Raw genomic sequence first — 288,358 nt, forward strand, 5'->3', positions numbered from 1 at the left:
GGGTAGGCTGGGGTAGGTGCGATCGCGTGGTGCTGCTGACTGGGAGAGCAGCCTGAGGCAGAAGCCTCCAGCTGGCATGATATTCTGGGCAGGACTGAATCTCCATTAGATGAAATTTAAAGAAGAGAATGACCTGGAGTCATTCCCATTTTTGTCCAGGCGCCCCTAACTGACCTTACCGAGGCCAGCCAGGAGCACCCATGTCTGCCCAGGCGCCCCCGACCAACCTAACTGAGATTGGCCAGAAGCACCCATGGGACAACAACAAGGGCTAGCAGTCATATTGCTCCATCTGCCATCTGCAAGGCGAGGCAAGGGGATGCTGCTGTGAAGCACTGCAGTACCGCGTCTGCCAGCAGCACCCAGGAGACATACGGTGACAGTGAGATGAGCGGGCTCCATGCTTGCTGTGGTATGTCATCTGCACAGGTAACCCAGGGAAAAAGGCGAGAAACAATTTTTTGCCGTTGCTTTCATGGACGGAGGGAGGGAGGGAGTGGGGGCCTGACGACAAGTACCCAGAACAACCCATGACAATGTTTTTGCCCCATCAGGCATTGGGAGCTCAACCCAGAATTCCAATGGGCGGAGACTGTGGGAACTGTGGGATAGCTACCCACAATGCAACACTCTGAAAGTCAACGCTAGCCTCCTTACTGTGGACACTTAATGTGCTTAGTGGGGACACATACAATCAACTGTATCAAATCAATTTCTAAAAATCGACTTCTATTAAATTGACCTAATTTCATAGTGTAGACATACCCTAAATTTATTCCCCCTTGTTTGTGCTATTCATAGGCACCAACTTCCCCTCTGGCCAGGGGAGCTAAACCCCCTCAGCCCCTGCCCCTGCTCTGCCCTCACCCCACTCCCATTCCACTCCTTCCCCAAAGTCCCCGCCCCCTCTCCCTTTTGTGCTGGTGGAGAGCAATGCATATTTGCCTTAAAGGAGGGGATATTCAGGCCCTTGGTCTTCAGATGCATATAAGTAACAATGGGAGTTGCCCATGCCTATCTGAGGGCTAGTCTACACTTACCGTCCAGGTCGATGCGGTGAGTTCGACTTCTCTGAGTTCGAACTATCGCGTCTGATCTAGACGCGCTAGTTCGAACTCCGAAAGCGCCGCGGTCGACTCTGGTACTCCACCACTGCAAAAGGCGGTGGCGGAGTCGACCTTGGAGCCGCAGACTTCGATCCCGCGGTGTCTGGACGGGTAAGTAGTTCGAACTAGGGTACTTCGAGTTTAGCTACGCTATTCACGTAGCTGAACTTGCGTACCCTAGTTCGACCCCCGCCCTTAGTGTAGACCTGCCCTGAGGAAATAAGTAGGCCCATAGATTAGAGAGTACACGCCTTAGGGTATAGGCCAAATAAAGAACAGTATTGCACATTGTAAATTAATTGTAATATTCCTGCATATAAAAGGCAAATGAAATTGGACTTGGAAAAGATGTACAATAGCAGCCTTCTAAAAAAGGATTAGCAGGCTAGTAAATACTAGATGAAAATGTTTTCTATTATCCTATGTAGTGTCAAATGCATCCATGATCTATGTTACAACTTACTCAGCTTTTTCCACCATTATACCTCTTTCTAGCACTATGCGCCCTTTCCACCATCACATCCTCCTGGTAGTCTTCGGCATCGGTATTGAAGTAAGTTCTTACTGTAAACACCCATCCTGAATCTCTATAAGCAATTCAGTATGGATCAAGTAACCAGACACAGTGGTACCTGTAGCTACATTTTTAGCACAAATCCATAGCAGGAAGCAGTTCTCTGTGTTCTTACTTTACTTTTTTTAGAAATCATAGCTCATGTGAAGAAAATGTGAGCTCATTAGAGCAATTACAGTATGAATAATGAGGCATCTTGTGCTGGCCAATATAGATCTCAAATGTGAGATCTCACAAGATTAAAGCCGAAAGCATACGTGGGCTCCGATTCCCGTGTGAAGGAGTACTGGGGCCAGACAAAGATCACTTCTTTATGCTGTATCACTTAATCATATTCATCCTTTCATGTATCCTAGTTAGAAAAATGGGACATTTAGGCTTCAAGGCCAGCAGGCTTGTATAGATTTGTTCCGTCCTTTGAGTTAGCAAAGATATCCTGCATTTCCCCCTGAAGTTATTTCCTTTTTAAAACCAGTTTAAAATTGTCCCTGTTTGTTTCACTGATCCTATTGCTGCCCTTGCTACTTGTAATCATTATTGTGTGAAGCAACTCCACCTTCTTTTGTGCCCACTTTTCCTTAGCTTAAGTTGCTGCCCTCTCCCTTTCTTGTAAGTGAGAAGAGTGGGAGAGAATCCTGTCAAGAACCCTAAAGTGATCAAAACATGTCTAGGGATTGTGTGGAAATTGAAAAGACCTAACAAAAGAGTCACCCTTATAAAAGTAATGCACAGAACTTAGAGCAAAAATGCTGAGGACACTTTCTCTGAAATATGCTGAAAGTACAATACATTCAAATTGTTATGAGAAGTGGAAAGAGGCTTCAGACTCTTTTGAATAGCCATCAGAGGGGCACAAAGGACTGTTGTTCACAGTTATCTCACTTTAAATCTACCACAAGAATGTTTAGCTTTCTAGTTACATATGCAGGTATGCTCACTAACTACATTTGTAGTTTTGATTTTATTTAGATGAATGGACTCTTATTTAAATCCCATTGTTCTGTATATGCCATGAGATCAGTCTGGAGCAAACCTCTTAAGCTGTAATACTATTAAAATGCAGATAACTAAATTCACTGGGTGAAATCCTGGCTTCATATAAGTCAATGGGAGTTTTACCACTGACTGTAATGGAGTCAGGATTTCTGTCACTGTACTGCATGATGGAGAGAAAGTGAAATAAAGGGCGGGGAAGGGTGGGGGGAAGAGAAGAGGGAAAAAGTACCCTTACTTAGTGCCTGCCATCTGATTGTGTCAAAATAGTTTACCAACATTAATAAAGCCTCAGAACACCCCACGAGTTATACGCATTTTATAGATGGGGAAACTATGACACAATTAGATCAATTGACTTGCCATGGGTCACCTAGTGAGCAGTGGCCCCACTGAAAAGGGAATCCAGGAGTCTGGGCAGGCAGTTCCCGAGGCTAACCACTGACTAAATCAAAGAAGGAGAGGACAAGGAAGAAGTTGATGACTAGCTAATCTACTTCTGATTTCACAATCTCATCAGCAAGTAGTGTCTATTCAGAGGGCGGCAGTAGAGACAGGCAAAGGGGAGAGAAGAGAAAGTAGGAGGAAGAAAGTATAATTGCCTGTTGTTCTAGATTTTTACAATGTAGGACAGTGTGTATATGCCATGCCTCCTTTCCTCAGTTATAAATTACAGTATATTCTTTTACTCTGTGATTTTTAAGACAAGAGATCCCATCTCTGCATGGTACAGAGGTATAGGTAAAGAACTGGATTATTTGTACTCCAAATAATTTTTACTAATCCTTAAAATAAATTGTTTAGTCTTCAGCAAAGCAAAATGTTTAATTCCTGGAAGGATTCCAGTTTCCTCCAGCTCCATTTAAACCAAAATCATCTACAAAACTATATACAAAACTTTCCTAAATGATGAAGTGAGAAGACAGGTCTTTAGAAATACTTGAATGGGAACATGTTAGAAAGAGTTTTATTAATTAATTATATGGCAAGGCAGTTACAGTTAGACTAATTGTAATGCACACACCTTTTGGATGTGGTGTTCTGTCCCATCTAGTGGCACTGAGACCACTTAAAAAGAGAGATAAAATGAGTCTGCTTAATAGCCAGCTGGCTTTTAGCTCATGGAGTAGAGACTCATGCACTAAGTTCCAGAGGTCCCAGGTTCGATCCCATCCATTGACAACTGGGGTTTATCAGCATTACACAGTAACTCCTCACTTAAAGTTGTCCCAGTTAATGTTGTTATGTTGCTGATCAATTAGGGAAAATGTTCATTTAAAGTTGTGCAATGCTCCCTTATAACGTTGTTTGGCAGTTGCCTGCTTTGTCCACTGTATGAAGGAAGAGCAGACCATTGCAGCTAGCTGGTGGAGGCTTGGCTCCAGGGTGGACCGGCAGTCCCCCATCAGCTCCCCACTTTCCTAAGTTCCCTGTGCTGCAGCCATCCAGCAGGCTATCAATTGCCAGCAGTTCAGCTGTCCCTTCCCCCACTGTCATGTGCTGCTCCTACCCTCTGCCTTGGAGGGGGCTAATGTCAGGGTGTCCCCCTGCTCCTGCACCCCGCTTACCCCTTCTCCATATAGAGCAGGGAGTGGACATGGATGGAGAGAGACAGAGAGAGCTTGGGGCAGCAGCTGCTGTCTCAATTTCCTGATCCACTTAAAAAGACAATGCACTTAAGAGTGGGTCAGCTTACTTAAAGGGGCAGTGTGCAGCTTGCTCTCTCCCACACACAAAGTGTATGTCTGTTTCTGTCTGCTATGCTGTCTCCCCTCCCTCGTGTTTGTGCTGCCTTGATGAGAGGCTACATTAACAACAGTGTGTTAACCCTGAAGGGCTCAGCCAAGTGCTAGTTCATCATTTAGCAGCAAGGCATTCCCTGGGAAATATCCCTCCCTCTTCCACCCTCTAACTTCACCACCTCAACCAAGCTTCACAATCATCATAGCTGTGAACAGTATTACATTGTTTGTTTAAAACATATACTGTGTGTATATCTATGTAATATATAGTTTTTTGTCTGGTGAAATTTCCCTGGAACCTAACCCCACCCCCATTTACATTAATTCTTATGGGGAAATTGGATTCACTTAACATCGTTTCATTTAAAGTCCCATTTTTCAGGAACATAACTACAATGTTAAGCGAGGAGTTACTGTATAATTACTTTAGTTAGCCCATAAACCCTGAAAATGCAAAAGTGCTCTTGTTAGAGTTTCTCTACTTTATATTTATTAGAACATAATAGGGGCACTTTAGTACCAACTGTGCTTTAGCTAGAAAATTTCTTCACAAGCACAGCCTACTGGTTTTGAAGAGAAACTGTCATAATCATTGCTTGTTAAAACAAATTTAAGGCCTGATCCAAAGACCACTGAAGTCAATGGCATGTTTGGATCAGGAGAGACCTAGAATATATATATGAATTCATTGGCCTTTTTCCTTCCTTTCTGTGTTTTTGCATATTTCCCTTCAATAACTTGTATTTATTTTACAATTTTAATAAACCTTAGCATATAGAAAGTAATCCAGAAATTAGTGTCATTACCTCTGGCATATTTGAGGTGTTTGGTTATGACTTTGATAAGGTACAAATCCAGGAAGAAGACATTATGGAAGTGGAACGTCTCTGAAATAATGTACAAATGCTATATGTTTACTGAATGAATATATTGGTTTAGTTCAATAGGGTGCAGCTAGAAAAAAACAAGCAAGAAGGGCAAAGAATAGCTTGAGATAACAACCTTCAAGCATTTGCTGAAAGGTACGTTAAGGGACAATACCCCAACCTCTTAGCTTTGAGCATTTTACCTTCTCTCCAGCCAACGTGCATAACTAGTTTTGTCCAGAAGGGCCAAAGCTCCAGAACACAGAAGAATAAAATACTCCTGGACATTTAAGGAGGATCTCCTCCTTAAGAGAGCGGGGGTGAGTTGTTCAGGGGAACAAGACAAACACTCTGGAGTATCTGAAGAAGTTAAGCCCACCTAGTTTACCACAAGAGGATCGTAAGCCTAATCGATATGCCAACAGCATTGTATATCATTCCTCATAGACTCCTGAAGGGAAGAAACGCAGGTGTCCAAACTCAGTTGGACCTGCAGGATAAGCACGGTTGATACACAGGATACAGTAGCCAAAAGCCTGGTGTAAGAGTGTGAGAATTGGAAATCTACCTTGACCATAGGTAAAGTCACTGGGGGAGGGTGAGAAGAGGACAGTGCACTAGAGAGAGCAGAAAGAGAACACAGGTGCAGGTAACCCTGAGCCAGGACAGAGGGGAGTCGAGAAAAAATGGTGGACAAAATGACAAAAGGAGAAGGGCTAAAGGGGGAGATGGCAGAATAATATCAATACCCCACATTTGGGGATGGGTTATACCTAATAAAACCCAGATTTATAAAACAAGGAAATAGGAAGCAAAAAGTTTGTGTGTGGTGTCAAAGTTTAACATGGCTGCATGGACTAACTTTTCAAACTATCAACACAGAGAGGTTTCACCCAGCTCTTCATCATGTGGCCCTGAATTCTATGTCTCATTAAAAATATGATTTAAAAAAAAAAGGAAAAATGACTTACTATTTAAACAATGGCAACAAACGGGAGAATCACTCACCAACCCCCCTGTAAACATGGAGTTAAAATTGCTGCCATACAGCAGTGTGTTGCCTCCCCCTGCACTTCCTGAATGGGAGAGATTAATTCCTCAAATTTAAACATTCAAAAAACCAGGAAACACAGAGTCACATCTTTTACACAAGAATTACAGTATAAGCAACCCAACTGACAAACCCCTTTACAAGAGCATTGCAGCTACATTAAAAAAGAAACCTCAGATAAGAAAAATGCAAAGTTAAGACATTTCTCTGACTAATCAGCCACACTGATACCTGAGGGCTCTTCAATCTAATAGATTGAAGGTCAAGATCTACTGACTGGAAGTTGAACTCAGCAATGTTGAAATTGGAAGTAAGCTGCTGTTTTAACAGGAAGGGAAATTAACCATTGGAACAAATGATCAAGAGATGTAAATCAAGACTGGATACATCTGTAAAAAATAATAAAATAAAATAAAATTGAACCACAAGTTGTTGGACTAGATGCAGAAAGTACTGGATGAAATCCATGGCTTGTGTTAATCAGGAGGTGAGACAAGAGGATCATAATGATTCCCTCCTAGCCTTTAAATCTATGACTATGAGTAGAGTCATTTGCTCTTTACATTCCAAATGTAATATGAAGGAAGCACACAGGCACAAGGGGGTCCAAATAACTCTGTTTATTAAACATGTATAATATTCCAGGCCTATACACACTGCTGCTCTGGTGGGTGTCTGGTGGCTTCTGAATCACAGAGTGGGCGCTCACAAGCTATTTGAAGGAATACTACCCAATTCTTACACAGCATAGTGTGTTGGAATTGGGTAGTAAATCTGGATTATAGAGAGATTTGAAAACTGGCTTTAAACTCTATTGCAACCTTACTACAGAGTTGCTATCACTTATCCGTAATTCTCAGTTTGGGGCTTTTCAACTGTGTAGCTCCGTTTAGTATTAAGGAGTATTGCCTATTTAAATCTCTACCTTGAGCGGATAACATCCATCTACAATGGACAATCAAGAAGTTTTAGTAATGGCTTCTGAAGAGGATGTTTCCCTTCATGATTATTTGCTTGGAGGTAGAGGCTAATAATCAAATTTAATTCCTGAGGATTCTTTTTCCATTAGTCACACTCCATGCTAGGGGAGGGTGTTCTATCCTTCCCATTAAGCAACTGGGGATCAGTACTGTTATGTAAAAAGAGCTCTCTTGGTAGCTCCTCTCTCTCTCTCACACACACACTTTTCTCCATGCACCTTTTAAAGAGAACTAATCTTTTGATCCATTTAAGAAATTTAACTGCATAAGAACAAATTAAGTAAAAACAGTTTAAATATAATTGGTTACTAATGATACATTAGTAGAACATTATGATGATAGCTATTTCACTGTCATAGAACTCCAGGATTTCTTATTATCACCTGCAATTTCTTCTCTATTTAAAGTAGCACAATATTTTTGCTAGTGTTAAAACTATACCAAATTACTTCTTCATTTAGGGCCTGATCTTGCACCAGTGAAGTCACTTGGAGCAAGAACAAGAGCTTTGTGATCTACATTTTCTAAAACATGCATATCTAAAGAAATTCTGTGCTCATTTACATTGGTGTAGATCTGGAGTAACTTCCCTGAAGCCAATAATTATTCTGAATGTATGCCAGTATAACAGAGCAGAGTTTGGCACCTGATATTCACTGACAAGGGCTTCAACTTGTTGCCGGCACAAAGGCCTGAGGCAACAGCAACAGTGGTTCGTTGCCCGGTGTGCCTCGCTCCAATAGACACACCAAGGTGGAGAAGCAAACAAAGGTTTATTTGAGATCTCAAAGCCCGGTGCTCGGAGGCAGATAAGTCTCAAATCGAGCACACTCCATACAAGCAGCTCTCTTTCTTTATACATGATTTTAGCTAAGCATCTCTATTACCCCCCACTACCTACCCCTCCCTCTACTCACCCCCCCTCCTCCCCCTCGCGTTCCCATACTGCAAGCACATTATAAAGTAACAATTACACTAAACAGGTTAAATCATACTTGGCAGAAAACATATTATCTCGTTAGTAACTTTTTCTTGACCGGTTATTTTGTTTCACTCCCTTCAGCCAGGTGCAAGCAGGCTTTATAATTGCCTCCTGGTATCAGTGTTGCACTGATAACTAGTTGCCACACATTCCATTCTCGGTTACTGGCTTGTGAGGTCGATTACAGTTTAAACATGGCAGCGGTTCGGGCAAGCAGAGGCCTGATACAGGGATCCTTCATTGGCACTGTTGTTTTCCACCCTTCTGTTAATACTGGGCCATGCCTGGTGCCACCAACAAACTTAATAATTCTATTACAGTTAAAGTTTCCAGTTAACAATTACAGTATGAGCATCTGTTGGTGTTTCTGTGATAAACTCTTATATTCAGGGACTTATAACATGGCAGTACATATTAAATCTATTCTAAAAATCTGGGGGAAAAAAGAGACCCTTTTGTTTCAAAGTGTAATTTTAACAATTGTTTTGCTCATCTAAGTGATAGGAAGCAACAAATTAAAAGTGAAATGAATACAAACATGTATTTCTGTACTCACAGCCTAAAATAACTAAAAAAAAGTTGGGTTTTACATCCATAAACGGACCCCACCATTTTAATATAATTAAAAATATGAGTGAAGGAGAGGTTCATATACTAAACCCAAGTGATTTGCTGAGGGTGAGAGTCTTACCCCAGCTCCTTTATGCTGGAGGTAAGGACCAGAGCAGTGTAAATGGGCTCTAAAAAGTCCTGGATCCAGTCAGGGGACAATTCCCAGGGTGCAGGGACCGAGGAGTCATCTACTGTTGACATCCTTGCAAGCACTGGCCCAGGGCATTGGCTGTGGGCAGGAGGACATCTTAGGTGTGGAAACATGGTTTTGTGGAGATTCTGAGTAGTGCTGCTACCCACAGCCAGGAAGGAACAGGATGTCATCACTTAGCCCAGTGGGGCAGTGTAAATTATGCCAGTGGGCACTCAATCCCATGGAATAGCCTGGAACTGGGAAGGCGCTAACTTGACTTAATGCCTCCTTCTCCTGAGCGGTGAGTTTTTCTCTGTGCCTTAAAGAAAGAATTAACTGATGTAAACGCACTGTTGTAGGAGTAATGTAAAAAGCTAGAAAACAAAAGAAATGCACATACTACTGACCCACCAGTAATCTATTAAAATACCCAAAACTATATCTCCAATATAATGAGTAACAGCCACATGGTTAATTTTAACCCTCTAGAGAATTTGCTGTGAGTCCCTTATGCTGAGCAATTTGTCCCACTTTGTATTTAGCTTGAACACTCTAGTTACCTTCTTCAGACCCTGAGGAAGAGCTCTGTGAAGCTTGTCCCTTCTGCCAACAGGAGTTGGACCAATAAAAGATATTACCTCACCCGCCTTGTCTCTCACAAAACTGAAAGGAGTAAGTTAATCATAGGCCTCTACCTAAGACAAAAGGTTTATGTGAACCCACACAGGAGTTTTGGACTGTGGACAAAAAAGGACTTTTGCAAAATATTGTTTTGGGATGGGGGAGAGGAGAGGAGAAGAGCGGAGCGAGAGAATAGCCAAAACAAAGGACCAGACAATGACATAGACAGACAGGAAGAGTGGCTGAAAACATGTTGTCTGAACCTGGAAGAAATCTGCAGAGAGATTTTTGGGTCGGGGTGCAGGCTGAAAAAAAGATTGCTTGTGGCACTGTGAGCAAGCAAAGCTTTGTCATGCTATTTAATTCCTTCTGTATTCAGAAGCCTAGGACTTTGTACACTCTTTGTGAAGAAAGCAATCTGCATCAAAGGCATACCTGACTATCACAATTTCTGTGCTCAACTGGAACATTCCCATGGCCCCAAACTTCCACTAGCCAAGAGGTTGAAAAGGGGCTCCACTTTTGCAGTAAATTAGTGGGCAAGCCAGTGAATAGTTTATGGCTATGTCTTCACTGCAAGAAAAATGTGTATTGTGATAAACTCAGGACAGACAGCTGCAAGGGAAGGATAGGAATCAGTCCCAGAGGGTTAAAAGGCCCTCCTTCTTATCAACTGGGAGGCAACTACAGGTCAATCAGGTTCAGCTGAGAAAGGGTTACCAAGGTAGCAATTAGAATCAGCTGAGGGGGAGCTACCTGAGGTTAATTAGGATCAGCTGATTCCAACTTAGGGCTGCCTGAGACCTTTTTAAACCGTTCCCTGGGAGGAAGGAGGGGGCAGAGCAGAGAGAGAAGGAGCCTTGCTGCTAGGAGTGTTAGAGCAGCAAGACAGCGAGCCTCACCAGGAGGTGAGGCAATACTCTCTCCCACAAGGGAGTAAAAATACTCTAAACAGGACTGGTGAAGATACAGGGAGTAGTAGTCCCCCTTGAGACACAGGGGAAGTCATTACCCAAGCCTGTCTCACCAGGGCTAAAAGCAGCAGAGGCTGGGGAGACTGAGAAGGTGCCTTGCCACAGTATTTACAGAAAGTTAGCCATTTTGATGTAAAATTCTAGCCGCAACAAGGCTCTGTAGCTTTTACTTTGATACAGTTTGATGAGGCCAGCCCCAACTGGGGGAAATGGGGGACATTGTGTTGACTTTAACTAGCCACATCAAAGTAGTAATCACATGTGCCTGTCTCAGCTAGGTTTTTGTATCAAGATAGCTAATTCAAGTTAGTTATCTTGATATAAAGCCCCTTTTTATTGCACTTTGTAGCCTAAAAGCATCAGGGAAGCTATCCTCAACTTTGAGGATTATAAATAATGACAAAACAAGGAAGTGGGTGAAGTTGGTCATGGATTCATTGATTTATGAAAAGCAACAATGAGTCCTGTGGCACCTTAAAGACTAACAGATGTATTGGAGCATAAGCTTTCATGGGTGAATATACATCTCCAATACATCTGTTAGTCTTTAAGGTGCCACAGGACTCATTGTTGCTTTTTACAGATCCAGACTAACACAGCTACCCCTCTGATACAGATTTGAGTCATCAGGCTAACCAAATCCAAGAATGATGCAAGGAGAGATGACAGACCCGACCAGAAAAAGCCTGCAGCACGGGCAACCACTGTTATGGAGACAAGAATGGCAAAAAGAGCCTAACAGCCCAGCAGACCACCACATTACTGTCTACCATGATATCCTGTCTGGAAGGAAGAAAGGCAAAAGTAGACTTTGACATACTCATGCCCATAAACATGTTCCTAGAAATATTTAAAACTCACACCTACCAGCAGCTCTTATTCAGCTAAGAGCTACAATATGAACTCTGAAACTGCTGCAACTTGATTCCTGCTTGTGAGAGTAGTCTCAGTGCAGGTTGATGTTAGTATTAAGATACTCTGTACCCATAAAAGGCAGTTTTTTTCCTAAAATTAAGACTAATATATTTTTTTATGTCTTGTTTTCTGTAACTGTATTTTACTATATTTTTATCTAATCACTTATACTGTCTTTTTAAACATTTAAGAAATGCGTTACTGCTTGGGTGGTTGTCTCAGGATGTAGTATATGAGTTTTCTAGCCAGAGAACACAAAAGAGACTATATTTTTGCTTTTTGCTACTTAGTTGCTAGCAATACATTGGAACCTGGTTTTTATCTTCATATAGAGTCTGGTGTCCTTTTCCTTGAAAGAATAGGGGTAGTGAAGTGATGGTTTTCTAAGGTCTTATTTAATTTGATTTTAAACAGCCTTTGCAGTACAGCCCTCTCCCATTTTGACTTTTCTCCAGTCTCATGATGGGGAGGGGGGCCTCATCACAACACCACCTAGTACCCAGTCTGGCTTCAGGCTAGCTCCTACCTCAGCTTCCCCTCACTCAGGTTGGATCTCCCAACCTTCTAGCATGATTTGGTTGCTGCAGTGACTTGGTCCTCTGGGTAAGTCATTAAAGAAGGAAGTCCACACCTGTAGGCTATCCAAGTCCAAAACAAACACAAAAACAGTCTTCCACGCTCACCCCCAGTCTTAAACTGGACCTACTCCCTCCTAAGGGATTGTCTTGTCTCCTCAGCCCCTCTTGGGCACCTTAATGTCTCTCCCAAGCTCTAAACCTCACGCCATCTTCCCTGAATATCACTTTGACTCTCCCCATGCTTCTCTCTTATCTCCACCCCAGAAGGCCTGATTTGGTTACATAACCTTCCTGTCCATATGTCTTGCCTCATTTTCCCCACCTGGGGAAGTGAGTTAAGCATGTTACAGATGGGGCTGTACCCAGCTCTCCTTAAAGGGCCAGTCAGCCTGTGACAAATCTATATCATAAATTCAGCGTAGTTAAGTGGAAGTCATCATGATTCTAGGGAGTCAGTTGGAAACCTTACCTCCCAGTTCCCTGCTTGCTGTTTTTCTTCTTAGGGGAGGAGGAAGCTTGACCGATGGCAGGGTCATGGCAGAAGCAGCTGCCACCATGGAAGGAGTCTTCTGGGAGGACTCTTGTCCTTTTTCCTACCCTGGTCCTTTTTGCTGATTGAGGGGGGCTCCCTTGGTAGTGGTAGGACTTTTAGCAGTGGGATCCCTGCTGCTGCCATTGTCCCAGTGTTGGTGGTGGTAGCCACAGGGGTGGATAGGAGAGAAAACCAAGATGGGGCAACAGTGGTGACCAGGGAACCTCCCCCCTGAGTCTCCTCCCTCTCTGTCCCCCATGGAGGAAACCATCAGAGCAGAAGCCTCACATGTGGCAGAGTTGGGATCCATCATTGAGGACAGGTGATGGGAACAACCACAGAAGTGGCGGTTGGGGATAAAAATTATAGGGGGAGGGAGGGAAAATGGATGCTAACTATTCCGCCTCACTAGGCTATGAGTGATGGCAGGATGGTGCAAACAGAAAATGGTGGTGAGGGGAATTAAAACAAACCAACAAAGAAGTTGGGGGTCACAGCAGGCAGTTTTGGGTAAACTAGCTGCACTGGGAGCAGTGGGCAGATGTAGGTGTGAAGGGTGCAGTGGATGGGGAGAGGGTGAAAACAAAATGGGGGTGGAGAATCACAAGCACTGGGAATGCGCAGGTGCATAGGACAGGTGAGAATAGTGAAGGCAGAGAACATACAGTAAGGGGGGGGAGGAGCTTGGACAGGACAGGCAACAAAGTAATAAGAGGAGGGAAACTGGGCAGGATGGGAGAGGTAGATAACAAACAATAAAGGGGAAACAGAGGTGGAGTGGTGGGCAGGGGAGGCTGGTAACAAATTGGAAGGCAGTGAACTGTGAGGTGAGGGGGACCATGCAAGATACGGGGGAGCAAACTGCAAGGGGGGAGGCCACTGGGGGACCAGGTGACATGGGGGAAGCAGCAAACTGCAAAGGGGGGAAAGGATGGCATGGGAGGGATCTGGGGGGAGGCAAGGTGAGCATAAGGGGTGGCCCATCAGCCCAATGGTAACTGACAGAAACAGGGTGGGGAGGGGGAAGTCCAAGAGGTCAAGTGATCTCTCTGTGTCCTGCTGTTGTGGTTGCCCAGGATGGCTCCAGACTCTCCTGAGTCCTGCTGCCACTGGTAAGCTGGAAAGCTTGGGCGCAGCCTTGTCATACAGATGGCTGTGGGAGTGAGGATCCAAAGGACAGTTTATTTTTCACTCCAAGTAAAACTGGAGTGAGTAAAGAATGTGGTCTATCTTCTTGGCACCTGCTCAGGCGGTGGGGGACAGTGCCTGAAGTTTCATTGTCTGAGGAGGAATTAAGACTCAGTGAATTCCTTCTCACTGAGCTGATGCCTGTGCCTTCCACAGCTGCAGTATAACAACAATGTATCATATCTATTTATTCAACAGCCTCCGCTCAGATATATCCCAGCATTCAAATAGCAAGATACCAAGAGAGGCTGAATAGCACCTTGTTTAGTTTTGGGGGCCAAGTGCTATGGCAACCATTTTTGATGCTATTTGGTATTTATACATACTAACAGAAAGCTGCTTTAGGCTATTCTGCTTTGAAGGACTCATTACTGCTTATTGGCAGACTAGCTTTCTGCAAGTCATTGAGTCTGAGCGTGAAAAATACCCCAGCAGTCCTCTGCTTCCTTAGACTGACTTACTCGGACTCACACCCACTTACCAGCATGTAACTTAATTGCATCACCCCCTTTCACAACACCTCTGTATTTAGGCCATTTGAGTCTGAGGGCTTGTCTACACTTAAAATGCTACAGCTGCACTGCTGTAGTGCTTCAGTGTAGATACTAATCCATCTCAAGAGCAGCGGTGCTGGGGCAATTTTTATAGTGGGAATGCTGAAGGCGGAAGCCATGTATTTGCGTTGTTGTTACTACTTCAAGCCAGGAGGCATGGCATCGCCTCCAGCACCTCTAGTTCCAGTACCTATGCTCAAGAGGCACTAGCTTGCTCGATGGAAGAATTCTTCTGTTGACCTAGTGCTGGCTACACGTTGACTTAACAATGCCACTCAAAGGTGTGGACTTTTCATACTCCTGACTGATGTAGTTAAACTGACCTAATTTTCTAGTGTAGACCAGGCCTGAGTTGATACTGGGGACCATACAGAAGTGTACCAAGAAAACCAACTAACAGGAAGATGTAAGAATGCATAAGTTCAAGTAGGACTTCTCCCCTATTTTTACTCACACTTCCTTTCTTTACAGTGTGTAAATTATACCATTTTAGAGTCACTTACGCTTTAGGCAGGAATGTACTACAGCATGAGTATAAGGAGGTCTAACTTCTACATCACCTTTGAAACTGGGTGTGAATGTTACCAATATGGTGTAACATTTCCAACTTTTCCCTCTACAAACACTAACAATTAGTTTGTTGAAAAAATGATTTTTAAGAGGGGGGGTTATATAGTGCCTGCAATTTTTCAGCAGAACTTCCCACTGATTTCAAAAACTAGGGAGTTCTGCCTGAAAACTGATGGTATAAAGCAGCCCATTGAAATTTAAAAAGGAGAAACAGTTTAATACAGAGAAGCAGATGACTGAAATAACTTTCCTTTTTATGAATCAAGCTGAAAACAAAATGCCGAAAACCTTTGACAATTCCTCCACACCCAACAAACATGATTTTTTGCCTTATTACTGTAAGCTGTTTAACCATGGTCCATATTTGGTCCCTCCAATGCAAAGCTCAGTTTCAAAATTCTGTTCTTAGTTTCCCACTGTATGAATTCAATGCAACTCTATTGTAGTCAGTAGACTTGTTCTGCAGTTACACCAGTTTAATTGTAAGCAGAATCTGGCCATAAAATCTAATCACATTATCCTAGCTATGGTTTCTATCTTCTTTCTCACTGTTTAAAAAAAAATTATTAAATATTTTGTAACAAGAATGTCCTACTTGACAACTGCACTGTTCTTTTTGCTGGTATATGAATGACATCCTAATCTTAACTGCATGACCCTGAAATAAAACTCCGTGGGTCCAGCTTTCATAGGGGCAGCCATAGTGTTTTGCCTTTTCTTCTTTTTTAAGCTCAGACAATGCAAGGAGATAATTCTTCAAAAATCTGAAAAAAAAAACCATTGAATCAAAATGGAAAATACACGAAAGGTAGTGGGTGGAAATTTAATTGAGATATCATTCCGGTGCTCATGAGAGAACCTAAGGAGATTAAACTCTTTTTCCACAATAACTGAATATGGTCCTTCAACATGCACAGTAACTGGATCTTTTTTATATTAGTATATAAGAGCTCAGTTGTTCAAGTAGGGTTGTATTGTTGCTATGATCCTGATCCTGTGGTTCAGGCTTTATTCAGCAGACTGGTCACATTCCTTTAAATTGTTGCATAATAGAAAGCAGCTGCTGATTGCGCTGTTGAACGTTTTGCTGTTCTTCTTTTAGCCTCTCCTGGTCATGAAGAATCTCTTCCTACAAAAGGCAGGAGACCACGCTTTAGATGAAACCTCCAGTCCTGGCAACTAATATAAAAAATGAGTTAAAATATACCACCCTCTGCCCACCCTCCACCCTCCAATCCAAAAAACCCATAAGTGCTAGAGATCCACAGCTATGACCAGACTCTCTCTTTCAGTCAAGTAAAATTCAAAAACCAAAACAAACAAAATCCAACTAGCTCACTGCCAAGTGGAAAAATAATTTAGGGCCAGATCAAACTGAAAATTCAAGGGCTTGCCATATAGATTGCAGGAATTTGTCCCCTCTCATGGCAAGTGTTTGGGGCTTGCAGTGGGCAGGGAGTGAAGCCTCCCTACTTAATAAATCCAATGAATCCACAGGAAAAATACTTCCAGATCCCCAGTGGCAAAAAAAGCCCAGATGGAGGGCTGCTTCCTGTGTTTCTCTATTATCCCTTCCCCTTCAGTAACAAAGCTCCAGCAGCCTGAGTTCTCCTGAGGCTACTTAGTAGAAACCAGTCAGAGGGGACCCAGCAAGAATTATTATGTTTCTAACAGCATTACCTCCAACTCTAGTTTCTGCATGGAAATCTATGGGCTGAGTGGAGGATGATTCCACAAAGAGCATCTAGTTCCCATGAAAGTTATTGAGTCCTTCTCTTTACCTACCAACTAACTCCCTCTCGTGCCTAATCAGCAGGGCCAAAATTCAGAAACTTTCAGCCAAATGCTCTATACTTTCTGAGCATAGTGGGCCTTGCTCAGGCATGTTGTACAGCAGAATTTATAACTATCATCTATTATTCCTTAATCAAACCCCAACTCCAGTGAGGGTTCTGTCTGAGTAGGGGCTCAGAACCATGTTCTTCTCAAACTGTTTTTTTATTTCAATAGCAGGAGGAATCTCCAAGTTTCAGCTGTGCAGTTCCCCTAGGGTGACCAGGTGTCCTGATTTTATACAGACGGTCCCGATTTTGGGGTCTTTTTCTTATATAGGCTCCTATTACCCCCCACCCCATCCTGATTTTTCACACTTGCTGTCTGGTTGCCCTAAGTTCCCCCCTCACTGTAACTTCAGAAGGCTGGGCTTGCTCTCCCCTTGTGTAATGGTTGGAGTGAGGGTTTGGTCTCCTGACTTCCTGAGATTTCTAAAAGCCCAGGGTCTCATGCAGCCAATGCACAGGGCTCCCCTCTCCGTGCCAGTTTCTTATTCAGGATCCATTCTACTGCTGACTGACACCCCCTGCAGCTTCACAGGAATAGCCATGAAGGAGAGCCCCTAGTTATTAATGTTAACACCTGATTGGATAGATAATCCATGGATTCAGCATGGCAGCACACTCCAGACTGCACCTGCTCCCTAGTTCTATCCCTGGCCCTACCTCCAAATACCTCAGAGGCCTGACTTGGCACAGTCTAGGGAAAAGGCTTCTGCAGTTTCCCTAATTGGGGGAGGAGAGGAGAACATACTGCAGAGCTGGTGCTGTCACGTTCTGTGGCCCTGACTCAGTTATAATCTGCTTGCACTCCTCTCTACTCAAAGCACAGGGGAGAATCTGGCTCTGAGTGGGGATGGCAGGACTGGGCCACTGAGGAGGATGATAAAAAGAATGTTTGCATGCAGTAAAAACAAACAAAGCTACATTAATAAGGAAAATCATTGTGATGATAATTATTAAAACTGGCTCTATATGGACAAAAATGTATTTTAAGTTTTTAGAATAAACAAGTATAGGGCAGGGGGGTTTATTAACTGTTTTAAAAGTAGACTTTTTTTGTTCAGTTCTTACCACAGGAATTCTTAAAGGTAAATCAGAACTAAAACAGAGCAATAGTGAAACAAAACATGTTTATCATTCATGCAAAAATTGATTGTTTGGTTGCTGGAAACATGTTTATGTATTTTAGCTACCGTAACTAAAAAGCTGAAGGAGAAAACAATTAAATTATTTGAAAGCAATTAAAAATTGTGATCCAGAACTAGTAGTCGGTGATTCATTTAAAATTTCCTTCTAGAATACTTTGATAACAGTGGTTTTGTTGTTGTTGTATCATCTTCATATGTGGTGTTCAAGAAAAAAAACACATTTTGCTTATTTCACTATTGCTATAAGAATTGTGCCCACCACGCATATAGAAAGGATCCAAATGGACTCTCCAATTATGCACACAGTTGTATGTTACTTTGGAAAAAGTTTACCCTCAGTTTACATATTTCTTTCCTTTCCTTGTCATTTTCCTCTGCTCTGGCTTTGAGCCAGGCTTCATTTTGGGCCTTGTGCTTATCTAGCATCTCCTGCAGCTCCTGGTTTAAAAACAAACAAAAATTAAAAGATGTGCTAAGTGGTACTGGCTTTAAAGTTGTCCATGTTCAATTACAGACATTAAAAGACAAGCCAGTATCTAGTCCAGTGCATCTTTCAGGAAATAGCTGTCAAAGGCATACTCACATCCTAGGACTCTTCCAAATTTCAGGACATGTTTAAATTTCTTCAGTCTCCCTAAGCTATATTTTGTTCAGTTTTCCAGTTTAACCAGTGATAATAAAAAACATTGTTTTCTTTGACAAATGTAGTAAGTTATTATTTCTGCAGATGTTTCCTCATCTAAATAAGTCTCGCTAATATGAATAATAATACGTAGCAGGCCTATGCTTGCACCTGAATGGTGCTACTTGTGAATTAAATCCAATATCCCCTTTTGTAGACTTTGGCCCACACTGTGTGGGGCTAGCTTGGAGACCTCTTCTACATCACAGAAGGGAAGGACAGGATGGCCTGTCACGTCACTTACAGGGGACACCCAGTACAGACACTGTTCAAGGCTTAGATGGTCCAAGTAAGGACTACTTGTGTGAACTGGCTTCTGCACTCCAGCTTTGAAAAGTGCCTATACAAAATGGCACCTTCTTACTTAATGGACCGGATTCCAGGGGATATTTAGTGTCATAGCAACTGAATTTACTGACTAAGATAAATCTGTACAACTTCTTACTCCTGTTAGCCCTGCAGAGCTAACAAAACTGAGAGAACAAGCTGATTTTATTCTGGCTCATGCATCAACAGAGTTGTTAAATAAGTTCCAATTATAGGATCTCTGCGGCTGGTGATGTCTTAGCCAATATGAACTCAATTTTATTTTCAGGTTAAAGGCTGAGTTTGCAGACTTGGCAATTAGAACATATTTTTCTATTTGTAAATTGAGCAAATTTGTTGTGCAACAATTGAAATGCAATAAATATGAAGGCCCATGATCAAATACAAAGTCAACTTCCAGTGTAGCGCAACAATTTAAAGACAGAGCTGAATTTGGCTTGGTTTCCACTGAAATCAATAGAGTTGTGCCAGCTTATGCCAATGGAGATGCGAGAAGTGGGGGCTGAAAGCTCTGAAAAAGAAAATAAATGGGGCTGGGAGATCTGATGTTTGTTGCCCCTTCTCCAGGAAAGGTGGGACTTTTGTTACAGCCTGGGAATTGCTGGTTTTCTAGGGGAAAGAAGAGTGGAAGAGAAGCTCATAAAAACGTATTGGGGAACCGGGTAGTTGGCTGAGCACAGGTGTGTCTGACTGAGGCGCAGGGGGTCAGAAGGAAGGAAGGAAAACTGCTTTTCAGTTTTTCACAAATATTAGTGAAAAATACTTTGTACAACACATCTGGATTCGATCCTGACTCAGGGTTTTACTTCTGCACTTTAAACTTTCACATTAAGAAAATCTACATTTCTTGGGATGATTTGCTCTTCAATAGTTGGTCCCACCTGTTACCTAAAACAGTCTGTGATTTAGGAAAACAAAGAGACTACTGTGCTGCTTGCTAATTAGCTAATCTTGTAAAAGGTTAAAAGGTGGATATTTTGTCTTTGTGTTCAAATAGACTCAAGTAATGGTTATCTGATATCTATCAAGTATCCAAGTATAACACCCTTCTCTGCTTCGGAGACAGGAATTTCTATATCAGATGATGCTTTGTCCAGTTTCTTCCATATCTCTCCTGTTACATCTTTTTTCTCCTTCTTCCTTCCTTCTTTTTTCCTCCTCTATTTTTCTTTGCTTTGTATAGTTGCTGAGGGATAGCACAGTCTAATAAAGTGAGCACTGCACTTTATCCCGCTGGCAATGAGATTTGAGCTCATTCTTTGCTCCTCCATTAATGAGTTCCAAAGCTTTGGGCCTGTTGCTAAGAAATCCTTCACTCTCACAAGCCTCACAGAGAGTGGCAGAGAAATGTAGTAGTTGAGGGAGATCATGAAGAGAAAGGTGTTCTTTGAGGTACAATATCTTGTACTGTTTCACTGGAGAGTTGTGATGGACTGAACATGTCGAAGTAATATTTATAATCTGGGGAGGGGGGAGTTTCAGTTTTAGAAAGACTCTTCCTAGAAAGAAAGACTCAGCCAGACCTTATTCAGTGAACAATTTGTATTGCCCATCAGAAGCCACTTTACTTGATGGGCAGACTGCTCTGTGAAATATAGTCTTTCAAATGGGTAGTTAAACTTTTGAAAGGTGATGATTAAAGGCCATTGGATTCTCAATAGGACATCTCTTGGGTATTAGCTCAACAAAACCTTAGAGAAAACAGCAAGTCCAAAACCTATTGGGTAAAAAACTAAATAAGTACCTAAAAAGTTCTTAGGGGAAGACCTGAAGAAGAGCTCTGTGTAGTTTGAAAGCTTTGTCTCTCTCACCCAAGAGAAGTTGGAACTTGGTCATAAAAGAGATATTACCTCACCTATCATGTCTCGCCCATTATCTAGGGTGGCTATCCCCAGTCTCCAAACAAGTCTTCCCCTGATAACTTTTTAGGTATTTAGTTTTTTTTTTTTTTTTACACAATAGGTTTTGGACTTGCTGTTTTGTTGAGCTAATGCCTGAGAGATGTCCTTTCGAGATTCCAATATCCGTTAATTATCACCTTTCAAAAGTTTAACTACCCATTTGAAAGACTGTATTTCACAGAGCAGTCTGCCCATCAAGTAAAGTGGTTTTTGATGGGCAATACAAATTGGAAGTATGAAGTTGCCACCCTCTAGAATGGAGTCTTCTTTCAGGTCTTGAAGAAGAGCTCTGTTGAGGCTCCAAAGCTTGTGTCTCACCCCACCAGAAGCTGATTCAATAAAAGATATTACCTCACCCACCCTGTTCCTGGGACTGACATGGCTACAACATTAGGCAATGGGAGGCATCTCTAGACAGGCAAGCTGCAGGGCAGGGAAAAGAGAGGTGTCTGAACAAAGGGAAAGGAGACTCTCTTTCACCTTGGAACAGGGTGGGAGTGGAATTCTGACTCTGGGCTCTGAGCCACACAGTGCTTTTTGGAACATGATACAGAGAGCATCTTACTTGATTTATCTTATGCAAAGCGTATGTCTAGGTATGTAACCCAAACAATTTCTTTTTTGCTCTTACTCCACTTTCTGTGTTTTTAATCAGTCTTGTCCTCATTAAGAAATTTGTTGCTGTGTGTGGGGAAGGTTCACCCAGTCTGTCCTGGTCCTGGACATGAAAAAGCATGCTGCAAACTACAGCGAGGGATATGGAAGGAAAAAAGCGTTCTGGAACCTAGCCGCCCCACTATCACCTCAGACAACAAGGCACGGGCAAGGCTTTCCACTCCTGTGTTGTGTTGCAAAAGGCAGTGGCAGGCAAGTACTTGGGGATTAGCTAACATGACCAAGAAACAGAAAAGTGGCACTGGTGTAAGGTAATAAAGGTCTTAAAAGTTCCCACATTCTCTGTGAGCCAATATAGTGCGCCGAGCACCGCTCTCATGCTGAAGAAGAGGGATACTGCATTCTGGACTAACTGAAGCTGTTTTAATATTGGAGTAGTGAGTTGGAATAGTCCATCGTGGAGGTGACAAAGGCATGGATTCTATATTAGGTAAAATGGGATGCAGTCTTATTGCTAGTTTTAGATGGATAAAGACATTTTTGTGGGTATCACTATCTCTGTGTCCAGCACTAGTGAGGAGAGCAGGAGGAGTGCCTAAGACTGCAGACCAATTTAACAATCTGGGGTCAGGCCATAGGGGTTTCTTTCTAGGTCTTCAAAGTTTCCCCTTTTCCCACCAGCATTCCCTTATCTTGCCCAGGTTCAGCTTCACCCAGCTGCCTTTCATTTCTCTCAGCCAGACAGCACCATTTCCCAAATATCCTATGTACATTTAAATAAAGACGACATGGAGCTGAGTACCATGTACACCTTGCTGGCATTTGAGGCCATGACTATCTTTGGGCTCTATGGCAAGTGAGAGACCAGGAGCTGGTCTACACTGAAAATGTACGTTGGAATAGCTCCGCCTCTCCACATCCCTGAGAGACATAGCTCTGCCAATCTAATCCCGGGTGTAGAGAGTGCTAGGACCATGGAAGAATTCTTCCATTAACCTAGCTACTGCCTCTTGGGGATGTGGATTAACTACAGAAAAGCAGACCCTCTCCCGTCATTGTAATGAGTGTCTACACTGAAGTGCTACAGTGCTACAGTGCCGCAGCTCTGCTGCATTGGTGCTGCTGTAATGTTTTAACTGTAGACACACCCTTTGACAGTGAGCTCTTTGGAGCAAGAGCTGTCCTTTCTGAATGTTTGGAAAATGACCAGTATATAGTAGGCACTAAACTATCAGAAATAAAGAATAAGGGCTAGTCTACACTGGCAACATTAAAGTATTGCCACGGCAGCACTTTAACGTGCCTTGTGTGGTAGTGCAGTGCTGGGAGAGAGCTCTCCCGTAGCATTGTGCAGGAGGTCAGACTAGATGATCATAATGGTCCCTTCTGACCTTAAAGTCTATGAGTAGCACAGCGCTGAGCACTCTAAATAAACCACCTCCACGAGGGATGTAGCTACCAGTGCTGGGAGCACGGCTCCCAGCGCTGGGTCACTGTCTACACTGGGGCTTTACAGCGCTGAAACTTGCTGTGCTCAGGAGGATGTTTTTTCACACCCCAGAGTGAGAAAGTTGCAGCGCTGTAAAGTGCCAGTGTAGTCAAGCCCTAAGACATGAAAGGAGCACAAAATGGGAAGGAGGGACTTACAGATGTAGTGTGGTGTGGGTAGGGGTACTGTGGAGACTGGGTGCTGGGGACCAATGATATGAGTCTCCTTCAGTTCCAGTCTTAGAGGAATGGGCACTGGGCAAAGGAAAGACACAGATCAGTTTTAACGGCTTGCAAGATTTGTGGAGAAGGCAAATATTATAGATCAGGAGGTCAGTTCAGGCTTCCCACTAGCAGGCAACAGCTCAGAACTTCTCCCTTCAAGGAAAGCAAATGCCTTGACAGACCTTACAGGACTAGAGGGAGGAAGCAGCTGAATACACTTTAAATAACTTGCTTTTCAAGGCAACCCTGCCTGTCAAGCTTCTCCCAAAATTTTAAGTCATCTCCATGTGGGATAAACCTAGGTGAAATAATCTGTTGCAACCAGGCTGGAGGCAAGAGCAGGGGCGGCTCTACATATTCGGCCGCCCCAAGCAGTCAGGCGCGGGAGACGCCCCGGAGCCCCGGGAGCAGCAGACCTCCCGTGGGCATGACTGTGGAGGGTCCGCTGGTCGTGCGGCTCGGCTGGACCTCCCGCAGCTGCGGACGGTTGGCTGGTCCGGCGGCTCCCAGTGGAGCTTCCGCAGTCATGCCTGCGGGAGGTCCAGCCGAGCCGCGGGACCAGCGAACCGTCCGCAGTCATGCCTGCGGGAGGTCCAGCCGAGCCGCGGGACCAGCGAACCGTCTGCAGTCATGCCTGCGGGAGGTCCACTGGAGCCGCGGGAGGAGCGCCCCCTCCGCAGTCATGCCTGCGGCAGGTCCGGTTGTCCTGGGGCTCCGGTGGACCTCCCGCAGGCATGACTGCGGCAGGTCCACCGGCCCAGCCCGCCGCCCCTGCTGGCAAATGCCGCCCCACGCGCGTGCTTGCCGCGCTGGGGTCTGGAGCCAGCCCTGGGCAAGAGATTCTGAGCACGACTTCATCATATATATGGGTGAGATTCTTGGATAGATTTGTGCCTGGATTGCCATAAAGCACATGAAGTTGTTGCTGCCTGCAGTACTGTTCTGAAAAGGATTGGATGTGGAGAGCCTTGATTAGCATCTCTAGGTTAGCAGAAAGAGCAGGCAAAGGAAAGAAAATGCTGTGAATTACCAGGAATTAGGAACCAGGGAGAGAGCAGTAGGGTCAAGATCTAGAGACACCCTACACTTTAAATGTCCAAAACCAGGCACTTAAACTCTAAGTGGTGGGTGAAAGCATCCTTTATAGTAAGCTATCAACATGAAAGATTTCATCTAATAACAAATATATGTAGATGCTGCTACATGACAGAGAGGAATCTGAATCCTACAAAACAGGAGAAGCAGAGTAGAATGTTACAGGAAAAACAGACTATTAATCTTTCAGAAGAACGGCAGGATGTCTTGGAATTTGGTAGCCAAGGGACATAACAGCTGGCTAAGTTTTGTAGAGACATATTACAATGACTGTGTAGATCTAACACTTTCCCACAGAGTGTAATTTGATGGTTACTACGTTTTCTGTCTTATCTCTTGCACACTTACAGTAGGGACAGATTCACTCTTTTGGGGATGGGGTAGGGGTGCAAAACAGGTGCCCACATGTCATGGTGATAAAAACAAAAATAGAAAAGCTCATCCCTTACACCTGCAAAAGCAGCAACAATGGAGGGGGGATTTGCTCTGGAAAGGCAGGCAGCAGTGCAACTGCTATCCTCAACAGTTCTTCCAGAGAACAACAGCTTTAAATTGGGGGCAGTACAGGAGCTCCTCTGCAGGAAACTGCTTAGGAGAGACACTGAATCCTTGCAACTCTCAGCTGATCAGTCCTTGCTCTCTTCTATGGTGGCCATTTCCACTTTTGGGGCAATGTTAGTTTCTGAGAGATGCTGTGCCCCAGCTCCAAGTGGACTTTCTATTTCCAGGGGCCTGCAGCCTGGTGAATCTGGTCCAAGATGTTTGTGAACTTGCCTGTTTCCATTCTTGAAAGTAAAAGAAATGATGCAATCTCCATTTCTGATTTATTGCCAGCTAAGATTTTTATAGCTGGGAAAATGAAGTAGGGGAGAGGGCAGCTCTGCAGGCTAATCCCCATTCCCTTTTTTTATCCTGAAACTAGCCATTTAAAAAAAGATGAGGTTGTTCCCCATGTAGATACTTCCTTGACTGTAATCAAATCACCTCTTAACCTTCTCCTTGTTAAACTAAATAGATTGAGCTCTTTGAGTCTATCAGTATAAGACGTTTTCTAATCCTTTAATCATTCCTGGGGCTCTCTTCTGAACCCTCTCTAATTTATCAACACTTGAGTTGTGCAAGTTGAGCCTAGTTAGCATCAAGAGATGTTTTAACTTTTGTGTCCCCATACTTTGCTAATATGTAATTGCTGAAGAAATAAATTCCATCTATGAACACACAGCCACTTTTTCACCACATCTTTTATAAATACAGAAACCCACCTGCTGTTGATATCTGAATTGTTTGTTGTAAGCCTCCTTTTCTTGTTGAAAAGCAATTGTGGCCTGAACTAATTCAGCTTTCTCACTGTAAAGTAAATTGGGGGAGAGGAGGGAATATGTTTAGTAAAAACAAACAAGTCATGAAATTACCAAATTAAAAAGGCCTGTTTTCCAAGGATGTTGGTGGCTTCAGTTGTTTTAAAAACACAATACGCCATTTTAAATATAGATTGTAAATGTAGTTAGAATTATTTCATCAGGTCTGTGCTGGAATACCAGGTGTTAGTCTGTGGTTTAGGAGGGCACACTTCTTGAGAAGTCCCTAAACACGCCCAGTTTCCCTCCTAACCACACAAATTTCCAAGTGGAAATCTGCCCGGGAATTAATGTTGCTCCAAACTTCCTTCCTTCACTCCTTTTATCCCCTGGGGTGGAGATACATGGGGAGACTGCAGACTCTGGGGAGGAGAAGCAATAGCAAAATAACAGCTCCTTAAGGAATTATACCGCACAGAGTTGAGGATCCAGGATACTCCAGGGAGGGTCTAGTTTTCCATGCTACAACACAGGATCCACAGGGTTGCAGCCTGTTTTCCCCAAGGAACCCTACTAATTATATAAACTGTTGCTCAGCTCCTGCCTGAGGACCTGAGCCCTGGACTCACTATTGCTGCCAACCACACATCGGGCATGTTCGCCTCTACTGCTGCCACGGCGAAAGACTCCCACGGCCAGGCTAATTCCCCATCAACAACTGGAAGGAAATACCGAGGTGGTGTGGTCCCCCGCCGCCCTGGAGAGGGACAAGCCCTGGCCAAACCCCTCTACAAGGTGGCTCCTCATTAAAATCAATGAAGCTCCTCACACAGGCAAGGGTCCATCCACAAAGTCAATTGCAGGATCAAAGCCAGAGGCTTGAACTATAGCAGTCCTTTATAGATGCTGTGACAGTTACAAATACACCTAAATTGTTGATTAAAGTAGAATCTATGCTTTTATAGTCCCTTGCTTGAACTCCCTACAAAACAAAGCAAAATATAAAATAATAATAATCTTTTTAGTGGTCTCTTTTGTGTGCAGTAACAACATAAGTGTAGTGGCTACACACAGCCTATCCACACTCTTGACATATAGTGAGAAAGATTTAAATTTTTGCAAGAAGAGAGTAATCTTTATATATTTCTAACTATCTGATGAAAGCTTACTAGCCTAGTTCTGAGAAACTCTGCATTCCAAAATGAAGGCTCTTAACTCCAAAATGAACCAAGAAAACACCCTCTCTCTCAGCTCCAGTACTTTTTCTGTCCTATTTTTTATTTTTCCGAAAAAGATATTTTGAGAATATTAAAATAGTTATGAAGAAGTGTAAACCAATTTTAATGGCACAGCATTTTTTAAAAACAGATTTGTAGTTTTTAAACACATTTTTAAAGTTAGTTTTAAGAATATTTTTATTTCTTTCTGTGACCTTGTTTAGAGAATGGGATAAACATTATTAAGATAGCTTTTCTGTAACAATGAATATATCATAGAATCTTGTAAGGGATATATAGAACAGATATCCCTTGAATGATCAATACTTTCTGATTCCTTCTGGCCTACAGAAATTTAAAAAAGCTATCCGCCTCTGTTTATCCCAAAATAGGATCCACCTAAGAAGTAAAGACTCTAAGAAAATGGTTCACATCATTTGAGACACTTTATCTAAGTACCCACAGATCAGCCTAGGACAGGAATTCCTCTTGTCAAGAATAGAAACTAAAATGGCTAAATGAGAGTATTGTCTAGGTGATTAACAAGAATCTTTCATACTTAGCATATAAATAAAACCTCTTTCTCCCACCCAACCTAGTACAAAAGAACATCAAGGGCTTGCAGAGCTGCAACTTTCTTGCTCAGGGATGTGGAAAAACACCTCCCTGAGCGCAGAAAGTTACAGCGCTGTAAAGTGCCAGTACAGACAGGGCACCACTCCCAGTGCTGGTAGCTACTCCCCTCGTGGTGAGTGGGTTGTTTTTTGTTTTTTTGAGCGCTGAGAGAGCACTCTCCCAGCACTCTGCCGTGACTACACAAGCCACATTAAAGTGCTGCCGCAGCAGCGCTTTAGTGTAGACTAGCCCTAAGTTACCAAGTTGTATGCAGTGTTGTTGTAGTTGTGTTGGACCATATCCCTGAGTGGCATTGTTAAGCAGACCTAACCTATAGTGCAGACAGCGCTAGGTCGACCGAAGAATTTGTCTGTTGAGCTAGCTACCATCTCTCAGGGAGATGGATTACCTATGCCACTTCTTCAGCTGCATGGAGTGAAAATTACAGATGCAGGCATTCTATAATGACACATGAAGAGAAGGGATTTACCTCAAAAGTGGAGAACCAGTGTTGACAGGGCCAATTCGATCAGGGTGGATGTAGTCCACTCCCAATAATGGATGAGGAGGTCAATTCCAGGAGAGGCAAAGCTGCTTTTGTAATGAGCCAGCCACTCCCAGTCCCTATTCAAGGCCAAATTAATGGTGTTAAATTTGCAAATGAATTTTAGTTCTGCTCTTTCTCTTTCTGAAGTTTTTTGGTTCAAGTATAGCTACTTTTAAATCTGTTATAGAATGTCCAGCGAGATTGAAATGTTCTCCTACTGTCTTTTGTATGTTACCATTCCTGATGTTCGATTTGTGTCCATTTATTCTTTTACGTAGGGACTGTCTGGTTTGGCCAATGTACATGGCAGAGGGGGCATTGCTGGCACATGATGGCATATATAACGTTAGTAGAGATGCAGGTGAATGAACCCTTGATGGTGTGGCTGATGTGGTTGGGTCCTCTGATGGTGTCGCTAGAGTAGATATGGGGACACAGTAGGCAATGAAGTTTGCTACAGGGTTTGGTTTCTGGGTTAGCGTTTCTGTGGTGTGGTGTGTAGTTGCTGCTGAGTATTTGCTTCAGGTTGGGGGGCTGTCTGTAAGCAAGGACTGGCCTGCCTCCCAAGGTCTGTGAGAGTGAAGGATCATTTTCCAGGATAGGTTGTAGATCATTGATAATGTGCTGGAGAGGTTTTAGCTGGGGACTGTACATGATGGCCAGTGGTGGTCTGTTATTTTCCTTGTTGGGCCTGTCATATAGTAGGTGACTTCTGGGTACCCATCTCTTTCTGTCAATCTGTTTCCTCACTTCCCCAGGTAGGTATTGTAGTTTTAAGAATGCTTGATAAAGATCTTGTAGATGTTTGTCTCTGTCTGAGGGACTGGAGCAAATTCGGTTATATCTTAGGGGTTGGCTGTAGACAATGGCTTGTGCGATGTGTCCTGGATCGAAGCTGGAGGCATGTAGGTAAGTATAGCGGTCTGTAGGTTTCCGGTATAGGGTGGCGTTTATGTGACCATCACTTATTTGCATTATAGTGTCCAAGAAGTGGATCTCTTGTGTGGACTGGTCCCAGCTGAGGTTGATGGTGGGGTGGAAATTGTTTAAATCCAGGTGGAATTCTTCAAGGGCCTCCTTTCCATGGGTCCATCTGATGAAGATGTCATCAATGTAGTGCAAGTAGAGGAGGGGTGCTAGGGGATGAGAGCTGAGGAAGCGTTGTTCTAAGTCAGCCATAAAAATGTTGGCACACTGTGGGGCCATGCAGTTACCCATAGCAGTGCCACTGACTTGAACGTATAAGTTGTCCCCAAATCTGAAATGGTTGTGGGTGAGGACAAAGTCACAAAGCTCAGCCACCAGGTGTGCTGTGGACTCATCAGGGATACTGTTCTTGACAGCTCGTAGTCCATCCTCATGTGGAATATTGGTATAAAGAGCTTCTACATCCATGGTGGTGAGGATGGTGTTTTCAGGAAGATCACCAATGCATTGTAGTTTCCTCAGGAACTTGGTGGTGTTTCGAAGATAGCTAGGAGTGCTGGTAGTGTAGAGTCTGAGGAGAGAGTCCAAATAGCCAGATAATCCCGCTGTAAGAGTGCCAATGCCTGAGATGATGGGGCATCCAGGGTTTCCAGGTTTATGGATCTTGGGTAGCAGATAGAATATCCCTGGTCGGGGCTCTGGGCGTGTGTCCTTGTAGCTATACTTGAAGAAAAGAATTTCAAGAAATAGATTTCAAAGAGAAACAGCAGAACTAAAATTCATTTGCAAATTTAACACCATTAATTTGAGTTTGAATAGGACTGGGAGTGGCTGGCTCATTACAAAAGCAGCTTTGCCTCTCCTGGAATTGACACCTCCTCATCTATTATTGGGAGTGGACTACATCCACCCTGATCCAATTGGCCCTGTCAGCACTGGTTCTCCACTTGTGAGGTAACTCCCTTTTCTTCATGTGTCATTATATAATGCCTGCATCTGTAATTTTCACTGCATCTGAAGAAGTGAGGTTTTTTACGCACGAAAGCTTATGTCCAAATAAAGCTGTCAGTCTTGAAGGTGCCACCGGATTCTTTGTTGTATATGTGGAAAAAATCTCTTGTTCTATTGTAAGTCATAAATAATGTGAAATGCTAATGTATAATCATAGAATGTATGCAGTGTCCCCTTCAGATTTAGAAGATTATGGGATTTTGTTGGTTTTCATTGTAAATAATTGTTGCATTCTCAAAATAATAGCAATTGTCTGGCACAAGAAGGAAGGAATATTAAAATATGTAAACAAAGGGATACCTTTGAAATATTAAGAGAAATTCATAGGTTCTAAGGCCAGAAGGAACTAGTCTGACCTCTTGTATCGCACGGGCCACATAACTTTGCTAAAATAATTCCTAGAGCATATATTTTAGAAAGATATCCAATCTTGATTTGAAAATTGCCAGTGATGGACACTCCACTGGAACCCTTGGTAAATTGTTCCAATGGTTAACTACTCTCACTGGTAAAAATACATGCCTTATTTCCAGTCTGAATTTGTCTAGCTTCAACTTCCAGCCATTGGATCATGTTAGACCTTTCTCTTCTACACTGAAAAGTCCATTAATAAATAGTTGTTCCCTATGCAGGTACTTAAAGGCTGTAATCAAGTCACCCCTTAACCTTCTCTTTGTTAAGCTAAAAAGATCAAATTCTTTGAGTCTATCACTATAAAGCATGTTTTCCAATTCTTTAGTCATTCTTGTGACTCTTCTCTGAACCTTCTCCAATTTATCAACATCCTTCCTGAACTATGGAAACCATAACTGGACACTATTATATCAGTAGTCTCACAAGTGCCAAAAACAGCAGTAAAATAAACTCTCTAGTCTCTTTACTCGAGATTCCCCTCTTTATGTATCCCAGGATTGCATTAACTCTTTTGGACACAGTGTTACCCTGAGAGCTCATATTTAGCTGATTATCTATCATGACCCCCAAATCTTTTTCAGAGTCACTGTTTCCCAGGATAGAGTTTCCCATACGGTAACTATGGCCAATATTCTTTGTTTCCAGGTACATTCATTTACATTTAGCTGTATTAAGACACATATTATTTGCTTGTGCCCAGTTTACCAAGTGATCTAGATAGCTCTGTATCAGTGACCTTTCCTCTCCATTATTAACCACCTCACCAATTTTTGTGTCATCTGCAAACTTTTATATTTTCTTCCTGGTCATTGATAAAAATGTTAAATAGCATAGAGCCAAGAACTAATCCCTGCAGGACCACACTGGAAACAGGCCGGCTCAATGATGATTCCCCACTTATAGTTACATTTTGAAATCTATCTGTTAGCCAGTTTTTAATCCATTTAATGTATACCATGATAATTTTATATCGTTCTAATTTTTTAATAAAAAATATTATGTGGTACCAAGTCACACTCCTTACAGAAATCTAAGTACATTACGTCAACACTATGACCTGTATCAACCAAACTTGTAATCTCATCAAAAAGATATAAAATTAGTTTCACGGGAGCTATTTCCCATAAACCTACGTTGATTTGCATTAATTACATTACCTTCCTCTAATTATTTATTAATCCAGTCCCATATCATCACTCCATTATCTTGCCTGGGATTGACATCAGGCTGACAGGCCCATAGTTACCTGAGTCACCCTGTTTATCCTTTTTAAAAATTGGCCCATTAGTTTTTTTCCATTCTTCTAGAACTTCCCCAGTGCTCAAAGACTTATTGAAAAAGCAATATTTAAAAGTCCAATGAGCTCCTCAGCCAACTCTTTTAAAACTCTTGGATGCAATTTCTCTGGACCTGCTGATTTTAAAATGTCTGACTTTGGAGGCTTCTCTTTAACATCCTCTAGAGATACTAGTGGAATGGAAACAGTGTTAAGACCATATAATGAGACTGCATCATCCTTTTTCCCTTCAAATACAGAACAAAAATACTTATTGAACACTTTTCCTTTTTTTTAATTTTTATGCATTATTATTGACAGTTCTTTCATTTCTAGCTAATAATGAACCAATACCATTGTCAGGATTCTTTTTATTCCTAATGTATTTTTAAAACTCCTTATTGTCCTTGTCTGTTGACCATATATTTCTCCTTGAGTCTCTTAGCTTTCCTTATCAATTTTCTATAATTCCTAACTTCTGACTATCAACTCCCCCTTTCTTCCATTCATTATATATTATTATTTTATTATTTTTATAGCTGCCTTCACTCCCCTTTTAAACCAGCTTTTTTTTTTTTAAATCAGCACAGCCTTCTTCCTCAGTTATGGGATTGTGGCTTTTTGGGCATCTAGTAAGGCATTCTTAAAGGATGTGCATTATCATGCACATTTTTCTGATTAAATTCTACCAGCTGAGTCAGCTTAGGCCTATTAAACCACCATATATATATAGAGTCCAGACCATAAATAAATAAAAACACACCTAAATAAATAAATATATATGTGTGTGTTTGTTTATTTATTTCTGGTCTGGACTCTATATATATGGTGGTTTAATAGGGCTAAGCTGACTCAGCTGGTGTGTATATATATTTCTGGTCTGGACTTTATTCTGTTTGCACATTATAAATATGATCAACTAATGGTCACCTGCACACTAAGCTACCAATAACTTTTAGTTCTGTGGTCTTTTCCTCTTTATGTTAGGACAAGGATGAATATAGAATTCCCCCATGTTGGCTATAACACTTTTTGAGTTAGGAAACTGTCATCTATAATGTTCAGAAATTCCAAGGATTACTTAAGAGGAATGGGGAGAAGGAGAAGGGATCCCAATTAATCATAGGGGCTAATAATGAAGAACAATCCTTGAAATGAATCAAACTTAAAAAGCCTCCGGTAAGAAAAGGATTAAAAAAATATGTTATACACCAGTGCCATCTACTGGATACTAATGAAAGCATCAGAGAAAATAAGAGCTGAAATCTAAGCAGCTACTTGGCATGTATCAGGAATTCGAGGGTGGCCCCTTCCAATTAGTCCTGAAACTAGGGTATATAAACTGAGGTCACCATGTGCTCAAGAGAGTTGACTGAATCCAACAAGAAGCTTTGGAATCCTAAAAATGTGACCTATGTCTAGACCAGACCAGCCTTGTGGAAACAACCCTCCCCCATTCCAGGGCTCAAGGGATAAAAAGTGGTGAGGGGATTTCAATTCAGAGATTGTATTACTCCTATTTCTTTAACACAAAGAACTGTATATTATTTTGCTGAGCCCACACTGTCTAGTGGTTTCTCTCAAGCAACCATATTTTTAATTGTAATTCCTCTATAAACCAAGTGAGACTGAAAACAATAACTTTAAGCAATTGCTTTTAATATTCTAAACTTGTCCTTTTTGGACCAATCCATTTGGACCATATTACCCACACTCTTCAAAGTGCCTTAAAGACAAGTGTATCAAGTGGTAATTAGTACAAAGGGTCAATGTTGGGATATTGTTAGCCTTTTCCAGAGGGTCTGGCTAGAGAGCCTTGCCCACATGCTCGGCGTTCAGCTGATCGCCATATTTGGGGTCGGGAAGGAATTTTCCTCCAGGGTAGATTGGCAGTGGCCCTGGAGGTTTTTCGCCTTCCTCCGAAGCATGGGGCAGGGGTCGCTTGCTGGTGGATTATCTGCTACTTGAAGTCTTTAAATCATGATTTGGAGCATTCAACAGCAGAGTCAAGGGAGAGAATTAGTTCAGGAGTGGGTGGATCGGCTTATGTGGCCTGCATCTTGCAGGAGGTCAGACTAGATGATCATAATGGTCCCTTCTGATCTTGAATTCTATGATTCTATGATTCTATGAAGTGTGATAAATGTGTTAGGTACTAAATAACTGATAAGTAAATGTAATAAGAAATCTTGGTAATTTGCACTGTTCCCCAACAGAACTGCTGAGCCTCAACTCTACTCTGTGATAATTTTGTTGCAAGACTGTATTATGTGCGTAGTACACACCTAGAATATTGGTTGTGTCTACATTTGAGTGGTGAACTGTTGATTGTATACTAATAAGGTTCTGGGTGAATAAACAAACTGTTGGTTGGCTAAGAATAAGCAAGTGTGAAGTGTCCTGATTTAAGGAATACTGTTCAAGTTAAAAATTGACCTGGAAAGAACCCAGCATTAAAACTGGTAAGCTAACACTCCGTAGATTCAATAAAAATAACTTACCCAACTGGCAAACCTAGTTTGTTAGATTTCAGCTTTAAAATCTAATTGGCACCCTGGCAAATTCATAAAAAAATGACCCCTTTTCATGCTTACAATCTAGACATGTCAGAGAAAATAGAGACAGAAAAGATCTAATTATTACATTATCTCTAGTCCAGCTCCTTGTTTGTGCAGGATTGCTTCCTATTGTCCACTCTAGAAATTATATTAAATGTGCCAAACAAACAACTTTCCGCCACTTAAGTTGTGTTTATACTAGAATACTTTTGCTAAAATGTCCTCACTGTTTCAGCTCCACTGTGTGGCCCACAGAGCTACCCTAGCCTTTATTCTAAATTGTAATGCAAGATACCTACAGGTCTGTATACAGTCAGATATTAGCTTAAGCAGGTTAATTTAAGTATAGTCAAATATAGTAGTCCTGTGACCCTTGGCATAGATAAATGGCCTGATAGTTACCCTTAGATTTTGGGGAATTAGGAATAGTTTGCTCAATAGCAGAAGTTGAAACCTAATGGTACCCAGTAACCGTAGGGACATAGAAGTGATACTGAGCTGGGATATTTTAGGATACAATCATTGGCAGATGTCTAAACACAAATTTGCTTGAGCAAGAGGTGATGTATAAAATAATGATTCAAAATGGTATGAATATGTATTAATATATTAACCTATAGCAGGGGTAGGCAACCTATGGCACGCGTGCCGAAGGCAGCACGCGAGCTGAATTTCAGCGGCACTCACACTGCCCAGGTCCTAGCCACTGGTCCGGGGGGCTCTTCATTTTAATTTAATTTTAAAAGAAGCTTCTTAAACATTTAAAAAAACTTATTTACTTTACATACAACAACAGTTTAGTTATATATTATAGACTAGAGAAAGAGACCTTCTAAAAACGTTAAAATGTATTACTGGCACGCGAAACCTTAAATTAGAGTGAATAAATGAAGACTCGGTACAGCACTTCTGAAAGGTTACCGACCCCTGACCTATAGGATAAGTGCACCCCAATACTTTGAGGGTGAGGAAATTAGAATTGGACATGGAAGGCTGAGCATTAGCATGAATATTCATACTAATGCTCAGGCCCTATCATTAGAGCCTTGCGCAGATACAAATTCATACCCGTGGATGCAGATATCTGCAGATATAAATCGGTATCCATGGAACCACAGGGATCTCCTGGGAACCGCAGCGGCGAAAGGAGCAGAACATAGGGCTGCCACTCCCAGGAGCCAGTGCCCTGCACCAGCAACTCCTCCAGCGTGGCTGTACTGCCCCCAGCGCCGCCCACTGGGGTGGCCACTGGGCTCACCGGCAGCTGTCCCTGGTCATGCTCTTGTGTTCAAACAGTGTGCATACCCCCAGACAGGAGACGCAGACAGCTGCATGGAAGGAACGGGGGTAGTACAGCCATGCAGGAGGAGCTGCTGGAGTGAGGTGCTGGTTCCTGGGAGTGGCGGCCCCACGTTCTGCTCCTTTCGCTGCTGTGGTTCTCAGGAGAGCCCTGCAGTTCCACAGATACTGATTTATATCCATGGATATCCGCATCCAAGGGTATAAACTTGTATCCGCGCAGGGATCTACCTATCATAGGGCAAACCACTATGTGGAGCGGGCTAGCTTTCCATCATTTGACCCTTCATCAATCTTGGGCATTGAGGAACCTGGACCACTGGACTCGTTTGGCATGCCATAGACAAGGCTGGTCCTTTGTCTCTTAACATCAGTACCTCAAGGAAGGGTATAAGTATACAAATCTAAGAGCATATGCAAAGAATGGTACCACAGATATCCCCAACACTGTATTATTCCTATCTGTTTATGTGGTTCACAGCTTTTCTGGCTTTATTATTGATCCTGATAAAAATCTCTAAGGCTTTACTTTGCCCTCAGTGTGAGTTCCTTGCCAGACACCTCGAGGTTCCCTACAAGATATCGAATTGGTTGGTTTAGGTCTGTGTTGCCTGATTGATTCTGGGACAAGAGCCCTATTACCCTCAGCTCATTAATCAGATCAACTGGCAACCAATCCAAGCATTATTAATCATTGAAAAGGATCAGACAACAACTGGTGTTAGTAATAGTGGCAACACGAGTGTAGACAGAGCATGATATAGGCATCAGCATTTTAAGCACATGTTGTCTACAGAACTAAATGACATATAGTTTAAAATGAGATCTGGTCAGAAATTTTCTGGAACATTTTCTGTCCAAAGAAAATGCCAATTTGCCAAAAGTGAAACATTTGTGTAGATTTCAACAAAATTTCACTTAAAAAAGCAGAATGGGGCATTCCAATAAATTTCCAGTTTTTCATTTTGAAAAGATGTTATTGTTTCAAGTTTTTTTTAATATAAGTGAAAATTAGAACAAAACATTTCAAATGACCTGAAAATGAACTTTTCAAAATGTTATTTCCTGGGAGATTTCAAATTTTTTTATTATTCTATTTCAAAACAGAAAAGTTTTAAAATTTCAGAATTTCCCATGAAAGAGGAAGTCTGGTTCCTACCCAACTTTACTTAAAATACTGGAAATTGAGGGCAGCTTTGCCTACATTGTCGCCTCCCCAGTGGAGCTCAAACACAAGGAACAACAACAAGATGTTTTAGCAAAAGTTTCCTATTGTAAGACCTTGGTCAGTGGAATAATCTCAAGGTAACGAATTTCACTGGAACTGATCCAGTCTAGACTGGGAACTGTGGGCTTCAGAGTGCAGTGCTGCAACAGGGCTTCTGGAAGCACTTTGTCTTAAACAGATACTGTCCAGGAAACCAAATTTTAGTTCTGCATAAAATTTTGTATTTAAAAAAATATTTTTCATCCCAAATGGGAATGAAAACCAACTAATCAAAAGTTTTCACAGAACTGAAATCCCACAGAATTTCATTTTATAAATGGAGCTATGGAGGGTGGAAGCCACTCACTGAAACTGACACGATCCTTGTCAGTTTCATACTAGTCACTGCTGAATTGCAACAGTGAAATAGACCAGACTTATTGTCAAGTGAACATGAGACTGGTTGCTTTTACACCTGCTATTCAGTGGTAAGCAGCAGTGAGACTGACAAGAATCAAGTCCCTTGTTTCAAGCTCAAGCTCTCTCACAACTCCCCAGTTCCTTCTCTGCCTGGGGACTCTGTTGGTTACTCTTCAGCCTGTGGGCCCCTCTAGTAAGAAACACCCCACCAGGTCTTTTCCTGGCACCAGTCCCTGGACTCAAACTTCTCTTTCCTTTGGGATAAGGTCACCATAGCCCTCCTTCTTGGGGCTGTGCCTGAACTGTCAGGCTTCCCAAACCCATCATCATGTAGTCCTACCACAAGACAACCTCTTTAGGCTCCTCCTAACTGATCTAACAGCACTACTTTTTAATCCTCATCAGATGATCACATGCCTCAGGCACAGTATCCTATTCCTAGTTTGGTCTCATAATCCTCTCCAAAATACCTTTTCTTAAAGGGGCCATGCCATGGAACAGAGTTGGCTGGCCCCAGGTCCCCATTGACCTTCAAAGGAACAGACACCTCTCTACCTGTCCTCTCTCCCTTCTTGTGCATTCCTACACAATCAAGCCTTACTTTACACAGGGCTGTTATATGAAATCCCTGTTTGTATTACATTAACAAGGAATTAGCAGATGGGTCAGAGTTAAGGTTTCCAAATTTAACCCTGCATTTCCTCTCTTCTGGAGGTCCGATTTCCCAGTTTCAGCAATGCATTTACGCTAGTTTTGTGTGTACAATTTCCTTGTGGTTTTACTTTGAAAGAAAAAAATAAAATATTGGCAATGGGATATGTAGTATGATCTTGAACTATTTGGCTTGATGTCTACTGAACCTAGCTGCACTTGAACAAGGCCTCTCAAATCCAGCAGGGAGCTGCTGAACCTCAGCAACCAGTACCTGCCCAGACACACACTACTCACAGCAATAGCAGCTCATTCACAGAACTCCAGCAGCTGTGTTATAAATCCAATGGCAATTTGAGCACTAGAACTCAGAGGGAAGGAGAAGCAAGTTAGCCTCCCCCCGGGCCCTTTCCCAACACAATTATCACTCATCTCTGTAAAGTGTACATTATGATTCTGGCTAGGACAGCAGGAACTGGAAAACCATGGGAAAGACTTTTTGTGTGATATTTCTAGCCAGGCTAAAGCTGTAGTAAATACTGGAAATCCTGCCAGAGCTTGATCTTTCAAGGTTTTCAGACAAAAAAGATTTTAGAAAAGCTTAATGATCAGCATTACACTTTGCGCTGTTGATCTGAACCTGCAAACTTTGTGTGGTTCACCCATTGCTACAGAAGGCTCTAACAGGAAATTAAACATCCAAAAGAAATAAGCCCTAAACAACACTGAAAACAAAACCAAAAAGTAGGTAACAAGAAAATTAGTGCAAAGTTAAAAGGCCCTTCAACTAATTATCTCTGTGTAGGATGGTACATCCCCTAAGAACTGAGGGTGGTTATCCCACCTCTCAGGAAGAAGGAGGGGAGAATTGGGTAATATTCCCCTCATCTTTACCACATGAAAGGCATTTTGTAGGCACAGGGCTGGAGAAAGGAACAGAGAATAGGTGGATCTGGGTGGATCCCCCTCCCCAGTATAGCCCTGAAAAGATACAAATTGGGGCTGTATTATCTTTTTCCCAGGGGTAACTGCAGGCAAGTCCCTGATAACACCAGGTGGTGGTGTGCTGCCAGGGATGGAGCACAGGATTCCACTGGGGGCTCAAGCAACTGTGGAAGTACAGGTTATCCACATGGATGACTCTGATCCGATCCCCAGGAATCCTTCAGATTTGTGGGTGGCTCCTGCAACCTGTACCACAGGGGATAAGCTCACTCCCCTAGTGAAGCAACCAGAGGGAAGGATCTCTGCAAGAGGATCCTTAAGGAAATTTCCTTCATCTGAGTCCCTTTTTGTATTGTTTTTCTGCCAGAAGGGGCAATCGGTCTCTGAGAACTAGAACTAAGCCTAATAGTAACTCTTTCATGTTTCTCTGTAAGTTGCTTAAAATACTTTGACATTCATGATATAATAACTAACATCCAAATTTTAAAATTCATACTGTATATTAAACTTTAAACAAATTGTGAGCAAACAGTAGAGCAATTATGCCCTTTGCAGGTTTCTGAATATCATATTATCTTTTTGGCAGCAGCCACAGCCATATGATGCATACTGCTCCATGGAGGGGAAAACAGTTTAATGATAATGAAGCTTGCAACCCTTTATTTAAAAAGCTGAATCATTGTGCTGAACTTTTACATTTGTAGACATTTCTATCTTATTTTTTGCTTGTAAAATATTGGTTCCCATAATAATCCTTATCCTTACCCCCTTTAAGAGATTTTTACCCCCCGTCTCCCACAAAACACATAAAGAAAATTTCTAGAGACTCTAAATAATACATACGTGTCTAGCTTTTGAAACTCCAAGTCCAGAAAGGCAAAGGCCCTTGTGATCATGTCCATTGCTTGGTTACGTACAGAAATGAAATCTCTGAGTTGAGCTGCCTATGTAGAAAGTCATAAGTTAACACAGCTTGAGAATCACAGAAGAAGAGAAGGCATTTAATGATTATTAGCATCTCCCCTTAAACCTACAATGGACTAAGTCATCTATGAGTTTTCCCATCAAGACCTACTGTTCTATCTACCAGTTTTTCCCTTGGTGATGATAAGAGACGATAGATTTCACTACAACACAGACCCATGTTGATCATTATTTCATAGTGGGATGCCAGCTGTGATTTTTGGTTTACTCTAGTTATTTATTCGCACATTTTTCCACCTTGTTTCTGCTCAGCAGTGATTTTTACCTTTTCTGTTCTAAACAATAAATTTGTTTTGCTATGAATTTTCCTCATTTAATCCTGTTGACAGCATTAGTTATTCAGTCTCTCTAGGAGAGTGGCCTGCACATATTGGCTTTTACCACTGGTCTCAGAGACAGGGCTGAAATTCTTCTGAAGGCTGATCTCAAATCATCTGCAGGGGGGATGGAATCCTACACTGAAATTATTGATAGTAATAAAATAATGCATCCATTTAGCAAATACTCTGTAGTATAATGTTTAGTAATGGAAATTAATTCATTTACTGAACAATGTATTTATCTTGGCAATTAAATCAATAATTAAATATTTTACTACATAAATTAAGAACCCAGTAATTTATTTGCTAAATAATGGTGTTATTGGGTAATCTGGGAAATCTTTATATGCAAGTGATTCAAGGAACATGTGAGCCATTTAAATTGTCCCCTACAGCAAATAGTTTATATAGTAATTGTATTGTAGCAATAATTTTAAATTATATCCCCCAAAGCAGGTTGTGCATGGGGCTGGCATGCTCAATTTTTTCATGTGATACCATAAGAAATACATAAAATTGACCTGAATGGCTTGTGCCAAATTAAGAGAGTCTATTAGCCCATAATTTGAAAATAACTGCTAAAATTACTATGCAAGGTACAGTGATAATAGAAGGAGCAATTTATGCCCCAATTCAGCCATCCAGCCCTATTCATCAAAGTATTTAAGCATGTATTTAAAAGCTTTACTGAACTGGGACCTTAAAGAGCCTCCCTCCCTCCTGTCCCCGGCCAAAAAAATACCTCCAAACCAAAACCTTAGCACCAAAAGAGATGACTCAGAGTGGAGCCATTAACATGATACTCCTGTCAGGCGGGAAAGATGAAATACATTATGTCCCCCCTCAGAGCTTTCTCTCCAGTTTATTTATTTAACTAATTAATCATAAAGTATCAGGGTTGGAAGGGACCTCAGGAGATCATCTAGTCCAACCCCCTGCTCAAAGCAGGACCAATTCCCAGACAGATTTTTGCCCCAGATCCTTAAATGGTCCCCTCAAGGAATGAGCTCACAACCCTGGGTTTAGCAGGCCAGTGCTCAAACCACTGAGCTCTTTCTCTCTTCCACTCCTCCTGGAGATACTCAAACACTTTAGCAGCTTCCCCCCAAAAAGAATATGTTCCGTGTTTAACCCCCATTTCTGCTAAGTCAAAGGAGAAAGGAAGAGAAACCTCTTTCAGAATAAACAAAATGATTAAAATAGGTTCTGGTTCTGTAGATCCCTTTTTCTTACTTTCATGCTTAGTATAAACAAAGCAAGGCAGGAATCCTTGACCTTGCTGCACAGAAGAGGGAGTACAGAGGCTCCATGGGTTATGCAAACCCAACTTACACAAATCCGCATTTATGGAAAAAGTTCTGTAAATTCCGTAAGCTAGAAAGTGTTTTGTTTGTTTGTTTTTTGCGTAATGGTCGGGTATATGTTCCCGACTTACACAAAAATCGAGTTACGTAAGGCGTTCCGGAATGGAATGCTTGCGTAAGTTGGGGAGTGTCCGTACTTCCTCTGTCACTCCATCCCCCGCTCCTTACTGAATGTGGATGCTTCTTAGGGTTGCCATCCATCCAGGATTGCCCGGGAATCTCCAGGAATTAAAGATTAATCTTTAATTAAAGATCATGTCATGAGATGAAACCTCCAGGAATACAGTCAAACAAATTGACAACCCTAATGCTTCTCTGCTGGAGCTCTGCATCATGGATAGAATGCTGCTGAGTTCATGGTACAAGACCAAAAAGCAGAAGAGGGGAAGTGTTGCTTTCTGAGGCACTGCAAACTGCCTTGCAGACAGCTAGGTGGAAGCACTACAGTTGAGAGCTATATTGCTCCCTCTGAGTCACCTCTGCAGCAGCTATTGAGCTGCCACAGGGGGAGCTCAGCCAGTAACTGCAGAAATTATGTTGCCCGGGAGTGGTAGGAGAAGCAGCCAATGCAGCAATCACCCCCGTAAGACAATTCCTGTTCTCCGTACAGACATTCCTCTCCACAAATCCTTAAGGGCTGGTTCAAGAAAATCTCTGCCAGGATCACCTCATGGAGTTCGCCTCCCTTTTGGGCATCCAGTCAGGGTGTGTGTGAGAGAGAGATCTGGCCCTTAAAATGGTTATTTCTTTGACTTTTTCCCCTCCATATATAAAATCCACACTAAAAAACCAACCAACTAAACCCCCAAGCAAACAGGAATATTTTTTCTTTCATGAAGCCATTTTGTAATTAGCCAGAGGCACAATAAGGTGCAACATCAGGCCCAAGAGATTCAGGACGCTTGCTTTAGCTTTGTTCCTCACAAGGCACCTGCGGGGTAATGTTGTGTAGCATAAAGCATATCCTGTCACGTCTTACTGCTTAGCTTTCAGGTGAATGCACATTTCTTAAGTGTTCTGGACAAAACCACAGCTCCAATGTTACACAAAGAAACAATCCTCCTTAGATCTAGTGAAACTGAGGTGAGATACTTACCGGGATTGCAGGTGGGGACTCCATTCTGGCAGGAAAAGGTGATGCCATTAATTCATATTTCACTTTGGGTATTTTGGTGGGAGTAAACCTACACACACACACATAGACAAAATCATGGTATTAATAAAGATCCTGAAACTAAACACTTTTCTAAACAAATAAAAATGGCTGCAAAGGAAGTGAATTCTCTTTTTCTCTTGGTTGTTCTGGAAGTTATTTGAGGTCAGGTATTAGAATATTGATTTAGTTCAAGGGGACACAGTTGTTAAGCACAGAGCTATATGCTACAGTTGGGTGAAATAAATAATACATTTGCAAAACAGCAGCAATATTTGAGAACTCAGTCTTTCAGCATTAGTGTAATCTTTGACTCTTCTATTTTTCCTCTCCCCGTATCCAGTATCTTTCTACTTGATATCCTCAATCTACTATTTCAGGTGTTCCCTCCTTAAGTCTTCAGGAGGTGAATGAATATCACCGGCATCCTTGCTGAGAAGACAGATGAGTGTCTTTGCCCACATGGACGCCAGGGTGGCAAGAGATGTTCTCTGAGCGTATGTCTACATTTCTGGCTTTCTGTGTGTCAAATCGCTAGTCATTGCCTCCTACATTCCTGTCATTCACACTCAAATCCCTGAGATGTGTGTTCAAAGGTGTGTAGAAATGGAGTTGGCAAACCTGTCTGGGAGCCTGGGTAAGGCTGCACGTTGACCCATGACCCACCTTGCTACCTGGTCACTGTGTGGTGTGGTCATAGCGATGATGTGGTCACCTGTCCTTGAGTCTACTTACTCTTCCATTGTCATGCACACAATTCCCTGTTCTGCTGTGGAGAAGGATGTTATGTTCTGGGAACAGGTTTGTTTATCCTGGATGGAGGACACTACACAAGAAACTCTCATAGTGTCACAATAAAATGCCTCCCCTTCCTCCCCATGGGGTCCCCTGTGTAAGCACCAGCATTGTATATTGCTAACACCTCTATATGCATTGGGAAGTATCTTGGGAAGGGTTAAAAGTGTGAGTGTGGAATGGAAGATTCCTTTGCAGGTTACAAGGGGCCGAAGGGGGAGGAAAGGAGAAAGGAACGGGTAACTTGATGATCCAAAGATAAGGAACGAAGATAAGGAACGAAACTGCAGCCTAAGGCCAGTGCACACAAACAAGCTCTCTGCTGCTAAACAGCCAGAAGCCTGTATCACAAACCCAGCCAGCCGTGAGAAAGGAGAACTGAGCCAGATAGAACTGAAGGGGTTGCAAAACTAATAAGATTGCAAAGGCCAGTGAGTGGGAACACAACAGTATCACGACCCTGAAACCGGTGTGTTTTGGGGAAGCGAAGGGAGGCGTGGAAGGCCGGTTCGGACTGGTACAGAGAGCACGGGGGACGGGGGTCCCTGGACGAAATGCCCCCAGAAGAACCCAGGGCTTAAAACCCTCCTGAGAGCTGAAGCAAGACAGAGATTTACAGCGGACCCTAGATGACCTGTGCACAGGGCAGAACTCTCATCTACCCTTTCCCCCACTTCTTCTTACATTACACCCAGGCTTGGCTAGCCTTGGATTGTGTGTGTGTAAGTATGAAAGTGGGTTAGGGCTTGGGCACTCACGCTTTCTTCCTCCCTCTGAGTGATGTGGGGTGTGCCCAGCACTCACCACTGTTATTTGTTTAATAAAGCTTTAAACTTAGTCACTTCATGTGCCCCTTCATCTCCTCCTCTAAAGATCCTGTGGCCTCAGCCTGATCACCTGAAGCCCCAGGCAGATTGGTAACATAAATAGGTCACCTTCCCTCTCTCCAGACGCCACCACCATCATGTGGTATCCAAGATGGATGCCAAGCTGAGAAAAGTTTATTTTTAAACACTCTGTTATTGTTTATCCTGGGCAGAGGGAGGTACATAGGAGACTCCCAGAGGGCATCCACCCTGTCCTCAGACTTCTGTCCTCCCCAGGCTGACACCACGTGGTATCCAAGATGGATGCATGTGGTCCTACCACACTATGATAGTTGTCCTGCACCAGTATGCCGATCTATACATGGGAAATAAGGACCAATTGTGACATTCATTAGCTGTGTCCAGTCTGCTGTGAATGAACCCTCCTCCAAGTTCAGCTGCTTTCTTTGTCTCAGAAAGCGCTCCTGAAATGCCATCCAGTGTCTTGCTGAACATCTGCTCTGCTATATAAACCATTCATTTGCAAACAGCAGGAGCTGATCAGTTGGTTCCAGGCTCTTCCTGGGATGGAATGGATAGAAGTGAACAGCATTCACAACTTGCAAGTGCCTCACAAAAAAACCAGCATTTAAAATGTGGCAGGCTGAAAGCACTTCTGCACAGGGGTCTGAGAAGAACAGACAAGTTCTCCCACAAACCAATACTAGGGCTTCTCCAGATGGTGGGGACACTCAGGACTATGAAATCTCATGTAGCTACACTGTCAGTATGTACATGGCTACATGGGGTATGGTATCTGTGCAGCTTTGCAGTGTGGACTCTGGTGGGCTTAGCTAATATGGAGATGCATGCATATGAGCCAGGCCTTGGGTACAGGCCCAGTGTAGACATAGCCTCAGATAAACCAGAGAAGAAGAGGAATAAAGGCAGACAATCTTTGTATTAAGGGTCCAGAATAATAGGACCCACATCTGAATATCAGCCTATTCCTTTATCCCTATGAAATGCTGTTCTCTGAGTAGCAAGGGAATTGATTTATGTAGCTGGGCCATTGTATTTGTCACTGAAATGTGGGCAATTATTAGTGATGAGATGGATTAAAAAATCAACTAATCACATATTTATACACAGAAAATACTTTGTACTGCATGGAGAGGCCAGTTCATTCAAAGGCAGAGCCAATATGAAAAAAATCACAAATATTCAATCTTCCCTGCCTTTTCCCATAGAAGGAAAGAAAGCAAAGAAACAAAAATATAAAGAATACCTGCTGCTTACTCCCTGGATTCCAAATTCTGAGAGAATCTCCTTCATTACTGAAATTAAGACATCAATTTGCCATTAGTCTATTAACACATTTTATGAACAAGGAGTGATAGATCAGAACCGTTATGGGATCTTTCTACTATTTTTATAATATATTTTTGGCTGAGACCATATGATTACAATAACATGTATAGCTTTTTTAACTGCTATGAATGTTCATCCGCAAGACAAGTTTTGAAGTGATAAAATGTTAGCATAGCAAAAATCACACACTCAAGATCATTTGAAGCTTCAATTGATACACAATGTGGCTGCCAGCTTGCCACGTTGGGAATAGGTATGCTGCCTGGAACACATTATACAAGCCCTCCAAAGACTATCCCTATTCACTTTCAGGTGCAGCTTAAGTTATTGATATTGAACTTTTCAGGACATGGACTGTGTTCACATCTTGGTTTATATAAGGCCTCACATAATAGGACCCTGATCCTGTTTGGGGCTTTTGGGTACTATTGTAATATAAATATTGAAGAAGAGTAAACCCCTATATTACTTGTATTCTAGCTACATCAGGAATTGCCTCTCTGTACCAGCATGATGGACTGAGATCAGCTGAGATAGGCTCTTGTTTCTCTCTCTCTCTCTCTCTCTCTCTCCCCAACTCTTCATTTTCTTTTCTCGCATTTCATTACACAACACTTGGAAACATCTGTACCTCTGCATACATGCAAGATGGGCCTTGGTGAACATGCACATGTCCCAGACCCCCAAGGCACTTGTTATAATCCTTGAGCCTTTTAAAACTGTGAGCTGCAGTGGCAGGGCACATGACTAGTACCAAATATGTGACCTACGGTAAGGCAGATATAATGCTTCCTGCTTTTTGGGGTATGTCTACAGTGCAATTAGATACCTGTGGCTGGCCCATGCCAGTTGACTGGGGCACCCTGGGCTTGGGCTGTGGGGCTGCTTCTTTGCAGTGTAGACTTCCATGATCGGATTGGAACCTGGTCTCTAGGACCTGTAAGGTGGGAGGTTCCCAGAGCTTGGGCTGCAGCCTGAGCCAGGAAGTCTGCACAGCAATGAAACAGCCCTTCAGCCTGAGTCAGCGGGCATGGGCCAGCTGCAGGTTTTTATTTGCAGCGTGGACATACTCTTAGACAAGGACAGCAGACAGATTTGAAAATAAAGCCAATCCTGAAGATGGGTCTTGGCCTAAATAGTTGTTGGGAGCTTAATTGTACCCTCCCCAGCCAGAGAATATGCCTGGGGCTTGCAACCTTATTTGTTGCAGCTTTCTTCCACTTCCTGACACTGCCAGGCTTTACTACTAACTTGAGTCCCAGAATGCAGCAAGCATGAGATTTCAATTGTTCTCTGACTTGAGAAGCACACATTGTGCATTCTGGGGTGAAAGCCAAAGACAATTCCATAGTCTCATGAAGTATGAAGAGAAATGCATCACTTAGACCTCAGGGTCTTGCCACCCAGCTACTGCCTCCAGTGGGAAGATAGAGGTCCTCACCTCAAATTAGAGGTTTGCACATCAACCTCCTCCCCAGAAATGACATGCCACTGGAAGAGATCAGCCAGACAGGCCACAGAGGACCTTCCTCACCAAGAGGGCCTGCTACCAATGTGGGAGAGAAGAGTCCTTTTTCACACCATTGAAGAGCCTGCTGCTAGCTGAGGGGAGATGGGGCTTGTTGGAGGAGGAATTGTGTTGCAGGGAAGCTGACCCAATTGGGGACTGTCCAAGGGATACTGGAAAAGCTTCAGAGCTTTGAATGAAAACAAAAATTTGTAATGTTGAACTAAACCCTGTCCCTGCTGAGAATTACCTATTGCTAATTATAAAGAGGGATAGTGAGGATGTATGCAGCTGAAAAGGTCACCAGTCACACAGTGTACAAGTGACGCTGGAGTACATTACTAGGCTGACACCCACAAAGAGGGTTAGTGTGATGACATCTTGTGGTAATTGTGAAAACAACACTACTCACTCCATAATATGCTGTCTAGTCTGGAAATATGGTAGACACATATTACTGGGATGCTGGTAATTAAGACTCCTAATTCACAAAATGAGAATTGTAGGCATTAACGATTCACACCACCTTTTATAGGTAAAAATAATGCATTCTCTCAGATATTTTTAAACAGCTTTTAGTAATGTCATGAATTAAAATCAATTCAGCATTATTACAGGTTTCAGAATGGTAGCCATGTTAGTATCAGCAAAAAGAACGAGGAGTACTTGTGGCACCTTAGAGACTAACAAATATACTTGAGCATAAGCTTTCAAGGGCTAAAACCCACTTCATCGGATGCATGCAGTGGAAAATACAGTAGGAAGATATATATACACAGAGGACATGAAAAAATGGGTGTTGCCATACTAACTTTGACGAGAGTAATCAGTTAAGGTGGGCTATTATCAGCAGGAGAAAAAAATACTTTTGTAGTCCTTGTAACCATTATAATCAAGCGCTTATATTAACTGTTAGACAAAGTCTGTTACGCTTGGCAACATTTTATGCAATAGGCCAAGGTTGGTTGAAAGGCCATTTTAGAGTCTTTTCTAGAACTTCCCCTGATTGACTTGGGGCTTTTGTGCAAGAAGAAAAATCCTACCTGTAAGTGACAACAAGATCGTGTGGTAGGATTACCTTAGGGTTAGTGCCAGTGCTCCTTTTGTTATGAGCTACTGTGCTCATTTTACTCAGACATTTAATAAGAAAACACATTTCAGATGAACTATTACTTACTGTGACAGAGTGATGAGAACCAGCAGCTGAACCAGTACTCTAGTCAATTTAAGTCCAAATAGTTTCCCCAAAGAAAACCTGACTGATGGAAGCCATGGAGGATAGGTCCATCAGTGGCTATTAGCCAGGATGGACAGGGATGGTGTCCCTAGCCTCTGTTTGTCAGAACCTGGGAATGGGTGACAGGGGATGGATCACTTGGTGATTACCTGTTCTGTTCATTCCCTCTGGGGCACCTGGTATTGGCCACTGTCAGAAGACAGGATACTGGGCTACTTTGGTCTGACCCAGTATGGCCATTCTTATGTTCTTGTGAAGCTGGGGCTAATTAGTAGATCAGTTTGAGCTGGGGGCGCTAACAAGCTAGTTAACCCACTAACTGAAAGAGTAGAATGGCACACAGGAAGGAAGTGCAAAGGGAAGGGGCAATGAGAATGGCATAAGGGATAGGAATAGGGCTAGGTAAAAGGGAGATATCTGTGTGGAGAGATCTCTACCCTCTCTTCTTGCTGGCAAAAGGGGCATGAGGTTTGTATGTCACTGTAAACGAAATTGCTGCATGGACTGTAAAAGAGGTGGTGGTTGAGATAACCCAAATAAGCTATATGTGAGTGTTTACAAACCAGAGTTGTTACAGTCATTTGAACAAGAACACAGAAGTGAGCAGAGGGCCGCACCCTGTTACACATACAATATTTTAGTTGGATCTATGACTACAACTAGCTGATATTACCATTATTCTTATTTTAAAAAGGCTAAAAGTAAGAGTTTAAAGTTATACCATGTGTGAAGTGACATTAGTAATAAACCAATAGGTGGAAAACCAATCCTATGGTATTAAGGGACTAAGCACATTTTAGTGTACTATTTTACAGTGTAAAATAAGGTAATACCTGAGCATGTGATCCTACCAGGTGATGAGAGCTCTTAACTCCCACTAAAGTTAACTGAAAGTTATTTTCTTCAGAAAACATGCACACTGCTATTTGATCTTCAAGTCAATGAATGTCAAAGGAGTTGAGTTCCTCGCAGGTGGCACTCAGCACCTCAGAGGACTGGGCCCTATAAGACCAGATAGAGTGTATGTTTTCCAGAGATCATGACTGTCAGTTTAGGTGATATATTAAACAGCATTTTAAGGAGTGAACAGCAGCTCTGGAAGCCTATGTTAAGCAAACATAATAGTACTGTCTTTCTGTAGACATATTATCACGGAATTTGGCATAAGATGGGAGTGGAAAAGGACAGAGACATGAAGAATTGGTTTCAAGTTAACAATAAGTTTAGAATTTACCAAATTCATAGTAAACTTACTAGGTTGTCTGTCTGATGGGTTTATCAATTTCATCCCCATTATATCATTGAGTTCTTCTTCCTCATTCATGCCACCAAAGATATAGAGCTGGGAACAATGAAAAAGCAAGTGACATCAATAGCAAACCAAAATAATGACAGGGTTGCATAATCACATTAATGTATCAGTTAATGTTTGCAGAGGCCCCTTTAGTATAGTACATTCTGTATTTATGGTTCCTGGTGCTCACTTCAATCGAATACAGTAAAACTCTTCTTGAAAAAACTGTATAATTCCATTACATGGAAAATGCCTGACTGTGTCACTGCCTGGGATCCCCACATAGAAGACTCTGACATAATCTGCCTGCCCTGCCCCAGAGGAGGAGAGGAACTGCTCAGCCTGGTCTATGCAGGACCTTACAGAAGTTGCTCCCTAATTTCCTCTAGAGAAGATGTTTCCAATCTCCCTAACCCTCGAAAGAAGAGGAGCAGCTCATCCCAGAGAGTGACTTTATGCTCATTTTGAGACTTCCAGTAGTTCAGAAGAGAGCCTCCTTAGCTGTTCCCACAGTTCTTGTGTTGGCAAGGGAAGAAGACCCACTACCATCTAATCTCATGGAGGAATAGTCCTGAGTAATTTCTGTTGCTCACTCCAATGCATTGGCAACACTATTGGGTGGAGAGTGTTTAATAAATAAAATAAAATACACACGAAAAACCTTTTTAGTTTATATTTACTGCCTGAAAAAGAAAGTTTAGAGCCCACACTATAGAGCTGCCTAGTTAGCAGCTTCAACAGGGGAGCGCTGCTGGCCTGCAATCAGTGTCTTCTACCGCAGTCTCTCGTGTGGAGGGTCCCTCCTTACCTGAGGAGCTGGAGCTCAGAACAACTGACTTCAAGGACTAAGGGCCTGATCCTGCACCACTGGAGTCAATGTGAGCTTTGTCATTGATCTCACTGCAAGATCAGGCTCCTAGACCTCTCGAGTGCATTCAGGAACCGATACTTAGTGGAACCCCACAATGCTAGAGGTGACTGTGTGGGCCACTTTGAAGAAAAGGCTACAATGGACGTGTCATAGGGCAGGTCTACACTAAGGGCGGGGGTCGAACTAGGGTACGCAAGTTCAGCTACGTGAATAGCGTAGCTGAACTCGAAGTACCCTAGTTCGAACTACTTACCCGTCCAGATGCCGCGGGATCGAAGTCTGCGGCTCCAAGGTCGACTCCGCCACCGCCGTTTGCAGTGGTGGAGTACCGGAGTCGACCGGAGCGCGCGGGGAGTTCGAACTATCGCGTCCAGATTAGACGCGATAGTTCGAACTCCGAGAAGTCGAACTCACCGCGTCGACCCGGCAGGTAAGTGTAGACTAGCCCTTAGAGAAGGTTGGTTTGTACCAACACAGCACCAATGCTGAGTCCTAGTGCTCAGGGGTCTTGGCCAACTCAGTTTTATGCCTTGAGGGTTTAGCCTGTGATGTGACACACCTTGACAGCCTTGTTTTGGACTTACAGGAGTACCCCAGGGGTTTATCAAAGAGTGCTTGGAGTCATTCTGAACATTTCTTAAGTTCTTTGGGTAATATTTGCAAGCATATCTGTCACCCATGCACGTTGTGGCTGACTCCAAGACAGATGGCACAAAGATTATCAGTCATCACAGACATCGGTTGTGTTTCATTCACATGAATTGCTACTGAGCAACCTTCCTTCCGTGTTAGAAGTTACTTCCTATGAAAAGGAAAAGGGTACAGGCTCCTCCAGGGAAGCAGCCACCATACCTAATAGACAAACTGCTACATTAAGTAGTGTCCCAGAGGTGTGGAATAGTGAAGCAAATGCTAAATGCCAAGATGGAAGCCAAGCCGAAATGCAAAGTTTGGTGTTAAACCACTGAGAAACATGGGTGGTGAGGTACTACAGTAGCACTGAGTCACTAGAAGCACAGGCACTGAGGTACAAAGAAAAAAATGCAGCTGCACCAAAACAGGTGTTGAGGTGCAGAGACAATGTCAAGCACAAGAAACCGGGAGTGCCTGAGCTTCAAGCAGGTGCCAGATTCAGCCACCAGAGCACTGAAAAAACAACAGCTGATGAACAGCTTCAAAAATGTATTGAAATGCTCAAGGCAAAGACCTTTGAAATTTAATCACTGAAAAACAAGAGAGAATCTGAGAAAAAGATATCCAGAGATATTGCTGGGATGTGAAGAAGAGCTGGAGCAACAGACTTTGTGGTGTAGCTCCTGTGGCGAACTCTTTCACTAATGACAGTCAAAAAGATGCTGAGCGGAATACTTGGAAGTCTGCATTTATACTTGAAACAGTGTGGTGAGCGACAACAATCCATAAGAAGCCTTGCTCGTACTTCACTCTGCTCCTACCACTGCCCTTAAGGGTGGAAAAATACCTTGATTTATTGGACTTTCTGTACATTGTTTCATGTATTAATAAACTGTTTTTATTTTGTGAAATGCAACTATTTAATTATTGTAAATTGTGTTTTGAAAAGAATGATTAAAATCAACATGGGACTTAACAGAAAATAGAAAACTAAAATGTAGGTCTATACGGTGACTACATATACATTTAAGAACTGAAGAAACAGCCGAGCTGTATGTTACCTAAATAAATACAGATTGCAGGTAGGCTCTTTAAATCAGTAAGAATGAAACACAGTTAGTAAAGTTTAGGGCTGGCAGAATTCTGCTTTAACATTACAGTCACTTACATGGCAATGAAGAATAAATGCTACATGGTTGTATCTGCAAGCGGGGGGGATCCCTACATAAAGTGGCATCTTCCATTTCATCTTTGCTGTAAAATACAAAAGACAGAAATCAAAAATAGAACATATCTACTGTCAATGCATTGACAGACATATCTTTGCAGTAAATTAGGCCCTAGATAGTCTCAGTATTACACATGAAGCACTTGCAAGCCTAAGACATTTGTATAATTATAGGACCTGCCAAGTAAAGAACAGCAGTAGTGAAAGCCACAGGGAAAATGCAAAACAAAGAATTCTGGGTAATCCTCTAATGACAAAAAGAAAGGCCCTTTCAGACAGGTATCTTTCAGTCTTCCAAAGACTAATGACTGACCTCAGAACGATCAAAATCACTAAAGCCAAACACATTCCAAAAAGAAATGTATACCCAAGTTAATGTCTTAAAATAGATTTACTCAAAATAAGCAGCTAAGAAAAACATTCTAAGGATGGGAGATGATAGGAAAGTCTATTTGTAATGTCCAGGAGGATAATAATGTTAATGCAGTAAATCTGTTACATTTATATAATGGGTTTTAATCTCAAGTGATCCCAAAGTGTTTTCCCACTTCCATATACAGGGATCTCTGCCCATCAGTGAAATGCAGCCATCTATGGAGTGAAGATGGCATCTGTTTAGCTGCACACTGTGAACTCAAATCATGCCATTGTGACAAAGAGGATAGCTCTGCCACAGAGAGACACACTCCAAGTGTTTGATAGCTTTAAACTTTCATAATTGCTATCTGGCTCTGGACCTCAAGGCAGAGCATGAGTTACAGGTGTTTTGCATCTCAATCCCACTTCCAGGTAGACTTCCTGCCACTAAAGGCTTTGTTCACTGGAATAAGCTGATAGAAGTAAAAAATATCTCAGGGTTGATTCAAGACCAGCAACTCTAAACAATAATTTAGGGCACAAAGGGACAGCCATAACAAAAAGTGATGATATGTATTGTCAAGCAAAAAAGATATGTGATTGGTGTGATGATATGTGACAAAGGACACAAAGAACACACAGTGTAGAAGTTGCATTCTGTGGCACTATTTGTGTTGTTACTTTGGTAGATCCAATAGAAAATTATGTATAAAGATTTCACAATACGGGGTTATGCATGCGCCATAAAGCACAGCGAGTGAGCCCTGTCTGATCATGCCCTTTGCCATACTTCATGATAGCCAAGAAGGTAGAACTTCTAATAATATTAACTCAGCACCAGCAGATCAGAGTTCAGGCCTGCTGTACTTAATCCATTCCATCATGTGGGTTTTGGAAGGAACTTCCTCCAGCAACTTTGTTAAAATTCATGTGGATGAATTTTCATACAAAAGTGGCTTTTCAAGTTTTTGCAGGCTTCCATGCAAATAGTTTTCAGTCACCTGAAATTCTGGGGTGTGAAATCATGGGAAAACAACAACAACAACAACAACAAAACCCCTGGTTAAAAAAAGTTGCATGAATTTTCTTGAAAATATTTCCAATAGTTCCCTGCTCCCTCTAATTCCCACCAACAGTGTGGCTCTATAATAAATTACATTCATAAAGTTCCTTTTTACTTAGTGTCCTGCAGTGATTCACCTTGAAAGAAGACACAGAAAAGTGATCCAATGTATTGTCAGATTTAACTTTTTAAAGATGTAATTGAAACTATTTAATTTTAAATATACTTTTTTATTTTAAACCAGAAAAATTGGTTAAAAAAGCTTCTCTGCACAAAAACATGGAAAAACTAAATGACAATGAATTTATAAACAGGTGTAACATTTTTCTTCTCTGTTTAAGGAAAACAGTTAGAAAACATTTGCTAAGCAGTCAGTAACTGCAGCCCAACATGAGTATTGTACAACTCCCTGGTATGTCCATTCTTTTTACGTGTCCATTGTTTAGAACAACAGGTGAAATCGTATTTGAAATCTGACTGTCCTAAAGAATGGCTTTTTGCAGCCTGCCCAAATCACTGTAGGTCACATTGTGAACCTCCTGCTCCTGCTCTTGAGCAGTTACTTGCCTATTTAGTCTCAAGGACTTCTATAGAACCACTTGGGTGAGTAACTGCTCACCAAGGGAAGGAAGGGAGAGGTTCAGAGGTTTGTATGATCAAAAAGATAACAAAGGCAGCATTTCCTGCAATCTCTTGGGCAACAAAAAGTGTTGAATTAAAGTGGTTTACAGAGCTTGTCTAGAGAAACATTGCAGCCTAACGTAAGCCATAAAATGCTGCGCAACCTTACATTACAGATTCAAGGAAAAACTGGAAGGCGTGATAACATCTTTAAGGGGATAGAGAGTGGTGTTAGATTTGGAGCATATATGTGTGTATATAAATTATACAACTTTTAATTAAATCTTACAAATTTTCAGTAAATTGTTAAATGATTGATCATATATTGACTACAGAGATGCATTTGTGCATTTGGATGTATTTTTATGTAGCTCCACACATATTTAAAGATGTACTCAGGTTCATTTTATTACAAGACTATGTCCTTGTGCAGCCATTTAGCTTTAGGATACTTCTGGATAGTATCTTGCTCTATTCAGTGATTAAAAAATTGAGTTGACAACCCTCTTTTTGCATTTTTACTCACCTAGGCTTAATTTCATTACATCATTCTTTGGTGTTTTATTACCATCTTTAGACTCATATATTCCTCCAAACAAATAGATATCCTGTTGGCAAGAACTGCAACTGTAATACAATATATATGACTCTGTACTCAAAGTATTATCTTATGGAAAGTCTCTTTCCCTGCAATTTAACTGTATGTATCTAGAAAAACAACATGAAAACTCCCCTCTCCTCTCAACACACAGAGATCACTTGTCCCACCACACACACACACACACACACACACACAAACAAACAAACAAACAAACAAACAAACATAAGAGAAGTGTGTGTGTAGGGGGAGCCTAATTGTTTATTAACTCTTATTACTAAGGAAGGAGAAGAGTAGACAATGTAATGAAATCCACTGGGCTCTCTCTATGTGGAACTAATTTACCTGGATTTACTGCTTGGTTATTACACTAATGAGGCTATAGAAAACCTTAAAATAGACAGATTCTTGGGCATTGTCCATATATTAGTGAATGCAAAAATACTGCAGCATTTGCAAGAAAGAGGTGTTTTAGACTGCAGGGAAAAGGAAGAGAATCAGTACTGTCGCTCCACATCCAGGTTGTTGGATTCCCAGAAGGTGGCGCATATAGCATGGTTAGACTTTAGAAGAAAAAGATATGGCATTCAGCACCCTTTCAGCAACCTGCGCAGTGTGGCAACAGAGGAAACTATGAGACATAAGCAAGTCATGCAGGAAGTAATGATATTTTTAAAAGTGAGCATAGTGTTTGCATGAAACTTATTTTCTATGCTTGACAGTATTGCAAACTGAACTCCTTCATTTATGCACTACTAAAAAGCACTGGCTGTGCTAGGAATCCCCATTGCTCTGCCACTGATCCTGAGCTCTGTGCTGGAAAAAATGCTGCAAGGATTGTGAGGTTTGTTCAGCCTCCATGCCCATTCAGTCTAGAGCAGTGGTGGGTGACCTGCGGCCCACGGGCCACCTGTGGCCCATCAGGGTAGTCTGATTGCGGGCTGCGAGACATTTTGCTGACGTTGACTGTCTGCAGGCACAGGCCCCCGCAGCTCCCAGCAGGGCCGGCTCCAGGCACCAGCTCAGCAAGCAGGTGCTTGGGGTGGCCAACGGAGACGGGTGGCATGTCCGGCTCTTCGGTGGCAATTCAGCGGCGGGTCCCTCATTCCCTCTTGGAGTGAAGGACCTGCGGCTGAATTGCCGCCGAAGAATGAAGCGGTGGCAGTAGAGCTGCCACCGAAGTGCCGCAGATCGCGATCGTGGCTTTTTTTTTTTTTTTTTGCTGCTTGGGGTGGCAAAAACCCTAGAGCCAGCCCTGGCTCCCAGTGGCCGCAGTTCTCTGTTCCAGGCCACTGGGAGCTGGGGGAGGGGGGGGGCTGTGCCTGTGGATGGGAGGAGCTGTGGGGGGGCTGTGCTGTCTCATGGCCCACAATCAGATTACCCTGATGGGCCGCATGTGGCCCATGGGCCACAGGTTGTCCATCACTGATCTAGAGTCTCTCTGATGAGATTGCCAACTGTAGTGATGTTGATTGATGTGGGCACCTGTCCACTGGGAACTGGACCAGGGACATTCACTCATTCACACAGACCAAAAAGCTAGAGAGCAATAACATTCAATCGCTAGTAATCTGGGCTAAATTTGAACAAGTGACCTATACAACAAATGGATCACATTGTGCCAGTGATATTTATGAGGAAATCCCAACTGAAAACTTAGCACTTGCATATGGCTTTACATTTGAAGAACAAATATACTCCACTTTCAAATATTAATGAATATATTCTGACAGCACCTGTGTGGAGAAGTAAGTATTATTATCCCTGTTTCTCAGATGGGAAACTGGGGAAGAGATATTAAGATCAACTTTTTCTAAAGTGGCCGTTTCTATCGGATGCCTCAGTTGTTTGGTGTTCATCTTGAGACACTTTCAGAAGCACTGAGCACCCAAAATTCCTTATGAAGTCAATGGGATCTGTGGTTGCTTAGCACCTTTGAAAATGAGGCCTCAAATTGAGTAGACAAAAATTAAAGGGCACTATAAGCTCATACAGTGCCAGAGCCAGAATTCAAACTCAGGAGTTCCTGACTCCTACTCCTGTACTAGACTTCTTGATCATACTGCTGCTCAGAAAAACGTAGAGGTGAAATCCCATTACACCTTCTTTAAGAGCATATATCTAAGAAGTGTTGAGAAGGAGACATTCCTGCATCTTCCTTCCATATTGGAATTACAGAAAAAGTGAACCAGGACAGAAAAATGACATTTGGTCTATACCTTGTCATGGTGTGCTGTAAAAGTGTGATGTGTCCTTCCACTGGGTATCTCTCCCTTGACTTCACAATGCTGCCAGCTTAACAAACCTGTTGGAAAAGAGTCTCACATAATTATATATTTTCCATTGATTTCCCTTGCTATCTGAAAATCATAAAATTTACATACTACAGCCTTTTAAAGTGCAGCTATAATCCAAATGCTGGTTGCAAAAATGGACTTGTTGGGGATTCAAATTTATTTTCTCCCAATTTGTTCAGTTCACCAGCAGAAAACTTGGTGGGACAGCACAGTAAATTGTTGCAAGAAGTATTACTTGAAAGGCTAATAGATCAAAGGAAGTTACAGTTATAGTTCATGGGTTAACAAAATAGAGTGGTGCAAAACCACCAACTCTCACTGCTGAAGAAACAATGTGGGGGGAAAATATATTTTGCAGGTCAGCTGGAGTGAAACATTTTGAGCTAGATTGTGGCTTTTCAGCCACTGTCCTGAAGAGAAGGCCATTCAAGTAGCAATGCCTCAGAAGGAGCACTTGGGAGGTTGGCACAATCTTTCCAGTGATGCTCCTTGCACATAAGAGGTGAGCATTCTGCTACCTTTATGTGCTGGCTCCACTCCACAAACTGATGCAGAAGGGGAGTGGGATCACAGCCCTGACTCCTCCCTCCTCCCTTTGCAGAGTCCTGCTTCCTGCCGGGGGAGTGGAAGGGGTGACCAAGGCTAGGCTGTCTTTGTGCTCTCCAAAGTGCAGGGAGCACAGGGACTGGTCTGTGTGTAACCTTTGCCCAGCTGCAGAGAGGGGTAGATTGTCTTGTTCACCCCTCTGGCCCCATGTAGTTGTGCAGGGGCCACACCTGGACCCATGCAACCAAACTGAGGCCACACCCAATTTGCCCCCATGCAGGTTTACCTCAAACCTCTGATAAAAATAAAGCCGATTTTGCAGGTGGAAAACTCCCTTTACAGTGAAAAAGCCAAGGTCTCTGCAAAAATGGCCTATTTCCATCTGGACATATTACAATTCAAGTTTGAGTTGGGAAAGGGAAATTTCAATTAACTTATCCTAGAAGACAAACAGTTCACAAGAGGGGCTTGAGATATTAGCTTGTTTCTAATGTCTTTTTTCCTGACTCAGTATAGGTGAAAGAAGCAGTTGTCTCCAGACAAATAATTTAATGACTGGCCCCTCCTAATAATTTGGGTTGTCCCTGAATCTGGTCTGCAGCTGTAAATACACTAGGTGTATTTTCATGAGGCAATATCCAAATGCATGACAAGGCAATACAATTATTTCATATCAGTTAGCTCATATCCAACCTAGGAAAGAAGATATTTGAAATGAACCAATGAGAAGTTTCCAGGAAGTACCTCAATTTACCCTGTGTGGTTCCTCTGAAAACAGTAAATGTGGTGGGTGAGGACGGATTTAAGTGGGAAGGGTAGAAAAAGGGGTAAATTTTCATCTACACTCCAGCAGTGTGTGCCTGTTTCTGTGATGCTTTTAGGATTTCTATTTTGCAGGCCTATCAGATTTACAAATAAAGCAAATGTAATTAAATAAACTATGCAACTCTTTCAATATACTTTGGCTGGCTTTAATTTTCTGTTGTGAATTCACCTTTTCAGTACTATATTTACAAGCTTATATTTAAGACTATATTCTTGGCGCATCTCTCAAAAACCGGTAACAAAAATGATACTTCACACAAAGGTCAAAATTTTCTCCCCTCCTCTGTAGGTGCCCACTAACAGAGATGAACCTCGGTAGTTCTGCAGCACAAGGGCCAGGAAGAAACAATCCAAGAGCTCACAAAGTAGGTGCAGGCTCTTCTGCACTGTGTGGAGTCCAGTACAGAAGAAGCTCTTGCACAGCTACATGCAGCAGCTCTTTGGGGGTCTGACTGAAGTACCTACTGTTGTGCAGATTCTCCACTCCTTCTATCAATGGAAGAGGCCTAGTCCTGTCCTCCGAATGGAGTATTGGCTGCAGAGCAATTCTGCACCAATTCTGGATCCTGCTGGGAGGTTAGAAATAGTACCACGGGATCTGTAAGACAGGTCTGTGATACTCCTCTTCTCTTATCACACTTTATATATCTATAAAATGTACTAAGAAGGAAATCATCTGCAATTCCAAAAGATACCTGTATCCAATGCGTGCACATCAGTGCAGTAAATATTTTCACCCGAACAACCGCCAAACATGTATATTACTTGTCCAACTGTTGCAAAAGCATGGCCTGACCTGAAAAGAATAAAATAACATTTGAAGCCAACAGTTTTTCTAACATTCACTAAGTAAGCAAAATTACTGAAACCAGAAGAAGCCAGACTTCTATTCATTACAGGTCAGAAAAACACAGGGGAAAATATATCCTGTTTGTTGCACTCCTAGCAGTGTAGTGTTACAGCATCTGTGCTTTCCTCTCCTTCTCTGAAGAAGCATTAGCTCTTGTTTCCATATAGTAGCTGCACATGTGCATGTGTGCATTACATCTATAAACAACTCAACCACTTTTCCTTCTCATTCCAGAGAGCTTCCCTCATCCACCTTTCAATATCTTGGTCTAAATCCCCAGCTCTCCAGGTGCACTAAAGTGGGGCTCAGTACATGGAGGTGGGGTGGGTGACTTAGGTGGTTTCCCCACCTTTCCAACCCCCTGAACCTGAGGGATGGCAGGGAGTGTGCTGGCACAGGGATGGACTAATCAGCCCTACATGAGCTCCTCTTGCCCCATCCTATGTAAGGGACATTTTGGGAGCAGAGAGGAAAGGGATGTCAAGGGTGGGGCAGGGCATGAGGTTCTCAAGTGATCCTTGGGGACTGTTATATGTCAGTACAGTTAAATGCAGATATAAGAAGGCTACAACAAATCCATTGTACAAAAGAAATCATCTGGTTAAAAAAGAAAAAAAACCTTATGTTTTCTAATTAAAGCATAATTAACAAAGACGAGACAGCTGTACATCCGAGAAATCATTTCTCCATAGTAACTCAGATACAACAATTCCCTGTCTTAAACTGGTATTATAGAATGAAAATTCCTACACTAAATTATATCCTAAAGGAGAAAGAGAAGCCTTAAAATCATTGTGATAGAAGAGAGTGCTGGATCTTTTAACAAATGCTCCTTTAATTCCAAATGTTAATTTGTCATTGGAATTAAATAGGTGTTACTAAAACACCCCCCAAAAGGGTTTTAAACAGTCTAACTAAATCCCTACCCCACAATTGCACTCTTTTGGGTGTTGTGATGTCACCATTTCACTAGTTCTCCAGGCATTGTAAAGTCTTTCAGCCCAGGCAAGACTTGGATTGCTAATACAAAGAACAGACATATAATTTTACAAGACTTTCAAGCCTTTTTTATACAGCATAAAGAAAGATACAAACTGGATATAGTTTCCTATGCAGGTCACCAGTGATACACCTAAATCCCCGATTTATTAATTTTTAAGGTCTCAGGGAAGATCACAAAACCTTTATAAAACTGGGATTTTGTAACTACTAATTTTGATAAAAATTATGGATATGGGATTGACGAGAGCACAAATTTTGAGTAACAAGGATATTTGGGGGTTGGAGAATTAGGCCCTGATCTTTCAATTGCTAGCATGTAAGCATCTGCTGCACCTATTGTAGGGCCCAACCAATTGCAGAATCGGGACCTATGAGGGAGCAAAGAAACTACCATCTGGCACAGTGGGGATTAAAGAACACCTTTGGGTTCAGCAAGCCCCACCCTGCTATACCTGCAGCCAATACCAGGTCTGGAGGGGGTAGAAAAGAAGGGAGGCTGGCTCATTTGGGAGCTGACTGGTGAGAAGGCAGGAGCTATCTGCTGGTTGAGATGGATCAGTAACCTGCCAGCCAGCACAGCCACTTGAGGCAAGTAAATGTTCCCCTGCCAAGGGGAGTATGCAAATAAGCCCTAGCTGTTGGGCATCTGGACTAGTGGGGCCATGCCCCAAACTAAAGAGACTTGTGGGAAGTAACCCACGGAACACACACTGGGAGGCAGACCCAACTCTCTTGTTTAGGGGTAGACCTACATAGGGCCCTGGGCTGGGACCTGGTGGAGAGGGAGGGCCTGAGTCCCCCTACCATCCTCTCTGGCCTTACAGATTGAAAGACCAGCTACTCGGCCACCTGGCCATGGAAAACCCTATACCAATATAGTTAAAGCTGTAACAACTTTTGTGTGTAGACAAAACCATTGCTAAAGAATTCCAATGACCTTAATTGAGTCTCCATGCAGGTGTGAAGGTCCATGGAGCTTAGTGCAGAACTGGAACTCAAAGTTTCTGTGGTATTAATGAAAGTGACACTGATGGCAGGGAAGAGACACTTAGTGAACAGTCACGTAGCCCTGCCAATGCATCTCAATCATAACGTGCAACATTTTGGCTGAGAGGAAAAATAAGCTATTTTAAAGGTACCCTAATCTATTTACTTTGGCCAGCTTCTTGTTGGTTCATAGTAAACAGCAGGAGCAGGATGTGGACAGCTGTAAAGGAAGTTCTGAATTGTGGAGCACTGCTTCATGGAGTCTTGATCTGCTGCAATTGGAGGGCGGTGTGTGTTTGTGTGGGTACGTCTATACTTACCGTCTGGGTCGGCGGCTAGCGTTCGACTTCTTGGAGTTCGATATATCGCGTCTAATCTAGACGTGATATATCGAACTCCGAACGCGCTCCCGTCGACTCCGGAACTCCACCACCGCAAACGGCGGTGGCGGAGTTGACGGGGGAGCCGCGGACTTCGATCCCGCGGCGTCTGGATGGGTGAGTAGTTCGAACTAAGGTAGTTCGAGTTCAGCTACGCGAATAGCGTAGCTGAACTTGCGTACCTTAGTTCGACCCCCCCCCTTAGTGTAGACCAGGCCTGTGTGAGACACGTTCCTAAGTAGGACGCTGCACTCCAAGGACTTGCAGAACTCCTCTGTGGGAAGCCTATTTAATCAAGCCTTGCCCAGGTGCAAAGATTTAAGCTTATTTACTAATTCCTCACCCCCTTGTTTCCTTTGCAATGAGTAATTCCATGTCATTGAAATATAGATACAGAGCCAGGGTCAGAATAAATTCTATTTAACAACCAATTCTTTGTGCATCTGATATATAAAGCAGAACTTGTGATTTTTAGAGTAAAGCTTTTTTCATGGTAAATGCAAATGTATGAGAAATATTTTATTTCCATGACAATTACTGGTTTTAAAGTACTTTGAACGATTGCTTAAAATCACATGGCTATATTAGAAATCCCTTAATTTAAAAATATACCTGTGACTTGAAGCACCTCTGTAATCACAGCCTACACACTATTGTAGTAATCTTTGTACAAAATATGCCTTCTGAGGTATCATTTGAAAACTAATAATCACTTATCATTAATATTTTTGTGTGATGTATGTATGTGGTGGGTATTAAGAGTTATGATATGTGCCAGAATTATATTCTTAAAATGTGTTTCACAAGCAGTGCATAAGCACAGTCTGCCTTAAACAAAAGAATATGGGCAATTTACATATATGTTGTAAACAGGGCCATCAAATTAAGAAGGTGGTGAGAGGGGGAGACTGAAGGAAACAGAACAATTTGCATTTTAGCAAACAGCAGGAGGGGAAGAAAAAACATGGAGCTTCCTTCACCATTAGACTTCATGTCGCCTTCCTCACAGCTTAGATAAACTTTACTTTCCGGGGTAACCTTTAGGAGAATCCATTTCAAAGGTTTACTAGTCTATAAAAATTGAGGGGCTGTAGACAGGCTGCTGGGGTCAGGGTTGCTGAACCAGGGCTGGCTGCATAACACAGAGACACTCAGAGTGTGACCTGCGTGCTTGTTGCTAACGGAGCTACAGTAGCAAGCATTGAGACACTCTGTAGTACCGGGTATGAGGTGGCACAGCTCCTCAGCGGTCTGGATTGCACCCAAGAAGGTGACAGTGTAATAGTCAAAACAAGGTTTACACACAGCTTGCTATTTTAACTGAGAATTACACTTTAAGCACTGGTGTAACAATTTTAAGTGATTCTCAAGTGTGAAGGCTGGGAACAGTAAAAGAAAGGTTATAGTTTTATTATTTTTTGTTTGTTTATTTTGGGTAAGGGAAATAGAACAAATGTAAAGATGAAAACAGGAATGTCAGCAACTACAAAGATAGGGTTTGTATACACTAGTCGGTATAATGTATGTCACTCAGGGGTGTGAATAGCCACCCCCTGCCCTTCCTTCCGAGTGATGTGGACAGTGCTATGTCAGTGGGAGGGCTTCTTCCGCCAACATAGCTACAACCTCTCATGGAGGTGGTTTTATTATGCCAACGGGAGAGCTCTCTCCCATCTGCATAAAGCGTCTTCACCAAATGTATGACAGTGGCACAGCTGCATCAGTGCAGCTGTGCTGCCGTAGCGCTTCTAGTATAGACTAATCCTTATTGCAGGCCAGGTTGGAGAATGACAAAATGGGAGAGGTGTGTGAACACCAAAAATGATTAGATGAACAGAAAGACAGAGTGTGAACACCAAAAGTGGGAAGCAGATATGAGAGCCAAGGAGAGTGAGGCAGAAAGGCAGCAGCAAGAAGAAGCAAGCTGGTGGGTCCTGGAAGCAGAAATAGCTGCTCACCAACATGCCATGGAGCTGAAAGAGAAGGAAAAGCTGCATGCCCAGAGCATAATGTACAAGCAGTGGAAGATCCCAGAGTTCCCAAGTGCTCCCTCAATCCAAGGTACACCTACCTGGGAGAAACTCTGCCCTTCACATAAAGAAGCAGACTGTATAAGAATACCACTTTTGAAAGGTTATGTGAGAACCCTACTGTAGTTTCAGAACACAAGAACGTCCCCACACTGATTGCAAGGTTGTCTGATAAAACCTTAAATGTATTTAATGAAATGCCAATTGAACAAACTTTGAAATATCCCGAATTAAAAAAGCTGTCTTGCAAAGGTTTCAAATTACCACTGAGGTGTAAAGGTTGAAATTCAGAAATCTCAGGAAAAGTGCTGGCATGAGTCATAGCAAGTGTGTCTATATAATGTGTGATCGAATGAGAATAGGCAAAGGGACAAGGGGCTGAGAACTATGTCCAGCTGTTTGATCTCTTTGCTCAAACGTTCTGGGGAAGTCAGACACACAGTATGGGATAAATCTTTACATTCTGCACAGCAAGTTGACATCCTGATTCCTTTGTGCAAGCCCAAAAGTCTGATGAGTGCAAGACAGAGAAAGACGGACAGAAGCTTGGTATAAAGTGGGGGCCTTCTTTTATCCCTGGGAAGGTGGAGGGCAGTGAGGATCCCAGGCACTCACCTTCCCAGAATTGTTCCCCTCCTAGAAATCCCCATCACAGACCTCCTGTGCAGGAGAATGGTCAAAGAGGGGCTATCAGTGTAACTCTACTGAGCATAATTGCTCTAAGCTAAAAAAAATCCCCAAAACACTTAGCCTCCACCCAGGTTAATACTGTGATTATTAACACACTGTTAGAACTTGGTACTATGGGGTACCTGGGACATTGAAACCCCCACATCACCACAGGAGGTTTAGGCTGGGCTCTGGCAGGAGGACTCTGTGAGGCTGGACTCTGCAGGAAGTAACACCAGCAGGACCTAAGTGGCAGTTCCTCACCGCCCATTGATTGGCTGGCACCAGTACTTAAGCCAGACTTGGAGGATGTGGGCTCCATGGCGACCTTCTGGGAATTCTGGCTGGCCTGGAGAGGGCAGAGACGCGCCTTTCCCTCAGCATGGTGGTGGTGGGATTTGGGGAAGGTGTGCGCCTGGCTCTTCTGCTGTGACTACACCTGGGGCGCCAGCTGACGGAGGCATGCAGCGATAGAGCAGTTGGAAAGGGAGGTCTTAGAGCTGGAGAGGTGTCTGTCCGCCAGCCCCGAGGATCCATTGATCTGTGGAGCGTGCCAGGAGCAGGGGCGGCTCTAGGATTTGAGGCGCCCCAAGCAGGGCGGCATGCCGCGGGGGGCGCTCTGGCGGTCGCCGGTCCTGCGGCCCCGGTGGACCTCCCGCAGGCACGCCTGCGGATGCTCCACCGGAGCCGCGGGACCAGCGGACCCTCCGCATGCACGTCTGCGGGAGGTCCACCGGGGCCGCAGGACCAGCGGACCCTCCGCAGGCATGCCTGCGGGAGGTCCACCGGAGCCGCCTGCCGCCCTCCCGCGGGACACCGCCCCAAGCGCGCGCTTGGCACGCTGGGGTCTGGAGCCGGCCCTGGCCAGGAGAAGTGGGAGGAGCTCCGGGCCCTCGCGGACCATCGAGCCCGGGGTGCTTTTGTCCAATCCTGCATCCGCCTCCTTCGGGAGATGGATCGCAGCTCCCGCTTCTTCTACACCCTGGAGAAAAGTAGGGGGACCAAGAAGCACGTCACCTGCCTCCTGGCAGAGGACGGCACCCCCCTCACAGATCTGGAGGAGACGTGTGGGAGGGCCAGGGAATTCTATGCAGGCCTTTTCTCCTCGGATCCGACCGATCCTGATGCTTGCAGAGTGCTCTGGGACGGACTCCCAACAGTCAGTGTGGGAGACTGAGACCAGCTATAGCTGCCTCTCACTCTGGCCGAGTTCTCGGAAGTGCTCTGCCGCATGCCCACCAATAAATCGGCTTCAGACCTGTGTGCAAGAGACCCCAGACTGGTTTCCAAATCTGCCCGTCTCCTGATGCCTGGGTCTTGTTCTGCCCTCTGGCCAGTCCTGGATTTTGGCCCTCTGGTACCTGACCAGGCCTGACCCCTGCTCTGACCGCTAGGTTTTACTGCCCACATCCTGATTATGACACACAGAGGTTAGTCCCTGATTAATTTTGTGAGGTCTGACACTGAGGAGGTGGACCTGGAGTTTATCCAGGTTGCTGAAGTAAATGGCAGGGAATTCAAAGCCCAGAGAGACAATGGTGGTGCACAAATATCTCTGGTCAGGGGAAGCATGGTCAGAAAAACTAACATGTTACCTGGTGAGGATGTAGAGCTCCTGGCATTGGAGAAATATAAAATCTCTGTAACTCTGGTTAAAATGCATTTGGATTGGGAAGGCTCAAAAGTTACCTTGAAGGCTGGGGTAGTTAGACAGCATTCCCATAGCAATGCTGGTGGGAAATGATATTCTTAATATATGCAAGATTGTTAAAATTGTAACTCATAGTAAAAAGGAATAATTGTCCCATGATCTCAAGAGAATTGTGCAGATAAAGAAACAGCTGTCCGGGATAGGGACAGCCCTAGCTCAGCAGGAATAAGCAATGTGCTTTCAAGTGTGGGAGGTGCCGAGGCCAGCTCTTGCAAAGCAAAGAAAAGTAGTGTGTTCGTAGAGCTGGAGAATGGGAAGAATTAACCCGTTACTGAATAATCTGCCCAGCTGCCAGTGTTTTGCAGATGAACGAAGGGCAGACCCTACTCTAGGGTGCATAAAGGGATATGTCCTGAAGGGATCCCTCACTGAAGGGAAATGGGGAAATGTTTTTTGAAAAGGAAGGGAGACTATGCAGGGAATTTCCCATGGGGGGAAAGCCTTGGAAAACCTTACAAGCAGCTGGTTGTACCTGCCCAGCACCATGACGTCCTTTTGCTGGTCATTTAGGGGCCCAGAGAACCCATGAGAGGTTAAAGAAATATATCTACTGGTCAGGGACACAGAATGAGGTGGGAGATCATTGCAGGTCTTGTGAATTATCTCAAAAAAGAAAAAAGACCTGCAGGACCCTAGAAAGTTTGTCTCCACTTCTTGCCTGTAATACAAGAGGCATTTTATAGTTTCACAATGGACACTGTGGTCCCTATCCCACGTCCTACCCAAAGCGGGAAGAAATATATTCTGCCACAGTTTTTGGGTTCAGGGAACTTTGAACTGATGCCTGTGGAGTAGGCAGTGGCTAAATCCTATTGCATCATTGCCGGGGGTATTGATGCTCAAGTGATAAGCAATTGAATCACTTGTGTACTACATTACTGTATTATAAAAGTGTATAGAGTGAGGTCTTCTCTGAAAGTTAATGACACACTGGTGATTAATGTCACTGACATGTATGTAGTAATACTATATGAAGAAATAGAGATACTTAATGACATTTTGCTTTAAATCCTGTGACTAAACCAGGAGACAAAGATTCCCTGTCAGACAGGAGAGATGGTAGCTATCTACCAGTCTCCTATGAACAAAGACCAGAGCCCAGTCTAGAGTGCATAAGGCAGCTACCTATCTGTCTCCTATGTAAATTAAGCACAGTGGAATCAAAGCAATGAAAGCCCTATTTACATACAGGGAAACCCACAGGAAGGGAAAATCAGCATGAAGATCATTAAACTTTTGAAGATAAAAGCAAGGATAGAAGCCAGCTTGGGCATCCATCACTAGACAGACTCAAGGGAACAGAGCTCTTGCAAGCTTAGAAAGATGGGTCCTTCAATCAAGGAGGGGAAGTCACTGGAAACTGAATATAGGTAAGAAACCTGCTTAGACTTAATCATTTAATCCCTTATTCTCTATGAAGGTAGTCTTAGAAAATCACTAACCTGGCACCAGGTGCTGAACCAGTGGTTTTGACTGGGGTCCAGTTGAGAGATACTGAAACATAATATAGAATTTTAAATGACAGGATATAGTAACAGCAATGCAAACAAGTCATTTCTAATATGCTGAACTAACAGTAATACATAAAACCCAATTGATTTAACATATAATTGTTTTTTCTGCACTGCAGTCATGAGTCCTGCTTAAAAATTGCTGGCATAGTATGGCCGCACAGTTTTCAGAGCACAGTAATTCACATGAATAGAATGTGAGGTGTAAGAGAGATTTTGTAGTTTTGTAGTCCGCTATAGGAACGTAGTATGTATTTTACTTGCAATATGGCCAACGTTTAAAAAAAAAAATTAAGTGCCCAAGTTGAAAAATGTTGGCTTATATGCTCACTGTTGGGTCTCACCTCCTGTGTATAATATGAAATACAACAAGCAACTTACTGATGATTAAGAAATTGTTCTATGTTCATATGGCATATGCAAAAATAAATAAATAAAAAATGAAAGGACCTGATTTTGAGGCTGGTGTCCATTTTTGAAGGCACAAATTTAGGTTCACAAAAATTGTACCTGCAATTAATTGTGGGTGCAGATGCTATCATTTAGACGTTTATGTACCTGCATGAGCCCAGAGAAATGAAGGCTAAGTTGAAGCCTTTTTTGGAAATCTTAGTACGAGGAATGAATGTAAGTCTTCAAACTAATTTGTAAACTGTCTTTAGCTAGTCAAGTTTATGACATATAGAACCCACTGTCCTTATTCTGGTAAAATGTTTAGATTTTTAATGCAGGAATTTTTCATTGGTCTGGAAGCTGCATCGTTCTGTGCAAAAAATATTCTATCTGTGATTTTGCAAGAGTGGGACTCAAAGATATTTTCCTAGAATCTGAGTGATGATTCTTTATAACAGAGTAGATTTACTTACCAGTACTGAACATATACAGGTCATCAACAGCTTTTCCATAATGAACTCCACCATAGACATAGATATTTTCCCCTATTACTGCTGAACTGTGTCTGAGGGTCTGAGGTGCAATGCCATTGGTTTTTACCTTCTGCCATGTTAAAGAACCTAAAACAACAAACCAAAATTTTAGAGAATCTTCCTCTACTTTCACCAGGTAGAAAGGGAAAAAACATTTTCCATTTTAGTTTCTACACACGATACAAATTCTCCTCAGCACAGCAGCTCTATGACAAAAACCATCAGCTCTGTCAACATTTTTCACATGTGAGGGCTACAGAGCAGATATGCTCCTTGAGTCTCTGCAGGACTATGATGATTTCTAGCTCTTTTTTAAACATACGTTTTTTTTGGATTTTTTCCTATTCCACTCCCTGGATCTGGTGACTTGTATGTGTGTCAATAGCCTAATTCCTCTAGGAACAAAACCTCTGCTTCCCAAAGAATGGAATATTTTGAATTTTTTATCCACTTTCTCCATGCTGGCTCAGCATCACTGACTGGCACATTGGTGGGTAGCTAATGCTCTGTTCACTTTCTGTGCACCTGCTTTGGAGACAGACTAGCAGCTGTGTAGTGCACACTCATTCCTGCATGGCTGGTACCAAGGTTTGTGAAGACTGTGCAGGTGTGTGTGTGTACATATAGTAGGGTGTGCGTCTTGCTCTCTATAATCAAGCACGTAGTGAATTATTGTTTCAAACTCTAAAATAGGTAAATATTCAGATGATATATCTGCCTTATAAAATATGGCAAGATTATGTTTTGGCAAAGAGGCTATTTGTGGAGGTATATGTCTAGTCCTAAAACTAGGGAAGAAACAGAACTTTACTTCTACAAAAATCAGCAGGAGGGGAAGAGATATTTGAGGATTCTGAGACGAACACTTGTCCTGATCCTGCATCAGAATTCATGCAGGTGAAGGGAGACTCTGCTCAGGTGCTGGGGTCCAGCCACGTGGATCTGATTGCAGGATCAGGAAGAAACAAGTGACACTCACAGACTGGAGGAGCGGCGGGGAGAAGGAGACAGATAATATATTTAAGTTCTCTGACTATATTTACATCTCATTAGGGGATGAATCGCAGAACATAAAATTTCCACCTTTCAGCCAACCTATTCCTAATTCAAAATACAGTACTGAGCAGATTATATGGGAGACTAGCAAACTACAGATAGAAAACTACACAGATTGTACAGTCTGCTGGAGGTTTGACCATTTTCCTGTTTCATTGACACACAGACCAGTGGAAAGTCTATAGTCATACTAAGATGAGGAGAGTGTGTGTTGAAGATAAAAGGAGAAAAAAACCAGACTGACCTGATGGTAGAGGTCCTATTACAGATCACAAAATCACTAGGAGGAGGTGAATGAGGCATTTTTAGAATAAATAACAGAAATAGCAAAAAACATAAGACCTGGTAGTAATTGGGGACTTTAACTAACCAGGCATCTGTTGGAAAAGTAATTCAGCAAAATGCAAAATGTCCAATAAATTACTGGAATATGTTGGAGAAAACTTCTTGTTTCAGAAGGTGGAGGAATTACTGAGGGAGGACAGCCATTTTAGATTGATTCTGACTATTGGAGGAATTGGTTGTGAATCTGGAGGCAATGTGGGTGAAAGTGATTGTGAAATGATATATTTCATGATTCTAAGGAAAGGAAGGAGCAGCAGAATAAGGCTTCAAAAAGGAGACTTTTGCAAGCTTAGAGAACTAAAAAAAATCTGCTGGAAAAAAAGAAGTTCAGGAAAAATGACAATTTCTCAGAGACAATATTTAAGACACAACAGCCAACAATCCTGATGCAAAGGAAGGAGAGAAAAATTAGAGGCCAAGATAGCTGTATCAAGAGCTCTTTAATTATTGGAAAATTAAAAAAAAATCTATAAAAAGTGGAAACATGGACAAACTGCTAAGGATGAGCACAAAAGAGGTGCACAAGCATGTGGGGATAAAATCAGAAAGGCTAAGACAAAATGAGTTTCATCTAGCAAGGAACATAAAAGGCAATAAGAAGAGGTTCTATAAATACATTAGGAGCAAGAGAAAGATGAAATCAAGTGTAAGTCCACTACGGGAAAGGAGAGCTAATAATGGATGACATCAAGAAGGCTGAAGGGTTTAAGGCCTGTTTTGCTTTAGTCTTCCCTAAATAGGTTAATGGTGACACACAATTCATATTAACAACAAAGAGGAAGGAATATAAGCCAAAGTAGGGAAAGAACAGGTTAAAGAATATGAGTTAAATGGATTCAAGTCAGCAAGGCTGGATGAATTTCATTTTAGGGTACTAAAGGAACTAACAGAATTAATTTTGGAGCCATTAGAGATTATCTTTGAAAATTCATGGAGAACAGGTGAGATCCCAGAAGACTGGAGAAAGGTATTATGTTTGCCTATCTTTAAAAAGGAGAACAAAGAGGACCTGGGGAATTATAAACCAGTCAGTCTAACTTTGATACCTAGAGAGATACTGGGATAAATTATTAAACAGTTAATCTGTTAGCACCTAGAGAATAATAGGGTGATGACAAATCCATGTTGGCTATTACTTAAGAACAAATCATGCCAAACAAAACTAATTTGCTTCTTTGGCAGGGTTACTGGCCTAGTGGATGGGGGAAGCAGTAGACATGATATATAGTATCTTGATTTTTAGTAAAGCTTTTGACACAGTCCCACTGTGGGATGAAGAAGGGGTCTGCTGTAGGTCTGGTATTATTCAATATTTTCATAAATTACTTGGATAAGGTAGTGGTGAGTATTCTTATACAATTTGCAGGACGAGTTACAAGTACTTTGAAGGACAGGATTAGAATTCAAAATGAGCTTGATAAATTGGGGAATTGCTCTGAAATCAACAAGATGAAATTTGATAAAGACAAATGCAAAGTAGTTCACTTAGGAAGGAAAAATCAATGCACGGCTATGAGATGGGGAATATCTAGTTGGGCAGTAATACTGAAGAAAAGGATCTGGGGATTATAACAGATCACAGATTGCATATAATGTGATGCAGTTGCAAAAAAGGCTAATATAATTCTGGGGTGTACTAACAGAAGTGTTCTATGGAAGACATGAGAGGTAATTGTCCCACTCTACTTAGCACTCGGCCAAAGCTGGAACGTCCAGTTTTGGGCATCACACTTTAAGAGAGATGTGGATAAATTGGAGAGAGTCCAGAGGAAAGCAACAAAAATGATAAAAGATTTAGAAAACCTGACCTATGAGGAAAGGTTAAAAAACTAGGCATGGTTAGTCAAGGGAACAGAAGAGTGAGAAGGGAATTGATTAGTTTTAAACTATGTTAAGGTTGTTATCAAGAGTACAGTGTTCAATTGTTCTCCATGTTCACTGAAGGTAGGACAAGCAGTAATGGGCTTAATCTGCACCAAGGGAGAGTTCGGTTAAATATTAGGAAAAAATTTCTAACTATAAAAATAATTAAATATTGGAATAGGCTTCCAAGAGATGTGGTAGAATCTCTGTCTTTGGAGGTTTTTAAGAACAGGTTAGACAAACTTCTGTCAGGGATGGTTTAGGTTTATTTAATCCTGCCTTAGCGCAAAGGGATGAACTCAGTAACCTCTCCAGGTGCCTTCCAGCCCTATATTTATATGATTCTTTGCCAAAAATTCCCTGACCTGGACAAACTTCTGCATAAGCTCTAAATTCCACCAGCTCTACTCCACATTGTTGTCTTCTTGGCATTGGTGAGCACAGTGCCATGTTACTGTATCTGAAAAATGTGTTCTCACACCTCTTACTTTATATGCCATAATCAGCTGTAGCTACTGGAAAGATTTTAATGCTACTTACTCTCACACAGTAGAAAACAGAACCTGCATCTTTAATCCTAATGATAAGGAGAAGCAACCTAGACTTATTCTCCCTATCCTGGAAGATACTTGAAAGACATCCTTGCTCCAGGAAAGCCTTCTGTGGGCGAGTGGCCTTTCTTCCCTAAGGAAACCAAGCAACTCCAACTCCAAAATAAAACATACCAAAGCATTCTCTATAGGAGTTACCCTTATCCCAGTCTCAAAGTTCCCAGACTCCAGATGAGTAGTACAGCCCATCATACCCAACTTTGAAATACATCATGTAACTAGGGTGACCATATTTCCCAAAGAGAAAATGGGATACCCCTCGATGCTGTTGCCCATCACTGGAACCCTGCCCTCCCCCCTCTGCCCCAAGGCTGTTGTCAAGTCACTGGAACTATGCGGGTGGCCCCCTCAGCAGGCTGTTGCCTGGTTGCTGGAACCTTGTGCTCCCCACCCCGCTGCATGCTGGAACATGCTGAAACTCCCCCAGCCCTGTCTCCCCGCTACAATGGGGCTGGCATCTCCGCTTGCCGCATCTGCACCATACCCCACTTTTGACAAAAGTGGGCATTTGTCCTGTTTGCTCTTGCCAACTGATCAAGTCAGCAAGAGAAAACGGGACAAATGCCTCCCTTTGGAAGGGATCGCCAGGACAGGGCTTAAAAAAGGGACTGTCCTAGCCAAAACAGGACGTATGGTCACCCTACACATAACAGCTCCTCCTGTCCATTAGCATCTCTCTTGTTATTCTATCCTCACAATTGTTTTAATGCAAAATATTCCATTACCATATCTCTCTGTGGCTTCCCCCAAATACACTATACCCTCCCCACCCAACACACACTCACTTTACTTTTATTTCTCAAGGCATCAATCCAAAGCCCACTGCAGTCATTGGAAAGAATCCCATTGACTTCAGTGGGATTTATATCAGGCCTTTAACTCACATATTAAACATTAGCACAAAATGTACTTATATGCTAAACTCATCTTTTCAAATAATGATAAACTGTCTGATTGAGACTGAACTTTTTATTTTCATTGTTTTGTAAATTTACATCATGAATTTGGTTTGTACGCACCTTGTCCATTATCTGTTCCTTTATTTCCATTGCTACTTACTTGAAAAAAATAATAAATAAAGCTTATTTATCAAAAAAATCCAAAGACTTTTAATAATGTGTTATTTTTGCAGAATAGCAAAACAAAGAAAAATAAATAATGAGAGGGGTTGGTAAAGGTTTATATCATTTACACATCAGAAGCCATATAAAATGTCTGCAGTGTTAAATCATTTTTATAGAGAGTACATATATCATAGGTTACATCTCCGTTACCAGCAACTTTATATAGTATTACCAAACAATCTTAAACAGGTTTATTGTAATAATGCTTTTATAGACCAAATCAATAATATATTTTTGTAATTACTGACTTCTGCTCTTGATTTTGAGCGAAATTACATAGTAATCACCTTCAGAAAGCTTTCCGAAATCTTGTGCAAATCCCCTAATGTGTGTAGGCAAATTAGGGGTCACATACAAAGCAAACTGTGTGAGTTACCCTAATGCATATTCTGAAGTCAGGGGTATCAGCATATCTAGGTGAGGTGCTTGTGCACGTTTGTGCATAATATTTTGAAAATTTGACCCTTACTGTTGAATTTTGATTACTATTTAATGTTTTTTTACTTTTCAAAATAAATAAATCCAATGATCACACAGTGATATAGATAGTGTTATAGATAGTGATATAGATAGTGTTTATATTAATGGCCTCTGCCTAAGGAATGTGAATATAAACTGAAAACGTGCATTAATCTTTGGGGAAAAAAACCCACTTCCCCCCAAGCCAAATATATAATGTACATTATACAACATGTCTGGCAAAGTGACTTGTACATTAACTTTTCAAAATGTAGCCATTAAAGTTTTATTTGTTTTATGTATGAATGCTTAAAATTATAACTTTTAGAGGGTCTTGCCCAGGTCTATCTCAGTGCCTAAAAGTATGTTCCTTTGTGTAACTAGTTAGTCTGACTTGAAATGCGGTGCATCATGAACTGACATTTGGTACAGAATTAACCTTTCACTTGGAAAGTTTACAGCAGGGAATCTCAACCACTAATCACATTGCCTCAGGGACTGAAGTAAGAAGACATACCTCAAAGACCTGAAGAAGAGTTCTGTGTAAACTCATCTCTCTTACCCACCTTGCCTCTCTAATACTTCAAAGAGGCACTCTTAAATGAACTGTATTCCTTTCATTTCTCTACGGGTCATGGGAAAGTAAGCTCTAGAATTAGAGTAACAGCTACATAGCAAAAACAAAGTAAATCCATTGACAACCATCTTTATTTAGTTAACTGACTATTAAACAACATCTACACAGAATTAGCTCAATTTTTTTGTGGGATTAAGTCTAATAAATATTTCTGCCAATAAAAAAACAAACAGATGCACTATAAATGCAGATTCTAAAGCAGATTTTGTTTAGGTTTCATCTTCTAAAACCTCTCATTCTAAGATAATTACAGCTCTCAATCTGCAAGAGCGCAGTCTTTCCCATACAAAAGATAAGGATGCCATTTCTGGAGGAGGGTAGCGGTGTTAGGAGTCATATGTGGGGCTGTCTTGATTATTAATACATTAAAATAATCATTGCAAGTTTTCATAATGAAAGCAGCATATTGCTTTAATTTGAATGATGGTCCCTTAGACTTGTCATTACCTTAGTGAACTATAAATAGCACAAAATGTAATCTTATATTTCTACTCACTAAGGTCAAAGCTGTAGACTCCTGGAAGACATTCTTTAGCATCCGGGGTTGAACACCCTCCAAATAAATATATCTTCCCTCTTACTACACTGTAATGAAATATAATGATTTTACAATTGGTTCATAAAACATATCCTGAATTATTAGAAGTGATTATATAGAAACCCATTACATTTTTTGATTAATTCCTGTTAGCAATGCACATATATAAACTGTATTTTGTATCCAGCTGCAATAAAATTTTATCTGGATTCCGATTAAAGTTTTTACCTCCCCACTAATTGTGCCTATGCTGTTTGTTTAGATTTACTAAAAGGTACAATGTCAAGTTGTTTAGGTCCACAGACTTTAAAACTATTGTAGAAAAAGATGTCCTCTGATTCCAAGAATCTACTAATAAATTCTCCCCACTCCATCACTGAGTAACTAAAATATTCAGTGTTGTTTTGGCCTCATGATACATCTAAAAACGAATTGGATAGTATTTTTTTAACTGGGGAAATTAGTTGGCAGTACCCTTTTACCCAAAAATGGAAACATGTCTATGTATTTAAAGCAAATTCATCTATAAATGAAAAACCTAGAAAGCAAAAGCACATTGATGCAATAATTTGAAATTTAATTCATCATCACTGTTAAAATGGTACTACGTGGCTCTTTCTCAAATTTGCCTAATATGAGCGTTTGTATTCCAGCCACAATTTCCTTCTATTTTTTTACATTGTATTAATATTAATGGAGAATATGAAAGTGGCAGCAAACAAATATCATATATCATCTTATTGACACCAGTGCTTCATAGTTAATGTTTTGAAAGTGCTTTTGAGATATAATGCTCTGATAAAAGATGCTAATAAAGTGCAAATTATTTCTTTTTAGTCAGTGGTTATTTCTACAGAATTGGTTTTGCTAAAGAAGGATTTTGTGCTGCACTTTTATCTACCTATTGCATACTCCCAACTGTTCTATATAGGTTGTTCCAACTAAACAGCACTTTTGGTAGACATGCATGTCACTTATTGGCTTAAAGTATGGCTACAACCTTGTTATAATGCTTCATTATCATTCTTGGAAAACAAGGTAGTATTTAACATCCAATGCATTCCAGTATCCCTAACAAATTTCACATACGTGAAAATGAATTAATGGATGTTATTATGAAAATCTAGATTTCTTGAGCCAAGAATCTTGATAATTACAGTATTTCAGAACAGCAGGTTTAATTAACTTAAGCCAAATCACAAGTCTTTTGTATCTTGGATATCAGTGTTTATTTACCTTGCAAGATCAGGCAAACTTAGAGTCCACTTTTATGGCCCACATGGGGCCATGTTATGGAAGTTAGAGATTATAAATGTAAGCCTCAAGTAGAGACCATTTTAAAATACAATGAAGTCAGTTATTTTCTTCACAGCCAGACTTCCACTTGTCTTTTACCACTGAGGACTCCCTGCCATACAATTGTTTGTCTCTCAGGTATTCTGTCTGTTTGTAGTATGTACGTATCACACTGAGTTCCAAACCAACAAAATAAAACATTTCTGAAAAGGCAAATTGTACTTATTTACTACAAACTCCTAAATTGCAAGTATATTGTGATGACAAATAAATAAATACACGCAGACTGAAAGAATAAAGGAGGGAATGTGGTCCAAAAGAAGGTGCTCAAAGGCAAGTCTCCTAAGCCCTATTCCTGACTCAGTCAGAGATTTGTCAAATCACTTAACAAGAGTGAGGCACTGTAAAAAGGGGGATAATACTAACCTACTCCATAAAGATGCTGTGAGTTTTAATTAACTGATGTTGTAAAGAGCTTTGAAATTCTCAGAAGGGCAGAGTGTCCTGAATTATTATTTTTTATAGGATAAAACTTCCATTTTTCTCTGACAATGATTTTTTTTCTGTGGTGAATTAATATGGTCTCTATATGGGCAAGGTACGTTATAGCCTAGTCTAAAGGCAATGACATAAGTCAGGCTAATGTTAAAGATCCTTACAAGTGATTCCAAAATGATTAACAAATGTGATCAGATAGAGTTTTGCTGTGGGATGTCTTATATGGCAAGTTTCTATTTCTTAGATACCAAATTTTTATTTCAATGAGATTGTTTTCTGTACTAAAGTGTAGTTTGCTCTACTGATGCACATTTCCTTAAGTGTCAGGCATTGAGATTAGGACCCTATCTACATCAGAGAATTTGCACTGGTGAAAATTCTATTTCATATCTGTGCAGCATGTTTACTTTAGGGACTTGCACCAGTGTACACTGATGTAGTTATACCAGTGCAAATTTGTTTAAAGTAAACAGGGCCAGGGATCTCTCCCACCACACTCTTGATGTGATTCCCCTACAGGATGTACTGATGAGCTCCAAACAGAAGAAAGAAAATATTGTTAGCAGCTGGTATGGGGTTCCTCTCCTGGGGAAAAAACACAGGATAGGAAAAATAACTAAAAAAAATCCATGGGCCACATCCTCCACTGTTGTAAAATGGCACTGACATTAATGATGGAGATATGCCAGTTAAGACTCTGGTCTCATGAGTTAGAACTTGGAGTTAGTGCCTTGTGCTTCTCTCAGGGAGGAGGGGTTTGTGGCTTTGGGGAGGGATGTGGGGTGCAGCCTGCAAATCTCACCCAGCTGCAAGGAACTCAGGGTCCAATCCCATAAATCCTTGTGGTGGCATCCAGGAGGCATATCACTGAGCTCCTCTTGGACTGGTTGTAGATATGCACACTACAGCAGTGAGGGAAGGGGTTAATTTCCTACAGGGAAAGGGGAACCCCTCACACAACCTGTTTTGCCTGCCAAGGAAGCAGGGGCGGCTCCAGGCCCCAGCACGCCAAGTGCGTGCTTGGGGCGGCAAGCCGCAGGGGGCGCTCTGCCGGCACCACGAGGGCAGCAGGCAGGTTGCCTTCGGCGGCTTGCCTGCGGAGGGTCCGCTGGTCCCGTGGCTTCGGCGGACCTCCTGCAGGTGTGCCTGCGGAGGGTCCGCTGGTCCCGCAGCTTCGGTCCTCCGAAGCTGCGGGACCAGCGGACCCTCCGCAGGCAAGCCGCCGAAGGCAACCTGCTTGCTGTGCTTGGGGCGGCAAAATGCCTAGAGCCACCCCTGCAAGGAAGAGAGAGAATCTCCACCTGGATTCAGTAAGGCAGCTATTTAAATAGCCTAGGGAGGAAAAGAATCAGAGCTACTGCTATTTGGACAGCAGACTGCTCTATCACTACTTGGAAAACAGCAGATAAGACTGTTTGATATTTTTATCTCCTTATAAGGCCTCGAAGGAGCCTGCTAGGGTCTTTGCAGTGGAATCTTTCCAAACATCCCACAGCTGATAGAAGCCTGGATTTCCTTCTCCAGAAACAGGCAAGCTCCTTTAGGGAGAACATTTCTAATTGGAGTTTGGACCCTTAAAATGACAGTTTAAAATATATTTATGGCATTTTTTCCTTTGTTTTCTGAGTCTGCTACCACAGACCCAGGCCAGCCTTGAACACCCCTGGACACTGAGCCAGACTGTGTTTGTGATGACCCATCCTCTCTCAGTATCAAGGTTACCATTGGCGCACCCCACCTGTTTGCTTTACCTATTCTTTGAGGGGCCTAGAAGGCCCAGGAGAGAGTTAATATTGGTCTGTCCAGTATTTAAGTACCCTGTGAATTTTCACATGGGAATCTGCCAGTAATTAAGGGGAACATGCTATGCAAAGTAGCTGATCTCCCTTTCTGCCCCATGTCATCCCCAAATATGTATGTGGGTATGAGCTTCATGGAGGGTTTTCTGATTACTCAGAGGGACAGAAGAATGTCACTGGGCCGCCACTCCCTTTTTCTTTGAGGCTGTTTTGTTCCTTTAATCCCCTCAGATACCAAAAAAAAAAAAAATTAAAAAATTAAAAATAAAAAAAAAGTTTTCTCACTATCTTAAAACAAATTATAAAGGAATACATAAGAGAGCCAAATAATCACACAACAGGGAATCCAAGAATGACAAAGTGAAAATCCAGCTGTGAGGGAAATAGCTGGTATCTATTGACCGGACACACAAAGTCTGGTTATTGAGGTCGGGGGAGGTAGGGATGCACCAAGTTATCACCTGTGCCATCCCCTACTCAGTTGGGGCTGCCTCCTACCTGCATTGGGTGTCTGCAGCTCCCAGCCCTGGCTCCACAGGCAAGTACCTTATGACACGGGCCGGGGGGGCGGGGGAGAGCAGCAAGTGATGGGTGGGGGGAAGAGGAGCGAATGGGGGACAAGGCCTCGGGGAAGAGGCAGGGTGGGGGCGGAGGGAAGAGGAGAGGAGGAGGAGGTTCCGGCACTCCTGCTGAAGTGTCCATTTTTTAAACATTACGAAGTTGGCAACCCTAGTCAGGGATGGTCAACGTATACTTGGTCTTGCCTCAAAGCAGAGGACTAGACTAGATGAACTCTCAAGGTCCCTTTAACCCTTCTTTTCTATGCTCAATATGATTCTTGATATTGAAATACTGAGTGATCCCTCATGTCCTCATTCTTAAATAACTTAGCCAAATGGTATGTGGGTCTCTGGGTGCTAGCTATCATTTAAATTAATCAATAAAAACATTGTTCATGATATCTGGCACTTATTTTACAGAGACTCATAGACTCATAGACTTTAAGGTCAGAAGGGACCATTATGATCATCTAGTCTGACCTCCTGCACAATGCAAGCCACAGAATCTCGTCCATGCACTTCAATAACAAACCCCTAACCTATGTCTGAGTTACCTAATCTATGTCTGAGTTACTGAAGTCCTCAAATTGTGGTTTGAAGATCTCAAGCTGCAGAGAATCCTCCAGCAAGTGACCCATTCCCCATGCTGCAGAGGAAGGTGAAAAACCGCCAGGGCCTCTGCCAATCTGCCCTGGAGGAAAATTCCTTCCCGACCCCAAATATGGCGATCAGTTAAACCCTGAGCATGTGGGCAAGACTCACCAGCCAGCACCCAGGAAAGAATTCTCTGTAGTACCTCAGATCCCATCCCATCTAACATCCAGGTTGAATTAGGAGCCACCTACCTTTCTCAAGAGAGACTGTGTCCAAAATTTTTAAACTTGGTGCCTAAATTTAGGCTAAAAACAAAGGCCTTATCTTGAGACTTGCTGAGCACCTACAGCTTCTACTAAAGTCAAGGGAAGTACAGGTCACTGAACAAACATTTTTTCTTGGGAACACAAGTGATGTCAATGGGAACTGAAGTTGCTCAGCACCTCTGAAAATCAGGCCACTCTTATCTAGGAGTCTACCTTTAGGCATTCAGGTTTGAAAATGTTTGCCTCTGTGTTAATTATTAAAAAAAATATGGAATTCATAGTGTTTTGGTCACTGCTTGCACTGAATGAGTTCTCCTGTTGGGTGACTGGAGTATACAACTAGAAATAATGCTGCTCCCAGCAACATTAACTCAACCTCTTTAGTTCATTCTATGTATTGAAAGATGGAATTGCCGTACAGAGTGGTTTCCTAAAATGGTCATGCAGTGGCTGCTGCTGGTTACCCTGTAGGGGAAAATGCTACTATGCAATTGCCTTTCCCATAGCTCCCTTCTCAACCACATGAGATTTCTGCAGTTTTGCTCCCATTCGCACCAAATAGCAGAGGAATACACTGGAACCCAAGTGATTGTTACCATTTACTATGTAGGCTGTGTCTACACTTGTGGCAGTGTGTAGCCACATGCCACAGTGAAAAGATGGATGTGTCCACATTGTGGTGTATAGCTACATGCAGTGAGGAAAGGCTCTTGCAGGAAGGAAGCATAATTACTATCTAATTTGATAGTTATCAAATAAAAATGTGAAACACACATTTCTAAAGTTGACCTCTTTACTTTCTTATAGGTGAATCTTGTGCAAAACCACAAACTTTTGAATTATCAAGTAATTTTTCGATGAACCACTCTTATGGCTGAAGAAAACCTACAGTCCAATCAAGGTGAAATTTGCCACAACAACTGCTAATCAAGAGTGGGAAATCTTCCATATCCTGCAGCTGTGGAATGCAGAATTAAGCAAACTTTCCTCTAAATAGGCTGGCCTATGAAAGTTGCAGTACACAACTTTTAGGCACTTGAACAATCCAGAATGTTACCGATATATTTACTCATGAGTAAATTCTTCTATTGACACTACTAGCTTTTGTTATTTATTTTAATTTCTTTAATGGTGTATCCTTATTTAATTCTTCATGATTTTGTGTGTTGCTTAATGCTATATCCAGTTTTGAACTCTGGGAGCTTTGTCTATAGAAAAAGACAGCTGTCTATAACAACCCGTTTAGTTTTTTTTTTCTAATAATTGTTGAACATGATCTCCAATTTTTAAGTTACCACCAGAATTGCTTCTTAGCAATTCTCTTGAAATGGAAAGATTTGATTTTTCCTTATGTGATTTAATTTTTCAAAAGTTGCTGATTAGCATGTGGAGTAATACTACAAGGATTCATTACTTAAGTGAACATTGTTGTTTGGACAACATTTTGAGGAAGTGTGAGAGAATGACCTAAAGATTTATCAAACTGATGGCAGGGAAAGTTCTGAATTCTTTGCTTACCAAAGGGTATGACCTTCTCTGGCACAAGGAATATGTCCATCATGAGGTATCCTTTCCCAAGTCAAATCAGTAAGAGTAACTGTTGATAAATAAGGATATGTTCGATTATTAAAATAATTATTATTCTATAAAATGTAATTAGATAAACACACTGAAAAGTAAGTTTGAAAAAGAGTGTTATGCTTCAAATTCTCAATAATATTCTCTCATAATGCACATTTACCACTAGTACACTTTTAAAAATAGACTTGCCTTATTCTCCCTGCAATCTTTTTATTTGTGTTTGAGAAAAAGATTGTGCTGCTTCCTGTAAACTGATGCCCATAATGAGCCATGGAGTGTCCACCAGCTGCAAGAAGAAAACATTGAGCTACCGGTCCCTTGCCCTTCCTCTTTGTCCTTCCAAGACAAACTCATTTCCTTTGCAATATGTCTGGCTGCAAGAAGTACAAGTCTCAAGTTGATAAACTTCACTCATGAATTTGGGCATTCTGTGTGCTAGTAATTTGGCAGCAGCAAATTATACTAATATCACTGCTCCAAAAATATAAAGAAATATATCTAAACAAGCTCTCTAAGTAACACTCTAAGTGAGGAGATGTTGGTTGATGATACTAAGTACATTCAAATCCATGAAGAATTATCATTATGCAGCTTTTGTTTCAGTACATCTATTCAAACCTAGCAGAACAGGAAGAAAACCTGAAATAATTTTTAAACTATTGTTAAGCAATTTTAGTCTTGATCTCACTGCTTTTTGCAGTAACCCTTCACTATTTCTATGGTAATAACAGATTATATGTATCACAAATAATCATCCTATCACAGTGAAATATGTGCAACTCCAAAAAGAGGAATAAACCTATGAGTATTTTGCCTGCCACAAAAGATGAAAAATATCTCACTTGTCAACATGTAGAAGTCATTGAAATATGTTCGCTGATCATCCTAGGGGAGAGAGACAGAGAAAGAAATTGAAGTTGATATATTTATTTTCAGGACATTAATAATGCCACCAAAGTAGGGAAAACTCTTTTAATTGAACAGTGACTGGTACAAGAAATAATACACAGATTGTTACCAGGGAGCAGTGGGTGTAGTACTGAAATACATCACCGCACACAATACATGGAATGCTTCTGCAACGATTCTTAAGTAAACATTTCTGAACTCAGAACAACAAACAGTAAAACTAGATTTAAAATAAAAAGCACTAAATGATGTAATTGAATACAGTTCTACCACAAATTGCTCAGTGTTAACAGTTCAGTAAATTATGGCAATGATATCCAGCTACACTTACAAAGGTATTATAAACGGAACAGCCTCCAAATACAAATACTATGTTGCCTGCCATTGTCAGTGCATGTCCATGCCTAAAAATGAAACAAAACAATGGTGAATAATCTGAGTTGTTGACATGACTGTGCAATATTTTTTTCTTTTATCAGGGCTGTTCATTATGATTATTTGCCATTTATATTGTGGTAACAACAAGAGATCTCAGCCAGGTCAGGGATTGATTGTGCTAGATGCTGTACAAGAATCAGTGTCCCAAAGAGTTTATTGCCTAAATTACATACATGACAGGAAAGGGAGGAGGAAGAGGATGGGATATCAAATATTAGGATGTCGGTACAGACAAGCATAGGGCACAATTCATAGCCAATCAGTAGCAGGAATCACTGCTTGCCACCTGCCTAGCCATTATCCAATGCTAGTTTTCTGTATGCATAGCAGCAGAGGTGATTTTAAGGAGGAATCTGAAGGTGGAGATTTTTCCAACACACAAGTAACAGTAAGGGAGAGAGCCTGAAATTGAATCTGGGAGCTGCGAACTACTGAGGCTGTCCCCATCGGCAGAGTGAGGGCAGGGGTTCAATCTCACAACAAGATAATAGGATGGATAGGTAAGGACAAAAGCCCTTCTCACTCAGAAGCAGTGTGTCTCCCACCCCCCTCTCTATCTCCACTTTGGGGAAGCTTTGGTGTTCAATCTACCTCTTCCTTTTCTCCCCCATTACAGATAATACTAGTGGTTGGCCTAGCACTTCCAGAAGTATCTCCACAGGGCTTTGATAGTGACACTAGAAGCTCTTTGTAATTTTTTCAGTCTTATTTATTCACACCTAGATATAGCTTGCTCTTAGGACTGTTTTATTCCATGGGCTCTCTAATGTCAAGGAAGAACTGAAAATAATACAAGCAAAGTTTCTCTAGTATTAAGCAATCCAGGAGAGAACACTGTAAACAGAGAACATGATTGTCATAAATAGAAGAAAGCACATTCTGCAGCGTGACTGGAATATTGGATCTCAAACACATGAAGCAGCATTGTCCACTGTTGCAGATGAGAGGAGGAAATCAAAAAAATCCTTTAGATTATTATCACCAGTGTGTCCTTTTAGTTGCCAAGCCCAGGGACATAGTTGTTTTCCAGAGATGAATTGTTCAAATATAAAGAAGGTCCCAGCACAGCTTCAACTGTTATTAAGTATCCAAGTACAAAGGTTATAAAATTAATGACCAAACAAAAATATTCACAGAATTTCAGTAGATTAAACAAAAAAATCACCAAGTGCCTGTGTGGTTTTTTTTATTAAATCAATAAATAAGGTGATGGACCATTAGCGTCAAGAAAATAATTAATTTTATACATTCTGTCCATAAACTCTTTCCCCCTGTCATTGAAGAAGCTCCTTTTTACAACTCTCCTACTCATCTCCTGGTTTTATCTAGAATTGATATGTCCCATTAATATTTTTCAAACAAATTAATGATTGGTAGGGAGTGGTTCAGGGATAGAATGATTCCCTCCTCAGTTTCTGCTGGAATATTACTTGCCACTTTGAAAACTATAGGCCTAATCCAGTAAACACATTTGCACACACGGACCCTATCTTCAACATAGAGTCCTATTGGAATTTTGAGCTGAAGTAAGGGTTTGCATGCACAGTCCATTAGTGATATTAGACCTCTATAGCCCCAATCTAATAAAACACTTAAGCATTTGAGTAGCTTAATGAGACTATTCACCCACTCAACTCTAAGCACAGGTGCAATTTTTTGCAGAACTGAGCCTTAGACTATAAACTGTTTTGGTCAGTGATTGTCTATTGTGTTTATACAGTGTCCAGCACCATAAACAAAAAGACAGCGTAGCTTTTTCCTATGTGTTTTAATTAGCAGAGAGGAAAGAAAAAATGAGTAAGGTGCATATGGATATTTATACTACTACAATATATGCAAATTTTTAAATATATTAAGCTCATCTGCTTAACGCCATTAACTTTTTTAAGTGTTAGGAGGTAAATAAAGTGCTCTGATATCTAATAGCTAAAAAGAAATTGAGAGTTTTCTTCAGTGAGTGATGGATAGCTAAGGTACTCTGTTATAATGAGTGAAGTGAAATAATAATAATCATTATCATAATTACCTTGCATATATAGCCCTTATCTGGCAGGATCCCAAAGCACTTTACAAACCATTTGTATAATACTGACTGGCGGGTGAATGATTTGTGTGTATATCTATATATCTTTTAAATGCAGTCCTTCTGCAGAGGAGGGAAGTGTGTAATATGGTAGCTATTCTGTACCAGTAATACCACATATTTTCGAAGTAAACATTTTGGAAATAAAACATAATTACCCAAACTGGAATTTGACCAAAATAGCCAGGCTAAAATCCTTAACTGTGCAAAAATTGTATTATGGGATCTTATGTAATCACAAGTGATCAGAATCTCAGTTTTATATTTCATCTGAAAGATATGTGATTTTTAATTAATGTTAAGCTGCAAGAGCAGATAGACAATGTAAAACACTGTTTGAATAGCAGCAGTTTTTCTTATTCATAGGCCAAATTAGGTGCAGCATCATGAACTAAATCCAACTCACACTTTTACTGTATAAAAGTGAAACAGAAAACATGGTATTCGAAGGAGTCTGATAGACAATAGTAAGTTTTTACCATTATAACATACCTAGGGCTTGGGGAGTCTCCAATTACCTCTTTTCTAATCCAATGTCCACTTGCTAATGCCATCTTTGAGCTATTCAGAAAAATATATATAGTCAGCAAGAAAATTCCATAATGTCTGAATGTTCTTGATTTTGTACAGGTATTTAAAAAGAATAGATTTAAAAGAAAACCGATAGCCAGTATTTCTTTATTAATCAGTTGTATGTAATATTTGTTTTTCATATACTGCATAGTAGTTCTGATAAGTTTTCCAAGCTAAAAAACTCTACTTGGCATGAGAAAAAGTTTAAATACTGACAATGAATGAGTTAGAAGTATACTCCTCTTTCGTTATTCTTCTACTTATCAGCAACCCCATATTTCACTCACCTGTTGTGCGTGTTCTTGCACTCGTGTAGGAGATAATGACTGTTTCTGTAGGTTCAGTATGCTGCCAGAAATTAATCTCTGGTCTAATTTATCCAGCTCCAGTTCATTCTTTACCTACATTGGTGGCAGTTGCTATGACACAAAGATACACAGAGAGACATGCATACCTTACGTTATCTCTCTGATGCAGCATTATTTCCGGGTTACTGAAATACATGGCAGGTTAAACAGATACTTTACAGATGCTGCATTCATCCTGTTGCACATGTTGTACTGCACTGTGATGAACCATCAGAGTTGTAGTCAGCAGCTGATTTTTTTTATACAGTATTTGGTTAATTTAATGGAGATTATGCTCTTTGTTTATAATGAGAGTAGTTAGTGTGAGGTACCATATAAAACAGTAGAAACCTGTCATAGTGAAATAAGTCTACCACCAAATCTTGAGCTCTTGCGTAAAATAGAAAAGATCTGGACCTGCATACAGAGTTTCAGTATAAATGAAATTGTAATACGTTGAAACGTTAGGACTTTCATTTTACTAAATTAGAAGCAGTTTCACTCAGTCCATGTTCACTGAAAATGAATTGCACTGTACATTGGTTGCTGTTTTGATATGTGATTATGATTTTCACTGAAGTCATTCCACCACAAAATTAAAAATAAAATCCTATTTGTTTCATTGTTTCAGTAGAATTAATTAATTCAGTAGAACTAATTCTCCAATATACACAACCATTCTATTGCTTTTCTATATGAAGGAAATTGGCAATTTGGGAGTTCTGTGATTAATTGTTAAGCATGTTAGATAAATAACCATAATGATAAAGAGACCTCCAAGCTATGATAGGTGTATTTAGAGATCAGGAAATGCAAGTACTGTAATTTGCATTGTTAGCTCCCTTTGGTGGACAGTCAGCCAGCCAGTTAGCTGTAAAATCCCTCTTGGTAGCTGTTCTTTACTTGCTTTACCTGTAAAGGGTTAAAAAGTTCCCCAGGTAAAGAAAAAAAAAGTGGGCTCCTGACCAAAAGAGCCAATGGGAAGGCTAGAACTTTTTAAAATGGGGAAAGAAACTTTCTCTTTATCTGTTGTTCTCTGGGCTGGAGAGACAGAACAGCCATGCTATAAGCAGCTTAAGCCAAGTATGATCATAAATCATTAGATCATGTCTAGAGCTACTTATCTGAACTCCAAATGTGTAAGTAGATCAGAATGTTTAGCTAGACGCGATCAGGTTTATTTTCTTTATTTTGGCTTGTGGATCTTCTCTGCGCTGACCCCTCATGCTTTTGTTTGCTTGTAACCTTTAAGCTGAACCCCCAAGAAAGCTATTTTGGGTGCTTAATTTTTTAAATTGTTTCTTTTAAGATCTAGCAAAAAGCCTAAGATCCAGATGTATTTTTTTTCCTTTTTGTTTTTAATAAAATTTACCTTTTTTAAGAACAGGATTGGATTTTGAGTGTCCTAAGAGGTTTGTGCGTGTTGTTTGATTAGCTGATAGCCACAGCTAATTGCCTTTGTTTTCTTTCTCAGCTCTTCCCTGGAGGGGGTGAAAGGGCTTGAGGGTACCTCACAAGGAGGAATTCCCAAGTGCTCCTTCCTGGATTCAAAAGGGTTTTTTTGCATTTGGGTGGTGGCAGCATTTACCAAGCCACAGTCAGAGAGAAGCTGTAACCTTGGGACTTTAATACAAGCCTGGAGTGGCAAGTATTATTTTTTAAAATCCTTGTGGGCTCCCACTTCTGCACTTGGAGTGACAGAGTGGGGATTCAGCCTTGACAGGTGGTATTAAATAAAATTATTTCCTTTTCCAGTGGGTCTTATTATTGGTAAAAATCACTACATTATAATCTCTTAGTGGGTTAGTTTTAATTCTCATGCATTTTTTTAACCTGTATACAGTTCTCTGTGTGAAAGATAAGACTTTCACTTGTTTTCTTTTTTAAATAAGTAAACAGACTAGTGATTTACCCCCAACTTAATTTAATTTTACTAAATTTAGGTGAGATAATGAACCTATTTTTTCCTTATTCTTAAACAAACACAAAAAAGAAACAAGGAAATTACATTATTTATTATTTAGACGGCAGTAGCAGCCACAGTGGGCTCAGCATTTAAATATCAAAAACAACCTCCCTTATGTTCACATAATATTAAGGTTTTCATTTTAAATAATCACAAGTTAGGAAATACAAAAGTAAATTTTCTCATAACAAACTTAATGCACCTACAATAGTTTTTTTGCTTATCTTACATTTCTATTTTATACTGTTAGATGTTTATCTAAATTTCATCAACTAACATCCAGGCCATGCTCCAGTGAGATGCTTCTGAAACTCAACCAGCAGAGGAGGCCAAAGAACATACATTTATTCCTATTATTATTACTTGTATGTGGTAGCCCCGATCATGGATCAGAATGTGTTAGGCGCTATATATACATACAATCACTACTGGCTATTTAATTGGTCATTTTTGCTGTATGAGCACCTTCATCAGCGTTGGGAGAAAGAAAGAAATATTTCTTGCCCTGTGGAAGCAACCAAGATCACAGACTTCATGTGTTATATACTCAGATTACATAAATTTTGTTAAGACCTAGGTGAGCAGATATACATGAGCGTAGCATACATGTTTTCCTTGTTGAAGAGAAGATGTATCCATTTCTTATGTTCCCCTTGCTCTTTTTCTTGCAAGGTGGAAGAGAAAAGATGGATCTCTAATTCCAACTTCATTTTGCCAGGAGACTTTGTCCATTCCTTTTGAGTGAGGAGCGGGCCACAACAATCCACATGTTCATCAGGTCCAGGCTGGAGTATTGTAACTTGAAGCTGAGTACATCACTGCTTTGTTTCACTTCCTCTATGGATTCTCAATCTGTGTTTTTTGCCAGTTCAGTGAATCAATGATATCATCTCCACCCATGGCCTGCCAAGACAGCTGTGCTCTAAGGCTGAACTGGGGGAAAATGGTCCTAATGCTGTCCCAAGCGTGACCCACTTGGGACATTAAACCAAGACATAACTTGCAGAAGATTGTATAGATTGTCTTAATACTATTTTTTGCTTTTCTTGTGCACTTTGATAAGCAACAATAGTTAACGATGCAGACATGTAAATTATCATCTTAGATTATAGCGTTAATATGGCATTGAAATGAACGAGTAGCCATCACACCTCCCTGTCTGCAAACTTAGCCAGCTATCACAGAATTGGTTTATATTTTAAAGGTTATCTTCACAACCATAAAGATTAGAGACTTTAAAAATAATTATTATTCTGCAGTACAAGATGACAGTCTGCAAAAAAAGTGCAGATTTGTAAGGCCAACAAAAATCAGCCAAAAATCCACCATGTGCTGTAGTCCTCTAGAATAATGCAGTTAATAAACCCAGAACAAAGTGTATGGAAGCTAGAGACAAAATATTCTTGGAGGAAGGAGCTCAACTAGGGAATGAGCTACCAGAAGACGATTAGACCAATCTAGAGTCCAACCACTTTTTAGAACACACTGCAAGTCCCTCCTTTGGGATAAAGCTTTTCCACTGTAACCAGAATGATAATTTTATATTTTCTAAATAGAACTTCCTGGAAAACTTTGGAAGAGATAAGCAAAGAGCAGAGTACTTCATGAAGTCCACTACAAACTTCATCACAATACAGATCTAACTTACTTGTGCAGTGCTTAGATACTACAGTTACAAGCACTATAGAAAACTTTAAATTTACATATATAAACAGGTAGGACTCAATCCTGCAAGGTACTCAGTTCTTTCACCCTGATCTAGAAAAGCTCTTAAGCACATGCTTAGCATGTGCTTTAGTGCTGTGCTACATTTAGAACTAGCTGGTGAAGTCCTGGCCCCATGGAAGTCAATGGCAAAATATCCATTGATTAAATGGGGCAGGATTTCATGCAGAATGCTGAGCTCCTAGCAGGATGGAGCCATAGACTGTAATTGGTCAGGAAAACACACCAAAATCTCTGATACCAAAATCATTTTGACATGGAAAAAGTCTTACAACTTCAAATTCCAGACTGAGTGCAGAGAATGGCCTGTACCATTGTTCTGAAATTAATGTAATTGCTTAGGACGTGTTTTCATAGGGGCTGATCAAATACTCAAGGTAGCCAATGGGAATCTTTCCATTGATTTCAGTTCGTATATGATCATGTCCATAGTGAGCTATGATACTACTGAAAATTTTGAAGTACACTGATGACTTCAAGTAATACAAATTATAAACCTGAAATGGAAGGCAGAGACATCTGTGGCCAAAGTTTTCTAAACAGAGTGCCTAAAGTTAAACTCATAATTTCAAAAGTTTCAAAAGTGATGAGTGCTCTGAAGTTCTTGTGCTAATAAACATGAGGGGTGAAATCCTGGCACCACTGAAATCAATAGCAAACATCCAATTGACTTCAAGTGGGTCAGGAGATTGCTTAAACTGCGTTTATGATTAAAAGAGAAGAAGTTAGTAGAGATGAGCTGGATCTGTCATTTTTGATGTTGTTCAGATCAGATTAAAGTCTGATCCCATTACTTAGAATACAACAAAATGAACACACACAAAACGAGGCAGGAGTGGCGGAAACCCTCTAAAAGTGTGTGTGTGGAGGCACTGGCACCCAAACCATGGCCCTGCCCACCCCATGCTGCCTCTTGTCTCCGAGGCTCTGTCCCCATGCCACCCCTTCCCTGAGGCCCCACCCTCGCACTGCCTCTTCCCCCCAAGACCCTGCCCCCCATTCGCTTCTCTTCGCCCCCTCCCCACTGTCATTCACTTGTATGTAAAAAGTCGGAGGGCATAGCCATGGCAGTAGTAAGAACTTCTTAGAATGCATTTAATGCTTTCCTAATTACTCAACTTACATTCTTAGCCTATAAGACAAACATTCACTAGTTTCTTGGCAGTAATTTATTTCTTCCTTTTTTTATATGTTGGTTTTTTAAAGTTGCTCAGCAAAATGGATAAGCGTAAGAGAAGCAGTCAGATAAGCATGATCAGGTTCATGGCCCTCACCTTCTCTTGAAGAGACAGGGTGGTCTTGAAACAGGACAGAAGGAAGGTAGGAAAAATTTGTGAGAAAAGGTCCATTTCTCTCTCTCACCCACCTCAGGGCACACTCTCTTACAGGTTCGTGAAAGGAAAAGAAAGGAAGAGATGCTGTGGATTCTAAGGGAAGAGAGAGATCTGAAACACAGGTGGACAGAGAAAGCCATTAGGGGACCCAGAAGGCATGGTGCACAGAGTCTGTTAAGTATTTTCTTAGGAGACCAGTAATGGAAAGTTACAACATCAAAGCAGCATTAACTTGATTGCCCTACAGGTCTGACACAACCTGGGGAGTCCGGAAGGATGTGTGGCGTTGTACAGCAGCTCTCACACTGTCACTTGTTCACATCATGGGCCACATTTGAATTAGGGCACCATCCCATTACGATTTGCCAGGATTTTCCCCGAATCAGGCTCTATCTTCTGGAGGCTACTGAAGACAAACCAGAAGATTGTAGGTGCTAAATGTTTGGCGACGCAGCAGGGCTAAAGCAGGCTTCCTCCCGGAAGCACCGACTCTACAGCTCCCATTGGCCGGGAACTACGGCCAATGGAAGTTGCCGGGGTGATGCTTACAGCCAGGGGCAGTGTATGGCGCCCCCTGCTCCCCACCCCAGGGGCCACTGGGATGTGCGGCTGCTTCCATGAGCAGTGTGGGGCCAGGGCAGGTAGGGAGCCTGCCTTAGCCCCACTGTGCTGCCAACCAAGAGCTGCCTGAGGCAGGGCCGGCTCCAGAGCCCAGTGCGCCAAGCGCGCGCTTGGGGCGGCATTCTGCGGGAGGGTGGCAGACGGCTCCGGTAGACCTCCTGCAGGCATGCCTGCGGAGAGTCCACTGGTCCCGTGGCTCCGGTAGACCTCCCGCAGACGTGCCTGCGGAGGGTCCGCTGGTCCCCGCGGCTTCAGTGGAGCATCCGCAGGCATGCCTGCGGGAGGTCCGCCGGAGCCGCGGGACCGGCGACCGCCAGAGCGCCCCCCGTGGCATGCCGCCCTGCTTGGGGCGGCGGAAATCCTAGAGCCGCCCCTGGCCCGAGGTAAGTGCCAACCGCTCGAAGTCAGTACCACACACTCCCTCTGCACCCCAACCCCCTACCCCAGGCTCAGCCTGGAGCCCCCTCCCACACTCCAAACCCCTCGGCCCCAGCCCAGATCCCGCACTCCTCCCCGCACCCCAACTCGCTGCCCCAGCCTGGTGAAAGTGAGGGCGAGCGAGTGACAGAGGGAGGGGGATAGAGTGGAACGGAGCCTTGGAAAAGGGACGGGGGATGGTGCATGGGAAGGGTGTTTGGGTTTGTGTGATTTGACAGTTGGCAACCTTATGTCCCACGAACGTTTGTCTTCTCAGTGCAGGGCCACCCAGAAGATTCAGGGGGCCTGGGCAAAGCAATTTTGGGGGCCCCTTCCATAAAAAAAAGTTGCAGTACTATAGACTATATTCTTGTGGGGGCCCCTGCAGAACCTGGGGCAAATCGCCCCACTTGCCCCCCCCACCACCAGCCCTGGGCGGCCCTGTCTCAGTGGCCATCCCAAAGGCCACCCTGCTCTGCCGAGTCACAGCCCGGGGCGCAATGCAACAGTCGCCCAGAGGGACGGGTGACGTCAGGTCTAAGGGGTCCTGGGCGTGCACTGGGCTGGGACTCAGGGGACCTGGGTCCTATTCCCGGTCCCCCACTGGCCTGCTGGCTGGGTGACCTTGGGCAATGGATGCTCCCCACCCCCAGGTGGCGCTGCGAGCAGGCTGCCTGGCGCGGACCTGACTGGGCGCCCAGCACTACGGCAACGCGAGGGTTAAACACTAACCATACGGCAGGGGTGGGGCGGGAAGAGGGAAAGGCGCCGGCATCACGTGACCGGGCGGCTCTCTCGCGCTGGGGGTGGGTCGGTGCTAGGACCCACCCACACGACCCGTTCCGCTGCTCCGGCCCCGCCCTCCTCTGCCGCAGGCCGGAAGCGCTGCGGAGCGGGTCAGTGACGTAGTTTCCGGTGGGGGCTTGGAGCGAAGCGGTGGTAATCACGTGGGGGCGGCGGTCGCTGTGGCCGGGGAGCGCTGCCCCTCCCCCTCCGCGGCTGCAGATGAAGGTGCCGGCGGGAGGGCGCCCCGAGCCACCGACCCCGCCGCTCTGCCGTCCCGGCTGCACCGGGGGGATGGGAGCGAAATGAGCCCCGAGCCGGAGCCGCCGCCAGCCCCGGCCGGGGAGGCGGAGGCGCCAGCAGCAGCAGCAGCAGCAGCAGCAGGGGAGGGCGGCGAGAAGCGGGGCATCTGCGTCATGCTGGTGAAGAGAATCGGCCTGAAACCGGGCGGCGGCGGCGGCAGCGCGGTGAGTGCGGGGCGGGGGCGCCCGTGGTCGGGGCAGGTGTGTGAGATCCTGCCCGCCGCCTCCCCGGCGGGTGCTGCCCTGCCCGGCGGCGGGTCAGGTTCTCAAACGCGGGTGAGGGCTGGTGCCGCTGGCCGGGGGCTCGCACCGCATCTCCCGCGCCCGGGGACGCCGCCCTGGCTGCGGTGACACTGGGCTAGGGCGGCGGGACCGCGGGGCTCCTTGTGCCGATCCGTTCTCCCCCTGTGCAGGGCAGCCCTGTAGCGCGGAGGTCTCCAGCCTAGCAGCCTTACTTTGTTCAGTGTTTCCATTGTCTGCAGCCTGGGGGGAGTAAATGGCCGGTCCCTACTTAGAGCCAGGGCAGTAGCCTCCTTGTTTCCTCGTCATAACAACAGCAAATTGTCAGGCGGGGCCACTTTCTATGTCTCTTACTCTGAAAAGTTGACTTTGAGGGATACAAAGGCGCTAACCGGAAATAATTTGAATTTACTTTCTAGGACATAGGCACAGAAATTATCTTTGGTAGTAGAATTGGTTAATGGCTCACCGCATGCATAATTAAGTAACCCTCCGACGCCCCGCGCATGGGGAAAATCCAGTTTGTATTTAGGATGTATTGCATAAACTCTTCTGAAGTTGGGAGTGTCTTTAACAGCGTCTTTTATAGTAGTTTCACTTCACTGTGAATGAACTTCCACATACCAAATGTAGGGTAAAATGTTCAGTTGGTTGGAGTAAAAACTCTGCTTAACTTGCTATTAACTTGCAGTGGGTTTTGCAGCTCCTTTTGTCAAGTGGACCATAATGTTGTAAATAGTTGGTGCTGAGTGACTTTGGTGTCAAACCCAATCTGTTGTACTGGCTGAAAAGTTGAACAGAAGGCTTCTGCAGTTGTCCTGCTGCTCTCCCCTAACTAACCTCAAGTTGCGGAACTTTGGTCTGAGTTTCTATTACTGTGTTTCAGAAAAAGGAAGTTGCAGTTTGTGAGAGCCCTGGGTAGATGGTATATAAAGAATATTTAATCTCTTCCTGTATTTATCCTTCTATTCTTGGCATTTCTAATTTGTGTGAATGTGGTAACTTCTCTTTGCCTCTTCTAGCAAGCTTGAAGCCATAGAGCTATTATCTATTTTAAAGGATACTGTCAACTTGACATCCAGTCTATTTAAAAGTAGCTTCAGGTAATAGATCTGCTCCTGAATCTCCCAGCCCATTTTTGTTTCAGCGCTTTCTAGTTGTCTTTCTTTCCCTGTTTCTTTGTGAACCTGATGCAGCCTATTGGCTATGTCTACAGAGGCACATCTGTAGTGTAGACAGTTATTACAGGGATGGAAATGTTCTTCTGTTGATGTAATAGCTACCACCTCTTTGAGAAGTGGATTTAAGTCATAGAAGAGTACTTCCGTTGATCTAGTGGTGTCTGATCTGGTGCTTAGCCCAATTTAACTACATACATTGTACAGGGGGTGAAATTTTTCCACACAGCTCATTTGGAATGGGAAGTACACAATCAGGCAGCCACAGAAACAAAAATAAAGCAAGTATAGTACTGTGTTAAGTGTAAACTACTAAAAAAGGAAAGCTTTAAAAAAATGACAAAGTAAGGAAACAGTTTCTGTGCTTGTTTCATTTAAATTAAGGTGCTTAAAAGCATTAAGTTAATGTTCATTTGTAAACTTTGAAAGAAAAACCAAAACGTTTTGTTCAGAGTTACGAACATTTCAGAGTTACGAGCAACCTCTGTTCCAGAGGCATTCATAACTCTGAGATTCTACGGTATTTTATGTCATGTCAGTTTAAGGGCTTGGCTACACTTACAAATTTGCAGCGCTGCAGCAGGGTGTGAAAACACACCCTCTGCAGCGCTGCAAATTGCGGCGCTACAAAGCGCCAGTGTAGTCAAAGCCCCAGCGCTGGGAGCCGCGCTCCCAGCGCTGTCCGTTATTCCCCACAGGGAAGTGGAGTACGGACAGCGCTGGGAGAGTTTTCTCCCAGCGCTGGTGCTTTGATTACACTTAGCGCTTCAAAGCGCTGCCGCGGCAGCGCTTTGAAATGCAAGTGTAGCCAAAGCCTAAGTCATCTCAGCTGAAAACCATGTGATTGTCATATTGCTAGACTTCTGTATGGTGAGCATTTATTGAATGGGGTTATTCAAGATAAAATAATAAGGACCAAGTCTTGTCTTTATGGGTGTGTGCTTGCAAAGCTCTCTTTGAGGTTAGGAAGATTGCGGTGTTGTGATCTGAAGTCAGAAATTTGCCTTTTGGCATTTTATAAATGAAGAAATACTATGAAATGAATTTTTGGTCAGCTACTTGATCTGGTTTTTCAGTAGATGCTATGTTTGGCAGGACAGAAGAATTATGACAATGGATTTTAAATTGATTTGTTTTGCCAAAGTGGAAGAGTACTTGGAAGTACGTCTGTCTTGTTGTGCAAGTTTCTTCATCTTTTCAGTTTTGGAAAAAGGTTTTTCATGTCAGGAATTAATTTCCCTATTTAAGTCTTGCTTTGTTGAAGTTTGTTTTAATTGTTCTCTTATATTGTAGAAATAAGACACACAAACTTTTCGGTGAATGTGACCTTTTCAAAATCAGTTGTTTTCCCTGAAACTAGTATCAGAAGTCTGTAGTCATTTAAGTGAATTCTAATGGTATTAAATACATTTATGCTGGCACTATAAACTTCATTATTTTAGCTTTAATTTAATTCTAAAATTAAATTGACACTTTGGCTGGACATTGGGTTGGTTTCTACACAAGTGCCTGCTGGCAGTACTATACCTTCTGATGGTACGGTGTTAAAATCAATACCATGGTAAATTAATTTAAGTTTTGCAACCATGGAGGAGGTTCATATAATAAACATTTTACAACTAAGGAAGTTTTTTTAGGAACACCGATAGCAAAATAACTATTATTCAATACTAACTTATTGTGGTCTATTCTGCAACAAGGTTTTTCCTTTTACAGATTTAAGTGCAGAGGAGGAAATATGCCTCTAACTTTTTCTGAATTAGTAGTAATTCAGACATTTGTTTTCTAACACTGAAATTCTACAGCTTCCACATAAACTAGTTTCTTATGACAACTATAAATGTATTATCCATTTTCACCTACAGATTATTCTTGTAGTATCACTAATAATATTCCCATTCTATTGAGGTACAATAGCAGAGTACAAGAATTTGGCTCTACAGGTGTGTGACGGGGTTCAATTCACCACTGCAGTGCCTCCTGCTCGCCGTCCTGGGAATTAGCTCGAGGTTAGCAGTGTGCACTCCTTACCCATCGTCACTCCTGTCCCCGCATCTAAAACCTGCATCGCTCCCCGGACCCCGTCTTCCTCTTCTGTGCCCCACTCGGTTCTTTCCCCCCTTCTGGGGAATCGCCAGTCTTCATTCCAACCACTTGCCTCAGTTGCAATCTGCAGTCCAGGTTCTAGCCACTCATCTCAGTGGCAGACAGCAGTCTATGCATTGGCCTCTCCCCTCAGTGGCAGGGTCTGGGGGAGAGCCTGGGCCCACCTGCTACTCCGGCCACTGACCCAGGGACCCTGTAGCCGGCAGCCATGTACTGCCTCCCCTCCAACTCCGCTATCTTCTTCCCTGGGCCATCTCCCCGCAACCCCAACACCTCCTCTGCCCTTGTATCAGGATTTCAATTTGTCCGCCGTCAGTTTGGAGCTTGCTCAGACTCTGCTGACCCTGGCTAGCGCTGCTCTGTCCATGGTGCTCCAGCCCTTTAAGCAATCAAGCCTCCTCCCTCGATCTCCAGGAAGTAACTGCCTTTGCTTTGCTCAGCAGCCCCTTCTTATATGGGCCTGATTGGCTCCTCCAATAAATCTTCCCCTAATTGGCTGGCACTACAAGCCTTTTCCTTATTGGCTGCCTCCAGTGCAGCCTCCCCAGAGTAGCTTTAACCCCTTACATACCAGTGAGGAGCAGCTGCTCCATCACAAGGTGAGACATTTTTGAATGCCATCATCAAAACACAGCCATAATGATAAATTAAGTCCTTGTTCCGGGCTTTCCAACTGCTCTTTATCCTTGGCTTTGTTCAGAAGCTCTGTTTCTTTCAATGAGTAATTTTTTTTTTTTTGCTATTAAAAAGCTGAGACTTTCATGATAAAGAGATTGCACTACAATACTTGTGTTAGGTGAATTGAAATATACCGTTTCTTTTGTTTTTTACAGTGCAAATATTGTAATAAAAATAAAGTGAGCACTGTACACTTTGTGTTCTGTGTTAATTGAAATAAATATATTTTAAAATGTAGAAAACATCCAAAATATTTAAATGTTATTCTATTATTGTTTAACAGTGCAATTAATCACTTGACATTCCTAATAATTATAGATTGACCTCCAGAGTTGCAATGATGTTTGATGTAATCCTTGAATGTATATATGGTAGGAGTAGGAGTATACATCTATATGCAGCGTTGATGAGATCTTTACAGGAATACTGTGTCCACACTTCAACAAGAAAGTTGAAAAATCTGGTTTGGATTCAGAGAAGAGCTACAAGAATGTCTTGAAGCTTGAGGTTTTGGTCTACAGCAGGATGGTATACATGAGTATAAAGCCATCAGACTTTAGGAAATGACAGCTGGTATAGAAAGTTGCATTGCATCTTCACAGCAACACAAGCTAGTATGAGCCTGTTAAACCTGTCTTCCATTTTCTGCACTGGCTTCCCATAGACTATCAAGTCAAGTTCAAGGTCTCAGTCCTTATCTTCAACGGTGCAGTCAGGATGCATTAATTTAAATCAGGTATTTAAATAAGGGATTTTAATGATTTAAAGCAGAAAGCAGGAAACCTTGATTTAAAATGATTTTAATTTTGTTTTGCTTTTTCACTTCTTGGTTGCTATCCTAAAGAGAGGAAGTGCATTCTCATTGGTTGGTATAACCAGTAAAACTTGTTAACTTGCAGCCAAATACGGATTTTAAACTAAATTTGATACTAATATTTGCTAACCAGGACAATACATTCTCTCTCTCTGCGCATTTATTTAAGCAGTGTTATAACTGAACACATACTTATTCACACTTGTAATTTTTTACATTATTTCTGTTAGAAAACAGTGAATGGTGTGTTTCTTACTAGATAATTTTTTACTCATGATTTATATCAAGGTGCATGTGGATGGAAATTGAATTCCTGTTAAAAATGCACAAAACTAACCTTTTAAGATGCTTATTAGTTAAATAAAACTACCTTAAATGTGCTGGATGCATAAGAGTTTTAACAAAATGTCTTTTGCATTTAAAATTGATTTATTAAACAAAGGAAGTATTAAATGCAGTTAGTGAATTGATTGTTTCTGGTCACCATGGGCTGCATTTTCAAAGGTAGTTAGGTGCCTAAAGATGCAGATATGCCTAGTGGGATTTTCAAAAGTGCCTAATCAAGTTAGGTGCCTAATTCCCATTGTCATTCATGCTTTCTCATGTGTAGATCTCATCCTCTCCCACCTGGTTTTTATTCATAGACTTCAAGAGGAAAACAAACTTTCTGGCTTTTTCAACAGCTAATTGCTTTCTCAGCTTTGAATGAACTGGTCCAAATTAAGAGAACTTTCTGTACAATTGCTAGCTAAAGTGAACCAAAAGCAAATGAGGCAAAAGCTATCTGCACAACACAAACTGAAAGTACTTACATCAGGGGAAAGAAAAGAGAAGACTGAAAATAATATAGATACTTAATGTGACACTGTGACATACTTGTCAAGCTTGAGTTGACCTCAAAAGTAATATTCCCCCTCCCCCTGATTGTATGTACAGTTAAAAAAGCAGAACTCATTAAAATTTACGGGCTCCTTGGTGCAGTATGTTTTCATTCATTTAAATGATTTTAGTGAATTATAATAAGTTTAGGCCTTAACATAAGTTGTCATAATTTCAAATTTAATTTTAAAAAAGGTTCTTTTTAAAAAGAAACTTATTTAAAGAAACTAATTTAAATAAAAAATAACCTTTACTTTTAAAAAATTCAATTTTCCTCTACTCTGCACTCCAGGGCCTGACCTAGGGTAGATCAGATTGTTGTCATCCCTGCATTTCAAGCAATGACTGACAACTCCACATATTGGGCCTTGTCTACACTTACAGCAGATCCACGCTGTGATCGATGGAGCAGGGGTCAGTTTAGCAGGTCTAGTGAAGACCCACTAAATCGACCGCAGAGCGCTTTCTGGTTGACTTTGGTATTCCACCGAAATGAGAAAATTAAGGTAAGTCGACAAGAAAGCGTCTCTCGTCAATGTAGCACAGTGAAGACAGCAGTAAGTCAACCTAAGCTATGTGGACTCCAGCTATGTTATAAAGATGCTCCCCACTCATCCGGAGCCCTGCCGCCGCACGCCCAGCATTCTGAGAGGATCGGGGCTGCATGCACGTGCGACAGCAAGGCTCCGGATGAGTGGGGAGCCTCATGGTAAGGGGCTCCTGCACCCCCACTCACATTCCCACCTGCACCCCTCACACCAAATGAGAGCTTCCCTGGTAAGTGGCCCCCACACCCAAACCTCCTGCCCCAACCCTGAGCCTCCTCCCTCATTCTAGCTCTTGGCCAGACCCTTCACCCCCAGCCCTGTGTTCAGTCCACTCCCACCCTCAGCTCAGTGCAGAGAGAGGAAGAGAATGGGCCAGAACCAGGGAGAAGGTAGGTGCCCACTGTATGTGGGCAGGGCTGGGACCCCAGACCGGCAGCAGGCTGAGCGGGTCCGGCAGCCGGGATCCCGGCTGGCAGGAGCCAGCGGATGGAACCCCTGAGCGGCAGTGGGCTGAACCACTCAGCCCACTGCTGGTCTGGGGTCCCGGCTGCTGGCCCCGCACAGCCCGCTGCTTGTCTGGGGTTCTGGCTGCCGGACCCTTCCCAGCTGGAGTCCCGGCCGCAGGCCCCACTCAGCCCACTGCTGGCCTAGGTGAACAGAACCCCAGACCAGCAGCGGGCTGAGCGGGACAGCGGCGTAAGATCAACATTTTAATTTAATTTTAAATGAAGCTTCTTAAACATTTTGAAAACCTTGTTTATTTTACAATACAACACTACTTTAGTTATGTAATATATAGACTTGCAGAGAGAGACCTTCTAAAAAACATTAAAATGTGTTCCCGGCATGCGAAACCTTAAATTAGAGTGAGGAATCTGTTTTTAATGAGTTGTGAATGTTCAGTGGCAGACCTGAGCGTAGGCAATTTTTATTAAACATTTTGCATTTCAGAAGTGTCAAATGGTAGGACATGAACAAACTTTTCCTAAGATATTGTCCCTTCCTTAAAAAGTTTATAATCTAAAAAGTGAAGTGTTCTACAAAGAATGGGGAAGAGAAATGCAGTTAATATATATTGAAATAGTTATACAGTAACTCCTCACTTAAAGACAGGTTTCAGAGTAGCAGCCGTATTAGTCTGTATCCGCAAAAAGAACAGGAGTACTTGTGGCACCTTAGAGACTAACAAATTTATTTGAGCATAAGCTTTCGTAGGCTACAGCCCACTTCATTGGATGCATGTAGTGTAAAATACAGTAGGAAGATGGATATATAATATACAGTGTGTTACCATACACACTATAAGGAGAGTGATCAGTTAAGGTGAGCTATTATCAGCAGGAGAGAAAAAAAAACTGTAGTGGTAATGAAAATGACCCATTTCCAGCATTGACAAGGAGATGTGAGGAACTGTAGGGGGAGGGAGGGAAATAAGCATGGGGAAATAGTTTTACTTTGTGTAATGGCACATCCACTCCCAGTCTTTATTCAAGCCTAATTTGATGGTGTCCAATTTGCAAATTAAATCCAATTCAGCAGTCTCTCGTTGGAGTCTGTTTTTGACTTTTTTTGTTGTAATATTGCGACTTTTAGGTCTGTAATTGAGTGGCCAGGGAGATCGAAGTGTTCTCCAACTGGTTTTTGAATGTTATAATTCTTGACGTCTGATTTGTGTCCATTTATTCTTTTGCGTAGCGACTGTCTGGTTTGGCCAGTGTACATGGCAGAGGGGCATTGCTGGCACATGATGGCATATATCACATTGGTAGATGTGCAGGTGAATGAGCCCCTGGCTGGCGTGGCTGATGTGATTAGGTCCTATGATGGTATCCCCTGAATAGATATGTGGGCAGAGTTGGCAGCGGGCTTTGTTGCAAGGATAGGTTCTTGGGTTAGTGTTTTTGTTGTGTGGTTGCTGGCGAGTATTTGCTTCAGGTTTGGGGGCTGTCTGTAAGCAAGGACTGGCCTGTCTCCCAAGATCTGTGAGAGTGATGGACAATCCCCCATTTACATTAATTCTTACAGGGAAATTGGATTCGCTTAACATCATTTCACTTAAAGTAGCATTTTTCAGGAACTAAACTACAATGTTAAGTGAGGAGTTACTGTATATTTTTTCTTTTAATCAGATTAAATTATTACTAGCCATCCCCATTCCCCTTCTTCTTAGCTGTGGATAATTGGCTGAATCCTTATACGCATTTTAGTAGAAATGGGCCTTCATCTCGATTTAAGTTAGGATATGATAGGGTATGGCTACACTTACGGTTTGCAGCGCTGGTAGTTTGCAGCGCTGGTCATCCAGCTGTGCAGGGCCAGCGCTGGTGTGTGGCCACACTCACAGCTACCAGCGCTGGTGTGTGGCCACATTTGCAGCATTTACAGCGCTGTTGGGAGTGATGCATTATGGGCAGCTATCCCAGCGTTCAAGTGGCCGCAACGTGCTTTTCAAAAGAGGGGGGTGGAGTGGGGTCTAGTGTGACAGGGAGCGGGGGGGAAAGAGAGAGGGGATTTTTGGAGTCAACACTGTGTGTTTAGCTTCCTGCATTGAAAAATCAGAACATGTTTCCGACCCCTTAGTCTTAACTCTTAATTGCAAACAGCCTGCAGCCAACACGACTCCCCGCTGTTTCACTCCCTCCCTGCCTCTCATTTGATTGTTTACAGCCAGGTACAGATGATCACAGCAAACAGGAGCTCTGTTTGTTTTTTAGATAAGCAACGGAGCTCCTCAGAGCTCTCGTTCATAACAAAACAAAGAGAGGCTGCATAACAAAACAAAGAGAGTAATTTATAAAAGCATTCTGGGATACACCTTATACCCTGGAGGCCAATCACAGCACTGGTGTGTGGCCACACTTGATGACCAGCGCTGCAGCACCAGCGCTGGAATCCTTATTCCCCATGCTGAGTGAGGTGTACGGCCAGCGCTGCAGCCAGGGAGTTGCAGCGCTGGAAGTGCCCTGCAGGTGTGGCCACTTACTAATTGCAGCGCTGGTGGAGGCTTTCCAGCGCTGCAACTCGCCAGTGTAGCCATACCCTTAGTTTCTTTGTGGAACACCATCCCTTTTCTGATCCACATATAAGGGCACAGTGGAATAAGATAAAATTCTAGTAAGCTGAATGACTCAGCTTAGAGAGCAGCAAAGAGAGATGCATTCGTTGGTAATTAACTTCACAGCTATTTGGTTAGCTGAATCCACAAGTTCATCTGTTGAAACAGGAAGAAATTGTAAACTGAAGAGACATAATAGCCATGGAGCAAGGGATGCTGGGGTTCGAAAGTGCAGCCAAACTGCTTGGCTACAGGCTTAAGGAGCTTTTGGCAATTTTGCAGATGCCTAGACTCCACTGGAGAAGTCTACAGAGGGTTGTAAAGAGTACTGGATATTTACTTTATTAAAATAAACTAAAACAAAGGGAATTTCAAGGTGATCCCCCTCCCCCTTGTTTGTTTCTTGTTAGGGATGCAAAACTAAATATTCAAGAAGTTTTCTCCTGTAGTACATTTCTAGCTTGTCTGTGTATATCTTCTGTTTTGTTAAATGTAAACTAATGTTGTGTATGCTATGAAACAGGAAGTGTAACATGGCAGTTAGTGTGGGAGAGCTTGACTTCAGGAATTTTGGTAATATTGCATTAATTCTAGTTTCTGTTTTGTTTAAAGCAACTGCATATACAGCTGTTGGTTCTGTACCAAAATAGGTACAGGGAAGTGTTAATAAAGCTTAGTTAACTGAATACATTGGATAAAGGCACATAAAATTAAAGTCTTTTTAAAATGGTAAGATTTAGTGACACAAGCACAAGCTGGGGCGTTTTGATTTGTTTAAAAAAAAAAATGAAAGCATCTTGAAACTAAAAATACAGAGTACGTGATTAGAGTATTTGAAGCAGTGCTGTGAATTGTTACCGATGATTATGGCAGTATGGATACAGGAGAGGTGAGAGATAATCCATAAAGGTAAAAAGCTACACCTTAAAAAATCCCTTAACTGTCAAATTCCTCACTTTATTTTCTTAACAGCACATTATCAGTTCACTTAATATAGGCAATGTGTTCTTTTGAAAGACATAACAAATAGTGCATGAATACAATGTCTACATCAGTGGAAATATATAACCACTCTTAGCTGGTACCAAATGTTATATTATTGTCTGGGAAAGAATTCCCAGGAGAGGGAGGAAAAAAACTAAAGTTCCTGCAAATGTCAATTAAGATTCATAGACTAAACTCAGTTAATGTTTTTTTATCATTTAGTAGATGCCCACATTTGAGTGACCAGCGTGATGAAAATAAAATGGTTCTGGTTGAACTAAAAGCATCTTATCAAATGATGCCATACATGGGGAAGGTGCACTGAAGGGGTACAGCACTTAGTACTCTGGGGCCCTGATCCTGATGGAATCCTTTGGCACTAACATAATACAAATGAAATAACTTTGGAAAGGGACACTTAAGGCTTTTGGCATGGGAAACGTGAGAGGCAGTTCTTTTTTTATGGAATAAGCACATTAGCTAGACAATTCAATTAAGATAAGTAAAATGGTTAACAATATTGATACTTAAATTTGCATTATTATATTGCTAAGTTCAATTTTAATGTGTGAAAATTGGTTGGAAAAGAGTTAATGTGTAAATGGTTGCGATGAGGCTGTCTAAGGGACAAATGCTGCCAAAACGGGAGCCTGACACCAGTCTGTAACTTTGATCAGAGGAGTTAAAGAAAGTGAAGCAGGTTATCAAACTTACCCTGCTATAGTACTTTTTCAGAGAAATACTAAAAACATAACCCTCAAAAAGGCTAAAAGTATGGTATTTGAACCACTAATAAATAGAGCTTTCTCTTTCTTCTCCTACCTGTTCTTGAAATTACAAATTATGCTCTTCCTCTTATATTGTAGAAGTCTTAACAAGCTAGATTTATCCTCTATAAGAGTTCATTGGGAGTCTAGGGAACAGGTTTGTTCATGTTGAACAGCTATGTTCTGGTTGAAAATATTTTTGATGGCATTCTTGGAATGCGGTACTCAGGTCACAGGCAACACATTACAATGAATATTTTGTGAATTTACTATCCTCTTTCACAGAGAAATTTAACTTTGGGGAGGAGAGGGGAAACGGAACATAGAGAGGAAGAGAAGTGTGGTGGAATGGAGCTTTGCTTTTGTTTCTGATATTTTAAACATCTTTGATAGGTTAGGATTTCTTAATTTTGGCCAACAGTGCTGACTGACAACTTTGGTAATTGGTTCGTTGTTAGATATTAATGAGAGAGGGGGATTTTGTGTGATGTACATGTACTTTTCATCTTCACTGATTTTGCAGCTGTGTGTTTTGACTAATGCAGTTTGTTGAAAGATGGTTTATCTTTATCATAGCACTTGCCGTAAACTTTCTCTGCATAAATTCCAATAACTTATATAAGAAATAGTATTTTCCTGCCATATCACGATTCCTATATCTGAAATTTCTTCATGTCACTAGGAACATTAAACTTTTAACATGTTAACTCTTTAAAATGTTGTGATGGAGACAAGGAAAATCTACTCTATGGTTCAGGTGATTATCCAGATCACTGATTGTTCCCGTGCCACACTTAAGTTCATGTGTTCTTCCTCATCTGCTGCTATAACACAATGTTCTGGTTTTCCTTTAAGATTTGGAGATGAGAAGCCTGTCCTTTATCTTCCAGTTTCAAGAATCCTGAAGCTCTGTTATATTTTGAAGCGCATAACCATTTGTCTTACTTACATCTGTCTCCGCCTACTTCTCATTTTTTAAACTGGGTTACACAAATTGTCTCATTCTGTTACAACATACTAGAGCTATATGTTTCACTATTTTGAGTACTACTACGGTGCGTCTCTTTTCTGGGGAAATTCTCCTTTTAGAGGTCTTGTTAAACTCAATGTTCGGGGAGGGGGAGTTCGTCTGAACTATTGCAATTTTGAGTCCTGTAGGGAATTTGCAAGACACACGGCTTGGAAGTACCTTGACTGTGGCAAGAAAGAGATGAAAACTTTCTCCCTTTGTGTAATGGAAATGCTTTGTGAGGTGTCATATTCATTTTACCACACTTAAAATATTTAACTTAATGCAGACAACTACTGTGTACATTTTCAGTATAACCACTTGAAGACCCTGTCCTCCAAACACTTAGGCACATCTTAACTGTTCTACCATGAGTAGTCCCACTGATTTAAATGGAAATGCTCATGGTGGTAAAGTTAATCATATGCAGCAGTGATTGCAGGATTGGCATTTAAGAGACTGTGGCTGCGGGAAGTCTGAGTATAAAGTTGTGGATTATGTATATAATTTATCAGTGTACCTTATTTCAGAGCTAGATGTCTGATTTTTGCCTGCATTAACCTGTTTTGACAGATACAGCACTTAATTTGTTGTGTATGTGTGCTTTTGGGAGAAGAGGTATGCAGCAGCAAACAAAAATAATTTAATAACATCTGATGGTCAGGTTAGCAATTACTGTAGATTTATATACTTAGTGTCTACTCTAGGGAATTCTTTTAAAATCCCACCCATGACATGGTTCATCTGAATAGAATGTTAAAGTGAACTAACATGGTAATAAAAAAGCCTTGTTATAGGCCCTGATTAAAGCACATTTACAATCACGGTTCCCCTGGTATATCAAAGCCATTGAGCCGAGGAGGAACAGTAAGTCCATAACTATCTTATGTGTTTTCATCATAAGTGCTCTATAAACATGAGTTAATGAAGCCTTAAAACACCCCCTCTGTGGTAGGTACTTGAACTGTTTTACAGATGTTGTAGTTAAGGCAGAGGGACCACAGGGGGGAAGGAGTCTGTATCAGAGCCAGTAGAGCAACGAGTTCCTGGGTCTCCAATCCTTTGAGACTGTAGTTCTCTTTACAGTTTTAAACCTTTTTATGACCATATGATTAAAATTGGAGAAAGTCTTCTTTGGAGCTTGTTTAAAGATATGAGGTAAATTGTTCCAAGTTGAAAAATATATCGAAATAGTGAGCCAGAAAAAAACTCAAATTACATGTTCAAATTTGTGGAGATTGAGAACTTCAATGCATTTATTCAACATGGAATATAGTAATCTTTCTAATATGTAGCAAAGCGCAGGTTGTAATTTAGTGCCTTTAATACCATGGAGCTAAATATATCAAAAGGAAAACTATATGAGAGAAATTTAAAGGTCTACATATAGCATGTCATGTTGCTGTTTATGATGAAATCAGCTGATAAAGATCAATGTTGGTCATTTCTATGAACATATGCAGGACTCGAAAAATCACCTACGTGGATGGACAGCTCTGCCTGTTTAGGGTGCCGAAGCCGTCAACTTCTGGCAGAACTTAAGCTTGCATTTATTTTTGTCATTTTTCTATCCATTAGGCATGTGATGCTCTGCAGTGTTGCCTTTCTGATTCTGAAGATAGACTACTGTAGTGCCTCAGCTGCTCAAACTTTCCTAAATAGCTTGTAAAGAATGATTAGTTTCACTTGGGCAAAACAAAAACCTCTGGACAGTGGTGAAACTGAAGGGAGAAATTAATTTTGCTGCTGCTTAGTAACCTACAAGAAGAGATGGGAGCTGGAGTTATTCACAGGGAAAGACCCTCCAAAAAAGGAGACTGGAGGTGGGATAGAGTAGTAGAAACTTTTCTCTTGACTCAGAGGAAGGTTAAGAGTGGGGAGATGTTTCTCCAAATCAGCTGGAGATTGGGGAAGCAGGTCTTCAGATATGCAAGAGTAACTTTTGAGGAAGGTTCATGGGCAGTACTCTTAGACCAGTGGTTCTCAAACTATTTACCACGCGGCCCACAATGTGTTATGTGGGCCGCATCCAATACTACCCCATGGCCCTGAAGATGTCACATGGGCTGCAGCCATGCCAACTGGACCGCAGGTTGAGAACCACTGTCTTAGACAAATCTAAGAAGCTTTTCCCCTTCTCTGAGGGCGGGAGCTTGGCTTCTTCCTAGGGCATTGCCCCTAGACCTCATTGTTGGATCTGCTCACTCCCCTCCACAAATCATTCATACTGCCTATAGCTGTTAGGTTTGGAAAGCTAAAACAACATATCAAATGGGGAATGGCTGGTGGCTTGAGTGGTTGGGAGGGAAGGTTTTTTATGTTGATGTGATCAATTTCTCTTACCCTGGTTACTTGGCTCATTCAGATCACCTTTAAAGTGTTTGGGTTTTTTAAATTGTAGATCACCTTGAAAGCTTATTACTGTTTCAATGTTATGTAAATTGAGAAGTCACTTCAAATGATATCCATTATTCATATTTAAATACCCCTTTATTTTTAGCAACAAGGTATCGGTCGACCAAGTGTGTACCATGCTGTCGTGGTCATATTCCTGGAATTCTTTGCCTGGGGACTATTGACAACTCCCATGCTAAAAGTAAGTATTGCCAATCTGTTTCTCTTTCCCTATGATAATATCACAGCTCAGTTTGTTTACTTTGGAGATTCTGTTCATACTGTCTGGGGGGGCTCTGGTTTTAAATGAGTTTTATTTTATTCCCCGGTGTCTTAATAAAGCAGTTTGAGGTCTCTGACTCTGTTTGCTTATATCAAGCCATCATGATTTGTACAGTTGGTATTCTGCTAAATGGGACCACAGCTGGACTGTCAGAGGAACTGCAAGTTTGATCTGAAATTCATTGGTAGAGCACCTACAGTGCTGCATCTTAAGTCAGTGTTGTCAGAGCCTCATTTTTTATAAGAACAAAAAGTATTTAAAAGAAAAAATTAACTGCAGAGGTTTTGTTTTATAATATAAAGACTTGAGTGTATGCTTTATTTGCCAATTATAACCATTTAATTATGGACAGGGAAGATTATAACTTTTACTGCAATGTGGGCTGTTTGTTATATCAACATAAAATTTGCAGTAAAATTTATTAAAGATCTTCATGTTAGAAATAGATTTCACAGCTGCTTAAACCCTTATAGAAGGCAGCTACTCTCCAGATGGCTAGATCATTTAAAGGATTGGCAATAGGATATGGAGTCTTTTATCTTCAGGTTAGAGATGTAAATTCTTTCCATATCAAGACCGCCTAAGGGCTGGTCTACACTGAGGACTTATATTGGCATAACTACTATCTCTGAGGGGGTCTGAAAAATCCACATGCTGAGGTATGTGGTGTGGCTATTGTGACTTAACCCCTGCTGTAGACAGTGCTATGTTAATAGAACATTTCTTCCTGTGACCTAGCTACTGCCTGTCCGGGAGGTGGATTAACTACAGTGATGGGAGAACCCTTTTGTGACTGTAGTGCAGGAGTTCTCAAACTGGGGGTTGGGACCTGTCAGGGGGTTGCGAGATTATTACATGAGGGGTTGCGAGCTGCCAGCCTCCACCTCAAACCCCACTTTGCCTCCAGCATTTATAATGGTGTTAAATATATAAAGTGTTTTTAATTTATATGGGGGGGGGTCGCACTCAGAGGCTTGCTATGTGAAAGGGGTCACCAGTACAAAAACTTGAGAACCCCTGCTGTAGTGAGTGTCTACGCTAAAGTGCTACAGCAATGCAGCTGCAGCTCTGTTGCTGTAGTGTTTTACGTGTAGACATGCTCTGAGTTATCAAATGGCCTCTTAGTGACAAAGATATGCTGGTATCTCGGTCTTGTTTCTCACTGAAGTGTCCATATAACATCTTGGTCATCTTTCAACAGATTCAAGATTCAAAGAGGCATGAGAACCAATATTACTTTGTTCCCTAGGAGGGTCCCCCTCAGAATGGTGGTGGTGTATATTGTCATGACAGTGAAATGAAGCTTTTTATTTGATAACTTTTGCTATATTGGCTCTTTAGATAGAGGGCTTAGGTTTCCAGTCCTGGTACTCTCAATGTAACTAAATTAACTTTTAACGATATTAACAAAAAGCTACCTATGTCTGGATGGGACATCAAGTCCAGCCCCCTGTGCTGAGGCAGGACCAAGTAAACCTAGACCAGGGGTTCTCAAACTGGGGGATCGGGACCCCTCAGGGGGTGGTGAGGTTATTACATGGGGGGGTCGCGAGCTGTCAGCCTCCACCTCAAACCCCACTTTTTCTCCAGGATTTATAATGGTGTTAAATATATTAAAAAGTGTGTTTAATTTATTAGGGGGGTCACACTCAGAGGCTTGCTGTGTGAAAGGGGTTGCCAGTAAAAAAAAGTTTGAGACCCACTGACCTAGACCATCCCTGACATATGTTTCCTGTCAGTTTTTAAAAACCTCCAATGGTGGGGATTCCACAGCCTCCCTTGGAAGCCTATTCCAGAGTTTAACTCCCTTTATAGTTAGTTTTTCCTAATAGCTAACCTAAAATTCCCTTGCTGTAAATAAAGCCCATTACTTCTTGTCCTACCTTCAGTTCACATGGATAATAATTGATCAGTCCTCTTTATAACAGCTCTTAACATATTTAAAGCCTGTTATTGCCCTCCCTCAGTTTTCTTTTCTCAAGGCTAAACAGCCCCCCCCCCTTTTTTTAAACTTCTCCTCATGTTCAGGTTTTCTAATTTTTTTTCTCATGTTTGTTGTTCTCCACTGGACTCACTCCAGTTTGTTCACATCTTTCCTAAAGTGTGGTGCCCAAAACTGGACTCCAGCTGAGGCCTGATTGAGGCTAAGTAGAGTGGGACATTTACCTCCCATGTTTTACAATGCTCCTATTAATACATCCAAGAATATTATTCGTTTCCCAACTGCATTGTTGACTCATATTGTGATCCACTATAACCCCCAGATCCTTTTTAGCAGTACTACTAACTGGCAATCCCCCCATTTTGTAGCTGTGCATTTGACGTTTCTTTCTGAGTTGTAGTGCTTGCATTTGTCTGTATTGAATTTCATTTTGTTAAAGTCAGACCAATTCTCCAATTCCTCAAGGTCAGTTTGAATTCTAATCCTGTACTCCAAAGTGCTTGCAACCCCTCCCAGTTTGGAGTCATCTGCAGATTTTATAAGAATACTCTTTACTCCATTATTCAAGTCATTTATGAAAATATTGAAAGTTGCAGACCCCTACTGGATGCTATTAGGTATCCCCTCCCTATGTTGCAGCAAACCATGATAACTGCTTGTTGAGTGTGGTCTTTCAACTAGTTGTGCACCCACCTTTTAGTAATTCCATGTAGATTGCGTTTCCCTAGTTTGCTTTCTAGAATGTCATGTGGGACTGTCAGAAGCCTTACTAGAATGAAGATAAATCATGTCTACAGCCTCCCCAGTAGGCCAATAATTCTGTCAGTGTAAGAGATTGGTTTGGCATGATTTCTTCCTGACAAATCTATGCTGTCTATTCTTTATAATCTACTTATCCTCTAGATACTTATGAATTGATTGTTTAATAATTTGTTCTAGTATCTTTTCAGATATCAAATTTAGGCTGACTGGTTATAATTCTCTGGGTTCTCCCCCCCCCCCCTTTTTTTTTTATATTAAGATAGCTACTTTGTACCTCCAGTCCTCTCAGGCATCAACCGTCCTCCATGAGTTATGTTAGAAAGAATCCCATAGATTTAGTAAAATCAAAGTGTTTTTTAAACATCTAATTTACTTTCTACAGTTTTCTACCAAAAACAACTAAATATAAGAAAAGTAGTTGATACAGAAGTCTGGGACTTCCATCAGAGTGGTGATGGCTTCATAGGAAAAAAGCTGAGATACTCTGTTTAAAGTCAATTATTTGATTTCTACTTTTGCTGGGCTTCTTCCTTTATTTTTATGACAAGAGAGACTTGCAAGAAGTTAGGATCTTTTTAAAAGCTGATCTGCTGTCCCTCTTCTCCACCTGGAGTCCTAATTTTCTGTTTTGTGAATTAAAAGCAGAAGCTGATGAAAAGTTGATTTAAATAGCCATGGTAATAAAAGAGGAGACACATGAAAAACAAAATCCTATCAGCAAAATTATCTCTAGAAAGAAAGCTATTAATGTTGCATAAACTGTGGCATAATGCTTTTTTTGGTGTGTCATGTTTCTTCATATCAGTAGTTTTCAATATACATATAAATAACTTTTATGGATGTTGCCAACCCTGGTGTAGAAATATACGGATGCATTTTATTTGAGATTTTGTGAAGATTTTGGAAAATTATGCTGGTTTAAACAAGTAACATCCAGTTCTATTCCTAACACTAATCCATAAAACTTTTATATGCACTTGTCTCCTTCTAATAGACAAAGCTAAGTTACAGCAATTGATAAAATGCCTCACGGGTAATATTCTAGCAAGTTTCTTCACATCTAATTAGAGTTTACTGGACTAGTTCAAGAGCAGGCATGTGATTGTTAATGTGCTTTAATCAGGGACTATAACAAAAATCCACTTGGTATGTAAAGAATGATTGGTTTATGCATAATTATACTAGTAACCTTAGATTTTCCCCCCCCCCCGAAGCAACAGCTTCTATCTGCATAACTGTTAGAGACCCAACAGGCTCTGTACTCATTGCAGGATAGTTAGCTATACAATTGTAGATCTTTTTCTCACTAAGTTACTAATTTTTCAACATCCTTTCAAATAGTTTGTCATCCTGCCAATAAGAATAATTATAATCAAATTAGACTGAAAATCGTGTTCACCCAATATAGTAGTGCTTTGGCCAGTTATTCGGGTATAATTGTACTACAGTATTTTGGTGTAATTATACTGGTATACTAGTATGAAACCCTATTTGGGCACATTTATTCCAGGATAAGAGTGGCATTTTTCCCCCGGTGTAGTTTAAATCCCTTCCCATACAACATGAGCTAAATAGAAGAAAAACACTTTTATCCTTGAATTAGGTGACAGCTCAAGGATTATATGAGTATAAATATATTAGCTTAAACTCATATCTTATTTTACACCAATTTACTCCTGTAGACAAGTCCTAAGAGTTCTTTTATGAGTCTGATAGATAAACTTTTAACAAGGCTTGGTGAAGTTGTATTTGTCCCTCCTTGTTAGTGAGAGAGGATTACGTTTTTGTCATCATTTTTCTTTTCCCTTCTTTTGTTTCTTAATTCACACACAACCTACATTTTAACATGTTCTTTCTCTTTAGGTCTTACATGAAACATTTCCTCAGCATACATTTCTAATGAATGGTCTTATTCAGGGTGTTAAGGTAAGACTCTGAAATAGACAGTTGAACATAATCTTTTTGTGCTTCTGAGTTACGAAGATGTCCATGTTTCAGTCACCTTTTTCATTTCATTTTTTATTGTAACGTCTAGAATGCTTGGAATTGAAATAGATGTCTAAACCGGTTTTTTTCCTCATCCGTAAATATTTTTTACAAGTTTATGCATCAGTTCGAAGGTGTTTATGTTTTTAATTAACATTTGAAGCATTTTCTGGAAACTTAAACAGCTTTATTTTGCAAACAGAGGTGGTATGTTGAACAACCTTGACTAGAACCATTTTCATAATATTTACAGTCTTAGTATCTATGCCCTTATTTTTCAAATCTTGAATTAATAAACAGTGCTAGCATATGACAGATTCACATTTCTCCCCCCTACTACTTCCTCTGCCTCAGGTAAACCAGCATCTCATATATTTTTTTAAAGAAATGTACACAAGAATGGCCATACTGGGTCAGACCAATGATCCATCTAACCAATATCCTGTCTTCTGACAGTGGCCAGTGCCAGATGATTCAGAAGGAATGAAGAGAACAGGGCAATTATTGAGTGATCTGTCCCTTCTTGTATACTCTCAGTTTCTGGCAGTCAGAGGCTTAAGGATACCCAAAGCTTGGGGTTGAGTCCCTGGTCATCTTGGCTAATAGCCAGGGCCCTACCAAATTCATGGTCCATTTTGGTCAATTTCACAGTCATAGGATTTTTAAAATTGTAAATTTCATGATTTCAGATATTTAGATCTGAAATGTCAGTATTGTAACTGTAGGGCTCCTGACCCAAAAAGAGGCTGTGTGTGGGGAGGGGTGGGGGGGTCGCAAGGCTATTGTGGTACCGTCACCCTTACTTCTGCGCTGCTGCTGGCAGTGGCACTGCCTTCAGAGCTGGGTAGCCCCCCACCACACACACATACACAAAAACCCTTTTTGGGTTGGGACCCCCAGTTTGAGAAACTCTGCCCCCCCCCATAAAATCTGTATAGTATAGTGTAAACGTACACAAAAGACCAAATTTCATGGTCCATGATGTGTTTTTTCACGCCCATGAATTTGGTAGGGCCCTACTAATAGCCATTGAGAGACTTACCTTCCATGAATGAATCTAATTCTTGGTGTAGAAGGCGGCTACAGGATTTTCTGTCTCTAGATTTGAGCATACAATTTTTCGCTTGTTCTTTTAGAAGGCTGAAATGTTTAGTTTTTCCATTTGCAAACACTAACTTCTCACATGCCCATAACTCCATTACATGTTTTTGAATTGTAGACTTTCTAAAGTATTGTCAGAGTGCATTCGGTTTTCCGCCATTAAGATATAATTAATTGAATCATGCTTGGGCCTAAAAGCACTGACAGGCTACCCTTTGTTTAAAAAAGACCCAGAAAAACACAAAACAATTCACAAAGAAAAAGGAATACAAATACAAAACATCATTCTGTTAACATATTCTACTACAGAAAACATCAAGTAGCAAAATACAAATTGGCCATGTTTCAAAAAGTAAACCCACCACTTCTGTCCTGTGACATCTCAAAGAAACCAAAAGAGGAAATTAGTCCTATGTGGTTTTTATAGTGAAATTAAACTGTTTTGAATAAGAACTAAACGAAAACTGGTGTTCTTAGTTGTTGTGCTTTCTCCCTACTCCAGGATATTTCCCCCAAATTAAATAACATTAGAAGAAGAAAATGAATCATTTTAAGTACTGTAGATTTTTTCTGTATCAAGGGTTTATTGATAGTTGCAAAGGTGCTAATCCTGTGTTTGTATATCTGAAGCCTTTGTCAAGTATTTGATATTTTACCCAATTGTGTGTAAAGTGAAGGAATCCTAGCTAGAATATCAGTTAGTCTGAAATAGCTGAGGGGTTTAAGCACCTAGCAAATAATAAAGGTTGGTACAAAGCCAGGGGAAAGGTTGTTCTGTTGCGTAACCAGTTCCAAGCGCTAGACCAACCTTGTTATAGTGGCACAAAGAATTGAATAATTGAGTTGAGAAGAGTTAGTGGAAGAATATAGTTTTATAAGTGTCTGTAGCTGCAATAAGCTTTATTTTTATGTAGGTTTTGTTGAAGGTTTATATCCCTGTCTTATAAATTAAATAAAACCTAAAACACTTGATCATTAGCTGTGAAGTTTCCTACAACAGCTATGAATCAAAGCACAAATTCAATCAGTTCCATTTTAAATTGTAGTTTAAAAAAAAACCTTTTTATGCCTCAAAATGCATTTACAAATCACCTTTTCTTTTCTCTTACAGGGTTTTTTATCCTTTATGAGTGCTCCATTAATAGGTGCTCTCTCTGATGTGTGGGGAAGAAAGTCTTTTCTTCTTGTTACAGTTTTCTTCACTTGTGTCCCAATTCCATTAATGAGGATAAGTCCATGGTAAGTGGTACAGCAGGGGGCTGTGGTGAACTCAATTGCAGGCAGATTGGTGTTTGGAAAAGAAGGATAATTAGTCAAGAAGAAAATGATTTACTTCTCAAGATGTGATTAAATCATCCTGGCACTTCTTTGTTCATGTTCTAAACATTGATTTTGTGTATAGGGGTGTTAAAGAAGCAATGTTTCCTGTAAACTGATTTAGTGACTATGTTCACACACTCTGTCTCACTCACACACACGTCTAGCAGTAATTGCTAAAAATGCTTAGAATGCATTACATAACTGTACTACACAATTTTCAACACTAAGCTCTACTACATTTTTTCTTTCTGAGACTTCTATGGGGATGCACTAATAACCAATATACTAAATATACTTTACAAGCCAAATAAATGTCTCATGGTAGCAGTTCTAAATGGGTCAATAATAGTGAAGTATAAAATGCAGAACATTTTTTGCATCTGATTATAGAGCTCTGACATTTTAACTGTATTGCCTTGTTTTCCCTTTCCCTTTAGTTATTTCCCTTTCCCTTTATTTGCTGTATTTTGGGGAAGCAAAGATTTTAAGAGAACTTTCTACACCCGCTGACTGTCTTAAAGCCTGTAATCATGCTCTTGATTTTGAAAGCGTCTGTAACTTGGGGATTAACTACCACTAACTCACTGAAAGGTGACTCCAGAGTGAGAGAAATAGAAGGTGATAGCATTAAAAAAAAACCAAAAACTTGTTTTCAGAAAAACTTTTCCACTTTAGAGCAACTGTGGATTAAGTTTATACAGTTCTACTTCACAACTGAAATTCATCATAGCCTATATTGCTCTTTTCCTTGACAGTTTGATAATTTTATGGGAATCATTATCCTTCATTAGAGGTCAGTCAGAAATTGGGAGTTTCTTTTCATAATTCTCTAGAAAAAGAAAATGCTTCTGTTTTCATTTAGATCAATATATTTTGATGTTTGACAGCTTCATTGGCACTTATTTTACAATATACGTTGTTAATCTACAGACTGATTAATGTTATGGATACCTGTATTTTAAATTATATATAAAGTTGTTCTAGACTAAATATTAACAAATATTTTCATGGCATAAACAGCGTGTTTTTGTAGTAGAAGATAAATAGGGGGTATTTTCTAATTGTCTTTTTTACTTTTTAGGTGGTACTTTGCTATGATTTCAGTATCTGGAGTCTTTTCTGTTACCTTCTCTGTAATATTTGCGTATGTAGCAGACATAACACAAGAACATGAGAGAAGTACTGCCTATGGACTGGTAAGATGTATATAAAAATTTTAAATTCTCGTACACTAAAGCATTATCAGTAGAGCTGTTTAGGGCACTGATTTCTAACCTGTGGCCCTTGAGAGAGATTGTATCAAGAAGAAAACTAGTGTTTAATTATATGTAGAAAATGTGTTTCTTGATCCATACCTTGTGACGTTAAAATTGAAATATTTGAATCAGCCCTTTCACTACAGAGAGGTGGTACAGTGGTTAGACTAGCATAGACTTGGAAGATCTCTGTTCAGGTCCTGCAACTTCCTCAGTGACTTTGGGCAAGTCAATTAGCCTCTTTGCCCCTTGTGTAAAAAGAAGATAATACTCATCTCAACAGGGGTGTTGTGGGGATGAATCTATTAAAGGTTGTGAGGCACTCAGATACTACAGTATAAGGGAGTATGTATGTATATGACTTATAAGTTGATAGGAAGCACTGCTTCTCCTAGGAGTATCTCTAAATAATTGTCCCTTCTCTAAGGCTTTGGCTACACTTACACTTCAAAGCGCTGCCGCGGCAGCGCTTTGAAGCGCTAAGTGTAGTCAAAGCGCCAGCGCTGGGAGAGAGCTCTCCCAGCACTGTCCGTACTCCACCTCCCTGTGGGGAATAACGGACAGCGCTGGGAGCCGCACTTCCAGCGCTGGAGCTTTGACCACACTGGCGCTTTGCAGCGCCGCAATTTGCAGCGCTGGAGAGGGTGTGTTTTCACACCCTGCTGCAGCGCTGCAAATTTGTAAGTGTAGCCAAGCCCTCATGCTCAGCAACTCACCTACTAAGTTAATGCTTGAAAGGTTAACATTGACTCTGAATTTCTTGGCAATTGTTTTTACTAAGTACAACATTCTTAGAAGGATTTTTACCCTTTAATTACTGATGTGACTGCTCAATCTTAACTTTGCCTTCATGAAGCTTTTTATGGGAACTGTACAAAAAGAATTTAATGCATGAACTTACTGTGTAAAAACTATCTAAGCCACATGTCTGCAGTGAACTTTGCAGGCTAACATAACCGTGGGGTGTCTGTATTAATTCTATAAAACAAGTTGATTTTTCTTTGTTTCTGTAAACTTAATTCTTACTGTTTGCATCATGCAGTGACATAATTGTCTTTTCTATTTTTTAACGTGGACTAACCATGTTTATCCTCTTCCCTGGTGTAAAGGGAGCTTTGGCATCCAAGTGTAGGCTTCCTCTTATGCATTTAGGCACGTGCCTATGCCAAGAATCTTCAGCCTGATCCAGCTTTCAGTGGGCCCATTCCTAGTGGCTTGGGCAGGAGCGTGACCAATTTCTTCCCCTCCATTTCTTTGTGATGCTGCCAGCGTCTTTCACTGAGATGCCTAATAAGTATCTTGCTCAGGATAACATCATGTGCCACTTGAGCCAATGGGTGAGTTTTGCCTTTTTGGGAAGGAAGGAAAGGTGCTTTGATTCAGTCTCCCTTGTGAAATGAGACTGCTTATTTTGGAGTTGGACAAGAGTGTAGCTCAAGAGCTTAATGACATGACACTGCTATAGCTGTAGTCAATGGATGGACTCAAGCCAAATGGCCTTTGTTTTTTGTTTTTTTTGAGAGAGAGAGAGTGCGGACCAGGTGATCTTTCTGAGGGTCCTTGAATTCTGGAACTTGCTTCTGCCTTGGTCTTAAATAGCCTGAATTTGATTACTTTCTTAGAATGCTGTAAAAGCCACTTGTTTGAGGTTTTGTTGGAGGATGGGTGGCTCTTCTAGAGTATTTCCATTTTTGTCTGCTGGTTGAGGTAAATTGTTGCTTCTGTTTGATTTAGTGTTGCTGTCTGGCAAAGCCACAGATCTATCAGAAATAGATAATTTCTAATTTCAGCTGTTAGCAGAACCTTAATGATTAAATGAAGAAAATTGCCCTGCCCTCCTCACATTTGTTCAGGAAAAACTGCATGTATTTAAAAAAAAAAGTTCAGGAATGGAGGTGGTGTATGGTAAGTTCAGAGTCTTTTTTGACTAATTGAACTGGCATGGAATTCAAGAGTATAAGTAGCTACAGAAATGCTACTTCCATAAACTGCATTATTCCTCTCCCCTCCCCCCCCCCCCAATCAATTAGCTGCTTTGAGCTATTGAGTCTGTTTTTGGAGGCAACATTGGCCTTTCTTCCAGACAATGCTAGTATGGTGATCAATCCATGTTCATGTGGTGCAGCACCTTGTAACATGTTTGTCTGTGTTTGTGACCCAATGGAATGGTCTGACTGGGAAACTTCCATTGCAGCTTATTTTGGGTGATAAAATGTATGTTTCCTTAATCTTTTTAAATGAATCATTTTCCTGTTCTTTCTTTTAATAGGGAACCTCTTCTGAGGGCACATCATCAAACAATCCCTCTCTTGTCTGGTTAATAGTGTGTAACTCTTTTAAAATTGAAAGTGAACATTAGCTGCTGCTTAATTCTTTGGCAACAGTAACTCATTGGAGCAAAGATGTACAGGGGCTAAGCACCTATTTCCTGTTACTTTATTAATGCATTTGCATTAGGAAATCCTTGAATAATAATAGTATACTTCTGCTTCTGAAAAACAGTAACTTCCTTAAAAATGTCACACAGTTATCTTCTCAGTACTTTGGCATAAAGTTCGAAGAAAGTAGGAATCATAGCAAAAGAAGTTCTGTTCGGTAGTTTGGACATTGGGTAAGAGTGAATGGCTTGAGCAAGAAATTCAGCTGTATAGATAAATTGTGTTAGTTTACTGAATTGAATGCAAACAGTTTGGAGCTTGATATATTTGGCAGGTAGACAACTCTTTTCAATTATTTGCATCTCTGCATCATGATATATGCTTTAAAGATGGGTTTAGGTCGTGTAGCTGTTGGCCACAAGTGTTGTTATCTTTCTCAAATAACAAGAAGCCTTCTAGTACTTCATTTGCAATAGCCAACTATAATTTAAATTATTTTAGCTACTTGGAAGCAGCTACTCTCTACCAGTTGAATCTGAGTAGAGAAAATTTGTCTGATTTCCTTCAAAGCTACCAATGTAGGTAGATATTTGCATAGCTCAAGATTGGAGGTGAGTAGTAATGGGTCTTCAAACTGAATCATTTCTCCCTTCATTCCTACACTAAAAGGGTCTGTTTCAAGGTTAATATTAGTTCAGGACTCTAGTCCCTGGCATGTTGTACCATATTCTCTTACTTTTCAGCTGTTAAAAGATCAGCTAGAAAGACCAAACGGGAAGTCCCAGGAATAAAAATGCTCAAGTGTCCACCTGGCAGTGATGGGAAGAGGAGACTTAGCTGTAAAGTCAGCACAGGCATAATGAAAGAGAGAAAATAATAGATTAAAAAGTTGATGGTTCTGTCCTGGCTCATTTTATTAATCGTAGTTGAAAAGGACTACTACTATTAAATTGCGGAAATATATGTGATATAGCTATAAGTCAGGGATCATTTCCCTTTCTTAGGCCTTCAAAAAAATAAAATAAAACCCTCTTAGAATTCCTCAATACAATTTTCTAGAAAGGAATAGAATCTAAGATGAGATAAATTGTTCCAGTAAGGATAATGCATTTTTCTAATCAATCTTATTACTGTACATAAGTGTGGTAAGTTCTGGTTTTTATGGTTCTGTGGCCTCCAGAATATGTAAAATTAAGTTTCTAGCCCTCATGGTTATAACTGTAACAATTCTAAATATAATTACTATGCATTGTCTTCCTAAGTGCCCAGCTCTCAAAACTTCCAGGTCTTCATCTTCCCTCTCCACCAACTTCTACAGTTATGTTAAATTCAGTTATACAATGCCTCATTTTCAGTATGCTCTAGAATTTGTATTAACACAACACAAGGTATTAGTTGTATTCATTTTCATATTTTATTGAAGGAAAATTTCAATTTTTGAGCATTCTTGTGCCTGCCAAAGAACTACCAGTTCGCCACAGAAATAAAAGGGTTTTGTTGTGGGTTCAGCTTGCCACAGAGTAAGCAGCATGGTGTTAAATATCATAACTGGTAACTTTTAATCAGAAGAAATCCCTTAATTGGCATAAGAAAAACACTACTTTTACTGTAAACATACTGTAAGCCTAAAATCATGAACTTTGTTAATTTAGGATTTGAATCAGATATATAAACTACTGCGTTTATAAGTTAGGGTGTGCCTGCACTAGAGAAATTGGTACCCATCTTTTAGCGCTGGTGCATGTGCACCATTAAGTGCTATCAGCCATTAACAGATTTTCATAAAACGATGAAAGTACCTGAGCCCTGTTTGTCTAGTGCTTACAGTGATGCAGTTGTAGTCCTGCTGTACAAAGAGCACAAGTTCTGAGTGTAGACAAGGCCTGACATAACACATTCTGATATCACAATTATCCCAAAATGTGGATGCTTGATTTAAAAAAGTTTAAAGCAGTTTAAGTTGTGCATATTGACTAGGGCTGGCTCAATTTTTTTCTATTGTGTTTTCAGTTAAATTAGAACTCCTGTGTAAAGTGTCTACCTTCCTTGAAAACTTTTGATTTTTTTTCCATTTGAAAACTGAATTTTTAGATGAAAATCAAAGTTTTTCAACTGGAAACTTTCCAGGTTTTGGTTGTAGAAAATGGAGGTTTTCATTCTTTTTTTCCTACCCATTTTCTGGCCAGCTGTAATTTTTTTTAAATGAAGTACCTGTATTTTCAAAACCATTGAAAATTCCTTTATTAATCTTAATTGTATGCTGTAGTAGTGAAATCAATTTAACTTATAAAATTGTTTTTATGCTTAGGTTTCTGCCACCTTTGCAGCAAGTTTGGTAACTAGTCCTGCCATTGGCGCATACCTGTCTGCCAGCAAAGGAGATAACCTTGTAGTACTAGTGGCCACAGTGGTGGCTGTCCTGGATATCTGTTTCATCCTATTAGCTGTACCAGAATCTCTACCTGAAAAAATGAGACCTGCTTCATGGGGAGCCCCTATATCCTGGGAACAAGCAGATCCCTTTGCAGTAAGATACATATTTTTAAAATAGTTATTACATCTTTTTAATCAACAGGAATAATTTAATTGTATTGCTAAATTAGTCATTAACCTAATACACATTAATCTTTATACCTCTTTTGCAAAAGAGGTGTAAACTATAATGAAAATAATCATGTTGGATATTCATGCATTTGGAAGCTGTTACATATACTGGTAGTATGGTGGAGGTAGAAAATCTTAAGGAAACACTCCACCCTCTGGACTCATTTAACACATTGTTATGGAAAGGAAAGTGTTTGAATTCTTATGTTGCTGTGTACTCACTTTAAAAAATAAATTGACGCAACCTTTTTACACTAATTGTATGCTTTTTGCTTTCATAAGGATGCTGATTTCTATAGGTGAATTCATACACTGATGTTTTAAAAAGTGAATTGTTCTCAATGAAATCACCCTGCTGGAGTTGCTCTAAAGAAACTGCATTATAAATGTTGAGAGATGAGTGATATGCTTGGAAAAACTGCAGCAAGGGGACTTGGTTTCCACAATTTATTAATAGTTTTTCAAAATATGATACAGTATTATCAGAAATGAGCAAGTATAAGAAAGATACAAGAAATAAGAGTACTTTTGTGATATGGCAAGTTGAACCTACAGAATAGTAAGTAGTATCTGTGCTGATCACTAGCAGTAGTCCCTTTAATAGGGTTCACGTGGTAAATGCTTAAACTTCGAGTAATTCATAAAGGTAGTAATAATGTGTATGTATGATTAACTAGCTTTAAGGTTTGATAGTCTGACTCTGTGTTGAAATTTAATGGACAACATGGATGGATAAGACCCAAAATTTATATTAGGCTATATGAAAAACTAATAATGGGAATATTTTCATAATATTTTAATTTAAGGAAAATCTTTTTAATTTACATTAACTATTTCTTTGCCAGTCCCTTCCCTTAGCAATTGCAATATTATACTAGTGCAGGATGACAAAGTGACTCTAACTAGCCTGTTCCTGTTGTCCTGTTATACCAATAAAAACCAGCTGGATCTTATTAAGAGGGATAAGGCAAAGATGCCACATTTATTGTAAATACCATAACAAAACAAAAGACAACAGTAAACCACATTGTTTTACTACTTATTTCTATTACTACTTATTCCTTACACACACATTCATTCATTCATTCATTCATTCATTCATTCATTCATTCAGGTTCTGTATAGGTGTCATAGTTACCAGCCTAGACGTTGCTCATGCCAAGTTACTGGCCAGGTATCTTGGTCATGAGGATGGAGCCGAGTCTGTGTCAGATGCATCTGATGCTCCTGAGGGTTGGCAGCAGAACCATAGGGCTTGGCTACACTTACAAATTTGCAGCGCTGCAGCAGGGTGTGAAAACACACCCTCTGCAGCGCTGCAAATTGCGGCGCTACAAAGCGCCAGTGTAGTCAAAGCCCCAGCGCTGGGAGCCGCGCTCCCAGCGCTGTCCGTTATTCCCCACAGGGAAGTGGAGTACGGACAGCGCTGGGAGAGTTTTCTCCCAGCGCTGGTGCTTTGATTACACTTAGCGCTTCAAAGCGCTGCCGCGGCAGAGCTTTGAAATGCAAGTGTAGCCAAAGCCATAGACTCAAAGTCCTCAGTCTTTAGAGTCCAGTTTTATAGGAATTTATTCCTGTCAGTCCATGAGAGTTGCTTCATTCTGCTGTTGCTAAATCAATCAGCAGGTAGCTGGCTCCATTCTGTCAGATGCTTGTTTTTCCTTCCTTTGAGGTGGTGGGGGTCATCTGGTTGATCCCACTTGACACCTTCTTCAGCCGACACTGAATTCTTCAGGCTGGTAACTCCCTAACCATTCATTCATTGTTTAAACTAGGCACGGCATTCACATACATTCTCTATCTTAATCACATCTATTTCACTGTCTTTTTACCTTTTGGGGTGTTACCAATTTAGAGAACAGGCACTTAGAGTCAATTGATGTTTAACAAGTTTTACACATTTTTCTGAGCTTAACAAGTTTTATACCAAGTGTCTTTTTGAGCAGGCTTCACACAGACACAGCTGGTGGCTTGCAGGTTAGAGGCTAAATGTTGGGAATCACAAATTTACTTCTAACATAAACCTTAAGTTATAAAGTATTAATTAACAATAAATCAATAAATCATTTCTCATATAAACCATGTTTAATATAAACCTTCTTTAATATCCCTACAGTCCGTGGTGAATAAAGTGTAAAGTAAGCAAACAAATGATGAGAATCAAGTTAAAATTCTTTCGTGATATGTTAGACAAGTAACAAAACCTGCTTTTAAATAACTTTTACTGTAATAGTGACCCTTTAACTGTTCCATAGAATTTCATTCACTTGGGATTAGTAATGGAAAATTTAAGGGAACTACTGTTTTTATCCCTTTGTACAAAGAGTTTTCAGACTAGTTCAGTTTGGCTCATGTTTCCTTCTCTTCTCTTTGTGATAGTCCTTGAAGAAAGTTGGGAAAGATTCCACAGTCCTCCTGATCTGTATCACAGTATTTCTGTCCTACCTGCCCGAGGCTGGCCAGTATTCTAGCTTTTTTCTCTATTTGCGACAGGTGAGTAACTGAAGAATGCATGTCATGTTTTCAGAATCTGTCAAGATACACTTCAATCAGGATTGCCAGAGTTCTGTTTCTAGATTTATATTCCATTTGGGGAACTATGTCTTTAAAGCACCATATGTACATAAACTATGAAACCATTGTACTTCGTATACAACAATTACAAGATTTCCTTGAGGGAATGTATTCTTGCTATTATTGTAAAACTATTGCTAAAACTTTTTGTAGGTTTCAGTGATCTAAAGACTTTTTTCCTAAACTTCTCAAGTGCATGGCCTAATTCTGAAGTAGTGCTGGAAAGGTCTTACTGAAGTTTAGTTTTAATTTAATATTGGACCAGTGCTTACTGTATTTGCTTCTAGAATAGCACTGTTTTTAATGAAAAGAAGCTAAATTTGTGTTAGAATTGCTCCTCCTTTGTTGCTTTTCCCCTACTCTTTGAGTAATAAAATATCCTATTCTTAAAGTGCATTTATGTTCCTAGTGTTGTGCATAGCTGCTTGGGGATGGCTGAATATTCTAGCCTGCCTCTCAGTATAAGTTTACTTTTCAGTAGGGAAACAGCAAGAATAGAGATTTTCTTTTAAAGCTGAAAGCACTGAAAATATGAGAACATAGTCAATTGGACTAGGTGAGTCAGGGAAATGATTATTAATCTTTACATAGCACAATGACTTTTTATAGTGCATTAGATAAAAGTTCACAACTCAATTATACACTTAAGAATCATCAGTCTGTTTCTTTCAAGTGTGCTTTTTTCCACAAATCTGAAATCTTAAACATGCAACATCAATTCCGTGGGTTTTCCTAATCGTGTCCATTTAACATGAATGCCAAGCACCCTTTCTGTAAAGTGAATGTAATCGTGTGCATTTATAAGCAGTTTGTCAAATGTTCTTGCATTTGATAGACAACAAAGTAGAGAAATTATGGGTGATATTACTCACTTTGTTTTTATGTTCTATTATAATACTTTTATGTTGAGTGGAGGAGTAAATGGCATAGAAGTGGTGGTCAGTGATGAAAAGTGAGGTAAAATTAAATTTTAAGTCACAGAGGTGTGTGAGAGTGAGTGTAATGCATAGGAAGAAAGATGTTGGAAGTGTAAGGAGTGGTATTAAATGGAGATGACAAAGGGAGTAATAAAGTGAGAATGGTGGGCAGATGATGGGTAAGGCTGCGATTTAGTCACGGAAGTCACAGAATCTGCAGCTCCCCCGCTGCTCCCGGCCACCATGGGTGGTGGGGGGATCCGCTGTTCCCCACCGCCGTGGGTGGCAGGGGGGACCCTGCAGCAGAGGGAATTCCTGCTGCTCCCCACTCCCGCTGGCAGAAAGGGGGATCCCCACCGCCGTGTGCGAACCTGGCAGCAGGGGGAATCCCCACTATCGTGAGCGTCGGGGGGAGACCAATGTCACTCCCCACCGCTCTGGGCGACGGGGACCCGGCGGTAGGAGGGAATCCCCCATTGTTCAAGGCTGCCTCGGGTGGCAGGGGACCCTGCAGCAGAGGGAATCCCTGCTGCTCATGGCTGCCCCAGGCAGCGGGCAGGATCCCCACTGCTCCTCCCATGCACCACAGGCGGCAGGGGGGTTCACAGAACTCCCAGCCCCTGCGGGTGACAAGAGGGGGCCCCCGCTGCTCCCAGCTACCGCTGGCGGTGGAGGGGATCCCCGCCACCGCGAGCAGCAAGAGGGACCCTTGGAGCTCCCAGATGCTGTGGGTGGCAGGGGGACCTGGCAGCTTGTAGCTGCAGCGGTGGGACCCCGGAGCTCCCAGCTCCCCCTCATCTACCCAGTCTACCCATCTTGTCTTGGGTATTTTTAGTAAAAGTCAGGGACAGATCAGTTTCCATGAATTTTTCATTACCCGTGACCTGTCTCTGACTTTTACTAAAAATGTCCATGACAAAAACTTAATTATGTTGCAAGGTGTGGAGGCAACACAAAATGCCCCAGAGGACAGAACTGTGCAGAGGCGGAGGAAGCAGCAAAAGGATCCATTCGGGGTAACAGAGGAGCAGTCAGCAAAGTAGGAAGAGAATCCAGTCACAGAAATGCATGGAAAAGATAGTCTCAAGAAGTGCTTCGCTGATTAAATTAAATGAATGAAGGAGAATCAGTGTAAAGTGATTCTTGAAATTTGGATAAGTCATTGTTGCCTTTTAGTGCGGGATCTGCCATGGTGGGAAGGATAAAGCCAGATTTGATTGAGGACAGAGCTGGAGGAGAAATTGGTAAGGAACAGGGAATAGTCTGCTCAGGAGCTTGGATATAGAGGGAAGGGAAAGGGAGATGAGATAGAAGTGGGGTCAAGTGAGGATTTCTTTAAGATAATAGGAAACAGGAGTACTTGGAGGCAGAGGGGAAGCAGACTGAGGACCGTGAATAACTGTCAAAGGTGGTAAGGATTTTAGGAGGCAGGATGGATGGAGTTGAGTTGGTAATAGGTTTCTGCCACAGGTTTAAAATTCACCCAGGATTGTGGAGACCAGATTCTAAAGGTGAAATTACTTTGACCTGTGTGAGATGAGTTAGTGGTCTGAGTCAATTTGCTAGTAGACAAGTGCCTATGCCATAAAAACCATCACAAATGGCATTAATTGGCAGTCTCATTAGAAAGATAACTCAATTGTGTGTCTCAGCCCATAGAGGTGATCTCTAGTTGTGAGGAGCTCAAGCTGCGACATGTGGCTAGAGCTTTGTTTCCAGAGTTATCAATACCTCTTATGAGAATAAATTCACACACAACCAAATCATAACATTTTACTGTCCTTTGTTTTGTGTTGATTATATGGCTATACTGTACTAAAATTAAGGAAAATGTTTAACCATTGTATCTTTACAAATATCTGTGAATTACCTTATATAATGGTTCATACGCAGAATATTTTTGGTAAAAAAAAGTGACTCATCAAAGAGCAGGGGTCGGCTTATAAACGGGTCTACACCAAAATTTGAAGATTTTAAACTCTATGGAATCATTGAATTGAAAATCTAATACATTGTCGTTTTGTTTACCTGGAGTGTCTGCAGACCTGGCACCCCTCAGCTTCCTGTAGCCTCGATTCGCCGTTCCCAGCCAGTGGGAGCTGTGGGCGCGCCATTTCCTGCAGCTCCCATTGGCTGGGAACAGTGAACTGCGGCCACAGAGAGCTGAGGGGCTCCAGGCCTGCAGACGCTCCAGGTAAACAAAACATCCCACCAGTGGCTTACCCTGGCAGGCCAGGAGCCAAAGTTTTCTGACCTATTTATTGATGTCAATACTGCAGCCTTTTAAAGTTGCAAAGGCTTTGGTTAGTGGATTGACTTTAGATTGGCTTGAAATGGACCTCATAAGTCTCGAGCCAATATGAAAATATAACGTTCAGAATCGATGGAATCTCTAATAAAATTGAAATAGCCTGTTATCCCTACAGACATGCCAATCTACAGGTCTGCTTTGAAATAAACCAAGAACAATAATAATTTGACAGTGATAAAGCAGGTGACATTCCCATATAAAGTCCTACAAAATCTATAACTATAATAATAATAATCTATTTTCATACTAGTATTTAAAATGAAGAATGAAATCAAAAGAAAAGTCTTATGCAGCATTCAAACTTAAAGTTGTTGAATATGCAGAAGCAAACAATAATCGCGCTGCTGCTCGTGAATTCTGTATCAATGAGAAGCAAATAAGAGAATGACGAAAAAATAAAACACCACTAAAAGACATGCCAAGAAGCAAGAAAAAAATGTCCGAAGTGCACTTCATTTCCTGAGATAAAGATCTCAATAATTGGGTTGTTGAGTGTCGACAAAATGGGTACATTGTCACTAGAACTGGAATTCATCTGCGTGCTCTGCAAATGTCGGACGACGACAAATACAAGTCAGTAAAGCCGTCAATGTTTGTCGCATCAGTGATTGGTATACTCGCTTCATGAAGCGTCGTGGTCTGTCTTTGTCAGCGAACAAAGATAGCGCAAAAGCTGCCTAGAAATCTGGAATTAAAAATCCAATCTTTCCAAAGGTTTATTATAAAATATTGAAAGGAATATGCATTTGAACTGTCACAAATAGGAAATATAGACGAAACACCAATCACATTCGATCTCCCGAGCAACAGAATGGTAACCGGTGTTGGTGAAAAAACAGTTTTAATTAAAACCACTGGCCATGAAAAAATCCATTTTACGGTGGTTTTACCATGTTTAGCAAATGGATCAAAACTCCCTCCTATTGTTATTTTTAAAAGAAAAACTTTGCCTAAAAACAAGAAATTTCCTGCTGGTGTCATCGTATGTGCACATGAAAAGGGATGGATGGATGAAAGTGGGACTATTGAATGGCTGGAAAAAATGTGGAATAAGAGACCAGGAGCACTTTTCAAGAAACAGGCTATGCTCGTTTGGGACATGTTCAGGGCACACAAGACGGATGAGGTGAAAAATGTGGCCAAAAATATGAAAACTGCTTTGGTTGTAATACCTGGAGGCTTAACTTCAGTTCTACAACTGCTTGATGCCTGCCTGAACAAACCCTTTAAAGACAGGCTATGCAAAATGTGGTCTGAATGGATGTGTTCAGGCATAGCGAAGTTGACAAAAGGCGGGAATCTTACGAAGCCCAAAATCAATCTGGTCACCCAGTGGATCAAGGACGCATGGGTGTCCATTCTCAGAAATGGTAGAAAAATCATTTAGGAAATGCTGTATCAGCAGTGCACTCGACGGGTCAGAATATGATGCCATATTTGATGACACAACAGAGGCTGATGATGAGAAGGAATCTGACTCTGAAGACGACACTCCCGACATCTACTATGACAATGCAGGTGCAGCTGTGACTGAAGTCAAGTTTAATAAACTGGTGAATCAGAGACTGTTTCAGACTTTGAAAGATTTTAAGACTTTTTAAAGTCTTATATTATTCTAAGTTACTTGTTTTAAATATCCATTTACTGATTTTAAATATTGACTGTCATTTCGAAGGCAAATACATATTCAGTTATTATTGTAACAGATTTTTTGTTAGATTACATTAAAATAATTCTAGCAAAACTTTTGAGTGTTTCTTGTGATGCCAGCTTTTAAAATATAGCAGGGATCGGCAGACTTTGGCTCCCGGCCTGTCAGGGTAAGCCACTGGCGGGTCAGGACGTTTTGTTTACTTGGAGCGTCTGCAGGCACTTTCTGCAGCTCCCATTGGCTGGGAATGGCAAACCACGGACACTGGGAGCTGAGGGGCTCTGTGCCTGCAGTCGCCCCAAGTAAACAAAACGTCCCGACCTGCCAGCGGCTTATCCTGATGTGCTGGGAGCCAAAGTTTTCCAACCCCTGAAATATAGGGTCGGCTTATGAAAGGGTCATGCAGTTTTTGCTATTTTTACCTAACCGTTTTTTGGGGCGGGTCATCTTATAAATGAACGCGCTAATGAACGAGTACATACGGTAGTTCTTACTGAAATAGTTGTGTTCCAATGTTTATAAATGCCATCTTTATATGGAACTGTTTTAACTAATTATCTGTAACTAGCATTTGTCTTACTATATTTATAAATTTATATTATTTTCTTTCAGATTATAGGTTTTGGTCCTGCTACCATAGCAGCATTCATAGCTGTAGTAGGAATTCTGTCTATAATAGCTCAGGTAAGTGTTATCCTAATAGCTTTTTTAGAAATTCTGTTGACTCTTTGGATAAACAAAGAAGAAAAATTAAGGGATTTCAGTGTGCATATATAATCACATCTGTTAGAGTTGCGATAATGAAACTCCTCTACAAAACATATTAAATGAGTTCAACCTAATACAGTACATTTCTTGAACATATTTCCCCAAAGTCGTAGGAGTATAACCAATCAGATGAATGTTACCGATGTGTCATTTTTGACATGTTGCAATTATGTATAGGTAAGCTCCTTTCCACCCTTTAAAGCCTCAGAATAGATTTTGTTCAGTAAAGGAACATCTGTTCATTCAGATTCCTCCTGAGAGGTTGCCTCTCTCAATGACCTCCGGTAACAACTGTGTGCCTCAGGAGCAATGGAACGTAGTTTCAGAAGTGTGAGATGTGCAAGCTTATTAAAATGGGATTCTTTCAACAGCTGGACCAAGATTTTGGCCCTTATTTCAGCAGGAGATTAAAATGGCAACTAACTTAACTGCTTTGAAAACACAATACAAAACTTATTTCTTGACTGCTTTCCCACAATTTAACAAAAAAAATTGTTTTTCAAATAATGAGGGGGATATAGAAATGGATTCCTTTAACTTTTATATTTGTAAAATGCACATCAGCTCAATCAATATAAATGGGTAAATTTAGCCCCTTAAAATGTTGAGACCCTGCACGCACAAAGATTACTCACATGGCATATGATTTAGTTCTAACTTTGCTACTGAAATATTTTCATGGTGTCTACCAGTACAGTTAAATATGGGGACAGTGAATAAAAATAAAGACCAATAGCAGAATGATATAATAAGGTAAGAAGTGTGGTGTATTACAGAAATACAGATATGATTTGCTTCCCTCCTACTGTGGTGGGGGAGTTGTATGTAAGATGGGTCTCCAGCAGTGTCTTGGATATTTTCTGCTCTCAGGCACAATGCACTGTTGGCAGTACCTGCCTTGCAGAGAGCTCCATTGGGAAGTACCTGTCTCCTGGTTTGGATTAGTGGGCTTCCCTTCCCACAGGGATCACCACTGGGCCTTCACTGGCTGAGGCTCCTGTGCCCCCACAGTTGACTCCTGCTCCATAGGGTGTCCCTTACAGTGGAAGTGAGGAAGTGTGTGTGACTGAGAGGTAGGACAGGAGAAGGCACAGAGTGAAATGCAGTCCTTCATTCTGCATACAGGAGAAAAAATGGGATTTAACACTGGATTTCAGTGAGCAAAGCAGCCATCTTTGATTCTTGAAAACCATCTAGAAATAAACGTCTGCTCCAAGGTCAACTTGTTCTCAAATTTCCTGGGATGGCTGACTAATCCTTTTGTAAAAGCAACAAAGAATCCTGTGGCACCTTATAGACTAACAGACGTTTTGCAGCATGAGCTTTCGTGGGTGAATACCCACTTCTTCAGATGCAAGTCTGAAGAAGTGGGTATTCACCCACGAAAGCTCATGCTGCAAAACGTCTGTTAGTCTATAAGGTGCCACAGGATTCTTTGTTGCTTTTACAGATCCAGACTAACACGGCTACCCCTCTGATACTTAATCCTTTTGTGAGACTTACTAAAACTGAACTCTAGTTTGAGGAAATGACAGGAAAAACCTCTGCATGCTAGATATCAGCGTATTCCAGAAAACCAAAGAATCACTGTTCTGCGTTTCAATACTTAACATTTTAAATTTTGTAATAAACTCAGTTACTAACACGAAGGGAAATCTCTACCTTTTTTGAAAAGATATTTAAAAATGTTTCTGGTTATGCTTTTAGTACTAGCTATGCATCAAATTGTGGATCAAATCAGGTGTCTGTTTGGGTTGTTAAATACAAAAATGTCATAACAGTCAGAGTTCAGTTAATTGAATGTAAACAGCAATAGTGGAGCTTCTCTTGGATTGTTTCCTGTAAAAGTGGAAGCTGTATTAAAGGTCTCAAGTTTAAAATGCTTCTCACTGAGTTCATTCCTTATTTTTACAGACAGTGTTCCTCAGTATCCTGATGAGGTCAATAGGGAACAAGAATACAGTCCTCCTTGGCCTTGGCTTCCAAATGCTCCAACTGACCTGGTATGGTTTTGGATCTCAACCTTGGTAAGCACATGTCTCCTGAGCTGCACAAATTTCATGGGGCTTTAAAGTATTTTTTTCCAAAATCTCCCACTACTTTGAACATTAACATTATTTTCTTTCAGAACATGATACACTTGTCCTTCAAATATATTACATTGATTTGTTGTATAACTTGACTCCTAATTTTTAAGTTGCACTTGACTTTTTCCTAGAGTTATGGCTTACCGTGCTTTAAAACGAGCACCTTTTTTTCTGAGGCTAGCTGTATTGCTTAAGAGTTAAGGCAAAAAAGCAAATGCATCTAAAAGAGTGCAAAAAAAAAGTTTTTGGTGATAATATTTTTTATTCATTCTGAAATTAGTCTTTAGAGTAGCTTTCATAACCTGTGTCTCAAAGCAAGCAACAAGAGATAACAGATGATTAGTCTTAGATGAGCAATCAGTGTACTTATTCCTTTAAGCATTGTTTCAGATGCTTGTAGCAATTAGTCATGTACAGCAAGGACTTGAATTTATTAATCCTTTTGATTATTTATTTGCCTCTTACTCTTCCACAAACATCCAGGATGTGCTAGTCATCCTAATAGTTAGTTTTCTTACCATATCAGCCCATTTAAGGTGTTCTTATAATTTAGTCCTTCGATTCCTGTTAACAGTTCTGGACGTTTGCAGATGTAGGCTGCCAGCTTGATCTCTGCCCATCTTTCCCTTTTATAGAAAGTATTGAGCATTTTTGGAGTATCATTTCAGGAAAAGTTTGGTCTTTTTTACTTGCTGTTGAAGTTGGATACCAGCAAGACTGTTCAGTCTGGCTTGCCCAACTAATCTGTTTCAGCACACACACTTACTATGGAGCACAGGCTGCTTGCTATTCTCATTAGGTTGCTTTTGTCTACCAGTTATTGGCCGTCTCCTACCCTGTCAGATGCATGCAGTGACAGGTTTTGGGGGGGGGGGGGGGTTTAAAGCTTTAGGTGCTGTGTTAGAGCCCCTTCATAACTTATTTCCAAACAGCTCTACCAGTGAGGGCCACTGAGGCAAAAGCTCTTTCCTTTTTGGAGTAGCAACGCCTTCTGTGCTATAGTGAAGAACCTCACCAACTTTTTCACCATAGCTCTTCGTAGCAAGTGAGATGAGCTAGAGAGCGGCTTTACCTAGAGTAGTAGCAGCTAAACAGAGATTTTTAGGCTCTGTGCAGAAACATGGGGTGAATTCTGGAACTGGATTTGATGGTGAAGTAGAACAGGAAGACAAGCTGTTCAAAAGCCACACTAGAAAATGCATATTCTCCTATTAATATGTGCTCTGCCCTGTATAGTGAATATCACCTCAGACCCTATTCAGTTAACTTGGGGGATATTAAATAAAATCAGTCAGGATGGGATTAAATAAAACCTAGCTATTTCGAAGGAGCCTGGCAGAACCTGGCATGCACCTATCCATGCAGTAGATTTACTGAATTTGCTCCTTGGTATGACCTTTTACTAACAGAGGACAAGGCCGCATCAGTAATATTGTGTTCACCTCATCTTAGCTTGGGTTGAATCAAATCAATTAATTTCAATGAGCTCAGTGTAACTCAGAAAAACATAAATAGGAGAGACTCTGAGGTTTGACAAATTGTAAGAGAAGAAAATAACTAAATTGTAACTGCATAGCCATTACAAAAATTACATCTTTGGGTACTTAATGGTGAATGATTTAGTGACAGTTTTAAGAACAGACCCTAATTGAGGAATCTGAAAATGTTTTGTTTGTATTCTTGCTTATTTGGGGAAATGCTTTTGTACCTAAAAGTATTGCTGCTTTATATTTTGAACAAAATATGTATTTCAATCAACACAGGATGATGTGGGCAGCAGGAGCTGTAGCAGCCATGTCAAGTATTACGTTTCCAGCAATCAGTGCTCTGGTTTCGCGAAATGCAGAGCCAGATCAACAAGGTAAGTTCAGTAAATTCATCTTGGTGCGCCTGAAAAATTCTCTTCCTTGGACCAATTTTCTTTCTTAAAAACCATAATACCTATCTAGCTGTGCTCTTCAAATAAGATGACATGGGAGGTAATTAGTTTTTGTCAGGAGGAATGAAAGTTTGTCTCTGGGTATTGTGGAGAGAGATGGATGCACATCAGGCATACTTGCCTTTCATTATTTCCTGAAAAGCATTGCTCTGATCAGTGCAGTCATCTCTTTACATAATTGCCTTTAAAGATGCTAGAAAATAAAAGTAAGTTGCTACAGTAACTTCTATGGTTTTTCCTCTCCACGTTTTAAAAAGCATTCTATGACTCTGAACAACCATCTTTCTCTTAACATCTGAGTCCCCATTTTCCTATTGTCTGATTATTACCTTATGTATATAAGAAACATTTTCTTTTTGTTCCTTGCTAGGGAAAGAGGGTGGCCCAATTTGCTCTAAGCGTCTTTCAAAAATATAAAAGACAAATTTCATAACCTCTCTCTCTAGGGAAGCCGGAATAATGAAGACATGGTAGAAGGGGGGTGGGTTGTGTGTATGCATGTTTATTCCAAAGTTGTTGAAAGAGGTAAAACCTACACTTGCTTTAAAGTGAAAAAGTCAGCAGTTAATACTGGTAAAATGAGCTATATTCTATAGTGCCATAGTGCTTTAAAGGCAAATGTAACAATCAAATCCCTGCCCTGATGGGTTTACAGTCTAAAGTTAGAACAAACAAATGAGGACTGCACGATAGAATGGGCAAGACAGAAAGTAAAGAAAGGATACAGCCTAGGAGGCAGTCTTCTGTTGGGAAAGGTGGTATTTGTACACGTTTGATGGTAGTTTTCTGTAGGCTTAACACAGTTTACAGTGATTACATTCTAAGAGTGAACTAAGTGTCAAATGAGGCATTGTCCTTGTTGGTTTGTTGTATTGTGGAAGGAATAGTTTTTTCAAGCAGTAAACAGTTAAAAGTAGCAGGGAAGAATTCCGTAGGGTGACCAGACAGCAAGTGTGAAAAATCAGGATGGGGTTGGGGGGTAATAGGAGCCTATATAAGAAAAAGATCCAAAAATCAGGACTGTCCCTATAAAATTGGGACATCTGGTCACCCTAGAGTTGCGTGGAAGTTAGGGGAAAATAAAGCTGTGCACTGTTCATTCAAAGCCACCTAGAAAGCTGTACATGAAAGGATTTATAGAATTCCAGCGTGAAGTTATGCCATCTAGTGGAGAGGAAACAGCCATTGTAATGACACTTAGTTTTCTTCAGTTTGGGTGGAGCTAAGTGACTTCCACTCACTAAAGCCAAAAGGATTCTTCCCTACTTTCTTTTTGTTCCAGCAGATCCTGGGGATCACTCTTTCCCTGATTTTATACTACCTATGTCAGTAAAAATGGTCTCCACGTAATTTAAAAGTAGTTCACACCAATCAAGATCTGTTTTGTTCATGTCTGTCTCTTTAGTTTGTAAGCTCGTCAAGACAGAGTGGCTTCTTTTGTCTTATACAGCATCACCTCGTACACAGGCAGTGCTTAATAATTGCACTTGTTAAAGTAATAATACATAAATTAGTATCCGTCAGAAACTGCTACAAATGTGGGCAGACCTTTATTTATTCAGTACTTTGAACTTCAGTTGGAGCAGGAATAAGATTTATCTGAGGAGGATCAGACAAGAGCAGGATGTTACTGATGGAAAACAAAATGTTAGTCCATAGCTTGACGGAGTATTTTGCAGGTAGAAATTTACTTGTTTGTTTATAACCAAGGCTATCTATCTTTTAGCTAAGGCAAATATCTTAAGCCTCTTGTTCAGAATAAGTGTGGAGAGAAGTTGAGTTAGGGAGAGCATGGAGGCTGAGCTCACCCATTATAGCGGGGAAATTTTGATAACTTATAATTCAGACCCCTCAGTTTCAAAATTGAAAATGTTGCTAGCAGCACATTAATATATTGAGCGAACTGTGCCCACGTGGAAGCTAACTAAAATCCAGCTAATCTTCCTTGAAGGCATTTATTAAAACCCTCTCATGTGGAAGGTAAGGTTAATCTATTACATGATAGAATTAAACAGTAATTAGAGAAGTTTTGGGCTGTTGTACCATACATAAAAATAAGGGATGGCTAATGAAAAGGCTGCCGCCTTCACTATTGTTACTTTTTCCTTTCACAGGTGTTGTCCAGGGAATAATAACTGGAATCAGAGGTCTATGTAACGGCCTTGGACCAGCTCTCTATGGCTTTATATTCTTTCTCTTCCATGTGGAGCTCAATGAATTGGCACCTGTCCAGAGTTCTGATGATAACACCATGCAGGATCCTAGTGATGAGGTAAATCCATGGCCACCTTCCATTGTTTTTCCAGTCACAAATATCAAATTTGCATGACTAAAATATCTTTGTCTTGAACTCCTGGTATTTGTTCCTATGCTTGAGTTTTATTCTTAATTACATAAGAGACACTTTAAAGAGAGAAGGAAATAACAGATGTTAGAGCCAAAGCAATAGCTTTGGTTTTTAGTTATTACAGTGGAGCTAATACACTTCTTTTGACATAAGAATAACTTTATGTGCAGCTGTGATTTTCAATGCAATAATATGCCTGATTTATTGTTGATGGGGAGGTTAAAAGAATTCAGTTTAATTACAGCCAATTTCCTCATGAACATGACAGTACAGGTCTGATTAGGCAAATATGAAAAGGCTTTGGCATATAGTTTTTATAGTGATCATAACAAGAGAAGCATACTCTACACAACCATTTTTTAAATGTAGACATACTAGAAAAATATGCTTCAATAGACTTGCCCCTACTCTTTGACATTTTGCATGAATACCTTGTGACCCCTTTTTGATTCCCTCCAGTAATGCTAAGTAGTTGCTTTTGAAATGCCTTTGCTGTCTTTCCCCTTGTCCATCTTGTAAAGTTTAAGCTTTTTGTTCTTGCCTATGTCCCCGCTTACCTCATCATTTTATTGCCCCTTCACTCTTTTATCAAAGCTTTGTTTAGCTCTCACTTGTCTTTTACTGCTCTCTTGGCTGTCTATGCTATCTTTTACCGGGACCCATTCAGCCCTCACTCTTCCTTTCAAGTCTTTCCTGAAAACCCTGTTTTTCCAAGAGGCCTAATGATCTCTGTGCACTTGAAATCAAATATTTAACAGTAGATTGATGTATTAAGATCTTACATTAGTAAGAATTCATTTCCTTTATAGAAGATTCCACATTGCATTCATTAGTATATCATACATAAAGCTACACTTGCCAGAATAAATTTTAAAAGTGCACTTTGTTGCAGAATTGTCAATATTTTAAAATCATGTTTGCTTCCAATCATTAGTGATGATGAGCTTCTTTCATTCTGAAGATTTCACAAAGCAGAATATACTTTTAGGATCCTGCATATGTGCCACTGGTCTCAGTGACCATTTCCCCTGATTGTACTGAGAAACCTGTAACACTTTTCTATGTGTAAAAAGGATTTTATGTGGTGTCTAATTCCAGTAAAAAATTGCCTTTTCAGTAACAATCAAAAAGATTTGTGGTTGCTTTCTCTGCTGGGACCCAAATACACTCTTTCTGTGACAAATTTGGTTTTCCAATATCATTTCTGTCTTCCCATCCAAGACAGAGTTGCTCTTGTGTTAAAATACTGCTTTCCCAGTGCTTGAACTTTTCTTTACCACCTGTTTTTTTGTGGTATGACGCTTAGCCCTATCAAATCTTCTGTCCAGGTTATTAATCCTAGAAGTTAGATTTTCTTTCCAGGGAAGTCAGCTGAAGCCTGTGAACAGTCTTATTGTGCAAATATAAGCTTCTCCTTAAAAATTTATCTGCAACTCTTTGGAGGCCTTGGAAACGTGCAAAGATGGTGCCAGCCTGAGAGAACCCACTTAAACTTGGTTCACAGCAGTGGTTCTTAGCCTCCCACCTTACAGATAAAGAATAGAAAGAAGATAATTTGGCTCAATATATCCCCACAGTAGTGAATGTCTCTTCAGTTTGCACTGCTGATAGGGTTAATTGTGGCAAAAATGTGTGCCTGCTTGTGACGGGGTTGGGACTCATCACGGTGGCGCCTCCCGCTGGCTGCTCTGGGAATTAGCTCAGTCCTTGGTGGGGCACCTGCTGCTGGTGGTGTCCCGTCCGTCCTTTGCTCCTTTGTTGTTGTCTGGACCCACGTTGCTTCCTGCTCGGTGGCGTCCTCTTCAGGACACTGCCCTTCCGGGGGTCTGGTGTTATCAGCAGTCTTTCTTTGCGCCCCAGCCACCATGGTCAACCACACCCTAAAGTCTAACCCCAGTGTCAGGAGTCTGGTGCAGTCCACTATCACCACCACATCCATTGGCTGGGTGTTTGTGCAAGGGGGAAGGGGCGGGGGGGGGCAGGCCCACCCTCTGCACCGGGTCCCGACCCAGGGACCCTTTGGTGGCAGCCTTCCTGCCCTCCTTCTGTCCCCTTTTGCGCCTCTCTCCCTGGGCTGCTTCCTCTTTTTGTCGGCCCTTTTGCACCTGCTAGGCCCTTCCCTCAGGGCCTGCAGCCTGTCAGGTAGTGGGCTGGAGTTCCCTTCTGCTCCCCCGAGTCTGCCCAGCACTGCGCTGTCCCAGGTACTGGTCTCCTCACTCAGGAGACAGACCTTCCCCTCTGAAGGTCTGGGAGAGACTGCTTGCTCCTCTCCTAGGCAGCTTTTATATAGGGCCAAGCTGATCCCTGATTGGCTGTCTCCAATCTCGGACTTGATTGGCTCTCAGTAAGCCCTTTCCTGATTGGCTGTGCAGCTGCTCTGGCCTACTCTAGCCCCCCTCTCACGTGGGCGTGGGGCAGTCGCCTCACCACACTGCAATTCAAATTCGTATTCAATTCTTAAAACTGATTTATGATGTGAAACTTGGTGCTCTTCATTCTTTATCCTTCCCCTTAAAATTGTTAGTTGCACTGAAATAGATTTGGAACCCTAAGAGGACCTTCCCCAAGGGGCAGATACAGACAGCTGAACATGGCAATGCCTGAACCGGGTAGATGAAAGAATTAACGTGATCAAATGGGGCTACTCAAATGACATGAATACATGCGAGCACGGTGAAGTGCAGACCGTGCAGCACATGCTCGTTGCTGACTCTTTGGTCGACAAGACAGAGTAGTTTGAAGATTTTTCCTTTGTAGTTTTTTTAAGGGTAAACTAAGAGAGAAAACCAAAAATGTGCCCTCTTGAATTCTATATGGTGTTTTTTTCCTTCTTTACTTGAGCTTAAAATCACATCCTCATTTCCCTCTTTGCTGGAAGACCTGCTCAGGATCTTTGGAGGGCCCTCTTTGCTGGAGGCGAGTGAGCTGAAGCTCAGGTGACGTTTTAACGTGACACTGTTCAGGTTAAGAGAGAGATCTGACACTTCTGATAATTAGAAAAATAAAAAAGAAAGGTGGGCTTAATATAGTATTTTTACAATAGCTTTAGCATCTTTATATATCATAAAGAAACAAAATAAAAAACATTTTTAATCTTGTTTTTAGTTCAACTGCTTCAGGGGAATGCTTTCAGTCATAGCTATCTGGTGAACTTGACATGAATTCACAAATAGTTTTCAGTTGAATGAAACTTTTTATTCAGGGAGTGAAATGTCCACTGAATTTTAGCCAGCTCTAGTTGTAATGCACATACAAATTGAGCATGCAGTTTGATATATGTTTACTAAACAGCTTTTTTAAATTGTCCTGTTACCTCCTGATGCAGTGATTGAAATATCTACTTGATTAAAATATTACAATTTCATATTTTTCTGATTTGCCTGTTTTGTTGCAGAGAGCTATCATCCCTGGCCCACCTTTCCTGTTTGGAGCATGTGCAGTTCTTCTAGCTTTTCTGGTTGCCTTATTCATTCCTGAGCACAGTAAAGCCAGCTGTACCAGGAAGCACAGCATCAGCAGTGCCCAGAGCAACAACCCAGATCGTGGCAGTGATGAGGACATTGAACCATTGCTGCAAGACAGCAGTGTCTGAGGGCTAGCTTTGAAAAAGGAGGCTGCAAATCAAAATTCATGCACTGATCTGTGAACCCAGAAAACAGGACAGAATGCAGTGAGCTTCTGGTCTCTTAAGGGAGGATGGAGCCATGTGCAAGTGAAGATCACATGTTGTTGTGGATATTGGTGTCCACTTTGGGTTCATACTGTCAAACATTTTCTGTGGTATTTTGTTTTGTGTACTAGGGCAAGGTAAGGTTCAAATCCTTTTTTCCCCTGTACCTGATATGTAACTGCAAATGCCATCTCAAGCCCTGATGTTGGATTGAAAACCTAAATGCACAGACCTTGCAGAGAATAAACTTTAATACAATATTTTGAACATTCAGTTCCCTATAGTCACTATAAACAAAATAAGCAGGTTTGAGGCAGACTACAGTTCCTGCCAAAATAGTTAAAGGTTAAGTTTTGCATTTTAAGCCTTTTCTTTGGATGTATGGCCCTGTGTAACCCCCCTAGGTTTGGGAGGGACCAATCTACATAGTTTTAGTATCTGAAATATTGTAGATGATTAAAGGTCATATTAAAATTCCTGAACTCATATTCTCAAATGTTTATGTATCATACTAATAAAAAATCCAGTAGACTCCTTAGGGCGTTGATAAAACTAAACAATTACTTTTTACAGATGAGGGAATCTGTAAAACTTGCCTATGAGTAAAGGACATATTCAAGTCTTAAATCCACATTCCAGAACAGTGTCTGACCTGAAGTGGCTAAAAAGAAAATCCAGTTGGCACCTGTGAGCATTGATAGCGTCAGTGCTCTGCTAGTAGAAAATGATTTTAATGATTGACTGTATAGCTCCACAAATGTAGACATTCTTCGTTTGTGTAGGGGCTAGTTAACTGGATGCTGAGGCAACTTACATCAAGACTTGTGTGTATTTATTGCATTTTGTCACTGATCTGCCGTATAAAATAACTCTTCCCACTAATTTCACCCCTGCCTTAACTGCTACTTAGTGTGCATTTATTCTCATCTAGCCTTCATATCAATGTGTCTCACCTGCTGAATCTCAAGGAAATATGCATATTAAGTTCTTTTCTAAAAGATGGTTTAAAGAAGTTCAGTGTCTACAAAGTGTTATGCTAATTTTTAGACATTTTATGAAAAATTATACAGATTTATATGTATTTTGTTGCAGTGTAAATGAACCATTAAACAAAACCTGACTTTAACAAAGTACTCCTATGAATGTTTTGTACGTATGAAATATATGTAGATATTTGTAAGGAGTTTTAATTTTTTCCAGATGGAGGTGCTGTGTAAATCTTGTATTTATAAATGCAATGAGGGTACTGACAGATATACAGTTTTTATAAAGGATTGTGTATTGACTGAACAAATTTTAAAAAATTATATATTTTGAAACTTGTTCCACCTTGAGCAGAGATAACAGACCTTTTGTACTATGCAGTTTGGTTTTTAAGTTAAGCTTCCATAATAAATCTGCAACTTATACTTTCTAGGTTTCATGTGTTAAGTGTGTGTTCTTGCAGTTATTTATTATTTCCATTTCATTTTCCCTACTTCAGATTGAAGATTTACCATTCAAAATTATATAAAGTTTCAGCGCCCCATAGTGTTGTCTTTGTACATACAAGTAATAAGACACTCTGTGTATCAGAAAGCTCACAATATAGGTTTGACAAGGTGTGATTGGGTGCAGCAGAGATATGGGAAGAGTAGGTAGGGGAAGACGGATAACAGTGAAATATTAATCTCATGGGTTTGAGTTGTCAAATACTCAGGACTGATTTATTTTTTTAGTTGGATACTAAATTCTTCTATACCTTAAGTCTTCAAATTTTCGACGGGGATAACTGTTCCATTTCATTTTTATGCCCTCATAGTTTACTCGACATTTTAGCTTGAGTGTTTAATTTCTACACTGGGTGTCTTTGAATTCCAAACTTGTATTTTGAGAGGAAGCTTGATTGCAGTGGTTGGATGCAGTCTGACTACATGTCCCAATGTTGCATGAAGTATATGTAGATCTAATCCTTTTGTTTTGCCAGTATCTTCTGAGAGTTTGGGGATCCTATTCAGCAAGCTTGTGTTAGGTTATGGATTTAAAGGCTTTCTGTGAGGTACTCAGTTATTACAGTAATGAGCACCAAGCTGGGAAGTGTATACCCCATTTATATAGGCTGAAGACCTATATAAACATTTGGCCAACTTCACATGTGGAGCTTGATGGACCAAGAAATAGAAATTAGGTCTCCTGATGACGAATGCTAAAGCTTGTATCACAGAATTGTCATTCCTTTTCATAGGTTATGACTGGCCTGGAAGCTATGGGAGATCATTCTTGCAACACCTGGGACTTCTATCCCATATTAGTATTTGCTGGATTGCAATGAAAGGCAGCTAATTGAACTAAATTATATGGGCATCTTCATGTCCTACATACTATTAATATGAAACACAAGACTAAACAGATTTGGACTGTGATTACATTGGCAATTCAAACACATGTTGTGGTCTGTAGGTATGATCTGCAACTGTCTCCATTCTCTTGCACTGTAACAACATCCTGACTGCAGAGATTATGCTGCTCCCCTTTGGTCCTTTTGAGCTATGTTTCCCCTGTTAAGTGTTGCCTCAGAGGGTTGTTTTTTCTTTTCTTATTAAGACTTTTTTTCCCATGAAAAATTCTGTCAAGGGCATGCTCAAAAATCATGAATAAAAAGGCACTGTGGGCAGATGGAATGTTTCTTGCACCTGTTCGTTTTTTATTCATGTATCTGAACACTTTAAGTTGGGGAATACCAACATTTTCTCTTTATTTTAGAGCATTGTAAATAGTTAATAGCATTATAATACTCTATGCAGATATGTGAAATTGCCTTCTGACAAGAATATGGAGTTTAACAAAGTCTGACAATCTTGATAAGGAAATTCACATGACATGATTTCCCTGTTGTGATCCTTGGATACTCCACAAGATTAAGTCTACTACTACTTAACATAAGGATAGAAGTATCTGTACTGAGCAAGACCCACTCAGGTTCCTTACAATAAGGTCGAGATCCACAGACACTTAGGTGCCAATGCCATCCTCAATCACCTAGGTCAGCTTAATTCTAACCCTGTGGGGCTTAAACTCACTTGTTCCCTAAATTTTTGCTTTCAAAGGCCCCTAGGCACCTTTGTTTCTGCCTCTTGGCATATGCATGGCTGCCTCCAGATGCCTCTCACCTCTAAGCTTCAGGCTCAAATAAGGTAGAGATTGGCATTCTTACTGAATTAGGTGCTAATTTCACACAAAACAGCCACAGAGGGGGGGAGAATTTCCATGCAACTTTTAGTCCAATGGTTAGAGAACTCACCCAGAAGCAGGGAGATATGTGGGGCTAAAGCTGGGAGCTGTGGGTCTGAATTCTGGAGCCCCAAGCCCTGGCCTTACCCAGAGTGGGACAATCTTGGGGGAAACTCTACATCCTCTCCCCACCTGGCCAGGTTTGAGGTGGGAAGCTGGAGCCAGGCAATGGGAGGGGGCGGCTGCTGCTCTGGCTGGTGCCATGGTCTGGACTGTCATGGAGCCCCCCTGTCTCCTGCTGCTGGTGCCCAGGATTATGGCTGCTCCTCAGCTCCCAGCCCCCTTTGACTGCTCAGGCAGCCGTAAGACCTGCCTGGGCAGGGGGACCTGGCTCCTGGGTGGCAGAGACCCTGGGGAGCAGTGACCATAGGATGGAGGGGCCCGCCTGGGCTCCTGGTCCACAGGCTCTAGCTATCCCTCTACCTGCAGTGTGAGCTACCCCCCTTGCCTGCACTCAGTCGCATGGCTCACTGCACACAGCTCTGAGCTACCCCCTCCCTGAGCCCCAGGCCCTACCCTCATTCCATCCCTTTCCCCAAGACCCCTACCTCTGCCCCACTTCTTCCCATCCCCATTCTGCCTCTTCCCACCCAGTTCCACTTCTTCCCCCGAGCATGCCCCATCCCCGCTCCTCTCTTTCCCCCGCAGCGCCTCCTACAGCAGAACAGATGATCGCGGCAGGCAGGAGGTGCTGGGGGGAAAGGGGGAAGAGTTGGCTCCTAGAGGGTGCTAAGCACCCACTAATTTTTTTCAGTGGGTGGTCCAGTCCTAAAGCACCCATGGAGTCAGTGCCTATGCCCCAAGCTACTTCCCCTGTCTGCGCCCTAAGCAGTTTTCAAACTTTTTGAGCTGAGCCCCTCACTTTATAATTTTCAGTTGCATTCCATCCCACAACGCAGACAGGCTGGGTGGTGAGGTGGGGCTTCCCACATCCTGGGCTAAAAGTTATAAGGGAGTCTGCTGCCTCTCGCCTGCGTTCCCTCCCCCAATGGAATTAAGTGTGTGCTGCTGCTGCTGTTCTAAGTCCTTCTTGCGAGGTGCCTAAGACTACTGACTCTAGAAGAGGATTCCTGGCTGTGGATCCCAAGTAGGAATAGGCACTTTCTTCTAGTCCAGACTTAAGCTCCTAATTCCCTAAGTGGGTCAGGGCTTAGTCCACAGCACTTCAGCAGTATCTGCTATGGCATAGCTTAAGTGGCTCCCTGTCTAGTATGTTGGCTTTCACAGATCTCATTCTCAAGTGCGTAACTCTCCCCATGCATTGTATGAGGAATTTAGCTACTTAATGCAGGCTTTGTGGATTCTGGTGATTTTTTTCAAGGCAACTGAAAAACATTGCAACAACTAAATCCTTTTGTGGATCTGGGCTTAAAGTACTTCACAATGTGAGCAAGAATAGCCAAATCAGGTCCTTAATATTTATTTGAATTGGGATAAAACTTTTAGAAATAGCCTTTGATTTTTGTGCCTGTAACGAACTGTGGGGAAAAATCTTTTCATGCACGTTAAATATGTACAGGTGAGTCTCACCTTGCGTGCATTTAACATGCATGAATTCAGCTTTGTGCGGTCGGCAAAAACAAAGAAAGAAAAATAATTTAAATACTGTACCTGTAGTGCGGCCAATTCCGCCCACCATTACACTCAATGTAATACGATTTTTGCTTTATGTATTGACAGTGGAACGTAACCCCAGCATAAGATGAGACTTGCCTGTACAGCACTTTAAGTGCAACTTAATTTGTACCTATTCTTAGACTACAGTGTATCAGAACCACTCATGAGAAACAATGGGCTAATAACCTGGATTGGATCTTTCAGGAGTAAAATTTTATCTAAGTATAAAATGTGAGAAGTGACAGATTTGCAATAGAGCAATTATATGAAACAAACCAGTCTATGAATCACTATCTATGTTCCTTGTTGTCAAAGAAAAATAATTTTTCTTCTTAACCATATGTATTTGTTTTACATACATTCATTGTGTTCATCTTTATCATTTTCTAATTTACAGAAACGTATTTTGTAATGATCATACTTACCTTTAAATTCACCAATATGTACTTTTAAAAATCTTTATATTTAATATAGTAAAGCTTATGGCTAAATTCAGCCCCTATTCTTGAAACACACTTATGTATGTACGTGATTAATTATACTACTATGCCTTCAGCAGGACTCCTCATGGTAGTAAAGCTAAGGATGTGTGTAAGTGTATGCAGGATAGAGGCCTAAAATAAGTCACCTCATTCATTTCTACAATTGTTTGGTGGTCAACAGAAAAATGTAAAACAAACTGAAATACTGTGGTTGAATGATGAAAAATATTTACTATGGTAAACAACCCAAGTGCAACTTCTGTATGAGGATTCTTACCTGATTAATGTTTTTTGGCCTCTTTGAAGCCAATGTTGTTAGTGAAGCCACTACTATCAGAACTGGTGCTAATTTGCAGTCTTGATAGAATAGGCAAGGATTTAATTGGCATTGAGCCTGAATTTCCCTTTTTTCTCCAGCAGTGATCTTTCCCAATGAATGTATACAAGTGTTGCATCATGAGGAAGCTTTCATTGCTCCAATCCACTGTCAAGTCTGTACCTAAATGGAAGACTTCAGTTTCTGGTGTTGACAATAAGCACTAAACTATATATATATGTACATATAGCAGTTCAACACAATTATAGTCAGATTTCAAGGAAGGTGAGGAAAGAAGAACGGGTGTCTATGGTAATGGATCAAGCCAAGCCTTGCAGAGAATGTCAGTAAGCAGATCAATGAAAAGATTGTCACAGGCAGGATAAAGTGCTCACCGAAGAATTAAACTAATTGGTGCCACCCTGACAACAAGTGAAGGTAATAAAACAACCCCTTTTGCCTTGTTTATCCCATTGCTAGTGGAAATAAGTCAAACTCCCTTGTACTGATGTTATCAAAAAGTGCTGTAGGTGTTGGCTGAGGTCTTGTTCTTTCATTTAAGTAAGAAATTCACAAAGATTAAAAACTCAATCTCTGAGCTACATGGAAGGAGTTGTGAAGGCTAAAAAGTACCTAACTCAAAGAGCTCTAAATTTTCTTGCTTTTATTCAGTTTGGACTGTAGTTCTACCTTTAAAGGGTTGTAAAAATGGCCTTGTGGAGTACTATGTCTTTCTGGCTCTAGATCAAAGGCAAATTTTTGAAGTAAAAAGATTTTTTTTTTCCCCCTAATGGCTAACTCAACCTGAGGTTTGCAAGTCATTCTTGCGTTCTATTTTGAGCTTACATGTAATTATCAGAAGCGCTGATCCACCTGGGGTATAGTAGGTGCATTTGAGGTATACGCAGGGTTACTTGAGAGATCAGGCAAGAGCACCTCTTGACTTTCCTATCCCATCATGAGTTTTCAGGATTGGAAAAGAAAAAGCTGAGCAAATTTCATCTAGAAGTTTCTGAGAGACAAGCTGGTTGCAAAGTGGTGGTTTTCTTTGTTTTTCAGACTCTCTGAAAAGTAACTTTTAAAAATAGCGTCCTGATGGTTTGCAGAGTTGAACTACATGTTGAGCTTGATTCTCCATTGCCCTGCTGCCTGTATAGTCATTTACATTAGTGCAAAGCAGTTTAAATGTTCTGAACAGGTAGCATTTTACTCTTATTTGGGACTGGCATAAATGCCTACACAAGTTGCAGAACACTGGAAAATCACACCTTTTAAATGCAAACTCATTTCTAGAGGAAGAGGATTTATTATTCACCAGATTAATTTACACACACACAGTTTACTTTTAAAGAATACAGGCACTTTCGGCAGATATTTGGAGTACAATGAAGCAGTGGTAAACTTCAACTAAGCCCAAAACATGTCTAGATGTGTTATTATAGTAACATATCAAAAGAAAATAATGTAACTATTCCAAACACACCAAGATGCAGCTTTGAAAACCTTCCATCCCATATCTTAACTCTCAAAAAAGAGGGAATCCAGCCCCTTCGTCCACAGCGACTTTTCCTGTAATTGGTTGCTTTCCACTGACCTTTCTAATTTCGATTCACCCTCTTACAGGAACCTTTTGCAGCATATTCTTTGGTAGCTGATTCTTTAAATCTAGGAAAGCCAACCTACTGCAGTCCTAGTGTGGCCATTTTGCATCTGACTGTTGCAGGATGCACCTTCCTTCCTTCCATCTGGGGTAAAGTTTTTATTTATTAGTCTGGCTCTTGATATATTTTCCCCTAGGTTTCCTTTTTGCTTATTCCTGAGAAGGTGGCACATTCTTGGTGAGGTTTTGACAAGAACTCTAGGGTGCATATAATGTTCATCTCCCCAAATGAGAGTAAGTTCTGTTTGGTACTGCCAAAATTTTGCCATCTATTTAGTCAGGTAAGCAAGTTCAATGGTATTTGCTTATTGTCATAGGGACATTGATATAATGCTTTCCATGTTTCTTCATGCCATATAAAAAGAGCTAAATATCTGGGGAAAACACTATACAGTTACAATATTTAAAGCAGCGTGTAAAAACGCTGTTGATATTTCAACCTCGACTGGCCTTTTTGACTAGTCAAGGTTCAGGTGATCAGTCCCCTTGACAGCAGCCCTGTAGAAAACCTGCATTAGCAGTTAAAATAATAGGAAATCCTGACTTCTGCTACCATAGCATTAAACCTGCACAGCAGTCTCAGGAATACTTCAAGGCATCAGTATCTCTCTAAAAAGATTGTAGCACTCATTACTAAGCACAATTGGTCAGAGGAGAAAATCCTAGCAGAGGAATTGGTACATCCATCTGCAAAACCTAGTTTGCCAATTTGGTTGGACCCATTCCTGGAGGTTTCATCACATGACATAATCTTTAATTAAAGATTAATCTTTTAATTCCTGGAGACTCCAGGACAATCCTGGAAGGCTGGCAACCCTAACAAAACCCAGTATGTTATTGGAGTTAGACCAGGGATTCTCAAACTTCATTGTGCTGCAACTCCCTTCTGACCACAAAAATTACTACACAACCCCAGGTGGGGAGACCGAAGCCTCAGCCTGCCCTAGCCCAGTGGCCCAGGATGGGGGGGCCAAAGTCCCACTTCCCTGTGGTGTTGTGGGGGTGGGGGTTGGCACCAGGTGGATAGGCTCAGGCTTTAGCTTCAGCCCATGGCCCCAGCAAGTCTAAGCCAGCCCTGGCAACCCCTCTAAAATGGGGTCGTGACCCACTTTGGGGTCCCAACCCACAGTTTGAAAACCACCGAGTTAGACTATCCCTTGAGGCACTGACCTTCAAATCTCATTAGAAAGTCACACACATTTGTTTGGACATTAAAGGCTAGAATTTTCTTCCTTTTTCTGTGAGGAGGGACTATGCCCTTATTGTGCTACAATGCTGTAAATGTCCTTTGTCTCAATAATCATATTCTGCGCTTGTGCGTGCACACACATACACACGTTGAAAGGCAGCCTTCAAGAGAGGGAGCTTTAGGGAGCAATAATGGTGCATTTATGTTTAAGTCTTTGAAGGTTCTAGTTGCAAAATCTGAAATGAGTTAGTTTCATTAAATCATGCATCCAGTCAAAGGAAACGATTAGCTCAGTAGGGCCCACAGAGTGCAATAAATTCTATATCATCAGTATCTCTCACCTAATAGCCTTATTAAGCTTGTATTGTTTCCTATCTGCATGAGCATGGGTGAAATTTACATTTCATTGAACAAAACAAAATCCTCTTTTTAAATGATGGTTGTGTTTGCAGTATGAATATATTTTCCATGGAAGATTATAATCCATGGAAGACTAGCACAGAATGTCTTTCTTTTTATAATAAGAAAGAGCCACCCACTTTAACAGAGTAACACTTGTAGGGCTACGTCTATACTACATGGTAGGAGTGTGATTCCCAGCTTGCACAAACACACTTGTGTTAGCTCTCATGCAACACACTTAAAACAGTGTAGTCACTGTAGCATGAGCAGCGGCAGCATGTGTGAGCAGCCCTCAGTGTGTACCAACAGGGTTTGCATGGGTTTGTACTCAGGGCGGCTAGCCCATGCTGCTGCTGCAGTTGCCCTTCCGACTACACTCAGGAGCAGCTCCAGGCACCAGCAATCCAAACGCGTGCCTGGGGCTGCAAGCCATGGTGGGGTGCCCTGCCGGTCGCTGTGAGGGTGGCAGTCAGGCAGCCTTTGGCGGCGCTTCTGCAGGAGGTCCGCCGGTCCCACGACTTCAGTGGTGAGTACGCCGAAGGCGTGGGACCGGCAGATCACCCACAGAACCACCACTGAATCCGCGTGATCAGCAGACCTCCCGCTGAAATGCCGCTGAAGGCTGCCTGACTGCCATGCTTGGGGCGGCAAAAAACATAGAGCCGCCCCTGGCTACACTGCTGTTTTTAGCACACTAGCCCAGATAAGAGTTAGCATGAATGTCTATGTGAGCTGGGAATGACACCCCTGGACTCTACCTCTTATAGAGTATAGAGGTAGCCTAGGTGTAAATTGGAATTTGCCCTTAAAAAACCTCCTATGACCAAGTTAGGACTTCTGTCACATGATAGGCAAGCTTTTTCTAAATTTTGTGTGGATTGTAGGTTGGTCTCTGATTATTTGCTTTCTTTATATTAATTTTGTAGCAGGTGGCACATCCTGCCGTACAATATTTAGGCCCTGAACTGGCAAACACTGATGAAGGTGCTTAACTTTACTGTAGCAAGAAGTCCCATTGTAATCAATAGGGCTACTCTCAGTAGTAAAGTTAAGCATGTGTATAAGCATTTGTAGGATCTGAGCATTCGCTTGTAATGAATTCTTTGGAAACTCTTCTGTGCCTCCCCCACTCCCTAACACCCATCTGTACTGTATACTATTCAGTGTTGATATACTTACTTACCCCATTTGATAAAACAGTGTTTACACACACAGCTAGGAGGAAAGAATTATCTGTCTTTACTACTTTCTGAAGTGAGTATTTTCATTCTTCTCCCAGTTCCTTTTAGTATCCTTTCCACATTTGTGTTACGTTGCGGAGTTTGGAATGTGTTCACTGAAGTTAATTTTTTCATAGCATTCAATATTTTTCCAGTACTTATAGTCATAAAAATACATATTAAAATCACATGAGTAAGAATTTATGGCCCAGTAATGGGACCGGTAGTGAAATAATTAATCTTAATCAAACAATAACAAATGTTGATGCATTCTATAAATTTGATGGGTTTATGTTTTTGAAATACACCAGTGTTCTTGAATTGGAAAACTTAAAAAGAAGTGCAAAGTTCAGGATAACAAACTATTGTAACATTTAATGGATATGTTGTTACACTATATAGATTTTAGCTCATGGTAAATATGCTGCAGAATGATGCTTATAATTTCTTTTACTGTCATCAACTTAAATGACAAAGTCAAAGCTTTTATTACATTTCAAAAATATTGAAACTGCTAGATTTGAGTTGTGTTTTGAAGTCAACTGACCACTAGCTGGCAATGTTATACAGGTCTTTTTGTTACAGATTCATTGCATAATATATAATGGTTTGACTCAAGACCTTTAATTTTAAAAATAGAAAAAAATTAGATTTCTGTGGGGCTGGGCACTTTTGAATATTTCACTGCTAAGGCTCTTGTGCAGCTTAACAAGTAAATTAAAGTGCTGTGAATAGAAATACAGCATTCCAAAACAACACTTGTTTATGGTATTATTTTTATGGTTTTCTTTTTTTTCTGTGCTTGGTTTTTAACATATGTTTTATGTATAGTCTACTTACATTACCACCCTCTAATCCATTCAAAATGAAGCTGCTATAGCTATAAACATTTTACTTGCCTGTCATCTCGATCATATCAAGCACCTTTTTGGAATCCTTGCTCTAGTTTCTCCCTCTCCACTGCATCAACTTCAAGTTTCTTGTCTTCATCTTCAAGGCTTTTAACAACTGCCCCTTCCTCCCTATCCATTATAGTTTATGACTTCCAATTGCATACTTTCTCATTTCTTTTTGCTTGCAATCGGATAACAGCTAAGGGGATGGAGAGTGTGGATTTCTGACATTTGATTCTTTTAAAAATGAAATGGTTTTGTGCTGAGTATTGGAAATATGCACAAGCTATGATCATATACTGTCGCTCTTATCCTCCAGATACTCTTCACCTCCCATTGTTTATAGTCTTCTCTTGTTACATGTTGTCTGAAATCAGGCTCCCATCTTGTGAGTGCGTGGAATCTGTGTCTGTATGAGCTTCAATGAACTGATTAGACTATATTATTTTTAACTATGGAGAAAAGTGTTTAAGTTGCATGAGAATGAAAAATCAACCTAAACATTTTGAACTAAAATGTTGCCTGTGTTGTCAAAATCCCAATATTTCAGAAAGTCAGGTTTATGTGAAAACAAAAGGTTTTAATAATAACTGTTCTACAACATTAAAGATTCCTATAACTTTTTAAAAAAAAAGTATTTTCCCATTTATTTATATCGCACCTTTGACAGCACTTTGTGTTTAGTCAGTTTCACTATTTCCCTTCTCCTCTTTAGACAAGGATCTTTCACACAATAATATTACAAGAAAAACAGGAAAACGTGATTGTAAAACCAACAACATTTTCCAGGGCCAAGTACAATACCTGATGCTACTTTTCACTCATTTTTAAATTGATTATGTTTCAAGTTAACAGTGACCCTTTAATTATAACAAGTTCTGGGAGGCACTTATCATATTGTACTTGTATGCATGTCCTCAGCAATGTCAGGAGGAACTAAAAGCAGCTGTGGATATGGCTAAAGCAAGCTGTTCCTCTGTGGATGAATCTCTAGTTGAAAATATTGCCATGTGTTGAAGTGAATGGGTATGTGAATACCCACAACTTTTGTTTAGCTGTCTCATGCTTTTATCTAGCAAAAAATAAAAATAGCATCCAGTCAACGGTTTACTTACAGGAGTTGGGCCATTAGTCCAAGGCTAACATAATGTGGAGTGTTGGAAAGTAAATTGGATAAATGTATACCACAGTTAGGGCGACCAGACAGCAAATGTGAAAAATCGGGACAAGGGGTAGGGAGTAATAGGAGCCTATATAAGAAAAAGACCCCAAAACTGGGACTGTCCCTACAAAATCGGGACATCTGGTCACCCGAACCACAGTCCCTAATAGGTTTTCTGTGATATTACTATATGCTTGCTAGTCTTAAATATGAGAGATCTCTTGATTATGTGGTATGTTTTGAGATTAATTTTGATGTTTCTGTTCTTTTATCTGAAACATACTTTTTCCTGGGTGAGTTGCATTATTTGTTTTTAGAAAGATTAATATGTTGCAGGATATTGTTTTGTGTATCTGTGTGCTGGATCAATTTCTAGCCAATGACCATGATAAACAAAGAGGACAAGCTGGAACTCGAGATGTGTGGAAGCCCGTGTGTGTCTGTAGTTGTTTTCTTTAACAAAAGCCTTCTGTTTAAGATGGTCTGAGTCCATATGCTGAAGTAGAAAAGCATGTTTGTTGAGGAAATGTGTGTGCAGAAATGGACTTAATCATTGTAACTGCAAGACATTATTCTGACAATATATCCAGCTCATTGGAATAGTACTGAAGTAAAGAAAAGCCATATATGTCTAACAGTTGTATCCTGACGTCCGTGGAGGTCTTATCAGCATTTCAAGGGCAGGGGCGACTTTACGAATTCCGCCGGCCTAAGCAGACGTGCGCTGGTCCTGTGGCTCCGGTGGAGCATCCGCAGGCATGCCTGCGGGAGGTCCATACGAGCCGCGGGACCAGCGCACCCGCCGCAGTCATGCCTGCGGGAGGTCCGGTCATCCCGCGGCTCCGTTGGACCTCCCGCAGGCATGACTGCGGAAGGTCCGCCGGACCCGCCTGCCACCCTCTAGTTAAAATGCCGCCCCACGCGCGCGCTTGGCGCGCTGGGGTCTGGAGCCGGCCCTGTTCAAGGGAAATAATACTGTAGTAAAGATCAAAACCTAAGGATTTTCCCCCTGAACACGAATAACTTATTTCATTGTCCCCCAAAAAATTAAATGTAAAATACTCTTTTGCTGAAGGTGAGAAAAGCTCAGATTTCCATCCTGATGAACACAGATCAAGCCAAACAGTGTTGTGGCAGCTTATTTCTCAAAGTGCTGAGCTGGGTGAAGCAGGAGACAAAATTTATATAACTAGAAAATGGCAGGTTTATCCCTCTTCTGATTGCCACATTGTAATTTATGGCTTCAAATTGACTCAATTTCTAGCCACTGCCACTGGCAATGAAGATAATTGAGTCATAAACTATAGCAGATAAGATTTTGACCACTTCCATATCCCAAAGGTCCCTCTTTCACTGATATGGTGGCTTGTAGGACTAAGAGGGGAAGGGTTTCCTAAGAATCCCTGTGCTTTGACATATTGCTATTGGAATGAACTGCTCATGCAATGGATTTTAGTAGGATCTACATGATCACCTTTGGCCAAAAGCTGGGCCAAATGACCCAATAGAAATGATGAAGTTGTGATGATGAGTCAGAGCTACTGTTTTGGCACCTGGCAACATGTTATATACCGGAATAAAAAATAGCTTTTTATGCAGCTGTGGCAGTATTATTTGGGCAGAGTGGAATTTCTTCAGTTTTCCAATAATATGATGAGCATTGTTCTTCTGAAGGAGTATCAAAATCAAAAGAAACCTTAATATCTCCCACTCTCAAAGGAGCCCTTAACATTAGCCTGCTTGTACTTTCACAGTCTCTTCTGTCTCCAGCACTATACTTGTAATCATTTGTACTAATCAAGTTTGTTAAAGGTGTGTTGATTATTTCTGTCCAGAAACCCTTCAAAACTCCAGAATTTGTAATTGTTTTTAAATATTATAAAGTCTTCCAATCTACAGAAAATGCAGTTGCTTCTTTAGAGTAAAAAAGGACAATTGGTGTGTATACAAACACACACGCACAGATGGAGAAGTTTACACAGATGTGAGAGGAACACTAAAATCCAGCATCCAAGCACCTTCAGTGCTGTGTTCCTCTAGAAATGATAGAAGGAATATTTCATAAATATTAGCTGTGGCACTTCTATGTTTGCTATGTACAGATGTAGAGTGGAGGACTAGTCATGTGTGCTATTCAGGTGGTCTTGTCAATCCTGTATTATGCCTGACTGCATTTGATCAAGCTGCTGGGTTTTTTCTTTTTCTTCTTTCTTTCTTTCTTTCTTTCTTTCTTAAATCCTGGCTGGACTTAAAACATATTTACATATGGCAAAAGGGAAAAGAGTCTTCTTTTAATTTCCTGTTCTGAATCTGAAAATGCAATCCTTGGAATTGGAAAATATAATTCTCTTGGCCTCAGGTTAGCAACCTACCAGCTACTAAATTATTGAATTTTTTTATTACTTTTCTTCAAATCTGCCTGGTATGTAATTTTATTTTATTTTTACAGCATCCCAAAAGCTGTGCATTATTTCTTTAGTTTGTATTCCTGGGTACTGTACATTGCTTTCTGGATCACACCTGCAGTTTAACATTCCAAGCAGCAAGACTAATTCTTTTTTCTTCACTCTTCATACAGTGCATCAGATTATAGGTCAAGGATTGCATAATATTAATGACAGAGGTGTTTTGAGTATAGCTGATTCATTCTGTTCTTAGTAAGTGTGTTGGCACAAACCCTCGTTTCCTAAATGCTACGCCTATTTAACCCTTTTTTGTCTTATTTCGTTATTAGCTCTGAGACTTGAAACTGAACAAATTATTAGATGGTTATAGTGTAAAACACTATTTTAATAGAAATAGAGTCATAGACTTTAAGGTCAGAAGGGACCAATATGATTGTCTAGTCTAACCTCCTGCACAATGCAGGCTGCAGAATCTTAGCCACCCACTCCCACAACAAACCCCTAACCTATGTCTGAGCCATTGAAGTCCTCAGATCGTGGTTTAAAGACTTCAAGGTGCAGAGAATCCTCCAGCAAGTGACCCGTGCTCCATGCTGCAGAGGAAGGCAAAACCCCCCCAGGGCCTCTGCCAATCTGCCTTGGAGGAAAATTCCTCCCGACCCCAAATATGGTGACCAGGTAAACCCTGAGCTTGTGGGCAAGACTCACCAGCCAGACACCCAGGAAAGAATTCTATGTAGTAACTCAGATCCCATCCCATCTAACATCCCATCACAGGCCATTGGGCATATTTACCACTAATAGTCAAAGATCAGTTAATTGCTGCGGAGGAAGGCGAAAAACCTCCAGGGCCACTGCCAATCTACCCTGGAGGAAAAATTCCTTCCCGACCCCAAATATGGCGATCAGCTGAACCCCGAGCATGCGGGCAAGACTCTCCAGCCAGACACTTGGGAAAAAGACTTTCAATATCCCAACATTGACCCTCGGTACTAATTACCAGTGGCGGCACGTTATTGACCTATTGACTAAATAGTGTTATCCTATCATACCATCCCCTCCATAAACTTATCAAGCTTAATCTTAAAGCCAGATATGTCTTTTTCCCCACTGCTCCCCTTGGAAGGCTGTTCCAGAACTTCACTCCTCTGATGGTTAGAAACCTTTGTCTAATTTCAAGTCTAAACTTCCTGATAGCCAGTTTATATCCATTTGTTCTTGTGTCCACATTGGTACTGAGCTTAAATAATTCCTCTTCCTCCCTGGTATTTATCCCTCTGATATATTTGTAGAGAGTAATCATATCTCCCCTCAGCCTTCTTTTGGTTAGGCTAAACAAGCCAAGCTCTTTGAGTCTCCTTTCATAAGACAGGTTTTCCATTCCTCGGATCATCCTATTAGCCCTTCTCTGTACTTGTTCCAGTTTGAATTCATCCTTAAACATGGGAAACCAGAACTGCACACAGTATTCCAGATGAGGTTTCACCAGTGCCTTGTGAACGGTACTAACACCTCCTTATCTCTACTGGAAATACCTCGCCTGATGCATCCCAAGACCACGTTAGCTTTTTTCATGGCCATATCACATTGGTGGCTCATAGCCATCCTGTGATCAACTAATACTCCGAGGTCCTTCTCCTCCTCTGTTACTTCCAACTGATGAGTCCCCAGCTTAAAACAAAAATTCTTGTTATTAATCCCTAAATGCATGACCTTGCATTTTTCACTATTAAATTTCATCTTATTACTATTACTCCCATTTACAAGGTCATCCAGATCTTCCTGTATGATATCCCAATCCTTCTCTGTATTGGCAGTACCAATTAAATCTAGTTCATTTTGATGCTGCATCAAAGTTATATTTAGACCTTCAAACTATATTTCCCTAATTCATCTAGACTAAAAATTGAGTGTATTGAGGAATATCAAGTATGTCCTGGGGTAGGATCTTGAAAGGGCAGGGGTCAGGGACTTTTCTACCGAGAGCTTGCATCTTTGGGACTGCGATACATTCTGTGCTGTAGCACATCCATGGCATCCCTTGGGACAAGACGGGAGACCTTGCTGTTATGTTGCTTTCACTATCTTTTTAGTGTTGTTTATTTTAATTGGATTAAAATAGCCAATGAACTTTAGAATTGTGGTTTTAAAAAAATATGCTATTATTATTATTTATTATTGTTATCGTCTTTAAAACCATTTAAAGCTTGCTTCTGAGCACAGTGAGGCAAATTGTCCTTGGCTGATACCTTGTGTCACCGTTGTGCTGTTAGTCTGCTGTGAATGTGAGACATTCACTACAATTACTTAAAGGCTGTTGCTAGTGTAAGTGAGATTTTCAAAGTGCTCAGCTTGTGCCTTACTCTGCTCCCATTGAAGTAAATGGTAAAATGACCATTAACTTTGGCCAATCCTCTGTGCTTCTGAAAATCCCGCTGTTTGTGTTTGTACGCATGTGATTTTTGTCTTTAAGCCTGAAACACTTCATGGCTAATTTTTTCAAAAGTTGGGTCTTAAATTGGCCTGGGATAGATGCAGGCATATATTCATTGATAACTATGCACAGAAGAGCCACATCAATTATTCAGATTACTTCACACAAACGTAAGTTTGGTGTGAACAATTATGTTGGTGGGTGTGATTTGGTAACTGTGGTTTCAAAATATGGTCCTATTTGTATAGAAGATTATAATAATAATACTACTTAGCACTTACATCTTTTTTTTTTTCATCCAAGGATCTCAAGTGCTGTAGAAAGGAAGGAAAATATCAACATCTCTATTTGAGAGCTCAAGAAAATGAAACACAGGGAGGTGAAATGACTTGCCAAGGTCACACAGCAGGTCAGTGACAGAGCCAGGAATAGAACCTAGGTGGCTTGACTCCCAGTTGAGTGACCTTTTCATTGAACCATACTGCTACCCAGGCTGGAGTGTAAACAAAGGTAGTGTCTTGCTACGAAGATAATCAGTGTTGATGGTAGTGTTGGGAAAACTTTTTCCTCATGTTAATGGACCTCAGGTTTCCAGAGTTATTTCTTGGTGTGGGAATTATGAGCATTTTAGAACATTTGCCCCACAAGATGTATCTTTCTTTATCTCATGCACATGTGGACCACACAATGAACTCATTACTGCTAGCAAAGTATTAAAAGGGAACAAGGTAACTTCAGCTTGAAATACAGCTGTAAGTAGCTTTGCTGATTTCTCTGTATGTAGCATTTTGTTTCTGGAATACAAGAAATTTAATCTTCTGCATTTTGTATTTTGTTTTAATAGTAACTGCTTATTGTGCATCCAGCAGTTATTCTTTTGATCTTGTCATAGGAATTTTTGATAGTTTGGGGCAAAATGAATCCTTTGCAGTATTGTCACATCTATTTGTGCCAGTTTGGAATGAAGATGACTACAAAACAAAGCCCTGTATAGAGATCAGATTCATCCCTTGTATCACTTCACTGAAGTCAGGGATGAATTTGTCTCACTGTACTGGAAAGTTTTAAAGGTAAGCACACTCGTAAAAGCGTGTCTCTTTTCCTTAGTGATTTGATGTTGTGACCTTTATGTAGTGAAAGGGGTATTCAAGACATCTTCAGTAAAGAAAGATCTTTTGTCAGTATTTCCAAGAAGTGCAATGCTGCTTCTGCAAAGTGGATTTTGTGCTAGCATTGGCATGGTATTGCTGAAGGAATACCAACCTTTAGGAACAGAGATGCTTTGAGAACTTGGTTTGTCTACATTTAGGTAAACTCTATTAAACCAGGGTATCATAAAAGTTTTGGAAAAGCAGTTATTCCTAGAGGTTTTTGTTCTGTCTGGGATCCCTGCAGGAACCCAAGGTAAGTCTGACTGAAGTAACAATGCATCAGAAGAAAAAAATTTCAGTTTTCTAATAGCAAAAGTAAAGTAAAATTGTATTGAGCATTATGAGGGAGATATCTACCAAATGTTCTTGGGCTGAATTTTAATACAATGAGCCACTGAAATTTGCAGAAGGTATTTGCCTCCTTCAGGCTGCCAGACTAGAATTTTCTATTAAGTTATTCTTTGAACCATCACAGATACAGGCTATAGAATATCAGGAAGTAGAAAGAGCTAGTTTTATTTCCTTCATGTATCAGAGAAAATGATATTTTGGTATCTAGATTGACAGCAAGACAGTTGGGTTTGTCAGGTACAATGTGAGTCATCTGTAAAGGCATCAACTGTGTTTCACTCTTTCTTATTCCTGAACAATATAATAATATATATATATATATATATATATATATATATATAAACACTAAATCTTACACTGAACCGCCAATCTGCTCTGTCCGTACCATCTTCCAGAATTGCAGTGTATTTCTTCTTGATCATTTTTGTCTGACTTCTACTCTGGCTTACAGTAGCTAACACACACACCAAAAGCAGTGCAGGAAAATATGTTGCTTTGGATGGCTGTGATGTCTTTAGTTCATGCAGGGGACCATAGAAATCTAAGGTGAGATTCATTGGTTGGCTCTGGGCAGGGGCGGCTCTAGGTATTTTGCCGCCCCAAGCACGGCAGGCAGGTTGCCTTCGGCAGCTTGCCTGCGGGAGGTCCCCGGTCTCGCGGATTCGGCGGCATGCCTGCGGGAGGTCCGCCGAAGCCATGGGACCAGCGGACCCTCTGCAGGCATGCCACCGAAGGCAACCTGCCTGCCGCCCTCGCGGCAACCGGCAGAGCCCCCCCCGTGGCTTGCCGCCCCAGGCACGTGCTTGGCGTGCTGGTGCCTGGAGCCGCCCCTGGCTCTGGGGGCACAAAGTAGTCAGAAACACAGTTTAACTGGAATGTACTGGTGAATCTTGTCCATAAATTTATATCCTTGAAGGTAAATCAGAGCACTATCCTGTGAAGTGTTTAACACACTTAATTCCTTTGGAAGTGCTGCTTTTACTGAAGTCAATGAAAATTTTGCAATTGACATGAAGAGGAGTGAGACAAGCCCAGAAGTCTTTGGGAGTTAATAACTCTGAACAGAATGTCATATTGAGTCCATATTTATTACTTTGGAAATCTTGCAGGTTTATTAGTAATAATAAAGCCAGTTAGATATGTAATTTTAGGGCCATGCAACATTTTTACATATTTTCTTTCAACTAAGGCTAGGGAATGCTTCTGTATTACAGATGGGTGATTTTTTCCCCACCACAGCAAATAGTTTATTCCCCACCTAAAGTGCATTTTTTTGGTTGAATGAAACTATTTGTGTAGTAAGGTCAAGGGAGGGGGGTGGCAAATAGTTTTGGCTGGAAAAAAAAAAGATCTCACATCACTCTCATTGATGAGGGTAGTAACCAGGCCAAAACTTTAGAGGAGGGGAAGAAGAGCAATCATTCCACTGCAACGAATACTGAAAATATGAAAGCAAACATACATGCAGGGGTTTCATTTTCTTTCTGTAATTAGACACATCCTATCTGACATCCTGGCAGCACACCACCCTTGAATTTGACCAAACTACAACATATGACACAATGAAAAATATATTATTTACCATTTGCTTTCAATTTGATCTATATTTTATCATTACTCCTTTCCTTTTCCTTTTTTGGAAAGATCAGACGTCTTATGGACATGAATGTCTCTCAGCTGAAATAACCTTCCTAAGATATAAGTTGAACACAAATTTCCTGAAAAGACTATCTGGCCTGAAAAATAAACACCACTCCTTTGAATTTGATCTTGCAAATAAAGATGCAAAAAGTTTCCTTGCAGTTTTTCTGGAGTGCTTTTTTGAATACTGTCTGCTACATATTAATGGAATGAGTTCTTGGATCTTTATTATACAAATTTCAGTAGAATAACATAATTTTCTAGCCAATGGACTGTTTGTTCTGACACCTGCTAAAGTTCCCCCTCTATTTTTCAAAACTTATAAGAACTTTTCAATTAATTTATTTTTAACTGAATTTAGTGCTTTGTGTAAATTACCGAATTAGGAGCTCTGAAGAGTAAAGTCCTCACTCCACAGAGCAAGAATGAGTGATGGCACAAGAGGAGAACATTTTTCATGAAGTTACTCATATTTTAGGGGGTTTGATAAGAGATTTAGGTATAGAATCATAGAACTGGAAGGGACCTCGAGAGGTCATCTAGTCCAGTCCCCTGCACTCAAGGCAGGACTAACTATTATCGAGACCATCCCTGACAGGCGTTTGTCCAACCTGCTCTTAAAAATTCCCAATGAGGGAGATTCCACAACCTCCCTAGGCAATTTATTCCAGTGCTTAACTACTCTGACAGTTAGGAAGTTTTTCCTAATGTCCAACCTAAACTGCCCTTGCTACAATTTAAGCCCATTGCTTCTTGTCCTATCCTCAGAGGTTAAGAAGAACAATTTTCCTCCCTCCTCCTTGTAACAACCTTTTACGTACTTGAAAACTGTTATCATGTCCCTGCTCAATCGTCCCTCATAGGTCATGTTTTCTAGACCTTTAATCATTTTAGTTGCTCTTCTCTGGACTTTCTCCAGTTTGTCCAAATCTTTCCTGAAATGTGGTGCCCAGAATTGGACACAATACTCCAGTTGAGGCCTAATCAGTGTGGAGTAGAACGGAAGAATTACTAAAGGAACTGGAGGAATCAATTTTTGAGATTGTCTCAAAATTAATGGAGGACAGGTGAGATCCCAGAGGACTGGACAAAGGTACTATGTTTGTTCTCCTTTTTAAAGATAGGCAAAGAGGATCTCAGGAATTAAAAACCAGTCAGTCTAACTTTGATACCTAGAAAGATACTGAGATAAATGATTAAATAGTTAATTTGTAAGCACCTAGAGAATAATAGGGTGATGACAAATCCATGTTGGCTATGACTTAAGAACAAATCATGCCAAACAAAACTAATTTGCTTCTTTGGCAGCGTTACTGGCCTAGTGGATGGGGGAAGCAGTAGACATGATATATAGTATCTTGATTTTTAGTAAGGCTTTTGACACCGTCCCACTGTGGGGTGAAGCAGGGGTCTGTCTTGGGCATTAATGACCAGATGAGGGGAACCTTTGTTTTTTGGAGTGACTGGAAAGTTGTACCCCTGCCCTCCTCCAATTCAATAGACACTCTGAAACTTTCTGCCTATCAGTTTATCCTATTTTACAGGACAAACAAAAAGATAATTGAGAGAACCCAATATCTTGAAATACATGCAATACCTGGGGTGAGTTATTGTGTGATGGTATCAATGCTGAGCTTTCTCAATGCAATGGGTTATACTATGATGACCACACTAGTGTTGCTTACAGTCGCTTTTCATGCTGCTTTTTTGTCTTCACTGAAAAGTACATATGAAAAAACCTACAAGACGACAGATACAGATGATGTCCATTTTTTTTCAGCAGTTTGGGTGTGAAATGTCTGGTCTTCCTTCCTTTGACAGATTGTGTGAATATTCAAACCCCTTCTACATGTCTTGTTTGATGCATGAATGTGAATGCTCTTCAGTTTGTATCTCATTTTGTGACTTCAGTCTTAGTCTGACAGACTTCCAGGATATTCCAGATTCCCAGCCAAGTCTTTTATGCACCAAATTACACTTCCCACATATGTTATATTATAATACATAGGATGATCGCTACACGGCTGACAGTTATAGCTCTCAAATCTCATCTCAGTAAATCCAGTTATCACACCTGGAGTTCTCTAGCTCCACTTTGATTTCTTCTGCTCTGTTGACACTTTAGCAGAAATGTGCACTGCAGAATATGTTGCCACAGTCCACCACAAAGGCAATTTTTCTATGCTTGTGATTTTCTTCATATACAGTACTCATGAATTGAGATAGCAACTTATCATTTTCCCTGTAAAGCACTGTTTATGGCCAAAGCTCACAATAACTATTACTGGCAGATGAGATTAGAAGTACTTCTGGTATGTATCCTATTCTTTTCTTACCTGTGGAACTGTGATAGCATAAGGGCGTACAAAAGCAAGTTTCCTTTCTCTTCATCCACATGACATACTCAAGAGGGGGATGCACATATATGGTAAGAAGCTATAGTATTAAACATGGGCTGATTCAACTTTTCACACTAGCTCAAACTTTCAGAATTGTGCACAATTAGTGTAATCATATCCTCCTCAATTGTGCTAAATGCACACACAAATTATGTATGCATTTTTGCTAGGGCTATCGATTAATCGCAGTTAGCTCACACGATTAAGTAAAACAAATTAAATGTGATTAAAAAATTAATCATGATTAATTGCACTGTTAAACAATAGAATATCAATTGAAATTTATTAAATATTTTTGGATGTTTTTTCTACATTTTCAAAGATATTGATTTCTATTACAACACAGAATACAAAGTGTACAGTGCTCACTTTATATTATTATTTTTGACTACAAATATTTGCACTGTAAAAATCATAAACAAGAAATAGTATTATTCAATTCACCTCATATAAGTACTGTGGAGGAAAACAAAGTCCTCACTCTGAGTTTGAAGCAACAAGCCAGAGGCAACTTTATTTCGAGCAAGTGCAATATGCACAGGAGAGTACACACGGGCAGGTCTCCCCCTCCCGAGGCAGGTCTCTGTTAGATAAACAATTAGGGCAAGCATTTATACCTTTTGTTACAGGCACTTGTTTATACATATTCCTTCTGATATCTTACTTTTCTCAGCAGTTCCTGCTACAGTCTATTCCATTCTTATCTAACACAAGGTCGAAAAACAGTATCTCTTACCATTTTTTTCCACTCACTTTCCACTTGCCCAGGCCATGCCTTGAAATCTCGTGTTATTAGAGCTAGTTTTAGCCTGACTCTTGCTCTATTCCTAGAAACTAAGATATCTGCGTTCAAATTCTCTTTATCCTTTTCTCTACTTCCACACTCCCAGCTTTTGTGCTTCCAGCACAACTATCAATCTTAAACCTCCATGTTCATCAAACCTTGTATTTCTGATTCTAGATCAAATGGTTCAGCCTCATGGGTTTTGGTTGGATGCAACGACAATGCATGGTTAGTATGAACATAGAAGGTGTTGTTGTTATTACATCCTTTACAACTGTCGCAATCCGATTCATAGTTATGGCTATGTATGGCCACTTGTCGGTCAGAGACTCATTTTCCTGCTCTTTTTTGGACCCAGTCATCTAAGGGTCAGGTTTGTTTACTCGTCAACTCCAGGGTGGCAACAGCTCGAAACCTGAAGGGAGGAGGGACCAGGGAGCCAATCAGATGTGACACGAGGGAGTGAGACCCTTCTATAAAACTAGGTTTCCCCCCAAAATTTGTGTGGAGCATCCGCGTGTTAGCTGAAGGACCTGATCACTCGTTCGGCCAGGGTCTCCTCCAATATCTACTCAGGATATCAGGATTGTATTAGTGAGCTCAGAATTGCACAATTGCTTAGCTAGCTTGTATAATAGTTCTAGCTGTTATTAAATTGTTAATTGCCAACTGCTTTATGTGTTTGAATCACTGCTCTGTCTGTGTCCAGTGTGTGTGTGTGTTTAACTTGGGAGCTGCCTCTACTTAGAGGGTAGCTGACCAAGGGGGTCCAGTCCCCGCGGTCTGAGTGAGTGGAATCTGCCCAGCTGCAGCCGCACCACACTCTGGGTTTACCCTCTGTGTGAAAGCAAGGGTGGCTGAGGCAGTGGCCCGTGGGTCTCCTATCTGTGTGATTGGTGTGTCTGCCTATTTGGTGTGGTGTGGTGAGCAGTATAAAGTGTATTATTACTGTGTTTTGGGGTGTGTTTGTACTTTTGATACCATCCCAGCCAAAGTTGCCTACTCCCCCAGCCCAAGTTGTAATTATCCCCTAAATAAACGCAGCCACTTGGCTTTTTAGTGTTACCCTGGTCCTGCCTGTCTTTTCCTCACTCAATACCAAGCTTGACGAACCCCCAGCTAATTCAGACAAACAACAATAACCTAACTCTAAACTAAACAACAACAATAAAACATTAACATTCCTATTATAATATGATGGGGTTGTTATATAACCTTAGTCATAAAACACAATACATCATACATGAAGTAGACACTCTATAGGCTGTATGGAAAACATACTTTTCAATTTGAGATATATTTTATAGCATATGAATTTGCCCTTGTAATTCAGAGATTTTCTGGACCTCTGGTAGGAGTAAAAGCAAATTTTGGAATCGATCAGGTGCTAAGGCAGTCCAATTAAAGAGTATCTGGAACCTAAGGGCTGATTGTAAAATTCTATCCGCCGGCCAATAAATAATATAATTGCCTGCAGCAGCGGTGAAATTAAAATGTATGTCTTGCAAAGTGGTGGCCTTAACGTACACAGCTGTCATTAGCTTGGAAAAGCAGGTGTCCTGTCAGAGTAGTTCCTTGTCCCCTATCCTCCCAACAAACATTGTCTTAAACAGTGACAACTTCCCCGGGCTTCAGTTTATGTACACACTGAAGATGTGGGGGTTCTAATGGCCAAAGTGTCCATTTGACTCCCTATCCCTATCCAAATGTCGGGTGTTACTCCAGGAGCACTGACTATAAATCAGTTAGGCATACCGGGTAGTTTAATTTCCCAAATATCATGGTGAATTATCCAATCACACATGCATCCTCCCCATGGACCCGACAGGATTCACTATGTGGCAGCCCACACCCCTCCAACCAGCCTGTAGGCTTGGAAAGAGCACTGTGAGCGTCTGCACTTCCAGCCTGAAAATCTCCAAGTATGTCTCCATGGCCACAGATCAGATGGTATTCCTGAAGCACTAATAAGGGCAGTGGGCCAAGCCTGATGCTCAAGATCACTCCGAATGGCCATGAGCTGGTCATTCAGAAAATCCTGAATTTCTGAACATGCCAGATCCCACTGCAATTCCTTTCCTGACACAGTGATATTCAATACCATCTCTGTCAACAGCTTCTGGGTCATTGAACTAAGGGCAGACATAACACATAATTCATGAACGCCAGCCTGCACCTGGGTTAACTGTGCTCCAGTAATAAGGCCTGTGGTCTTTTCCAGTTGGCCTAATTTCTCTTTATGCTGTTGGCTTTTATAAATATTCCAAATCCCAACTGCACTATTGGCACCATCCCATAAGTGTCTGGCCACATCCCTCTTCTTTCTAGAGGAAACTCAGGCCCTTTGCTGTGCTACCCTAATTGCTCAAGAGGGGCTGCCATTAGGTTGTGTGGAGGTGACTTGGAAGCTGGATAAGGGCAGTGTGAATTTTATAGTTCCTAGAGTGGTATTAATCAAAGTCCATCGATATCCTAACACATCTCTTTGGTGAAATACTATACCACATCTGTTGGCTAAATGTGGCATTAGCATTAATAGCATAGGAAGGGCTATATTGCAATATGGTGCAGGTTAAATTATTAGTTACTAGAATTATTTCAGTACAGGTAAAATTTCCAGTGGCGGAACAAACTCTTTGAGTATATGTTTGATTATTCACTAAGTGGGTGACCAAATAACAATAAGGGCCTCTTTCATCTAACATACTGCAAATTCCAGGAACGACCATCATATCTATCCCATCATAGAACCCATCAATCTCAATTTCTGATTCCTGGGGCTCATTTGTAGCGATATCATATGTTTCTATTTCCACCGACCCATTTGTTCTCCCCTCAATTGTTCGCTCATATGAACTATTCTTAACTTTGAAAAATCAATTTTATGGACAAAATTTTAGTAAATCACTAAGATGTGAAGGTCTGGGCCATTGAGTTTCATTAGAATATACAGTATTATCTGTACCTGGGTAAATTTCAGGGTGGTGGGAAAGGTGGAGGGGATGGTGGGGGTAATGTTTGTGGTAGCAAAGTGTTTTTGGTATTTATCCTCCGGAAGCCAATTAGGGAGGACAGTGCATCCTAATGGTACTTGTTCGTAAACACAGAGCCTTTCCCCTGGAAGAAGTCCAAACCACCATTCAACCCCACATTCCCAAGCGTGGTCCCTGCAAGTCCTTCCCTGCCAATTTACAATACTCTGTCTTCTCCATCAGGGCCAATTCTTAATGTCTTTTGTAGTCAGGAACTTCTGGACCTTGGTGGTTTTGGCAGAGCGAGTGTTCCTTCTTCTCTCTTGGAACAATCATTGTTTAGCATTATTCAGGGGAGAGGTTACTAGCATTTCACCTTGTCCTTTTCTCATGCTGTCCAGAAGGAACAGCAGCACCAGAAGGAGAGAGAGCCCACTCATCAGTCGGAGAGCCATCTCGCGGTGGAGGGGTCTTTTTGCAGTGTGAAGCATGGGTCCAGGCAGTCAGTCTTCGGCACTTCACAGCGGTGTTGGTAGTTAACAGGACTTGGTATGGGCCTTTCCAATGCGGGGCCAGGGCGGTCTTTCGCTGATGGGACCTTTATGTAGACCCAGTCTCCTGGTTCCAGTGAATGGCAGGGTTGCTCAGGATCCTTGGGTAGTGCTTCTTTCACCTGTATATAAAGACATTTTGTTAGTGTCTGGCAATAATTAAGCATTGTGTCATCCATTAAGTGAATGTCCATCTGGGCAAGGGTCAGCGGAGGTGCCGCTGGGAGCCACATCAGGCGTCCTGTCAGAATCTCATGAGTGCTGAGTCCAGTCTTTTGAATAGGAGTGGCCCTCATATTCATCAATGCTAATGGGAGGGCATCTGGCTACTTTAAGTTCGTCTCAGCACAAATCTTGGCCAGTTTATTTTTCAAAATCCCATTTTGATGTTCCACTGTCTCGGCAGACTGTATTATGTCTTGTGTAAGCACTGTACACTTTGTATTCTGTGTTGTAATTAAAATCAATATATTTGGAAATGTAAAAAAAAATCCAAAAATATTTAAGTAAATGGTATTCTATTGTTTAACAATGCGATTAATCACGATTAATTTTTTTAATCGCTTGACAGCCCTAATTTTTGCACATGCAGTTCTCTATACCCAGTTCAGAACATCTGGGCGTGTCTAATATATGCAATGATTTTTGCCTTAAATAAAGCAGATTTTAGATGAGCATGTTTCATTAATTTTATTTCCAGAGAATGAACAATTTTATAGTTCCCTGTGAGATTTGCAAACTTGAAAAGGAGTGTAAAAACGTTCTATTAAAATCTATTCATGGGACAAAGCAGCAAAAGGCATTCACTCATCAGTGTGGAAGAAACTCAATCCAATACATACCAAGGATCTTCTATCCAGTACAAAACAATAAAGAAAAATGCTCCAAACCTCTCCTAGACACTGTGTGCCCACACACTGCTCTACACTTAGTTTACCATCTTCAGATACATTTAACTGCCATGCTTTAATCCCCTCTTCAGCAAAGTGCTTAAACGTGTACATAACCTTAAGCATGTTAGAACAGCCAGTGGGATGCCTTTAAAGTTACCAAAATAAATATCCTGTTGAATTGGGCCTTGCTTACAAATGTTCTAAAATATGAGGAAGTAATTTGCTGAGTTGGCATAGTGAGGTGGCAACTGTTATTTGTCAACATCACATGTTTAGGGCTTTGGTTTTAGTATTTTCATGGGGGCGTGTCTGTCAAGGGGTGAACAGATAAGGAGAGTAGGGTTGTCCAATTATCAGTCTGTCAGACAAAGGCTAAATTTGCTGGACGTACATCCCATACCAGTTTGTGGTTGTTCATGACCACGGACTGCAGTAAATGAGTTTTTAAAAAAGGACTTTAAAAAGGTGGAGAGGGTAGATTTTGGACTGTTTTGGTTGTTTGTCTGTACTGATGGTTCTTCTGAAGTGAATGATGAGAATCCAAATTGAAAGAAGCATTTGTGATGGCCAACATGGTGGTGTTTTGAGGTAACACTGTGTAAAAACAATGTGTGCTGGGCTGGGTCACATTGACTAACAGGAGGTGACACAGAAAATTGCCATACATGGAAGAATATTAGCAAATTGGCTGCTATCAATATTACAGCAATGAAGTCAAGTTTAATTGTTAATTGGGACAAATCATCTCGACAAGTTGGCATGATTGTATCAGCTTTGGATAATTTGTCAAAGAAGGACTTTGAGTGGTGTATGGTCCAAATTAAGCCTTGGTGTAAGCAGGCACAACACCAAAGGAGCACTGACTGCTTATGCTAGGCTTGACTTCGACCGTCCATCTATAACTCAAAAGTATCTATTTATATATTTTAAGTTTAATACAGAGAAAACAGATTTTGAGTTAAACGTACTGTAGATAAAATCTATGTAAAATATCTTGTTATATAAAAAGACATCATGCTGGAGATAAGAATGAAAAACTTCTCTTTGTGATGCAAAACAGTATAGTGAAGACAGAAAATTTTTGTTCTCATTTTTGTTTGGCAAAATTGCTGCCTTTCTCTGTTGATTTGACCTCATCAGATATGAAGAACAATCAAGTGCAACCCTCCCCTGCTGCTGTATGAGATCCTTTCTATAGAGAGATGTCTTCTGCTTATTTAAGACAGGCAGGATTTGTGAAATGGAGGAAAACTAAGTACAAAAGAAAGATGTGAAAAAGTAAAGAGCAGTTCTACTCTGAAAAGAGACTGTAAAAGTGACATGTTGGGGCCCCATATTTAACGTCTTAGTGATTTTTTCCATATCAAATACTCTCAATTTACAAATATAAAGATTTCCGCCCCCCCCAACTCCTAGCCCTGAACATTCATCCTGGGTTCTGAGAGACAAGCTTGTTTCTTTCTGCCTTGCACATTGTCACCATTAATATACGTTCTCCCTACACTCTTCAGACCCCAAGGACATCTGAGCAACCCTCTGGTCTTTAATGGGGTGTACAGGTGTAATTAATTGGATTTGGTGAACACATCTATTGATGGTGCTTCAAAAATTTTAAGAACCTAGCTCTCTTGCAGTTAAGTTTGACTCTAACAGGAGTAAAGTGTCACCAAAGTCAGTAGGTGTGACTATATAACCACAGGGTCAGATCCAATGAGGTGTCATTTATTTATTTTATTTTTTACACAGGCACTTTTTGAAGTAAATGTTTGACATGGGGATTTTTTTTTTTTACATAGGCACCTCTTTGAGTTGTCTGAAATGTAGATCAGATCTGTTCTGGGAGATTTGATTTGCAAGAACAGTGTTACAGTTTAAATCATTTTCACATTCAAATTAGTTTTGTTACTAACAAGCCCTGGAAGGCTTACACCCACAGTTAGTTTGCATATCAAAGTGTGTCTGTCTGTATGGAGCTTGTTACTGTGTGGCGGTGTAGCTTTTACAGTGGGTGCCATTTCTCTACTTCCTCATTTCCATGTACAGCTGATGCTGCTATCATGCTAGTGCATTGATGTCTGGACTCTTTTTTCCTTAAATAGAGGAACAAAGTCCAACAGCTGAACTTCTACTACAGTGTTCTTGTTTGACTGTCTTGCATTTGTGATGGATAGAAATCGAACAGAGTCATTTAAACTGCTTGCATGTTTTTTCTTGTTTTTGTCTTTAAATTTCCTCTCTCCCCAAATTCCCTCCTCAGTAAATGCTTTTTGAACTCTCCAATACCATGCCTCATTTCTGATCCCCAATACTCACACTCAAATGCTCAACTCTCTGAGGGTCTAGGCCCAAACTCATCTCCAATTTGCTCCTTCGTACCACCAGTTTCCTGTCTACAACCAAGAAAAATGGCATAGGCCAAAAATTTCATGTACTTCAAATTTCCATCTGGCCACTGATCCCTGATGGTACTACAGATTTCTCTGAGAGCATGTTGCACGACATGTCTTCTGTGTTTTATTCTTCAATTTCTTTTTGTTTTTATTGATTATTCCTGTTAGTGAACAGATCCTAAGTTTTTACGCATCTCCTTACAGCACTTCCTGGTTTGTTCATTGATTAGAACCAAATGCACTAAAAAACCATGAGGCACAGTATGTATGCATGGGGCAAATCCTGGAAATTAGAGCTAGCTGGGAATTTTTAGAAGAATCCTCTATGTCATTGAAACTGAAACTGTTTCCAAAACAGGGTTGGGTTTGATGAATTCCCAGACTCAAAAAATGTTGTTAGAAAAAATTTCAACATTTTCAAGATGAAAAATATCAGGTTTTTTATTGAAAACAACCCTGTTTAAAAAATTAAGCTAATTAGACTGAAACAAAGTTTCAAAAATGGTCAAAATTGACATGAAATATTTTGATAGACCCAAAGTGGGGGAGAAATTAATTTTTTGGTTTGCAAATATTTTCAAGCTTTCTCTTTTGTTCCAGTCTGAAATGGGAAAATATTTTGAACTCTCGAATATTCACAGAACAGAAAAAACATTTCCCACTCAGCTCTACTGGAAATCTTTTGAGAGTGTCTAACCTTGTGAAATTTCTGTTCATGTTTTGGAAGCTCAATTGCTCATCTGTCCATGGTAGCGTGAACTGTACTTCTAACCCATATTTGATTTGTCCATCTTTACCTCTAATGCATTATAGTCTAAAATGACGTGTACTTCTGCTCTAGATGTTGCTGAATAAATCAGATTCTAAATGTCTTGAATCCTGAAGGATTCTTAATCACTATTGTTGCACAATATTTTGCATATGAACTGTTAAATAACTGAAATGATCTCTTTTATGAAATTTGGATTAGTGGTTAATTAATGCTAATTTAGGGAGATACTGAATGTAATTGCCTGATCTGGGCAGGACTGTAATGAAATAAATATCTGCAGTTAAATTTACTCTTTGTTGCTTGGATTCTAGCTCGAGTTCTCATGTTCTGTAGTAAAACTCACTTGATATACATATTTCTTCTAAGAAGAATAGTTTGTGATATGTACTAGGCATGAACTGAATTATCTGAGAAATTAAAACAGTGACATAGAAGGCCTTAAACTTGTACTCTCCATATATAGGCATAACTCAGATTTTCCGAAGTACCCTCAGTGACTTTCAATGGACTTGTGCTCCAAAGTGAGTTAGGACTTTTGAAAATCCCACCCTGGGTCTTTTATGTCAACATTTTCAGGAAATGATGGTTTAAAGTCAATGGGAGTTTTCTGTGTGGGGGGCCAGATTCTATCTAAGGGTTGGAAGGTTCTTTGAATATGGTAAAATACTCCACTCTTTAAATCTCTTCCCCTTGAACACCCTTTCTCAGCCTTGTGCTTCAAGTTCAAACTGCTTGGCCTCCCCTTTGATGCCCTGTTCCTATATCTGCTTCCTCTCATTCCTTCTAAACTTCTATCCTAATCACTATTTTTATATCCTTCTCTGAATCCAGTCATCAGTCTTCTTCCAGGTGTCTTTTATCCATTAACAATATGCCTCTTTTAATGTGCCGAATGTCCACCCTCACCAACTTTAAATCCTTTCTTAAAATCCGCTTCTGCATAGTATTTCAGCAACAATCTCTGCAAGGTTCACATGTCCCTCAATCTTCTTCCAGCACCTGATGTACTTACTATGGGCTGAATTTAGCAAAGCACATAAGTATGTTCTTAACTTTACCACGTAATCCCATCTCTTTTCAGGAAAGCATTTCAACACATGCAGAGCAAAGTGTGAAGGGGGCTAAAAATCCCTACAGTCATTATTATCTGATGTTCATTATTATCTGATATTCATGAAGGGCAGACAAAACCTTGAATTTTAGGGTATCATCTGAAATACATTTCCACAGTCAGCTACATTTATTACAATATTTCCTTTTATTGCCCTTCTCAAGGGATTTCAGCAAAAAGGCTACTATGAAGCTATATAAGAAATTTTACCTGAGATACAGTATCTCAGGGCCAGATTTTTAAATGTATTTAGGGTGCTTAAAGATATAGATTTAAATGATTTTGCTTATAAAAATCCCACTGGGTGTCTATCTGCATCTTTAGGTGCCTAACTATCTTTAAAAATCTGTCCCTCAATCTTTAGGTATGGTTAAATAATGAAATATGTGCTGCTTCAGATTCACATTTACTTCCTTTCCTACCTCAAACAGATCTTGTGTTTTAACACCCTTTATTATTATGAATTCTGTGCACTGAAAGTGTTGCATCATTTTGCACAGTGGGGCCTTGATCTTGTTTGGGATCACTAGTGTTACAATTTGTAATACAAATAAATAATAATAAAAATAACCTACAAATATTTATTTGCAGTTCAACAATGTTTTGCAGTTCAACCATGTTTTGTACTTGGTTTTTTTCTGACATTTTAGTATGAAAGGGGTGAAAACCCATGGTATATTCATTTCTTGGTCTACAGTACATTGTTTCTTGTTTTCTGTTGCCCTGAGCTGAGTGTTTTAATAACCGCCCTGAAACAGACAATATTTCTGTATCTCTCTACATTGCTCCTGAAGGTGAAAGATCCTGACAAGTTGAAATTACAATTTTGTATCAATATTTCCTGTGTTGATTCAAAATATCCAACTGACAGGAGAGTAAAGTAAGTAGATTTGCAGGTAGAATGAGTTAGTTCTTTGGTAGGCTTTAAAATGAGATGTTTAACTCTCTGATTACCACTGTTGATATTGCACTTCATGGTATTTAAACTACCTGTAAAGGCTGGAGGATATTTGAAGCTACAATGATTTTCTGGATTCTTTCTCAGCCATTTCCTCTTTTGCTGATCTGGCCTGCTGCTTCCCAGGATTGAATGGCATTTGAGTAAAATGCTAAAGCGAAAGCTTTTACAGGCACTGGACACCGTGATCCCTTGTTACAGAATGGCGGTTGCTGCATAGTCTTTCCTCTTGATTATCATCACAGACGTGTCAAGCCATCCAGAGATAATTTAGATGGCTGGCAATCTCTTCTCTTCTGTATTCAAACAATGCAGAGAACAGAGCTTAGTCTTTGCATCCCAGCTTCTGAAAATTTAAAATAAATGCTGACTTGTATGCATCTGCTCTTCTACCTTTTAGCAGCTGTAGAGGTCAATACATTATTTCACACTGGAAATGATAGATTAGTCTCTTGATGTAACTCCACAGAACATCATGGCCCCCAAAGTAAAGAGCACCACTCTTTCATTTAGAGATTTGAAGCTGGCACTGACCTAGACTGTGCACGTGCCAAGATTGTTTGATGTTGGTTGGTCATAGAGTCATAGAATCTCAGGGTTGGAAGGGACCTCAGGAGGTCATCTAGTCCAACCCCCTGCTCAAAGCAGGACCAAACCCAACTAAATCATCCCAGCCAGGGCTTTGTCAAGCCTGACCTTAAAAACCTCTAAGGAAGGAGATTCCACCACCTCCCTAGGTAACCCATTCCAGTTCTTCACCACCCTACTAGTGAAAAAGTTTTTCCTAATGTCCAACCTAAACCTCCCCCTCTGCAACTTGAGACCATTACTCCTTGTTCTGTCTCTAGAAAGCAGGTTTTAGCGTGGTAGCCGTGTTAGTCTGTATAAGCAAAAATAATGAGGCGTCCTTGTGGCACCTTAGAGACTAACAAATTTATTTGAGCATAAGCTTTCATGGGCTAGAACCCACTTCATCAAATGCATGGAGTGGAAAATACAGGAGCAGGTATAAATACATGAAAAGATGTGATTTGCTTTACCAAGTGTGAGGTCAGTCTAACAAGACAATTCAATTGACAGCAGGATACCAAGGGAGGAAAAATAACTTTTGAAGTAGTAATGAGAGTGGCCCATTTCAGACAGTTGACAAGAAGGTGTGAGTAACAGTAGGGGGAAATTAGTATTGGGGAAATTAGGTTTAGGTTTTGTAATGACCCAACCACTGCCAGTCTTTATTCAAGCATCTACAACCTATCCTGAAGGACGATCCCTCACTCTCACAGACCTTGGGGGAAAGGCCAATCCTCTCTTACAGACAGACAGCCAACAAAAACACCAACCCAGGAACCAAATCCTGCAACAAACCCTGATGCCAACTCTGTCCACATATCTATTCAAGGCCACCATCAGAGGACCTAACCACATCAGCCACACCATCAGGGGCTCGTTCACTTGCACATTTACTAAGGTGAAATATGGCATCATGTGCCAGCAATGCCCCTCTGCCATGTACATTTGCCAAATCAGACAGTCTCTACGCAAAAGAATAAATGGACACACATCTGACATCAGGAATCATAACATTCAAAAACCAGTAGGAGAACACTTCAATTTCCCTGGTCACTCAATAACAGACCTGAAAGTGGCAATTCTTCAACAACAAAAACTTCAAAAACAGACTCCAATGTGAAACTGCAGAACTGGAATTAATTTGCAAAGTGGACGCCATCAGATTAGGCCTGAATAAAGACTGGGAGTGGTTCGGTCATTACAAAACCTAAACCTAATTTCCCCAATACTAATTTTTCCATACTGTTATTCACACTTTCTTGTCAACTGTCTGAAATGGGCCACTCTCATTACCTCTTCAAAAGTTATTTTTCCTCCTGCTGTATCCTGCTGTCAATTGAATTGTCTCGTTAGACTGACCTCACACTTGGTAAGGCAAATCACATCTTTTCATGTATTTATACCTGCTTTGTATTTTCCACACCATGCATTTGATGAAGTGGGTTCTAGCCCACAAAAGCTTATGCTCAAATAAATTTTAGTCTCTAAGGTGCCACAAGGATGCCTCATTCTTTCTAGAAAGCAGGTAGTTTTTGATATGTGAGCAGTGACTTTAGGTGCTTTGCTCTATTAAGTGCACATCTCTATTTATCGCGTCAGTACTCTTATCTATATATGTTCAAGATTGGTTTCTATACAAAGAGAGAAAACAATGTGTTGGGTACAAAGTTCACAGCATAGATATATATTTAAAAGGGCTGAAAGTTGGCAGAATGATAGCACTTTGCAGGTCTTTGTTTTAAAAGACCTGAGGGACCATTTCCTGCTTGCACTCCAGTGCAATGGAATATATTACCTGTGAATCTGAAACCAGCCTTAAACTTAATTTTGTCTCAAGTAAACAGTAGAAATATCAGAAGAAAAATGATGGCCACCTTTTGATATCTCTCTATAACAAATCTACTCTTTGAGTGAGTAATACAGGAATAGTTCACTCATTTAATTGGCAACAAATATTATAAAACATACATTTCATTGGGTCTTGTCTGAGCAAGGTGATGTATGCATATTGTCTGCTGCTACAGATTCTATCAGTAGAGGGTGCTAAAGATTTTCACAGATGACTCTTCTGCTTATGTAAATACTGATATATTAAATACAGACATTTGCACTGGAAAACAGCAACCCACAAGGGAGTGTTTGTCCAGCTTCAATCAACAAACAGATCCACAAGTAAATGTTGGGGTGAGCTTGTCATTTGGTTCTTATCTCGCTCTCTCCACTTGGGCAGACATCTCAATGTAGCGTGCACTACATAGCATGAGATTTTCATAAGGCTTAGATGAGCAATTTACTTTGACTGAATGTGCAATCTGGGAAATTGCACATTCAAATATCCAGAATTGGTTATCTTTATATGTAATTTCATGTGACAATTAGGAGTGGTATTGTATATACATTTTGCATGCTCAATTGCAGGCTTAATACTTTTCAAAAACTGGCCTTATGTGTACTGCAATCCTAATTTTATTATACATCAAGCAAAACTTTGTAAAACATACACAAAACCCAAAAACTAGAGAGGACCCCAAATCTATTTAACATCCTCACAACTATTTACAGTTTTTCTTTTGCTTATCTTCTTTTGTCTCTCTTTGTAATTCCTGACTTGTTACTACAGGAGAAAAGCTAGAAAGAGTGTGACAGATGAGCAACTGTTTAAGTGCAGGTGATCATACCACTACAAAAAAAGGTTACTCAGAAGTACATAATGTTTGCTCAAGTTCATCCAAGGATACATGTAGGACAAATCTCGGGAACTACCATCCTATCCCTCACCATCACTGAGCTTCTGATAATATTTATGTGTAGAAGGAAGTTTAAGGAGTAGAAGGAAGATTCTGCATCTCAGTTGACTTCACTGATGACACTTACAAAGGAAGGCTGGCTCAGTGGTTCACCTGGGAGTTTTGGAGACCCACGTTCACTCCCCTGTTCTGTCACAGACTTCCTGTGTGTCCTTTGATCTCTCCGTGCTTCAGGGTCCCATCTGTGAAATGGGGATAACAAGACTTCCCTACCTCACAGGAGTGTTGTGAGGATACATACACTGAAGATTGAGAGATGCTCAGATACCACCATAATGGGAGTGGGGAGGGCATATAAATACTTTAGATAAAATAGATATTCCGTATTTAAACTAGTATAAATGAGATTAGAATCTGGCTATTGAGCTCTGCTGGTGGAGACAGCTTTTAGAATTAAGAGGCAGGTACGTATTATGGGCACTGGGATGGGTGCCCGGACCCACTTTTTCAACTGAGGGGGGAGGAATAACTGAGCCCAGCTGACAAATGATTAACAACAAATGAGAAAATGGAAAGGAGTGAGGGTCACAAGGCCAAAAGAATGGATCCAGGGGAGATTAAGAGGCATGTAGTGGTCAGATGCATGGTTCTTCTATAGAACCCTACTTTCTTGGCTCCCATGCTCATGGATTGGGTTAAATATTTCTACCCTGTCCTCAGGGATTAGATACCATGGTGAAGATGAGAAATAATTCTGTCATCCATTCCCAAATGCACAGACAAAACAGCATCCTGAGCCTGTTCTGTGTGAGGACAGAAGGAGACAGTTATTAAAAGAAAGAGAACTTCAGTAAGGAAGTGGACAGGAGCCCACCTTTTTATAGGGCCTCTCAGCATAAAAATAATACAAGATCCTTATATTGTACAGTAGGTCATGTGTGTTGTTTCAAAAATTTAAAGACAATTAAAAAAAATAGTTGGCAGCCAATCCAGCATGCAGTGTTCATCTGGTTACTCAATACTTGTGAATTTTCTATGCTAATGTCTTAGATGTGCTAGATTTAATTAGCTGCTTCTTTTGTGGTTTGTTTTTTGTGCTGCCACTTAAGTGTAGTACCGTATGCTTTAACTTGCAGAATCTGGACTGATATTCAATGCTGACTGACGTGCTAGGATGCTGGCCAAAAATTAAGAGAAGCAAATGGAACTGTTTCCCTCCTCCACCTCTGTGAGGGACCCCTGGTGCTGCTGAGGTTATTTTCTAGTATCATGGCTGCCAGGAGGGTCTAGATACAGTTTAACTCTCTCCTGGCTTTTTGTTTTTGCTAGAACTTTGTAGGATGTACCACATCTGCATACCAGCCAAAGGCTACTGAATGCTTCATGCTGTCTTGGTAGCACACCTACTACAGAGCAACACTTGGAATAGATTGCAGGATGACTTCTTTCAAAACTCCTGATGGCCGCTATGACAACAATTAGCAAATTTAGGAAAACCAGAGCTTAAACTGAGGATTTTGGCTATCGTTTAAAAAAAATGCTGAGCATTTAATTAAGCTTCTAAATCCTTATTTAGGTGCCTAAGGATGGATTTGAAAACTGAATTTTGGGCACCCATTTTTGAAAATCTTAGCCTACATTTCCTAATAGGCATTATTGGTACAAGAATATAGCAACATCCCATAAAGCCACTTCAGTAGCAAAGTGAACTATTTCTACTAAACCCCATTTTAGGCATTGCATCCGAAAGTAAATTAAGATATAGATACTCAATTTGCATAATCCAGGAAGCAGATTAGGGCTTTGCACATATACTTGTGCACAGAAATAAAAAAAATTTCTGAGTGTTCCTGATCATTTGCACTTTGGATCCAAGAAGAAGTCTCATAGTTTCTTCAAATGAACATAGTTTTTTAGTAGGAGATGGCAAAACTCTCCTCCCACTGAGGCAAAATGGTATATTTTTTATATGTTTTCACAGAGAAATGGCACCCATTTTTACAGCAAAAAAGATTTTGCAAAAAAATGGAAATTTTCTTCCTTGCTAACTGGCTCTTAGATATGCAAAATAATCACAGGTGAGGAGGATAAATTGCACTTTATTGTTGCCTCAAAATACAATTTATTTTTTACTACTCATGCTGGTGAAAAGTTAATGGTTTTTGTTTGTTTTGTTTTGTTTTTTAAAACATAGCATTAAGTTTAGTGCTTATTTTTCATTTCAGCTGCATTTGTTTGCTGTTCCGACATTATAACCTGTCCTGGGCCATGTGATGGGATGGACTAGGCCCAGAGGCCACCAGCTGGAGGCCTCACAGTACTGCCACACCTATCTCGGGAAAGGAGCAATACAGAGGTCCTCCAAGTGGGCTAGAATGGCTGAAGGGAGCAGCCAATCAGGGCCCAGCAGGCCCTATAAAAGGAGCTGCAGGGCTAGCATGAGATCAATCTGCTGTCAGAGACTGGGGTAGCAAGAGGTGCTCTTGTGTGTCTGCAGGGACTGCCAGGGCAAAAGCAGGTAGTTACTGGCAGGGACTGGAGGCGTGAGGAAGGAGCTTCTGACTGGCTGCTGGGACTCAATAAGATGGGCTATGGAGAAGTGGCCCAGGGAAACATAAGCAGCAATTAGTAAAGGGATGCAGCACAAGGTTGCTATACTTCAAGGATCTCCGGATTGGGACCTGTGGCAGTGGGTGGGACCAGGGACCCATCTCCTCCATCCCCCCACCAGCCACTGGGGGGATGTGACCATGCCCTAAGGAAAGGCATTAGAACTGTGGCACCCCAGGGAAGGGGCTGCACTGAGACTGACTCAGTGGGCAGCTATAGTCTGCAAACTCAGTCCAAGAGGGGTGACTCAGCAGGAAGTCTGGGATCACTGAGGACTCAAGTAGAGGCAAGGAGTTTCCAGGGAAGAAGCCCTTGGGGTGTTGCTCAGTTGCAGAGCAGGAGCCTTGCAACCTAGCCAGACCAAGAGAGGGGACAAAATAGGCCAAGTTGGTCTGGTTAAAGACTGATCCCAGGGAGGGCTGCAGGACATTGGGAACATTTAGGATTGTGTACGCTGGAAGGGAATTGTTTGTTTTTCACATGGACAGAGTGTGACGTGGCCGGAGGGCTGAGTCACCAAAGACCTGCCTGATAAGCACAGCAGCTGATGGGACACTGTGAGTGGAGGAAGTTGAGAAAAAACTGCAGGTATGCACACACTTGACCAGGGGGTGCTCATGAATCTGAGTAAACTCCATTACAGGGCAATTTTTCTATCTTTATTAATAAATGTTAATAAGTTATACTGTAAAGAATATTTACTAGACTCTATTAAGGAGCTAGTCTCTGCCTCTGTTGCAGAGAGGTGCTGATAGTTAACCCCCTCACCTGCCACTGTTGCTTGCTTTGGGGCAGCAGTGGCCTATCCTTTGCCATAAAAACTTCCCCACCCGGTGGACTTTCCACTGGTGTGACCATGCTCCAGGATATGTACTTGTGGAACTAGACTCTGTACTAAACCTGGTCCCACGTCTCTGAAGAAGTCATTCTGGATTACATTTACAAATGTGCATTTGTAAAATTGTCTCAAGGGTATTTATCCAAGATGTTGGTTTCAGGTGATGTTAGAGATCATATTGGTTCCATGAACATTTGTTGTCATATATTTCTCATGTACTCGTATAGTAATAATCAAATCACTTCTTCAATGTTATCAATTGCGGTAGCTAAATTCATTAAAAAAAGCATCAGAAAAGATTGTTCCTAACATACATAATGCAGCACTTAGAGGCTACTCGTTTATGGCCCTAGGATATATTTAAATAGATTCATGATAACATGAAAGCTAACGTGTAAATGTTTATGCAGGTGTATGTATACGTTTGTGTATAATATTTGTTTATATGGTTTCTGGTTTTAGATTTAATCTGCTAAAATTCAGGATAACTATATGGAAGCAAAATATTGAGACTAGATTTTTAAAAAAACCTGTAAATACCAAATACCAGAAATTTAACATTTTGGCCATGTTGAAAATTGTTTGCAGGAATAGTGGACCCTAAAGTTCTCCTAAATTCTCACTTATCCCAGAAGGGTGAAACGTAAGAGGGAAGGCAGTCTATTTAAAGGAAAACAATATTTTAAGCACTGATAACAATTTTGACTTGAAGTATATTCCTTGACCAAGGTTTTCAAAAATAGATGTCTATACTTATGCTCTTAAATTCATATTTAGGCACCTAAATAAAGTAGCCTGATTTTTCAAATATTCTGAACTCCTTGAAGCTCCTATTAATTTCAGTGTGAGTTGTTGGTAGTCAGAAAATAAGCCCACATACTGGATTCCAGTCACCAATGTATTGAGAATAATCAGAATAATATATAGTTTAAAGCAGTGGTCTCAAACTTTGACCCGTGGCCCACTTGCTGATGGTCCATATAGATCTTGATGCTGGATCTCCTCTTTGCTTCCATTTGCTAAATCTCATCAGAAGCTAAAAATACATGAAATGTTCCTGATATTACATTTCCATGTAAGCACTTGCTGTAGTTGCTCCAGAGATGTTGATTGCTAATGAAAGAGAAAATGGTACAGTCAGTAGTGAATGGTAGAGGAGGTGGTCCCTGGAACACTATATTAAGATAGGTTCCACACCAGGGCTCGGCAACCTTTGGCATGTGGCCAGGTCAGTTTGTTTACCTGCCGCGTCCGCAGGTTTGGCCGATGGTGGCTCCCACTGGCAGTGCTTTGCTGCTCCAGGCCAATGCGCACTGCAGCAAGCGGTGCGGGCTGAGGAATGTGCTGGCCACCGCTTTCTGCAGTCCCCATTGGCCTGGAGCAGCGAACCACGGCCAGTGGGAGCCACAATTGGCCGAACCTGCGGATGCGGCAGGTAAACAAACTGGCCTGGCCTGCCAGGGTGCTTACCCTGGTGGGCCATGTGCTGATCCCTGTTCCACACCATGAAATGTTTGAGAGAATCAACTAAACACGGAGCCATACATAAATTCTGGTGAAAGGAAAATTAAGGGCTCCACATTCCTCTATATATCCTAGGCAGAAGGCAGTCTGTACCCATGGGAGGGAGATGGAGTTCCATCTCTGTGGCTTGCCCCTCTTTTACCCTAACCCCTTCATAGGAGCTCTATGGAGTTCTAGCTTCAAAAACCTGGAGGTTGCAGGCTGGGCAACTTGGCTGGATTTCTCTAGCTTCTTTGTTTTCCCAGACTGTGGAGCGATGTTAATAAAGTCGAAATGCTCCCTCTTCTTTGCTGTGGAATGTCCTTTTAGGGATTGCAGGACCAGCTATTCTGGTGAAGCCTCTGGCAGCATGGCTTCTCCAGGAGTTTTACTTATAAAGTTGGGCAGGAACCAATGGGTCTGGACTGCAGTGTGGAGGCAAACAATATCCATGCTAATACTCCTTGACTCCTATGGATCCTGGGAGATCCACAAGTTAAGGAGCAGGGTTGGGGCAAAGAAGTTATTACCATATTAGTGCATACAAGGTCCTGAGTGCTTTCTCCACAGTTCCAAGATAATCCTCAGTCAGCTTCCTCTAAACTAAACGTTTCTACTCTGTGAGCAAATCCTTTCTTGAACCCTGTCAGGGTCTGATTTAAACAAGGGGCATTTGGCATTAGCAATTGTGGGACATCTTATAACATTTCCCTTTTGGAGACAAACCTATTGAGAGCTGCAGGTGCTCCTCACATCCCAGGATCAGGACCAAACCTACCTAAATATAAAATGGATAAATTACAAGATGCCAAAACATGTTTGCAAGCAGAGCCTTAAACCAACATGGAATAAGCACTAGAGCTTTTACCTGTTAATATTAGTAAAGGTTATTACACCAAACAAATTTATCTTTGCTATAAAGGATTGTACCTCACAGTAGGGTAGTTATCACCAAAAATATGAATCTTCTGATTGCAAATGTTACCTTTCTTTATCCTGTAGTGTGGTTGTTGAACAATCTTAACCAGGTAGGAAATATGCCATGGAGGACAATGATGTAAATTAAAATAACCTGACAGAAAACATGTAAAATGAAAACAACTGCAGAATTGACATCTAAAAGGAAACAGACCTCTCTTTGTATTGTTCTTGCCACACATAGTATTCAACATATAAAGATATAATTACTACTTGAAGTTATAAGGATCTTATATGCACTGAGTATGTTCAATGCAAAACTAAAGAACATTACAGGCTAGGGTTATGTTATTACAGGTCTCCAGTTCCATTTCCCAGATGCACACGTTGCAATGTAAAATCAGAATAATGCTAAAACTTTCAGTTTCAGGGTTTTTGGCCACAACTCGTGCAAGGATGGTGCATAGCTACCCCACTCCAGTACAAGCATAGGAGAAATTGTGACTCTGTTTGCCACAACCCCTACTTGGTATAACATTCCTCCCCCTCTTTGTGCCAGTTCACCATGGGGGGATGAGGCAGTGGAACCAGGCTCAGTCTACTTCCTTCTCCTCTCAGCCAGGATCCTGTTCTCCCCCCATGCCTGAAGTGTGGAGAGAGGTGCTCCCAGATGATGTAAAAGGCAGGGAGAAGGCAGCCCAGAGCCTAGCTCCACCACACCAACTCTCACTACCTCTGCTTGAGCTTGCTCACTAAAGATAGCAGTGTTGCCACTGGGGCATGGGTGGTGGCTTGGGTTAGCCACTGAACTCAGACCCAGGATAGGGGAAATTAGACCCAGGTGGCTACCCTTAGCTGCTGCCCATGCTGCAGTGTCCACACTATTGGTTTTAGTACTCTGACTTGAGCAGAGCTAGCATGTGTCTGTCTACGCTGCAAGCCTTGCAGCCAGAGGTGAAAGTAAGCTGGTATGCCCCAGTACGGCGTACTGGCAAGGGGTGGCCTGGATTCCCCAGGCAGCAATTTAAAGGGTCTGGGCCTCCCAACAGCAGCTGGAGCCCCAGGCCTTTTAAACTGCTACCAGAGCCCTGCTGCCGGAGCTCTGGAGTAGTGGTGGGGTTCTGGGGGTTATTTAAAGGACTGGGGCTCCCGCTGCTTCTACTGCCCTGGGCCCTTTAAATAGCTGCAGGAGCCCCACCGCCGCTACCCTAGGGCTCCAGGGGCTATTTAAAGGGCTGGGTCAGTAGAAGCAGGGGAGTCCTGGTCCCTTTAAATAGCCCTCGGAGCCCTGCTGCCAGAGCCCAGGAGTAGCAGCAGCAGCCAGGGGCTCTGACAGCGGTTTAAAGGGCCCAGGGCAGTAGCGGTGACTGGGCCCTTTAAACTGCTGCTGGAGCCCCCGGCTGCTGCTGCTACCCCGGCGGGGGGAGGGGAAAGCACTTATCGGTACAGGGCGGGCCGGGGCTGGCTCTGAACCCCCCCATCCCCGCCCCTTCTGCCCGAGGCCCCGCCCCTTCCAGGGGCCAGAGCTGGCCCCAACCCAGCTGCATACCGGTAAGTCCCTATTTCTACTTTCACCCCTGCTCGCAGCTCAGGTAGACATATCCACAATAGCATCAACTTCATAATCCGCTTCAACAATGGGACCCTACAAACAACAATATACAGAAACCCATGGCTTACCATACCTATCTTCAGAGATCCAGTAACCACCCCAAACACACCAAGAAATCAGTATCTACAGCCATCCACTCGGATACCATAGAATATGCTCTGAGGAGAAAGTCTGGGATATACGCCTTAACACACTGAAAACCGCCTTCACCAAACAAGGACACTCTACCAAAAAAGACCGCCTCTTATACTTCCTGTTCTGCCCTTCTGCTTCTTGCACGGTGGGTGAGCTTAGCCTGGCTTCACCCTCCGGGAGTGGAGAGTGGTTCCTCCCTGTCAGCATTGGAGGAAGGCCACTCCAACTCACTACAGTAAATATCCAAATGAAATTTTTTGACCTGATCTGATTTTTTTTTTCAGATTATCAGTCTGTGAAAACTTTGAAGATTTCAACTTTTTGTCCAAGTTCAGGACATGAAAAAAGTTCAGAATCTCGCACAGAGCAGGGAAAATGTTTCCTGCACCCAGTTCTTCTTGTTAGTTCCTATACAGTCTATACATTAGCAAGCAGTACACAGAAGACAAGCCTTTCAATGGGAATAAAGCCAATAAGATACCTGTGTAGCAATGCTTTGTTAACATGTGTGCTGAGCAATTCTTGGGGAAGGATTTTCTCTTTTTCTTGATCATTGATTCCAACTGTGTATTTTTTTTTTAAATGTAATTCAAAGTCAGTACCATGAAGTAGTTGTGCCCTGTCCTCCTGTCTCTTCTTTGTAACCCTGTCCTTGATTCTATTTTTTTGTTTGTTCCCAGAAAAATGTGGACTCTTACCTCATATATTACTGCAATTATAACTGCCTCCTGGTTCAGAAGAGTTCCTTCTCAGTTCAATAGGGCAGCAATTATTCCTTTGCTAAAAATTCTTCCCTTTATACATGAAGTCTATTAATCATTGGCCTCTGTCTAATCTCCCCTTCTTGGCAAAAGTGTGTTAAAAGATCATGGCTGAAGAGCTGTAATTTTATTTTTCAAAAATAAAACCTCTTGTGTGAGAAATTTCAGTCAAGCCTTAGGCTGAGTCACAATCCTTAAGATGGCAGTGGTTGAATCTTGACTGGGATCTATTTTAGTTTGGATAGAGTGGATGGTGCTTTTGACTGGGTGTGTGTGGGAGTGGTTACTCTAACCCACCTACAACTTTAAGTAGTCTCTGGCACTGCATCATCCTTGCTTTTCATCCTATTAATTAAATCTCATTTCATGGGCTCTGGATTCTTTTAGGGTGGAGGAGGAAGGATGGAAAGAAAATATTTTTCTCCATGTGGCCTCTCCAACTAGAGCAGGGTATTGGGGTTCTTGCAGGTTAGCCTAACCCACTCAGGAGCATACATTAGGGTTCAGGCAGCAAAGCTTTGGCATTAGTTTCATAAAGTTGCATCTATTCCTTCTTTACTCTCTTCACCCCAATCTCAGAGATGATCACTTCTCACTGCCTTGGTGTGATAGGGTGTATTACTCATTTGGGTCCTGTGAGAACCCTGGATGGCTGAGGCTTGAAAACACCAGAGTGGCTCCAGCCCAACCCTCTCTATCTATCTTGGCTCTTCAGGGGTATAGAAACAAACAAGGAAGGGTGTGGAAGCACATGTAGCTGGTCTCAATAATCTATTATCCTCAGCTGTTGGGTGTAAAAGGAAAAGGGAGCAAGAAGTGGTAAGCTGGTACCCCAGGCTCAAGGTAAGGTTCTTTAATTCCAGAAGGGGAGAAATTTTCTTTTGAGAGCTGTGGATAAACCCATCAGAGGGCAGGGTAGTTATTGGAACTGTTAATGCATTGTGGGAAGGAGAAGGACGTGTGTGCATGCCTGCTTTTATACCTTCCGAGGAGAAAGACTTTATTTGATTATTGGGTGTGGGCTATTCACACTATTGGGGTAGGATGTTCCCCAATATGACACAAGATAATGTTGACTGGAACAGCTTGGGCTAATGGAAGAAACCTATCTGCACCACTTCCAGACTAAGACCTATGTCCTTGGAGCCCATCCCAACAAATATAGAATATTTCCATTCACTAGTGAACACAAAAATCCATGGACATGACTGTAGTTCAATGTTTCCCCCAGAATGTCCAGAAGTGGACACATCACTCTGGCCAGCCACTTTAAATGGTCCTGTGAAAAGGGCAGAGGCTTCCTTAAGGTGGTGTGTGTAGAGAAAGTTGGACATTCAAGTCTGAAAATGGGGGTGTGAAGTACTGGGAGAAGGGAAGAGAGCTGTCTTGAAGCATAGGGAAGGAATTGTGGAGTTCCAAATATGAACAACTCCTCTGGCAGACAAAGGAATTTTAGTGGGGCCAAGGATTTAGCCACTGGTCTTTCGTAGCCAAGCCCATTCAGGGCTTTGAAACTAATCTGAGAGATTAACCTTTACTGTGATTCGCTTTGTGGCAGTTACATTGAAGTTTGAAATTCAGTGGTGTCAGGGTATCTTCAAAGGAGGGACCCGACGGTGGAATTTACAACTAATGCTTGAGGCAAGTTAATCTCAATTCTTACCTCTTTTAGGACACAGCAAGAGGAGTTGAGAAATGGCCTTGGCTGCATGCTGTAGGAAATAAACTGGCTAGATCTGATTCTCTTTTAAAGTAAACTGATTTAATCTATATATGTAAGAAGGGAGAGAGATTGATCCTCTTCACTATACTCCTACATTTATATAATGAACCAGAAGCTACAGCAGTGGTCCCCAAACTTTTGAGGGTTGTACCCCCTCTACCCCATCTGTGCACTGCCCTCTCCCACTCTTGGAGCTGGGAGCAGGGCCATAGCTTTGGGGCGGGGTGGGGGGAGAGCTGCAGACAGAGGTAAGGGGGTCAAGGCTGGGACCACAGCTGGGGCTGGGAGTGGTTGTGGAGCTGCAGCTGGGCTGCATTGGGGGCCAGCAGCTGGAACCATGGCCAAGTGCAGCTCCACTCCTGGCCCCGCCCCCAGCCTTGGCCCCAGGCGGGGAACAGAGCCACAGCCAAGGCTGGGGCCGGGGCCGGGAGCAGAGCCACAGAGAGGCTGGGGATGCGGCCAGGTGTGAGGTTGGCGATGCAGCTGCTGGTGGGAGCAGAGCTGGGGTGGGGAGGTATTGGGTGGTGCTCCCTTCCCACCCCCGTGGGGGCTGTCCTGGTCCCCACTGTGCCCCTGAAGGTTCCTCAGCATCCCTTTAGGGGGGCATGCCTCACAGTTTGGGGATCACTGTGCTACAGGAGTTGGCATTTCAGAAATATGTATAATGGTAATAATAATGAAAATGCTGCTACACTTATCTCTTCTACTTGTTAAAACATGTTATCTGCAGTGTCAAAATAATTGTACATCATAATTCTTCACACCTAACAACCAAAACCTACCACTTTCTAGCTGGTTTTAATGAGTCTAAAGTGAAGACAGAAACTCTTTGCTTATTTATCAAGTTCTGTCAGTAAGTTTCTGGGCATCAAGGGATATGCACTCATCTTTCATGTGACTCTCTAGCTGAAAAGATAATAGAAGGATTTTCATTTAATTGTGTTTTACATCCACAATCCAGAAGGACCTTACAGCTTAATGCTAGGGTTCATAAATTCTGATTAAAGTTAATACTGAGACCCCAGATGCCCATGCTAAAAATAATAATGGAGATAACTTTTTGATAATTCTCTTAAGCGGAAGGAGTATCAGCCTTCAAGAGCCAGTTTAGAACAAAATCAATATCACAAAAGGCATTAGACCTGGTTGTTACTATTTTAATCAAAGGAATAACTTTTAGATTTTGCATTTAGATTCTCCAGATTTTGGTAATGTAACAAGTTATCTCTTAACTTTCAGCTCTTATAACTGTTCATAACCAACTACTATGGTTACCTCATTAGTCAGGGACAGTATAATGAATGCTTCTGGTCTCTAGAAGGAATGTTGAAATGTGTTGTTTGTTTGTTTGTTTTTAATCAATATCTTCAGGGACTTTGAAAATGTTTCCAAGAGTCTTTGCTAAAAGTTATAAGAGGAATTTCTGAAGTTAAAATATCCTGTCAAGAACAATTTACTATTAAAATTCTACTTAGCAAGATAGTTTAAAATGTTTCCAACAAAATGTTTTTCTATTGGAAATTGTCAATTAATCAAAATTGAAATGTTCCACAGTAAAGTGTTGATTTCAACATTTTGTTGAGGAAAAACTTGAAATGAAGCATTTTGCTGACATGTTTTGACCTTACTGGAACAGAATTTTTCATTTTGAAATGGCTGTGAAATTTTATTATATTTTATATTATACCAATTACTCTACCGATTACGAATTAGAATACCAAGTACCAATTATGAAATTAATTACCAGTTAGAATACCAATTTTAATGATTATTATTACAAACGACTGGCTAGAGTACCAATGCCCTAGATAACAGAATGTATTTGCTTCTCTGACCAGCCTGGTTGTCAGACAGATACAGTAAAAGTCAATATACACATAAGGTACATAAAGCTATCAAGCGGGGGAGAAGACAGCATGGCATCTACACCCCAGCAGGAGATAGAAACTTTATCTGGGCTATAAAGACTGGGGGTCTGTGCCTCAAATGATAAGTAATATAATATTGTATACAGTTGATTTAATGATAGACTTTTCTAACACAATTGATGCCTTTTCTGTAAGCTGATGACACTAGTGATTATTATCATTGTGAAAAATGTGTTTACACTATATGAAGAAATAGGGATACTTAATGATATTATGCTTTAAAGTCTGTGACCAAACACAGAGAGAAACAGGTTCCCTCACAGACAGGAGGAAAGGCAGTTACCTACCTGTCTCCAATGAAGTTAAGCAAGGTGTGATGAAAATCAATGGAAACTCCATTTACATACAAATCAGCAGGGGGATGGGAAGTCCCCAGGAAGGAAAGGACAGAATGAGGTCATCCTGAGTCTGGGGCCAAAACAGTAGTTTTGGGAAAATATAAGGAAAGAAGAGACGCTTTCATGGTATCCATCACTGGACAGACACAGTGGACTAGAGTTCTTGCAAGCTGGGAAAGATGGATACTTCAATCAAAGTCTCTGGGAATGGAAGGTTGGTAAGGAACCTACAATGAACAAAAACTGTGCTTGTTAAATTAGGTCTTAGCCATTGGCAAGTATATTTTACCTTTGACATCCAGCCGACGAAGTGGGTATTCACCCACGAAAGCTCATGCTCCAACACGTCTGTTAGTCTATAAGGTGCCACAGGACTCTTTGCTGCTTTTACCTTTGTTGGTAACTCTTTCTAACTTTTTAATCCATATTTTTATTTTTATTTTATAAATTAAATTAATATTTACTTACAGGGCACATACTTTGTTGCTTCTGCAGGGCAAGCTCAGTGTACACACCAGGGGCCCCTTGATTTTTTTTCCCCCTTGCCCCGCACTCCCACAAGCTCCTTATATGGCACCCTCCCATCTCCGTCTATTCAGAGACTCCCTGCACCCCCTAACACCCTCCCTTGGATGCAGTATTGAAAAGTTATCCTGTTACTTCGGAACAAACAAAGAAATGCCATCAAGTTGAGGGTAGGACCTTGCTTTGCTTGGCTAACTAATTATTGCAACCCCTGCCCCTCAAAACTAAGTAGTAAAAGGGAATAATAAATAGATATGACCAGTGAGGGGGGAAAATAATCTGTTTAGAATAAGGTACAATCAACCCCATCTGTGTAATCTGAAAACTAATGTCAATGTCCACTTTCTAACTGAAGTCACTGGCTGAATCTGATTTGCCCTCTGCACTGTTGTTTTGCCAGGATTCTCACTGAAACAAGACAGCTATATCTCATTGAGATTTTCTTGGCTGATTGTTATACGTGAATAATAAAGAAAAGGAAGACTTTCTTCCTCTCAGTTTTCCTATTCACTATTGATTTTGCAGAATTCAGAATATGCTGAGAGTTGTCACCGAAATTCCACCTAAGGAGGTTAACCCAGATCGAATGGCGTACCCAAAAATGTGAGCTAAAGATATTAGGTATTTTCTTTAATAAAAGAAGAATCTGAAATCTATTCCTACCTGAAAGTTATAAAGTGATCTATGTGAAAGGAGTCTCAGTTCAATTACTAATGGAAATGTGTCCCCAACACACAAGTCATCCCCACAAGTTGTACTAATTTGTTGCACTTTTAACATAGGCCAAGAATTGAATGGGGATGAAATTTAAACCATTATTTTAGTCATGGAAGTAGTTCTTTTAGGTCTGAGCTGAGGTAATGTGGCTAAACTTGGTTGGTGTCTATTTTGTGAATTGGTACAGGAATTCAATCTTTCACATTTCAGGGGTACACAATATTCACTTGAACCAATTTTTAAGCAGAAAAAAAGTAAGTTTCTAACCGTTTGAGAGGGAATTTGTAATTTGGCTGCTTAGCTCTTGTATTGGACCCCAAATCACCCAACTATTTCTGTATTGAGGAATTGGAGGCTCTAACTATGTCAAGGTTGGGGGAAAAAAGGCATGGGGTGCATTTAAAACTGACTTTATTATAACCAGTGAACTGTGAACTAGTTAAAACCTTCCTAGATTCAGAAGCACCGTACTTGTGTTGGGGTTTAACTGACCCCATGTTTATACAATGAAAATAGATCGCCACAGCAACAATATAAAATGCACAAAAACAGCAAAGTGTCAGTAAATGGTCTACTACTGTGAAGAAATGGAGCAAATAGGTGACATGTTCTGAACGTACTAAGTTTTTACACTTCACACATTTTTGATGGTTTTTTTTTCCTGTCTTGTTCTCTGGAGCAGATGTAACATCTTTCCTGTTTCTTAGGCTTTGGATAAGTACCCAGCACACTAGTTGCTGCTTCCCTAGAAGCCTGAGACAAGGCTGCAATATTTCTTTTCTGTGCCAGTGGTTTCACCATTTCTGTACCTAGGTCCCTGAGAAACACCTGTCTCTTACGCAAAGATTTATTATGCCTTGTACAGTTCAACAAAAGCCAAACAGTGTATGACTTCAGACATGCAATGTGCATGTTCAATGCAACAGTGAGTCTTTGCCACAGCAACAGCATCTGTCAAAAATGCATTTGTCAGTTTTGTGTTGTCCAGAATCTCTTCCTACCAAGTGTAGGCTTCCCAGCAAATCAGTTTGACAGTGTTATCTACAAGGACACTGAATTTGCTGGACAATTGTGATGATACATGAGGCAAATGTTATTTGGGGTCTCAAAGGACCCTCCCCCTCTCCCAGGCCTATTTTGTGCATTTTTTTAAAAACAAAATCCACTGAAACTATGATGCTAGAAACAATGCTGAAAGATTAATATAATCATATATTTGTCTCAAAATAAAAACAATCTGATGCTGGAATACCTGCATAATTGTTTTGGGGTCTAACTGACCCCATTACCTTTAGAGTGACTTTTTTTTTTTTTTGCTATACAAAAGCCACAAGTAGTATGATAAAACAATGTGGAAAGAATGACCTTGTCCTAGTCTGCGAATACTTAATGTATGAAGAGGCGTGTATTTGGCATGAAAATTTTTGACATTTTTGTGTGCATTGGGGTGAGTTAGATCCCAAAACATTACGAGAATTAGGAAACAGTGATTGTATCCTGGCCATACAAGTCACAAGTTGTAGGAAAAGTTTGGATTTTTATGTATACTTTGAGTTTTTAAAATATTTTTTTAAGGAAAAATGCACAAGGGAATGGGAAACAGTAGCACAGATTCATTACCACTATTATTCTCTTTATTGGATCGCTGTACAATATAGCTGTAATACAAAAGATTACTCATGTCATATATGGTTGAAATTGTAATGATGACTCACATATACAAATATAACTTTAAAAAGTTTACCCTTAGCACAAGAAATGGTTGAGTTAGATATAGTATGTTAGGATAACCTCTTTTGAACTACAACTGCAAGCGGCTTTTAGGATTGTGTTCTGAACCATTAGGCAGAAACAGCTGGATTTGTTTCAGGCTTGGCAAATCTATTTCAAACAGAGATAAGGGGCTAATATAAATCTGAGTGGCCGTTGGAACTACAACAGACAGTTTGACCTGAATTTTAATTTTAATTGACATTGGATGCTTATGTCAAAGTTTTGATAAGCTTCCTTAGTTTTATAGGCAATCCTGTGTAAAGAAAACTCTGAATTTTGCAGATAGTCATTTCAGGGTAAGGTACTGACTATTTGTGAACCCGATTTTTATTTTAACATTTACACATTAAATCTAGCCTGGACTTGGCAATAAATGCATCAGAACAAGCAGAAAGGTTAGAAACTGTAGGATTGTCTGATATGTTCTTAAGGCAGCTATTATTTTTGGTTAACACAGGGTGCGAATGTATGTATGTGATGGATATGGGGAGAGGAGGAGAGAGAGTATGTGTGTGTGATGGGAGGCAGGAAAGCATAAAAAGTCTGTGTGTGAGAGAGAGAGAGAACATGACTGGATTGGATGGAGATAGAGAGATCCTGAACTGAACTCTCTTTGAATGCATTCATAGTTTAAGACTGGGATTTTTCAAAAGTGCTTGGTATTGGCCTAACTCTGCACTCACTGGAGTCAACAGTAAAACTCACACTTTCTTCATGGGGAGCAGAGTTAGAGCAATGCTGGGTGCTTTTGAAAATACCATTTTAAATGTTCCAAAAGTACCCCCCCACCCCCTTTCTTCATGTCAATCAGGAACCTTAAATCTGTTATGTTTCCACATGAATATATATTCATACATGAGGGAGATAGCTTAGACTTTCCTTTGCTTGTGCCATAGCAACAGACCCTCTTTAATATCACACATTTTCCTGGAGAATACTATTACACCCATAAGGATCAGAATCTGCAGTAGACCATGCTCCCGTTTGCTGTAAAGAATCTAAAGGAACTTCAATTTTCTCTAGTTTGCACTTCAGTTGGTTGAGAGTCAGATTCCTTTCTGTTTTTACAAAATTATTTACCAAGTTCTTTTTAAACTAGATTTAAAATGAATTGTTTAGGCAAAGTTCAACTGGTATTAAGACTATAGAGTTAATAACTTTGGTGCATAGTATAAGGTTACATCACGTAACAATAGTTTCTTCAGTTATTTGTAGGATTTTTTCCCCTGGTAGTTTAGTCTATTTCCAATCATATTGAGTATTACTGATAGTGAGGTCTTGAGTCAGCTACTTAATAGTACTTATCTGAAAGAAAGAATTTTTGATGACCTCTTATGCTTAAATGCATGAAAAACGCTGTTCAGAAACTCTACAATTCTTTCCTTTAATTACACTAATATTCTTGTTTCTTTGTCAGTTCCCATGCATGACTCATCTGCCCAGCACTTCAACATTTCTGGGAGATTGGATGAATAATATGGATGTCTTCATGAGACCAGGGTGAATTACTGGAACAAGTACAATATATAGTTTATAAGAAAACTTTCTACTTCTCTAGTGTTCTTCACTAGAGGACTTACTAAGGAAGGGCAAACAAGACAGATCAAATTAGATTGCTGTCATAAATATAAAGGGAAGGGTAACAACCTTCCTGTATACAGTACTATAAAATCCCTCCTGGCCAGAGGCACAAAATCCTTTTACCTGTAAAGGGTTAAGAAGCTCAGGTAACCTAGCTGGCACCTGACCAAAAGGACCAATAAGGGGGTAGAGGGGAGGCTTTGTTTTGTCTGTTCTGTGTGCTTGCCGGAGACAGATCAAGAAAGCAAGCAATCCAACTCAATTAGAATTAGTAAGTACTAGCGAAGAAATGCATTAGCTTACTTTTATTTTGGCTTGTGATTTCCTTTGTCTAAGAGCGGGGGTTATACCTGGTTTTGTAACTTTAAGGTTTTGCGTAGAGGGGAGATCCTCTGTGTTTTTGAGTCTTTTGTTATCTGTAAAGTACTTACCATCCCGATTTTACAGAGCTAATTCTTTTACCTTTTCTTTAATTAAAATTATTCTTTTAAGAACCTGATAGATTTTTCATTGTTTTAAGATCCAAGGGTTTGGGTCTGTGTTCACCTGTACCAATTGGTGTGGATAGTATTCTCAAGCCTGCCCAGGAAAAGGGGTGTAGGGACTTGGGGGGATATTTGGGGAAGGTAGGGCTCCAAGTGGCCCTCCTTAAATGTTTGTTTAAATCACTTGGTGGTGGCAGCATTACCTAATCCAAGGTACAAGGAAGGATTTGTGGCTTGGGGAGTTTTTAACCTAAGCTGGTAGAAATAAGTTTAGGGGGTCTTCATGTGAGTTCAGAGTGGGGAGGGAACCCTGACAATTGCCAAGATTAAAAACAAATGAATCACTTGTATGAATAAGAATGGCATCTGCAGTTATGCTCATTAGGGTAAAATAGGAACTATCCATTCTTTTACCATTGATTTGTTACTATGGGGTGGAAATAATTTCTCTCTCATTTATAACTTTGCAAAATTAGTTGCAATGTTGGTGTTTTTACATTCCTATAACTATCTGGCACTGGCTGTGGATGCAGACAGGATACTGGACTAAATGAATGAGGAAAACATTCTTAGGCCAAGACTTTCATAAATGGGTGCCCAAAGTTAAGCTTAAATCCATGTTTAGATACCTAAATGAATGGCCTGATTTTCAAAGGTATTGAATATCCTGCAACTCTCTCAGACTTCATGTTTCAGTTGGAATTGCTGGACGATCAGCACTCTAGAAAATCAGGCTACATCTTTAGGTATGTAAACATACATTCAGGTAGCAAATGGGAAAGAACTGGAGCTTTCTTAGTTTTGGATAAGCCTATGAATTTTTAGATGCAAATTCCAAATGAACCTGCAATCCACTCTTTAGAAGCTTGCCCATCTCCAGAAAGCCTCTTAGGGTGGGGTGGCTATGAATGAAAAGAGAAGAGTTAGAGAGAATGCTGGCTCATTAATATACAAAGAGAGTAGACAAAGTATCTGGTGAGACTAAAATATCTGAGCTACAGAATTGCTCTTTTAAAATCTGTTTTAACGAGGAATAAAGGAGAAGTGTGTGGCTGATTAGGAAGCAATGAAGACCTTGTCAATGTATTGATAAAATGCTGGTAAGGGAATACTTGTAAAAATTACATTTATATAAATCAGCAGGACTGAAATGATGTATGTCCTAGGGAGGGAGTTAGGTAATGATCTTACTGAGCCACTGGCAATTATTTTTGAAAAGTCATGGAGATTGGAGAGGTATCAAAGGTCTGGAAAAACAGCACATATAGTATTGATCTTTAAGGGGGGAAAAAAGGTGCTCCTGGCAGTTATCAACTGACAAATCTAACTTCTGTGCCTAGTAACATTCAACAAATAATAAAGGATAACAGATTCATTAACAATAAAGAGCATTGATTTTTTTGAAGATCAAATTAAGCCAGATAAACTTGATTTTTTAAAAATCAAATTGTAGAAATAGTGGATGAGATAAATGAAGTAAATGTAAGATGTTTAACTTTAGTAAAGCATTTGATTCAATGTCTGTCTTATTTGAATCATTAATTCCAATTGGCTTGGAAAGGAGCACTGTCATATGGACTGAAAATCAGTGGAAGAACTGCAGAAAAAGCAAGATGTATACTGAACATGGCTAGAAGTATATATGTCTGGTACTGTGCTGCAGAGATTGGTGTTAAGTGTGGTTTTAGTCAACATACCATATCTTGTGGGAAGGGGTGGGTAAAGAACACACTAAATATGCTCATGACACTAAACTGACAGGTGTGACTCAGCAGCATAAATCTAACAAGTCCCCATAAGTTTGTAACAAAGATTTCACAACCTGGGGTTCACCCCACCCTCAGCATCTAGAACCCTGCCTTCTTACAGCCAATCTCTTGTAACTCTTCCCCTGAGCAAGCAGAAGGGATATTGAAACTGGAGATAACCCTTGTGCACTGGGGACATGGCAGTACCCCTGCACCCTATCATAGTTGCATCTTTGAAGACAGGAAAATAATTGAAAGAGGCCAACCCTCTGTTTTGCTGGCCTAAGGAATGAGTTGAGGGACTATGGTTTGGTCAATGGCAGCCTTTTCATTCGCTCAGATAGGTGTTGTATCAGGCCCTTGATAATGGTGGTCATCTTGATTTTAAGGATGATGTCAACAATCATAATTTGTATTAATGGGTCTTCATGTGACTCCATAGACAAATTCAGGAAGAACTAGGTTTACTGCTCTGGCCACAGAGCCATTTGCCTATTTGTGTTGATTGAGCTGCACGTTGTTTTTATGCCTGGCACTGTGCTTCCAGCTATACTATGTGATTCTTCTCAAAGTCGTGGTGCTGACCCTTATGGCATTGTAGCATGGAATCACTCAAAGTCTGAGTCCCAAATGTTCATTTTGTGCTGATTTTGTTTGAGTGTCTTAAAGTGTTTCATCTGCCCTCCATGCTTACGATTACTGAGCTTAATACAGAATATAAGACTTGTCTTGATAGATGAGTCTCAGTCATTTGAATTACATGGCCAGTCCATCTGAGCTGGGCGTAGATCAAATGAGCCTCAAAGCTGACCAAATTAGCTTCACCAGGACTTGAGTGCTGATAATCCTGTTCTACCATCTGATGCCCAGCAATTGTCATAGGTGTCATGAATGGAAATAGTCAAGCACATCAGGCCTTTAGCTGCATCCTGGACTATGTAGTTTTTATAAATGGTTCTATCGCATTTGGGCCTTTTCTACACTGGCTAGCCAAATAACATATGAAACCATTTAAACTATCTAACCATGTTTAAGCACTGTTAATTAACCTGACTTCCGTATCAGTTAGGTAAAGTCAAGGAGAGATTAGAGATCAGTGATGGGCTGAGATGTATGCTTTGAATGAGCACCCAAAAGTTTGCATGGTTATTCAGTGTTATATGAACATCCCAAGTCTTTGGAATATCAAAACTGGGTTAGAATATATGTGAAGAAAGAGGAAGTGGGAAAATGATGTGGCAATACAAAGTCCTAGAACTCTTCTGCACCCAAAGATTTTTTCTTTCATGTTTGGAGGTGAATATTTGGATTGGTTCTTGTTATCTCACTTACTTGAATTAGAGATATGTGCAAGAAACAAAACTGGGTGGGACATAGATTTCCTGTTCTGTGAAAATTTTTGATTTCTCAAAAACTTTTCTTATTCTCTATTGGGCTAAAACTGACAACTTCCACTTTTTTTGGATGTGGGGAGAGAGAGACTGCTTTTCCCTCACAAAAGCCAGCCAATAGTCTGATGATTAGGACACTTCCCGGAGGGGTGAGATCCAGGTTCAAGTTCCTGTTCTGCCTGGTTTGGACCATGGACTTGAACCTGGGTCTCCCACATCTCAGATGAAGGCCCTAACTACCGCACTGTTGGCTATTCCAGGGTAGGTCTTTCTCAATGTCTTTTGCTGACATTTTTCCACTTTCTATAGATAATTAAGTATTGTGTGGGAAAGAGACAGACTGACTCTATAGCTCAGTAGCTAGGTCACTCACACAGGAGGTAGGAAACTCAGGTCCAAGTCCTTGCTCCAATTCACAATTATGCGTATAAAGTTGAACATTTCCCACAGGAGAGGCTGAGAGGAATGCACACTGTCTGGTTTTGTGGTGGGGGTCATGAGTAAGCCTTCCTCTCACTGTGCAACACACATATAGGTTGTTCAGACTTGCAGCTCTTGAGCTTTAAGTGCATGGCTGCTTCCAATGTGCTGCCAATGAGGAATATGGCACCCCAAAAGAATAAGGAATGGTTGCTGTAACATCTCGCACTTTCACCAGCTCTCCACTGGGGTGGGGGTCGAGGACCTACTGTGCTGGTAGATTTGCCCACCTTAGGGAAATCCTGAAATTGATGTTTAAGCCAGCCTTACAGTCCCTTTGTGCCTCATCAAAGTGGAGCAAAGGGTACAGGATCTAGCCTTTCATTATGGATCTCTTCTCCTAACTTTTATGATTTGGTAATATCAGGAAGTTTTGTTAATCAAAGGAAAGAAAGACAAAGCCAAGGTAGAGAAGCAAAGAAGTGAAGAGCAACATAAAAGAAAAAGTCTCAAGGTAGGTAGAAAAGAAGCTGATTAGGGAAATGAGCCTGGAAAATAAAGCCAGCAAGAAACATAAATGACAGAGAGAACACAAGGAAAAAAAGTGGATTCTTAAAAAGGAACTGAGGACAAAGATCATGGGAAAAGAAGAAAAGATTAAACAACTGCTGAGGAATAAAATTAGAAATAATAGCAGACTCAAATGAATTTAATGTTCCAGACACAAGTATACATGTGCTTAAATAAAAAAAAAAGGAAAGACATTCTACAAAATAACGAAAATCTTTTGAAGAAGCTAAATTGTTCAGAGTTTTTAACTAGAAAATTATAAGCAATAAATTCTACCTATCAATGAGTTTAACAAACAGAGTCAGAGCACACATAGTTACAAAATCATATTTGGTAACATACATGTTATTGTATTTCATATACATGCAAGCAAGAAGAACTCATTTCAAAATGCATGCAGTCCCAGAGAGATGTTTGAGTTTTTTATATCCAAGGGCAGAGTCTATCTACATAACCCAAATATATCCCAAACAATTTGCTGTGTACAGTATTAAATTGTTTAAAACTTATTGTGTGTGTATATGTGTGTATGTATATTGAATATAATATATAAAAAATAGTTTTTTGTCTGGTGAAAAAAAATTCCCTGGAACCTACCCCCCCTCCATTTACATTAATTCTTATGGGGAAATTGGATTCGCTTAACATGGTTTTGCTTAAAGTCGCATTTTTCAGGAATATAACTACAGTGTTAAGCGAGGAGTTACTGTATTCTTATAGCTGTTATCAGTTCACAGGTGTCTAAAAAGAATGCTTCATGACTGGTTAATTAAAACTTCATGCTACCTATGCATTCTCTTTAACTACATGTTGCCTTTGTGTTAACTAGACAACTAACCGACCCACTGTAGCAGTTCTTTGTTAGGTGTAATAAATCAGCAACTATTGAAAAGTGCTGCCAAGTTCATGGCAGAAACTGTAAATTATTCAAGTCTTCCCAATAGCAGCTTAAAATGAGAATATCCTAATAACCCAGAGATCAATCATCATGTAGAAAAACTGCCTCACTCTGCCAAAGGAAATTAGGTGAGACAAAGTCTCACAGCCTTGTCAAATGCCTTTCTCAAAGGCAATACCAGAGAAGAGAATTTACATAGAAACTCCTACATGCAGGGCACTGTGTTTGTGTCTGCTTTTTTTAATGGAACCTATCAGTTTATCACCTTGTCTTTCTATCCAGCATAGTAAATTACCCTAAATAACATTGTCAGAACACTTAGTGTTTGATACTGACTGCAATAATCTTTTGCTCAATATCAAATTAATATCAAAAAGTGCTATCATTTTGGTGGATGTATCTGGGTCAGTTCCTAGTTTAAAAATATCCTGTGCTAGTTCCCAATCTTACTATGTTCACTGCATGGGGATTACACTCATTCAGGTGAAAGCTGGGGGAACAAAAAAAACCCCAAACCAAACAAAAAAGCCCAGTATGGAATAGTGTCTGTTTTTGTGTGAATGTGTTTTTTTTCTTTAAAACAAAACAAACTTTATGAAAAGAAATTTTTGCACAGTAACAGACAATTGAGAAACCATCAAAAACAAAGGAAAAACAGCTTACCTCATACTTAAACTTTCCCCAAGAGTGCAATGAATGATATCTATGCTCAAGTCAAGCCCAAAGAGGTATCAGCAGTGGTTTTCTCACCTTAGCACTTGGTGGACCATTTTTTAAGAGATTTTTCCCATAGTCCCACCCACTTCCAAATTCAAACCCATCATTTGTTTGCTTTCAAAATGTTTCACTCTTTGCAGCGCCAGAAAGGACTTCACAGACCACTGAAGGTCAACAGATCATAGATTGACAAACACTGTTCTAGGGAAAGCAGTGACCACACCATAGAAATCTCTCTCTCTCTCTTTCTCTCTCACCTATGGCATCCACAGAGCAACATCCTATAGAGGCAAATGTAGGTGCATAATCTATTTGTGGATATCATCCGTTTCACCTTTGAATCTATAGTTGGGGCACTGGGTTATGATGTGTTAGATGGTCTGGATGTTCTCACCAGTGTCACACAAAGGGGGAATCTTTGATTTTTTCCACTTTTGTATCAAGTCGCTTAATCTTCCACGGTTTGTTCAAACATGGTTCAGTGTGATCCAAAGTCTGTATGGTAGGTTGAAACTGCGAGGGCAGCTTGTTGGATCAATGATAATGTGCTTGTTTGGAATGGTAGATGAAGTCCAGACACTTTGCCATTCCCTGGATGGATCCAAAGACATGAGGTGATCGCATGTAGTCCATGGTGGTTTTCGTGATTTCAGGCATTGTTGGGGTATGTTGCCCATAGGCTGCCAGATGGGAAGTTCTGGATAGTCATTCGTGAGTTTAAGTTCTTGTGCTTGACAGATAGCAAACATTGAACCTCCAGCTAATACAGAGAGCCATGGTAGAGGCATTGATTTTGAAGTTGTTGTGATGATTTGTATGGTCTTATTCAGTTGCCTATCCACAAGTTGGATATGGAAACTTCTTGTCCATACCAGTGTACAACGGTACACCAGGGTCAAGGACTAGGTCTGTAGCAGCAGGGCATTTGATCCCTCAGCTAACTTTTGGATAAGTTGATGTGAGTCTTTGCTTTACTGAATACTTTCTTGCGATGGTCATGAAAGGTAAGTGTGTGGTCAAGAATGACATCAAGATATGTTGGCTTGGGGGATGCAAAGTTTCATTAAAAAACTCAATGGTTAAAGTGTTTTGTGCAATTTTGTTGTCAAGGTGGAAAGTAGAGACTACCAGTTTGCTTGGATTTGGTCTCAGCTGCTACATTAGGAAGTACTCTTCCACGATCTTAAGGTGAGATGTAAGGGTTCCTTTGAGAAGTTTAAAGCTATGGGCCTGAGTTGACAGTGCCAAATCATCAGCATATGCAAACTTCGTTTCAGACATATTGCTCATTTATACATTAAAGTGTGTTGGAGTGAGTACAGATCCTTGTGGCAGTCCATTATTCAAAGTGCGTGGTTTGTTCGTTTGATCTCCAAGGTGTGCGTGCATCCTTTGGTAACTAAGCATGGTGTTTAGTAGCCAGAGAATCTGCATGAAAGGGATCACTTTGGCCAATATCAGTAGCAGTCCATCCTTCATACCACTGGCAAATTGATTAAAGTGGTACTGGTCTTGAGTTTTTGTTTGAATCTTGTCTAGATGTTTGTAGTTAGGGATAGGACTTGGTCACAACAACAACTTCTGTGAGGTCGGAAACCAGTTTTCTCTTTGGGTAAACTGAAATCCACAGTGGGCCTCATTCAGTTCAGAAACATATGTTCCATCACCTTGCAGGCAGTGCTGAAGAGGGAGATTGGCCTAGAACTAGAAGGGTCATCTGCAGGTTTTCGAGGCTTTAGGAGTGCAATGACATAGGCTTCCCTCCACATGCTGGGGGTTTCATTGGTCTCCAGAATGTTTTAAAAAAAGAAAATTAGACCAAACTGTCATTTTGCCTTGAACTTCCTCAGAATCTTTCAGAGGTCACTCAGAAATTAACTCAAGTAAAAAATATGTGAACATTCTGGATATTTAAAATAGTCAAGATAAGTGCTGTCTGATTCTAGTGAGGTAGATCCATATTTGCCTGATGACAATACCCACAGGTCCAATAGGTAGGTCTTATTTGACAGATCCCATAAAACGGTTGACAAAGACATCATAGTACATGTTGGTGTTTATATGAACAATTTTCCTGTGACAAATTCATTTTGACAAGGCATTAAATTTTGAAATCCAGGTGTCAGGAAAGTTCTTTACTCTATTGTGAAATGAGAAATGGGTTTTGGTGACTGGCCCATTGTGCTAAAATTATTTTGGACAGGAGTTTTGCTTTTTAGGGAAGGATACATTATGAAGTCATGTAAGTGGGCTGTCCATTTGATTTGCACAGGAATCTGAATGAACCAAACTATCTCAGTATTCAGATAAACCTGAATATCTCAATAATTGATTTTTTTTATCAGACTTTTTCTCAGGGAGCTTTTGATTCTGAAATACCAGGATCTGATGGTTTTGTGGTAGAGCTACTATCTAGGACCAGAAGCACGATAAGATTTCAGATCTAGTGTTGTTTCAGCTCCAGGGGAGAGAGCACACATGCAAATAAATACAAATATTCAAATATGTACCTTCATTTAAAAATATTAAAGGTCTGATATCTCATTAGGAGTTTGTATTAAATGTATTGTCAAATGCATGCAGTATGAAGATACACATTCTCAATAATGTAACACGATTCAGAAAGAATATCATTCTGGGAAGTGGTACAAACTGTCCGAATGAACAACATCCTGAGCATGTGACCTAGCCAGAGGCAACTCCAGAATTTCAATGAATGGTGTCTCTGAAGTCTGGCAAGGAGCCAGATGTCTTTTATGAAACTGTATCTTCCAGATTTTGTCATCTGCATCTCTAGATGACCAGCCATAGCATCTTAGTAGAGACGTGAAGAATGTTCCTAGTAATTCATAAATACACTAACATTTAAAATAATGTATCTACCCTAAACCTGTAATAATAGTACTTTACACTTCTTTAGTACTTTTTATTTGATGATCTCAAAGCACTTCAAAAACATTTAGCCTGTAAGACAGGTAAATATTGTCAACCTCATTTTACAGATGGGAGAGGAGTAGGGTTACTACCATTGGAAATACAAAAAACCCAGTGCCCCCCGATCCAAGACAAGCCCACTGCAGCTCCCAGTTAACTTTGCAGCTCCCGCCCTTCAATGGCCACTTACAGTGACTCAAACCCTCTCTTGCGCACACACATGTGGTGTGCTTGCATGTTGGTGGGCAGACAGCTGCTGTATTTTCAACAGGTTTGATCCGTTATCACTTAAACTGTGGAAGTGGGAACACTGCAGCATCTTTAGCTGAACACAGAAACTTTTAACATTAGATATACCACTATATTGTTATAATAATGCAAGTTTTTAGACCGACATAACCCCCCCCCCAGCAGATTAAATTCTTTTTCTGACAACTGGCAAATCCATAAAAAACCTGTCCAGGCCGGTCAATACCAGCTGGGTGGTAACCCTAGGGAGGATGGGGGAAGATAGATTAGGGCCCAAGCTTCCAAACTCAACAATTAGGCATATAAATTCATGTATCTCATACATCCTACATTGCTTAGCACCTCTGAAAATCAGACACTCATTAAGCGGCCTATATATGGATTTAGATGCTAAGGTCCCATAATGAGGTTACATTAAAAAGTTTTACTAATTTGGTTAAAGTTTTATTAGTTGATGGTAATAAAAATAATGATTATAAAATACTTTGAAAGATAGAAAGCACTACATAACTACTTATTATTTATTAAGACTGGTTGTTTGTCATGGTAAAAATCATTTTAGTTAAAAACTATGCGTGCTGCAATTTATTTCTCATTAGAAAAGTGTTAAATAACTGTCATTAATCGTTCCAAGGAATATAGGCTAGGACCTTCTCCCAACTTGCAATGTATATGCAATAAAGAGGCACAACTGAAGGAGAGTTAAAGATAGTAAACTTTCAACCTTCACTTAAAATGTCATTGTTTTGTGGTTTCATGTTAGACCCTTAAAGCCTTATTAATGAAGTTATTTTATATAGTTTTAAAATATACTATTAGGGAAATTCAGCTAGAGGACAAGACCAGTCTTGGCCTTTTTATAAAGATTATTTTTTACTTAAATTACTTCCATATTTGTGATTATATAAAACTTTCCCCATTAGTTGCTATTTGCAGACAGATGTTCTTCTCTTACCAATGATGGTGTTAGTGGATCTAGGTTCAAAGGAAAAGCAAATTTAGCTTCCCATGTCTACTGAACTTCAAAGCAAGTCTCAGCCAGTCCCCTTCTGTGGACCTTCATCTAATCTATAGCTTTGAGTGTGCATTGAAGGTGAAGGCTCTACACACACTATTCTATCTCTGGACAAAGCGCAGTACTTGCAGAACAACTTGCAAAGCTTTTAAATGGACAGGGAGGGACTAGCAACTTTTGGCTGATGTCTATGGTACTCTATAAGGGTGGCAAGAAAGAGCCACTTCCAGCCTCCTTCAGAGGGAAAGAAGAAGAGCTGCTATCACTGATCTCCTGCGATTTCCAAGCAGCCATCCTCAGAGTTCATGAAGAATGTGCAAGATGCTAGTTTGGATCCCAGAACCCCCATTCTTTAACACTGGATGTTGGGGATCTGGAGAAATCCTTTTTTCTTCTTGTGGTAGGGTGGACTAGGTCCGGACACCTCCTGCTAGAGGCCTCATGGCCCTGCATCACCCTGTCCCAGAATAGAGCAGTGAGAAGTCCTCCAGGCATCCTAGAGTGGCTGCAGAAGAGTGGCCAATCAGTGAGGCTGCTGAGGTGACCAATCTGGGGCCAGAAGGGCCTTATATAAGACAAGCAGCAGAGCAGAGAAGGTCAGTGGCTGGGTGGAGCTCAAGGAGTGAAGACTGGGTGACTGGCTGAAAGAGCAGCAGTACTGCGAGCAGCTCACTGTGACGAGCTCACTGCAGATAGGACTGAAGCCCAGGAAAGGCTGCTGAAGACTAGGTGCCAGGCTGGTGGAAAGAGCAGCAGGACCAGCGGAAGGTCAGTGCAGGCAGGCTGAAGCCCAGGGGGACTGAGCACAGAACCTGGCCAGGCCAGCGAGGGTACTGAGATGGGCCCTGATGGTCTGGTAGAAGACTGAGCCCAGTGAGGCCTGCTGAAACACCCCCAGCTGCGGGTACCGAGATGGGCCCCAGCTGGGTGGTTGAAGAAGGCAGTGCCTCTAGGAAGAAGCCTAAGAGCTATGGACCCGTACAAGGGCCATGATAAAAACTTGGGATTGTATACCCCGGAAGTGGGGACAGCATGTGCAGCTCGGTTGGAGGGTTGAGCTGCGGCAGTCCAGCTGAGAGAACCAATGGCTGGGGGGTACTTGTGAGACGCAGGTGCCACCCTGATGTAAGACCAAAAAAGAAAATCAGGCTCACACATAACCAAGAGAAAAGGGGCACACACGGGAGGCGGGTGCTGACTCCGTTACACTTCCCTATTAATGAATAATTATGGTTTGAAGTATAGTACTATAGCTGTTAAGTTCTTATAGTAACTGAACTGTATGTTTGCTTGGAAGTAGGTGTTTTAAATCAAGTTTTTACCTAATAGCAAGTAAAATTTAAAGTGTTGAAGTTTTAAGTAAGGAGGGTACCATGGAAAATCAATCAAAGGAAAAAAGTTACATATGGCCACAGCTAATACTGAACATGTCTCCTTTCTAGAAATAATGCTGATCTACTATGCAAGATAAAGAGAAGAGGAGAAAAAATAGTGCAAGGATATTACAGAGGCTGAACCCAGCATGGATACCAGGTAGGCTAAGAATATAAAAAGATCTGAACAACTTCTGAGGATCCATAAGGCTAAAGCAAATTTCCCAAAGTGTCTAGTACTCAATTAAGTGTGTGTGTGTGTGTGTTTTCTTTCCCAAGGATATACGTACACAGAAGATGGAATCTGATAATAATCACAAAAGATATCATGTGAAAAGGATGAGCCCTGAAACATTTAAACTGCTTGTCAAATTATTTTTACAGTGACATAGTAAGGGACTGTAATTCTGAACATTAATTCAAAAGATGTGGAAGATGAGACAGAAGAAAGAGAACAAATGCCCCACTCCCTCTGTGAAAATCTACCTCCTTCCCCCCGAAGAGGAAATGCGGGCAAGACTTAGAGATTCAGAATAATAACTGCTGCCACAATACATGGCAAAGGCAACACAGCTATGTTCTCCAAGGCTGTGATGTGCAGAAACTAGAATTCTAAGAAACAAAGAATCCTGTGGCACCTTATAGACTAACAGACGTTTTGGAGCATCTGTTAGTCTATAAGGTGCCACAGGATTCTTTGCTGCTTTTACAGATCCAGACTATCACGGCTACCCCTCTGATACTAGAATTCTAAGGATTCACATAGGCCACTGCTCTCAGAACAGGAGATACAGCCCAAGAAACTTTAGATATGATCAGCCTGAAATTGGCTGGGATCCATTTCCTCCCAGAACTATGATGCTTAGAGTAAGGTCTGTAACCAGGGCAAGAAACTGGACCATATGTACAGGATAACACAATTCAATCCATGTGGTAGCCTGGTGGAGGAAACCAAGCCTAAGCCACAGAGAAAAGCCAGAGTAATGGAGGGAACACAACCAGCAATGGAGGGAACACAACCACAGAGTTGACTGTAAGCTGAATCTGGCACACTGCTGAATATATAAACCTTCAGCAAAACAACAGGGTGGGAGAGAAACATAGGCCAGAGAGGTGGTTGTGATGGGTGATTGATCTGTGCCAGAAACACAAGTGATTAAGGAGGAGAGAGTATTGAGAAGGGGAGAATACAGTGGCCTTCAAAGCATCAAGGAAAATGTCTGTAGCTCACCATGCACACCAATGGCATAATATCAACAATAATACCAGTTGATATATGAAAAATAATAGTCACCCATTCACTAAGCATGATGGATGGGAAGAGACAAAACAACAGAGAAAAGAATTAAGGCAGGATGAGAGAGTTTTATCTGCCTGAAGGACACTAGCCTGAGAAACCGTAAGGATGACTGATCCATACTTGTATCTTTTCTCTGACTCAAAACTACTGGCCTCTTTGAATCATTTATTAAAAAAAAGTTGTTTCCAGACTCTTTTATTTTTCTACCTCTGTGCATATGTCTTCCTGTTTCTTTATTGTTCTGTGGGGGAACACACGTCCAACTGTGGTTACGGTATAAGTTTTGACAGATGTCTTTATTACTCTGTGGAAGAGGATCCTTTCCATAGGCACAGCTTTAATATGACTTTACTTGACAGAATTGGTGTGTACTATTAAATTTATTTTGAAATATTCTCTTGTGCGTTTTTATGCTGTCATGCATCAAGAATTGCACTGTACTTTTATTTTAAAATCAATAAAATGAAAGTTAAACCAAAAAGAAACAATTCCTAACAAATACCTTGTTTAATCAAAGGGAATGTAAAGTTCACTTATCTTGCTAAGTCTGGAATGTAGGAACAGAAATCGTCAAGGTGTTTTATTCTAAATAGTGACAAAGTTTTTGTTCTTAAAGTGCTAGATCTTCTAGGCACCACATTTTATATTTAAAAATATTAATTTAGGAAAGTAATGTTTATTTTAATAAATAGAAAATTTACTTTATAATAGGGAATTTCTTCAAGCTTCTATTCTCAGATTCCTCTTTCTGTGCTCCAAAGCAATTCTGTCCTTCAGGTGCCTCAAAGAATTCCATTCTGATGCAAATGTATTATCCATATTCTCAAAAGATTGACCCCAAATTAATCTCTCAGTTGAAATCAGTGAGGTTGTAGTAGTGTAAATGGGGGAAAATTTTTTCCATTGAATTTAAAAAAAAAATAATCCAAAAAGTGCTTTTGTCCCTACCATCACACACCTTGTTCCAATGGGGAAGAGATCGTTGTTCAATTTGCTTTCTAAGGGATTCTCTTTCCTTAGGGTTCAGGCCTATGCAGATGCAAGACACTTGTAATATATAGTATTATGTTCCAGTAGCAATTTCAGTGTAATGCACATATAGAATAGATCCTCATTTATTATCTGGGCTTCATAAAAACAATGCAAATAACAGTTATTACTAAATGTGGAATTTTGTATAGTTTTTCATTAAGATCAGGTAATAAATGATTCATAGTTATATCATTATAAAATAAGAATGTTATTTCAGATTTGTTAAACTGAAGTACACTGGTAAACTATGTGTGACAAGAAATGTTCTTCTCTGGGGTTTCTAGAAAGTGTTTACACAAATCTGGTGGATTGTCCATTAGCAGCTGGATCATTTTTCTATAAATGACCCATGTGGGATATATGCACAGATTTTTTTTTGCCTTGTATTCATGTCTTATTTTATTTCAAGTTGCCGTGGTGTTTTTTGTGATCAGTTGTTCCAACTTTGAAATTATAAAGTGTTTCGTCACATCAGAATCCATGTGGTATTCCCTGCTCTCTGAGAATAGTGTACATCAACAGTGGCATTCATGTAAAAACTCTTGCATGCAACATTCACGTACACAGCAACTGAGTAACAGCAGTTAATTTGGTACAGCAGTAAAATAACACCATTAATTTGGGCTTGAATAGGGACTGGGAGTGGCTGGCTCATTACAAAAGCAGCTTGCCTCTTCTGGAATTAAGTATCAGAGGGGTAGCCGTGTTAGTCTGGTTCTGTAGAAGCAGCAAAGAGTCCTGTGGCACCTTATAGTTTGCAGCATGACTTCTGGAATTGACACCTCCTCATCTATTATTGGGAGTGGACTACATCCACCCTGATTGAATTGGCCTTGTCAACACTGGTTCTCTACTTGTGAGGTAACTCCCTTCTCTTCATGTGTCATTATATAATGCTTGCATTTGTAATTTTTATTCCGTGCATCTGAAGAAGTGAGGGTTTTTTTTACCCATGAAAGCTTATGCCCAAATAAATCTGTTAGTCTTTAAGGTGCCACCAGATTCCATGTCGTTTTAGCAGAGTGTAGTCACTTTCCTACTTTTCCGTTTAACACAGCGCAGTGATCGCCAGCTGAAGACACATAAGTGTCTTATCTTGTCAATACCTTAGCATGGTTTGGTACAATTAAGTTCTACTATTACTGATTTTGATTTCTATGTCAAGCCCTGCATGCTTCATAGGACAAATGTGCATGCAGACAACACTGACAAAGAGTGAATTGCAGAACAAAACATCTGAGCTACAGGGTTCCTTTAAAAGAGTCATTTTATTGTCTAATGTTAATGTTGCCTAAGGTTAAAACACAGAGTATCCAATTTTTTAGATCAGATGTAAAATCAAAGCTCTGACCATGTCTGGTGATTAAAGATCCTATGACTCTTTTATGTGAGAAGCTTTGCTAACCCCAGCATCCTGAGCACGTTACATTTTGGGGAAATATGTTTTCCCTACAGTTTCTAGTGGACAAGTTATTTTCCACTTCCTGCCCCAAAATGTTATAAACATGATGTGAGAACAGTTGAGGTCTTGAAAGGAGGAAACAGTTAGAATGTTGGTGTAGAAGAAATGTAAGCAAAATGAAGAGCTGTGTTTAAAGTGAATAAGATGTCCCCTTAACTGAGCCTTTCTTGAAATTTTAAAAGTGCTTCCTATGTTAAAAGAATAGTTTTCCCATCCTTATTATTCACCATGGAGACCTACATCTGTTGGATGCAGGTACTCTTGTTGCCTGACTTTGCATCTATATCTGTCTAAGGGCTGATTGCAAAGATGGTGCTGGCTCTTACTTAGGCTTCCTTTTGGAGGATGGATTTTAGTTGTTAATTGACGGCTTCCATGTTTAGTTTAGCTGACAACTTCCATGTTGTGTCAGAGGTCAGTGTGTCTACACCCTTCTCAGCAGCTGTTGGAACAGCTACAGAAGTGTATAAAGAACGTGTTAGGCCCGGTTTACACTACATAAGTTGACATAAGTCACCTTGTATTGACACAGTTGTGCATGTAGCTACACTCAGATTTGTCTCTTGCTGACGTAAGCACCCTGTTACAATGATGCAGTGGCTTAGAGCCTGCGTGACCTATATCGACCCTAACAACCCTCCAGCAGCTGTCCCACAATGCCCAATTCTGACTGTTCTGGTCACAGTTGTGAACTCCATTGCCCAGGGATCATGGAGACTGGAAGCCATCACCCTTCCTTTTTAAAAACCCAGTGTATTTTTTAAATGCCTTTCCCTGATTTTCCAGCTTGGCAAGCAAACCCAGCAGCTCTCCCTTGTTGTGTGCAACTGCCCAAACCACCATGCCAGCTACATGCTCCAGATGCATTCCTGTCTTGTGGTGGACAGTAGGTATTGGATCTCTTGCTCCTCTGGGAAGAAGAGTCTGTGCAGGCACTGTTACGGAGCAGTCATAAAATGTGGATATCTGAGCAGAGTGCACAGGGGATGCAGGCTAAGGCGTATGATAGGGATTAGCAATAGTGCTGCATGAAAGTGAGGGAACTGCAGCAGGCATACCATAAAGCCACGGATGCCAACAACCAATCTGGTGCCGAGCCACAGACCTACCACTTTTACAATGAGCTGTGTCCTATGCTCCATGGAGACCCCACCAGCACCCTGCAGAGCAGACAAACCTCTGCTGTGAACAGCAAAGAGGAGGACATGCAACCAGAGGGTCCAGCTATACCATGAGCCAGGATCTATTTGAGATTCTGCCACAGTCTAGTCAGTCCCAGCATCCAAGCATTGACAAATCCTTCCCCTGCATTAGCAGCAAAGAATCCTGTGGCACCTTATAGACTAACAGACGTTTTGCAGCATGAGCTTTCGTGGGTGAATACCCACTTCTTCGGATGCAAGAAGTGCCTGTTCAGTGCCTGTTAGTCTATAAGGTGCCACAGGATTCTTTGCTGCTTTTACAGATCCAGACTAACACGGCTACCCCTCTGATACTTCCCCTGCATTGGAACCTCAGGTAAGTGTGTGAATGCATTTCCCATTACTATGTGTAAATGTACAGCTGTTGCCTGACCCCAATGTAGCAGGACACAGATAGCAACTTTTCACTACTTTTCTAGAAGAGGTACTAGAAGAGGTAGCAGAACAACAGAGCAGTAGAGTTGTTTCCTGTTTTTATTCCCCTGTAAGGTTAAGGGGCACATGAAGCAGCTTGTTTAGGTACAAGGATGTCCATTAAATCCTCCTGAGAGATCTTGATGAAACTTTCATGGAGGTACTCTGCAATCCTCTCCTGAAGATTTCCAGGGATGGTTGCCTTATTTCTTCCTCTGTGGTAGGACACTTTCCCACACCAGTCCACAATGACTTTGGCTGGCACCATGTCAGTAAACCGGCTAGTGGCATATAGGCCTAGTTGGCTTCAGGACGCCGGGCTCTTTGTTACCCTCAGGAGTGAAATATCAACTACAGTCACTGCTGCCTGTGGAAAATAGTTCCAGTGTTCAATGCCATTGCCCTGCATTCATACTCATGGAACTAGGGTCTGAAAATTTATTGTTTAATGCAACTGAACAATTCAGTCCTCGTTTTCCCCTCTTCCTCCAATCCCCACACCGCTGCTGGGCCATAATCACCAGGGCTGCAGTGGTGTTGTGCAAAGGTGCTCCAAAGCTGACGTGTCAATAAGCATGTCTTGTTTAAAACTTTTGGGGAGCAATGGAAGGAAGTTCTTAAACTAAACTTCTGCTTTCTGTTTGACTGTAAATATGATACTTCTGTGTGTTATCTGTTGCTGCTGCCATTCTGAGGGGCCCCCCTCCACATCCATGGATCACCTCACCATGAGGGGGAGAAAGAAAAGGACAAGGGAGGATATCTTCTACAAGATCCTGCAAGCCAGTGTTGCATCAGACTGTAAACAGAGAGCCTGGAGGGTGAATACTGCAGATCATATGGAGAGGGAAAGCACAGACAGGTGAAAGGCTCAGGAGTTGGAGAGAATGATGCATTAGGACATAATAAGGCTTCACTGCAGCAAACATGGATGTTGCAGTCTCTTGTTGACCTACAGGTTCAAAAATCACAGGTTGCCTCCATTTTCAGCCAATGGAGTATTCCATTTTAGCACCTCCCTACACTCCACAACATTCCACTTGACATTAGGGGCCATAATCTGCCCCTAGCACTTCATGCCAAGGGACAATAAGGACAACCACAGCTTCACATACAATTATGTGTTAGAACAATGGTTGCTGTATGTGTAGCCAAATTGAACTGAAATTGACATTAATGTTCTTTCCCCTTAAGTTTTGTTATGTTAATATATTTCAGAAGGTTTTATTGTCCTTGTTTTCTATTGCCATTGTTTTTGGATTTGTTGGGGTTTTTTTTGTTACAGTTTTGGTAAGCAATAAAAATCTATTTTTTTGGTAAATAATTCATCTTTATTAATGAATATGCAACACACAACATGAGCTGCAGAATTCCTAGCACTACTGAAAGCACCCACCACCTGTTATTGTACAGGGTGACAGAACTCATAAGATAGTGACAAGCAGTGTAATCATTATAAATGGACAGCAAGCAGTGCAAAAATTAATAGGTGCATTAACAGACTGTTATACTAATAAAAGTACACCAAGCACCACACAATTTTTAATAGCCCCCAAAACTTCAGGGCCAGATAGAGGACAGTCCACCACACCGCATTACTGTTGCTCACTGTTAAAGTGCTCTGTCAAGGCCTCCTTCAGCTGCATAACTCCATGTTGAGATCCTGTAAGAGCCCTTGTGTCAGGCTGTTCAAACTGTGTAGCTAGCTGCTCCAGCTCTGCCCTCCACCCCAGTGACAGCTTTTCCCTCTCTGTCTCACAGATATTATGTAGGACAAAATAGACACCTATAACCATTGGGATATTTTTCTCACAGAAATACAATCTGGCGAGTAAACAACATCAGCATCCTTCCAATCTCCCAGAAGCACATTCAGCTGCCCTTCTGCACCTGCTGAGCTGGTAGTTGAATCTTTCCTTGGTGCTGTTAAGGTGTATGGCTTCCTGAGGTGGGGAGCAAGGGGTAGGCTTGATTCCCCAGGATCGCTCTTGACGTTTCCACATTATCAATGGTAATCTGCCAATTGAGAAAAAATGTCCCTGCTTGTAGATTTCTAAACAGCCCTATATCTTAAAGATGTGAGCATCATGCACCTTCCCTGACCAGCCAACACTGATGTTGGTGAAGTGTCCTTTGTGATCCACCAATGCTTGCATAACCATAGACAAGGCTACGATTTAGTCACAGGTATTTTTAGTAAAAGTCACGGGCAATAAACAAAAAAACAAACAAAATAAACAAAAACCTGTCCATGACTTATACTATAAATAACCCTGACTAAATCTTAAGGGTGATGCTGCAGGGGTGTGGGGTGTAGCAGGGGCTGCTGTTGGGGGGGCATGCCCTGAGGGCACAGCACCAGCTGTTGGGGACTGCTGCTGGCAGTGGCTGCACTGGCCACCCAGGGACCACTGCTCGGCCAGTCCCTGGGGCTAGCAGAGGCTGGTGCAGCTGGCCCCGGGGCCATTTCAGCAGCGGCTGGTACGGATGTCCCCAGAGCCAGCTGCTTGGGCAGCCCTGGGGTCAGCTACACTGTCTCTGCAGAAGTCTCGGAGGTTGCAGAAACTCACAGAATCTGTGACATCCGCAACCTCCATGACAAACATGGAGCCCTAACCATAGACACGTAGCCCATTCTGTTGATGTAGCCTATGGCAAGGTGGTCTGGTGCCAAAATAGGGACGTGTGTGCAGTCTATTGCCTGACCACAATTTGGGAACTCCATTACTGAAAATCCATCCATTATGTGCTGCATGTTGCCTAGAATCACATGTAGCAGAACATAATTAACAGCCCTGGACACTTTCATGATAACAGCCCCCACTGTGGGTTTTCCAACTCCAAAATGCTTTCCCACTGATTGGTAGCAATCCGGTGTTGCAAGTTTCTACAGTGTGATTGCTACTCACTTCTCAACTGTAAGTGCCGGTGTCATTTTGGTGTCCTTGTAGTGGAGGGCTGGGGCGAGCTTGGTACACAGATTCAGGAATGTGGTCTTGCACATCCAAAAGTTCTGTAGCCACTGCTCATCATCTCAAGTTTTCATTACAATGCAATTCCACCAGTCAGTACTTGCTTCTCAGGCTCAGAAACAGCTCTCTGCCATCTGCAGCTGCTCCGTGAATGTCACTAACAATCTGGAATTGGTTTTTGCTATGTCCTGCAGCAATCTATTGTCCACAAAATAGTCTCGTGGCCCATTGCTGCAGTTCTTCCTGCAGCTCTGCAAATACAGGAGGATTGTTCATCTTGTGTTTTGCAATGTGCATGACAATAGCACAGAGCTGTGTGGGCTCCATGCTTCTGTCAAAGGTGGCAGGGATTTGTGAGATTTAAAAGTATAAAAATTATGGGATAGGGATGGCAGTATGGGATGGAGAAAGTTGCATGATGGAACATGATCTTCTTTGCCCCAGCATGCATTGCCAAAATTTCCCAAAAGTCAGTGTGCTGGATGATGGCAAATTGCAAGGTGAGATAACTACCCATGGTGCACTGCACTGTGCATCGACACAAGCACTCCTGGTGAGTACTCACAGCAGCGATACAAGGAGTTAAGTATGCACATGTGTCAGTGATATACTAACTTCAGCGGCTTTATGCTGATGCAACTTGCATCAACCAGAGTTTATGGTATAGACATGGCCTTAGGTGAAGGAGGATGGGGTCCATTGATCTGGTTATCATTGAGCCTGCAATCTGCAATGTGGCTGCTGTATTTAGACTCCACTTTGGCCTGATTACTCTTTGCTTACAGGTGAATACAAATCTGGGCAATGTGAATTTACCTTTTATATAGCTATTTTCTGTATACCTAGAAATTGCTGAAGCATGGTCTGACTGGAAAGTTACTCTCCAGCCATGGCTTTTACAAGAACCATTGTTCTTTTAATCTTCTTGTTTCTACTAAGGGTTTCTCCTCCAGGGGGTTATTCACTATTATGGTTAAGCTCTCCCACCTACCTGACTTTGACCATTTGGCCTGGAAATTCGGAGAAGTCCTTGCTGTTGAGACTGAGATTATCCTGTATATTTTGGATTAAGTTCTTTCCAAACTCCTGATTTTTTTTTTAAACAAAACACTGTTACAGCTATATTTTTTTACTGGAAGTGAGGGTCCTGATTCTCTCCTTCAGTGAGTGATAGTAGGAAAGTCACTGTCTGGGAACAGTTAAACAGTTGTCAATTTTCAGATGAGGGATAAGAAACCATTTTTATGTCTTTATGTAATGATTAGATATTATCCTTTGCTTAAAGATCTTTATATTATGTCTCTTGAATGACTTGCTTGTTCCTGTGTGATTCTGTTCCCAGTTGGTATAGACTTCCTCTGACAAAATGGTGTGGTGCTCTATAATGGAAATTATGGCACAGACACAGGGATCAGAGTAATCATTTTTTTCCGAGCTGCATCAGAGACAGATATTGAAATGCAGTTTCACTTTGCAAAACCAGCTTAAAATGGTTTTATGTTGAATTGGGCTGACCCTCCTATCATATAATATATATGGAGTAAACTCAGTCTATCAGAGGAGAAATGCCATGTGACTTATTCAGTGAACCGGGCTTGAACTCAAAATACCCTATAAACTACAGCCTGAAAAACAAATAATGGATATCCATTAAGAGCAAAAAAAAAAAAAAAAAGTTTGTAAAAAGTTTCCCTGTACAATTTGACAAACTAAACCAGTGAATCACCCCTGGAAACTGAATGCAAGGCTGACTATGACTACTTTAAGGGGTTGAAGTGAACGATTCACACAGGATGTCTGTGAGCAAGTTTTACGTTTGTTCTTTGTTTCTAGAAGTGGATATTGGGTCTTGCAGTGTATTACTGCTGCCCAGGATCTTTATGAGTATTTGAGATTGTTTTAATCTCATTGAACAGATGTGCTAATATTTTGCAAATATTCTTTGGCCTTTTTCAGTCTCTAGAGAGTAAGTGCCCTTTTGCATATATGATAGTGGCTCACTCTATACAACATCGTGTGGTGTTCGTAAAGGCTATGCACAGGTTAGAGTGAGTGATTTTTTTATTGGTCTGTGGGTATATTTTCTTGGTTATGGAGACTTTTAATTATTACTGTCATATATAAAATTAAAAGATTTCTTCAGGGTTCTATTTGAGGTATATTTTGAGTTCAAGCCTGCCTCATATATATAAATCTAAGTTACAGGGCCATAAACTAAACTGGAGAAAAGACTGACAATAGAGCTTTACAGCACTTCTTTTAGTACCTATGTAATGTAGATTTCCCCCCTCAGCCAGCTTCTTTTCAGCACTCACTGCCATCCTCCAAGATTTATTTTGATTTTTACATGCCCACCTCTGCTATCCGATGACCTAAAAATTATCGATATTTCTAGTATTTAAAAAGACATAATCATTATAAGTAAACAGGACTAAGTGAAGGATTAATTTAATACCAAGAGTTTGAAAAATTTAAATAAAAAAATCCAGTTGGTTATTAACCTCTGAACATTTATTGTACCAATTAACCTTTAAAAATAGTGTATATCCTATCAAGTTCACAGTCTCAAGGCTTCTGTTTCAGGTTAAGATCTGCACTGTATTAAAAGCTTGAAGTTTTGAGATTTGATCTATGAAGGTTTAGTAGCTCTTTTCCTCACCACAAAATTAAATGCTGCTCAGTGTGGGAACTAATTGTTTTGTTTGAAATCAATCTGTCTGTATGTTTATCTAGGTTCTTATTTAATGTTCATCATCATGGCATTTGAGAAGTTCTTCCTCAGGAACTGGCATAATTGCTAGGGAATGCAATCCCAGGATTTTGAGAACAGGCATCCTGGGATCCCATGGTACATTCCATTATTGAAATCGCAGGATTGCACCTCTACTAATCCTGAGATTTTGGTACTTGTGATGTTTTTAATTGTCTGATTTGGAAGTAAAGCTTATCTGCATGTCTGTCTATTTGTCTCATTGCCTTAGATATGAGTACAAAGTGTTTTAAATGAGGGTTTGTGGGTGGAATATTATTTAAAGCTGTATGACTGAGATTTCAGGATTCTGTGATAATAGTAAAGTTTATCTCAGAATCTTGGGATTGCAGAATTGCTCTGCAGTGCAGACCCTTTAGTAGTCAAAGAAGCAGAATGCCCATTCCTGTATTCTGTTGCATCAGAGCTGTGGCACAGTGAGCTGTTTGGTTATCTCTAGTTACATGGTATAGACTTCCAAATAATATCAATTAATGAACATTTTTGGAAAGAATGAAGTAATGACAAAATGTTTAAGCCTGAAGAAATTGAGAAGATGAAGAGTAGGATTAGCCAGCCACACAGACAGCTGAAGGTATATGCCATTTGCTCTCTGTCTACATTTCACTAAAACAACTTCTCCCAACTGCTTCCTGGAGGTGAAAACCTGATATTTAATATGGTAAATCTGTGTTCTAGATGGTGGATATTAACAAGTGGGAGATTCTGTTTCAGAGTTAGTGTTTCTCAGCTGGATTCACCCTCAGAGCACTAAGTCCAGACAAAGCATTAATAAGGTTTGATGGCCTTTTGCATCAGCACTTCACTCTTTATTATTCATCTAATTTATCTGAAATTGCATTTCATCTTCTTGGCATGCAAAGACAATGCACTAATTTCCCTGACAGCCTGCTTTAAGATGCAGAAATAGCAGCAGGGAGGATAGAACAATCTGCTTTCACCTCCAGGAAATTAGCAACAGTCCTAACAAAAGCAATAGCAGTCCCTATTACAACTGTTTCCTTGTGTGACATTAATTTGGATTTGCTGTGTGATAATTACGAAATGATGCTTAATGAAAAAAGAAATAAGGACTTGCTCCTTCTCCCACTGAATCCATTTCTTCATGGGCTGCTTCTCTGCAATTACCATGATATGCTTTAGAGTTCAAAGGCACAGGTTGTGGCAGAACTGTGGAGTACAGGTAGGGAAAGGATCATTCGGTGGCCCATGAAAATCCAGTCCTGGATGAACAATTATTTCCAGTCCAACTTCCTGAGAAGATTTCAGGGAAAAATATATAATGCAAGTGACCAAATGTTGATGGGCTCTACAGCAGGGAGGTCTGTGTCATCCCTGTCGTTCTATGTCAAAAGCCTTACTAAGATCAAGATATATCACATCTACAGCTTCCCTTCTATCCACTAGGTCAGTAACCCTGTCAAAGATAGAAATTAGGTTGGTTTGGCATGATTTGGTTCTTGATAAATCCATGCTGACTGTTCCTTATAACCCTAGTATGCTCCAAGTGCTCACAAATAGATTGTTCAAATTTGTTCCAGTATCTTTCCATGTATTGAAGTTAGGCTGACTGGTCTATAACTCCCTGGGTAATCTTTGTTCCCTTTTTTTAAAGATATGTTTGCTCTTCTCCAGTCCTCTGGGACTTCACCCGGCCTCCGGAATTTCTCAGAGATAGCTGCTAATGGTTCTGAGATTGTTTCAGCTAGTTTCTTAAGTACCTTATGATTAATTTAATCAGGATCTGCCAACTGTAATGTATCTTGCCCTGTTTTGGCTTATATTCCTTCCCTTTTGTTGTTAATATTAATTGTGTTGCATATCTGATCACTGTTAACCTTTTTAGGGCATGGCTACACTTGCAGATGTAGACCGCTTGAGTTAAACCAGCCTTCATAGAGCGCAGTAGGGAAAGCACTGCAGTCTGTCCACACTGATGTGGCCACAACTGCAGCACTTGCAGCGGCATTGGGAGCGATGCATTATGGGCAGCTATCCACAGAGAACCTCTTCCCATTCTGGCGCTGTGGCTCATGGGAAGCGGGTGGGAGGTGCGGGGCATTCTGGGTCCTGTCCCAACGCCCCGTGATGCATCGCTTTGCATCCCAGCAATCTCTCTGCTTCCGTCCACATCTTTCAACGTTTTTTGTGCTGCGTGCTCTGTCTTCCCTTTTCGGTCTGCAGGAATGGAGTCCGAATTGCTGATGAGTCCCACCAGCATGTCACGTTTGGCAGTCAAGTTACTCCTTAACTTCCAAACTGATAGTGAGGACTCCGATGATGATATCGACTTGAGTAACGCATATGACACGAGATTGCTTGTGGCATTCACGGACATGCTCACCACCATGGAATGCTGCTTTTGAGCTTGGGAAACAAGCACTGAGTGGTGGGATCACATTGTCCTGCAAGTCTGGGATGACGAGCAGTGGCTTCAGAATTTTTGGATGAGAAAAGCCTCTTTCATGGGACTGTGTGAGAAGCTCGCCCCCACCCTGCGGCGCAAGGACACGAGATTGAGAGCTGCCCTGACAGTGGAGAAGTGGGTGGCTATTGCAATCTGGAAGCTCAACACTTGGATGCTGAATTTGAACAGCTAGAGAGCAGGGCTACTAGAGGGGCCCAGCATGGGGCTGCAGGGATTAGGGGTGCTTTGAGGGAGCAATTTGAGGCTGAAAGCCACCAGTAATGTTTGGTGCCCTGCATGGGAGTGAAGTGCAGTGGTTCCAATGTTAGTAGGAATCTGTGCTTGCTACGCTGACTTACAGTGCCTGTTGCTTTCCAGGGCTAAGGTATCTTTTACTTTATGGAATAATAAAGAAAGTTTTCAAAGCCAAAAAATCCGTTTATTGAAAAGAAACACAACTGCTTGGGAAACAGAAAGGGCAAGGAGGTGGGATGGGGAACGGTACAATCACAGATTTGCTTATGTCCTGTTATCATACTCAGCCTTCCTGTCTGGAGTGCTGTGCAATGAGTGCTGCACTTCAGGATGGCTATACTGCGTGGTGCAGTGGGTAAGGGTCATAGTTTTCAGGGCTGGGTGGTGAAGCTACAGGTGTTGGAGGCAGCTGGTGGTAGTAAGAACCCGGATGTTGGGGAAAGTAAGTAGGTTGGAGGTGACATGGGAGCACAAGGGAAAGAGCCCCCCCCCCGAGTAAGAGGGACCTTCCAGGGGACCAGGTGAGTCCCAGCAGTGCTAGCCTTACCTGGAGCGGCTCCCAGGAAGCATCCAGCAGGCAGGTCCTGTCCCTCTGGCTCCTAAGGTCGCATCACTCGGGGTGAGGGGGGCAGGGGCGGGGGGGGGGGCTCTCTTCCCACTGCCAGCACCTACAAGCCCTCCCCCTGCAGCACACGGCGGAGACCTCTGTGCGTGCCTGGGGAGTGGGGCTGCAGCACTCTGTAGGCTCCTGCCGGCCGGCAGGCAGGCACCGGGAGCTCAGCTGCGCTGCCCCAGGGCCCACGAAGAAGAGGTGAGTGGCGCCGGCATGCGTCCTCCACCAGATGGTCCCCCGATATCGGGACAAAGTGCATCCCAACTGATGTAAGGTCGGGATGCGAGACAAGTCCCCTAAAATCGGGACTGTCCCGATAATATCGGGACATCTGGTCACCCTAAGTTAAACTGGCTGCTGACCTACAGGTTCTGTTCCCATTTGTAATGTGGCTGTGTGATCACCCTGACTATATTTTTGTTATACCCAACCTTTGGGTAAAATGCTACATTAGCTATGTTAATGTTGAAAGTGAAGGAAATCATAGAAATTCATGTAAGGTCATAGATATACTTGGTAGCAAACAAAATAACTTTGTTTTGCTAAAGTTTTAGTCCAAATCAAATGGTTTGAAAGTACCAATTTTTTTTCTTTTCAAAACTGAAGCACATCAAAGCAAGCCTGGAGCAGGGTGGCCACCTCACTCAAGCCCAGAGGGGTTAAAACAGCCCTGGAGAAGGCTGCAACGGAAAAAGCTGGGCTGATTAAGGAAGCAGCCACAGCTGTGGCCAGCTCAATCAGGGTCCAGTGGGCCCTTACAAGAGGGCTGTGGGCCAGGAACTAAAGAGTCTCTCTCTGGCTCTAGAGAGAGAAGGACCGGGCTGCCCGGGAGCTGAGAAGGGACCTGAGGTGGAGCAGTGCTGGGGAAGGGCAGAGGGAGCTGGGGAGCTCCAGCCTAATAGGGCAGCCCATAGATAGGCAGAAGCAGCAGGTCCAACCCCTCCTTGCCGATGATGAGTGGTTTACAGACTGCAGTCTGCCCCAGGAAGCGGGGGCTAGATGATGACTGGCAGTAGCCACTGAGACAAGGTGGGGATAGGGGGTTGGGTGTTCCCCTGGATGGGGAGACCCAGATTGTGTGTTACTGTAGGGGCAGAACCCAGACATAGAAGGGCACCGGGGTCTGGGAGGGACATGGGGGCCAGTGGCAGGCAAGACATCAGCCGTCAGAGGGTGCTCCACAGCTAGAAAAGAGCTAATTCCCTGGACAACCAGCAGGAGGTGCCATGCTGGTGAGTCATTTCCCCGCCACAAAGCCCTAAAACAAAATCAAACAAGAATCAGTTGTATTCTGCATAAAAGCTTAAAAGCAATAGTTTAGTTCATGTAGCTTGGAATTAACATAATGCATATTCCTTGATTGATATCTTGTTTTCTCAAGACATCTTCATACATTGCTAATGAATGCTCTGTAGAGATACTGTTCACAAGTACAGACATGCAGTGCGCTGCTGTTGATGCAAATGCTGAACTGTTAAGTGTGTGCCAAAGCTGCATGTGGTCTGCGGCACATGTAAGTTTTAGTTGACTTTGCAAACTCTTTTTGTTTACTGTTGCTGACAAGGAAAGTCTTTGTTGTTTGGATTCCTACTTTCTTCAGCATTCTATACACAGTATGCTGTCAAGACAACTGCAGTTGGTTAATGGTGAAGAAAACATTGGCTCCTCCAAACATTCAGATAGAGAACTGTTATGCACTGTGTTGTTCACCCCCTCATGTCTGTCTGGTAGTCGAATGTGGTATTTCATCAACATACTTCAAGGATCTGTCCAAGTCAGGAGATTCTTTAGTTCATCAAAGATAAAATAGGATGGGTAACTGAAGGAGAAATATCTAAACACTCAGATACTATGGTGGTGGGGGCCACAGAAGTGCCTACATAGCATTTCAGATACTTAGGTTATGTAAATCCAGGTTAGCTTATTAATATTCTGTTCCTGGCAAAGCTCCTGATCAGTTTTTTTTTTCATTTCTACTCCTTTTGCCAGAAGCCAATGAATTTCAGGAGGTGATTCTGAGGAAACAGCTGCCACACTCGAAAGGGAGCAACAGGTACTGGCACATGATAAGCAGTAGGGTCTAGCAGACTTGGAGCCAGGAGATTTGGGTTCTGTTCTAAGCTGTGCTATTGACTCACTCTGTAAACTTGGCCTTAAAAATGGACTTCTGTTTGTCTCATTTATAGGATCAGTAAAATGTGGCTGATAATACTTACCCAGATTTGTACAGAGCATTGAGGTTCCTGGATGAAAGATATTGGATAAATGCTAATGTTACTGTGATTCATTTCTTCCTGACAGTTGTCCTGAGTAGTATGTTCCTTACAGAGTAAGCAGTAAAATGGTAGTGAAGATTTTAAAGAGATATTTGTTTTAAAATTGTAGCTGGCATTGTCTGTGACATATTGTTAGTTTGCCTTTCCATATGGGAGAGTTGTCTTTCAGGCCTGTGGTTACAGGATTCCTTGAAATTCCCGCAGTCAAAGACCACAGCTTGTCATGATGGGTTCCAGCCACGATGTCTCAGAGTTTTTGTCACATTTTAAACAGAGCAGAGCAAGAATATTCAGAACGCATGGTACCAATTCCCCACGTCGGTAGTTTCATCACCCACAACAGACAGGGCCAGGGACAGGCACTCTGTTTCCGACTTCTTTTTACACTTCACAGAGGTCAGGCAGGTTGAATTTTCTCAGCTGGTGAACAACGCAGATTAGTCCCATATTCTTTAGATTGCAACCTGTGTGTGTTTTTTCATGGCTGGATGATCCAGGGTATGAAGAGGAATATTTGCTGAGACAAATGCCTCTGTCAAATTCATCAACTCAGTATGGCAATGTTCTTGTTGAACTGCACATCTCCTGCATGGTCCATTGCCTGTTCACTTCCCTCTCCTCATCATTTTAAATTGGTTGCAGTTTAGGCTTGTGTGAAGAGAGTTCTAGATATTTGTTACAACTACAATAACTTTCCCTGAATGGTCTGTGGAAATGGAGCAAAAGTTGTTGCACACGTCCCCGCCACTGCCACCTTTCTTATGCACAGCCAGGTATTCTTCTGCAGCCAGCTTGATGACATGAACTAATAGACATAAATGTTGGGAGAAAAAGTAGGTCCCTCCCTAAGCTAAAAGTTACTGTCTAACATAACTTCAAAACTATTTTTTTGCAATGTTACTTATTTGATAAACTACATAACAAAGATGAGGAGCTAGCCCCTCAGGGGGTCGTGACGTTATTACATGGGGGGGCGCGAGCTGTCAGCCTCCACCGCAAACCCTGGTTTGCCTCCAGCATTTATAATGGTGTTAAATATATAAAAAAGTAGTTTTAATTTATGGGGGGGGGTCGCACTCAGAGGCTTGCTATGTGAAAGGGGTCACCAGTACAAAAGTTTGAGAGCCACTGAGCTAGATACTGCAGGGCAAAATTCAATGGGGTTTTGTGCCACTAAGGCCTGCAGGATTGAGCGAGCACAGTAGACCCCAATTCTAGTGACCTCTGATATAATTAAAATCCATTTAGAATGAAAGTACCAGGATCCTCGCAGTCATTGAAGGTGGGGCATTCAAATGAGTTTAGAGGTGAAGGAATGAAATGAGATTTGGTGTGGGGAGTAGTTAGAGAGGCAGGTGGGATCCAGCAGCTTGGAGCCCTGATGGCAGAATGCCTGTCCGTGGTGAGGTTGCAATGGTGAAAAATAGATGGACCCTCCCTTTTAAACAGGGGGTCTGTAGGTTCCAGCTGTAAGAGGGGGATGGAGTTAGTGCAGGCAGGATGTGCCCTGCTTCATCTTCACTGCAGCCTCTACTGGGTATTGTGTCTTCAAGTGGAAATTAAGGCTGATCCCCTATCCTAAGTGAAACCCCAAAGAAGGGCAAATAGGATATTGCTATCTGATCTCCCTTAGGTGAATACCTCTGGTGGAGTTGGCCAGGCTGGCAGGGAGGTGTAATTTATAGCTCCCTAACAGGCAAGTTGGAATCTGGCCCTGTTTTATTATTGTAGGGTTGCACATTAGTAAAACACTGCTTGCATAAGAAAAAAAAAGTAACACAGAGTCATTGCAACAAGAAAAAAAAAGCAGCATTGACTGATCTATTTCAAACTGCATGTGGAATAACTAAGAAGAAAGGCAGTCTATATTGGCCTAGATAAGAATCAAATTCACTAGAAGCAGGGAGGGAAAGGTGCATTCTAAGGACTTAAGGCAGCACAATAGATTGCCTTGGCATCTAGAACTGGACAAACAACTACTTGAACTAGAGACTAGGGCTGCAAAGGAGATGATTGAAGAGTCTAAAAATCGTTGTTTTGTCATTCAGATGTTTTGTAAAACTGAACAGAACTACAAATGCAAAACAGTCAATTTTTTGGCTGGCATAAGCACATTTGTTGAAGTTCTGGCTGCCCCAGCATAAAATCAGTCCAGTGATTTATCCCTGAGTTTGGGAGGGTGCCAGTTCTAATCACTTACCTTGGATGTGCCTCATACAGTGTTAGAGCCAGTAATCTGATTCTGTACTCTGTTTTCTAATGGGACACAGACAAACAAGTATACATAATTGGGGAGAGAGGTTGCTACAGCTTCCAAAACAAGTTCATTGCCACTTCTGCTAAAGCAGCAGATCTATTTTCTCCTGCCAATAGTGACTCAATTACACTTCACATAGTTTTAGCGCTCTCTCTCTCTGTGTCTGTCTCTCTCAGTGCTCTCATACTTGCAAGGCCAAATCCTGCATACCTTAGTTATGTGAGAAGTCCTATTGACTTAAAATTCAGGATTAGATCCAGAATATTGGAATGATACCCTATCATCACCAATGTTCATTTAAATGAGAGATTTTTTTTAAGTTTAAAAATGTTTCAATTAACTGTAATAAACAACCAGTTCCACAAGAAGATACAGAAAATGTACACCCCAAACTAGTGGTTATTCTATCATTAGATTATACTAAGACAGTAACAGAAGTGAACTTCTGTATCCCCACACTGGTTAAACAGAAGTCAAAATGCAGTCTCCTTAGGCATTCCAGCCCTTGGGTCACTGCCCAGACAGTAGACTTTATGATGAATGATTACTGAAATCAGATATATTTAATCAGATATAGAGTCCTTCTAATCCCAAGGGATCAGCAATTTACAGACCAATATATAACTCAGATCTTACCCAATAATCACACTGATGCCAATCCTTTAGTAACTAAAACCAAAATTGAATAATATAAACAGAACAGAGTTATAAATTTATTAAGGAATCATATACATGCAAGTGATTGCAAAGTCCTTATATCAGGTTTGTAGCAGTGATGGTATAAACTGCTAGCTTGCAAAAGTCTCTTTGGAGTCACCCAAACAGATTGTATTGAGCTTCCTTGTTAGATATCAAGTCCAAAGAAATGAAGCAGGAAATGAAGACAAAATGGTGACGTCTCAGGTGCCTTTTTATATACACGGCCATGTGCATGGAAGTGTACTATCCCAAAGTCCATAGCCCCTGTTTGTGGAAAATTACTGACTCAAGATGGAGTCAGGGTCACATGAGCATATCACATGCCCTTGCATGTTTTGCTAAATCACCGGGGATAGCCATTGGCCCCTCAGAGTCTGAGATGTCTGCAGGAAGACCTACTGGGTGGGATGAGTTTCTTCAATGGCCCACTGTTAGAGCGAAGTGTCCTTAATGGGCCATCAACACATAGCTGTCTAGCTTTGATGTAAATCTATTTGGCGGTGTCAATCAGGAATACAACACGTGTAAGATACAAGTACATAGCCAATACTTATCATAACTTCAGATACAAAGATTATACATGAATTTAACCAAGATAATCATATCTGATAGACTGTAACTTTTCTATAGACAGCTTACATGATTTACCTTGTATAAGAGTTTTTGCAATTGTATAACAGTGGTAGCAGAAATGATACAAATGGTCATTTTCAGTCATAAAGCATCACCACCAATAATGTAAAATCTAGCTACATAGATTATTCAATAGGACCAAATGCATCAAACCAATGTGAGAAACCAGAAATGCAAATAGATACACACACTATATCTCTATGTAGTTATCTATCTATAAGGCTGGCTATGTGTCCTGGAGATACTTGCATTCTGCAGAACCCCTAAAAGGAGCTACAGAGGATTGAGGGAATGGGGGGAATGGGGCAAGGTTGGGTTTGAGGAGGTTCCTGCAGAGCTTTTTAGCTTCATAGTAGCAAAGCTCCACTCCAAACTTATGACCAGGTAAGGCCAGACAGAAGAGAAACAGATAATAGAACCTGCAGCTCCTGCTAGTAAGCAGAGAAATACTGCTCAACTGTCTCTTCCTATTCACCTTCTCCCTGCATCTGGCCTTCCATGGGACCTACATCATCCTTTGTCAGCATCCTGAGAGTTCTGTTCACACCTGCAAAACTTAGAAACTCCAGCTGCTCGGCATTTTTTTTTTGCCCAGGTATCTGATTCCAGAGGTTTGGGATATCTCTTAAGATTTTCAAGCACATGACATTTTCTCTTCCTCTGAGGTGTCCCCATCTAGACTCATGAGATCCTCATCTGGTGTAAATTGCCTTTAATGGAGCTATCAGAATGTATACCAGCCAAGGAGCTGCCCCAAAGTTACTAAGGGACTTGGCTTTGCAGGCCGAACAATATAATTAGTATTCTAAAATTTAAAAAAATGTCAAACACTCAAAAAGTATCTCAAATAGTTTTTCTGTTTAAAAAAAAAAAGGAATACAGGCAAGTCTTATCTTACGCGAGGGTTCCGTTCCACAGTTAGCGTGTAAAGCGAAAACCGTGTATACTCAAAATTACATCCCCAAGCCTTTTAAATCCCAGCCCGCAGCTCATGGCAGAGAGCCCAGAGAGGCCCTTTAAATGCCGGCCCCGGCCCGGCTGCCAAAGCTGCGGGCGGGGATTTAAAGGGCTCCACCGGGCTTCCTGCTGCGGTGGGGAGCCCTGAGAGCCCTTTAAATCCTGCCCGCAGCTTTGGCAGCCGGGCTGGGGCCGGCATTTTAAGGGCCTGGAGCTCCATGGTGGCTGGAGTCTCGGGCCCTTTAGTTCGCCCCAGGGGCTACCAGCCATCTGTGCAGCTGGGAACACCCTGGGTGATTTAAAGGCCCTGGGACTCCCAGCCACAGCTGGTGCCCCAGGGCCTTTAAATCTTGAGGCCACGCCTCTTCCACTTGAAGCCACGCCCCCCAGGACTCCGGCCGTACAGCATAAAGCTGAAATTGTGCATGTTAAATGCGCATAAGTTGCGACAGACCTGTATATATAATGTGATCTTGTTTGGATTTTTTTTTTAGAATCACAATTTTGTAAGGTGCATAGTGAATGAGCTGGGGTCTTTGCTTTTTCCACTGCACATCATGCATATAAAGGATATTTCTGGACGCTATCTGGTATATATAGAGCACTGCAAAATGCTAGATAGGTGTACCTAAGGATGCAGAAAAACATTGTTATTAGATTGTATTGTCTGAAAAACAGAAAGCAGTCAAGTAATTAAAGATTACGGTACTGCATATGCAAAATGGACTGAATTTTTAAGCTTGCTCATAGAACCTTAATTTTGATATTTTCTGATTTGAGTATTTAACTGTTGGAAAAATAAAATTAAAATATCCATTAAATATTTTACAGCTTAAACATTGGTGGAAAAATAATTTTAGAATAGCTGTCTATAGTTGTAGGATGTATATGTGCAAATACAGATCCATTTGTATATACAGTACAATAATTACATGATTTGGTTTATATTTTCAAACAATTATGTGCTGGAATTAATAGGGGATTTAAAAAAAATAAATTACAAAGTGTTTGATCCCTGAGGGCAGCAGGCTTTTCACATTTATAAGTGCTGATTACCAGGTTTAGCCATGCATCATATGAAATTTGAGTTATGTCCTTCCAGTTATTTAAAATCACCTTGAGAAGAATTGCAACTAAAGTTTTTTTTCCTCATTCAAATTCAGAGTCTAGCACATAAGTGCTCCCCAAGACAAGCATTGGAGGGATAAGAGAAATGGGACATTTCAAATAGAAGAAATAAAAGTGCTCATTTCTGAACCAAAATGGTTTAACCATGATACACGAAGCATGTAGAGTGTGATATGCACACTTGGCAAGAACACATCATCAATATCTGATGAGCTTAAACCTGTATTATTTCTCAGCTGGATTCCACATGGGTTTATTCAGAAGATAAAAACAGAGTTTGAGTTCAGTGGGTTTTGAATCAGGCTGTGAGTGAAGACAGCAGTTAGGAATAAGTTTACGATAATAGAGAATATACCCACCCAGAGTCTATCATCTATAGGGACAACTAAGCCAACCTTCTAGGTTTCCCAAGATACTTTTTATTTCTGGTGTTTTTTTTCAGGAATTGATGAGTTCATAGGCTGGCTGAATTTAAGGCCAGAAGGAACCATTGGATCATCTATTGTGACCTCCTGTTTATCACAGGCCATTAAATTTCACCCAGCTACCCCTGTATTAGTTCAATAACTAATTTGACTAAAGCATATCCTCCAGTAAGTCAACCAATCTTGATTTGAGACATTGAGATGGAGAATCCCCTGCTTCCCTTGATTGTTTGTTCCAATGGCTAACACCTTCACTGTTAAATGTGTTCCTAATCAATTAAACTGACTGAGGTTTTCCTTTGTGGAATAATGGTTGAGTTTTTAAGAACAGATTTATTTTCTGAGCTTCTTGTACTAGTACAATTTGAATGCATTGTGTTAGTTTTATGGGTTTATTGACTTGCCTACATTTAAACTACATTTCTTTTTAAGTCAGAAAGTCACTGGCTCTTACCTGTAAGATCTTTCATGCTCTGGATACTTGCATTCCTAATGTTCTAGTCACTTCGGGCCAATTTTTCAACCTGGCCTTCATCCACAATTTGCATCCACAATTATTTGAACATTCAGTTTAGATCATCTGGACTACTTCTTACCTCATCTGCAGGTGCATATAACTGTTGATGTAAAAATAGAGCCCAACTTCTAAAAACATTTTTGTTAATTTCATAACATCATTTACCCAACACTGGCTCTAAAATTTTGTGGAGGGTTAAACTTATTTACATCAAATTTATAACATCATCTGTAGCTTTCAGGACTAGGTTTAAGTTCTGGAGACCCTTTCTTTTCCTCATTATAAAAGAGCACAGAGATAAAAAAACAGAGCCAAATCCATTACTAAAACAAGCAGGTGCAAATCCTTTGACTTAGGCTGAGGTTTTCAAAGAAGCCTAAGAGCATCAGGCACAGAACTGCCACTGAAATTTAATATTTAAAGTTATATTTTTGCTTATTTACAAATCTTTTTTTTTTATTCTCAGATGTTATTGAGCATATCCTATGTGGGCAGAATGCCCTCAGCTCCCATTGACTTCTTGTACTCTGAAATCCCACTGGCTTCTCACGCCTTGTTCTGAATTCCTTGCTCACTCAAAATTGACTTTGATTTCAAAGGGAGTTTTGTGAGTATAAGAAATGCAAAATTGGCCCCTTAATAAACTGAAGTTGACACTTTTATGATGTGTATTCAGAGGCAGGAGGAGAGGAAAGGTCTCAATATGACTAGTGTATAATAAAAATAAGCCAGCATCATGGTCAAGAAACTTAATTTCCCTTTGAAAGACTTACAGACGCCTACGTTTCTGCTGTTACTCAAACTTAAAAACAAAGACGTACAAAGAAATAATAAAGACAAGCACTATTTAAACATTAAAAGTTATGTAAAGGCATCATGCCTATCCCAAACTACTGATGGACAACAAACCCACCCCTCTGAATGATTGCTCCCAAATTCCCACCACCACCAACCTCTTATTCAGCTGAGAGGCTGATAAATGTAATTAGATTAGAAAACCCTTCTTTCAGAATGGAGACACAGTTTTAATTTTTTTAAGAGCAGGCTGTCTGTAAACTGTATAAGAACAAGTACAATTTATATGTTGTTTGACAAAGATTAGATAGGTATAATTGCTTTTGTTATTTCATTCACCTCTGTGGGTGGAAAGAATGGAGTGGATATTACCTTGAATGCCTTTCTTCCAGACTCAATATCCTGTCTTGTTGACACCAGTTTATATTCTCTGGGTTAACTACTACTTTTTCTAGAGCATTCTAGAATTTGCTTTAGTACTTCTCTGTGACTCAGTTACATTATCCTCCAAACTCTTCATTTTTTTCCATTTAAGCAAGGCTTGGACCCAGACTCATTCAGATCTAACCTCACTTTTGCCAATCTTTTTTTTTTCACTTGTAGAGGTATTCAAAATATTTTCAAAAGATTTAATTTCTTCAAGTACAGAACTAGCATTAGCTGGGTTACCATGGTTACCAACTCCCTTTCTCACAGACATTGATGAGTGTGTCAGTCATTTGGCCCCTGCAGGAACATTAATATCACTAAAAAGTTTTGTTACTAGACATCTTTATCTATGTTGAAATATCAAGGGCCTGATTCCCTTCTTACGTAAGCAGGACTGGTTTTAGGGTCATCCTGCATGCCAACTTCCTGGGGGCACCATACCACTGCACCACTCAGCTTTCCCTCCCCACACCACTTTGTTCTGATTAGCTGGCTTTTCCCCTCCCTGCTACTCCTGCCCTCGGCTGCTTTTGGGGAGGGGGCTGGGGCGGGTCAGGATGCTGAAAACATTTTCCACCCTGATGTTCAAAACAGCAAGAGCTCCACCTGTAAGTAGGGTTTGCAGTGATGTAACTCCACTGATTTAAACAGAATTACTTCTGATTTACACTGGTGTAAGGGAGAGGAGAATCCGGCCTCAAATTTTTTATTACACATGCTTTGTTCATGTTTCTTCTGGAGGCTGTTAGTGGTGGGGCCTAGAACATGCACAAAGTCATGCCACCTTTCCATAAGAGGACAGTATTTTACCTAATTTAAAGGATCTAATTTTGCATCACTTGTGAACACACAACTCGCCATTGGCGTCAAAGGGATTGGTCTATTTTCTGATGTCACTATTTGTTTTGCAGACATTATATGTGATACTTTATATTTTTCTTTTGCTAATCTTTAAAAGTATGTACCTTAGGCAAAGCAGTAATACTTTTTAAAAGTATGTCTTGAAAAGTGATTAATATTAGAGGGGCTCTAACCAAAACCCCTGATCAGAGCACCATTTGTGTTTTGATCAGGATTTGGACTTTGCATCTGGCAACTACTGTATTTCTGTAATGGGCAGAGCGAACGTCACACACTCAAACAGTCTCAAACTTTGGATAAATTCAAATCTGCATTTGGATCAGAATCCAAACTCTGCCAGTTCGACCCATCTCTACTTAGTGTGCTTATAGTATGCAAAAGAAAATTAATCCTCTTAGACTAGAGAAGAAAAGCCACATTCTTAACTTAAGAGGAAACTTAGTTTTCCTCTCTTGTGCAGACGAGCTTGACTGCAAGACCATATCTTGTTTTTCAGAAGGATCCCTGAAGGATAATATCTATCATATTTTCTTCTCTCTGGAGGCTTTTTTCTTGTGACCACTGTGCAAGTTCTAATCTTCAGATGATCTGAAGTTGATTGGGCTTTGGTGCAGAGGGAAACTTGCAAGATACTGTGCCTTTCTTCCATATCTAACGCAGATGTCACTTGATTTTTCTTCCTGCTGTCCTTCCATACTTTGCTATATTTAAGAGAAAGCAGCAAGGTTATTGATTTTTTTTTTTAATTTTCAGCCAGCGTCTTTTATTGTGCACTGTGGAATTTTTATATTTATTGTCAGATTTATAAGAAAGCATGACATGAAGTTTTGAGTCAATTTTAACAACTGCTATCACTTAATCTCACCATTTTCACATGTCAGAACTATGTTAGGTTCAGTAAAATGCCAGAGATCCTGGGAGTTTTGAAAACTTTTTGCCTTAGAAAAGTGGCAAAACAGATCACTGGCATGTTTCCAACTCAGAATGTTCTAGTGCTACTTTGCCACCTTTTCATGTTAGCAAGAGGAGGTAAATGACAGGCACATTGAGTTCCATAAACATATGGTCTTTTAAGCACACGGTCATGCTGCCTTCCCATGCATTGCTGATGCATTGTCTTATATAAATGCTGAACATTTGGCCAGGCTAAGGTTCACTGCTTTTAAAGATTTGCCCAACACAGTGCTAATGTTGGCAGTATCCTTATGATGAGTTACAGAAGACATATCAAGAATGGCTGTTTTAATTAGCCCAGAATAAAATCCTTGCTAAGAAAATAGCACAGTGAAGAATTACTTGTCTTCAGCATCATGCACCCATCTGTCACTTGAGAAATACATGCCCCACATTTTTATAATATATGTCATGGGAGGAGGAGGTCATTGCTGGTACCATGGTAGCAGCAGCATTAGCTGTGACAGTATGAGCAGCTTTTGTTCAGCTGGAAGTACACCTTCAGTTTGTTATTAAATTGGGCTCAAGAACAATTGGTTGAAAGAAAGAGAATCTGTCACTGGTGAATTTTATGATCTTGTAGTTCATGAAGTGAAGAAATCTTAATACTACAACATTTTGGAGAATAATTTTGTGTATTTTTTTTTCTGAGTGGCTTTCCAGTGTGATCCCCAATACCACACACCTTTTGCCATTATCTAAATGGTTGCTTTTTGTGCATTTGTCAAAACTTACTTTAAAAACAAATCCCATGGGGAAAAAAATCTATATATGTAGTACAATAGGATACATATGTAATTTTATAATACTATACTACAAGCAGCAAGAAGAACTGATTAGGATTATATTGATTCTGCAGGTTTTTTAACCAGAGCTGGGAGAAACATGGGATTTCTGTTTGTTGGTAATTAAAAAAAAATCGGGTTGGGGTGGAGGAGAAATGTAATTGCAGGTTGAACAGAAAATGAGATTTTTTGAGACTTTTCAATGAATTAAAGTAAAAAACTTGTCTGAGTCAGGTGAAAACAAAACACTGGAATTGTAATGTATATAAAGATGGCCAGAGCTTGGGATGAGCACTTATTTAATATTTATGAACAGAAATACATAAATAAAAAGTATAGGCATATGAAAAATATAACCCTTATGCTTCAGCACATGGTGATGATCACCAACTCGGAGGAGGAAAAAATTTCTCTCCATAAAATAATATTGCGCAAATAGGTGCACTCTGGTACATAGGTTTTACATCTTCCTCTGAGACATGCAACATTAACGAGACACAGGATATAAAACTAGATGGACCTGTTCTAATATGGCAGTTCCTATGTTGTGATTTTTTTCCATGCTAGTTTTGATAGTTCACTTCCCTTCCGTTATAATATGACAGGAATCAAATTCTGCCCTGACTCTGCCCTGGGCAATGGTGTCTGTGAGGTTTTACTGGGTGACAGTCAGGACAGAATTTGTCTGCCTTTGTTTAAAATACAATACCCAAGTGACAGGGCTCATTTCCACTTCTGAGATATGATTGCCTCTGTGATGCACATCTTATATTGGATCCTATCAGAGCTAAACTAGAAGGTCAAATTAATTCCATGTGTTACTTCATTGTGTCAGAGGAGTTTCAAAGGAAAGGTAAGAAGATTTCACTTGCTGTTTTTGCCTTTATCTCGTAGAACTCTCAAGTTAAAATAGAGGTTTTAGTAGTTTGTGTAGTTCTTACTCAAAAGAGTAAGTTTTTGGTTGAGTTTTGAGTGAGTAAGGACTTTAAGATTTGGACCTATTTCTGTTCTACACTACAATGGAAAATAATTGCTTTGAGGGATAGGACAGTGCTGAAAAGCCCCTTTCATCACTTCTCTCTTGTTCTGCTGTGTTAATTAGGTACACCATCTGCTAATGAACTTCAGCTTGTCTTATCATAACAGTAAATTGTGAATTTTTATGCATAGGTGTGTGCATTCTCACCTTGTCTGATACTTCAGTGATATGTGCTATATTACTCTCTGATCCCAGATGTATCTCACTTAAAACTTTTATGGTGACACCCACCTCTCCTTGCCTTCAGCCTTATTCTTGACATGCTAACACACAACAAACTGCTTGTTTCATTTTTTACCTAAATCCTGTCACAAATTAGAGAAATGTCAAAGTATTCTTAATTAATTCAATTAGCTAACATGCAGTTCTTTTCAGAGAGTAAGAAGTGTTAATTTATTGCTGCCAGTGACAATGATTCTGGGGACAGAAGTAGAGGATGGCACTCTTTCTGAACTTCCATGGAGTGAGAAGTGTCAGACTGCATCAGCTTTGCCAAATGCCCCTTTTCATTTGGTAGATAGCAAACTTAGACTTGGATGGAGAGGAAGCTACCAGTCCTCATGTTCCCAGAGTGTTCGTATATGTAACATGAAGGTGACTGGCCATTTATGCCATGCTGAATAGTCTACATGCCAATGTGAAATGGTAACATATCCACAGTGGTACAGAAGCCAAAAGCTGAATAAAGAAGCATATAGGTATGCTTAGAATTGCAAAAAAGAGCCAGAAGAATAAACAAGTGTGTGTAAGAGGGCAAACCTAGGTGTAGAACATCCAGGAGACTGCAAAAATAAAAAATGGTTGTGCCCTGGCAATAATATAAGAAAACAGTACAGATGGACTGCAGCTCTGAATAGAATAGTTTACAGTGGATGTAAGTGCCCTGTAGTGGGGCGGACTGCCCCACTCCCGGAGAGTGTGGGCTGTGGCAGGCTAGGGCACCTGTGCAGACAGGGAGCCAATTAAAGAAGGGCTTATTGTGAGCCAATCAGGGCTCAGAGTGGAGACAGCCAATGAGGGCCAGGTGCAGCCCTATAAGAAGGCTGTCCAGGAAGGAAGCAGTCAGTCTGTTGCAGACCTTTAGGGAGGACAGCGCAGTGCTGGGCAGGCTCAGGGAAGCGGAGTGGAGCTTCAGCCTGATGCCTGCCAGGCTGCGGGCTCTGAGTAGAAGGGCCTAGAAGGTGCGATGGGGTCAGAGGGGAAGGGACCCAGGGAAGGCTGAAGGCAAGGGGAGAGAAGAAGGGCCGAGAGGCTGCCGTTAGAGGGTCCCTGGGTCGGGACCCAGAATAGTGGGTGGGCCTGGGTCCCCCCCTTCCCGCTTGTGCTGCACCAGGCTATGGAGCAGGGACTGAGTCAGGCTGCAACCTGCCCCCTGACGTAAGAGGGGCTAGACTTGAGGGTTGTGGCTGGCTGCTGAGGCCGGTGCAGAGACTCCTGTAAAATCACACCCGGAAGGGGGTGCGGATGGACTAAGGGGCACTGCTGGAGGGCAGGGGCCTCGAAGAGGATGCTGCCGAGCAGGGAGCAACGCAGGTCCAGAGATGCCAACCGAGGGCAGGACAATGAACAGGACACCACCAAGAGGGGGTACTCCACTGGACAGAGCTAATTCCCGGTGTCACCAGCGGGAGGCGCCAGGTGGTGAGTCCCAACCCGTTACATGTCCCAAGAACTATCAGAAATAAAGATGGCAATGCCAGTGATGGTGATTAGTCAGTCAGCAGAAGTTGCTATAGTGGTTTAAGTTTTAGATAAAACAAGTAAGCTAAATGGCACAACTAATTTAGTTTCAGGTGCCTTATTTTTCATCTAGAACTTCAAACTTTTCATTAGACTTCATCTAGAAGTCTGAGACATCTTTAAATTTAAATCATGCTTTTCAGCAGTAGATCTCAAAGCACTTTATAAAGGAGGCTTACAAGTCTTAAAATGCTACTGAGACAGTATAGTATTGTGTAATTAAGTATGTCAGAAGCCTTCTAATCACTTCTGAGGTCTCTGGTAGTGTGCCAATCATGCCCTACCCACTCTTGTCTGTTTGGAGTAGGTGTCTGACTCACAGGGTAAACTGGTCCTCTTCTCCCCCCCAGTTCTGTACATCTAGGATTCAAATGACTTCACTGGATCCCACAGCTGCTTGAGAGGGCCTTTTACCTTACTCTGGGACCCAGATGACCTACTGTCCTGTAGCAATGAACTGCAAGTGGATTTGTGGTACGTGGGAGTGGGCCTACCTTCCTAGTCCACAAAGAGGTAGGAAGGTAGAAAAGAGCTAGCCAGTTGGCATTTCATAAGCTCAGGGAGAGGGAAGTAGCCAGGTAGGGGACATTGAGGTACCCAAGAAACTCACCCTCCCAGTATATCACCTTGGGTAAGCTCAGGGGCGGCTCTATGTTTTTTGCTGCCCCAAGCACGGCAGTCAGGTGGCCTTCAGTGTCTCGCCTGCGGACGGTCCGCTGGTCACGTGGATTCAGCAGCGTTTCTACGGGTGATCTGTTGGTCCCGAGCCTTTGGCACCCTCCTCTGAATTGCCGCTGAAGCTGCGGGACTGGTGGACCTCCCGCAGGCATGCCGCCGAAGGCTGCCTGACTGCCACCCTCACAGCGACCGGCAGGCCGCCCCCCGTGGCTTGCCACCCCAGGCATGCGCTTGCTGTGCTGGTGCCTGGAGCCGCCCCTGGGTAACCTGATAGTCCAGGTCCTAATGTAGCAGCAGGGAACCTGTAGGGAAGGTGACCCAAAACTCAGCTGAAATTTGGTGTAGGTTTACTATAAACTGATGTAAACATCAGTTAATCTGGGCCAAGTTTCAGGTTCATGAAATGCCAAATTGGGCAATTTTCTGTTTCTGTGGTTTTGAAGGCAGAAATAGGCCCATTACATTTTCATGAGACCAATAGCCCATAGTCCAAACTACTGTTGTAACCACAGAGTAATGGAAGCCAGTGTCATCCTTCTGTTCTCTCTCAGAATGTATTAACTCCAGAGAGGGTCTGAAGCAGCAAAATACTTCATAAACATTGAAATTGCAAGGGTTTGGCATTAGAATGAACCTCTGGGGATGCTTATTGTGAACACTGTCGAAGGAGAAGAGCATCTATCATCATTAGCCCTAATTTCCTGAGATCTACAGGATATAATGAAAACCATTCAGTTTATCAAATCAAGTTCACTGGTATGGGACTCCTTCATCAGAATGGACTAAATGACAAAATTAACTGCTTTGTTGATGGGTATAAATATTACCTTGAGTAGCAGATTAGCATCCATTGCAAAGCTAATTTTATTGCTGGTATTCTATAAAAGTGTTCTCTAAGTGCTATGTGCATGATGAAAACCAGACTGGATTTGATACAAAATATACTTAATCAAGCACATTTCTGTCTACTGATTGAATGGCTTTTTTTCTCTCCTGAAATAAAACCCAGTAGAATTGCCTATAATTTCTGGAATTATTAATGTGCACTATATTATAACAGATATAGCAAAATACTCCACATTGACTCTCTATGAATAGAAGAGAACTGACAGGAAAATGATTGATGAGAAAGCACAATGTTTTGAAATATTTGATAATATTAAGAAACTAATTAAGAAACATCATAACTCTGACCTAGCCAAATTTGAACTGAGATTCAAGAGAAGAATTTGTGGGCACCTTGGGGTGGTGGTGAAATACTGTTTTGCTGGCTCAACTCCCAAACAAAGCTGGCTACACAGCTCACCAGCTAAGATGCCAAACTGTTTCGTTTCAGAGTTGTATGCTAATTTTAGGCTACCACAAACAGGCATATGGATCAGAATTTAGTTGTATAGAAACATTCATATTCAAGGTATCTAAAAGGAGCTGCAACTGCCATGTTGTTGTGGGATGTGAGTTTGGTTTAGGTCTTGAATCAGTTTGTATGTCTGGAAGAAATATATTTGGGGTATGAGGAGTAAGGACCTATTGGCTGAGTGGTTTTACAGCATGTTTCATATTTGTGTACAAAACTGGAAGGACTGTGAGGCACCTAAAATGGGGACAGTTTTCTGATTTATGAGTAATACTAGATGTGCTGCTTCCTAGCTGGGACATCTGTGGGGAGTACATGCGCCTGCAGTGAAAGCTGCAATGAAATGTTTCAAGAACAAATTTGCTGACTCTGTAACTCAGATTTCCATACTCCATATCATTTGGGAGGATGGATTATTCATATCTAAGACATTAATGGGCCAAATCTACTTCCATTGAAATCAATGGGAAAACTCCCTTTGTTAAAAAAATGAGTGCAGGATCTAGCCCTTAGCAAGAGGACAATACCAAAATTGAGATGGTCTGAAGTGAAATGTGTGAAAGATAGTGGCATGTGGAAACTGCGATTCTATTTGTTCTGGAAAAGTACTATGAATATAATAAGGATCAAACTATAGAAATTACTCTAAAACTCTAAAGTTAGTTTAGAAAGATATTCTTTGTATATTGTGTGGTTTTTGTTTTGTTTTTAAACCAGTGAATAGAATTCTATGGGAGGGATATAATTTTCTGTTACATTTTATAGTGAAATTAAAAAATCCGGTAGAAAATTTATTTTTCTATTAAATTTATAGACATTTTCCATGAAGGATGGCAGAAGACAAAGAGAAGGATTTATAACCTAGGAGGGAGGAAAAGCTAAGAGGCACAATTGTCAGGCTCTAACTTCTATATAACTCTGATGCAGCAAGGTACTTAGGCACATGCTTAATTTTAAGCCATGTGAATAGTCCTCTGACTTCAGTAGGATTACTTGTGCACTTAAAGTCATTCATGTGCTCAAATACCTTTCTGAATTGGGGTTTAAAGCAGAAGTTAGTATGGAAGAAGAATTGGTGCCCCTCAGTGAAACTCACCATTTAGGTTTATCATTGATAGTTACAAATTAAATGCTAGCATTTTTCTGTTGGAACATCTGAGCTAAATGACACCCCATTTTTTCTCTGGGGAAGGTGTATAAACCAGTCATCTTTATGAAGAGATCTAAATTTTTCTCTGGAGTCCTAACCACATCCTTTAAGAACCTATCCCTTTTTCATATTTTGTCTGAGAAGTTGTTCTTAATCTAATTGGTTCTCAGTGATGCCCAGTGTGGGGTACACTTTCCAGACTTAAATTCACCAAATATGGAAGATCCTTACTCAGTCTCTATGCAGGCACAGCTCACCTTAATATAAAAATGAGGAAAAAAAAAAACTTAAGTGGAGGTTTCAGAATTTGTTCCTCTGTAAAATATATTTGTAAGAATATATAGTGGGCCTATGCAGTTAGAACCGTAGGCCCCAATCTTGCAATTAGCTGAATCTGCAAGGAATCCCATTGACTTCAGTGAGGCTCTCTATGTAGTTAATCCTCATTGTCAGTGGTGTGGTGAGCTCATTTCTTGTTAGAACAGTAGAGAAACATATAGCAAATCATTTATATTGTAGGAAGAAAAAAGGATTACCATGGATGCTATAGCCAGCCAAACTGAACTAAAATCTTCATTAGATACACTGAGCTACTGCTGTATGCACATATATAGCTGCTGGATGGCATAGTATGGAAAGCTGTAAGCTCCTGTGATGTCAGTGTTAGAACCCAGACGCAAGATGTGTTGGGAATCCTGATGATAGATAAGAACCTGGATAAATAGACAAATAATTGAACACACAGTATTTGCCTCTTATTTTGAAGATTGATTCTCTTGGGTCTCCAGGGCCAGTCCCTGTATTTCCAGAAATATCCTTTAATTGATCCTGTTCAAGGTGACAACTGTGATCAGGAGTAGATGTAAAGCAGGCAGCTATACAGTGAGCAAGCACTGTATTTCAAAACCATAATGGCATTACTTCAGCAATGAGACAAGAAGTTTTATTTAATTTTAATACTCAGGTTTCAACTTTATAAATGAAGTGTAGTGTATATTGTGTACAGCAGAAACAGAAATGTTAGAGATTTTGAGTTCATGTACAAGGATAGCTTTAATTAAATAAAATTAAGTATGTGATCTCATGGAACTTTAAAGTGTATAATTTAGGGGAATGATTGAATTTTCTATAGAATCATCTTTTAAGGCAAATTTAATTAGGCTAATTTTCCTCCTTGCTACTTATGCAAAGGACAGTACTGATTTTTACATACTGCAACTGCACTTCCCCCCATGTCCATGTGTAAAACGACATAATCTTTTTTTAGAGAGTGAAACACACTTGCTGAGCTTATTTTTTGTCCCTTCAATTGAATAAATCAATCACTTTAGTACTGTGTGGAGCACTGTTATGCTAAGTGCATAGAAAGCTGTGATCCATTTGGAAAAGGAAGTTTGATATAAGGTTTGGGTAGACCTAGTTGCTGTTAATGCAGTTTTGAAGTATTGTAAAGATCTTGATGCATTTCATCTAGAACCTGGGGGTTTATCATTGTCTTACAATGACTTACTAATCAGCACATCTCTCCAGCCTAGTGCTGAATGTTGACTCTGATCTGTCACTAGAAGTTAGGACATATTATAACATGAGATGTCTTTCTCTTAAAAAAACATTTATTTTTGTTTCTGCCTGGATAGAGATACATTTATGAATTCCATGATAGAAATGTTGGAAAAGAATTAGAGATGGATATATCTACTAGAAGGGCCTTATTCTCAGTTACACGAAGGCCCCTTCATGCTACTCTGATAGAATCAAGGGGCCTTACAGTATACAGAAAGGGCCCCTTAAGAATACCAGTGGCCAGAAAGACCCCACAATGGTAGTAGAGCTGGCACGAGGCCTCAGCATACTGGGTAGATAGGGATGGGTTTCTGGAGCATCCTGTGCTACAGCTCTGTTCTGTCCTGGGAAACTGAATAGAAATCAGAGCAGCTGTGAGGCTACCCTAAGTTCCCTGGGAGCATGGTCAGGGTCCTGCAGTGCCCCAAAAGCTGTATAACTTCCCCATCTCCTCCCACATAACCCCACCTTTATCCTGACCTAAGAGCAAGAACTAAGTAATTAAGAATCAGGTTCAGTGTCTCTGTCTGCAATAGTGTTTTATTCAGATTATTGCTTGAATTTCTAGCAAAAGACATATGAATTGTTCTTATTTCTCTCTCCTTAACATAAACATATGAACAATCTATGTATTGCTACAGAAAATAATGTAAAGCATCCACAATAATGCTCAAACCATTCAGTTTAATCCTTGAGTTCTCTGCTAGCAATCTAGGAACCTGATGCAACCAGTGAAGTCAGTGGAAAGACTGGATCAGAACCCCCGTCCTCTTCTTTTCTTAGGGCTGCCCAGAGGGGTGGGCAAGTGGGGCAACTTGCCCCAGGCCCCACAGGGGCCCCCGCGAGAATATAGTATTCTATAGTATTGCAACTTTTTGTCTAAGTGTTCCGATTTAGCGAACTGTTCAATTTCTCCCTTTACTGATTTCTGTAATGGGTCAATATGGAGCACAAGTTACTGCTATCTTTTTCTCCAATAAAGTATGTCCCTGAGCCATCTCAATTGCATAGGCAACAGAGAATTTTTTAGCTGCATCAGATTTTGCAGATCTTTTACTTACATCAGTGATCCAAATGCAAAATTCAGAGACAATATGTGGATGTGTGACATTCCCTGGAGGACTTTGAGTTTAGAAACTAATGAACAGATTGCAATCATGGATAAATGCTATTGAGTCTTGCATCTGTGACAGATGCAATTGTGCTCCTATATTGTTTGATATTTAAAAGACTACCCATTTTATTCACATCTTCAGTTCAAATGTACAGAAAATAAGGAATAATCTTAGCATCAATAAAGTGTAAACTGTATTTGAAAATATTTAAGTGGTAAGGTATTTTAGAAAATTAAAATAATTTCGTAAGTCTTTCATGCTGAGAAATGTTTCTTACTGTTCAGATTTTCTGGTCTTTCTGTTTTAGAAAGAAAAGGGGCCCCCATGATTCTGCATTTTTGCATACCAGGATTTGCATGTGCAGTTACATCAAACTGAATACACAAATTGCATATTTGTGAACTCAAAGTATGTGTGTAGTGTGTATGGATCTTTCTTTCTTTCTTTCTTTTAAAGTCAGATCTGATTTTGCAGGCCTGATTAAATTGGGTGGGGATTCTTTACTTGTTTTATAACACCATGTATTAGAGAACAAGAGAATATAATTATTTATAGTATCATGAATGTACATGGAACTTTATAAGCTTTTGGCATCAGGGACTTTGTAATCTAACAGACAAAACAGAGCAAAGTGCAACATTTCATGTGCAGCTTGATATGGAGAGAACACTATAAAGGAGAACAGAGTAGGAAGGATTAGTGCAAGAAGCAAATTTTGAGTAGGGATATGAATAGAAATTACAGTACTCTTATAAAGTGTTGCCATGAATATTGATAAGGTATATTGTATTATTGTTGCAATCACAACAGATACTGTTGTCACAGTATGCAATGGACACCAAATAAAAGTGTGAACAAAAATGAGATATATACAAGACAATGAAATACAAAATATTATATATACATGTACCAGAAAAAAAATACTTCAAATAAAGACCCTTTTCCCCAACAAAGAGCCTTGATCTCAGCATGTCTTCTCTTTTACAAAGTCACCCCAGGTCACCTGCTATCAGGGTCAGAGCAATTAGTCTGGCATCTCATTAGCATATCCTTATTCATGAAAGGAGGGGGTTTGTTTGTTTATTATTTAAATTCTCCATGTTGAAAGAAAAGCAGCCAGAAGCAGGTTCAGTTCATAACTCAGCATTGCAGGGAGGGTTAGAATCTGATCCTCAAAAGAAGGGGAGTGGAAAGTGAGCTACCAATAGAGATTTTCTTGTATGCAAGCAGAGGTTTTAGGTGAAAGAAAACCAGGGAAAGCTCAAAGAGATATGGGGAGAATAGCAAATGCTGGGAGAGTGAACCTTCTGACTAGCCTGACTGCTCAAGTTAATAAAGGACCCTCTGAGACAAAGGGGATTTCAGACCCTCCTATCAAAAGATATGAAAAATGGGGAGCAAATGCAGCAGGGAAGGATTCTGTCTGCCATAGTTAAGATTGAAATGCAATGTCCACTATAATAGTCCTTTTTCATTTTCCCATAACTTTCTCAAACAAATCCGTTTAGGGTCAAAATGTTCTATGCTTGATCTCAGATGTAAAGTATTTCTGGAAAGTTTCAGTGGAGTCTATTCAACTGTTCTTAGAACTTTACATTAGTTAAAATAAAACAAAACCATTTCCCTTGTGTTTTCTGTTGCTCATGCATAGCACAACCAAGGCTGAACCAATTTCATCACACTTACAGTAGCTTGTTTTGTAGGTCTCATTTAAATCTAAGGAGCAAGCCAAGGAAATTGATATGATGCTTTTGCAATTATGAACATTAAACTCGTCATGTAGGACTGTCTATTAGATTCTTTGCTCCTCTTATTCCTTAGAATCCTGGGTATACAGTAGAATCTATAAGAGCAGCTTTGAATGTTGGAGGTAATGTGAAGCATTTAGCTATTCTAAACTTGCAAAGATGTTGAAATTTTGACAAGCCTTGCAAATGCCTCAAGAGGTCTGGGACATAGTGATGTCTGTAGAGGAGGTAGGGGTTCTACCCACTCGTAGAGCCTATGGATGAGCATATTTCTGGTACATTAGTTCTACCTCTGCCATTGACTGACTTTGATAATATTTTATATTTATGTATGATAGCACTTTGGAACATACATACCTCACTATAAAATACGTACTAGGAACTACAGTATTATCCACATTTCACAGATGTGGAAACAGTGGCTCAGAGATTTGCCTAAGTTCACACAGATCAAGATTGGAACCTCGCTTCCAGGAATTTGCTTAATCCAGCAGACCACAGTCACTACCAATGTGTGTCAATTTCCCTCTGTCTGAAATGGTAATATTACTTTGTACCCAACAGCCTTCTTGCTAAATACAAAGCTGGCACTTGATTTGCCAGCCTTCAACTGTCCACTTGGAGAACAATGTGGGGAAAAACAACAACAATTTATCTCACATCAAACACATGAGCCAGTTGCCAACTCGTGTGGGCCTAATTCTGTTCTTATTTATATATGTTCAGCACCCACTGACTTCATTGTAGTTGCTATGTTGTAAATAGAGGACACAATTTGTTGCTGCATATGTGAGTGCCCCTTTTGGGTGAGGTGCCAGAAGAAGACACATGGTAGCTTTTATAAACTTTAACTAGAAAAGTACATATGCAAGGTTAAAGTGAGCATGTGAAACCCTGTGCACCATAGACAGACTCATGAAAATCAAATGAAAGAATCTAGAAGTTCTGCTGCCACAGTAGAACAGACAGCTCTGATGCAAATTCTGGGTTAAGTGCTTTTTTCCTTCAAAAAGGGCAGAATCAGGTTTTAAGCATAAATGTTTACAAAATATTTATTGTATGTCACATTTTATCATAGCCTTTTCCTTAACTATTCCTATGCATGTCATGTCACCAGGCAATTGTAGTCACCCTTCAGTGAAACACTAAGCTATATAAGCAGTATTTATATCATAGTGAGTATAAATACAGACTGGCACAACAACTGGAAATTCCTTTCCTATAAAATGTTGCTTCTTTCACCAGTAAAATTTAACCACCACCTTCTAGACATAACGGAAGCAGACCACTGATGGAAGGGAAGGTGAAGTACCATTGGAAAGAGAGATGAGAATGGGAAATGGTTGAGGAGAGCCAAGGGAGGGGTTATAAACAGGGGGAAAAAATCTATAGTTGGTGGAATTACAATCAACTGCAGTTCTGCACTCTTGATTATTCAGATTGCCAGAATCGTAAATGTTTACAGTCCTTTTCTCATAGCTCCCAACATGCTATTTAAAGGATATGTCATATTATATAATTAGGTTTAAAACCAGCGTACACTAGGATGCTTTTTAAATAAAAAAGCACTTTATTCTTTGAGCAAACTTATTTCTTTTTGCTTTGCAAATTGCCTATTTAGAAAATAATCCTTTCATCCTATGTGTACACCCTGCCCTTTCCTTTTTATTTACCATGGTAGATTTGCATCTGTGTTTTGCAACTATGAACCACCTCATAAAATGCTGGGCATTTACAATTTGAAATTAATTATCAAGGGCTATGAATGTGACCATGAAAGTACAATAAAAGTGATCTATTTTTTTCATTCCTAAAGAGAGAAAGCTTCCTCTAAAATGGAATTTTTCTGTGGTAAGTAATTACTCTTGATCTAACAGTATAAGAGAATCAGGTTCAAAGAATTAACAAATATTTTTGTACCTATATGCCTTTCTGTTATATAGATGCCTGTGGACTTCTACCCTTCATGTAGACTTTGAATATTGATAGAGAATAAATTAAAAACTCATGAAGTACAGTCTTCTTTATTCAGAGAAAACATTACTCTGTGTAAGCTTGAAAGCTTGTCTCTCTCACCAGAAGAAGTTGGTCTAATAAAAGATATCACCTCACTTACCTTGTCTTACTAATATCCTGGGACCAATACAGCTACAACAATACTGCATACACCACTGTGCAGGAATTTTCAGAGAATATCTAAAATGTTTACAGTCACAGAAGACATAGGTGGAAAGGGAAGCTACAAATTACTTAGGTTTACTGTTCTTAGAACACTGTACTTACAATATTATGCATTGGAATATCACTCAGATAAACATAGCACAAAGACTGCTGGTTGGCCATTGCTTCTGCTGCTATTACAATTTCTTTAAGAACCAAAAAAAGTGTTTGGTGTGGTACAATCATATGAGAACACTCTGTGCCCCAAAGATCTTATGTAACATGCTGGTCAATATGTGGGACAGGTCCCACTCTGTGCCCACTATGCAGAGGATATGTTGCACTAAAGCTGCCTAGCTATGGCTATCAACTGTAACAGCTTATGCTTTCAGCTCGGGAAGTTCCTGGTTCAGTCTTCACTATGTTGTTCAGAGTGGAGGCTATCACACTTACAGCCTAAAATACGGTTATGAAGAAGGCCTGATTCCCTGGGAATGCAGGAGATTGCTTTGAATTATGGCTTATAGCTGTTGTCATTATTTGCATAGTGGGCCCCTTACTTGCCTGAATTGTCCCACTGAAGGTGAGGACAAAAAGTATAAACTTGAGCTGATGGGCTAGGAGGTGGCAGAGGATGGATTCAAAGAGGCGAGTGATGCAGCCTTTTAGATGGGCAAGGAAAAACATTTTGACAACTGCATTTCAGAGAGTCTGAAAAGATTTGGGTACTAGAGGGGTAGAGAGTAGGAGATCACAATACTAGACAGAAAGTCCCAGATCCTCAAAGGTACTTACATGCCTAACAATCAGTAATTTCAGTGGTGCTTGATCTCAATGGGAGTTAGGTACCTAAATACTTTTGAGGATCTGGGCCAAAATGAGTAGGGCACGGAAGGTAGTCAAGACTGATAGGAACTCTTGGATTTCAACATGTATTGGAAGAAAATGCAGCAAGATTTGGCCGTGACCTGGAAGTACGGGGAGAAGGAGAGGGTGGGGTTAATGCTTGAATGGTTTCAGTGACAAAGATTTTAAATCTCAATGAATAATGAGCAAAGGAGCATTAGCTTTAATACATTAAAAACTCCTGACTCTTGGATGGCTCACTTATAAAGTAAAATGCCTCTGTGTAAGCTTTACTCTGTAGGTCCATCACTCACAAGTTTCAGGTTAGTACCTTGAAAATGAGCTTCAGCAAGGAATAGCACAACGTGAGAATAAAATGCCAAATAATATGTTATGATAACCATTTCTCAAGTCATTTAAGTTGCTTCATTCCTGGCTTCCAGACTGAGTACTCTACACTCTTAATGATAGCCTAAAGCAGTCACATGCTGATACGACTTACTTTCTTGGATGAACTATTTTTGTCATAATATGCACTGTTAGCTAGTAACGCTGTCATAGGGTAATATGCTCTGGGGGATTGGAAACAAGGTTTTCCCTACATTTATGAATAGAATATTTTGCTAAGTTATATGAACCCTTTAAGTAGCTTTTTTTTTTTAAAGTGGACATAAATTAACTCTGATGCAGGAAAATAGATTAACCTTTCTTATTCACTGACTTCTCAACCCTTGCTGAGGGTCCCTGAACTGAGTATGTACAATGCCTTCCTGAAATTAAGTTGTTGATCATGCTAGTCATATGACCACTGGAGGAAAATCATAATTGATATGTTATGGGGTTATACATGGACATGAGTTGCCCAATGGTGGGGCATTAAGTGTAGGGCCAAAGATTCTGCTGCTATATGGATTCCGTCTCCCCTCATCTCCCACATGGAGACTATGTGGGCCTGGAAAGGCTACTCCAGACATTGCCCTGGAGTAGTTTCCATTGATTGGCTGCAGACAGATCTGAGGTCTGGAGGAGAAGCACATTCCTCTCCCTCCCCTCCCTCCAATACATCTGTCCAGCACCAGCCTTGCTACTTGACCTGGATACTGAACTCAGGACTTGGGCCAAGGAAAATATCAATAAATACTTTTTTCTTTTTAAAAATAACTAAATTTTAAGATGCAAATCACCCAGAAAACAAAATTTCAAAGTCAGTACAACTCCCCACAAGTACAGCTGGAAAATATAATGCTGGATATAACTCAAAGAAATCCAAAAGAGGTAACAAGAATAATAAATATTAGAAGACTATTCTACAAAAAGCATTATTTGATGGACACACTTTATTTAAAAATATTAGCAGTAAAATTACATATGATTTGAAATAAATACAATTTTCACACATTCTAGGGAGAGAGTTGTGGCAACAAATAAAAACTGCGGAGAGCACAAAGATGAAAAATTTATGCTTTTTAAAAAACAAACAAAAACCCTTTACTGTAAATAGTAACAAATTTAAATTCCCAAAACTGAACATAATTTACTGTAAATACATTTATATTCCTTAAATATCAGAAGGTACACTGAGTCAATAGGTGGAGGATTTACAATGAAATTTGGAGGACATAAGAAATGAAACAAACAAACAAAATCCCTGTAGTTTATATTGTAGCTGAAGTTTCATAGGATACATTACCTACTCCTTCACAGGAGCATGACATTAAAACACCAGCCACATAAATGAGTAAATTCCAGAAACACTTTACCACAAACATCTCAACATGAGAATGATGAAGAGGAAGATAAAAATTACATGAATCATTTGAAGGTCATGTTATAGATCTGAATATTTCCAAGCTGAGGAGGCAATCAAAGAACGCTGTTTGGTAAATATGGGGGAAAAAATTCAACTATTTTAAAAAAATGACAAATGTGTCCTGGGAGAAAACAAATGTAAGTGATGTTTTGTTAGATCTTTAGATCTGACAATTTGTACAAGAATATTTTATCATTTCTGGATGCCAGCTGAACTCAGTAGTGGGAATGAAAACTTTTACAATGTTAAATCTTTAGTTACCTCAAGAAACAAACGGGGTGATTTACTTGTAGGTGGAAACAAGAAAAATGTAAACAAGTCTTGAATTCTTAATAAAATAATTAATGGAACCATCACTACTGATGAAACAAATGAGGAAGAACCTATGGTATAATGCTACTGTACTGAAAATGCAAACAAAATATAGAACGTAGATTGTTCAAAGTTGTCAAGGAAAACAAGAAAACATTTATTGTATAGTATATGTGCATCTTGCAAAGGGAAGAAATATCAGAAATGAATACCGGTAATTTCTGGGCACTGTAATTTTCATACTATCTGGTCAAATATGACAGTCTTTCTAGATAAAGTGTTATATACATACTGTTTGGATAAAATAAAAAAAAGACAAATTGCTCTCTTGCTACGGACAACATGGAATAGCAGTAGATTCCTGCCTTGAGGAACTAAAATAATTAAACGTGTGTGAAATAATTTTAATCTAGAGTATGAAGCCCTTTCTTTGTAGTTAGATTAAATAGCAAATGAGAAAAGTATTACCACAAGCCATAAAAGGAAAATCAGGTATCTTCATCTAGAAAAAAATCATACAGACCCATAGAAAATGTAGTGACTTTGGAACTCCATATTGATTCTAGTCAATGGTGTACTGACTGAGGAAAAAGTAATATGATGATAGCTGGCCAGTTTAGAAAAAACTATATATATATTTTCAAATACCAATCAGGGTTGACGTAAGGAAAAAGGGTCACTGGGCAAGTGAACTTAGGGAGCTAACAGCAAGGCCAATGCTGGGTTTGGAGAGGGGGAGATGGTAGGAGGAATAAGGGATTGATTAAAAAAAATCTTACTTTACATTTATGTATCATTTTTCCTTCCTGTTTTGTTCTTTATTCCTTTGTTTTCTTTTCCCTCCAGTCTCTGACTTTCAACTTTGCATCTTTTTCATTTTGCTTTCTTTTTATTTTTATTCTCTTTTATAACTTTGGCACCTCTTTCTGTCTCTCCTCTACCATCTGCCTTCCACAGCTCCCTACATCTATCTCCCCTCTGTAGTGTACGGAGCAGTCCAATCCAGGTTTGCTTAATATAAACTAGGACATAGTCTTTCAGTCTGCCCGGGGAATCTCAGAGCTTTTCTACACTTAAAACGCTGCAGAGGCACTGCTGTAGTGCTTCAGGGAAGACGCTACCTACACCTACAGGAGGGTACTCCACCTCCCCAGTAGCTAGGTGGGAGAATTCTTCCATCAACCTGAGCTCTATCTACAATGGGGTTAGGTCAGCTTAACTGCATTTCAGGGTTAGGATATTTCACACCCCTCAGCGAGGTAGTTATACCAACCTAATTTCCTCATATAGACCAGGCCTCAGCTTCTTTCCATCACAGACCTCCTCAGTTAATCTTATACCAAAATAAAACTGCTAACATTTTGCTAATTGGGGATAGAAGTGTTAGGCCTTATCTTCACTGCTAAAAAGGTGTGTGTGTTATTTCAAGGTAACAAATGCTATCCTGAGGAAAAAACACAATGAAGACAGGGTACTTGAGGATTACTGTGAGGTCAACCCCAGACAGAGCTATAGTTTTACAATAAAGCTAAAGTATATTGTCTTCACCGTGTTTTTACTCTGAGATTAAAAAACAAACCCCAAAACACCCCACACACCTCTTTGAGCCTTTGAAGCCAAAGCCTTACAGAGGAAGAGAGTTAAAAAAAATATAAGTTGTGCCCATAGGCATCCATGGAAGCAAAGAACACTTTCCTCATGCTGTATATCTCTGAGTGGGAAGGGTACTTGGAGAATCAGGCTTTCAGGAATCATTAGGGTTGCCAACTTTGTATAATTTAAAAGGTGGACAATCTGTCAGGAGTGCTGGAACTTCCCCTTCCCCCTGAGGACCCGTCCCTGCCCTGCCCCTTCCCCCACAGTCCTCACTCCTGCCCCTTCTCTTTCCCCAAAGCCCTGCTCCAGTGCTGCCACCTTCCCCTTGAAGCCCCTCCCCACAATCGCTCCTCTTTCCCCCTCTCTCTATCACTCACTGCTTTTCCCCTCTTGCCCCCTCCCTGCGTGGGTCGGGAGGAACTTGCCTGCAGAGCTGGGGCTGGGAGCTTCAGCTGCCTGCGGCAAGGTAGGAGGTGGCACTTGCGGAGTAGGGGCTGGCACAGGTGATGACTCGGTGCCTCCCTCACCCGCAGTATCTGGACTTTGGGTGTCTGGTTAGTAGATCTGACTGTACACCATCAGGTCCCACCTTTGACCGAAAAGTCCAGTCGAAAACTGGACATCTAGCCACACTAGGAATCATGCATTATGCACATTTTGTGCTAAAAGTCACAGATGCAGCTTGGATTTTTGGCCACAAAAATCATATTAAACAACAACAAATATCACCACGAGAATTAACCAGTTATCCACATGCATAATCACTCATCATCCCTGTTGTCTCGGAGCTAGTCAATATATTGCACGAATGACCCAAAAAGGACAACTCTATAGGCAGACTCTTGTGCTGTCCAGAGCCCATTAACCCTTGCAAGATCAGGGTCAATATGCATGAATGGCAAATCATGAATTATATAGCATTTAGGGTATTTTACCCACCCACGTATTAGAAACACGGCAAGAAGCACTAGGCTAGAAAATGGAAGTGTCAACATTTCTCAAGGTATCTTGTTTTTGCAAGATTTCCAGTCCAGTTTTCCAGACTTACAAGGATGCAACCAGTCCCCCAAAGGGAAAACATTCATTTTTTAAACTTCCGTTAGTAAAATGTCATTTTCAGTATCTATAGAATTACAGGCTTACTTTGAACATGATCTTTTGGCTTGCTCCTACTTTTGGGTCTAATCTGTAAGGTGCTGAACACTTGCAACTCCTGCTGGACTCAATGGGAATTGAGGGTACTCAGCCCCATGCAGAATCACTCTTCAGAATGCAGTTGTGTGGTATGCATAGCTGTGGAACAGTGCTGGAGTTTGTATTCTGTATGCACAGCAAAGCAACCATTTGTACTCTCAAAACTGCTTCTAACCTGTAACAGTTCAGGTAGTGTAGAGACTGTACTTTTGTTTTTTTATTTTTATTTTTCTCCTGAATTTAAAAAATGTCATTTTAGACTATATGTACATTTCTCCTCATGTATGGATAAACTTAATACTTGAAATGAATTGGCACCCCTCAGAGGAGCTAGTTTTTTTTTTTATGTTTGTAAAGTTACATGCACATCTAATATTTGAAAAAGGGTTGATGAGAGTGAAGTGATTTCAAATGATGGAAGCTAGTTAAAGGGATCATTACCTACACAATGATGTATGAAAACAGGAGTGGATTTACACATCATTTGGTTAGATTACAAGAAAATATTAGAGAAAGTAAATATGTAAAAAAAATTTCTTAAACAAATTCATTAATGTGACCTTCTGCCCTATATATCAAAACATATGCTATTCTCTTGTTGTGTAATTAAACTAGAATAATTTCCAAGAAGAAAACCATTAGTGATAGATTGGGCTGTTTCTGTTTGTGCTGAAAGCATAATGATTTACAGGTAAAGAGAAATACAATGTGCTGGACTAGCATTCTATTATGTAGAAGGAGCTTCTAAATACCTTGGGGTTTTGTTTTGTTTTTTGTTTCTGCCAAAGTCTAAGACTATATTAGGCAATGTCTCAAAGATTTTTGCTGGAAAAGAGATAATTTATAGAGCTGGTTGGGAATATTTTGATCAAACATTTTTCCATGGGAAAAAGCAGATTTATCAAGACTGTCTGTGGGTAAAGGTGATTTTCAACAAATTTCCTGTTTCAAAAGTAAAAAAAAATAATTTGAAATTGTCAAAATATGCACTTTTGACATTTTCAAAATTAAAAAAATGTTTTTTGGTTCAAAGGACTTTGTTCCATAATTTAAGTCATTTTATAGTGATAAAATGTAAAAAAAAAACAACCCCCCCCAAAAAAAACTGATATAAAAACAAAATGTTTCAATTAAGCCAATACAAGTTTTTTTGGATTTCCAATCACAATTTTAAAAAAATATTTGACTTTTTGTGCCAACTTGGAATGGGGAAATTTTTGGATATATTGAAAATTCTCCCCTGGGACAGGAAAATTGTTTCCCACCCATCTTTAGATTGCATAGCCCAAACTTTCAAAAAAAAAAAATAGATACCCGAATTGCATATACAAAACATACATGTGAACTCAAACAGGTTCATACACAAAATATAGAGCTGAGCTATTTGTTTTGAGGGAGTAGGATGTTTTCATTCTAAAACATAAGTTTATCAAATGGGCACTTTCTCTTTATAACTGCCATGTAGTTCTTTCAACAATAGTGCTGGTTGTCTAAAATGTTTATATAGGTATGAAACTCTGCCTGTCAGGTTTTCAGAATTACACATTTACACTCAAAGTAATTGTATATGGAAATAATTAAAAGCAGAGATGCACATTTGCATGGTCATTTACCATATTTGCAAAAACTGTGGATGGAAATTAGTCCTAGAGTTGTGCTTGCACAGTTCTGAAAACCTCTCTAATTGTCCTCAAATAAAATTAAATTGTTAGACTACAACATTAGATATCTAAATAAGACTAACACTTGTAATAGTGGTTTTAAGTGTCTATGACTAATATCTGTTTTTTTAATCTGTTAATCACCTCTAAGTTTCCGTATCTAGACACTGATGTTTAATTCATTTTTCCTTTGGGAACAGTGCTGTGCCTGGTATATGAAACAACATCCAATATATTACTCACTAATAGTATTCATGCATGTCCACAGCATGTTTATGGCATATTATATAATTGCATTTGAACAACTTATAGATGTAGATCTAACAGGATCTTAATGTGTGGCATAGAACTTAAAGCAACCAATTTTATTCATCCGACTTCCATTTTCTGTAGACTCTGTGGGCCAAATTCTGATCTAATTTACACTGGTGTAATTCACAAATCACTTGATTGTCTTTAGTGGAGTAATTTGGCATTTATTTGGAATTTGGTGCATCAGGCTCATGTGGAGTCAGATTTTTACAGCCTTATTCTGACCTTCTGTCTATAACAGGCCACCTCATTTCACCTGGTGATTCCTGCTTCAAACCTGATAAATTGTAATTGAGCTAGAGCACATCTTTTAGAAAAATTATCCTCTCTTCAAGACTCCAAGTGATAGAGAATTTACCACATCCCTGGGTAATCTGGTTCAATGTTTAATTACACTCACTGTTAAAATGCGTATCTTATTTCTACTTGGAATTTTTCTGACTTCAACTTCCAGCCACAGGATCTTATTATGCCTGTGTCAGCTACATTAAAAGTCCCTCTAGTATCAAATATTTAACTCTTTGCTTCTTTTTTAATGTTGAAATTAAGTTCATGTGTATACTTCTTCAGTAGCAAGTGTTTCCACCCTGATCATGAGTAAATCTTTTAATTATTTTTTATAAATACTTTTATACATATTTTAAAAGTGGATGATAAGACTATTTGATGATTTTGTGCACTCACCTGCCTAAAATCAACTTTACTTTCTTTTAGAAAGCAATATTACAGGCCATGAATGCACAGTACAGACAAGGGCTTCAGGAATTGAAAATAAATTTAAAGAAATCAATATTCTTGTTTGCAATTACATGTATGGTAACTTATAATATTGTGAATAGACATAGCCAGCTCATCATTCTAATGGTTGAATACCAAGGACTGGCAAAATCCATCATAATGGATTTGAAGGAATTCCTATGATGCGTCATGTCAAAAAGGTATTGAAGTGTATCAAGGAGCACTCAATTCTCAGTTCACTTTGACATACCTCAAAGCATTATTGAAGAGAATGAAAAGGAGATGCCTAAGAACAATTTTATATCTGGGGAATAAGTGAGTTTGCTCCTATGTTTGATACTAAATTACCAAGAATGAATATTGGAAACACAAAATAAATATTGTTTGTGTTCAGACTTAAACCAGCAAGCTACAAGGAGATGCCCTGGTTTGTGTCTATAATGTTTGGGATCTGAAATCTTCTCAAGATTGTCTTATATCATCTACTTTGCACAGAACTGGGGTTTTCCTGGTTTATTTAAACTATTGTTTATTGTAAATATTACAAGAATATGTTTGTACGTAATGTTTTCCCCTTTTTCAGTAACACATCTAAATCACAGTGGGGATAGGACTGTGCCTATATAATGCCAAATAGATATACAACCATAAGGGTAAAGCTATTGCTAATTAGTTTAAGAGATAATTGATAGTTTTTTGCTACTTCCTTTCAGACTCATCTGAGTTCTGCATTATTCTTGCTGACACTTGCTCCATTATAAAGTTTGTTCTGATTAGGTTCAACCATACAGTCCCTTGTAGTCCCGCTTGGTTCATCCATGCTCTCAGGATTGCCTTTGGGCCAGGAAAGTATACCCTGGCTCTGGTCCTTGCCCAGTTTCATTCTGGGAAGTATATACAAGGGAGTATACTGCTACCAGTATTTCTGGATTTACAATGAGAAAAGAACAGTGCATCTTGTCATTGCATATTTGAATCTGGTTAATGGGATAATTTGTGGTATGTTAAGGGTGAGATTGTTTCATAAAAGTATAAGCCTGCATTAGAGGTAGAGAGCCCCTTGGAGATCCTGGGGTATCCAGCTATTTCCCTTCTGCATCTCTTTGGGAGGGGCCAGCAACCAAAGAAGCATGAGCCTGTGTGGCTTTTTCACTCAGGAGAGCACTAGCAAGTTTGGCATGCCCCTGAATGGCCCCTGGGGGAAAAGGCTCCTTGCACATGTTACATGCACCCACAATTTGGTTGTTAGGCATAGCTAAGCAAATCACTCAAATAAAAAGGCTTCTGATTAATAGAAAATGCTACTTTACCCTGGAGTAATTTCTAATGCTTGCTGATCTTCCTGTTCAGATGAACCTTTAATTATCTAATATCCTCAGGGCTTGGAAGCAGCAGTATCCCATTCCACTTTACCTTTCTATTTTTGTACTCTTAATTTCAGAAGAATACAAGATAATGCACTGAGTCTTGAGTTACAGCAGGAAGTCTCTCTAAGAAAAGAATTACAAGGAAGAAAGGGATAGGTGGTACAAACACTGAAGGAATAAGGAGAGTTGAGATGGTCAAATTTTCTGAGGGAAATGCTCTATAGCAGAAGTTCTTTTCTTTTCGGATAATTAATTACAAACAACTGCTCCTTATTTTAGATTAAATTTTATGCAAGCCTGAGATTCTTAATGTTGTTGTAAATTATGCATTTAAAATACAGACACATTCAAAAGAGACTATAGTGAATATTGTTTATGCTAAATAAATAAACCTCATCTTCTTTTCAGCATTCTAAAGCTATTATTTCTCTTGTCTCTTTCTTTGGTCTTTCTCTCATGCAGGGGCCTTGACAGGATAAAGCATTTGTTTCTGAGACTGATGTAATTCTCCAGGAGAAAGGATTGCTGTTTCAGTTCAAATTATGCTTAGGACTATTAGCGGTATTGCAGAGATACCAAGGATGGGTCTATTTGCTCATCAGTGCTGAGATGAGCTACAGGGATAGTTCTAAATAGCAGATGGGGGTTGTGTTGAACTTGGCAAGAAGCCTATTTCTGGAATTTGTCAAACCACCATTTAGCAATGCTGAAATAAAACTCACACTATTTTAACAGTGAAGAGTACATAATCTTGACATGGCAGAATAGTTAATCTTTTAATTCCAATGTAAACATTGCTTTCAAAATACTATACAGATAGTAAACTCAGTACTGTTCTAATAATGTATGTTTTCCTTATAAATTGCCCATATAAAGCCCTGCTTTCATAAAATAACCATATTTAGGCAGCAGTAAGAAATGTATAATGTCATTTTACTTGTTCGTGTTCTCATGAACACAATGACATAGTTTAGAATCTAAATTATTTAAATTTAATCTCCTGTTTGGTCCCTGGTCATGCAATTTACAATGTGGTCATGCCTGTCTGTAAAATAACGAACACTCTTCGTGCTATGCAAATAATAAGTAGCAAATGCCATCCTATTGCTAAACAGTGTGGTCTGGAAGATGAGCAGACAGTTTGGAGTCAGAAACTCCAGTAGTGTGCCTGATGTACGGCATCTCAGAGCATGGTAGGTGCTTCAGGAGATAAAACCCTCTAGATACTAGCTATGTTGGTCCCACTAATTGCTCAGGCCCATGGCTAAGGGAAAAGTTTTTACTAGGGGTGGCAGGAAAGGTTGCAAGTACCCTAGGTACAGAGGCTTAAACAGATGCAGTTCAAAGTTAGCAGTAGCAGTTCCTATTTGGGCCTCTGGGGCAGTCCAGCTGAGACTCAGGACTTGTTTCTGTGCTGTCTTCTCCAGTCCAAGCATACTGTTCAAGCAGTCAAGCATATTGTGGGTTTCCAAGCCAGGCTCAGTCAACATTTCTGATGGGTGCCCCTTTGCCCTGGTTCCCACGCAGCCTCTGCTGCTCCCCATATGTCAGGCACAGACCTGCATTCAGCTGTAATGTCCGGCACTCTCAGCCTCTTCCACATGCATCTCTATCCACCGTTCCTTGGGGCTTCTCTCTAGCTTCCTCTTCCCATGTGGCTCCCACTCCCAAACAGAGCCTGTCCACACTTTCTTCAGGAGCTTTCTCCTTGCCGGGCGAGGAGAAGGGGATGTACAGTGTGGGGGAGACGATTGGAGTTGTAGTCTCATGTTTGCAGATCCATTACATACCACTGATTTGCTGTGTAAATATAGGCTAGTCATTTCACCTACTTGACTCAGTTTCCCCTTCAGCTCACTGGGATGTTTCAAGGACTAGTGGGTTACTGTACATGGAACACATAAAAGTGCCAAGTGTGATTATTGTTAAATCTCATTCAGTTTCAATTCTGGGGCTCTTTCTTTGGTGCAGAAGGCTCCAAAGTATTTCAAGAACTGCATGTAATTTGTCTGGAGTTAGAAGAGCAGCGACACTCCCGAGGAAAAGGTTAACTAACATGACTCCTCAGGTCACTTTCTAATGCCGTGATTTTTCTAATGAAGGCAAGCCTTGCTAGAACACTGAGGGAAGGAGATTTCTGCAGCAGGCCTGAACAGTACGCTGTGGCACAGAGGCAGAGCCTATGAGAGAGAGGGACAGGAAAGTAGCTAGTGAGCCCATGCATTGTGTGTGTGGGGGGGGGGCAGTCAGGGGGCAAAACTGCCCAGAAGGAGAGCAATAGTGAGCTCTGTGGCTATTTCCCATAGCCTACTTGCAGCCTGGCCATGTGGATTCCTTAGCTAGCTGGAGCTGAAGGTTAAGTCCTCTGCACTGTGATGTTGAGGTAAACCCCTCTTATTCAGGCTTTGTTCCGTGTTCCAGATTTTTGCTCCATATGAATAATGATTACATACTAGACTCCCAACTTACATCATGAGAAGAATAAGCAAACCCGTGAAAAGCTAGAGCAAAATCTAAATGTGCTGCTTTTCGGCTCCAGATCCTTTCCTTCCCATCCATCGTCATCCAGAATTTATTGCTGCCACATGCACCATAAGTATGACTATTGGGGATCTAGGGCCAAATTCAGGTGCTTGCTTGCACACTATGAAGTCCCATTGGCTTCAATGGAACTGTAAGTCAGCACTGAAAAATAGCCCCTCAGATGTTAGAGGGATGCCTATAATAATAATAACTCTCAATTCTAAAAGATTTTTCAGGTATAGAAAAGCATCATTAACTTGCAGCCACTATGCTATGAGTTTTCAGGAGTTTTACTTACGCATTTCAAGTATTTTCTACAATTGCCTTGCTGCACAATGAATAAGCTCATAGAAAAAAATTACTACCCAAAAAATTGTCTTTTCCTGCTTAACAGAAATGAAACATCACTCTTGCAGACTTCTTTCCAGCAGAGAAGCTCATTGCTGTATACATTTTTGTTCTTACTGTGCTGGTACCAGTACCTGCAGAGAATATTTTCTTTAACCTCGGAGTGCTTGTAAAACCTGGAGAGTCAGGACATTGATGGATGAAGGTCTTTTAGTGGCTTGACATTCAGTTTGAGAGAGGCAGTGAAGAATGTAAGGAGACATGGGAAGAATGTAGGGCAGGACATGAGACGAATTACCTGTTAGCCACACTGATGAGAGCTTTTCAGAATCAGAAAGTTCATTCTGAAGTTCTAATCAGGGATGAGACTAGAAAGCCTTAGAAATGAGTCCTTTGAACTTCCCCTTATATAGAGATTTAAGCTGAGAATTTTCCAAATCTTTTGTAGTCACAAATAAATAGAGCCATAATCCTAATAAAGTATAATTTATCTGTAATTCCATTTCTATGACTTTCTTTCAATAAATATATATTGGCATATATACCTCTACCTCGATATAATGCGACCCGATATAACACAAATTTGGATATAATGCGGTAAAGCAGTGCTCCAGGGGTGTGGGGCTGCGCACTCCGGTGGATCAAAGCAAGTTCAATATAACACGGTTTCACCTATAACGCGGTAAGATTTTTTGGCTCCCGAGGACAGCGTTATATCAGGGTAGAGGTGTACTATTAGAACAGGTGGTGGGCATCACCTGCAATAGTTAGGTTTCCATAAATTTCTACTCTAATCGCTCTGGTTTTCAGTCACTCATAACCTTCTGAAACTTTCACCTCTGGGGGCAAAATATTTCCATGCATGGTCTCTGCCTGAAGGGATTTATATATAAGTTTGAGAAAAAGTTGTTCAGACATTTGGTAGTACAAGAAGACGGGAGGACAGATGGAAGGAAGATGTTGTTTTTCCATTATAAAAAGATACATTCTTCAGCCCTTGTTTGAAACATGTAAAACAGCTTGGGTGGGAAAGGTGAAATGTGAAAAGTAAGTGTTCTAGGAAGGTCATGCCTTCATTAGAAAAATCACATCACATTAGAAAGTGACCTGAGGAGTCATGTTAGCTAACATAATATTGACTATAACTTTTCAGTTAATGTAGACAGGGACAAATCACATTCAATAATGTTTCAGAGTGGTGGCTGTGTTTTAGAGACTAACAAATTTATTTGAGCATAAGCTTTTGTGGGCTAAAACCCACTTCACTGGATGCATGCAGTGGAATATACAGTAGGAAGATATATATACACAGAGAACATGAAAAAATGGGCGTTGCCATACTAACTAAAATGAGAATAATCAATTACGGTGGGCTATTATCAGCAGGAGAAAAAAAAACTTTTGTAGTGATAATCAGGATGGCCCATTTCAAACAGTTGACAAGCAGGTGTGAGTAACAGTAGGGGAAAAATTAGCATGGGAAAATAGGTTTTACTTTGTGTAATGACCCATCCACTCCCAGTCTTTATTCAAGACTAATTTAATGGTGTCCAGTTTGCAAATTAATTCCAATTCTGCGGTTTCTGATTGGAGTCTGTTTTTGAAGTTTCTTTGTTGAAGTATTGCGACTTTCAGGTCTCTAGTTGAGTGGCCAGAGAGATTGAAGTGTTCTCCAACTGGTTTTTGAATGTTATAATTCTTGATGTCTGATTTGCGTCCATTTATTCTTTTGTGTAAAGACTGTCTGATTTGGCCAATGTACATGGCAGAGGGGCATTGCTGGCACATGATGGCACATGATGGCATATATCACGTTGGTAGATGTGCAGGTTAATGAGTCCCTAATGGTGTGGCTGATGTGATTAAGTCCTATGATGGTGTCCCCTGACTAGATATGTGGACAGAGTTGGCAACAGGCTTTGTTGCAAGGATAGGTTCCTGGGTTAGTGTTTTTGTTGTGTGGTGTGTGGTTGCTTCAGGTTGAGGGGCTGTCTGTACGCGAGGACTGGCCTGTCTCCGACTCTCACAGATCTCATACCATTCAGTCTAGCAACAGATCCTGTTTCATTTAGTAATACATACATAGCAGAGATCAGACCTTTGAGAGAGCCTAGTATGCTCAGAGGGGGAAGGAGATAAGCATGAGTTAGGGACTAATTTATGTTATTTCATTAAATGCCTCAGGTGACAATTGTTTTCTATTCAGTTTCACCTCTGTTTGTAGTCCTGCAACAGATTTTGGGATGAAACAACTCATCATCTCCTGTTTCCAGCACCAAGGTTGGATAAGTATGGCTTCTGTTGGTGTCTTGACTTTCATACCTAGATTGCCAGGCAACTCAAGTCTAGGCCTATTTCACAGATGGGAAACTGAGGTACAGAGAAGGCAAATGATTTGCTCAAGGTCACACAGGAAATATATGGCAGAGCAGGGACTGAACCCAGGTCTCCTGTGTCTTAGGTCATGTCCTGACCATAGGCCATCCCTCCTCTCACCAATAATATTAACCAGATATTAAATGCCATACTCCCTCCATGTCCTGAGTATCAAATTGGCCAAGCTAGGTTAACAAATAGGAATGATTTAGGATTGGACTAGTGGGGATACGAACAGAAATTCACTGTTTACATTCATCTCTCCAAGGAAGAATGAGGAATATAATATATTATGTTTTAAGGACCTGAGAATCTAATAAGAAGGGTAGTTGCCCTAGTGAAAGAGGAGAACATAACCCCTTTGTGATCTTGACTGGAATATAATTCTCATTAGGAACCAACCAATTTTGAATAATTTGCAGCTGACAAGTTATACTGTTTTGGATCAGCAGCTCACAGGCCTTCCCCACTTTTATTGTGACTTAGACTGGTTAGCCACCCTGAGACCCTTTTGTTTGTTTTCTAAATACAGTTTGAAAACAATTTTCCTTTTCTTTTAAAGTCTTTGAACATTGTGATCAGCATCAGTTGTAGAATATATAGTAAATGGGGCACAGATGTCATTCTTAAGAGATTAATTCTCCTTACTAACGAAGAGCTTGCAACTACCTTGACAAGTCATCCCTAACTGTGTTAATTAAGAGAGGGATTGAGACTGTTAGGAATCCTAATGCTGACAACAGCTATTTCTGTTCATCAATTTAAAATGAGGACACCCTTGTTTCTGTGGGTCTGAGAACAAGATTCTCAAAGTGACCAAAATTAAACCAGCAAGAGCCAAAACATCTAACAAGAGAAATCAGATAAGGGATAGAAGTCTATGGATTTGGGAAATAACTCTAACATGCTTTCCTCTTAAAGTGCAACTTTCAGCATGCCTCTTCCCACTTCAATGCCTGAGATAAATTTACCTGTCTAGTGCCTTCCCTGTGAATTTCTACTGGTCAGACAAACTGCAGTGAAGGAAAGATGGTAACTTGTCTTGCTACTTTTCCCAGTGTAAAATATTCAGAGCACAGAATAGCAGCTTCTGGGAATGCATAAAAGACCTGGCTCCATTTTAAATGTTGTTCTGTAAATTGAAGTGATGCATTGCTTTGAAAAGATACCCTAACTCCATTCTCCCAAAGACCTTCTCTGCATTTGAGAGACCACAGAGCCTACTGGAGGATGGAGAGCTAACTATATAAAGCAATCACCTACCATGATAAACACAGCATCAGCAGGTTTAACAAATAGTGATGAAAACACCATTACTCAAAATCTTGAGAGTTTTTTGACTCTACTTCAAGGAGTGAAATTCAACCCCCAAACTCATCATATATTTGCCAGGTTTCAGTGGAACTACTAGAACTGGTCTTCTGCAGTTGGATTTGTTCATTCATCTAATCTTGGAGCCCAGATCTAATCAATGGGGTAAGCTTCTGTTCTGTAAAGACATGTGAGGCATTTGTGACCACATCCTGAAATAGAGACCTTCCTCTCACATCCCTGACTCTCGAGCTCAAATCCTTGCTTCTCTGAAGTAACTGTGGTGCTTTGTTATGTGAAAAACTAATACTGGATATCTAAAATTGGATATCAATTAACCTCTGCAAACATCCCACTATTCCAAAATATAGACCTGAATTTTGTGGTCTAGGCCCATCTCTAATTGTGACAGAATTGAACTCATGGTAATAGGTTGGGTGTGGTTACATTGCTCCCATCTGTCCTATACTCCCTACTTCATTTTGTGTTGTTCCTTTCCTTTCCCTGGATTAAAGACTTTACATTTATTAATACTAGAGACGGGATCTGAGTCACAAAATTTGAATTCACATTTCTGGAGATCCGGTGGTGTTCAGATCTGGGATTTCATTTTTAGTACCAGCTGCCCCAGGGGAGGGGGCCAGTGGGCAGCAGCTCTGCCCCTCAGGCGCGGGGTCTGGGCGTGGCACTGGTGGCCCGGCCAGGCGCCCCGCGGCCTCTCCCACCTCCACGTGGCTTGGGATGCTGGACAAACAAGCAATTTTGTCCCCTCTAAATCACCACCCTGGCCCTATCTTCTTCATGGCCGCACCACGCACGCTGGTGTCACCCCCTCCCTCCAATGCTTGCGCCGCCATACAGCTGATCAGCTCAAGTCTGGGAGGGAGGAGGAATGCGGCATCCTTGGGGAAGAGGACCAGGGCCAGGGTGGGGATTTGGGGAGGGATCCAATGGGGCAGTGAGGGGGCGGGGATGTGGCGGGGCCAGGGCGGGGATTTGAGGAGGGATCCAATGGGGGAAGGAGGGGCAGAGTCGGGGCGGGGGGGACGTGAGCCCCTCCGGGCTCCGCCTGTGCGCCGGAGCGGAAGGCAAAATTGCTTGTTTATCCAGTGTCCCGATCGAACATTGGTCGGGACGTGGGACAAACAAGCATATATCGGGACAGTCCCAATAAAATTGGGACGTCTGGTCATCCTAGACCACCTGCAAGTGCTCTTTGAGCCACAGTGTGTGAACTGCTATTCTAGCTCATTGGTCAATAGCCTTCACTGACAAATTCTGCTCTGATGTTCATGAACAACTCTATTGACTTCAGTTTAGGCACTTATGCTCCATAGATTACTCCCCCAACTTGGTTTCTCCACTGCAAATATAGGGGGATAATTATACATCCCTATCTCTCAGGATTGGTGAGACTAAATAAATGTGTGAGGTGCTCAGATGGTATAGAGATGGAATGCCATAGAACAGCCTATAAATATATACATCTATAGATAAAATACCAACTAGTGTTTTTACTTATAACTCACATTTATCCATTGACAGATAGGAAAATATAAAGCTGTAATCAATGTTAATTTTTGACTTAGTACCCTATTGCATTTATTCTAATGAAAGCAACAAAAACTTGGCAGAGAAATTGGTTAATGATACATTAGAAATAAAAATTTGTGCTGAATTAGGTGTAGCTTAAAATAATTTCTCCACTATGCTTGCATTAAAACAGCTGAGAAAACCAAAACCTCTGACTGAACTGCAGTCTGTCTTACTAATCACACTTTTGTGCTACATACATAAAGTTGGGATTGCACTACTTGGTGTTTTATAGATCCTATAAGCTACTCTTTTTCAAGATCACACCTAAAAGCCAGTGTCCAATATTTAGGTTAGTGGAGTTTATAATGAAATACATTTTAAAACATAAAACCTTCACTTTGTGTTAAATTAATAAGATCCTTTTGTTTAATTGAATGAGTACAGATAAAGGCATCGGCACAGGTACATTTGCCTTTGATTGTGACATCTTATACCATTTTCTTCTGCACCTATAGACAGGTAGTGAAGGGAAATTATAAAATGGCTTCACTTGGGAACATCTGAAGGCTGTTATAGTGAAGATGCATAACTTGTAGTGGTGGGTGAGCGTCAAAGTTTGGTTTGGAAAAGGGACTGATCCAAGCTTATTCAAACCTCTTCTGTTTGAGAAGAGTCTTCCCCAGACTTGAAGAGCAGCTCTGTATAGCTCAAAAACCTTATGCCTTCCATCAACAGAAGTTGGTCCAATAAAAGATATTACCTCACCTACCTTGTCTCTCACTATTTCTGTGGCAAACAGCTGTTTTTCCTACAAGCAAGTCAGTATTTTTTCTAAGAGAAAATATTTGCCACTTTTATTCCAAACAACTTTTTTACAGCAAAGTACTTGGAGGGTGAGGGATTAAAACAAAAACCAACTCCTTCCCCTCCCCCCCCAAAAACACCCCAAAAAACAAAAACCAAAACCCAACAAAAACACTTCAGTGGAAATCTAAGGTAAGAGTTGGGGAAACTGATTTTTCAACAGTTTTGCCAGCACTGGAATTGTCACAAAGCCCCAATCTATAGATATATTATTCACTCTGTCAAGGTGGGGAAAAATCTTGACGGGATTGCAGCAAGAAAACAATTGCAACAATATAGTCTAAAGCCAGGCATTCCAGTACATTGTTATTTTTTCATGCTGTATGCTTGAGCGTCTCCTGAAACAGTGAGCAAAGTGTACAGAGAGGGCAACCAGTGCAGACACTCAGACTGGGGAAATGATTGCAAAACTGGGCTTTAGCACATAACTTACAGTAATAAGTTTGCCCCAGTGGCAGTGCCAATGGAAAAGCAGGCTATAACTTAATCATTTCAAAAAACCATCTTAGTTCTTATTTTGAGTCACCCAATCCTTGACCAAACTTGAATCATTACTGAGCTTCAGAAAAGGTAAGCTAATGCTGTATTTTCATTTTCAAATGCTTCAGCAAATCTTAGTTCCATCAGAAAGCAGAAATTTTAAAACATCATAGAAATGGATAGTTTTGCAGTATTTCTTGCCCGAGCTGAAACAGGATATATTGTAAATGGTATGTGCAGAGGCTCTCTTGTGATATTTCTTGTGCAATTTTCTCAGGACATTTGGATAAATGGAAGCATCTAGACATTGGTTGCTTCTGTAACCTGGACCTCCATATATTTTGAGGGTCACTAACCACTTCTTATTAACACCAGATAAACAAGCAATAGAATCTGCTTCCAAGACTGTGGGGCATCATTATTTTGACTCAGTCCTCAGTTGCTTCTTTCCTTTGACTGTTTCTAGGATGGCAGGGGCATAGTTACTTAGTCCTTTTAAGATAGTTAGGCACTCATTGAATAGTGGCAGTATACTTTTTTTTTTAGTATAGACACAATATTTAGAGAAACAAAGTTAAATACTCAGGTTTTTGTTTCTTTTACTTAACCGTAGCTTCCAGACAACATATATGGTATGAGAAATGCTATATCCCTGTAACATTTAACTATGCTTCTGTGTTCTGTCATGTGTGGTATGTATCGCTGTAGATAAAAAAAATTTCTTGGGTCAGGGTCCCCCTTAGTCAAGTACAAATCACATGGCTCCACAACTCTGTCACATTGTAGGCATTTGGGAACCCAGTCAAGGCCCATATACAATAATTCCTACTCAGTCTTTTCTTGGACAAAGTTCCCATTCATTTCACTGGAAGCTTTTCATAAGTAAGAAATGAGGACCAGTTGTATGTGGATTTCAATGAGACAACCTACATGAGTAAGGTGAGCAGGATGAGTTTCTGTGTGAGATCATTTATGAATGTGCTGAGATACTGTAGGGAAGGGCTTAATAATAAGAGATATAGTACCTGATTATTTTTTTCATACCATGGTAAATCATGGATTAGGCCATTGAAGGGAGTGGTGAGATGAGAATCAGGTCTGTAATCTATTACAGCTTCTTTAAAAGGAAACCTTTATGCTGTAGTGATAGTCCAGTGCAAAACTGTACTATTGGCAAGTAGCTTGACTGGCAAGTTACTTTTATAACAACGAGATCAAACTAGTGTAAAACTGATTTGAAGTAACAAAAATATCTAGTCTTTGGTTTTGTCTGAGTGGCAGACAGTCAGGCTAAGTGGTATCATGAAGCATGTTGTCTAAATTGTTCACTTTAGCAAAAGACAAAAAGGAAGGTAAACATTTATACAATTACACTGCCGATACTTTGACAGGTTTATCTACCTTTTATTAACTCAGACGGACAGTAACATTGTGGAACTACATTGAATCCTGACTGTTAAACAGAAAACTGACCTTGTTTGAAACAAGCAAACAAATATACACATGCAGACCTTCATGCCAATTACCACCATTATTACAGGAATGCGGTTGTAACCTCAGTTTAAAGTGAAATTAGATTAACATTCCCTGTTAATCTAATAAATAAACAGCTGTCACACAAGTAACCGTGGATCAAATTAAAATTAGATACATTGTGAACAATGTATAACAGATTTAAAGAACTTTGGGATTTCAGTCTTCTCATGTTGGGCTTGAACATGCCAGCTATTCAGTGCCTCTTGTGAGGTGCTGAGCACTCTTGCACTCAGTGTGTCACTGGTAGTCCTTAGTACCTGGCAGGATTGAGCCCACACTCAGCAGCTAAAAAAACCCCAACAAAACAGTTGAGCTTTTTATTTAACAGATCACATTCCAGACTCTCTGTATGATTGAATATGACCATTTATAGCATTGATATTGCTGCTGTTATACAATTGCAACAAATCTTGTACGAAGTATATCATGTGAGGGGGTCGATGGGAAAGTTATGATTTGCTAAGTATGATTATCCTGTTTATATGCACGTCTCATTTTTTTATCTCAAGTTATGAATAGTGGCTATGTAACTGGCAACATACATATGTCTTGATTCCTGGGTAACACACCAGGTAAAATTTACATTAAGGTCAGACAGCTATGCATTGATGGCCCAGCAATGACACTTAGCTCTCACAATGGGCCATAGAAGAAACTCATTCTGCCCAGATAGCTCTTCCTGTGGCTGCCTCAGCAAGAATATAGACAATGGGAAGCTACCCCCTGTGAGTCAAGCCAAGTGAGGACATTTTATATGTTCATGTGATACTGGACTCCATTTTAGGCCAGTAACTTTCCACAGAGACCGTAAATTTCCAGGCACATGGCAAAGACTATAAAAGACCCTGAGATATCTCTTTTTTCCTGCCCTGATTCTCTGGACTGTGGATTTACAACTAAAAGGAGCATTTTGAACTATGGACTGAGGACCTTCTAATCTTTTGGAAGTTACCAGAGAGACTTTTGCAAGCGAGCAGTCTATGCCATCATTGCTACAAACCTGATATAAGGACTTTGCAATTATTTGTATGTAATTGTCTATTAACCATTATTAACTATCTCCTTTTCTTTTATTATCAAACCTTTAGTTTTTAGTTACTAAAGGATTGGCATCAGCATGGTCATTGGGTAATCGCTTGGGATTAGCAGGACCCTATATTTGATTAAATTGGTTTTCAGTAACCATCATAAAGTCCAGTGTCTGGGTGGTGAGACAAGGGCTGGAATGCCTAAGAAGGCTGCATTTTTGACTTCTGGTTAACCAGTATAGTGTTACTTTTGTTACTGCCTTGGTATAATCTAATGATAGAATAACCGCCAGTTTGGAGTGAGTCTGCCCTCTTTCTCAGAAGTTTGTCCTGAAATTGGTATCCTCATCTGTGACCCACTGATGCACTGTGACACTCTCCCCATTCCACACTGTGGCAGTTGCAGTCGGCCCAGGCACTTGAGCCAACTAAACTGGAGCAGGCTAGTGGCAGGACACCAGCAGTGAGGGGTTCTTGACTCTGAAGGGCTCATCTCTACCTTGTTTGGCAAAACCTGGGTTTGTTGTTATTGAAAATTTTGCCTCTAGCTGTTATGGTTGCTTAGAAAGCTTTAAAAAATGACATGATTGTCTGCTTGAGTTTGCAGAGAGCCTGAAATAACAGCTCTAGGTGTACATTGCCCCATCCGTTTTAGTGGGTGCCTATTCAGATGCTAGTGAGTATTCTTAGACATCAGTGTTGTTAACTATGTCACTGCTTGTTAAACTATGAGAGAGGATATTTTACATTCAAGTTTACAATACCTTAAAAGCAAAAAGCACTTTAAAATGTTGGACTGTCTTTGAATTGCTTTAGGCTGCCCTGAGCTGCTGAAGGTGATGTGTTGGGCTATCTTTAGAAGTCCTATTGCACCTTAACTGCTTAAGAGCAAAGATAATAAAGGCACCTTTTGAGCTGTAAATTGCCCTTGAAATGCTTAAAGTCTGGTTCAGCTCTAAAATATGATTTTGTAAAAATGGCATTGTGAGGTTCCATGATCATTGTGGGTGGGCTCTCACTGCTTGTATATCAAATGTGCTTAGTTTGCAAGTAACAGTGTGGGTTTTCCAAACAGTTAGTCCCTCAAACTCATCTTGGGTTCTGACAGTCAACCTGGGTTCTTTACTTCTTATTCAACATCATCAATAATAGGTGTTCTGCAGGACAAAGCATGTTAGCTTCCCTTGTACAACCCATTGTTTTCTGACTGTCACCAGTGACGTGCAAATCTAGTGTTTCCCTGGGGTCTGAGATCATAACCTGGTCAGGTGACAAAAACATCTCTTCCACCTCTTAGTTCCTCATACCAGGTTCTTGCAAATGCAGTTTTCCTTTGTTCCTTTCTTCTTGGAAAGTGTCCTCTGTATCCTTCTGTTCTCAGAAACTGCTTATTTTTTGATCCTCTGTCTCAGACCCCATTGAGCTCTTCCTTCACAAACAGAGGCTGAGCACTTCTGGGCTGAAGTGTGAATTCTCTGCTACACCTGGCTGGATCACTCACTTCTTTGCACCCTATGTCAGCCAAAACAGCACTCAGCATGCATATCATGTGAGTTCCCATCCCATGCTTCTGGGACTCTGTCCTTGGAGAGGCGGTGTGAAGAAAACGTTCTGTTTCTGTCTGGTCTATGGTTACACATCTGAGCAGCAGCTGTATTCCCTCTGTCTACTACAGCAGTGGTATCCAGAGAGACAGCTAAACTGGGGTGAAATTTTTCAACTAACTTTTTTGGCAACACCAAAACTTTTTTTTGCAAATTTGTTCTGATTTCTGCAAATTGGTTTGGTTGGAAACAAATGATTCAGGAAAAAAATGGAGGTGTTTCATTTCAACATTTTAAAAATGAAACTCCACTGACTGAGTTGTTGGTGGGGGTTTGTGAAGGGAACATGGCTATTTGGGAGAGAGGGAGACGTGGAGGGTGTCTTGGGCATTATAGATCAATTTTTAGACGAGAGGAGAACCAGAGGCAGTTGAGTCTGTGGTAGATTTATGACGGGTCAATATGGCCAGTAGTGACCTCTACCACCTTGTGTCCAACCTACTGTTACTGCCTCCTCTCCCACACTTTGTATCTTGCTCCTGATTGCTACTCCATTGAGGTGCTCCTTTAGTAGACCTGCTTCACATTCCTGTGGAATTTAGTCCCTAGTGACTAAGAACAGAATGCTAGTGTGCAGTGTCCTTATTCCCCAACATACACCAAGTGTACCTTATGCTACCATTTACATCACTGCTGAATTTGACCCAGGGTTATTAGCTTTAGGTAAAAAATAACTCTTCAAGTTTAATGCAACATGTTTGTTTGTAATGAGAGTTTCAAGAACGCTTGTTGGATGGCTTTTTTTGTTCAATGGGGCACTGAATGATATTTTATATTTTCCAAATTATTTTACAATATGGGTGAAAAGTGCTGCTTCTGGAAAGAAAAGAAACAAAAGCTACGAGAGTAAGAGAACTATGAATAATTTAGTTAGAAAACATCAAAGTAGAGAGAACATTAGCTTGAGCCTTTTATGCTTGAAGTCACGTGAAATGCAAATGGCTGGAAAAAGCTAGACGTTTAGGCAGCAAGTTAAAATTGTATGTTTTCAAAAGGTTTTAGTGAGATGAATAACTTGTTCTTGAAGCTGATCTCAATGTTTTACTCTTACACTAAATTTTGTTAAGAAGCAGCATAACTTATGTATTCATTTCAGTTTAATACCCCGAGGTTTATATGGTGTAGTACTTAATAATGGGATTAATATCAATTTACAGTATTAGAAGTCACAATGGAGCCCAAGACACCTGTTCCATTGTAAATGTAATAGTGGAAGGACATTTAAGAAATTAATAATTGCACAGCACAATGAAGTCCCAATAACCAAAAAACAAACAAACAAACAAAACCCCCCCATGTTTAAAACGAGTAAGTAACAAAACAAACGTTGAGGAAAAGAAGGCATTGAAAAATATTAATCCTGATTTAACAAATGCTTTAGTGCATTGGTAGTTGAGAAGTTACAATTTATAAGCAAGCTGTAAAGCCAGGAACTAAAGTTAAAATGTATATATTCCAGTAAGTGGGATGGCATTTATGAGAAATGCCATTAGAAAAAAGAGAATATGCTCCATAAAAGACTTTAGCAAAGTCTTAGAGATTTTTCTGCAAAGTTTTTGAAGAATCTGTGGTGATCTGAACATGTGTTTTGGGCTCTTACTCCCAATATTTAGCTACTTATCTGCCTAAGTATCTATAAAACTCAGATGGGTAGTTTTTCATATTAATAATATTTTGTGCTTAAATAGCAACCTGCATCCAATGATCTGAAATGAACTAAAAGTTAAAGTTGCTACAATGTTTGTATACCAAGAGACATTACTGTTAAACAAAAAATTAAGTCTTTAAAAGTCTGGAAATGACTGGCAAGGAAAGATAGTTAAATATTCAAATTCACTCACAGTTTACAATCTCTGAAATCAACATGCCTGTGTAAAATATCATATTGTACATTATAAAAAGCAACCTCAGCTCTACCCTTCTATCCTTGCCCAGCACTTATCTACCTCAGATCACGTAGATTTCTGATGAGATTTACAAACTCTCAAAACCTACCTGCACACCCATCTGCCACATATTGCCCACAGATCCAGCCATACATCATCCTTCATTGGACCCATCTATTGTTAGCCACAGACTCCACAACATTGCCATATACCAACTACAGATTTGCCCCCCAGATCAAAATTTCTGTGATTAAGTGACCTTAGTGTTACTATGTGGAGTCAAAAATCATCGTGTGGGTCCCCAGTTAGATGTTCCATCCTAAAAATTGTTCAGTTAATCCACTTATCCAATATATGACCCATGGAGCTGATGGTATCATTTAAACCTGACTCTCTACACAGTTTGTTGGGTTGCAATTGGCTTGAATCTGTACCCATAGCTAGGGTTAGAAATAAGCTGACAGTAAGAGCTGAAGTTCTTAGAAATGTATTCAGTGATACTCCCCATTTTACTCCCTTTTGGTAACTGACAGTGATGTGAGTTATGTATATCATGCTGAAGGCCCAGGAATCATAATTGAGGGCAAGATCAATTATCAAGCTGGTTAAGCTGTTTGGGACAAGTGTCATTCCAGAATGGAATTTAAAAAAAAAAAGGTAGTATTTAATATTTTAAATTACAAAATCTTGAAAAAGTAATATGTTCCAATAGCAATATTCACACTGTTCATTTTTAATACGGCATTTCCAGGGCTGTTTGAGTAGCAAAATAACCCAATCCGAGGGTGGCAAGCTGCTTAAAAATTCAGAACCTTCCAGCAGGTTTCTGAAATGAGTTACAGTCCACTGGAAACTCAACTAAATTTGATTTGGGTCATTTGTGTTTGGGAATGTTCTAATATTATGAGCCAAGGGGATATCCTCTCCATAAGAAACCCTTGGAGCAAAGCTTCCAAGCTCTTTCTAATAGAGGTCACCTATCTCCATTAAAGGGAATTATAGGCACTCAAGAAGGAAAAAAAGCCTTATTAAGCTTGTTGGACGAGGAGATTTTAATTTGTAATTCTTAGGGACAGCTCTGAAAACCCTAGAGTGTGAGTTGCATGGAACTTATGCGGTAACTCACATTGGGATTTTGCTACCACCAATTTATCAGGTAGAAGTGGTAGATTACTAAAAGTAGGTAGGCAAGAATTCAGGTCATAAAAGGCCTGATTCTGCCTGGCACCTTGTTTGTTTATTATTTACACCTACTCAAAATGAATGTAAGATGCAACCAAACCAGGACTGTTTTCAGAATTATTGGAATAGGCATTGTGACAGGGTATATGCACTGCTAGGGCACCTCCTCCTGGCTGCTCTGGGAATTAGCACCATTCAAATCCTACAGCCCCTTCCATGGCACATTTACACACACTGTAGCCTCCCTTTCTCCCTATGCAATTCAGGGTGCTCTCTCTTTTTGGCTCACCCTTCTGACCAGCTCATTGTGTTTTCCCACTTCTGGGGTCTCAAAGTCCCACAGGACAAACCATCCCAGGCTGTCCTCAAATCCACTGTCCTGATTATGCCACTTCCCCAGTGGCTGGTAGAGGAACCCCAAGGTCTTCAAAGTCCCACTTTTCTGCCATTTCCCTGCTCCAGCTCTCTCAGGGTTCTGTTTCACCACCTTTATTGGTAAACTCTTCCTTCAGGGCCTAGACCCCTAGGTTTGACACCTTTCTCTCTCTCTAATGCTCAGAAAGTGACTACACACACCCTTGCTGCAGTCCTTTTTTGTTGCTAACTTCATGGCTTTATACCAGCCTGACCTGTTCCTTCTCAGCTGGACTTCATCATAATTCAGGGGTTGCTTAGGCCACCTAATTCCCCTCAGGTGTGGCCTCTCTGGTTAATTGCCCTCATCCCTGACTTCTTAACTCTTTCCAAGCTAATGTGAGGTCAACACCCTACCATAGACCTATTGGAAGGTATATCTGAACATTTTCATATAAATCCCTTAGACCACATTGTAGTATGCACATTTGGAAACACATTCAAATATATTTTAATTAAACCACATGCAAAGGTCTTATTTCTGCCTGCACTGGATCTTTCTGCAGTGCTCTGGAGAATACCCTTAGTAAAGGTCTATTGGCATAGAAATATGTAGACTGCATAGATACCTCCATTAAGCTCTTCTTGCCAGCTCTTCTACCCCGGATTAACCCCTCAACTGCAAATACCAGCTCCAGATCTAGGCTTAAATCTCAATTTCTCGCTTAAATCTATCTATAATAGGCTGAATCCAAACACTGAATCTGAAAACTCTTGGACTTTGGGAAAGTTTGGATCTGGATTTTGACATGGGAATATTCAAGAATGTTTGGAACCAGGCTTTTTGGCTCTGCCCTTGATAGAGACCTGGGGTGAAATTCTGGCTGCAATAGAGTCAATAGTAAAACTCCTACAAACTTCAAAGAGCCAAGATTTCACCCAGGAAGTTCAGATTTGAAATTTAGATCTGAAGATTTGGTCTAGGTCCAGGTGAACAGTGTTTTTCTTAAACTCTACAGTAATTGATGATATTGACGTAGCAAGGAGTATTTTTGGGACTGCCAGAGAACTTATAGTAGCAAATATTAGCACAGATATGAAAATATCAAAAATAGCTGTGGACTTTTAGGGTATGTCTAGGGCCCTACCAAATTCACAGTCCGTTCTGGTCAATTTCACAGCCCTAGGATTTGAAAAATTAGTCAATTTCACATTTGCAGATGTTTACATCTGAAATTTCATGATGTTGTAATGTGGAGGTGCCAACCCAAAATGGGGTTGTGGGAGGCTCGCAAAGCTGTTGTAGGGGGATTGCAGGATTGCCACCCTCACTTCTGCGCTCTGAAGGCAGCACTCCCCTGGCGCTTCCTGCAGCTGTAGGAGGTTCCCAGAGGTGGAGGTGGGTCTGATCTCCCCCGGGGTGCTCCCAGCAGCACAGGGTAAGCATCCAGAGGTGGGTCTGATGTCCCTCTGAGAGTGGCCATGCAGGGGAAGAGCAAGTCCCATCCCTCCCCAGCCTGGCTGGGACTAGCCACTAGGAGCCCCCAGCTGGGCCACTCCCAGCAGCACGGGGGAGATCAGACCCACCTCTGGCAACATCCTGTGCTGCAGGAAGCTGGGGTAGGTACCTGGAGGTGGGTCTGATCTCCCCCCAGAGTGGCTGTGCAGGAGAAGAATAAGTCCCATCCCTCCCCAGCCTGGAGTGGACTAGCAGCTGGAGCTGAGGGCCTGGTAGGAGCCCCTGGCTGGAGCATCCCAGCCCTTCCCCCCAATAGCTAGATTTCACCATGGAGTTCTGATTTCATGATCTATGACACATTTTTCTTGGCCGTGAATTCGATAAGTCCCTAGGTATGTCTATATGGCAGCTGGGAGTGAGCCTTCCAGCCCAGTTATACTGACTTGTGCTAGCCCTAAAAACAGTAGTGTGGATGTTGTGGCCCTGACAGAGACTTGGGTAGCTATTTGAGCTCAGATTCAGGACGTTGTGCGGGCTTGAAATCTGGAGCTGTCCCAGAGCTGCCATGTCCCCGCTGCTATTTTTAGTGCACTAGCTTCAGCTCCGCTAGCACAAATCTGTCAACTGGGGCTGAGAGCTGTCAACTTGAGCTGCAGTGGGCCTTTGAGTGTATCAGGTAAATTTTGCTGTGTACATACAGACCCTTTAGTAACTGTTTTAACTACACACATGCAGCACAGAGAATTGAAACAAGGACCTTCTGCTACAGAAAACAAGCTTATACCCTACAAGCTAAAGGAGACTCTCTCCTAGCTGTCACAATATGGATAAATCCTCGAATGCAAAGCCATTAGAGAGTGACATCATTACTATCTCTCGACAGTCTATACAGCAGAGGGCAGTGATGCCCTCATTAATTTTTTATTCTTAGGGTATGTCTACACTACGAAATTAGATCGGTTTTTAGAAATTGATTTTATACAGTCGATTGCGTATGTCCAAACTAAGCACATTAAGTCAGCAGAGTGCGTCCTCACTACCATGGCTAGCATTGACTTACAGAGCGGTGCACTGTGGGTAGCTATCCCACAGTTCCTGCAGTCTCCGCCGCCCATTGGAATTCTGGGTTAAGTTCCCAATGCCTGATGGGAGAAAACATTGTCGCGAGTGGTTTTGGGTACATGTCGTCAGTCGCCCCTCCCTCCATGAAAGCAACAGCAGACAATCGTTTTGTGCCTTTTTTCCTGGGCTACCCATGCAGACGTCATACCACGGCAAGCCTGGAGCCCGCTCAGCTCACCGTCACCGCTGCTGTTGTGGGCAAGTCTACTGTGGGGGCTGCTGTGATCCAAGTAGCCAGTGCAATCATTGACGTTCTGTTATCAAGGGTAGTTACTCTGGGAAATGTGTGGGCCTTTTTAGATTTTAGGTGAATCATATTCCTGTCCTTTGTCGCTGGTGAAGAAGTCTTGCAGCCGTACATTCCAGTCTGGTCGGTGCTGTAACACCCCATAGCACTTCTGTGGTTGACACATGTAACAGCTCCAGGGCTCTTGCTTTTTTGCCTTGGCCGAGGTACCTTGCCCTACCCAGACCTTCAAGCGTTCGACACAGAAGCACCTGCAGCACCTGGCATTGCTACACAGCAGCAGCTCCTTGTCTTCGCAGCAGACAGTGCAGTAGGACTGCTAACCGTCCTCGTCGGACATGTAGCTTGACCGAGGGTTCTGGGAATGTCTTCTTTGCCCAGCTCCTAGGAACCTCCAGGGCATGGTGTACAGTGCCACCGCTTCCACTGCAACTCTGCTCTCCTGCAACTCTGCTCTCCTGCTCCCCAGTGACGAGCTCAGGGGATCCGTTCTGGTCCTCCTGGGTGCTGCTGGCAGCAGACGGTGCAGTAGGACTGCTAACTGTCCTCGTTCACCGCTTCTGCTGCAGCTTTACTGCTCTCCTGCTCATGGGATCCCTTCATGAAGCCTGGACAGTAGTAAGGAGCAGTTCAATTATAGGCTGAGCAAGTGCAGACTGGTGGTAGAATGTGCCTTTGGACGTTTAAAAGCTCACTGGCACTGTTGGTCAGACCCCAGTGCAACCAACATTCCCATTGTTTATTGCTGCTTGCTGCGTGCTCCATAATATCTGTGAGAGTAAGGGGGAGACATTTATGGCGGGATGAGGGGTTGAGGCAAATCGCTTGGCCACTGATTTTTAGCAGCCAGACACCAGGGCAGTTAGAAGAGCACAGCAGGGTGCGCTGCGCATCAGAGAGGGTTTGAAAACCAGTTTTGTGACTGGCCAGGGCTTCGGTGTGACAGTTGTGTGTGTTCTTCTTGATGCAAACCCACCCCCTTTGTTGATTCCCTGTAAGCCAACCACCCTCCCGCATTTGAAATAAAGTAACTATTGTTTTGAAACCATGCATTCTTTCTTTATTAATTAAAAAAAATTAGATAACGGACAAGGTAGCCTGGATGGGGTGGGGGAGGAGGGAAGGACAAGGCCACATTGCTTATTGTAGCCACACTAAAAATCAAACTGTTTGAATGACAGCCTTCTGTTGCTTGGGCCATCCTCTGGAGTGGAGTGGCTGGGTGCCCGGAGCCTCCCCTCCCCGTGTTCTTGGGTGTCCTGGTGAGGAGGCTGTGGTACATGGGGAGGAGTGGGATGCAGTGGATGCAGTGGATGCAGTGGGAGTCTGTGCTCTTGTTGGCTTTCCTGCAGCTCCAACTGATGCTTCATCATGTCCATTTGCTCCCCCAACAGATGCTTCATCATGTCCGTTTGCTCCCACATTAGCCTCAGCATCGCGTCCTGCCTCCACTCTTTGTGCTCACTTAATTCTTTCCTGGTCTCTGCCACTGAATACCTCCATGCATTAAGCTGTGCCCTTTCAGTACGGGAGCACTGCATGAGCTCGGAAAACATGTCACTGCGAGTGAATTTTTTTTCCGCCTTCTAATCTGCAATAACCGCAGGGACGGAGATGATAGGGGAAGCGTAGAAACAGTCTACGCTCTATGATACTGTAGGGACTGCATGGTCACCTGTGCTGCTGAGTTTGCCATGCTGACCAAACAGGAAATGAAATTCAAAAGTTCCTGGGGCTTTTCCTGTGTACCTGGCTAGTGTATCGGAGTTCAAAGTGCTGTCCAGAGCGGTCCCAATGTAACACTCTGGGAGAGCTCCTGAAGGCCAATACTGTCAATTTCTGTCTGCACTACCCCAAATTCGACCCAGCAAAGTCGATTTTAGCGCTACTCCCCATCTTCGGGGAGGAGTAAAGAAGTAGATTTTAAGAGCCCTTTTGGTCGATGGAACAGGGTTGGTTGTGTGGACACAGTAAATTTTAAATTGATCTAACACAGCTAAATTCGACCTAACCCTGTAGTGAAGACCAGGCCTTATTGTATAATATATTTTAAATTATTTTAAAATTCAGAAGTAAACTAAGGCAATGTCCCTGCCTTCAGGAGCTTACATCTAATTACACATAAGCTAATACGTTACTTCACATGACGTCAAACTACTTCCATTCCTGTTTTATGGTGTCCGGATTTTTCATGGTGCAGAATCTGCCTAGGCTCACAAAATGTAAAATATCAGCTCTTATTGAAAGAAAAACAGTAGGATCAGAAAACAAGTTTAATGGAGGGAAAATAATAATTAGAAAAAAGTCTTTAAATGTCTTGGAACCAAACTCTTTTTCTTTCCCAAGAGTAATTATATTTCATAATGAACCCATAAGCTTAACTCAAAGAATAATTCAAATGTTTTAATATGAAAACCATTAAAAGATTCTTATACAGTGGAACATGGCCACCTGGGGATGTCTCCTAAATGAGATCTTATTAAATAGTTTGTTATGCGATTAGTTAGGCAATAATTTCAGTGTATAAGCTTTGAGAATATATAGGGTTTACTTCATAAAACGTGTGCACCTTCATTAACATCATTTTCTGGCTACACTTATGAACTAAAACTTTTATTGTTTGTGTGTTTTTTTTAAAAATGGCTGCACTTTATTTCTTTTGCATATTCATGTGCAGCACCAGTTTAATAGTGTAAAATCAGGCCTAAACAGCCTATTTATCTACGTGCATTTCCTAAAGTATGTCACTAACAACACTTATTGTTCTCCACCTGCTGTTCAAGTGTGTGGGTTGTGGTGTGCGTGTGTGATCCAGACAGAGGGAGTGCATAGTAAATGGAGGGGAGTTGGGATATCTCTAAAAAAGGGAAACTATCATTTGTTCAAAATGTATTTTATTATTCCTTATTAAATTTAGATTCAGTAAAATCAAGGAGAGGGTGGGAATTAGGGTGAGGCTGAAACTAATAACAGCTGGGGAAAAGATATTCAGTGTGGTACTTGTAGATTTAGCTATGCAACTCTATGAATGTGAATGAGAGTCATATAGGATAAATTCCACCAGAACACACTGAAAATTATTCCTTATACTGTTAAGGCCCACAGGAGCTATAGCACCAGATTCTGATCTCAATTGTATTGCTGTAAATCAAGGGTAAATCCATTCACTATAATGGATTTACACCATGTAACTAAGATCAGAATCTGGCAGGTGTTTAAAGTGTAACATTTTAAATAAAACTGAGAATGCATTTCATAATCTGGAAGGATTCATAGTAATAGCTGGTTCCTTCTACATGAAATTAACTGAAGATGGATATTGTGATGGGTTGGATCACAGAAACCCCCTTGGGAACTGCCATCTGATGTGCCAAGACTACTTCTCCTGCTTTCCTGCCCTGGCAGCTTAGGACTCCAGCACCCTGTCTTGTTGAGCCAGACACATGAGTCTGCTCCAACACAGACCCTGGGTCTGACCCAGGTGCCCCAAAGCTGCAGACTTAACTGAAAGTGTCCCTGTCTTTAACACTCAGATGCCCAACTCCCAGTGGGGTTCAACCCCCCCAAAAATCCATTTTACCCTGTATAAAGCTTATACAGGGTAAACTCATAAATTGTTCACCCTCTATAACACTGATAGAGAGGAATGTACAGCTGTTTGCCCCTCCCCCCAGGTATTAATACATACTCTGGGTTAATTAGTTAGTAAAAAGTGATTTTATTAAATACAGAAAGTAGGATTTAAGTGGTTCCAAGTAGTGACAGACAGAACAATGTGAATTACCAAGCAAAATAAAATAAAACATGCAATCTAAGCCTAATACAGTAATAAAACTGAATACAGATTAAATCTCACCCTCAGAGATGTTTCAATAAGTTTCTTCCACAGACTGGATGCCTTCCTAGTCTGGGCACAATCCTTTCCTCTGGTACAGCCCTTGTTCCAGCTCAGGTGGTAGCTAGGGGATTTCTCATGATGGCCACCCCCTTTGTTCTGTTCCATCCACTTATATATCTTTTGCATAAGGCAGGAATCCTTTGTTCCTCTGGGTTCCCACCCCACCTTCTAAATGGAAAAGCACCAGGTTAAAGATGGATTCCAGTTCAGGTGACATGATCACATGTCAATGACAGACTTCAGTACCCACTTGCCAGCACACAGCTATACAGGAAGACTCTCCAGTAAAACAGAGCCATCTACAGACAATTGTCCTGGTTAATGGGAGCCATCAAGATTCCAACACCATTAATGGCCCATACTTTGCATAATTACCTTAGGCCCTCAGAGTTATATTTTATATTTCTAGTTTCAGATGCAAGAGTGATACATTTATACAAATAGGATGACCACACTCAGTAGATTATAAGCTTTGTAATGATACCTTACAAGAGACCTTTTGCATGAAGCATATTCCAGTTACATTATATTCACACTCATCAGCATAGTTTCATAAAATCATATAGAGTGCAACATCACAGAAATAATGAATGAAAGTGATTCTTTCTCTCTGCACCTCAGATTTATAATTTGTAAAGAACTGCAGTAACTGCTGGCTTGGCTACAGTAAAATGTATATATAAATAAGAACATGAAGATGGTTAGGGTTTAAACATGCAGGTTTTTTTACATAGGCTCTAGTATTTTTTTTATATCCATTCCTAATTCTCTGCCCAAGACCTTCATCTGTGCTTTCTGAGAGAGAGAGAGAACTATTCATGTTTGGTGTGGTTAATGGTATACTCTGACCACTTCCTAATGTCCACAATTAACATATATGGAGATCAGGAACAACTTCCTCCACACAAGACTTCATATCTGACTATACCCACAATACATGAATGAAGAGACTTTTCCAGCTAGCCTTGTTGGGAATGAGTGCAATTTTGATTGCTCTTGAAATATACAGTATCTTCCCCTGGGCTGGTATAAATTGTGCTAATCCCTTGAGATTGCCTTGTTTGGAATGTTCACAAGTATCTAAGTTTTGGAGTCAAAAACATTTTATTATGTAGTTGTATTTTTTTTGGGAGGGAGGAGGAGCAAGGGCGCCTTTAAAAGAACCTTATTTTTCTCAGTAAGCTACATCTTCCTCCTCTGATTTCAGTAGGCAATTTTCAGAGTACAAAACAAGTGAAAACAATTAACCTGTTTACCACATTATCCAAGTATTTGCAATATTCATGTTTGGGTAATTAGGATATATAAATTAATGTTGATATTTATTAACCTAATTTGGAGGCTGTGGAGGCATTCTACTTATAAAGTGGTAGGATTGCATTCCTTGTTTCATTGCTTCACAGGCACAGGGATATATCACTGGTCAAAATGACTCTGGGGACAAAGTTAAATGTTTTAAAACTAATAAAAATCCTGTGCTTCTTTTATAGGCTTCAGGTTTGCACAAAGAAATACTGATAGATAAATACAGTATAAGAAAATAAAACCCTTCAGTTGGTCTTCAGTCAACCAGTATCCCTATGTTATTTATACAACAACTATGTACTTAGATCACAGCACTACCCTATCCAGGTGGAAGGAGGTGTTTGAGGGTCACTGAGCATGTTGAATTTCCCTCAATACATCACAATTAAAGAAACAGCTTGTGCCAAATATCTTTACACTGATCTACTGTGAAAATGTGCAGATTGTTACATAAGGACATAAGAATGGCCATACTGGGTCAGACCAAAGGTCCATCCAGCCCAGTATCCTGTCTACCGACAGTGATCAATGCCAGGTGTCTCAGAGAGAGTGAACCTAACAGGTAATGATCAAGTGATCTTTCTCCTGCCATCCGTCTCCACACTCTGACAAAGAGAGGCTAGGGACACCATTCCTTACCCATCCTGGCTAATAGCCATTAATGAACTTAACCTCCATGAATTTATCTAGTTCTCTTTTAAACCCTGTTATTGCTCAATTGGTCTAAAAAATGGCTTATTTCTTATTGGTGGAGATGTGGTCTAATGATTCCTCATGGGAGGTGAGTTTTATTTTCTTTATCTGGGTGCAGATAAAGCTTTTCTTTCCTTTGTATCTAACTTACTTTAAGGAGGGATAAAATAGATTTTACAGTCCTGCTGAAACAATCCTAGGAAGATTCTGTCCTGGGTTCCCTCTGCTGAGCTAGAAGGGATGCTGAGGGTGAGCATTATTTTGGAACATCCAAAACGAAATCTGATCAGCCAAAATTCCTACTGGCTGTTCCTAGGCAGCCTGCATTGGATCAATAGCTCTGCCACTCTGTGCTCCATACCCAGCCAGTTCTGCTAGCCAGTGCAGAGTTGGGGCATAGATCTGTTGTCACCTGGTTCCTTTTCACATTTAGCACCCAGAGGGGTTGCTAACCAGGATCAAGGGATCACACTCCTGGGAAAAATTCTGGTCAGCCCTTGTCCCTGCCTCTTATCCATCCATTCAGGGGCTGGAAAGAATTTTGCTTTATATGACTAGCAGTATTTGGGTTTTTTTATTTTTGCATTTGGGTTTTACTTTAGTGCTTTAATGGGTGAGGAAAGCAAACTTTAAATTGGTCTCACCCAGGAGAATATGGCTAGCAGAGCAGGCCAAAAATTTTCTGATGTGATGATTTTCTGTCAGGAAATGCCGATTTGTTGAAATTGAAATGTTTGGTGGAACAGTGCCAACTAAGATGAAATTTTGTTGTAAAAGAAAATCAAAACACAGTATTTCAGTAAAGGACGTGGCCTTGTTGGAATGGAATGTTTCTGTTTTTCATTTCAAAATAACTTTTCATTTAGAAATTAATTTTATTTTATATTATAAATATAAAATAAAAATATAACTGGCGGGTTGTACACTTTTCTTCTGCAGGCAGAGTATATTGCACACAGCAGGGGATCCTTGTACCCTTTCACTCCCCCTCCCCCCCCGCCCCAACCCCATCACAAACTCCCTGCATGCCACCTTCCATCTCCCTCTGTTTCAAGGACTCTCTGCAAACCTTTGCCCCCTCCCTTAGGCTAGGGGCTTGGTGTGTCACCTCACTTCCTCCATATCCTCTATTCTCCTTCCTGACAAGGGCACTGTGTACCCCCATTCACTCCTCCTCCTCATGCCAGGGTCTCTCATTTTCTCCCCTTCTGCATACCACCCTATTCCCCCCTTCTTCTAATGTCCACTTCCCCCATCATTCTTATTTTTGTTCTTTTGTCTGAGAGATAAGGCATTCAAGGTGCCAACATTTGTAAACTGTATTGGGAGGGTGAGATTGAGGGGAGGATATTGTGTTGTCAATCTGAATGTAAGACTTCACTTTGCCAGCCAAAACAAACAAACACACCACCAAAACCCCAAAGTTGAAATTGAAATGAAACTTTTGTGTGGAGTCTTACACACTGTCCAGCAGCACTTGCACTTAGAGGAAAAGAACCCTTGAGGAAGGAACAACACAGGCAGGCACTGGGAATTAAACTTTGTGAAATATTCTTTGACCAGATTCTAGCCACTGCCTTCCTAGTCCTCTTCGTGACTGCACATCCCTTTTGGTTTCTTTAGCTTGTGCTGATGAATGGGACAATCTTTGGTTGTTGCAAATGTAACTTAGATCCACCTTTGCTTCCCCACATCATGCAGCTCATTGAGGATTCTAGGGATATGTCCATACTACACGCTAAGCCTGGGATCTGATTCAGTTTTGAGCCCAAGCAGCCATTCTGATCACACACAAATCAGTCTGACTTAGGTCAGGAAGCACTCAGAATCCAAGTCCTAGATCCCTGCTGGAGTGGTGGGTCAGAGTCCTAGTCCTGCTGTGGCTTTGGTCCAAGCTGTCACTGTGTCATTTTTCAGTGTGGCCACAGCTGAAGCCCCAGGGCCAAGTCAGGAGGTCTGTTTAGTGCAGTAGACACACATTAATGTGGCTTAGAGATCCAGATCCAGCCATTTTAAACCCTTGTTTACAATACAGTAGGCTTAGAAACACTGAGTCTATGATGCTGCGTCCCACAGACTTGAGTTTACAATGCAGTGTAGACATACCCTTGGTTTCTATTTACTGGAGGAGAAAAAGAGACAGATGTGAGAAAGCCAGCAGAGGTAAAAGATCAACTTCAGGTCACTATCACTGAAACAGTATTGTCAGCAGCATCTAGACCCCTCACCGTTTTTGTGGAGTTACTCATGACCACCTGTGACAGAGTATGCCTGCCCTGCACTGGACAGGAAGGAGTTAACCCCCTACCGTGGACTGAGGAAGCCACACCCCCTTACCCCTGCTGGGCATGCTCCAACTGGAATCTCAGTATAAAACCTCAGTTTTCGGAGACTGTGGATGAGAGAGGATGTGTGTTGCGGGCTCACAGTCAAGAGCTTCCAGAGACCCAGACAGCAGAGGCCAGACAAGCTGAGACCCAGGCAAATATCTGGCTGGCTGTGGAAGCCCGCGAGGAGTCATCAGGAGCTTTGCCTGCCAACTACCCCAGAGAGCTTGTAGACTACAGAGCAGGAAGACAGGGTAGGAGGTAGCCCAGGGGAACCAGATATTGATCTGGTTGTGGAACAAGGAACCGAGCCAGTGTGTTTCATTCACTGCTGATAGGGTTCTGGGCTGGGACTCAGTGGAGTAAGGAGGACCAGGGTCCCCCTATCCTGGTCACCAACTCACCCCTGGGGGGCAGTCCATCACTTCTTGGGCCTTAAGTCATTCTGCCCTGCATATAAAGACAACCCTCTTGACTCTGGCCACTGGGAAATACCACCCTGCATTGAAGGGTGGTTCTAGTGACTCTGACCATTAGGTCATACTGCCTGAGGAAAAAGGGCAGTTATTTTGACTTGGCTGCAGGGCTATAACACCCCCAAAGGGTGATGGGGGTATATCTGCCCTACACCACGACCACACACACAACTCTTGAGCTTTAGCTTCAGTGTCTAGAGTTCTCTGCACAGAGGAACTTACACATGAAATTATTTCCATAGGTAAGGAGAAATCTACACATGAATGTTTTCCTTGGTTTTCCTAGTGTTTGAATAGTCCTGCAGGTATAGGCTGGGGTGTCTGAGTGTGGGGTGGAGGGATTACAAGAAGTCTGCCCCACCTTATCTACTACTGTGCAGGGTCTGGTCAGAATCTCATTACTCGCTGTGTGAGGTTAGTGCCAACAGAGGCTCTTACCTTCCTGTGCAGGCAGTGGAGTGAGAGTGCACGGTCTTGGTCCTGCTCCTGGTTTTTTCCTACCAGCTAGTGAAGCTGGGCACAAATCTGCCAGCCATGCCCATTGGGAAGGTGCACCTCTGCACTGCTCTACCAAAGTGACACATGCCACAATTTTTCCCTTTATGGGCCTGATCTTAAGTCAATTGAAGTCAATGTGAGTCTTTCCATTTACTTCAGTGGGCTTTAGATCAGATGCTATGTGCAAAGACTGCAGCACACAAAAGTTCACTTACCCATAAAACTGTCTCCCCCATTAATCTGTACCCCTAGTTATGTCAGTTACTTGAATTACCTCAGTTTTGTTTGTGCAACTGAAGTTCTATTTTGTTGCTGTTGAACATGACATTTATCTGAATGGTGAAGTTGAAGCTGCTACAGATATAGGTTTGTAGGTAGTAGACCAAATACCTACATTCTTCCCACCAGACTTCAAACCTCACCCCCAGGCCAATTCAGAGAAGGTGGTAGCCTATGCTGCACTGAGAATTGCACTGAACATACGTTAATGAATATTTCAAATGTTTGTGAGCTAAATTTCCATAGGTATTTGCTCAGTGCCACAACCCTGTCAGCTGCTATAAGAACAGTATGCAGCGGTGATCAGACTTCTGGAGCTACAGGTGTTTCTTGCTTCATTTGATGGAGGTTTAGGGAGACCAGATGTCCCGATTTTATAGGGACAGTCTCAATTTTTGGGTCTTTTTCTTATATGGGATCCTCTTACACCCCACCCCCTGTCCCAGTTTTTCACACTTGCTGTCTGGTCATGCTATGGAGGTTTTCCTGTGTCTCAAGTCCCATGTAGGTGTTTTCATAATAAAAGTATTTCTCAAGACCCTCAAATAAAGTGTTTTATATTGAAAAGCTGTTTCATGGGTGCGGTAGAAAGGTGAAGGTACAGTTGCTGAGTGGACAAATAGGTTACAACAAATGTGGTGCTGGAAACTTTACTGTTAAATTATATTTATAATCATACAGGGAGAAATAATATTACAAATGAGTGGCAGGAGGGAAGTGAAAGTTATAGGGCAGGTGAAAAAGATATTTTAAAAGTTAGGTGTAGATAAAATATACTGAATACCAGCAAAAAGCATATATGTTATGCAAAATCTTCTACGATCAGTGCCTAGAGTTGTTGATGCAGCTAGTGATAGCATGAGGAATTTATTAACTTCCAAAACCTCCAATTCATTTCTTAACTCTTACTCAATGTTTTGTCTAAACTTCATGAAAGTGGCATTGTGGCATGCCGAAGGAAATTTCTGGCTAGAAAATGACACGCGTGTTATCAGACACTCAGAATGGAGAAAGATTTCAAGAATGTTTTGTTTGTAAACAGCAGGAGGGAAAAATGCTGCCAAATGACATGTTGGGATGCAAAACATAAAGCGTTTAGCAAGGCAGTGTGTGAAAGTCCTAGTAATGAAGGGAACTGTAACGAGCTGTTCCTTCACTATTTTCTTTGATAGCTATTTCTTTCTTTGATAACACAGGTGAGGCACTCACAGGGTTATCTGCAACGATTAACCTTGGGATTGGTATCTTCTGGTGATGAATCATTTAAATAATGTATTCATTTGCCTTATCCTTTCTTTTAACTATTCTCTTTACATTGTGGTAGATTAGTGGACATTTCGACCAACTGGTAGGTTTCTTGCCTACTGTGTACTTAAATAATTCATTTGTCTTGAGATCTTTTACTATTTGCTTCTAAAATTTCCTCTTTGCCTTCATAATCTCCATGTTACTGCACAATCTTGAGGGTAATAAATTAATGAGACATACACAGAGAAACAGGCTCAACACTATTTATTGGCAGGGCTCCAGGAACCTGCCTTGAGGTTGGCTGTACAGGAACACACAATCCCACTCACCAGCCAGAGTTTATGTTCTATTCTATTAGCATTACTTAGGCTTGATTTACTTAATTTGAAAGATACTATTTGAGGCTGAATGCATTAATGTTGTTTAACTGCTGTTTCACTTGCATGTGGTGGGTTTCCTTTTTAAAAGCTTTCCCTTATTTACAAAATAAAAGAAAGGTTAGGAAACAAGAAGTTAATAGTTCTGCAAGTAACTTTAGTAGCATGAAAAAAGGGTTTGTGAAAATACGAAATAATTTAGGACTATATTGCAGGTTTGTCCTCTGTCCTGAGTAGGGAGCAGTATGTAGCAGTGCTTCCTCAGGAATGAATTGTGACAATTCACTCAAACAGATGAGTTCCAGGGTCCCTGCCTGGTCTAAGGGGAAGTAATCTGTATCAGCCCTTTACCAGGTGTAGAATGCTTCCCTCATGCTGCTAGCTCAGTAGCACTGTCTGGGATGTTGGGGATGGAGTCAAAGTTCTGCCTGTCCTTGCCGATACATGCCCCTTCACTGCTCACTTGTGCAAGTAGCAGCCTCATGAAGAGGATTGGAAACTTTCCTCTGGCAGCCTGAAACCAGTAGGGGGTGCTGATCTTCAACTATCTATCACAACAGCGATTGTGTGGGAGGCTGCAGCGAAGAGGTAGTTGCTCTGGGTGTTGTATTCAGGAGTCTGGTGAGTTGGCAGTGATGGGACAGAGCTGCCAGGGCCCTTTCTCATTCTACTTTAGAGAGTTAAACTTATTGCTACAGCCACTGCATGTGCCCTTTGCACCTTTATCACAGCCCAGCAGGAGATACTGAGAGAGTTTTGGCCTTTGATAGAAATATGTCTTTCAGGGCCATAAAATATCTTCCCTGTAGGCTATCATGGACTCTCCAGCACCAGCAGTACTGGGAACGGCAGGTTCGGGAGTTCTCCTTCTTTGAGAAAGTAACAGACTTTTTAGACAAGGGAAATGCGGTGGATCTAATATATCTTGATTTCAGTAAGGCGTTTGATACGGTACCGCATGAAGAATTACTGGTTAAATTGGAAAAGATGGGGATTGAAATGAAAATCCAGAAGTGGATAAGGAACTGGTTAAAGGGGAGATTGCAGCGGGTCGTATTGAAAGGTGATCTGTCGGGTTGGAGGGAGGTTACCAGTGGAGTTCCTCAAGGTTTGGTTTTGGGTCTGATCTTATTCAATCTATTTATCACTGACCTCAGAACCAAAAGTAGGAGTGGGCTGATAAAGTTTGCGGATGACACGAAGTTGGGAGGTATTGCCAATTCGGAGAAGGATCGGGATATCCTACAGGGAGATTTGGATGACCTTGTAAACTGGAGTATTAGTAATAGGATGAAATTCAATAGTGAGAAGTGTAAGATTATGCATTTAGGGATGACTAACAGGAATTTTAGTTATAAGCTGGGGACGCACCAGTTGGAAGTAACGGAAGAGGAGAAGGACCTCGGAGTCCTGGTTGATCGCAGGATGACTATGAGTCGGCAATGTGATGTGGCCGTTAAAAAAGCTAATGCGGTCTTGGGATGCATTAGGCGAGGTATTTCTAGTAGAGATAAGGAGGTGCTAGTCCCGTTATACAAGGCATTGGTGAGACCTCATTTGGAGTACTGTGTGCAGTTTTGGTCTCCCATGTTTAAGAAGGATGAATTCAAACTGGAATGGGTACAAAGAAGGGCCACTAGAATGATCCGAGGAATGGAAAGCCTGTCGTATGAAAAGAGACTTGAGGAGCTCGGTTTGTTTTCCTTAACCAAAAGAAGGTTGAGAGGAGATATGATTGCTCTCTTTAAATATATCAGAGGGATAAATACCAGGGAGGGAGAGGAATTATTTCAGCTCAATACTAATGTGGACACGAGAACAAATGGATATAAATTGGCAGTCGGGAAGTTTAGGCTTGAAATTAGACAAAGGTTTCTAACCATCAGGGGAGTGAAATTCTGGAACAGCCTACCGAGGGAAACAGTAGGGGTGAAGGACCTCTCTGGCTTTAAGTTTAAGCTTGATAAGTTTATGGAGGAAATGGTTTGATAGGATAACACTATTTAGTTAATAGGTCAATAACGTGCCGCCACTGGTAATTAGTACCGAGGGTCAATGTTGGGATATTGAAAGTCTTTTTCCCGAGTGTCTGGCTGGAGAGTCTTGCCCGCATGCTCGGGGTTCAGCTGATCGCCATATTTGGGGTCGGGAAGGAATTTTCCTCCAGGGTAGATTGGCAGTGGCCCTGGAGGTTTTTCGCCTTCCTCCGCAGCATGGGGCAGGGGTCGCTTGCTGGAGGATTACCTGCTACTTGAAGTCTTTAAACCAGGATTTGGGGACTGCAACAGCTGAGTCAAGGGAGAGAATTATTTCAAGAGTGGGTGGGTCAGCTTTTGTGGCCTGCATTTTGCGGGAGGTCAGACTAGATGATCATAATGGTCCCTTCTGATCTTAAGTTCTATGATTCTATGATTCTACTTCCAAAGTGGCTGATGTTGAGCATTATTGGATTCTCTGCTCCGGTCACATATACTTGGGGAATCTGATGTTTGGAATTACAAAAATAGGGCTATTGTAGCACTGCACATATACCCTTAGTAGTGCAGGTCACTGAGTGTTTCAGGTTCTGCTAACAAAATGCTATTTGGAAGACATTTTTTAATAAACTTGTTGTTCCCTCCCCCTCAGTCCAGGCTTGCTTCTATCAGTTTAAATTATTTTTGTTATAAGTATTTTTTCCCATCCCACTTCCATATAGACTAAGTGCCCAGCAATGGACGAGAGGCAAAGGTAGCTTTATGACATCTTGTGCCTCCCATGTCTGGCCCTCAGCACAAGTTAGATCATCCTCAGAGTGGCTCCAACTTAGACATTGGCCACAACAGCCCTGTAGCCATGCACCAGCCTAGAATAGATAGAATACACTGCACTCTACAGCATCTCCTTCTT

General features: G+C 41.0%; 2 protein-coding genes and 1 long non-coding RNA gene across 9 annotated transcripts; 1 reads left to right on the top strand and 2 right to left on the bottom strand.

The window, feature by feature from the left end:
• Positions 1-15,072: 15,072 nt before the first annotated feature.
• Positions 15,073-93,110, bottom strand: LOC123372922 (rab9 effector protein with kelch motifs-like). Of its 5 annotated transcripts, none has more exons than XM_045021564.1 (21): positions 92,981-93,110; positions 91,470-91,616; positions 85,758-85,826; positions 83,076-83,148; positions 82,678-82,720; positions 81,773-81,851; positions 75,200-75,288; positions 73,503-73,541; positions 68,549-68,695; positions 67,614-67,665; positions 59,238-59,338; positions 57,094-57,179; positions 54,803-54,884; positions 52,176-52,261; positions 49,464-49,551; positions 45,383-45,431; positions 42,437-42,524; positions 39,516-39,616; positions 25,550-25,634; positions 18,288-18,392; positions 15,073-16,150 (listed from the first exon to the last, which is right to left on the bottom strand). In XM_045021564.1, exons 3-21 carry the CDS (start codon positions 85,817-85,819, stop codon positions 16,070-16,072), a joined length of 1,536 nt encoding a protein of 511 aa, XP_044877499.1. In that variant the 5' UTR covers positions 85,820-85,826; positions 91,470-91,616; positions 92,981-93,110; the 3' UTR covers positions 15,073-16,069. The 5 variants fall into 5 exon arrangements, with proteins under 5 accessions (XP_044877499.1, XP_044877496.1, XP_044877497.1 ...); XM_045021561.1 differs by having other exon boundaries at positions 15,074-16,100; XM_045021562.1 differs by having other exon boundaries at positions 15,074-16,100; positions 91,470-91,613; positions 92,981-93,109.
• A 45-nt stretch (positions 93,111-93,155) lies between these two features.
• On the top strand, positions 93,156-141,299 carry LOC123372923 (hippocampus abundant transcript-like protein 1). The gene is made up of 12 exons (XM_045021566.1): positions 93,156-93,498; positions 108,092-108,187; positions 112,836-112,898; positions 115,171-115,298; positions 116,461-116,575; positions 121,322-121,540; positions 123,997-124,110; positions 129,683-129,754; positions 131,753-131,865; positions 133,689-133,786; positions 135,979-136,136; positions 139,606-141,299. Exons 1-12 carry the CDS (start codon positions 93,337-93,339, stop codon positions 139,801-139,803), a joined length of 1,536 nt encoding a protein of 511 aa, XP_044877501.1. The 5' UTR covers positions 93,156-93,336; the 3' UTR covers positions 139,804-141,299.
• A 39,362-nt stretch (positions 141,300-180,661) lies between these two features.
• On the bottom strand, positions 180,662-229,547 carry LOC123372315. Of its 3 annotated transcripts, XR_006580207.1 has the most exons (4): positions 229,470-229,547; positions 228,240-228,402; positions 181,899-181,950; positions 180,662-180,782 (listed from the first exon to the last, which is right to left on the bottom strand). It is a non-coding gene; the product is annotated as an uncharacterized LOC123372315 (long non-coding RNA). The 3 variants fall into 3 exon arrangements; XR_006580208.1 differs by lacking the exons at positions 180,662-180,782; positions 181,899-181,950 and adding an exon at positions 224,841-225,132; XR_006580209.1 differs by lacking the exons at positions 180,662-180,782; positions 181,899-181,950 and adding an exon at positions 226,804-226,860.
• Positions 229,548-288,358: the final 58,811 nt, after the last annotated feature.

This window comes from Mauremys mutica, chromosome 6 (assembly GCF_020497125.1).
Source record: "Mauremys mutica isolate MM-2020 ecotype Southern chromosome 6, ASM2049712v1, whole genome shotgun sequence".
In the NCBI taxonomy this organism is placed as follows: Eukaryota; Metazoa; Chordata; order Testudines; family Geoemydidae; genus Mauremys; species Mauremys mutica.

Bases quoted from the DNA above. Each gene is read 5' to 3' on its own strand.
- LOC123372922 (XM_045021563.1), bottom strand. From the start codon at position 85,819: ATGGCATTAGCAAGTGGACATTGGATTAGAAAAGAGGTAATTGGAGAC. The intron at 45,432-49,463 runs GTAAGTTTACTA...TCTTAATTTCAG, and splicing joins CCCATCAGACAGACAACCTA to TAATGAAGGAGATTCTCTCA. The intron at 42,525-45,382 runs GTATTCTTTATA...GTGTGTGTGTAG, and splicing joins ATCCAGGGAGTAAGCAGCAG to GTTTACTCCCACCAAAATAC.
- LOC123372923 (XM_045021566.1), top strand. From the start codon at position 93,337: ATGAGCCCCGAGCCGGAGCCGCCGCCAGCCCCGGCCGGGGAGGCGGAG. The intron at 108,188-112,835 runs GTAAGTATTGCC...CTTTCTCTTTAG, and splicing joins TGACAACTCCCATGCTAAAA to GTCTTACATGAAACATTTCC. The intron at 131,866-133,688 runs GTAAGCACATGT...CAATCAACACAG, and splicing joins GGTTTTGGATCTCAACCTTG to GATGATGTGGGCAGCAGGAG.